This window comes from Trichosurus vulpecula, chromosome 1 (genome assembly GCF_011100635.1).
Source record: "Trichosurus vulpecula isolate mTriVul1 chromosome 1, mTriVul1.pri, whole genome shotgun sequence".
In the NCBI taxonomy this organism is placed as follows: domain Eukaryota; kingdom Metazoa; phylum Chordata; class Mammalia; order Diprotodontia; family Phalangeridae; genus Trichosurus; species Trichosurus vulpecula.
Genome location: NC_050573.1, coordinates 183,257,612 through 183,545,969, shown reverse-complemented (window position 1 = coordinate 183,545,969; position 288,358 = coordinate 183,257,612). Strand labels below are relative to the sequence as shown.

Below are 288,358 nucleotides of genomic sequence, written 5' to 3'. Positions count from 1 at the left end.
TGGAGGGAGCCCTGGGAGAGCATGTTCTAGCTCTTCTTTAGAGAAGAGCTTGGTCATTGTAGTTGTGCAGCTTTCAGTTTTGATTGTTTTGTTGTGGTTCTCTCGATTTACATTGGCGCAGTCACTGTGTATCTTGTTTTCTTTCTTCTGCTTTGCTCTCCCTTTGCATCAACTCATGTCTTTCCATGCCTTTCTTTATTCATGATATTCATCATTCCTCACAGCCCAGTAACATCCTATTATATTAATGACTGTTAGGTAGCGAAGTGGAGAGAATGTTGGACTTGGAATCGAAAGACCTTAGTTCTCTAGTTATGTGACCCTGAGAAGGTCACTTAAGCTCTGTCTGCCTCAACTTACTAAGCTGTAGAATGGGTTTAAAAAATCAACAAAAAAAATAATAATAATAGCACCTACCTTTCAGTGTTCTTAAAAAGATAACCTGAGATAGCACATGCGAAGCATTTTGTAAAAGTTCAAGCATTATATAAATGCTGACTATTATTAGCATGTTATCATACTTTGTTTAGCCACTCCCTATACCATATACTTTTAAATAAGAGTTTGGATATAGAGATGGAAACCACCCAGTAATGCATGTGAGATCTTCCTATCAACCAAAGGCATCTAGTAATGCATCCCCAACACCATGACATGCTTTCACTGTCTGAATGTCTTTGGAATGTTGTAGTGTTTTGACTTCTAATTTAGCTACCGATAAGACAGATCATCCTCTCCTTTTTTTGACTTACCCACAGTTACCAGCAGACAATGGGAAATGGCAGCTCTGCAATTTTTGGTTTACTTGTTTTAAAGAGGATAACATAAAACAGTATGTGCTTTAATTGGACTCTCCGTCTATCCTAGACAGTGGCTCCAATGGGAAGTTTATGCAGACAGTCTAATCCATTTCTTCTCATTTTCCAAACATGTGTTTTAACTATGAACCTGGTCACAAAAGCTGCCGACCCAACCACAGTTATTTAGATGTTAATTGGCATGTTTTGCCAGTCAGCATATGTCTAAGTTATTTCCCATGAATTTCTGTTTTAATGGGGGTCACTGATTTGTATACAAAACATCTACTATTTTTCCACTAGGGCTCTTCAATTTGTACAACAAAATATCTGAACGAAGACCCATCTACATATATAGTTTTTATTGGCCCAAACTAACGCACTAAAGATAGAATTAATAATGACTGCAATGATGTGAGGCAATAGAGGGAGGGGATATGGGGAAGAAAAAGGAATGAGGAGAGCCATATTTATTAATCTTAGAAAGATGCAAGAGAATAGAATTGATACCAAAAGGCTGGAGAGAAAAGTAAATGTTGTCCCAAACTTCAAAAAAGGGTAGAGTCTCCAAACTATTGGACAAAGATAGTCAATAGTTGGTTTTAGTGTCTAGCAGAGTCTGATTATTTAATCACAAAGAGCCATTGTAGCCCCATGCAGAATCTCAGCATTGGAATTCAGCTTGGTGGACACTTGTACCAACCCATGCCTGAGTCTCCCCTACAACACAGGGAACAAGTAGTCTTCCAGGCTTTGCTTGAATTCAAGATAGCCCATTACACTTAATAAGGATCAGGACAAAGATTTTACCTGCTATTTCGTGGTGTAGGAAACCTCCAGGTGAGGCAGCTCTTATCAGTACAGGTTTGCTTTTTCTCTGCAACTTAGCAAATTAGAGAGTTGCCTAGTACATAGTCAGGTTAAGCAACTTGCCCAGGGTTACCCAGTCAAAATATGTCAGAGACAAGGTTGAAGTCCTGATCTTCTTGGCATCAAGACCAATTCCCCATCCACCACGCCAAATTGCCTCTTATAGGGAATTCTACTTATTTTTAAAAATTCTTTATATCAAGCCAAATTTTACCTCTTTGTAAGTTCCACCCTTTCCTCTGGTTCCACCCTTTTTCTCTGGGACCAAGCAGAACAAGTTCAATTTTTCTTCCACATGTCAATTCTTTAAATACTTGAAGAGAGGTATTATGTACCACCAACATCTACTTTTCTCTAGGCTTAAGTCCCCCCACCCCACTTCCTTCAACCAGTCCTAATATGACAAGAAGACAAGGCATTCATTGTCCTATCTGCCCTCCACTGGGTGCTCTCCAGTTCAATACTCTTTTTAAATTGTGGCATTCATAACCAAACACAAAACCCTAGATGTGGTCTAACTTGCTTATCATTTTGCTTAGCCATTGAATGATATTATTGATTCATGTTGAGCTTGGAGTCCACTAAATCTCCCAGATACTTCTTTTAAAAATTGTGCTTTAGCAATGTCTTCCCCATCTTGTCCTTGTGTTGTCAATTTTTTTAAAAAAAGTGTAAAACTTTACATTTATTCACAATTAAACTACATCCTATTAGATTTTGCCTATCAAGATATTTTTGAATCTTGATTTTATACCTCTGTCTAGGTATAAATCATACCTAAGCATTTTGTGTCTTCTAGAAATTTGATGAATAGGCTATCCAACTCATTGATAAAATTGTTAAATGGCACAGGGCCAAGTATAGATCTTTAAGCACTCCAGGGATGACTCCTTTCCTATTATCTTTTCTTGTTTGAGACTAGGTCTCCTTATTTTGTCTAAGCTGGGACCAAGTCTCAGTGCTGATTCGATATAGAAATTTTAAGGTTTATAAAGGATGTTTTGGAGTGGGGAGATATTTAAGAGAGGAGGTGCAAGGGATATAGTGTTGGGCCTGGAGTCAGGAAGACTTCAATAAATACTTGTTACTTTCCCCTCCCCCACTTTAACCTGTTCTATCTTTCCAACCTGGGTTGGTTGCCCCCTTAGGCAGTCTGGGTCCACCCCTCCCCCAAGGGGCTCACCATATCAGTGCAGAACTTAGTGAAGATATCCTATTGGCTTTAGCCCCACTATAGTTCAGAATATCCAACTTCAAGCCATCCACCAGCCTCAGTTTCCCACTGTAGCAAGCATTACAAGTATCCACTCACCTGGAAAATTCCTTCTAAGTTTAATGACACTTTCAGACCAGACATTCAACCAGTTTGGATCCCCTTAGCAATGCTATTATTAAGCTTATGTCTATTTTTTCTATAAGGATTTCATGAGGAACTTTTTTAAATGCTTTGCTAAGACATGGTATAACCAAAAAGCACCCCTGTAATCTGCCAGTTTCCTAACCCTGTCAAAAGAGGAAATAATATTTTGTTGGCAAAGTCATGCTAGGGTTTCATTATCACCTACCACCTTTCTTTAGAGTTCCACACACTGTCTCTTTAGTAATACATTCTAGAATTTTTTTAGCAGGAATCAAAGTCAGACTCATGATAAAATCTTCAAAGATCACTGAGGGGGTCTCAACAATCTCGTTCTGTCAATTATTTTAGTGCCCTGTGATGTAGTCCTTCTGGGCCAAGTGACTTGAACTCACCAGGGGTACCTTGATGCTCAATTACTCAATCATCAAGCACTTATTAAGCATTCACTATGGGCCAGAAATTACACCAAGCCCTGGGAATACAAAGATAAAAAATTGAGATAATCCCTACTCTCAAGGAATTTATATTCTCTCTGGGGAGATAACAAGTATGTACGTAAGCATATACACAATAAACATATAGAATAAATACAAAATAAATATAAGAACATTGGGGAGGGAAAGCTTTAGCAGTTGGAGAAACCAGGAAAGGCATCATATAGAAGGGTGATGCTTCTACTTGAAGGTAGTGAGATGAGGAGATGGTGAGGAGGGAATATGTGCCATGCATTGGGGACAACCATTGCAGAGCACAGAGATAAGAGTTGGAGTGCTGTTTGTGAAGGGGGGCATGGGAAGAGGGAAGCAAGGGAAGAGGGAAGTGAATTTGGTTGATCCCAGAGTATTAAAAGGGAATAATACATAATGAAGCTGAAAATATAGGTTGGGAGCAAGTCGTGAAGAGCTTTAAAAGACAAAGGAGTTTATAGGTAGTGAAGGCTGCCCCTCCCTCCCGTATGAACCATAGGGGTGTCTCGTGGCTCAAGGGAGACAGAATAGTTATCTCTAGCCTCTTCTCCCCCAACCTTCTCTGAAAGAGACTTTAATTCCTGCCAGGAGGGGAAGTAGGAAATTGGAGCCAGAATCCACCACTCTGCTCTCCTCAGAGAGAAGGGGTACCAGACTAGAATTATATCTATCTGCTGCCTTAAATATTGTCAGCCTGGGAGATGTGATTTTCAGCTTCAATCTAAGTTCTGGTTGCTGTTTCATTATTGGGGGAAACAGGACCCAAAGCTTCGTATACAATGCTTGACCCCTTTCCCACCAAATACCAGTTCCAAAATGAATATACATAACACTTAGTCAAGAGACCGATTTGTCTAAATTGGTAACAAAATGGAAGTCAGAGAAAGCATACATAGGAGCATATATACCAAACAATATGGAGTGAAGGAGCTCTCTCATTAGGAGTGTGGAAGTGTGCCTAAGATTATTATGTCTGTTTTCTGTGAGTTACTTTACCAGGCAGATGCAGTGGACACAGAATAAGTCTGTTTGCTGAAAGGAGTCAATCTGGAGCCTAGAGTGAGCCAAAGCCTTACTCACTCCCAGACACATTTGTTGGTGTTTGCTGACTGACCTTGCTGAGCTGTGCCCCACCCAAACTGGCCCAAACCAGCCTTGTATTCAATTCTTTCTGCAAAACATCCTGCTTCTTTGTCCATCTGATCCTGGGAAAGATTGTCCATTCTTTTTCCCAATCCCTCCTTGAACCTCCCCTTTGTGGTTTTCAAGCATAAATCTCCTCTGCCTCTCCTGGGCTATGGGCTCCTTTGTACCTTGTACAGGAGGGGCTCATCAATAGTGTCCGATTTTCCTCCTAATAAAATTTTTCTGTTTTCAACCCAGCTTGGACTCTGCATTTTGAGGGGTGGGCTTCACCTAGTTAACAGGAGCAAGAAAACTCAGCTCAACCAAGAAAGTCCTAGGTCTCACCCAAAGAGATTTTTGCAAAATTTCTAGTGTAACAAGATTGTGATAGGGCTATGATGGAGACTGCCAACTCCTCTCATGTTGGCTTCTTCCCAGAGTCTTTTCCTCCATCAACCTGAGGTGAGTTTAGTAACATCCATCTTCTCTCTGGAAGCCAAAAAGCACCTAAGTCTGAAGAGACTCAGTGACTCAAAGAAGACTGAAGAACTCTCCTCTCTTGCTGTCAACAACTTCATCCCACCCCTCACAGGTGCCAGCATTGATCTCCATCAGTGAAGAATGCAATACCAATAGACTGGAGCTGGGGTTACATGTATTTGACCTTGGAAGCAACAGTCAACTTACTGAGTGGGGAAATGACATGGTGAGATCTGCACTTAAGGAAGATCACTTTGATAGCTCCTTGGAGGTTGTTTTAGAATGGCTGCATATTCAGTATGAGAGGCCATTGTACTAGTCAGGACAAGAATTAATGAAGGCCTGAACTAAGGTGGTGGCTATGTGAATAGAGAGAAGGGGTTGGATATGGGTGATGTTGTGGAGGTAGAAATGACAAGATTTAGACATGATGAGGAAATGTGGGGAAGTTGCCCTTGACAAAAAGAAGTTTGGTAGAGCTTTATTTTGGAGAAAAGATAATGAATTCTGTTTGGACAAGTAGAACTAGAAATACTTATAAGACATCCACTTTGAAATACCCAATAGGCAATTAGTGATGTGCATCTGGAAGTCAGAAGAGACTTGAGATGGATAGACACATACATAGATAGATATAGATAGAGAAGTTACACTATATAGATATATCTAGAGATATTGATATATCTCTCTAGGGGGGTATCTGTGCATGAGTGTGTGTATATATATATGTATATGTGTATATGTACTTGTGTGTATACACACACACACACACAGAGGACCATCTGCAAAGAGGCAATAATTGAACACCTGGAAGATGATGAGGTCACCAAGAGAATGTAGAAGGAGAAGCGATGACCCAGGGCAAAGCCTTGGGATATTCTGTCAGATAGTAAGTATAATAAGATAGTAAACAAATGAAACCAGAGCTGTCAGACAGGTAGGAGGACAGCCAGGAAAAAATAACATCAGGGGAACTCCAGAGGGGTGGGAATATTTAGAACGAGAGGACGGTCAGTAGTGGCAAATGCTGCAAAGAGGTCAAGAAGGATATGAACTGAGAAAAGACCATTAAACTTGACAAATGAGAGATCTTTGTGGTGGCTTTGGAGAGAACAGTTCCAGTGTGGTGGTGAGTTTGGAGACCAGATCACAAAGGGCTGAGAGGTGAGAGGAGAGGAAATGTAGAAAGTTTCTAAAACTTGAACTTAACTGACAAAAGAAAGGAATTCTAGGACACTAGCTTCTAGTGAAGGGCTTTTTTTGTTTGTTCTGTTCTGCTTTTAAAATGGGGTAGGCATGTTTATAGGCAGAAGAAAAGGAACCAATAGATAGAAATCAAATATTAGTGAGGCTGATGATGGGATCAATACACAGAAGACAAAAGAGGATGGGATCGAGAACACACATAGACCTGTAACCCTTGGCAAAGAAAAGGGCTGCTTAGCTGAAATTGGAGTAAAGGAGGAGTGTGGCAGTCCATGCCAGTGGAATTAGAGATAAAGAGATTTAGAGATAAAGAGAAAGTACTACATATATATGAATCAACAAAATGCAGGTCCTGGGGACAGCTCTATCAGGAAGCAGACCAGGTCTCAGGAAATTTCACCTCATGAACTTCCATCTAACTAACATTGTGGGGATTAGATGGTGGAGAGGGGGGAAGATTGAAGGACCCCCACCCCATCCCAACCTCTGCCGTTTCCAGATGTGAGGCCTGGCAATGCTAAACAGATACGATCCCAAGCTGCATACTCTGGGTGAGTATAGTACCTCAGGGAGCAAGAACATTTTGGGGTCAGTGTGGCTGGGAGCCCTAATTGTGGATTAGAGGAGGAGAGGAGTGCCTAAGGTTGAGCCCCCAGACAGAATTCATAAAATAACAGTAAAAAGGACCTGAGCCCTGGAATAGCATTACTGACAACTCAGGATTAAAACCTGATTGCAAAAATAAACTGCTAGCAATAAAATAAAATAAAAATAAGTAAACAAAGGGAAAAGAACCTGATCATAGATAGCTACTATATTGTAAAAGAAGACCTGAGTTCATATTCAGAAGAAGATAGTGAGGTTTAAAAAAAATCCACTCCTACCCCAAAGCATTAAATCAAATGGTCACAAGCCCAAAAAAAATTCTTGGAAGAACTTAAAAAGGAATTCAAAAGTCAAATAAGAGAGATCAAGATAAAAGTAAGGGAAAAAATAAAAGCAATCCAAGAAACTCATGAAAAGAAAGTTAGCCACTTGGAAAAAGAAGTCCAAAATCTTGTGGAAGAAAATAACTCCTTGAAAACTAGACTTGGGCAAGAAGAATTGAATGACATTATAAGACACCAAGAAATAATAAAACTACAGAGGGAAAGTAATGAAAAATAAAAGATATCAATAAAAATTTTCAAAGAAAAAATAAATTCAAACAAACAAAATCTAATTGATGAATAAGTTTTTTTATGTTTCCCCAACAGCCTCTTCAAATAAGTCCCCGTTCTATTTCCTAACTGAAATCGTTTCCTTTGAATCTTCAGAACTTCATTCCTCAGAGCTACCCATTCCTCCTGGGCTGATATCTCCTATAGAAGAATACCAAGTACAGGTTATTCCAGATGAATTTTATTTCCTACTTTGGTTGTGTTACTAGATTGCTCTACAGCAAGGGAATGCCCTTCAGCAAGGCATTTGACAAAGTCTTTCCTGCCATCCTTGTGATAAAATAGTGAAGGTTAAGGTAGACAATAGTACAGCTAGTTGAATCTGCAACTGGAACCAAGGAGAAGTCATTAGTGTCCCATGTCAACTTGGAAGGCTGTCTTTAGTGAAGCAGTCCAGGAATCTGTGCTTAGTTAAGAGCCAATGTACATACTTATACATATGTGTTTGTGTATATGCAATTCAGATAAAATATATACATACACATATGTATATATGTGTGTGTGAGTGCATGTATATATAATTTAGATTAGGAGTTTGTAACCTCTTCTGTTGACAGGGACCCTTTTAGCAGTCTGTTGAAGCCTATGGATCGCTTCTCAGAATAATATTTTTAAATAATTAAAAGAAATGATAATAGAGGTGAGTGAAAAGAGAAATGTAAATTTCTCCCATCAAATTTTGCACACCTTCTGAAATCTATCCATGGACCCCAGGTTAAGGAAGCCTGATTGAGATGAAATTATGGATTGCACATGTAATCAAATGCAAAGATGATACAAAGCTAGAAAGGATAGCCAACATACTCTCCCTCCTCATCACTACATCCTGACTTCCCTGGCTTCCTTCAAGTCTCAGCTAAAATTCCACCTTCTGCAAGAAACTTTTCCTTATCCCCACTAATATTGGTACCTTTCCTGTGTGATTATATCCAAGTTTTCCTTTAGATATCTTGTTTGCATATAGTTGTTTGCATGTTGTCATCCCCATTAGAGTGACTGTGAGCTCCTTGAGGGCAGGTACAGTTTTTGTGTTTTGGCCTTTCTTTGTATCCCCAGTGCTTGGCATAGTGCCTGGCACATAGTAGGTGCTTAATAAATGCTTGTTTACTTGACAGTGAGTGACAGAGGCAAGATTCAAAAACATCCAAACAGATGGGAATATTGGACAAAATCTATTAAGATGAAATTTAATATGGAAAAATGTAAATGTAATTTTTAAAATTAACTTCACAAGTACAAGTTGACAGGAGGGATGTGACTAGGCAGAATTTTGTCTGAAAAAAGGCAAGGGGGTTTAGTGAGTGTTAAGAGGCAACAATAAAAACCCTAACATTATCCTAGGCTGAGTTAAGAGTGGTTCGAGGTCTGAAACAAGGGAAATAGTCATTCTTTTGTACTTTTTCCCTGGACTATCTTGTTCATTTCTGGGTATCACATTTTAGGAAGGGAACTGATAAGTTGAAGATTATTCAAAGAAAGATGACCAGGATGGTGAAGACCTTCTAAATCGTGTTCTAGGAGAATTAGTTAAAGGAACTGGAGGGATCTGTCGCAAAGAAGAAAAAACTTAGGTGTGTGTAGGAAGGGGTGGGTGGGGGGAATAAAAACTATTTTCAAGAATTTAAGGAGTTGGCATGTGAAGGAGAGACTAGACTTAACCCTTCTTGGACCCAGAAGGCAGAAGTAAGTGCAAAGGGAGGGAGTTGCAGAGAGGCAAATGTAAATTTGGTATGAAGAAAATCTTCCTTATGACTAGAGCCTTCCAAAAATAGAGTTGTTGCAGGAGAGTGCCTCTCACTTGAGCACTTCAAGCAAAGGACTTCTGGCTCATAGCATAGTGGCTGGCATCTACTGGGCATTTAACAAATGTTGATTGATTGATTGAGGATGAATGGTCACTTATGAGAGCTATTACAGAGGTGATCCTTTTTCAGGTATGGTTGAACTAGCTGGCCTCTGAGGTTCCTTCCAACTCTAAAATTTGGAATTCTTTAGTTACAATGTCAACATTTTATTTTTTAAAGCTGATTCAAATGGAGCTTAATTAATTCCTTCATTTCCTCCAGGGTATTATTGATTCACCAGACTTAAAATGAAGATATAATAAAATGCTTTGAAAAGCAGATTTGAAGACATGTCTTTTACTGGAAGCTGTATTAGGAGGGCAGAGTTTATAATCTCAAAGAGGATCATAAACATGTCTGAAACGTTCGGAACCGCCGGATATAAGAAACTCTCAAAGTAGAAGGCAGAAGAATCAAAACATTTATTTAGGCTCCACAGTAACCAACCCATGAACCAGCAACCCCATTTTGATATATTGATCAAAAGCTTCCAGGCCCAATAAGTACGCCTTGAAAGAGTAACCAGGAGGCTACAGAGAAGCATGATTGCGTAAAGCAAAATCATGTTTCCCCCTCTATGGTAATAAGATTACCCACTGGCCTGAAGTCTTTGTTCAGCTTCCTCCCGTAGGTCAGCTCTGCTACTGGCAGCTCCTGCTTCAGCTGTGGCTGTGGCTGTAACTGTAGCTGTAACTGTCGCTGTAACTGTCGCTGTAACTGTCGCTGTAACTGTCTCTGGCTCCAACCGGAAAAGGAAAAGAGGATCTTCAAGCTGTCCTCTCCCCTCTTATAGAGTTTTTGACATATCAAGCACCGCCTGAACGACCAGGGCCGATTGGTTCTTGACTTGGCCCCTCCCCCTAGCGTAGCCGTTAACACCTCCCCTCAGCCAGCCCCATGACTCATCACACAGGAAGTTGTCTGCTTCCTGGAATGCTCTTTGGGCTTCCTGCCCCGGAAGAGCAAGCCACAGTGTCCAGAGGCTCAATGAGGTAAGCTGAGTCATTCAAAGAAAACAAAGGCCATTATGGCTACACTCCACCCCTTGTTATAGGATACATAATCTAATCAGCCATGTATCCTAGAACATACATTGTGATCCAATTACAAAGGAAACTAAAACATATCATTCATTATAAAGCAAAACATATCATTTGGTGACATTCCTAAATATTGGTTTACGATTCAAATGTGATCCACCCTTAGGTCCCAGCAAGATAATCTCTTCAATCAATCATCCCCAAAATAATTATTAATAATTCAAATGTCCACCCCTAAATCCTTGTATCCATTACATAGGATCAATAATATCATAACAATAAAACAACACAGCAAGGATAACACAAAATAAGTAAACAGAACACTATCATCATTTCCACCCCCCTTGAACGATTGGGGCTCAAAATCTTGGGGTGAGGGGTGAAGGTCTCATTTTCCATAGCTTCTTCATGCTGAAATTGGATGTAGAGATGGCCCTGCCCCCAAAAAGTCCCATTCCAGAGGTCATTTCTTTAACGAGCTGGCAGGAATTCCAAGAATGCTACATGCTTAGGCAGTCACCGGAAAGTGCAGGGTGCTTAAGCCTGAAGGAAACAAAACTAGCAACAAGGTTAGCCAAAACAAAGGACAAAAAGAATAGACAAGTATGGACTATAATTCTTCAAATAAAATCATCTCAAGTTTGGTTGAGATTTCAGTTATGCAAAGATCCAACATCAGAGCCAAACTCAGGTGGGAAATGTTTCTTTTCAAAAAGAACATAATGAGGAAGCCAAGAGGATCCCACCCTAGATAGAGACTAAGATTGTCCTCCCAGCCTTTCCCCAAATGTACAAGTTTTCATCCGTTAATCACACAAAGTTACCTTTCCTCTGAGTGGCTTATGGCATTTACCAGCATCAGCCATACCTGTGGAGTCTGTGAATCTATTATTATAACCTATTCACGGTAAAATATATGGTTCAGGGGTACGATTTGGTAATTATTTTCCCCTGAATAGACAACTGTTACAGTGTTGTCCTTCCCATGGGCTATAACTTCTGCAGCCTTTGGAATATCATCTGGCTTCCGTTTTACCCATACCTTAGCTCCTGACTTTATTCTATCAGTGGAGCAAGACCCTTTTGCCCCTCTAGTAGTTATTTTGGGAGGAGGGTCAGTTTTCACAAAGGGTATTTTTTCACAGGGGATAATAATGACTTGAACCATCCTATCATTTCTACAAAATTGTACAGGTTTTTTACCCATATTCTGGAGTGTCACAACAATTTCTTTTTGATAATTAGAATCTATCACTCCAGCCAATACATGTATTCCTTGAGCCGCTAATCCTGGTTTAGGTAATATCCGTCCAAGATGATTCTTGGGGATTCTCATACATACTCCAGTAGGGGTTTTTCTTATCTCTTTCCTATTTAACCTAAAATTCTCTATACAATGTAAATCATATCCTGCTGAACCAGGTGTTCCTGGACTTGGTAGTGGGACATCTTCCCTCACAGTCCAAAATTCAATGTTTTGGATCTCACATGTTTGCTGTTCTCTGATCTGCAGATTTGGGGTCATCATTCTGGCTAGAGGTGTACTCCCCCCTAAGGGCCTATTATTCAAATTACGTAAGGCAATAGACAAATTATCCTTCCAATGTCGATATGAATTATTTGAGCTTAATTTTCTCAGCTGTTCTTTCAACAATCCATTCATTCTTTCAATTAGCCCAGATGCTTGTGGGTAATATGGAATATGATATATCCATTCTATATTATTCAACACACAATATCTTTTCACTTCTTTGCCCTTGAAATGTGACCCATTGTCACTTTGAATCTGCATTGGGGTTCCATAATATAAACTTACAATATCTAGAGTTTTACAGGTGTTTTTCTGAGTTGCGTCTTTATAAGGACAAGCCACTAGTACACCTGAATAGGTGTCAACACACGTACATACATATTTACATCCTTTATCCTGGGGTAGTGGGCCAATATAATCTATCTGCCAAATTTGGGCTGGAACTTTTCCCCTTGCTATTTCTCCAGTAACTATCCTAGGAAGAGTTCGTTCTTTTTCTAATTGGCATATACAACACTCCTCTGTTATTTGTTTTAACAACGCATGAGAAATACTGATACCTCGATCCTGTGCCCATCGATGGGTGGCCTGGACCCCTAAATGGCCAGCAGTCTGGTGGACCCATCTTGCTAAGGCTGGGTCATCAGTTGGAGTCGGAGTAGGGACAATACATTCAGTAGCAATCTTTGCTAGTCGATCCGCATGTGCATTGTACTCACGTTCTGGTGTGGTCAGGGTTGCATGAGCATCAACATGAAAAACTGACAGATCTGTAACCAAAGACATGTCCCATATATTTTCCCATAACTCTTTACCCCAAACTTGTTTGCCATGAATCTCCCAATTCTGATTCCTCCATATAGGCATCCACGTAGCTAATCCATTAGCTACCGCCCACGAGTCAGTAAATATATGACACTGTCCTCCTTTCTCTGCTCTGATGGCCTGATGCACTGCCATCAGTTCAGCATATTGGCTACTTCCACCTATCCCAGAACTTTCCAGAGTTCTCCTTGTACAGGGGTTATAGGCTACTGCTTTCCAATGTCTCTTCTGTCCTAAATATTTTGCTGTCCCATCAGTAAACCAAGCATGTTTCTTCTGTTCTTCATTTAGTCTGTCATATCCATTATTCCATTTCACTAAGGATGGTACCATCTGTTGCTTAGATTCAAGGGGCTTTTCATTGCTCTCAGTATCAATGTTCGCCACAGATTCATGTAGAGCAGAAACTCCATTTTTGCCTGCTCTGGACCTATTCTGAATATACCACTTCCATTTGATTATGCTTGCCTCTTGTGCATGTCCAATTCTGTGAGAAGCTGGGGTACTCATTACCCAAGTCATAATTGGAATTCCAGGCCTTAATACCACTTCATGACCCAGAGTTAGTTGCTCAGTTTCTACTAAAGCCCAATATGCAGCTAACAGCTGCTTCTCAAAAGGTGTATATTGCACTCCAGATGAGGGCAGTTTCCTTGACCAAAAGCCTAAAGGTACACTTCGGCTTTGTTGTTTTTGCCACAGACTCCAATTTGCATAGTCATCTTGTACAGTCACTTGTAACTCCACTGGCCCATTTTGCATAGGCCATAAGTCTAGAGCTAATTGAATAGCAGCCTTTGCTTCCTCAAAAGCTCTACTTTGTTCAAGTCCCCAGTCAAATTCATATTTCTTTCTGGTGACTTTATACAAGGGTTTTAAAATCTGTCCCAAATGTGGGATGTGGTGTCTCCAATAACCAAACAGCCCTATGAACTTTTGGGCCTCTTTCTTATTGGTAGGGGTGGGAAAATCCTGGATTTTTTGTCGAGCTTGTGGGAGAATTTCTCGCAGTCCTCTATTCCACTGTATCCCCAAGAATTTTACAGTTTGAGCTGGCCCTTGAACCTTTGCGGGGTTGATTTCCCATCCTTTGCTTTTCATATGGTCAATTAATAATGCTAAACTCTCCTCCACCTCCTTTATATTCTTTCCCTGTATCATGATGTCATCTATGTAATGTGTAAGCTGTACACCAGGTAACTTTAATCCATCCAAATGTTCAGCTACAATCCTGTGGCAAATAGTTGGGCTATGAATATATCCTTGCGGCAGGCGTGTAAATGTATACTGTCGGCCTTGCCAAGTAAAAGCAAACTGATTCCATTGCTTGGGGTCTATTGGGATTGTAAAGAAGGCATTGGCCAAATCAATAACTGCATACCAAGTCCCTTCACGTTTTTGTATTCTCTCTATTAAAGTAACCGTGTCTGGGACAGCAGCATACAAGGGAGGAGTCACTTTGTTCAGCTGTCTATAATCTACTGTCATCCTCCATGTTCCATCTGACTTTCGGACTGGCCAGACAGGGTTGTTCCATTGAGTAGTTGTAGGGACTAACACTCCTGCCTCAACACATTCTCTTATAGTGTTGGCAATTTCATCTTGCCCACCTGGCACACGATATTGCCTCAAAGTAATTATTTTAGAAGGTTCGGGCAAAGTGATTGGATCCATCTTGATTTTCCCCACTAAGACTGCATTAATGCCCATTTTCCTCACAGCAAATTGGTATTTCCCTTCGGGTAAATTTAAGGTCATACCCTTCAATATGTCTATTCCAATGATGTATTCGGGAATAGGCACAATAACCACACTATATTCTTTCTTGGGCAACTGTCCAATTTTCATCATTAATTTAACTTGCCTGGCTGATATTTCAGTCCCTCCTAGTCCTGTAATGGTAATAGGAGTTCCATGGCTGAACTTGTCTGGATTTCCATAAATAAGGGTGGCCTCGGCCCCAGTATCTATTAATGCCTCAGTTACCGTACTTGACCCATTTTTCCAATATATGGTCAAGTTAATGTGAGGTCTGCAATCCAGCCTGTGTATTTCCTTAATTTGGACTGGGGCTCGGCCTGTTCCCTAGTATTCCCTTTCATGTGATTCACTTGGGTTTGAAGGTTCAACATCTGTAGTATTTGCAGGAGCAGTTCTTATTTCCCTATCTCTCCTGTTATCAAGGCCTTTATCTCTGTACATTCTATATAATTCATTGGTTGGAATTCCATCTATCATTTCAAAACCTACCCCTGCTCTCAATAAAGCAGTAAACATTTCTTTCCTTGTTACTCTCCTTTGGCGCCAAGTTTGCTGGTTATTCACCCTTCTCTCTCGAGGAGATCTATCCCTTCCCCAGTCACCTAAGTCATGTAACTGTAAAATCTTATTTATCACTGTTGTAAGACGGCTCCCTACTTCTCCAAGTAATAAATTCAAAATTAGTTGTTTATAAGCAGGGGGAGCTGTCCTAATTATTAAATTCCTATGAGGCAGTCCCATTGGATCATTGTAATATTTGTCTGCAGTTCCTATCATAATGGCAGTCTTCATTACCTCCTCCTTTAGTCTCATGATACAATCTCTAAGTGAATACCAGGGTCTGTGCTCAGTGGGCCACATAGAATCAGTAGCATATCTCTTATTGCATCCCACAGCGGCTAATGCCAACAGAGTAGTCCTGCTATCACCATCTCCTTGCTGATGATGTTCCCTAAAAGCTTGTTGAACTAGAGGATCAAGGCTGATACCTATGAATCTCATGCAGTCTGTCCTATCTACTGATATTCCACTGGCCCCTTGATCACTGAGTCTTACCATCCAAGATATCAATGGTTCTCCTATTCTTTGGCTGAATCTACTCAAAATATCTGTGACCTCTTGCGGTGAGAAATCTTCCTGAATTTCCCTTGTAACTGAATCTTCACCTCGGGTTTCTGTCTTCCTTCTTTGTATGGGTCGAGCCCTTGTCTGATCATTTAACCATCTCCTATTCTCTGTGTGAGGCACATCCTGAACCCCAGTAGTGTTTTGTGCCTCAGCCCCTAACATTGTCTCATTCTCCCCCCACTCACTTCCTCTGCCACCATGGCTAGGACGAAGCAGGCAGTCAGGCTCTTTCTGGGCTGGGTTGAAATGCACTCTGGGCTTTTTTGGTCTCCTGTTGCTCTTAGCCACATTAATAGGAAAGTTCTCATTTGAGTCAGTTTGGTCTCCTGCTATCTGAGATTCCCCTTCTTCCTGTGGGGTAGGAGTGCCCCCATGTCTTTCACTTAATCTCAATCTTTCGTATACTAGCCGGTAGGCTGATAACACTATCCAGCTTTGCCTAGATAGTGATGCCCCTGACTGAATCCCAACTTCTCGTAAACACTTTTCCAAATCCCTAGGATCTCCTCTCCGTAGCCTTGGTTCCCAGTTTTCACAGGGTCCAGCTTTTTTAGCCAATTCTTTTGCTAGGGAGGAATAAAATGGATCCTCCCATCCTGGGATATTCATCTCTTCCTCTGGAATTGTTCTGCTTCTAAATAGAGATCTTATACCTAGCGATCCCATCCTCGTCGCCAAATGTATTAGGAGGGCAGAGTTTATAATCTCAAAGAGGATCATAAACATGTCTGAAACGTTCAGAACCGCCGGATATAAGAAACTCTCAAAGTAGAAGGCAGAAGAATCAAAACATTTATTTAGGCTCCACAGTAACCAACCCATGAACCAGCAACCCCATTTTGATATATTGATCAAAAGCTTCCAGGCCCAATAAGTACGCCTTGAAAGAGTAACCAGGAGGCTACAGAGAAGCATGATTGCGTAAAGCAAAATCATGTTTCCCCCTCTATGGTAATAAGATTACCCACTGGCCTGAAGTCTTTGTTCAGCTTCCTCCCGTAGGTCAGCTCTGCTACTGGCAGCTCCTGCTTCAGCTGTGGCTGTGGCTGTAACTGTAGCTGTAACTGTCGCTGTAACTGTCGCTGTAACTGTCTCTGGCTCCAACCGGAAAAGGAAAAGAGGATCTTCAAGCTGTCCTCTCCCCTCTTATAGAGTTTTTGACATCATCAAGCACCGCCTGAACGACCAGGGCCGATTGGTTCTTGACTTGGCCCCTCCCCCTAGCGTAGCCGTTAACACCTCCCCTCAGCCAGCCCCATGACTCATCACACAGGAAGTTGTCTGCTTCCTGGAATGCTCTTTGGGCTTCCTGCCCCGGAAGAGCAAGCCACAGTGTCCAGAGGCTCAATGAGGTAAGCTGAGTCATTCAAAGAAAACAAAGGCCATTATGGCTACACTAGCAAAACATCCGTCCTGTCTGTAATCATTCTATACACTCCAGTGACATGTAATTTACTGCCTTTTGTGGTGAGATATGGCATGTAAGTCCTTCACTGCTATAGGAATTAGTGCCACGAAGGGAAGTCAATGTCTCTGCCTGATGATATAAGGAAATGAGTTTCATAGAAGGCTATGCTGCTTTCAGACAGGTCTAGCCCCTTGCACCTTGATTTAAGAAGTGGCTAAAGGTACATTCCATTAACACCCTACCAATGGAGGACATTCTCTTGGGCATCACGAAGCATTTTCCTTTTCCACTGAGAGCTTGGAGAATCTATGTGGTACATTTCTTGTTTTTACTTTGCAAAAACTATTGTTTGTTGCAAAATATGGCTTGGTTCTTTGGTTTATGTTGCTGAGGCCTGGTTTCCATGCGACCCTGGCTGGACACTTCTTTTGCCTTCTCATTCTGTACTATTAGGGATTGGCACAGTTTAGTGAAAAGCATACTCAACTTCAAGTCAGAAGATACTCGAGTTCAAATCTGCAGCTCCTTCTTCTTGACTGTGTGATCCGGAGTAAATCCCTTAACCTCTCAGAGCCTCAATTAGGATGACAATGGATATCATCCTGTAACATTAACCACACGGGATTATTGTGAGAATCAAATGAGAGAATGTATGTAAAGTGCTTTGCAAAGCTTAAAGCTGTAGAAATGTTAGGTATTGTTATTGGGGGTCCTGAGATGCAGACAATCTAGCAGAAACTTACCTGAATTTTTCAATTCTTCTACAAGTCTATTTTTAAAATATAGATTATCCCAGTAGAATATAAACTCTTTGAGAGCCAGAACTATATTTCCACTTTTTTCCCCCTTTTCCATCCCCAGCTCCAAGATCAGTACCTTGAACATAGTAAACCATTTATAAATGTTGATTGGATTAAATTAACTTGGATAGAATTGAATCTCTTGAATAAAATTGAATCCCTGAGAGTACTTTGGACTTGTGACATGTGTGATGTGAAACTAAAGCATCTGTTTACTTTAAGCAGGAACTAGGGATTGTTTTCTGGCAGAAAATACAGCTGATAACCTACCCCTACCTCTGAAGTCATTATGAATGCTGGGAATAATAAACCTTTTACTCTTATCCTGGAATTAATAATACAAGAAATTACTAAATCATTGACAACGCCAACCTTCGCTATCAGAATATCAGTACATAGGCAATCAGATTTAATGGAAAGGGAATATATTGAGAATAAGAGACCTGAGTCTGAATCCCGGTTCTATTAATTACTTGCTTGATATTGGGTGAGTTGCTTTGACTCTGGGCTCAATCTCCTCATCTATGAAACAAGAGGGTTGGACCACAGGAACACCTCTCATCCTTTTCTGCTCTAAATACTACTATCCTTTGAACGAACTTTTGTTGTTATGCAATTGTTTCAGTCATGGCTGGTCCTTTGTGACCACATTTGGGGTTTTCTTGGCAAAGATACAGAACCAATTTGCCATTTCCGTCTCCACTGGATCCATTTTGTCAAGCAATCAGATGTTAAGTGACTTGGCCAGGGTCACACAGCTAGGAAGTGTCTGAGGCTGGATTTTAACTCAGGTCTTCATGATTCCAAGCCCAGTGCTCTATCCTTTGAGCCACTAGCTGCCTCTATAAACCAACTTGGGGAAGCAAAGAGATGATCTATATATGCTTGTTCATATATGTTCATAGAACTATGGAATGTTCATAGAACTATGGAATCTCTGAATTGGAAGGAACTTCAGAGGTTACCTACTACCTGAAGTAGGAATCTCCTCTATAGGATCCCCAGCAAGCAAGTTGATATAAGGAAATGAATATAAATATCTGTGAATATAAGGATAAATTAACATCCCCACAAAATAATTGTGAAAATTCGTTTATCTTTATCCTTCCAGAAGAAGATGGTTTACTAGTGATTGGGAATCCACTCCTTCCAGAGGAAACTCATTCCACTTAGAATAGCTCTAATTACAACCTACATCAAGCCTAAATCTGTTTCTCTATAACTTTTTACCCATTGCTTTTAGTGTTTTGCCAAGAAGATAAGTCTATTCACCCTTCCATGTGACAGCCCTTCAAATATTTGAAAACAGCTATCTTTCCTTCCCACCTTCCCCTGAATCTTCCCTCCAATTCTTTCAACCTATCCTCTTAGACTAAGCCAAGCACAGTTGGTTGGTTGGTTGGTTGGTTGTTTTTAATACCACATCATGGAGTCTTATCATAGAAATTTGGATGTGTTTTCTGTCACATTCTGAAACAAGCCTAGGTTTTAGTTAACTGGTTCATTGACCACAAAATATAAATAAAACATTTGAAGATGGGATAAAGCTGAATGATTGTGGTCAAAGGACTTCTCTAAGCTATGAATGAACTACTAGGGAATGTGCATAGCAGCCAAAGCTAGTAGGAAGAGCAATAGACTTGGAATCATGCCAGCCAGTCAACCAGGGTAAGTTATGTAACCATCATGGCTACCCTAGATTCAACGTATTCTTTTGGTTCCATTTAAAACCACAGCTTACGATTCCCGACTGGTGTGCGATTTTAATACTTCATCAAAGGACACATTTTGTTCAGAGTAAAAGCTTGTAATGAAATAGCACAGTAAGAAAAATAGCAATAAAATATTTCTCCCAGAAACATGGGGTCCACTCTCCAAGGAATGCACACGTTAATGAAAACAGTAAACACATACTGGATGCCTATAGAGCATACTTGTAGAAGAGCAAATATGTATGGAACACTTGTGGCCATGGCACATACAGGGAGGAGAAACTCACACTTCCAACATTACAGAGACGCTAATGTTTTCTGGTGATGTCATTGTGTGGAAGCCAGGAGGTCTCCTTTCTGCCAGTTTCTCATGGAGGATAGTCTCTGTTGGGCATATAGTTTGCTATCATGTGACCAATGTTTCATGGTGCTTTGGTTGCTAGTCCTTTGGTTGTTACTGGTTGCTCTCAGGCATGAATCCATTGGGTATGAGCACATTTATCTCTACTCCTAACTTCAGTTAGAATCCTTCCAATTCAGGTAGAGTTAGAGGCAGCTAAGTGGAATAGTTGGTAGAACAGAGGGCCTGGAATCAGGTAGACCTGAATTGAAATCTAGTCCTAAACACTTACCAGCTGTGTGACCCTGTATGAATCACTTATCCTCTGTCTCCCTTAGTTTCTTCAACTGTAAAATAAGGATTATATGTCTCCTTAGAGGTGTTATGAGGATCAATTGAGGTAATGTTTGTAAAGCACCTAAAACAATTTCTAAAACAAAGTAGGTGCTTAATAAATGCTTGTTGCCTTCCTTCCTTGGCTAAGGACTTCAATTCCATGAGAGAAAGAGTAAGTACTACTATCTCTCTTTTGGCTTAAAGCCCAGAAACTTCTTACTACAGCTCTTTTAGATAGGCAGGGCCCTCAGACACCCAATCATCAGACAAATGGCAAAAATCATTAGTGGTTTTTTCCTCCTATAAGATTCTGTCTTTTCTCAAAATCTTAACTATAAAGGCGTTTCCTCTCCAGAAAGTGATTCCTTAATCCAAACACCAAACTAGTCCAAATGCCTGCAGGTTCTTCCTTTTTTAAAAAAAAAAAAGACCTTAATTTTCTGTTAACCATTGTAACAGATTGGGGAGAAGGGTTTTGTTTCCTCAGAGCTGAAGGTGTAGGTGTCCTTGACCTGTAGGAATCCAAAACTTAGAGCAGCCTGACACCCTCAGCACCAGCCTTGCCAAATAAGGATAAAAGTGTTCTCAAGAGTTGGTATTGGCTAAATTAGCATTTCCTTGTTCCTTGTACCTCGGGTAGATTTCTGCATTTAGATTATGAGCCTGAACTCTACCAATGAGAGTAAAAAGGTCAGTGGTAGGGTGGGGGTTGTTTGCATTAGGGTATATAGCTGAGTTCTGCTTTCTGGGCATTGCCTCTCCCTACCGATTGTCTATTGGTTCAGAGACTGCCCTTTCCTGTAAGATCATAATAAAATTCATTTCTACTTTCTACTTGAGAAGCCTCTGAGTTTAATTCTGGGTGAAGGTGCTGTCCCACACACCATGGATAGGGTCTCTGTCCAAAGTTTCATGGCTGACTTAGGTTTAGAAATTCTTTGTAACACTTTAGTTAATTTCTTTACAGGGAGTCTTTGTCCCCAATGGCTGGACTAGTGATGTAGGTTATAAATTAGAGCTATCCTAAATGGAATGAGTTTCCTCTGGAAGAAGTAGATTCCCAATCACTAGTGATCTGGTGGTCTACCAAAGAAACCCTACAGAGCTGTATAACTCTGACCTACTACATGTTTTAGGAGCCCCAAATGCTTTGGATCTGCCATACAAATGTATCCAAGAAAACACAAAAGTTAGGTAAGCACAGAAGGCAAGATCTCTGTCTTTCCTCTTCTTGCCTGTAAGCCTAAATAGATTAATAAAACATTTAATAAATATTTATAAAAATTAATAAAAGCATTTATTAACATTTATTAATAATTGCTAGTGCCAGGTACTGTGCTAAGCACTAGGAACACAGATACAAACAAAAAGAAAGACAGTCCTTGCCCTCAAGGAGCTTATATTCTTATGAGGGAAGACTTAACACATACAAGGGAGCTGAATAGGGTAGGAAAATTGGATTGGGGCAAGGTGGAAAAGTAGTCTCTGAAGTCTTGGGTTGGTCCAAGTTAGAAGAGAACATGGCTGGCATAGGTACTTCTTCAAGTGAAGGTTCCAGGAGGAACTCACTAATCTGAAGAGCTCTAGGAGCGGTAGCATTGCAAAGCATGAGAAGAAGGCTGCTGGGGTAGTGAGCAGAGATGGACAGGTAGTCTAGGGGTCTGCCTTTAATGTATTTATGCATGGCAACAACCAGCCCTAACTATCCTGGCACAGAGGATAAAAAACCAGCTTCTAGGTCTGAAAGACATGGGTTTAAGTCCTGCATCTAACAAATTCTGGCTATGTAACCCTAGGTAAGTTGTTTAACTTCCTAGCACCCCAGGCAGTTCTTGAAAAACTTCAAGTTACAGAGTAGTTGCCAATCTGCTTTGATAGTGGAAATGTCTTCACTGGCAGAAGGTAATGCCTCACAAGAATTCCCAATGGCAATGAAATTACAGGCTCAGACAAAAAAAAATTCTATTCTCTCTCTCTCTCTCTCTCTCTCTCCCCTCTCTCTCTCCCCCCCTTTCTCTCTCTCTCTCTCTCTCTCTCTCTCTCTCTCTCTCTCTCTCTCTCTCTCTTTCTCTCTCTCTCTCTCTCTCTCTCTCTCTTTCTCTCTCTCTCTCTCTCTCTCTCTCTCTCTCTGTCTCTCTCTCTCTCTCTCTCTCTCTCTCTCTCTCTCTCTCTCTCTCTCTCTCTGTCTCTCTCTGTCTCCACATACACATATCTATATCTATATATCATACATACATACATATAGATATTAGAAATTGGTATATTTACCTTTCTCCAATCCTATATTGCCTACTTTGTTTTCCCCAATATTGTAAGTATTGCTGAAAGTGATTAGGAAAATACAATGTACAATTCTTACAATCAGTCCCCAAGTATGTAGTCCATCTGGGCCAGGTGACTTGAATTCATCAAAGTAAGCTAAGCTTTCTTAGGTAAGTTCCTTATGTTGGGTATCAATGTCCTATTAAGCATTTCCATGCTGTTCTTCAAAGGTAACTTTCCCTGGCAGACATGTGGAATGAAGTGGTTCTGGGTCACCAGGCCTATTGTTTCACACAAACGCAATGAAGATTGGGATCAGTGGTAATGAATGATGTAAAAAATAACTGAAATGTTATTAGTTTGCCAAAATTCTGTACTCAAACGTTGCAAGCCATGAAATTAGTTGCATTCTTTTTTTTATAAGTTTTAAGAAATCAGTTTGTTGTTAGGTTGCTGCCAGATAATACGGGGTTGGCTAAATTACTCCAAATGCTTTATAACCCACATAAATAACCTTTTCTATCTTGAATTCAAGTTGTATTTGTATGAGAAATATTAGTGTTTGCTAGAAATATTTGCAATTATAAAATATGAACCCTATGACATTGTCCAGTCCTTTTTTTATATTTTTGTTACACCTTATTGTTTGTAAATATCCTCTTAATTCCTTGGAAACAAACTGTATTTCTCTATTTAAAAAAAACAAAATAGAAATCAAACCACTCTACCTTGTCTTTGCTATCAGCTGTTTCCCTCCCTCCTTTCACAGTGATTTCAACCATTCTTTGATGTCCCTCTTTTTTCCAATGTGTCTCTATATGAATAAACATCTTATCACCCTTTTGTTGTCCTTAGCTCTCCTCCCTAGCTACAGCTCATGCTAAGCTATAACACACCTGACAGTATTCTTGCAGGAGCATGCCACACTTTTACACATGCCCTAAGATACTAGCCCTTGCTTCTATTTCTGTACGTATCTCTTTATAATCAAAATTGAGTAATTAATTCTCTGTACATCCATGCTCATCTCTTCAGGCAATTTCAGTTTTTCCTCCATATCAAAATTGTTCCCTCCCCAGGTAACTTCCCCTCTCCGTTGGATCCTATTTCTCTTCCTCTGAACCCTTTAAAAACTGTTTCCTAAAAATGTAGCGTCTATGTCAACCTATGCCCAGCTTTCCTCTCTTCCTCTAACATAAACTCAAAGTGAAAGTGGCCATTTCTCCCACTAGGTTCCCCTCACCTAGGGAGTACAATGCTTAGAGAATATAGGACTTTCAGTTAGGAAGACCTGAGTTCGAAACCCATCTCAGATATTTCCTTGCTTCGTAACCCTGAGCGTGTCACTTAACCTTCGTGTGTCTCAGTTTCCTCATCTGTAAAGTGGGGATAAGAATAGCACCTATCTCACAGGACTGCTGTCAGGATCAGCTATTATAAATGCTAGTCATCATCACCACCATCATCATTTTCATGCCCCATCGGCCAATTCCTCACCGATGGTAAGAATGAGATCCAGACTACTATTCCCCCTTTTAGTTCCTCTAACTTTTGAAGGATTAAATTATAATTAAGACAAGTCAAAAAGTTATATCCTGCTGTGCTTTTGTCAGAGAGAGCCCTAGTAGACGTACGAGTAATTGAAGTTCCCTATCACAACTATTTGTGTCTCCTTGCCAGGATTTTGATGTTTTCCAAACGCTTCATTTATTTCCTCCTTCTGTCCAGGTGGTATGTATTTTTAACCAAATCACTTCTCTTTTTCCTCCCCCTGATCTTCACCCAATTGTTCCATGAATAGTTGTTATTATCTAGTGAAGCCTATGGATCCTTTATCAGAATAATGTTAGTTGACTACATTCATAATAGAAAGAAATAGTAATTTTCAGTTAGAGGTTAAGGAAATTGAAGAAGTCATTTTTCCCAACCAAGTCCATGGACCCCCTCAAATCTATCTATCTTTGGGTGATGGACCCAGGTTAAAAACCCATGGTATAGAAGCTTCCAGAGGCAGGAGTCTTTATGTGGAACATGATGTTTCAGCACCATGGCTAGAAGTAGCAGGAGCTAGTGGTAATGGTTTGCTCAGCACTTTGGCGATGGAAAGCTATAGAGCTGGCCATAGCTAGAGGCTGCATTTTATCATGGTGATTGAAATGTGGAGAAAAAAATCGTCGGGGATATTTTCTTTTAATTGGAAGAGCTGTTAGTTGTTGCTGATAGGTATGTACCAACAACTCTAGTACTATTAGGAAGCTTGGATTATTCACAGAGAACCAAGACTCTGGAACCCTGGAAGGAGGCATTTGCAATGTCTGGTGGTCCTGAGAATTGTTATTAAAGTAACTGTGTATCTATGTGTCTTCTTTAGTTGGCTGACATCTGGAAACAGCTAGGGAAACAACATTTTGGGCCTCTTTTTCTCCTTCTTTAGGAGTCTTTTGTTGTATTACAATGTCTAGTAGTATCATCCCCAGTGGCTGCAGTTGAGGTGGGGAGGGGGCACTTGATAACTTTTTAAGTGAAAGCTGAATCTGTGGTGATAAATAAGGCCATTTTCAGACAACACACACCACAACTTGGATAAGATAAATGTCAGAGACTGCCCATCCAGATAGCGTACATTGACACTATCCAGGATTCTACTATGTCATACCTGAAACACAGCAAAAAGTGCCCCTGTGACACATTGAAAATGATATGCAAGTTATGGCCAGGATGAAGACCTCAGCTCAGTCTCTCTATTACCATTAAAGGCAGCTTCTCTGCCTGTATCCAAATAAAACAACAGATAAAGCAATATCTTGCTTTATCTACCTTAATTCCAAGCTAGATATTTCTACTGAATCTGAAAATAATTTACCACCCTCTGCATCCACCAAATTTCAATTGGATAAGATCATTAATTCCCCATCTTAAAGAATTAGGCTGTGTTTTGGGGCCACTATTAAACAACCCAGGAAATAGAAAACTTTCATTCCTGACAATGCTGTGAATGTAAGATGGTCCCCTCTGGGCTCCTTCAGTCTACATGGAATCTGTCAAATTCACTGGGACACTTCAGCATGACACCATAATGGCCCCCTGGATGAGTTTGAGATTTCTCCAATCTTCTCTTTCTTTCTGTATTCCAGCTAACTATTGTCCCTTGCTGCTTTCAAGCTTCTCCTTTGCCAATTCATTATCAGTGCAACTCCCCAAGTGGAGGCACCTGGCAGACACACCAGGAAGAAGATTGCTGATACTCAGTGGGTGCTGAACCCAGTCCACCAAGCTAAGAAGTTAAAATGATCTGTTTTTTTCTTACAGCTACCTAAACAACAGGGCCCTGAAGAGCAGTCCTTCAAGAGAAAAGAAATTGCCTTCTTTAATTGATTGGTCCTCTAAAGGATTCCAAGTAGATGGAGGTAATAACTAATATTAGGGCAATTAAACCCCATTGTTTTAGTTGGCCCAGCAGACTTGGCCCACTTCTTTAATCACCAGCCAGGGCCATACTGTCCTTCTTCCTTGTTGCAACAAGAAAGATGCCACAGGGGATGTAGTCACTGACTGAAGACCCTGTCTCACTCTAGAAAGTAGGAGAGGCTTGCCCAACCTTCCCTGCCCATGTGAAGAAGTGTACGTAAAAGCAGGACAAAAAGCTGGCAGTCTATAATCTGGGATCATTGGTCTACCAACCCCGAGGTTTACCGTTATGCTGACCTATTCCAAGGCTAAAGATACAGTTCCAAGTCTCCTAGTACTATGCCTCTAAGATGATTATTTTGGCCTTCCTTTTTATACCTAGTGCTTAGCACAATCCCTGACACTTACTAAATGCTCATGGATTGACTGATTAAGCTATCAGTTTCCTCTTGACCAAGACTTTCCTTAGCGCCATAATTAAGCTCTGTCACAGAATCTGAGGCTCCTTAGAGAGCATCCAGTCCAACCTTCCTCCCAAATAAGTTCTTCCTTCTGCAACATCCCTGATGGACAGCTTTCATTTCAACACCTTTATTAATGACCTCACTACTTTGCAAAGCGACCTATTCTACTTTGTTATTATTATCATATAATTAACAATAACTCACATTTACGTAACAATTTCAGGTTTATCAAATACTCCCTTCACAACAACCCTGTGAGGTAGGTAAACAAATATTATTATCCCCATTCTATAGAGAATAAAACTGAGCCTCAGAAGTTAAGTAACTTGCTTATAGTTGCACACCCATTAAGTCAAGATTCAAACTCAATTCTCCTAAGCTTAACATTTCTTTTTTCCCTTTCATGAGGGACAGCTATAAAGGTTAGGAAGTTTCTCCTTATCTTAACTGAAAGTCTGACTTCTTATAACTTCTATTAGCCTAGTCTACAGGTACACAGAACTAATCTACCCCCTTATCCACTGTCAGAACTTTGCCATTCTTCCAGTCACCCAGCTTCAAGTTCTGTCGAAATGATAGAACTTTCCCATATTTCACAGGAAGCATGGGACTTCCATGACCCCAGAGCCAGACTCATCTCTCCTCCTCAACACCCATATTCAAGATGTTGCCATGCCATATTATTTATCTCCATAACACCCCTCATATCCATGCCCTTTGTTCCATTCACATAGCCACTATCCTAGCTCTACTCACCTAGGTTATTGTACTCTTTGCTTCCAGCCTCCCCCTCTGAAATCCATCATCCATATAAGCTCCCAAAAGGTCCTTCTAAGGAACAGGTGCGATCATACCATTCCTTTGCTCAAAGATCTTCAGTAGCTCCCTCCTACCTCTAAGATAAAAATGCAACTCCCAAACCTGGCATTTAAGGCAGTTCACAATCTTATGTCAACTTCCTCTGCAGACTTCTTTCACATCTGCAGATTTTTTTCACATTTCTCCTTTGCACGCTCCACATTCCAGTCCAGCTAGACTTAACTCTTTTCCAAAATCTCCTGCCTCAGTGCATTTGCACAAGCTATGACTGAAGCAGAATCCTTCCTCATTCCTGACTCTTAGCTTGATGGTACAGTAGAAAGGGTTCCAGAGTCTGAGTTAGGAAGGCCTGATTTCAAAACCAGTCACAGACACTTACTAACTACACTATATGACTCTGGGCAGGTCACTCGACCGCTCTTCACTTCAGTTTCCTCATCTATAAAATGGAGATAGTAATATCACCTACCTTCCAAGGTTGTTGTGAGGATCAAATGAGATCTTAAATATAAAATACTTTTTAAACTTTAAAGCATTATATAAATGTTAGCTATTATTATTCTCTTCTTTCAGTGTTCAGCTCAAGCACACCCTCCTCTGATCAGCCTTCCCAGCAGCTATATAACCAGCTGCTAGTGCTAATTCTTCCTTCCTCCTCAAATTATACTGCATTTACTTATCCTTGTACATCTCATATCTCCCTAGAAGAACAGAAGCTCTTCTTTCATTTTTCCCTTACTACCCCCTGTGGCTAGCACAATATTTTGCATACAGGGGGCCCTTGAATGTTTCTTAAATTAAATTGAACTACATTATTTCAAGATTAATATCATATATCATAGCGTAACAATCCTTCTGGCAAGGCTTGAACTGGCTTCCTTGTATGAGAGTCCAAGTCATTATAACTTCTAGGGGTTCTATTTCCTCCCACCTTAGGAAGACAGGAAGGACAATATCTCAGGACTGGAACTGGAGTTTTTGTCGCTATTTTGCCATGGTAGCAGATTTTAAATCTCTCTGAAAAGGGACATAAGGGAATGAAGTTGGAGAGAGAATTGAAGAACAGCAACAGCAACAGATAGAAGATGCTTTATAGGAGAGAGGCTTTAAGCTTTGCAATAAACCCAGCCTTTTTCCTTTCCCTGGCTCATAGTTCAACTTACTTTTTCAATCTAGCATGAATGAATACACATGTATAACCTATATCAAACTGCTTATTGTCTCAGGGAGAGGGGTAGAGAGAGAGGGAGGAAGAATATTTGAAACCCAAATTTTAAATAAGAACATTAAAAATTGTCTAAGTTTAATTGGGAAAAAATAAAATATTAATTAAAAAATAAAAATGAAATACAGGGCTGTGATTAGTCCACATGGGGAAGAATAGAAAATAGGACTGTCCTAGGTAGGTAGGTAATACTTCAAAATTAATCACTCTATAGCAATTGTCAAAAAAATCTAGCAGGAATGATTGAGTTATACCTTCTCAAAGAAACCAATGGAATAATGATGAATTTATACCACTCTTTCTCCTTTCTGTTTCATTGCAATGCAACAAGTGGTGTGACTCATTATTAAGTATTTCTCTGCTGTTTAAAAGGTTGCTTACTATTTTTTAAAAGCAATGTTTTTACTAGATAAAAATAATTTTATTTGCATCTTGATTTTGTATTTTTTCCATAGAGAATGTGTGGTTATGGGGGAGAGGCACACTGTGGGTAATAGATTACCTCAAATTCAACTGACTGGCAATTGATTACCTGGGAGTTCAGAGCATTTGATAGATTTTATTTATAATCAGTATTCTTGAGCTTATTAGCTTAGAGGACAAAGGAAGTATGTGCCATTGGGAAGCTGACTCTTATGAGGTAATCTCATTATCTCTACACAGACAAATCATTTTGTACCAGGGGCCTTGGGGATTTTCTGTGCATTAAAGGCAAGAGATTCTCCAATCTAAATATCAACCATTTTTTTCAATCACTCCTTACACAAAAATTTCTAGACTCTTCACTATATTGGACATATTTTAGTTTGTCAATATCCTTCTTAAAATATAGTGTCAAGAACAGAATAGTGTTGGGATGTAGTCTATCCAGAACAATATACTATTGTAACTATTGCTTTCCCTGATTTGGTCATTATTCTTGTATTAATAGAGGCTAAGACTGCAGCCTGCCATAGTGCAACAAACTATCCTCAGAGTCAAGAAGATCTGGGTTCAAGTCCTAACCTCTGACACATATGGGGCAAGTCATATAACCTCTCCATGCCCCCATGCAGCAATCTAAGGTTAAAAGTTCCAGAGAAGATGCTAAGTGGCATTGGCAAAGGGAATTCTAGGAGTTCCATTTACCAACGAAATCAGTTATGGTCCAAAAAAAGAAAAAGATTGCAGCAGGATTTTTAGCAGTCACGTGACACTGCTAGCTCAGACTGACTTTATGATCATCTGAAACCCCTACATCTTAAACTATGAACAACATAGGTTAGGTAGTTGCATGTGGGTCGATGGGCTAAAAAAAATCATGAAATACCCTGAAATAGTTACTCATGCAAGAGGATGGCATTAGCCCACTTAAGGAAATCTTACAAACAAGGCAGACAATGTGAAGCTGCTTTGGGGGTGTTCTTTTTTGGCCCATGACGCTAGGAGCCACCTTCTGGTCCTAGTGGCAGGTTTTTCTTGATCCTGACACATTTTGGTACCACTGGTAATTAGCAAAGCAGGTTCCAAGCCAATTGCTTCACTTGTCAATGTAGAAATTGCATGGGCAACTTTTTCAGTATTGTAATATGGTGAGGCTATTTATATACTGGCACAAAAAAGTATATTATTTGCAAAAATATTTGAGGAGCTTGTTCAGGAGGGAGGATATTTTCAAAGGACCATATTCCTATGGTATTTTTATAACTAGTACTATACACGATTACTTTGTCATATCATGTATAAAAACAGCTTCAGATAACTATTACCTGAGCTTGCAGTTGAAATATTTATACAACTATATTCTAGAGTCTACTGGGACTTAAAAATAAAGCACATTCATGAGCATTTCTACACTTCAGGAATCTTGTGGGGGAGGAAGAAAAAAAGGAAGAATAGTCTAGGTCCGTGATTTCATTAGTCTAGGGAATTCTTGGTAAAGAAACCCCCTCTTCCAATGAAGATCAGCAACTTCTCTACAATTTAGAGCAAGGACTCAACCTTTCTTGTCTCATAAGGCTGTTTAGCAGATTAACAAAGCCTAGAGATCCTTCACAAAATCATGTTCTTAAACGAATAAAATAAAATACTTAAGATAACAAAGGAAATCAATTATATTGAAGTAGTTATTTTAAAAAATTCACATACCCTAAATTAAGAACCTTGATCTTAGGACGTTGCCAGGGGTACTGAGAAGTTGAAATATTTGTTTGGGGATCATGCAGCCAGCTGAGGGAGGGCTTGAATCTAGGTCTTCCTGATGCCAAGACCAGCAGTCTAACCATGCCTCTCTTAGAAAGCTTCCCTGAGAATAAGTATTTAAGAGTTTCTTTCTCCATCCTCCTTTCTTCTTCATTTTACTGTACTGGAATGATATATGACAATAGTACATTTAGGTACAAAGGAGTTCTTATTGAATTAAGTGCTTTGATACTTCAAAAGATCTATGATATCATTGTTGAAATAACTTCCTCCATTAGTTCAAATCTCAAGGCCTCTGTACCTTACCAGACAATCTTAGGCACTTCCATGATCAAAAATTTTGTCACCAGCTTCAGCTCAACCTTTTTGGAGCTGAGCCTCCCAACTTAGCCAAGAAAGAGTGTCCTGCCAGGATCATAGCCAAAGTCTTTCATGTTGTAATCCTGTCAGAATAGCCTTTGAGAACCTGAGGTCCCCTTCACACCAGGACAAGGCATCCAAAGAGGACTTTGGTGGAGGAAGTTATATAATGCATTGTGGCAGCTAGGTGGCAGAGTGGATAGATAGAATGCAGGGCCTGGAGTCAGAAAAACTCATCTTCCTGAGTCCAACTCTGGTCTCAGTCACTCAGCTGTGTAACCCCGGGCAAGTCATTTAACCGTGTTTATCTTGGTTTCCTCAGCTGTAAAAATGAGCTGGAGAAGGAAATGGCAAACCACTCCAGTATCTTTGCCAAGAAAACCCTAAATGAGGTCACTTAAATGACTGATAACAACCGAACAATAACAATAAAACATTATACTTTGCAAAGAGCTTTCCTCTCAACAACCTTGGACATATCTTTCATTTCTCCCTACTCACCTTGACCTTCCTGACATAATTCTATTTTGGGGACATCTTGAAAACATGTCACTTCCAGCATGTATTTGTTCTGGGTGAGTTTGATCAGGCCCAGCTACTCTTCTCAATCATGGAGGCAAAGAGAGAGAGATCAGTATCTTCCCTCTCCTGACATAGTGGCTTCATCTTGAAACTGTCCTTCCTGCCAGCCCCACCATGTTTATGCTTTTGCTTTTGCCTATATTTTCTGCTATGCCATCCACAGGGCAAAATAAAGTGATTCACCAGAAGCCAGTGATAGATTAGCAAATGTCTACCCTGCTTCTAAGGTCAGTTGCAGACCCAGAATGTGAGTCCTCCATTTTTTCTACTTCTTACATTAGGTATATTGGTAGGAAATTGTCTGTATTCATAACTCACTTGGCAAAGAAAGCCAGAAAAAAATAGACAAGCAGGAGAGATCGGAAAACTACAACTTGAATATTCTTTATCTTAAAAAGAAAAGGCAGGCTGTATAGAATAAAGATCTTCAAGTTCATGTAAAATCCTCTTTTTCTGCTCTACTATTTATATGCAAATGCACATTTTATTTGGTGTTTGTTAAATTTTAAAAATAGATGGAAAAAAAGGACTCACTAACAATAAGCTTCTCTATATAATCTATATCCAAACTTTGTAAAATTGTGATCTTCACTTTGATAAAACTTTATCTTATGTGCTTTTGTACCCCCCCACACAGCATGTTATGTGTTGTAGTGGCAGATTCTAAACTCATTGGTTCCATGATCATCACTAATGATAACAGATTGCTATAATAATGCCAAAGTATATTTTTTATATCAAGCCTGTTTGGAAACCTCCTTCCAGTCTCACCTACAAATTCCCTTGAGATCATTTGGTTTACCAGGATCACACATCAAGGCACCTGCTGTGTCATTTTCCTTTTAACTACTTTTAACTCTTTGGGGGAAGCAGTGCTGCTGATCATGTTCCGTCATCGTCTGTCACAATGTTTTGCAAAGGAGCTTGTATTCTAAAATAGTGTTGCCCTTCACCACTGTATCCATGCTTGGCAAGGAAATTGAGTGTTTGCTGGCTGACAGAATTGTAGCTAAGATGGGACAATCAGAATTCTATCTCAAAGCATTGAAATTTAGGGGTGTTAACCATGAGTAGAACCGAGCTTAGCATTTAATTAATTGGTTAAAACAGGATGCTACCAGATGTCACATTTCTCCCCCAGGCAGCTAAACCCCACTCCTCACCTTTTCTGGCCTTCCCCATCAGTAGAGGTTGAGGAACTAAGCAAAGCTTCCCTGGGCCTTGAGTGTCTGGTAGGATTTCACCATACAGACATGGGCCAATGGATATACAATGGAAATATATGTATATATAGATATGCCTATATATATATATATATGTATGAATATATATATGTATGTATACATGTGTATGTATGTATGTATGTATGTATGTATATTAAGCCCAGGGAACCACATGAATATTCAGGGAGCATTCTAGGCATAAAGGCAAAAAAACCCTCAAAACCCCAAAACAAGGGCTGTCTGGTGGGTGATTCATAGAATTTGATGGAATCCATTGGTACCACTTAGTGAAGCAAAGTATCATTGGATAAAGCCCTCGCCTTCTGTTAATTTTCACAGGGTTCTTCTAAAGCATGGCTGTCCAACCTTAGGTTTTTATTGAAACAATAGACAATATATTTTGATTTGTCATTTTAGTGAGAGCTCTGTAGTAGCTTGGCTTCATTTACTAAAGCATTTATGTAAATTTCTATGCTTGTAGGCGGGTCGCATAAATCGCACTGTGGGCTGCATTTTGCACAGGCCCGTTTTAAAGTATCAATAATAACAAATGGTTTTACCCTGAAAATAAGCTCATAGCTTTTATAGCAACAGCAATAATCTGTTCCTTTTGGAAGGAAAAAAAAAAACATTCACAAAGTTGAATTTTAAGATGATTTTTGAAAGTAGATACCTTCCTCTTAGTGAGATATATTAGTCATGATATTAGAGCATGTGTATTGAATGATGTAGTAAATGTATATTGAATAATGGAGTAAAAGTAAAAGAATTAACTCTTGTCAGCATATCTTAGAGAAATTTAGGGAAAGGACTGAGACTGGACCTGAGATTGTATTGGTACCTTCTTTGCAACTCATCTTAGAAAGCTGTTCAGAGCACTGCCAGACTAAGTGACTTGCCCAGGGTCACAGAACCAGGAGGTGTATGTGTATTGAACATGGGTCTTTCTGGCCAGCTCTCTAGCCATTACAACACTTCTTCTGTTCTTTGAATTCTCTTGGCACTTGGTTTTCTATCTTTCTCATTGATTTGTGTACATTTCTTATCTCTCCTATTAGACCATAAGCTCTTTGTGGGCAGGAACTATCAGCTCAGCACCAAGCACAAGGGCTCATATATTTATATCTGATATTCAAGAAATATATGTTTTATCAAATTAAATTTCTCCGTATAATGAAATTATGGAACATCATTAGCTTGGAATTTGATCCAAAAAATGACCATAAGATCACAGAGATGTATCTAAAAAGTCCCTTTTAGAATTCACTCCACAGCACTCTCCTAGGATAAGTTCATCACTTCTAACCTCACCACCATGCTGCTAACTCAAACTTTGATTGACATGGCCTCAGTCTCCTCTCCCTTCTGTTTGGAGGGCTGGAGGGTGGAGTAACAAACTCCTCCCAATACCTCCCTATATAGAGGGTAGAAACCGGAATCTTGTCGCACTCCACTTTGCATCTGCTGCTCTACCTGGTATCAGTTCCCTGGAATAAGATGTCCCCATTAAAAGAAAGATCCCCTCCCCCCATCTCTCATTCCCCATTCTCTGCATCCTTGCCTCTTTTTGTGTATTGCCTCCCCTTTAGATTACAAGCTCCTTGGGGGAAGACACTCTTTTATCAATTGTATCCTCAGTACTTAACATAGTTCCTGGCCAATAATAGGCACTTAATAAATGTTTATTGGGTTGGATTGGACCTTAGCAGTCATTGAGTCCAATGAGCCTATTTTACGAATGAAAGACCTAAAAAGTTAAATGACTTACACAAAGTCACATAGCGAAGAAGCATCTGCTGTCTCTCCACTACACCAGGATGCCTCTCATTTTCTAATCTTAGAGTAGGCTAAAAATTACAGTCTCTGAATGAAATAGAAAAAAATGCTATCATGTACACTCTAAGTATAAGCAAAACTGCTAAATAAAGTTGCGAAATATGACAAAACTGAAGGGCATCAAGGAAAAGTGGTGACTGAAAAGTTACTCAGAAACTCAGAATCCCAGAGTTGGAGAGGATCTAAAGAGGTAGAACTATAACTAGGAAGGGGTTTCCTTGGCTTTGCCCCAGGGTGTCAACATCTAGTGGAAGAGGTATTTTCAACTGTCGATGGCCCAGCAGCCTACCCATCTGCTCTCTTTTTCTGCTGTAGACTGCCACCCTCATGGTATAATTATGGTTATACCCCTTTCATAGGGCTCCCCTTCTTCCTTCCATTCCAGCTGTTCCTCATCCACACATACATATTCTCCACCTCCCTTCCCCTACCCCCACCTACAGGTATCATACCATCAGCTCAGCTGTATTCTAGGAGATAGGGTGCCACTTAGCAAAATTGTACCCAGGGTGGCCTGTCTTCTGTGTCAACCCACTCTCACTGTCTAAATTTGCTTTGAGCATAAGAATTCCTAGTAACAGCTTTGTTGAGAGGTCATTTTGGATAACCCATGTGGAAACAAGAGTGCCTTCTAAAACATCCCTAATGAATGGTCATATATTCTGCCTTTGAAAACCAATAGCAATGGGAAATCCACTATGTCCAGAGGGAAGCCATTCCATTTTTGAATAACTCTAATTTTGAATACCACCAATAAGTTTTCCCCTTATACTCAGTCCAAACCTGCCTTTCCAAAATTTCCACCTATTTCTCCTAGATATGCTCTTTATAGGAATCCTCTGACCTTTCTACAAAATGTTTCTCTCGCTATCACTACCTCAGTATCCCACCAAATCTTTTCTGTGGCAAACAGCAGCAATTCTGAATTCAATGACGTGATGATACAACGATACATCACACATTTGAAATTTAGTTGAGCATAATATTTCCCCTAGTATTTCATCTTTAAATACTGTGGGTTGTAAAATGACACGTTTTTCTTTTCTTTCTCAATTTCTTCAGGAATTTAAAATTATTTTTAAAATGTCCAAACCATTGGAATTTTTGTTCATTATTTTCCCCTTTTCTCCAATTGTTTTCATTAGACTACAATCAGACAGATCTTTTAAAGGAAAAACATGGTGGTGATAATTATATGTAATGAGCCTTTTCTGGAATGTTTGAAAGAAAGAATGTAGCCCCTCCCATTCTTTGTTAGAGCCATGGAAGTGAACAAAGACTCAAACCTTTAACTAGCTAAGTTTGCCAATAGTGGGTTTGATCAACTCAACTATAAATAGAGCCCCAGAAGGTTTGAATGCTGGCAAAGGACATTTTCTTTGTTCAATAGTAATATAAGCATTTCTTTTCCCCTAAAGTAAAACTGATAAAAAACATGCTTCTCCTCAAATGCCTAACAGTGATTTTTCTAAGTTATTAAATTGAAAAGATAATTCTTGGTATAACCACCAAAATGCATGTTTTGTTTGTTTTGTATTGTTTCTGATACTCTGAGCACTCCTCATGGCCTTGCAGTGAAATGGCATTTTCTCAAAGGCTATCCCATCAGAATGCCAGCTGTGGGAGATTCTGCCATACTAGAAGAGTTTCGAGTGCAGCCCTGGAAATAGACTGAGTTTACCTTCTAAGAAATTGCCTTGCTAAGGACAGACAGACAGACACCATCTTCTGACCATTCTTGCCCCATTAAAGGTCAAGCTCTAAGTCTATCTTCATAAGGTCATTCATAGGATCCTGTGATTGTAGTAGGTACTGGAGGTTTAAAAAAAAAAGGAAAGTTACAAGGTGCTGTGCTTATTAGTGTTCATCAGTGGCCTAGTCAAAGCTGTTAGATCAGCAAAACATTTGATCTGTGTGTAAGACAAGGGCAGGGCACAGAATCCACGATTGTGGTGAAACTTCCAGGGCTTAGAAGCAACTGAGTTTATTATATAATTAGCAGTAACCAATTAGTCAAAATAAGAAATTACTAGGTGACAGCTTCCAATCATCCATAGCTGCATCCCAGGTGAAATCATCTCTAGCTTGGTTCTTCCCTAATCCCTCCTCCAGTGGCCAAAATCTCACACTAGTCCAGGGTATCTACGCTCACTCCCAAGAAGCCCCTCCAGAATGTCTTCCTGAGGTCTGAGGTCTCTCCTCTGCAATTGAATTTGTCTTAACAAGTTGCTTTGATGGTATTTTTGGTATTGCCTGCCCCAGGAACAAGACCAGCTTAGAAACATTCCTGAAGACACAAAGGGTGTGCATGATGCCAGCAACCCTAATGAGAATACCATTCTCCCTCCCACTCTGAGGATCTCTGGAAGTCATCAAGAAGAGAATAGAAAATCAGAACCTCTGGGCTGGCCCATTATACTCCAATTGCAGAACTGCTTGCTTCCAAAGGAGAAGAGGAGAGAGAATTGTGAGTCGAGTGAAGCAGAGGAGTGCAGCCTCAAGGAGCTATTGTTCCTGAGTGGTTTTCCCTGTGTGTCTCTATATTCCCCCATGTAACTTGTCCCCAGGCAAGTCATGTGCCAGGCTGCATTGAGAGAAGCAGGCCTGAGACCTTGGACATACAGAACACAAAAGAGGATAGGCAATGATGCTTCTGTTACAAAGGTGGTAATAGCTATGTCCTTGACGATACCTGCTGATCTCTTTCCCTGTGTCAGAGGTCACAGGACCTTGACAGGGAGATAAGATATAAACCTTGGCAACAATCAGTGAACAAGAGAGTATTGCATATGTCAACATTACTTACTGGGAAAATAAAATGCTAATCTCAGCATAAAATAGGTCTTGGTTCATGTCAGTTTTGCCAAGTCTACAAAAATATTTCAGGTACTTGAAAAGATTTTAATGCTTTCACTGACTTTTAAAATTAATGAGTTTGAAAGCTATTTGAGGAGAGGACGTATAGATGTGATGTTGTAAATATTTCTTACTGCATTTTTTATTTAGTGATTTATGATCAGTAGGCTAGGTATTATATAAAGCATAAAATCAGCCATGATCTCTGCATGTAGGGTTCACAAGCAAAGCCTGACAGAATCAAGCATAGAAAGAGGATGGAAATACACTTAGAAAAAGGATAAGTGTCAGTCTGGCAAATGAGCCAGAGATATATTTAATATTATCAAATAAATTCCTGTCATCTTCAAGCACATAAGGTCATTCAGAACAATCTTCCCAGAACTTGTAGGCATTTAAAGGAAAGAACATGTTACCTATTTGGACACAATAATTGTATTCTACTAACAATGTAGGGAGGTATATCTCTGGAACCATAGTTGAGTGCGGAAAAGGGAAAGAGTTAATTCAATGAAGGGAAGGAATTTGGCATAGAAATCTAGGCCAAAAGGCAAAAACAAATTTTAAAAAAACCTTTTAGACGATGAGAGATTTAAAAAGAGATGAGCTCTTGTACACAGTATAGAATATTTCCTTACAGATGGGGGAAAGAACACTGAGGTTGTCGGTCAACAATAGTTTGATAGTATTAACAGTATGTAGAGAATTGGCCAAGCACTATGGGTGATGCATAAGAAATAGGCATGATTACTGTCCTCAAGGGCCTTATAATCTCGATAGGAATACCCCAAGTGAGTCAGGATGACCCAAGTTTGAATCCTACCTCAGATACTTACTAGGTGTGTGGCCCTGGGCAAGTCACTTCTCCCTGCTGGCCTCAGTTTTCTCACCTATAAAATGAGCATAATAGTACCTACCTCCCAGGTTGTTGTGAGGATCAACTGAGATAATAATTATAAAGGTAGGTACATAATATGCCATATAAATGTTACCTATACGAAAGTAAATGGAGTTAATGAGGGAAGTCTTCTTAAAGGTATGTTCTCAAGTGTGTTTTAAAGTAAGTTAGGACAGTCTAGTGAGGAAAACGGCACCTACAAAGGTCATTAGTGTGCTGAGTGAGCTCAGGTCAACCACTCAGCCTAGAGAGAAATGTGAGGAGGTGGAGACAAGGATTGGACCAGCTCTTTACTCTCTCTAGAACTACCCTGTCCAGATTAGAAAAGAGCCAGACTAGAGCCCAGTGAGGAGAGTCTCAATGAGAAAATTTATGATAGGAAGCACATTCTAGCAAGTTCAGGGAGAGAAACAAAATCCTCAGGAAGTTTAAAAGGGCGTCTACCCATTGGGTTTCCATGGAGTCCAATGGATGTAGAGGTGGCTCTCTACAAAACTGCTGGTCAAAAGAAACATATGGAGGGAGCACAATCATCTTTTGTATCTTTATCTCATAGTGATATGATAAGGAGCATTGAAAATATGGCTACAGAATGTTTTTTAACTCCTTTCAGAGAAGGATTTTTTTTAGTTGAGTCCCCCAGATTCCCAGGTTTTCCTGAAATGTTTTGCTCAAATTGTTGAAGACAAAAGCATCCCACTCTGTTGACTGTGTCAGTGCTTTGCACATGGTCGATGCCCAATTAGTATTTGTTGGTTGATTGCTCATAATGAATCCCCTGCTGGCTCTGAAACAAAACTTGCTCTCTTTTCTCCATAGACTCTATTTTCTACATGCATCCCTGAACTCTGAAGGGGAAAGAGTATTCGCTTTCCCATTCAAGGCCGCCCATCTTAGAGGAATGTTTCCATCTCTTCTGAGAACTGAATTTTTGTTGTAATGAAAGGAAATGTTTAAATTGAAACAAATGATCAAACAATCATTTTCAGGGGCTTGTTCTAGCACTTTAAATCTGAATACATAAGGAGGCAACAGGAGGTAGCAAAAAGGCCAGGAGATGATAACACAGAAGCTGGGCTAATAATTAAAGATCCAATAAAAAATGCAAATATGCTAATAATTAAAGATCCAATAAAAATGCAAATGTATCCCCCCAAAATCAGAAGGTGCTAAATAGGCTAATAGATTTAGAGCTGGAAGGAAGCTTGAATGTCAGAGTCCAACCTCTTCAATTAATAGTTAAGGGAATAGAGGTCCACATAGCTTGTGACTTGTTGAGTGCCACATAGCTACTAAGTATATGAGGAGGGATTTAAACCCAAATCCTCCTGATTTCATTTCTTCACAAGTGTGGAGACCATCTGGTCAAAGACCTTTCTGCAACTGCATCAGTTTTGAAATGGAAGTTTCTCTATGTAAACTGTGACCAATCATAATACCCTAAAATAGGATTTTTAAATCTGAGAATGATAAAATTGAGGGATGGATCTTTTCCAGATTTCTTTCAGCATTAAGAGGACTAGTTCTGGGACCTTGGGCTTCTCTGTGGTGCTCCGTTTCTTCATCTGCAAAATGAAGGGATTGAACCAGATGATCTCTGAGGTCCCATCAAGCTAAAAAATTCTGTTATTTTGTGATTCTATGTGAGGAAAAAGGTACCCCTCCCAATGGGCAATTAAGACAAAGGGGGAAAAAAGGACTTGAGAACTCTTACCATGTCACTGAATCTCTCCTAAGCACATTCCTTTTTCAATCAAATTATTTGTAAATAACCACACTCTAATCAATGGCCATCACTAGGGAGCATCAGCAAAAGAATTTAGAGCATTTGGCTTCATTTTCCCTTGCAATCATCCAATCTTATTTTGCATTTCTGCTTAATAATTACAGATCTTATTTAGAGAGATGAATTTGATAACATAAAAATAACAGGCATCGCAAATTGTGTGTTTCCCCTAGAGATTAGAAACTGGTGCCATTTAGCATGCCAGTGGTGAAAACATGATTCTATTTAATCCAAGCCCCAGTAACTCTCTAAATATCATGGAGCTATATGATTTAATGCGGATACAAGCTGCTCACAGTATTTCTGACACTTTCATTTGAAGACTTATCAGTGGGAAATGAAAATACCTGGGGCTTCAGAGTCACGCCACGAGGTGGTTTTGTTCCACATGAAGGAAGCTTCAAAGAGATCATATTTTAATCTAAATACAAAAGCAAGTCACTGCTTCAGTTTCTTTTTCTCTCACTAATATTGGGATATTTTAACTTAGTACTTATTGAGAGTTTTTTTTCCTTATAAAAACAACAAATGTACAGGGAATACTTATTATCTCTAACAGATAGCCAATGTATATTAGCCCAATGGACCAGCCAATCAGTGATTTGATTTCTATTATGAGGTGCCAAAAATGACTATGAGAAAGACTTTTGGTTACCAAGCTTGCAGCCTTGATTGAGGCCCCTATAGAATCAGGTGGAAATTAGCCACAACAGGATCCATTCTTATTAATGCTGAAGTGGCAGCCCCATTAGAGCAGCACTGCCAGCTACAACCCTCAGCTTTCTGTTCTCCAAGGTATGCTAGAGGCACCACTGTTATGAAATGTGTATGCAAGGCACTACTCCATTGCTCACCAAGCTTATAGCCTTCCTCAAGGGAGGATGGATGGAAAAAATGCTAGCAGTATCTTTGTGACTGATCTCTTGGGTAAACTAGCATGAGACACAGGGGGCTGAGAGAAACTTGTGACATGAGGGCCCTAATTTACTTTACCTCTAGGAGGGATCTGCAAAACCCAAGTGAAGCTAATTCCCAGTAAATAGAAACTTAAGGAGAAAAGCAAAAATATAAGGCATAATTACATGATTATCATACATATGGAGTTAACCAATAATACAAGTGCTCTTCTCTGCACAGAGCTAAACTGGCATGGTGCAGTCTCTCTTTGGGCAGTTCTGAATAATTTTATTATGCAGTAATTGCATTTGATTGTCATCCTTAATTTAGTGTTTTTCCAAAATATGAAAAAGGCACTATTTGTTTCACATGGAATCATGGCCTAAAGCAAATTTCTTCAACTGAAGGGTAAGTGACTCATGCTTCTTCTGAGTTATAAAAGCACCAACACTTTAATAAAGAGCTACAGAGAGAAATCCAAAAAGCTTTAATCTTTTATTCTGACCTTGGCTGAAAGTGCAAGTGCAAAGTCCCCATGAGCATGCATGTAGCTGGAGTTGAGGAAAGGATTTTGATATTTGCATAGCAAAAGGTCAGGTCTACACAAGCAAAGAATCTGGGCAGCTAGGAAGAAAGTGAGATGGCAGCTTACATTTATATAATGCTTTCTTCACAACTGCAATGGAGATAGTATAGATATTGTTCTCCCCATTTTAGAGTACTGCCCCCATTAAAACAGGGAGAAGCAAGAGAGAGAAGGAAAAAACCAAAATCAACATACATACACAAAAACCTAAGTTTAGAGAAAGGTTGGCAAGAGACTCAACTAAGCAGTCATCCCAAGCACATACGTAAGGGCAAGCAAAGTGGGACTTTTTGTTGTCTTTTGTTTTGGAGTGCTTCTCAGCACTAAGGCAATCAAGTACCTTTGATTGAGTCTTGCCTTTGTTTGTAGGAAAGCCCCCACCCTTTTGCTAGTTAGGTCACAAGAGATGTGAAACCCTCAAGAGGTGTGAAGCACTCTGATCCTGAAGAAATGTATATATACTCTGAGGTTAGTATTTTGTTTGGGGCTAACTCATTGGAAGAGTGTTGGTATTAAGACTCTGGGTAGCCGTTAAGGAGCCACGCCCCGCCCCCAGCTTTGAAAACCTAGATGTTGGTTCTTCTCTCTCTAGTAACTATGTATGTATGGCTTTGGTCAGACAGTTAGAAGCCTGTCTGTTGATTTGTGTTATTTGCTCTGTTTATATAATGTATGCTTGTAATTTCTGTTTGTATTCTCTCTGAAGTTCAGAATGCTGGCTTTTTCCCCTGAACTAAGTGAATGGTATATGTATGTTTAATTAAAGTAAGATTGTTAATCCCCTAAAGTTGCTTTCCTCATAAAAGCATATCAAAGGACCTGTGCTAGCAGCTCTTCTGTGAGCTGGTGTTATCAGTCTTTCACCTCCACAACAGCTGCTAGCAACATTGTTGTTATAGCATATAAGAATGAAACAAGAAGGAAGAAAGCAAAGAAATGAAAAAAAGGAGAAAGATATGTCAACGTTTTTGTGAGAAACTCTTTTGGTTATTAAGGACTGTGGAGCCACCACATTCGGACTCTGACCTCACAGTCCTAGATGTGATGCAGAAGAAAACTGAAATGGTACCTATAAAAAGTATTTGAATTGATGGATAGAAACAAACATTTATTAAGCACTTCTATGTGCCAGGCACTGTGCCAAGTACTTAACAAATATTATCACATATGATCTTCACAACCACCTTAGGAGGCAGGTACTATTAGTATCCCCATTTTACAGTTGAGGAAACTGAGGCAGACAGAGGTTAAATGGCTTATCTAGGCTAGTAAGTGTCTGAGGTCAAATTATAACTTAGGTCTTCCTGACTCCAAGCCCAGGACTCTAACCACTATGCCATGTAATTGCCTCTTGACAGAACAAGAGAGTGTTTTGAAGGCTCTTCTTTAACAACGTGTCTTCTATACATATATCAAAATCATTCAAGGTTCCTAGAAATTTTTATTAGGTGATTCTTTGTTCATTAATATCATGTGAAGCATAAAACAAGGAGAAATGTATTTGCCACTGTTATGGAAGATGTCCAATGAAGAGAACAAATGGCAGAAGTACTCCCTAGAGATTTTGACATCCTCCAGATGTTGCGGTTTGCAGATAATATTATACTGAAGGAATCAGGCCCTGAAATATTGTAAATCCTCTTAAATAAAATCCATAATCATTGCAAAAAGAGTTCAGTCTACCAATGTAAACAGGGAAAAGCAAATGGGTGAAAAGTGCCTATAGTCTAGACTATAACATATAGGTACATGGGCAACCCAGAGCTCATCTATTAGTAAGTACGTCTTAGCCGGATACTGGAAAATGAACAGAATTGAACAAAAGGGGGGAAATGGAGTGGGTTACCCGTAGGAAATCTCTGAGTTCTTTAAATTACCCTATACTTTCATAAACAAAAGATAGTCTTTTTAACACTGATATTTTTCTGGTAATACTATATGGCTACAAGTCATCAAATGCCACAATCTCCAAAGATAAGAAGTTGAGGATCATCCAAAGGTCAATGGAGAAGTACCTGATGGGCATAAGAAAAACTAGATATAGAGAAGCCTTTGTAAAGCCAGTGTCTTGGCACTTTTCTGGGGAAGGCAAAATATGTTATGGTATCTAGGGGTTTTTATTGCTAATTAAAAAAAAATCAGACTCCCCATTCTGGAGGGCTTTAAAAGTCCTCAACATATGGTAACATATTGCAAATTAGAAATTGCCCAGAAGAAGGGGTATATAACGCATTATCAAAGAGATGTATAACTGGGAGGGAGAAAAGACAAACTAGTCACAGAATGAGACCGATGGTTAAATGATTACCAGTCTATATATTAAATTGACATCCACACAATAATAAGGACATCTTGAGGAAGGCCTATAGCATGTTGGCCTATGGCCAATTGATAGGAAGATATGGACAAGAGTTGCACAAGATAGGCAGGAATAGATGAGTAAGATCACAGATTCATTAAAAGATCAAAGTAACTAAAACTTGAATTTGTTATTTTAATAAAGCCCACTATTTGTATAGAAAAAACCATAAGAATGGAAATGCATGCTATAATCCAAGACTCAGTTAACTCCACCTACTAGAAATCTAACTATTTTGAAACATAAAATTATATTTCAGTCACCATTATCTTCATAGTAGCAGCTATCCAAATTACAGGCATAGTATCTAAGAGGAAATTAATTGACTTTGTAGATCTAGACTTGCAAATTTAAATCTACAGAGGAAAGATAAACTTTACAAAGGTGACAGATTAAACTAATTTCTCATATACTTTGAAGATCATTTGGGTCAGGGGCATGGGTTTCTGTGGAATATAGATGGCCAGACCAGATCTTCAAAAGACAATTACCACCTCTCTTGTCAAAGGAGACATTTCCATGTTTCAAGAGTACAGACTTGGATAATATAAACATGCACTAAAGTGGAACACACACCAGTCCTTGTGTTGCCCCATAAAATATCAATATAGCAGCATACAACATTCCCGCTTGGCAGGGCCCTAGAATTTGTACCCCATAGCATTAGATAGAATCTGTAGCAAAGAAGATATGATTCTTTTTAGGAAAGATTAACAGAATTTTTTTTTAAATGTCGAAGTCTTTTCTGAAACATGAGTCAGAAGTAGAAACAGGGAGGACAGATTACTTTGGGCCTTTTGTAAAACCTCAAAAATTATCAAAGACACTGGTTCAAAAAAGGAAAAATCAAGAATGAATAATACAGCCTAAAATATTTCTGAATTTTGAGTATGACCATCATAATTCGTACTGTGATAGAGAAGAAATGGACCCCATAAAGTCAGTGAGTCCATTCCTCTGCCCATAAACCTAAAATATATTTTAAAAAATAAAAAGACAATGCAAACCAGGAGAATGATTCAATGTTGCTTTTAAAAAAATCCTCCAGAATAGGAAGCCTGATTTTTTTAATTAGCAGTTAAGATCCCTAGAACAACATATTCTGCCTTTGCAGAAAACTCCCAAGACGTTGGCTTTACAAAAGCATCTCCATATACAGTTCTGTAGGTTTAGGACTCAATAAGCTAGAATGTGATTTTTAAAAAGCATAACCTGATTAAGGACCAAATGCTATATCCCTTTGGCATTCTTGATAAGACTCTAAATGGCTCCCTTAGAAGAAAAGGTCCAAGGTTGGTTCAGGGAGTCATTGTGGGGTTGTGGAAAGAGCACTGGGTTGGGAATTAGGAGACCTGAGTTCTCTTCTCTGCCATGTGCTAGCTATGTACCTATGCTTACTATGCCTATGTGCCTTTAGCTTATTGATCTGTAAAACGGAGAGGCAGAACTCTTCAAATTCTAAGATTCAATAACTAGCCCTCAGAGGGCAATTCAGAATTTGTCCAGTAGTCTAACGAATAACTTATATTGTGCCCCCTTCAATGAACTGGAGGGGAGTGTGGGACTGGCCAAGAACAGCCCAACCCTCACTAAGCATGAGCAGTGCTCTGCCTAATTCAGTCTCCATGTGGACTTTGGTGTATGCAAGGATTGTTTCTAGTCTGCTTACTATGTCAAAAAGAGGAACGTTTGGAATGGTCAATAAACCAGAAATGATAGTGCTTATAAAAGGCACTAACTGGATGTTTCTGTCTGCCCCTACGTGGAAGCAAGGGATGTTATGAGCTTCCAGACAGAGAAAATGGTTTTGGGACTTGATTTCTCCACCCAGACTGCCACCGTGTGGCCAGTGGGTGCATAGCCATGCTGTTCCTTGTGGCCCATGAGTGAATGCATAGCCTCACTGTTTCCTCTCTCTGTTGTGTATTCTTTCTTCCTCTTAGGGGATGGAGTATTGGAGACAGAACAGACTAGGCTACAACCTTTTGAGATTTGAAAGGTCAGAGAATCCAAGATCAAGTGAAAGCAGTAAAGATACCCTGAAGTTGGTACTAACACAACAGCAGATACGACCATGCAGCCAAGATACTGTCTTCTGGAAAGACTTTATCAGTTATGTCATATTTGGAAATTAACTTGCTGGGGCCATTGGTTTTAGAAACCGTTTTAAGTTTGAGTCCACTGGTCCTGGTCCTCAGGGAAGAGTGTGCTCTCAGTTGTTGGAGAAAAAAGTTTGCTCTCAGTTCTTGCTAGATATTTCAGTAAATATTCCTTTGTAAAAGCTGATTGATATTAATTGGATACCTTAAACTGAGGCATTCATTACTGGAAAGTGTTGCTGACATGAGGGAGAGCTTAACTATAATTGGCAATTGATATGGGAAGGAATAACCCCAGAATAGAGAATTGAGTTGATGGCATTAGAAAGATACCCCAGCCTCTCAGGGGTACTCCTAAAATCCTGAGGGCAAGATATAGTCTTGTCCTGGGGGAACCCAATAAATTGGTGTGAGTAGGATTTGAAATAAACATCCCTGAGCTTGTAAAAGCTACATGAAAAATGTGCATGGTAGCATTCTGCTGTTTCTGGTATTAAATGTCTAATGGCAAAATAGGCATTTCCCTGGTCACCTCTGAAAAAGTCAATCCAAATCAGGCAAGGATAACTTCTGTTTAAAATTTCCTGTACAGTGTCCAGAAGAGAACAGCGATCACAAATACATTTAATGAATAATTTTTGCTGATAATGATGATGATTCACATCTTTTTGTAAATTGCAGATGCTAGAATCCCAAAGAAGGGAATCTTTTGGGCTTTTTAACCACACGGCCATATGCCTTTTTCTTTCTGTGAGCACAAGGTGTTCCTTGAAATTCTTCCCTAATGTTTCTTCTTAATCAATGTAGACTTTTATTTCATCCCCAGCTCACACAAGAACCAATTTGCAGAAAGCTAGGGAGCTTGCAGGACAAATCAATAAGCTGGTACATGCCTGTGGAGAAAAGCAGCTCCCTTGAGACTCCCAGAGAAAGTAAAGGGAATTATTATAGCAAGCTTGCACTAGTTGTTTTCAGGCTGAGGTCTGACCTCTAGTGGTTATAGATACAACCAATTTGCTTCTTGGAAAGACATTGTTGTGACAAAAAGCTTCTCTGAGCTAAGGTTTCTTTTCTACAGTAACATTTAAGTACTCCAAGGCAGAAAAATCAACTAACAAGAGGAAAACTGGAAAATAGCCCAAATAAGAGTCCTGGAAATTCAGGTGATGAATTAAGTTTAGTTAATTAAGTTTAGAGAACACTCTATGTTCTTTTCTTCCCTGTTTCACAGTATGATAGGTTTGCCAGAATGATGAAGGGTATCAAGTCCATGATATATAAAGATTGGTTGAAGGAACTGGGGTGTTTAGCCTAGAGAAGATTATTATTATAATTAATTAATCTCACTCTTCTCATCTTATATTTGAAGGAGTCCTGATAGAAACAGTACTGGGAAAAGTTATCCTGTTATTATCCTTTTTTATTTAATGTTCCATAGACTACTGCATAAGCATATAAGCATAATGCTTATTTTTTGTGACTGAATAACAGTATTAGGATGCAGGCTCATCCTCTTTAGCCTCACCAAAAGAATCTTTGAGATAACTCCAGTAGTATACAGGATGACAGGGATGATGTTTATCCCATCTTATATCTGATTTCTTCTTTTAGGTCCAGGGTTATACTGAAGCCAATTCATATGGGCTCATAGGAACTGATTGTTAAAATTTCAGTGTGAGCTTTTATACCTTGGAGGTTGGCAAATGCTACAAACCATGGCTTGATTTATTGTTCTGCTGATTGTCTAGACTTAAAAAGTGATAGAGAGAACATTAAACCTAAACATACGTAATGGATACATTTTTTAAAGGAGAGCTGATTGTTAAACATTTATAAATGTATACAACTCAGCCACTTAACTCTATGATTCTTTGTCAACATATGGTCGGTCAGTTGAATTCATGTGGATGTTGCTCATCGAAGGCCTTCTGATTCCACTCTCATCTCTAAGCCATTTCATAAGCTCTGTCTGGAACTCAGTCCCTTTCAGTAACGTTTAACAAATCCAGTGGAATTTTTCCATCATTGGCCTTTAATCTTGTTTGTTCAGGCTACACCTGTGGTTTCACAAGTAATTTTAGAAAGTTTTGACCTGCTAGAGCACTGGCCCTGGAATCAGAAGGACCTAAGTTCAAATCCAGCCTTAGATACTTACTAGCCATGTGATCCTGGGGAAGACACAACCCCAATTGCAGAAGAAGGAGGAGGAGGAGGAACTTTTGACTTGTTTATTCTGCGTTCTGTCAATGTCTTTCAATCCTCTTCTTCTGTCTGAGAAAGGAAGGCACCCTTTATAGCTGCCTTAGAGTGATGAACCTTGTGTTTTGTTAATGCTATACAGGTTTGTGTTAGGATATTTCCCAAATCTGTAATGTCTAGTTTCATTGTTAGTACAACTATTCTGAACAACAATTTGAATCTATACTAGAAAAGTCACTAAACTGTCCATACCTTTTGACTTTATGTCACTATTGGGCACAGGAGGAAAAAGAAAAAAGGATAGATTCCATACATAAATGTGTGGCATTTGTCTGTATCTGTGTGTGTGTGTGTATGTATATGTGTGTATGTGTGAATCACCATTCAGTCTGGTGCTTGTCTGAGAATTTTGCTGGAGTAGTTGTGGGAATTGGTTTGTATTACTTCCTCCTCTGCCCTAAGATCTCAGACAAACACCAGACTGAGTAGTGATTGGGTAATCTAAGAAGATACTGCAGTGGATCATTTTTAGAGTCCAAGATCACAAATTCAAAGCTCAGGGAAGTGACCAGGGCACTGAGTGGGCTGGGATCACTGGCCCAGTGTGCAAAGCTCCAAACAGTTAGTGGGGAAGAGTGAACCCGAGCAGATAGAAGGCTCAGCCGTGGACCAAGAAGAGAGCTAGATGCCAGCAGCAAGGGTCACTCAGTACAGTTATCCCAAAGACAGGTGAGACAACCCAGAAAACAGACAAAGGGTGAGTTGTCCAGAGAGGATCCCAGGCTCAGCCCTGCACTCGTACCAGCAAGTAGAGAGGTACTATATCTAGGACTCTACCCCAAGAGCACCAAAAAGGGTTAGGCCAGCACTCCCAGAATGGACTGGGGACTCTGCTCTCAACCCAGAACACGGAAGATCAGCAGTTTAGTTATCCTGAACTTGCTCAGTCTTTTGCTAGGTGAAAGGACCTGGGGAACAAGAACAGTTACTAGCTACTGGAACACCACCCAGTGGACACCCTGAAAACAGTTTTTTTTAAAAGTCTTTACACTATATTTCAAGAAACCATCCATGACCAGGAAGGTTTTATACCAGGAACAAAGGTTAAATATTAGGAAAAGAAAAAACACAATTGACTATTCTAATAACAAGAACAACAAAAATCATACGATTATATCATTAGGTAGAGAAAAACTTTTGATAATGAACAATACTAATTCAGTTTAAAACACACACACACACAACAAAAAATACACACATGAAAACAAAGGAGTAACAAAGGAACCCTTCCTTGACATAGTAAGTCATATATTTCTAAGACCAAAAGACCAAATTAGGTATGATGGGAATAAATGTCCTCTCCAGTAAAATTAGTGATAAAGCAAGGATGCCCATTGTCACCAGTACTATGTAATATAGTGCTAGAAATGTTAATTGTAGCAGTAAGACAAGAAGTAATAGCATGGTAAAAAAAAATCATGGCTGGAGAAGAGATGTTTTACATTTGAATGAGTGAAAGTTAGTTCTGACTGCAAGTATTCAAAGTATTTAAGACTTCAAGCATACAACACCTTTTTAAAGACTATTACTGATCAAAAAAATAAGCAATAAAAGACCCAGCAGTGTGATGCCAATATTCAAAGATCAATCATTGATTTCATTTAGCACAGGATGCTGTAGGACATACACATTTATGAGAATCTAGCAGTGGTCTAGCACAACAGTGAACATGAAGGTGGTCAATAATTTCTTGCTAGTTGATTTATCAGTCAAGAAAAATCCTCTTAAGTATTTGACTTTATTGATTGTTTCTGATACTTTTTTGTACATTATTATGAGCTTAAAGCCATTGGTATGGAACTAGGTTTGGAAGCCTGAGCTCTTCCTTGCTACTTAAATCATAAATTTGAGAAAAAGAGGGAGAAAGAGAGAGACAGAGAGAGAGAGACAGAGAGAGAGAAACTAAGAAACAAAAGATCTAAAACAATTCCAAAAGACTCACGATGGAAAATGCCATCCCACATCCAGAAAAAGAAATATAGAGTCTGAATGCAAATCGAAGCAGACTATTTTCTTTTTTTGTTTTGTTTTATGTTTTCCTTTCTCATGGTTACTCCCATCAGTTCTAATTCTTCTATACAACATGACTAATGTGAAGATAGGTTTAATAGGAGTGTACATGTAGAGCCTATACTGGATTGCATGCCATCTTGGGGAGGGGAGAGGAGGGAGGAGGAGAAAATTTAAAACTTATGGAAGTGAATGTTGAAAACCAATAATAAATAAATCAATTTATTAAAAAAAAGAAATTAAGAAATAAGTACTAAGAACAGTAACTGAATTCTCAGGTTCAATCCGTTAGCTAAAGCAATTAAATACCATCAAAGTTTTCATGGTATTTACTAGAGTATCTGACTCTATTCTAACATGTCACAGCACTTTTAAGATCTCTCTTAAGAACTTTGTAATTGATTGTGTGACAGGGGAGACACTGGCACAGGACCGCTCAGCATGGCATGCCCACATCAGAGAAGGTGTTCAGCTTTATGAACAAAGCTGAATTGAAACAGCTCAAAGGAAGGGCAGGATGCACAAATTTAGAGTATCCACCCCAAATGTTCACACAGACTATTTGTGCCCAACCTGTGGTAGAGCATTCTGAGCTAGTATTGGTCTGATCAGCCACAGTTGGACACATTGAAACTTGATTCTAGCATAGTGATGTCAAGGACAACAACCAACACATCACTTAAGGGAAGAGGGATCAGGCATGACGGCACAAGCTTGTGGTTCCTAATGTTAGAGAGACTGAGGCTGGTGGATCACTTGAGATCAGGAGTTCTGAGATGCAGTAGAACTAAAGCTGATTGGGTATCCTCACTAAGTTTGGCATTAATGTGATGAGCCCCCAGTTGAAGGAGGAAGGGGGAGGCCACTACACTAGTTAAGGCCCTCCCTTTTTACACAAACCTGTTGTTTGTGAATGAGTCATCATCCCATGACATGAATGCTGAAAAAGAGCCAAAAAAAAAGGACGGTACTTTGTCAGATAGATTTAAAGACCAACAGTTATGGCTATGCTATGCCAATGAAAAAAGGTTGCTTTCAACCACTTGAGAAGTAAATATAGAATGTCCATGTATGCATTCCAGTTCTCCTGTCTATTGGAAACAGATCCATTTGCCAAACCTCCACTAGACAGCAAAAAATAGAAACAAGAACTAAGAAAGCAATATGCCTTTATTTCTTTCTCCCCCATTTATCCTTGGCACACACAATGGCAATGATTAAATGACACCCTTCTTACAAAGAAGTAACTTAGAGGGGAAATGCACATTTTCTTGGTGCTCATATTCTCCAAAAACATAACCTATTGAAAGTTTTAAACTCTTCTCTAGTTGGCTAGAGAAGTTAGGGTTTTGGGGGTGCATGGGGTATTCAAGGAGTACCTATGGTATGAGGGCTTGCAGAGCCCTTTTCAGGGCTGCTCATTCACTTTTGGTGTTTACCTGGCACTTAATTCTCACCTGTGGTTCCAAGAAGCTGTAGCATGAGAAGTGGCCAAACCCTGGTAAAATGTCTTAGCAGACAGGTTAAACCAGGCTGTGGGTGACTGATGGACCTCAAAACTGTTGGCGGATTAGGGGGATGTGTACTCCCAAGCATGTGAAGACTTCCTTCTGTAGAATGAGCGGATGAGAACGATTTGTTCCAACAGCCACGAAGGCAGCTGAAGCAGGTTCCCTAGAGCACTTAGAGCTTGGTCGGATGTCAAAGACACCAAGGTCATCCACCGTATCTCAGGCCGGTCACCCTGACTTTCATCCTGACGCCGGACTTTGATGACTCTGGAAGAGAAAGGGAGGCTGATGACTGCGCAACTCTGCCTCACTCAAATCCAATTCGTGCATGAGTGAAGACATCACTCTGAATGTTACTGCTCCTTTCTGAAAATAAGGACAAACAACAACAGTTAGCTAGACATCTTTTTTTTCCAGTTTATGAATACAAAGCTAGCAGATGACCTATATATTTATACTTAGTTATTTGCAAAGCAAATACACAAAGCATTTGTATTACTGAAATAAGTTACTACCTCTATGTATTCTTTCAGCTGTGCCTAGTTGTTACCCGGGAGTCATGGAGTAGCGTTACGTGAAATCCTAAATGCCATCCAATTTCCTCTCTTTTAATCTTCCTCAGGTTGAGGGGTTGGCTCCTATTTGAGATTGGATACAAAACCCTTGACAACCTGGCCCCCTCGGATCTTTCTAGTCTTCTTACACTTCACTACCCTGCATGCACTCTACAATCTAACCATATTGGCCAACTTGCAGTTTCTCCAACATAATGCTCCATGTCTCATCTCTGTGATTTTGCGCTGTCCTGTCATGCCTGGGATTCTCTGCCCCTTGTCTTTACGTCTTAGTTTCTCTGGCTTCCTTCAAGACTCAGAAATCTTACCTTCTGTAAGACATCTTTCTTAGTCCCCTCCCCTACTGCCGGATTATGTTCTATCTACTTGGTGTATATGTACTAAGTTATTTATATGTTTTCTCTCCCTTTAAAATGTAAGCTCCTTGAGGGCAAGAACTGTTTTTACCTTTCTTTGTTTCCTCAGAGCTTAGCATAGTGTCCGGCACATAGTAGGTGTTTTAAAAATGCTTATTGAGCAGGATGATTTTGGAAAAACCTGGAAAGACTTACATGAATTAATACAAAGTGAAATAAGCAAAACATTGTAGACAGGATGTTGTACAGAAGAACATTGTGCACAGTTACAGCAATGTTGTATGATGAAGAATTGTGAATGATTTAACTATTCTTAGTAACATAATGATCCAAGATAATCCCACAGGAATCATGATGAAAAGTGCTATCCACCTTCAGACAAAGAACTGGTGTTGTCTGAATATAGACTGAAACACACTATTTTTCACTTTCTTTCTTTCTTGGTTCAAATCTTCTTTCACAAAATGATTAACACAGAAATATGTTTTACATGGTCGCACATATATAACCTCTATCAGATTGCTTTCCATCTCAGGGTGCAGGGAGCAAAAGGAGGGAGATATAGAATTTGGAACTCAGAACTTTAAAAATGTTAAAAATTGTTTTTATATGTAAATGGGAGAGAATAAAAGACTATTCAAAAAATAAAAAATACTTATTGACTGATTGACAGTAGGATATTTGCATACATGAGACTCATCAAATAGACAGAATAACACACTTCAGATGAATGAATTTTTTGCACGTATTTGGACACTTTGTATTGTGAGAACATAGAAAGGGAGTTCCAGGAAGCAACATTCCTGAAATTTCTGCCTAATACACAGTCATAGGTGGCTTTGCACAGATTTAAATACATTCAGATGTCTAGCCCTCTCTAGTCTTGGGTTCTATAGGGCTCTTGATGACAGTGTTATTGAATGATCCTAAGTTCATTCTTTTTGATAATGTTGATTTAAATATATCTCCCACGAAATTAAAATGTCTACATTCCTGGGAGAGCTAGGTATCCAGGAATGCATAAAGAACCCATATACTTGGTAGCTATCAGTTTCCTCACTTGTAAAACTGGGAGATTGAATCTAATGATCTCTAAAGCTTATTGCAACTCTATAACCCTATAATTCGATCGGATCAAGAAGAGTTTTCTTTTTTCTCCTAGAGCAGGATAGGATGACTTGAGTAGTTATTTGTTAGTTCATACAATAAAGAAATCTATGTGAGTGCTACTTTGGAGCTATGTTTGTTGCATCCCTTATCTTCTTTCCACCTTTATTCTTCTAATTTGGCAATGATTTTGATCTGTATAAGCAACTGATTGAGAAATGACTCTCACATGGGTGACTAGACATTTTCTGTCAGTTAAAATGAAGCCAATTTCATTTTCTGAGATTGGCATTCTATTAAGGGAGAAAGTATGTACATATATAGGTATATACGAACTAGATTTTTTTCTTTAAAAAATAAAGTGATGGGAGGGAAGCTTCAGCAGCTAGAGGAAGATGAGAAAGTCCTTATGTAGAAGGTGACACTTGAGCTGAGTCTTGAAGTAACTAGGGATTTTAAGAGGCAGGGAAAGGAGAGGATGCATTCCAGGCTTGGGGGACAGTCAGCTCAAAGGAATGGTGACAGGAAATAGAGTGCTAAGTAAGAGGAGCAGTCAACCTTAAATTTGACTTAACCACAAAATGTATGAAGGACAGTACAGCAGAATAAGGCAGGAAAGGTAGTTTACATACAGATTGCTAAGGGCTTTAAATACTAAACAGAGTTTATTTCTGATTCTTATTGGTTGTTGTTTGTCTTTTGTTCTCAAAGAGAGCCAATGACATTAAAAAGGTGATGTCATGCCTTGCAAATGAATTGGATTTAAGTGAGACAGGGTTGCGCAAAGTCACCAACCTCACTCTCTCCTACAGTGCTATCTGGGTCTAGTGGCAAGATATAGATCAGAACAACTGAAGATGGCCCTAGATGCAATGGGAGACCTCAGCCTTTTTAAGCTAAGGTCTTTCCCAGGATCTCAGTTTGTCTGAGGCAACACCCATTCAGTGATTAAAGATAGGTAAGAAATGAGGCAAAGAATGGCCTCTTTTACCTAGTTTAAAAAAATCAACATGGAAAGAGAAGACTCTCAGTTTCTGGGCAAAACAGAAACAATTGCTATTTACATTCACTTTGAGACATCAGAACCCAAACTGTGCTAACATTTCCTAGTTCCACAGTAGCACTGTGATGTAGCTGTGTATGGAGTAATTAATTTGTGAATGAGAACCACAAGCCTTCTTTGTTGAATCTGTAGCGTTGCCTGCTCTGCAAGAGCAGAAAGGGCAATAATGCTGTAATTGTTTAAGGAGAATGCTTATGGTATTAGAAAACTATGTTTACCATTAAATAATAGCCTTGTAGAAAAAAGTAGTTATAGACAGGATAATTTTAAAATAACCTACCTTTCTGGGATGATATCCTAACCAAAAATGTACTTTATTATTTTGAATGCATTTTTAAAAATGAAAAGGTCCTATATGTACAAAAATATTTACAACAGCTCTTTTTGTGGTGGCAAAGAACTGGATATTGAAAGGATGTCCATCAATTGAGAAGTGGCTGAACAAGTTGTGGTAAATGATTGTGATGGAATACTATTGAGCTATAAGAAATGAAAAGAAATGATGGTTTCAGAAAAACATCAGAAGACTTATATGAACTGATGCAAAGTGAAGTGAGCAGAGCCAGGGGATCACTGTAGACAGTAACAGCAATATTGTACAATGATTAGCTATGAGTGATAGCTATTCTTAGCCAGACAATAATACAAAACAATTCCAAAGAACTTATGATGAAAAGTGCTGTCCACATCCAGAGAAATAACTGATGGAGTCTACATGCAGGCTGAAGCATATTTTTTAACTTTCTTTTTCCTAGGGTTTTTTTTTCTTACTTCTTTCTTTTTTTTTTTTTTTTTTTTGGTCTGCACTCTCTCTTACAACTAACATGGAAATATGCTTTGCATGACTGGACATGTATAGCATACATCAAAGTGTTTGCTCGAAGGCAGGGGGAGAGAGGAAGGAAAGGGAGGGACAGAATTTGGAACTCAAAAATTAATGTTAAAATTGTTTTACATATAATTGAGAAAAATAAAATAAAAGCATTTTTAAAAAGAAAAATGCATTTAACATGAATATTAATGCATTCATTCAGTAAATATTTATTGAGTGGCATTTCTCATTCATGATGGAGCATAAAGATCACTAGATTTGCAGTCAGAAAAAAATGAATAGAATCTTACCTCTGTCTTTTTACTACCTGAATGACCACAGACAATTCATTATAGCTCCTTCAGTTTTAGTTTGCCTACTTATAACATCAATCAATCAATATTTATTAAGTGCCTATTATATTCCAGGCATCATGTTAAGCTCTTGGGATACAAAAAGTGGCAAAAGATAGTACCTGCCCTCAAGGAGCTTACAGTCTAATGATAAGGGGATTTTCTAAGAATCCTTCCAACTCTAAAATCCTACGATGCTACTATGTGTACGGCACTATTAGAAACTAAGAGATATTCAACAACTCAATTCAAAATGCATTTATTAAATGTAAAGCACTGTGCTAACACAGCAATATGAGAAAAATATAATCTATTAGATAAAAGAAACAGCATCAATGAATGATGCATTTACTTGTAAAATATCAAAATATCACTACAAATGTCTCTCGCTTTTCTGGATAATACAATATGTGGGATATTTACTAGATGTTTACTTTTGTGAACCAAGATAATAACTGGAGTTGAGGAAGACCACATCTCAAAATCTGGGAAATCTAATGGCTTGCATTGTTGATGATATTCTCAGAGTTGTCAAATACATACCCTGACGGCTGTATGTAGTCTACAACACTCCCAGTGCTTCAGGAACCAGATTAAAATGTAACTAAGAAATATTTAATGATAATTAAAAATTCAATAAAATATAGATATTAATATGTGGTTTTCTAAGTCAATATGAGGGATCCTTGTATACTTTTCAGTAGCCACTGTTTCTATTAGAGTCTAATACCACTACAGAGGATTCAGTCACACATGGATATTTTGTATCAGAGGGATGACCCCTTTCCTGCGATACTATAGTTTTTGCTTACAGATAAGGCTACGTAGATGAAGGAATATATGTGAGTATGAGTGTTGGAGGAAGGGCTGTTGGAGAGAATGGGAACAGAAGGAAACAGGACTCTTAGGAGGGCTAGTGGCCACCAGAATATCAAACTGGAAGTGAGTGTTTAGTTTCTTGGGATCTCAGAAAACTCATTTGGGATGGGGAGTATTTTTACCAACAGACAAAGATGCATTTGAATAGCAAAGGTAGAAATTATTTTAAAATGTACGGTTAGATCAAAATAGCCAACCTGAGAGATGTAGCGCTGCCCCCCTTTTATTTCCCATTAAATTCCTCCAGCTGCTGGAAAGGGTGAGTAAATCAATTTTAAATCTCTTCACTTATGTATGTATGGGATAGTTTGACATTGATTTTGTTGCTTACTTGTTTCAGTCATGTCAGACTCAGTGACCCATTTGGGATTTTCTTGGTACAGATACTGGAGTGGTTTGCAATTTTCTTCTCCAGTTCATTTTACAGAGGCAAACAGGGTTAAGTGAATTACCCAGGGTCACACTGCTAGTAAGTGTCTGAGGCTAGATTTGAACACAGGAAAATGAATCTATCCACTACAGTTGCCTTGACAATGATAAACAGTGGAAAGAGCACTATTTCTGGAGTCAGAGAACCAAGGTTCAAATCCCATCTCTGTCTCTTATTAACACTTGGACAAGTCTCATAATTAACCTGCATAGCTGGATTCTCATATACAAAGTAAAAAGTTTGGACTAGAGAGTTTCTTAGGTCCTGTTCCAGCCCTAAATCCATGGACCACGCTCCCTTCCTACCCCAGCGAACGTAAGATTTTAACTCATAATATGCCAAATGAGTAGCAACCACTAACCATAATACTAGTTTAGAATCATAGAATTTCAGAGTTAGTCTAGGTTAGGGGCCTTAGAAATAACTTTATAGATGAATATACGAAGGCTCAATCAGTTAATCAATAATTGTTTATTAAATGCTAAGTATTGGCAAAATAGTTAAATGAGTTACCATACCAAAAGTCATGGCATTCATTAAGGGAAAAGCCTGGAAGAGAGGCAGTATAGTGTAGTACTGAATTGAAAAGTCAAGAAGCCTAAGTGTCAAGATCTGGTTCTGCTATTTAACTAGATATGGATCCTTGGACAAGTTATTTTACTCCTCTGGGCTTTGTCTTATCTATAAAATCAGCTAAGTGGCTCAGTGCATAAAGCGCCTAGCCTAGAGGCAGGAAGACTCATCTTCCTGAACTCAAATCCAGCCTCAGACACTTCCTAGCTGTGTGACTCTGGGCAAGTCGCTTAACCCTCTTTACCTCAGTTTCCCCATCTGTAAAATGATCTGGAGAAAGACATTAATGGCAAACCACCCCAGTATCCTTACCAACAAAACCCCAAATGGGGTCATGAAGATTTGGACATGACTGAACAACAGCAACGACATTAGACCAGGTGATCTCCTAGGTCACCTCTAGAAATCTAAGATATCTAGGCATCCCCTCCCCATTCTTGGTCTATTTCCACACTGCCTCAAATTACACTGACCTCAGACTCTGAGGACTTTTTCCTCTAGAGACTGTCTTTCTTATAAACTTTAGATAATGTTTTTTTTTCCTTATTCTCCAGAGGAGAATACAGCTTTATATTTGGGTAATTAAGACACATCTCATTTCCCCGGAGAATAGCTGAATTTCCCCAAAGAATTTCTCTAGTTTCAGTGTAGCTAGAAAGTAATGGAAATCACAGCCTGCTTACTTTTTTTTTAAGTTTCAAACTCTGTAGCTACTTTACAACACTTTCTCAATTTCAATTAGCTTGAGTTGTTTCTAGAATGGTGCTTGATACATAAGCTCTTACGCTTCTGCTTTCCCTTGATAACAGTAATTTATATTTTATTTTTATTACTCTGTGTCTCAGTGGCTTCAGTTACTACCAACATACTCAGTATCTTAGGCTTTTATACTCATTAAAAATAAATCAAGTGGGAAAAAACTGTATTATACAAGATGTCATATTACAAATTAAACCTCAGAAACCCCAAAATGAAAATTTTGTAAGCCTTTTAAAGAATAAGAATGTTATTTTCTTTGTACTGTACTTTTAAGATACCTTTAACTACCCAATAATGAATCCAAATTATAACCTATGTATACCACAGATGGACTACTGTTATCCCTAAGAACTTACCTTTTGAATTCCTCCTTCCTTGTCTCAAAGCATTACATCCAAAACCTGGGAGTAACTCTACCACAAATACACGGAGTCTGTGTGTGGGAGAATGGGAATTATGTTAAATTGCAATGGAAGTGAGGCAGCTAGGTGCAAAGTAGACAGAGTGCCGATTCTGAAATCAGGAAAATTCATCTCCATTTTTGCCTAATGTCCATTGTTGTTGTCAATCAGTCATTTCAGTCATGTCCAACTCAGTCCCATTTGGAGTTTTCTTGGCAAAGACACTAGAAAGGTTTGCCATTTCCTTCTCCAGCTCATTTTATAGATACGGAAGCTGAGGCAGACAGAGCTAAGTGACTTGCCCAGGGTCACACAGGTAGTGAGTATCTGAGATCAAATTTGAACTCAGGAACATGAGTGTAAGGAATATACATCACAACTGGAACAGTGGGATCTTGGTGTCACAAGCTTTACTGCAGGGTGGGGCATTAATGATAGATGAGTCTCTCTGTTACTAGGCTGGGAGGGCCTCTGACAAGATATTGCATCTCCACTAGACAGTGGGCTCAGCTGGACTTACTTGTCACTTGGTTGGGTTGGTTCACTGCTGGATTGAGTCAAATAGGTTGCTTGCTTGATAAGTTAGCCCCTCACTGGACTCAGCTGTTAGCTGGGCTAGACTGGTCAGGTTGCTCAGCCTTTGGGCATGGATATTGACAGGTTTTACTAGACCGATCACTTAGATCATGGCCAGGTAGGTTGCTGGGCCACCAGGCTGCCAGAGGAGACCAGGAAGGTCATTCATCCACTCTGCTGCTGCTGCTCAGACAGGACCGAGAAGATTGCTAAACCACCAGTTTCTTCACAGGGCATGGCATCATTGCTGGGTACGTCGATTTACTAGATTCCCTGTGCCCACCCTTTGGCAGCTGCAGTCTCCACCACTTCCACCCACTCGTTTGACCAGGTATAACAGTGCTCTTTCAGCCCTGTATTATTGTGCCTTTTCAGCCAGGGTAGCAACTATTAGTCTATGATTGTTATAAAGTTCACATCTTTCTCTTCCTCAGAGCCTTGCTTCTGAGGTTTGTCACCTCAAGGCAGGAGGTGAAAGCAGTCTAGCCCTTCCTGTTGGATAATTCTTGTTTCAGCTAGGTTTCCTCAGTGAGGGACCTTATTCTTACTTATGATCATAAGATAGTTATACTTCCCAGATTTTTACTGGGGTCTTATGAAGATCAGTGGCTGGGGAATAAAGTTAAGGCATGCTGGTCAATGTTTAACAGTTGTATCTTGAGAGGGGAAAAGGTATACTTTATAACTTTTTAAATTTTATCTGCATTACTAACACTTTATAAAGTCTAGACAGTTCACAAAAAAATTTAAAAAAAATAAGTCTGGATTTGTAGCTTTTTGCCAGTTTCTCAAATATAAATGTTCAAGCTGAAAATTTGACAATCTGCTCTTACCTGCCAGTTGGAGCTGACTCCAGCACACCCCTGAATAAAATGACAGAGGCAGTCTGTACCCTAAAGTAAATTCATTCACTTTTCTGGACTTTTCATATTCAGTTAAGATATTCCAGTCTCAGGCCTACGTGGAGTTGTGGAATGCTTCCTCATTTATATTTACATTTCTCTGGTTTTGCTCTTTTCAACCTTCACCTTTGTTGAAGCCAACAACAGATGATACTTTTACAGTGGGTGGGGCAGCAGGTTGGCTAAAAATGAAAGCCACCTTCAAGACTGTTCTGTAGTAAAAACTAAGAATAGACTTTAGTACGTTTAGCATAGTTTTAATAAAGAAAAATCTTATCATGAGTAACTATATATAACTATCACAACAGAGATCTCTACAAAATTATTTTCTTTCCTAGTACAGCTAGCAAAGAGTTTTTCAGAAGATCAATTGTCTGACTAATAGTATAATAAAATAATAACAATTTTGCATATTACACTGAACTGTAATTCAACAATTTCAAAATGAAATTTCTTGCTTCCATAAGATAGACAGTGCAGTGGACAGAGCACCAGGCCTGGGGTCAGGAAGACCTGAGTTCAAATTCAGCCACAGACATCTACTATCTGTGGGATCATGGGCAAGTCACTTAGTGAAGCCTGTTTGCCTCAGTGTCCTCATCTGTAAAATGAGATGGAGAAAGAAATAGCAAACCACTCCAGTATGCCAAGAAATCCCCAAATGAGGTCACAAGGAGTTAAACATGACTAAAATGAACAAACAACAATTATAATACCTTACATCGGTATAGCATTAATCTTTAAGGAGTGACAAGTGATTTGATAGTATTGTTAATATTTACAACATCCCCATGAGAGAGATTGAAAGTACAGACTGTTATTCAAATTCCACCCCTCCGCTATTTGATATATGGAAAGGATAAGGTCACCCATGGGTCTCCAGTAGATCCTAAAATTTAGCCCCCACTTTTGATTCTTGGTTCTGTGCTCTTTCATGCACTTGAAGATACACCAAAAAGTAAACACTTTGGGACTAAGGGCCTGTGGTTTCCTCAATGTGGGGCACCACTCTGTGATGGACTTTCCAGACTTAAAGAGATAAGAGACTACTGACATGCTGGGCCCTACCCAAACCATTCTCAGTTTGATAAGACTTGCTAAAGTTTGCCTTCCACAGGAATAACTTTAAAGAACCCTGGGTTATCTCTACTCTGTGATGAAGCATGAGAGTAGGATTCCAATGGACTCATATATTTCATAAAGGGGTATGTGCGTGTATGTGTGTGTGTGTGTGTGTGTGAGAGAGAGAGAGAGAGAGAGAGAGAAGAGAAACAGAGACAGAGAGTCAGAGCCAGAGAGCCAGAGACACAGAGACAGAGAGAGACAGAGGGAAAGACAGAGACAGAGAGAAGAAGAGAGAGACAGAGGAAGAGAGAGACAGAGAGAGACAGAGACAGAGACAGAGAGAGAGAGAGAAACAGAGAGAGATCCTGCCTCTGCCATTTACTACATTGGTGCCCCTACTAAGTAAGTCAATAAACATCCTCGGGCCTTGTTTTCTTTAACTGTGAAATGAGGAGGTAGAACTGAAGGTTATTTTGCCCATAATTCTATGAATTAAAGAGTTAAGTTAACAAGTTGTAACAACAATGCTGCTTGCAGCTTCTGTGGTTGTGTAAAACCAACAACACCAGCACACAGGAGGGCTGCTAGCACAGATTCTTGGATCTGCTTTTCTAAGGAAAACAACTTTCAGGGGTTTACAATCTCACTTTAATTAAACATATATGTCCTTCACTTAGTTCAGGGGGAAAAGTCAGCACCCTGAACTTCATAGAAAACACAAACAGAAATTACAAGCAGAAATTATATAAACAGAGCAAATAACACAAATCAGCAGACAGGCTTCCAGCCACCTGTCCAGGCAATATATAAACAGTTACCAAAGAGAGAAGCACCAACATCCGGGTTTTCAAAGCCTGGGGGCCTGGTCAAATCACACAACACTCTTCCAGTGAGTGGGAGCCCTAAACAAAATGCTAACGTCAGAGTATATAAACATTTCTTCAGGGTCAGAGTGCTTCATATCTCTTGAGGGTGTCACACCTCTCAAGGACTTCATATCTCTTGTGATTTAATTAGCAAAAGGGTGTGGGTCTTCCTACAAATGGAGGCAAGACTCAGTCAAAGGCATTTGATTGCCTTAGTGCTGAGAAGCACTCCAAAAGAAAAAACAGTAAAAAGTCCCACTTTGCTTGCCCTTACCTTAGCATCTTTGTTTAAGAAAAGAAATAGATTTAGGAAGAATAAGAAGTTGTCGTAATACCTATTAATACACATTCATTTAATTGTATTGCTTTCCTCTTAATACCTTGCAAAAACAGTAGCACTGAGGAAATGAGAGTTTTGGCTGAGAATAGATGCAGTAGGTAAGTTTTTAGTATGGAGACTTTAAGGAGTAAGGCTTTAGGGCAATGCTACCCAGTGGGGATGGGGAATGAGGTACTTAGAGCAACATGAAAATATAAGATGCCTGGAAGCCTACAGAGAAAGACAACAGGAAATGGAAAGTAAGTGAAGACAGTTCTCACTTTATGTAAATTTCATTATGTAATTTTACTTTACATAAAGAATTCTAAAAGAAATATGCATGCCAAAAACACCTATCTTAACTTTACAGTACTGTGCTTGTTCTTTCTCCCTCTCTCTCTCTCTCTGTCTGTCTCTCTCTCTCTCTTTCAGTTCCTGCCCCTCAGCTTGATGCTCAGTGACCTACTAGCCCCCACCAAAAAAACCCCTAAAAAACCCCTCCAAGTGAAATCAGAAGAATGGATGGGAAGACAGACACCGTGGGCAAACAGCCCCCTTCCTATCTCCCTATCTTCCCCATTTGCATTACTAAATTTGCATTACTAAAAATGCTTTTAAGTAGAGGTCTGCAGAATGGTCCACTTACGTAAAGTGAGAACAGTCTATATAAAAAGAAAGATGTGAGGATGCCAAGAACAAACTTTCAAATTTTTCCTTGGGACAGCTTTTGTCCACAAAAGGAGATGGAAATTCCTTTTCTTCTTCTCTTCCTCTGTTTCCTCCTCCCACCTGTACCACATGATCCAAAACTCAGGCTACTACTATTAGCCTTACAGTTCAACTATATTATAGGTAAAATAAATTCACTTCTGTGTAAATATAACCATCATCTATAACATTATTTCTAAGGGAAATTGTGTTCCAAATTCCAAATAAACTACTTAGAAATGAAATTTTGGAACACAATGTTCACAGACTAGGCACTAGTTATACTAAAATGTTTATAATTAAGCATTTTATATGTTGCTTTTATTTTGAGAGTTCTGGATTGAGTAATGCCATAATAAATACAAATGTTTATCTCAATCCCATATAATTTGGTTGAGCCCTTCTGTCACACACCAGTGATTTTAGTATCTTTCTTTTATTTACTCTGTATTTTATTTACTCTGATTGCCTTGCCTATGACTCAGACACGATACATCTGTACCCAAATAGAGAGTTATGTACTGGTAATTAAAAGGTTCTGATATTAAAGAAAGGGTTGGATTAACCTGTTGGTCAAGAAAACATTGCTTAGTGGACTTCTGCAAAGAAGGCCTTTTTGTAATCTTAACTGGCTTTCTCTGTTGTGCTCATATTTCTACTAGGGCCTCTTGGTACTCAAACTTTTTGCTTTCAAGACCCCTTTATACTTTTAAACATTATTGAGGACACCAAAGAGTTTTTTTTTATATGGGTTATATCAATATTTGCCATTAATAGAAATTAAAACTGATAAGTCTATTATATGTTAACACAAATAATATGTTTTATTAAAAATAACTATATTTTCCAAAATAAAAAAGTGAGAAGAATCATTGTTTTACATATTTTTCAAAGGTCTTTAATGTATGGCTTAATAGAAGACAGCTGGATTGTCTTTTCTGCTTCTGCATCTGCATTGTTACATATACTGTTTGGTTGAAGTACAGAAAAAAGTCCAGCTTCACATAGAGATGTAAGTGGAAAAAGGAGGAGTATTTTAATAGACAAATAACCTCAGTATTATTATTATTAAAAGTTTTTACCTTTGGGATTCCCTGAAGGGTCTAAGAAACCCCCAGGGGTTCTCAGACCACATTATGAGAATCCTTGCTGTGGTAAAACCCTAGAACTATGGATAATATTACTTCTTGGAGCTGTGAAACTTCCACTTTTTTCTATACTTCATAGATATCTTTTATCTGAAAATAAAAGTGGATGGAAAAATACCACCAATCGTTTTCCCAGCAATTTCATTCTTAATTAACATTGTTTTTGTCCCAAACCATAATCTCCAATGCTACACAGCACAGCTGATGGTGGAATCAGATGCACTAGAGGGACTAGGAGATCTAAGTAGCAACAGGAGCTTTAGAGAATAGGGCCTGTGATTTCCTGTGCAAGCCTTGGCCTGGAATGACTGAATTATGAAGGTATCAAACAGCATAGGGTGGCATGGTATAGCATGCCATAGCATGATACAGCATGGAATAACATGACTTAGACGAGAACAGGAGAGGAAAGGCAAGGAAAGGGGAGGGGAGAAGAGGAGAGAAAATGGGGGAGAGAAGAACAGAAAGGAGAGGGGAAGGGGGAAAGGAAGAGAAAGGGGAAGAGAAAGGGAAAGCAAAAGAGAGAAGGAAGGGAGATACATAGCTCAACATAGACTGTTAGGGCTAGAATCAACCTTAGAGATCAACTAGCTCGATCCCTTCATTTTGTATATAGGTAAATTGGGCCTCTGACAGGTTAAATGACTTATCCAACACACTATTAATTAATAGCAGGTCCAGGAACATCATGACCCTATTAGCACCTACTTTCCAGAGTTTCTGCAAGGATACAACTAGATAATATTGGTAAAGCACTTGATACAGTATTTGGCATATAGTAGGTGATTAATAAATGCTTGTTATCTTCCCTATGGCTGCATACATGGTGCATACTTTTCCTCTACATCTTAGTGAGGTCTATGATTGTACTTTTATTTTTATTCACTTCCATTGAATTCATCATGAAGTTGGCAGTGATGGTAAAAAAGAAAACCTTTATAAAAGGAGAAAAGCTTGAGGGCAATATTTTAAAAGTTCTATTGTTTTGGTTTTATATTACAAACATTTACAGATTATACCCACTCCATGAAAGGACTCTTGTAACAAAGTAAAACAAATGAAACTAATAAACAGTGACCTCATATGAAAATGCATGTAACATTCTACATCTGTAGCACCCCCCTCTATTTTTTAGCTAATAAAACCTATTTTCTCCCCTTCGCACTAGCAATCCCTTTGAAAAAATGAGAGAAAAAGAATAAATTCACTTGTTCCCACAGGGGCTTGATTTCTAGCATCACTTGTCTGGACCAAATTCGGTGCTGATTTATTATTTTAAGTATCACAAGGTACCATGGGATTTCTGGGGTACTCACCCTGTATGAATTCTAACCAAGTCCATGAAGTTTGCAGAGACCACCAGGTGTACCATAGCTGAGACCTACAATAATACCAGGGCCTGGCAGTTAACCTGAAATATGGAGGTGAGATTTGGTCAGGCCACCTCACTCCCAATGGCAAGAAGATTAATCCTTGGCTCTCTGTTTGGATAGAACTCTTTGGCTTGGGAGCAGAGGTGGAATTGATGATGTCACCCTGAGCTGCACAGGCTCACCTATCCTCTACCTCTACTCCACACTGGTGACTGGGTTCTAATAGGCGGTCTGAAAGAGCGCTTGAGAGATGGAGATAATTTTAGTCTTGACAAGAGGAAAGGCTTGATGCACAAATTGCTGAGTAAGTAAGTACAGATAGGTTGCTAATCACATTCTATAGAGTTAATTTATCCCAAATGGTTGTGGCCAAGCCTTCAAAAAACTGATACACCAATGTCATGGTATCACATACAAAGTTGTGACTTCAGGTTTTATAATGGTCCCTGAGCTGTGATGGAGCTGGCAAGCCTGCTGGTTACTGACCTTGATTCTAACAGAATTGTTAAAAATCTCCTTGACTTCCCAGAGAAACCCCAAGGGTTGCAGTATAGTATGGTAGAAGAGCATAGAATCTGGGTTCAAATCCTAGCTCTGTCATTTGCTAAGAATATAACATTAAGCAAGTCATTTAACATCCTCCCCTCCCCACCAGTCTTAATTTCTTCATCATTAAATTCATTCATTCAATAAACATTTACTAACTTTACTTTGGACTTTGTACAGTTCTATTAAACCTTGAGGAGACACAGAGTTTAAATGAGTCATCTCATGGAGCTTAAAGTCTAGTAAGGGGATAAGAAACAAATACAGATAAGTATAATATCTAATAATAATTATAACTACAGAAGCAAGATGTGAAGCAAAATACATTATTAGGTCTGAGGATGAAAGTTGTTGGCAGAAGTAGGAAAAGCTTCTCTAAGGTTAAAGTATTAAATTGGTTTTTAAATGATGAGTAAGAAGTCAACAGGCAGCTAGGTAGCACAGTTAAATAGAGGGCCTGGCCTGGAGTCTGAAAGACCTGAGTTCAAATCTGAACTCAGACACTTACTAGCTATGTGACCCTAGGCAAGGCACTTAATCTTGTTTGCCTTAGTTTCTCATCTATAAAATGAGCTGGAGAAAAAAATGGCAAATTAACCCAGTATCTTTGCCAAGAAAACCCCAATGGGGTGATGAAGTGTCAGAAATGACTGAAATGACTGAACAAAGCAACAGGAAGTCAACAAACAAGAAAAGTTGGAATGGGGACTAGTCTGATGGAAAAATACACTGTGTGTTTGGGGGAAAGGGAAAGGGAGAGTCCAGTTTGTTTGAAGTATATTGACTAATAAAAAATAAGACTAGAAATATAGGATGGTGCTATAATGTAGAGGATCTTGAATGCCAGGCAGAGGAGTTTGAGCTTAAGAACCAATGAGGATTTTTGGACAGAGAAGTGAACTGACTACCTCTATACCATAAAAAAGATAATTCTCACAAAAATAAGAAAAACAGGTAGGAAGAGGAATATAGCAGGAGTGGGAAGTTCTATTGAGACCATTACAATTGCCCAGGTAAATGGTATGATAAAGGCCTTTCCTACAGAGTTGGTCCTGGGAATGGAGAAGGGGGTATGACTGTAAAAATTGTTATGGTGAGTGGCACTTCCAGAGAAAAAGTGGCAGAACAGGAGGCAAGCTGCCCAGCTCCCCCTACCTAAACCCCCTAAAATTTATACCAAATTGAATAATGGTCAATAAATCCAACAGGAAGCTCCCAAAAGTGATTTCTTAAACCACAGAACTACTCAAAAAGTCATTTAGTAGCCCATGGACAATAAGAAAAGGTACTCCACAAGAACAGTTAACACCAGCACAGGCCAACAAGATGGAGCCAACCCCTGCCCACCTCCCTTAACCAAAAAGACATTTGTGGCCTACAGAATTATCTGTCCAGAGGCAGCAAGAGTAGAAGACTATCTTGAGAAACCTTCAGTGGAAGAGCAATACCTGACCAGTGCAGCTCAGACTGAAATAACCCAGGGCTCTAAGATCCCTAGAACTTTGTACTAAGATGCCATAGAAGGCCTGAAGATCCATTGCTCTGAACCTCAAATATTCATGGAAACCTAAACTTGGGAGGAACAGGTCAGCACAGGAACGTAGATGACCCAGGGCAAGACCAAGTAGGGCTAACTACCCCCTTTAAAGCATAGCAGGGGTAGAACCTGGCCCTGGCACAAAGCCCCATTTCAGGAGCTGGAGACATAAGAAAACCAAAGAATACACTGAATAGTATCAAAAATTGTTGTAAACCTAGAGATTCTCCTTTAAAAAAAAGGTTCAAGTAACTATAAAAACTGCAAAAGAGACTCGAAGGGGAAAAATGGATTTTCATAAGGATTACATGAATACCTAGAAGAGATGAAGCAATAGTATATATAGAACAAAACAAATAGAATAAATAAAATAAATAGAATAAAAAAATGAAATAAAAATGTTTTGATGAAAGTAATTGCATCAATAAGGCAATAGTAACAATGTAGATGATAATTGTCAAAATGCCTCTGTAGTTCTGTATCGCAAAGTATACAAGACTCTCCACATAGAAGGTAGAAGAAGTAAACCATTTATTCAGACACCAGAGAACCATATCCCATAAACCATTTATCCAATTTATCAGAGCAGTAAAACATTCAATACATAATATCACAACATGGAGCCTCGTCATCCCAAAACCTCTCGGACCCCCTGCTGGGGTCTTTCCAAAAACAAACTCACAGTACAGCTAAGTCAGCCTGTTCAGCTCTAACCATCACAACAGTGGCCATTAGCAACCATTAGCAGCCATAACTGCTCGCTCTCGCTCTCGCTCTCTGTCTCTCTCTGTCTCTCTCTGTCTCTGTCTCTCTCTGTCTCTCTCTCTCTCTCTGTCTCTCTCTGTCTCTCTCTCTCTCTCTCTCTCTCCCTTTGCATTTCCTGTGTCATAACTTCCTTTTCATGTCAGGAAGCTTCTCCCACCACACATGACTTAGGCTTCCTATGATGTAAGCAAGTCACATGGCCTATTAATGGGTGGGAAAGAGCTTCAAATCTAAATTGCTACTACAGTAGTTCAGAAGGAAAAATTATGGACCTCGCTCAAGAATGGATTCCCTGACAACTTGAAAAGAACAAACAGAAATCAATGTCACCATGAGACAGTAAGAAATACTATAGAAAAAATGAAATTATTAGAAAAAAAGAAGGAAAGCTAAGGTATTTAATCTTACAAGTAAAGAAGACATAATTTAAGAATCATTGGACTCCCTTAAAATGATGGTTAAAGGGAAAAAAAAGCCTGTATACTATATTTCAAGAAATCATAAATGAAAACTACCCAGAATTTTTCAAGTCAGTGGGGAAAGTGAAAATAGAATCTATTTGTCACTACTTGAAGAAAAAATAAAAAGGAAAGTCTCAGGGATATCAAAGCCAAAATTCTGTGCTCCAACATCTAAGAAAAAATATAAACACTGAGAAAGAAGTAGTTCATGTACTAAGGAACCATGTCCAGGACCACACAAGATCTGGCAGCTTCTACTAGTAATGACTAGTAGTGACTAGAAGATCTTGGAGTGTCATATCCAAAAAGGTAAAAGAGATAGACTTATGACAAAGAATAACTTACCCTGCAAATCCAAGTATCATTCTACAGGGGGAAAATGGACACAATGGACTTTCAAATGTTCCTGAAGAAAAGATCAAAACTGAGTAGGAACTTTGAAATAAAAACAACAGCCAAAAAAAAATGCTAGAAAGGTAAATTTACTTGAGTAGCTGGAAGGGCTTCATGGTAATGTGATGCTAACATTCTAATGAGGGAGAAGAAACAAGATTCCCTACATAACTTTAATTATTCAAAGGGTAATGAGGGAGTTGAATACAAAAAACAGAAGACTTAGAAATGGATTACTTTTGTTGTGAGAATTTTAAGAGGGGAATAACTAGAGTGAACAAAAGGAATACATCAGGGGAGGGGAACCTGTGGCCTCATGTGGCCTCGAGGCCGCAGGTTCCCCACCCTGATGTAGAAAGGAGGAAGAATGTGAATATAATTTGCTATTTCTCATAATTGAGGCACATGAGAAAAAGAGTAAACAAACATGGAGAAAGAAGTAGGAGGAGCAAATATCAGATGAACTTCATTCTTATCTGAAATGGAAAAAGAATGATTTAACAAACAATTTGGTGTAGTAATACATCAGGCTCAATTTTGAAACAAGCAGGGTTGGGGTTCGGTTAAGAGATAAAAAAGGGATAATTTAAGAATCATTGAACTACCTGAAAATGATCGTCCAAAAAAAAAAGGAATGGCTATGAGCAAAACAAACTTCCTGATCCTAAAGGAAAGATTAAAGAAAAGAAGACAAAGAAAAGTAAAAGGAGAGGGAAGGGCAGGGGAGGGAAGGGAAAGGGAGGGAAGGGATCTAAGGAGATGCCTATCAGTTTGAGAATTACTGAACAAATTGTGGTATATGAAGGTAACAGAATATTATTATGCTGTTCTTACATGACAAAATAGATGATTTCAGAAAATTCTGGGTAATATGAACTGAAGTGTGAAGTAAGTAGTACTGAAAGAACAAATTCTGCAAAGACAATATTTAAATGCAAACAACTTTGAAAGCCCTAAGAACTCTGAAAAGTGGACTGAACAACTCTAGAAGACCTAAGATGAAACATGTAACCCACCTCCTGACGGAGAGGCGATAGACTCAGGGTGTAGATAAAGATAAAAATATTTGGACGTGGACACTGTGTGGTTTCATATTTATTTGTTACTAAAGTACAAAAGAGGAAGGATTTGTTCCTGAAGAGTGACAATGCTGCATAACACTTATAGGGGTAGACAGATGCCAAAGAGGAATAACACAGGTATTTGGCCCCCTTTGCTCCAACAATTCCACAGCCAGCACATGGTTAGTAGCTCAGAGATTTGCCTTAAGTGTCATATAGTACAATCAAAGGCCAGGCTACTCAGGACTCAGACTTAAGAGATTTTAGGGAAAGACCTGATGTCCCACTATTAGGAGACTGCCCTGTCACCAGTGGGGCAAGGAAGCAGGGTAATATGGACAAGTGAAATGAATGCCAGGAAATTTAAATCTAGCTTGCCCAAACACAAAATCAGCAAGGGCTGGCAGGGGAGGTGGGGGAGGGGGAGGGTTTGGGAAGAGAGGAAATGATGCCAAATCTCCAGATTGGTTAAGTCTTAGTATTCATTCATCCTCAGGGCTGAGTCCAAACTCATAAAACTGGGTTTCACTGGCTAATAGTTACAAGAATGTCTTTTTTTTCCTTCTTCTTCTTCTTGGTTCATTCGCATTAGAGAATCACCTTTCAACCTTCTGGTTTACCGTGAGGACCCTGAAGGGGAGATGTAGCTAGCCAAGCTCTAGGTACCTGATTAATTAATGGGAGTAGGGTTTGGAATCTCAGATCTTGGGATACTCAGAGCCCACATCGGCTACACTAATAACTACTCTGAGACCATTTAAGTAGCGTAACGTTCTCTAGAAGACTATTAATACCTTGCCCTCAAGGACTGTGGTATGACAGGAGTAACATCTAGGGTACCTAGTTTTTTCCTAAAAAGCAGAAAAGCTTTCCCTAAGATTTGACTGGTTCAGCCACTGACAAAGCTGTTGCCTAGGGTATAAAAAAGTCAATCCACAAGGAATCAGTGCTCTCCAGATTTGATGAATGTGCCACATCTGTACAACTTAACATACCCTTCTAACAGATGAATTTCTACATGGAGATTAAAGGTCCTGGCCTACCTGAACCTGCACTGTATCCTTATTGGACCTCCTTTCAGTGCTATGGCTCAGTAAACTTCCTTTTGTTAACTGTTACATTGCCTATGTGTGTCTCATTTCATTCCAATCCTGATCCTCAAAGACCAGAATAGCCTTCGTCATTGCTGGTCCACAATAGGAGGCTTGCAGTGGATGTGGTATCCTCAGGGGAGAATCAAGTTTCAATGAAACGGAGGTGAGAGGGTTAGTAAATGAGAAGTACAATGAAAGTTGTGAGGATGGCAGTGGAGCACATCTGACCCTACCCTTTAGTGAATTAATAGGCAAATCATTTGAAGCAAAGTACTATTCTAAAATAGAAGCATCTGACAGAAATCAAGTATTCACTGAAATGCTAACCATATTCTTATGGTGGAGGTAACGCAGGTAGCTTATGGATTCTCTTTTAGTTTCTCTAGTGTTAATATGAATGTTCTACAACATACTGTTTTGGCCTCATTCACCCAACACTGGTGATGTGTCAGGGGAATTGGGACACTCCATTGATTGCATTTTGCAATGTGGGATACTGCCACCTAGATGATTTTTTGCATCTGATGATTATAACTAAATCACACTTGTTCTTGACATTCATACAAAAATATTTTCAGGGTTGGGGGAGGGGGAACTTTCTGCCAAGTTTCATTCCATATGCTGTGTTTATTTATTCATGTACTAAAAGACTTCTTTTTATGTTTTGTCTATTGCTGTATTTTGTGGAAGGCATTATCAAATTTCTTGATATATCTGTTGTGGTCACCACATATATGCAAGATGAGGATTTTTTTCAGTTCCCTTGTTTTCACTAGTGGTTAAAATAAGATGACAGTACCTGTTTCTTTCTTAGAAAAGATTACTAGCATATTCATTTTTTTAAAGCCTGCCTACCTATTTTTAGTGTTTAGGTAGACCCTTAGTAACGAAATCATATGTCCTTGTACTAGGTGGTACAGTGGATAGAGTGTGGGAGTTGGAGCCAGGAATACCTTGGTTCGAATCCAGCATTACACACTTAGCTGTTTGACCCTAGACAAGTCACTTAAACTCTGTCTGCCTCAGTTTCCTCATATGCGAACTGGAGATAATAATAGCACCTACCTCCCAGGGTTGTTGTGAGGATAAAATGAGTTAATATTTGTGAAGCCCTTTGCAAACCTTAAAATGACATATAAATGCTAGTAGTTATTATTATTATTAATTATTACTGAATTACATAGCCATAGTGTGCCAGGGTTATTTAAGTATAAGGCACAGAACTATAGGCTGCATTTCTCACAATGATTGGAGTTAAGGGAGCCTCACTAATTTGCAGAAATTTTATGGACTATATTTCCCAGAAGGCTGTGTGAGAACTTATAATGTAATGATGTCATCTGAATGTTTTCTGAGCCAGTGAAAAGGCTCTGATGCAGTATAGCATGGAAGATGAGAAAAGGTCATTCCCCAATAGATGAGCAGTCAAAGATTAGAACCGTGTGTGTGTGTGTGTGTGTGTGTGTGTGTGTGTGTGTGTGTGTATTTACAACTTATTATATAGTTGCAACTTATATGCTTGCCTAGAGAAGTTATGTGATTCCCTAGGGTCACATAGTGAGTATGTATCTGTGATGAGACTTGAACTCAACTCTTCCTGGCTTTGAGGCAAGTTCTCTAGGCAGTATTATGTTTTCTTTCCTAATATTAAAAGAAATACAAATCAAAATAACCCTAAAGTATTCACTTATAGTCATTTAATTGGAAAGGATGGCAAAAGATGGAAACAATCAATGTTAAAGAGTTTGTGGAAAGACAGACATACTCTACTACATTGTTGGTGGGGCTGTGAATTAATACAACTCTTTTGAAAAGCAATTTGGAATTATGCAAAAAGTAACTAAAATATCCATAATTTTTGACCAGTAATTCCACTGTTGGGTATATACAATAAGTCTGTCAATGACAAAATGAAAGGCCCCATCATATACCAAAATGTTTATAAGAGTACTTTTTGTGGCAGCAAAGAACTAGAAAAAAGTCAATGCCCATCAATAAGGAATTTAAAAAAAAAAACCACTGTGGAGCATAAATGTAATTGAATATCTCTAGATTTTAAGAAACCATGAACATGACAAATATAGAGAAGCATGAAAAGCATGTACTGCTGCAAAATAAAGTAAGCAAAAAAACCAAAACCAAAAAAAAACCCAAAATAAAGTAAGCAGAACCAGGAAAACAATATACATATCAAGTACAATATAAACAGAAAGAACTACAACAAAACAACAAAAAACAAATGCTTCCCAAGTATATTGACCAAGCTTTGCCCCCAAAAAGAGATATGAGAAGACATCTCATCCTACTTCTTTGAAGAAGTAGAGGACCACAGGTATGGAAACTGCATATGTCCAATTTTTAAAAATATATTGGTTAGTTAAGCCCAAGAGCTTCAGGAATAGCAATTCTCCTCCCACCCCTACTCAGACCACTGGTTCTTCTTATAGCCCAGCCCTTTCAGCCACTATCCAGGGAAGCAACCCACGTGGATCAACCCAGCCATCTCCAGCAACTGCCAAGGAACTACCACCTAAAGGACCGGCCAGCCAAACCAGTTGGAACAGTAAGGTCTAAGAGATTGACAGAAGACATGTTCAAAGCAAGTCAGATCAGTGCCATCATCTCTCTTCAGACCCTGATGGAGACAGCCTGAGTCTCTGAGTCCAAGAGCCCTGGAAACACCTGGAAAGCACCACTACCACCACCACCATGACCCCAGACTATCTGCCCTGCTTCTACCCCAGTCTCTTCAGCCATCATCCATGGAAGCAACTCTAGTAAAGATACGATCTGGCCATTGCTTCTGCAGGTGTGATAGATCATGACTTTTCAGCAGCCACAGGAACTGAATACCCAGAAAAAAGGTTCTTGCCACCAAAATCCTTAGCACTATAAAGTGGCTCTACATCACAAATGTGGTTTTTATCAATTGAAATTATATTTTAAAAAGATACATCATTATCATTTGCTTTGCCACTGAGGCCTAAGGAGGACAGGGTCCTTCCATCTGACACCTTCTATGTCTGCTATCTCCCCTGTTACGTTGTGAGCTTCTTGAGAGCTTTTCTATTTGCTTCCCCAGTGTGCAGCACAGTGATTCACATATGTAGCAACTTAATAAGTGCTTTTTTTGTTTATTCATTCATTCACCCATCTATCCATTCACCTATTCATTAGTTTTGTGGAACTTTGGTTTTCTTCTTTCTGTTTAAGAGAATGGCCCTCTGGTAGAGTTACAAGTGGGAAATGTAGGTGATGTAAAAATAAAAGATATCAATAAAATTTTTAAAAATTGAACCTGTGCAAGTCTGCCTCAAGCAACAGGCACACAGCTGGCAGAGATATAATTGACAGTAAATATTGGAGCAGAAGAAAGGATAGCTGTATGGAAAGAAAACAAGTGGCATGGATCTTGCCATAGCATTCTGAACCCTGGAATCCTGTCTGGACCATGATGATGGCTACAAGAGCAAAACGCTCCAGTGGTCTGCCTCAGAAGAGTCAATGCCCTTCAGGGCAGGTGCTATAGACCATCATTTTTCAGCAGCCACAGGTACTGAATATCCAGAAAAGAGGTTCTTGCCACCAAAATCCTTGGCACTATAAAATGGCTCTACATCAGAAATGTGGTCTTTATCAATTGAAATATTCCCTCTTAATTCAACATCTTTGGCTTTCAAATTCATGTGTCATTTAGTATGGTCTTATGTAAAAATATATGGGTGGGACTTTTATCTGTGGGGTATTTTCTTTCTGCCATGTAGATGATTAGGCAGAGTAGATTTGACCTTTGGCTACAAGGTCAGTGCAATGACCTTAGTTAGGACTGTTTCTTCTTTGCTCTGTAGGCAATACACGAGATTGAACAAAGAATCAATGGAGACTGATTCCCTGGAGATGCCAAGGAAGGTAGTCTTTTGTTGTTCTGAGCAATGTAGGGAGAAATGATTTGCTATATTGTTTGGGAAAGTTACTTACCTGTTTGAATCCAGTCCCATGTGATTAAAGGTTGTCTACACCCAGAATGTCACCTGACCCTAGTAACTCTCTAGGAATGCTTGAAATGGCTACAAGATATTTTGGATTCCCCTAGGTCCTGGATCCACCCAAAGCATTCTTGTTTTGGGTGCCCACACCCAGAAATTGTTTTGGGTTTATGCAAGCTTGTATTTTGAGTTCCCTTGTGTTTTGTTTCACTCAACTTTTACTGGATCTTTACAGTTTCTCATATCTATCTCAATAGTCTTGCTTCCAGGTTGGCCTCTTAGCAAAATTGCTTAAGTGTGTGCATGTGATTTTGTGGTTCCTGTGCCTGCACTCTTGTCTAAATACTTTATAATGTAATCTTTCCAGAGCCTGGATGAAAGGAGCCACATCTCCTTTCTGGCTCCCTCTCCTCTAGCAAATAAGCTGATAAATTTCTTTGTAAAACTATTTCAGATTTTGGAGTTTGTTCTGGCAAACAACAGTAGCAAACAGTTACTACCTGATTTAGTTTCTTGTCATATAGTTTGTTATTTCCTCTTAATTCAGCATCTTTGGCTTTCAAATTCATGTGTCATTTAGTATCGTCTTCCATAAAAAATATGTGGGTGGGGTTTTTATCTGTGGGATATTTTCTTCCATTAGAATGTAAGCTCCTTGGGAGTAGGAATTATTTCATTTTTTAAAATATTTTTATTCCCAGTGCCTAGCACAGTGCCTGAAACATAGGAAGCACTTGCTTAATAAATGCTTGTTGTTATTGATTAAGTAACTGATTGGGAGTAGCTCTGATTGACTGGGAATTGGCTAACTGAAGTTGGGAGTAGCTAAGAAAGGTACAATAACTGTAGTACAGCTAGCATTTATATAGTACTTTAAGATCAGCAAAGTGCCTTACATACTTTGATTCATTTGACCCTTTATATTATTTATAAGGTAAACGGAACTGAGTTTACCCAATGGGAACTTTATCTTAGTGAAATGTCCATGAATTTAAAAAGTATATGGAATGTCAGAAAAGTACCCAGAGATTGTTTAAGGTTTGATCATCTGTATTTGAATTAAGGGTTTGTAGGAAGAGCAAGTCAGTTGAATTAATAAGAATCTGAATGCTGAATGTATTTTTTGGAAACTGACCCCAAAGTTACTTCATATTACATTGAAATTTTTGTAAATTTTATAATTAGTAATCCTATAATTGGTGAACTTGTTTTGTACTTCAGTCTTCCCATCATAGGTATACTGAAGCTTTTTGAAAATCAAAGTAAAAAAAAGGTTTCCCTCACTGCTCCGCTCCCCCATCCCCACTTTAGTAAGATTTATACCAGTAACAACCAGTAGCTAAGTTATTCCTTAGTAGTTTCAAGGTCCTTTCCAGTTCTAATAATTGCAGTCCAATGAAGTGAATTCTGGGACTTAAAAGTGACTTCACAGAAAAATTCAAATTAGACTTATTATTTATTGAAAAGCAATAGATTTGGCATGTCTAAGTGAAGACAAAGTAATTTAACTAGAGATAACCAAGACTAGAATCATAGAGAGGAGGCAGTGGCAAGAAGGGAAGCTCTAGGGGAACAGCCATCTCTTAAACTGACCTGCCTCCAAAACCAGAGCAGCAACCACACCCAAATGGAGAAAACAGCTGACACCTCTAAAATGGGGCAGATCAGGGAAGAACAACCACCAAAGATGTTGCCAGGGCCTTGGCTGCAATGAGCTTCAGGTTAGGACAGAAGATGGAAGTCCACAATGGTCCTGGGAGAAGACTATCCTTGAACTTGGGCATCAACAAGCCAACATGTTGCCATTCCTCTTATATTCAACAGGTGAGTCTCCTAGGTCCCTTATCATGCCATCATGGCAGCTCAGGGATTCTGAAGAGGGACAGATGTTTTATGGGGAGAGATGGGGTATAGGTCAGGTGCATCTAATTAACTTTCCACTTAAGGTTTATAATATATAATAATTTATAATATATAAATTTTGATAATAACTGTTGGGGTGGCACAGAGCACATATGAGATGGAAGTTTCAGGCATGGAATGTTCAAGGTATAGAAGATTACAGAAAATGTAAGGGCATCAGGTTGAGAAAATGAAGTATGTCTTTAATAGTGGCAGTTTATTATAAGAAAGATTACTTTCCCCCCCAAATCAGGTTTCCTCACTCTTAGTCTACCATACTAACATTCTATGATTCTATTGGTCCTCCTTAAGGTTCTTGCCACTTAGATGAATAGGTAATGACAAAAATAGACACTCATGGATTAGGTCATATGTTCAATGACAATTTAGACAGAGACAGTTTAGTTCTAAGCAGTCATTGATCCCAGTGAAATAGATGTATTTGCCAAAGTCAGAACTCAAAATTGTGGCCTTAACCTGCCATCCTTCACAATTGGGTAGGTACAACTGTTAATTTTGCTGCTGGCAAAGCCAAAAGGGAAGAATTAATATAGGAGCAGGTAGCAATAAATCAAGTCAAAAAAATAAGCCATTAACTCTAAATGTTATGGCTTCTTGAGTGTAATTGTAGGAAATTCTATTGCAACCTACCACTTCAGGGAATTTCTTTTGAAAAAAAATTTTTTGAATAGATGTTTTAAATGTGTTGGAAGTTCCAATTTTGTAGGGGAAAATGAAAAGGTTTTAAGATTTTTTTTAAGTTTGGAATACTAAAGTTTTCTTTCAACATGATACACTTGGCAGAAATCATTGTAGTCCTGAATTTCTGGGAAGACTTAATGAGGCAAGTTGTATGAGTTTTGTTGGCAGAAAACCTGTAATTAGTATTTTCACTGCTATATTTTTGTTGGCTAATTTTCAAAGAACTTTGAGAGCAGATAATGCTTTCAACTAGAGTTTTCAGAAAAAAATCTGATATTACTTAATATGGGTTCATTCTGATTACATTTTTCTCAGTAGACAACTTTAATGGCACATCTATGGTCTTGAGGGTGTACAGACAGGGTAGTTATAAGGATGCAGCAAGGTGAGAGCTGTATAATTTATTGAAGTCCCATTGGCACCATTTTGAAATACTGTTGTTACTGACACTTCTACTTTTGGGCCCAATTTGGTCTTATTCCCACTACTATCCTTCACACATCCCATGTTCTAGAAACTTCATTATTCAATGTTTCTCAATATTTTCTCAATATTCTGTGCTTTCTACAATGTTCTCTCCCCACTTAGTCCCACTGGTCCAATTTCTACCTGTCCTTTAAGGTTCTACAAAACATTCCCTGAATGATGCCCCAGCCAGAAGTAATGTCTTTTTTTTTTTATCAAGGAGTTATTATAGCACTTAGTACCTTTCTGTGACTGCATCTTCACATGGCTGTCTTCAAGTATTTGAAGAATTATCACGTCAAAGAGGAATTATGAGTTATTTTACTAGGATCCAGAGAGAAAGTTAGAAGAAATGAGTAGAAGTTGCAGTGAGATAAATTTTGGCTTGATGGCTTGATGTAGCTGTGGTAGTGGGCACTTTCCCCAAACTGCATCCCCAGCAATAATTAGGGCAAGGTATCATCCCTTCTTGGGAAAGACTTTCTGAACTACACTTCCTAAAGGTGAGCCCAGAGAGCAGTGATGTAAGTGCATGAATATTCTCATTTGTAGGAAGTGTGCTTTAAAGCTGGTAGTTGAAAAAGTGATGTCACTTTTTTTAAGGTAGCAAAAAACTAGAAACAAACTAGCTGCTTAGCTACTAGGGAATTACAGAGGGGCTCCTTTTCCAATTTAAACAGGGAAACTTTTATTCATACTTTGTAAAGGAATAACAAGACCTCTAGTAAGGGTCCATCTATTTCCTCCAAAGACAAACCATTCCAGTTTTTGCATTTATAAGATATTAACTTCTCATTATGTTTTCTGTCTGCCCCTTGTTTTCTGTATATAAAATGAACTAGGGGACAGGTGTGTGAATCAATTGATCAAGAAGTTTCTTTACCAATTCCCCCATTAGCCATTTTTTTGGTAAATAACAACACTTTCTATTAGTTATACCACATACTTGAAAACTATTATCAAATCACTCCTTTCTATTCTGAACCCTACTCCTTTTTCCTTGCCAAAAGGAAAGGGGATCAATTACCCAGTCTCAGCCCAGAAGCCTAATAGTTTTTAGAGTCAAGAGGGTTTTTGTTTTGTTTTGTTTTTAGAGCCCTGGGCAACAAAGGTGATGGAGACTTTCTGAGTTTCTAGTACTAGACTATGCCCTTGCCAAGCAAGTTAAGTTCTGCATACATAAGGAAAACTCAAATTGTAGTGTGTGAAAAGAAATGTAGCACCTGGTGATGTCCTTAGTAGTAATATGTCACACAACAGTAGATGCATGGCCCTGTAGAAAGAGCACTTGATTTGAAATCCAGTTGGAGAACCTGGGTTTAAATTCTAGGTTTGCTATTTATTACCTGTGCAACTTTGGGAAAGTCATTTGTCCTCTCTGTGCCTCAGTTTCTTAATTTATAAAATGAGGGAATTGGATTAGATGTCTTAGACCTCTTTTAGCTCTAACTCTTTGATCTTATTGAGGAAATGAATGAAGCAACTATTCCCAAGCCTCTCAGGACCTAACAGTTCTGGTACTCCATAGTTTTTAAGTAATACTAGTAATTCACATTTATATAGAGTTTTAAGGTAGATCGTGTAAATGATAGTAGACAGTTCTGTAGGCTCTCTTTTATTTGCTTGACATACTAAAAAGAACACTGGATTTAGAATCAGACAGGTCAGCTACTTCCTGATTGTGTGACCTTGAGTAAATCACTTAATTTCTCTGTTTGTTTTCTCATCTGCTAAAAAAAAAAAAGAGTTGGACTAGATGTCTCCCAGTTTCCTTTCAGTTCTGAAATCCTATGATCCTATTTCTTCAGGGATTACTAGTCATACACTAGGCTTAGGTTAGCCCAACTTTCCTCCTCCTATTGGGATTGTTTTTCTAAGAAGATTGTTCCATTGCTTCTGTAAAGTGTAACCTGAGCTTCTCACAGCCTGCCACCACTGCAATTTTATACCAAAAAGAAATGATTTGATTCTGTTTTGTTTTTCCAATCCATGATCATGCCACAACCCTCAAGCTAAGTCCTCTGTCTGTTCTGGACTGTATGGAGCAGTGTTTGCTGGAGATAAGAGGACAATACTGTAGAATATATCTGGAGGTTGCTATGTTCCTCCTTTCTCTGCCCACCCCCCACCCCCAACCAAAGCAATCTACCCTTCCTTTTCTCCCATTCACTGGGGTGAAGGCCTCGGAAAGTAGTGTTGGTGAGACCTGCTTTTCTGACAGGAGACACTGGGAAATGTATAGGAAAGCTGATCAAACCTGAAGTCAAAGTGATCAGTTGGGAACTGGCAAGTAGAACCAAGTCTGGACTAGTCCGAGAATAAGGGCAGCTTCTAAAAATTGCATAACTGTTGCAAAAAGATAACTTTCATCCTCTCACTTCTCTTGCTTTCCAATATCTATGATTCCTGCTCCCTAGAGATATCCTAGATTAGAATTTCCTTCCTTGATCTGTAAGGGCAGGTGACAGGACCATTCCCCGAGGACCCTAAAGATGTGTAAGGCCAAGCAGGAGGTTTGTAGATGGTTAACATTTTCTTCGTGGTTAAAAAAAAAACTTTATTACTAAGTTTAATAAACCATGAAGCCATAGAAAAGTTACTTTCCTATGAATCAACAGCATTAGAGGGTCAACAGAGAAAAGGAAATTTCCCAAACGAGCAGGGATTGGGGTTCTAAAACGTTTTGTATCATTCTCTATACTCATTCAGAAACCAGATCACAAGGGCTTTCCTTTGACCAGCTCTTTGAAGCCCTTAGGCTTAGGTGGGAGGGGGCAGGTTTTGGGGTAAGATGGGACCACTGAAGACGCTCACCACCTAGTGAACAAAATAATAAAGTACATCCCCTAAAGTAAACCTGTGGCCTCCAGGCCCTCTAAGTCCTCAAGTATGGCCCTTTGACTGAACTCAAACTTCATAGAACAAATCCCCTTAATAAAAGGATTTCTTCTGTAAAACTTGGACTCAGTCAAAAGGCTGCACCCAAGGACCTAGAAAGCCACAGGTTTGAAGTCACAGGTTCCCCACCCTTGGACCACACTGTCCGTCTGTTAGTTCTATATGACAGATAGAGCACCAGGCCTGGAGTCAAGAGGACCTGAGTTCAAATCTGATCTCAGACTCTTACTAGATGGGTGAATCTAGGCAAGTCACTTAACCTTGTTTGCCTCAATTTCCTTATATGTCAAATGAGCTGGAGAAGGAAATGACAAACCACTCCAGAAAACCCCAAATGGGGTCACAAAGATTCAAGGCAAATCAAAAACCAAAATCAGTGCGAAAATCCTGGATGGTGCAGCATCTCATATCATCTAGGATATCTAGCAACGATATACAAATCTAACCCCTCTGACACTGATAATATTAGCTAGTTGTTGAAGGTTTTCAAAACACTGAACTAAGGCTAAATTTAAAACTGTATTAAAACTTTTGGAACATCCTATATACATCCATATGTACATATATACACACAGATGCATGTGCATATATGTGGATTTGTGTGTACATGTACATATACATACGTATGTGTATATATGTACGCATGCATGGTTATGTTTATATCTGCATGAGTAGATACATACATGTATAAGTGTGCTATGAATATGCAAACACATATACATATACCATATTTCCCCATGTGTAAGACGCACCTTAATTTTGGGGCCTGAAATTTGAAAAAAAAATGTATTACATAAAGTTATTGAACTCAAGTTTTATTCATCTGCTCGTAGCTTTCAGGCATCTTTTGGGCAAGTCTGGTGTGTGTACACACGCTTAGTCCATTCCGTTTCATGAACCTGAAGCACCAATTGTGTCCTCCTTTGAAATCAGTAACTTCTTTTTCATCAGCAATTCTTCTTGTCTCATGCTGAACCACCTTTGTAGACACAGAAAATCCAATTGCCCTTTGCTCTTCAATCCATATCTTCAATTCCCTCTCTAAATCAGGCTATTTTGCTGACTTGCCTCTGATGGCCTTCTTCTGCCGTGGCATTTTCAGTAGGGTTTCTTCTTCCCGTGGCCAGTCTTGGATTGTTTTCTCAGTTGGAGGAGGACTAAACTTATGTTCAGCAGCATGATTTCCATTCACTTTTGCAAACTGGATCACTTTTAACTTGAATTCAGCACTGTACGAAAATCTTTTCTGAGCCATTTCTGGGCAGAATGAGGCAAAACGTAACCTAATATACTGATAACAAATGTGAAACAATGAGCGCAAAGATGACAAGCACAAAAAAGCAGGAAATGCAAGTAAAAAAATCTATAACCACTGTATAAGACGCACCCAGTTTTTAGACACCAAATTTTTCGAAAAAAGGTGCATCTTATACATGGGGAAATATGGTACACATACGATATATACCATACATATGTGTGCAGGCATGCATTACATGATCATACATGCATGCAAATACAGGATAGTCCAACTCTTTTTTTGTTCTTTTCATTTAAATTTTTTTTTTTATTTAAAGGTTTGAATTCCAAATTCTATCCCTTTTGCCTTCCTTCCTCTCCCCACTCCCTGAGATGGCAAGCAATCAGATATAGTTATACATATGCAATTATGTAAAACATTTCCATATTAGTCATTTTGTATAAGAACATTCAAATGAAAGAAAAAAAGAAAGAAAGTGGAAAATAGCATGCTTCAGTCTGTATTCAATCAATATCAGTTCTTTCTCTGGAGGTGAGTAGTATGCTTCATCATTAGTTCTTTGGGATTGTCTTGGATCATTGTATTGCTGAGAATAGTAAAGTTATTCACAGTTCCTCATCAAACAATATTGGTGTCAATGTGTACAATGTTCTCCTGGTTCTCTTCACTATGCATCAGTTCATGTAAGTCTTTCCAGGTTTTTTCTGAAATCATCCTGCTTGTCAATTCTTATGAAACAATATTATTCCAATATTTCAATGTTTAATCATATACCATAGCTTGTTTAGCCATTCCTCAACTGATGGGCATCCCTTTGATTCCCAATTCTTAACCACCACAAAAAGAGCTGTTGTAAATATTTTTGAACAAATAGGTCATTTTCCCATTTTTTGGATATCTTTGGAATATAGACATAATGGTGGTATTGCTGGATCAAAGGGTATGCACCAATTTATAGCCCTGTAGATATAGTTCCAAATTGCTCTCTAGAATGGTGTTAATATCCCAGTTTTCCCACATCCCCTCCAACATCCAAAATTTTCCTTTTTTGTCATATTAGCCAATCTGATAGGTATGAGGTGATACCTCAGAGTTGTTTTAATTTGCATTTCTCTAATCAATAGTGATTTAGAACATTTTTTCATATGACTAGAGAGAGCTTTGATTTCTTTATCTGAAAACTCCTTGTTCATATCCTTTGACCATTTATCAATTGGAGAATGACTTGTATTTTTATAAATTTGACTCAGTTCTTTAAATATTTGAGAAATGAGGTCTTTAACTTGTTGCAAAAAAAGTTTCCCCAGTTTTCTGCTTTCCTTATAATTTTATTTGCACAAAATCTTTTTAATTTCATATGATCAAAATTATTCTACATTTTGTAATGCTGTCTATATCTTCTTTTGTCTTCAATTCTTCCTTTAGCCATAAATCTGAGAAATAAACTATTCCATGGTCTTTTAATTTGCTTATGGTATCACGCTTTATGTGTAAATAAGTACCCATTTTGACCTTATCTTGGTAAACAGTATGAGATGTTGGTCTATACCTAGTTTCTGTCACACTGTTGTCCAGTTTTCCCAGCAGTTTTTGTCAAATAATGAGTTTTTGTCCCAAAAGCTTGGATCTTTGGGTTTATCATATACTAGATTACTAAGGTCATTTAATGTAATTTGTACCTAATCTATTCCACTGATTCCCCACTTTATCTCTTAACCAATACCAGATTGTTTCAATAATTTCTGCTTTTATAATACAGTTTGAGTCTGGTATGACTAGACCACCTTCTTTCACATTTTTTTATTGATACGTAGACTCCCAAGTATTTTATATTGTCTACAGTTATTTTAAATGGAATTTCTCTTTCTATCTCTTACTGCTGGGCTTTGTTAGTAATATATAGAAATGCTGATGATTTATGTGGGTTTATGTCCAGCAACTTTGCTAAAGTTGTTAATAATTTCCAGTAGTTTTTTAATTGGTTCTCTAGGATTTTCTAAAATCATATCATTTGCAAAGAGAGATGGTTTTGTTTCCCCATTGGCTATTCTAATTCCTTCAATTTCTTTTTCTTCTCTTATTGCTATAGCTAACATTTCTAGTACATTATTAAATAATAGAGTTGATAATGGGCATCCTTGCTTCACCCCTGATTGTACTGAGAAGGCTTCTAGCTTATTCCTCATTACAGATAATGCTTGCTGATGGTTTTAGGTAAATATTACTTATCATGTTAAGGTAAGCTCTATTTATTATGCTCTAGTGTTTTTAATTAGAATGGGTGCTATGTTTTGTCAAAGGCTTTTTCTGTATCTGTTCAGATAATATGATTTCTGTTGGTTTTGTTATTGATATGGTCAATTATGCTGATTGTTTCCTTAATATTGAACTAGTCCTGAATTCCTGATATAAATCCCACTTTGTCATAGTGTATGACCCTTATGATATATTGCTATAATCTCTTTGCTTTTATTTAAAATTTTTGCCTTAATATTCATTAGGGAAATTGGTCTATTGTTTTCTTTCTGTTTTGGCTTTTCCTGGTTTGGGTATAAGCACCATATTTGTGTCATAAAAGGAATTTGATAGGACTCCTTTTTCACCCATTTTTCCAAATAATTTACATAATATTGGGATTATTTGTCCTTTAAATGTTTGGTAGAATTCACTTGTGAATCCATCTGTAAACTTTTTAGGAAGTTCTTTGATGGCTAGTTCAATTTCTCTTTCTAAGCTTGGGTTATTTAACTATTTTATTTATTCTTTTGTTAATCTGGACAATGTATATTTTTGTAGATATTCATCTACTTCATTTAGATTGTCAAATTTATTGGCATATAATTGGGCAAAATAGCTCCTAACAATTGTCTCAAGTTCCTCTTCACTGGTGGTAGGTTTCATTTTTGATACTAGCAATTTGGTTTTCTTCTTTCCTTTTTTAAAAATTAAATTAACCAATAGTTTATCTATTTTCTTTTTTATAAAACTACCTTCTAGTTTTATTTATTAGTTCAATGGTTTTCTTACTTTTAATTTTATTAATCTCTCCTTTGATTTTCAGGATTTCTAATTTGGCCTTTAATTGGGGATTTTTAATTAGTTCTTTTTCTAGTTATTTTAGTTGTATGCCCAATTTAATGATGTGCTTTTTCTCTATGTTATTGATGTAAGCAATTAAAGATACAAATTTTTTCCCTAAGTATCTCTTTGGCTGTATCCCATAACTTTTGGTATGTTCTCTCATTGTTGTCATTTTCTTTAGGGAAATTATCTATTGTTTCTATGATTTGTTCATTGACTCACTTTTTTTTTAGAATTAATTTCCAATTAATTTTTAATCTTCCTGTCCATTATTTATTATTAAATGTAATTTTTATTGCTTTATGATCTGAAAAGGATGTGTTTACTATTTCTGCTTTTCTGCATTTATTTCCTAATCCAGGGGTGGGGAACCTGTGGCCTCAAGGCCATGTGTGGCCTTCTAAGTCCCTGGGTGCGTGCCACCTTTGACTGAGTCCAAGTTTCAAAGAACAAATACTTTTATCAAGGTGATTTATTCTGTGAAGTTTGGATTCAGTCAAAGGCCTACACTTGAGGACCTAGAGGGCCGCATGTGGCCTTGAGGCCTAACATCCCCTACCCCTGTCCTAATCAATGGTCAGTTTTTGTGTAAGTACCACTTATGGCTGAGAAAAAAGTATATTCCTTTTTATTCTCATTCCAGTTTTTCTAACAGTCTCTCATATCTAAGTTTTCCAGAATTTTACTCATCTCCTTAACTTCTTTCTTGTTTATTTTTTTGTTAGATTTGTATAGTTCTGAGAGGGGAAAGTTGAAGTCCCCCACTAGTATAGTTTCATTATCTAGTTTCATTATCATTACCTCCTGAAACTCATCGAAGTTCTTCAAAAATTTAGATGGTATTCCATTTGGTGCATACATGTTTAGTATTGATATGACTTCATTGCCTATGGTATCTTTCAGCAAGATATAGTTTCCTTCTTTATCTCTTTTAATTAGATCTATTTTTGCTTTTGTGTTCCAAGTCTTAATGCAGTTTCCTTCCTTTATTTCAGTTTTCTGCCCCCATGCTCTCCACTCTGTAAGCACAGTTTAAAACCCAGCCTCAGCTTCCTCATCTATTAAATGGAGAATAATATCTCATGCAATTTTGTGAGGATCAAATGAGGTGATATATGCAAAGTGCTTTCCAGTGTGTGCATGTGTGTGTGTGTATGTGTGTGTGTGTGTGTGTATGTGTGTGTGTGAACATTGTAAGTAATTTTGGCCCCCCTTACCAGAGAAAGGCCTAAAACTTGGTTGGCCAATCAGGAAAAAGGCATTTTTGGCCCACTCTGAGCTAAACTTACCATACCTGTGTGCTCCGGCATAACAGACGTGCTGTGCTGTGCTTTGCTTTGCTATCAGAGTGAACCCAAAACACCCCTTCCTGCGTCAGGGACTACAAAGCCTGATGAAGCTGACCAGGAGCATTCTTCCGTTTCTGACTACCAAGGACAAGGTGCCTTGAACCTCACCCTTTCTTGAATAATGGGATTTTCTTACGTTTTCTCATGTTATATTATGACATGTTAATGGCAAAAGAAACACAGACATCCTGGATCTATAATTTCAATGGACACCTTGACATTCTCTTATCATACTATATTTACAACCTATTCCATTAAGAACTTCCTTTCTCACATTATGGTTAAACACATACAGAGACTGTAATTTGGGGGTGACAGAGGCATCCTGAGTTGGGATTGCTATAAAAGATCTCCTTCAGCTTGTTTACCTCTGAGTTTTTGGTAAAGATACTGGGGTGGTTTGCCATTTCCTTCCCCAGATCTTTTTTACAGATGAGGAAACTGAGGCAAAGAGGGTTGAATGACTCACCAAGGGAGACACAGCTAAGTGTCTCAGATCACCACTGAACTCAGGTCTTCCTAACTCCAGGTCCGGTGCCTAGCTCTCCTCTAGCATCTTTTTACAATTGCAAAAAGCCAGGAACAGTTTTCGCTGAGCTTCTCACTTTTTGGGGGGCGGGGGGCTGCGAGTGTGTGGCTCAGTGCCGCAGAGCTGCTTTCCCAGCGCGCGGGCATGAGACGCGGCGGGGGCGCGCATGCGCGGAGCGGCCTTCTCCAGCTTCCTTAGGCTTCCCCGACCGCCTCGCTGCAGCCTCAGCGAATTTTGAGCCAAGGCTGGAGCTATTACGGCTGCGCGGAGGCGAGGTGGGGGCGTGGCCACCGGGGTTGGGGGCGGAGAACGCGGAAGGTGGGGGCTGCGGCTGCTGTCCGGGAGCGGAGGGCGGCGCGCTGGGAGCACGGGGCGGTGTGAGGGAGCGGGGCCTGGGCGTGGGGATGTGTATGCGGGTGACAGTTGTTGGGTAGGGGGCCGCCCCTGACGGAGGGGAGGGGGAGCAGGAAGAGGAAGAGACCCCGGCGGCGGCGGCGAAGATGCTGGAGACCCTGAAAGAGAGGCTGCTGAGTGTGCAGCAGGATTTCACCTCCGGGTGGGTAAAGTGCGGGCGAAGGAGAGGAAGTGGACCGAGAGGAGCTGGGGCCTCAGGTGCCGGGGACGGGGCGGGCAATGGGGGGAAGCTATCCTGCCGGAGCCTCTACCCCGAGTCCTTCCTCTTGCCCTCCAGCCCCGCTTCCCGCCGGGCCGGGGCGGGGGGGGGGGGGGGGGGGGCGCGAGAACTGGCGCCACGGCTGAGTGTCACGAACTTTACCCGAGTCCGCAGGGGCTGGAGGAACTTCTGTCCCAACCTTGGCCCTGCCCCTCCGCCCCTCCCTCCTCCCATTTAGCGCGCCTCCCTCTTCTTCCCCTCCCCCCACTTTGGATGCTCTCCGCGCCTCCCTCCTGCTGTACCCGCGATGCGGCAGAGCTGGTGCCCCCGCTTGTGTCCCGTCCCCAGCAGCCGCCGGACTGCAGAGTCATGTGAACCTCACTCCTCCTCCTCCCCACTTTCTCTGTTCTCCCGAACCCGGGGGGTGACACACTGACGGAGCTCGGTTATGTCCCCCTCGGGAGGTTACTACTTGTCTTCGTGCATTTAACTTAGGAGGCTTCTCCTTGCGAGAGTACTTTGGGGAATGGGCATCATCTCTGAGAGAGGGAAGCCTGGAGCCTGGACCACTCCGGCACACCATTCCCCCATTCCTCTTTCTCAGCTTCCCCATTCCTCACCCCACCCCAGGTCGGCAGCACCTCAGTCTGAGAACTAGCCCTCCTACCACGCGTCTCTGCATGCCCCTGCAGAGTTTGACACTTGAGTCACTGCGGTAACCTTGGCCCAGCCTCTTGGTCTTTCAGTCTTTGCCTTCCGAAGACGTTTTATAGCCTGCTCCAAGTAAAATTGTCATAGAAGTATAATTTGGAGGTTAATGCAGTTCCTTTTGGAAGTTTTAAATATCGGAAGAAAACTTTTAATGCGTAATGAACTTTTTGTCTTTGAATCATTTCAAAATGGAATCTGTCAGTTGTGTTTAGCTGCAAATCCCTTTGGAAAACACTGGTGATTGTGAGTTCCTCTCAAAGTAGAGTGTGAATTTGCGTGGCTTTATAAGTTTCTGTATACAAAATAGAAGTTAAGTAACTTCTTGGCCTCTTTGACAGGATGTTCAAGCAATATCTGCCTTTTGGATATTTCAGACATAACTTCATAAGATCTTGGATGTAGAGCTGGAAGGGACCTTAGTGATCATTTATTCCAGGCATTCTGAAACTTTTTGAATGTCATGGACCCCTTTGCCAGACTGGTAGACCCCTCAGAATAATATTTTTAAATGAATAAAACAAAATGGGATTACAAAGGAAACCAATTATATTGCAATTAAGATGTAAAATTTTTCCCATCCATGTTCAGGGACCCCCTATCCACAAAACCCTGAGCTAGTCAAACCCAGTCATTTCATAGATGCACAACTTAAGCCCAGAGAAGTTGAGGCTTGGCAGGTCAAGGTCAGTGATAGGATAAGGGGGGCAAGGGATTCAAGAGAAGAATACAGTGTAGAGTTGAACTGGCTTAAAAAGGGAAGGAGGGAAAGTGTAGCCACTGCAGGAGTAGATGGCCTCTGAAAGAACTAAGGGATTCATTCAGTCAGGAAACATTTATTAAATGTGTACTAGGTACTTGGCACTGTGCTAAGCACTAGGGATATAAAAGATAGTCCCTGCCTTCAGGGAGTTCATAATTGGAGGTCATGATGAAGACAAAGAACAGGTTTTTGCTTGTCAGGCAGAGGGAAAATTGGAATGGCAACAGGAGCATCTAGAGAGCCTTGCTGTTTATAAAAAGAAACTCTTTTCAGTGGTACTCCAAAAGCATGAATAGCTCTAGCTGTGGGCAGCCAGGGCTCTTTGAATTTGGTGGATTTCTGCAGACCAAGTGAGCTACTGTGTCCTTTACCATTTCCTGCTCTGGTGACTAGATACATTTCCATGTAGAGATGAGGAAAGCTAAGTGCCACTGTATGTTTCTTACATATCCTTGCTATGTTAGGGCAGAGTAAGCCTACTTTTGCAGATTTTTGAGTGCTTCATTTTGTCCCAAAATGGAACCTGAACTAAGAGAATGCTGGTGGTGTTAGAGCATTCTTTGATATCTTCAGCTTTTCTCTTAGCTGAAAATGGTGGATTTCTTGTCACATTTCTCCTGTGGGGCATACTGATGGGTATTTAGTACAGAATCACCAGTGCCACATCTAGGTGGCACCATGGGAATTTGGCATGAGGAGGATTAATAATAATTTACACTTTATATATGTAGGATTGCATCTATACGTGTAGGAACTATTCAGGGGCACCTTTGAAAACTGATCTTTCCCCTTAGGGGTTATCTAAACTGAGGCCAGTTCAGGGCTAGCTCCCCGGGACCACTTTAGCCTGGATTCAAACCACTGTCCTTTGGTTTGTTTTACCCATTTCCAGTCAATTGGCAAACTAATTAGACACCATCTGCCTAATAACTGACAGGTGGCACATATTTGAAGAAGCCAGAGAAGGAACTGATCTATTATGTCTGTGCCAGTGGATTGTGAGTATTGGTAAGTTCTGCTATGTTAGAAATCAATCATAAGCATTTATTAAGTGCTTTTCAATGGTATTTAAAATTTAGCTGGGAAAGGTGGCTGGACCAGACAAAATCAAGGACGCAGTAAGAAAACTCTTCCTGCTGGAGATGACACTTTGCCAGGCACGTTCCGTATGCTGGGAATACAAATAAATTAAATAATTCCTATCTACAAAGACTTTACATTCTAGTTGGGGCGACAAGTCTATAAATATAGTGAATAAATATAATTAAAGATTAAATACAAGGTAGTTTGAGAGTGAAGGAACTAGTAGTTGAGGGGATCAGGAAAAGTTTCATGTAGGAGAGGGTGCTTCAGTCGTATTTTGAAGAAAGAGTGATTCAGGTGGAAGTAAAGAGGGTGTGTGTTCCAAGCATGGGGGTTGGGAGCCAGGGTAGCCAGTGCAAAGGCAAAGAAATAGGAGATTGGAGTATCATGTGTGGGGAATAGAGAAGTGGCCAGTCTGGCTGCATGAGAAAGAAAGTGAGAGAGAGAAAAAGATACAATGATAGGTAGGGGCAAGGTTGTGCAGGGCTTTAAAAAAGCTAAATAGAGGAGGATATGTTCGATTCTAGTGGCAATAGGAAGCCACTGGATTTTATTGAGTGCTTAATATGATCAAATCTGCACTTAATATAAATTACTGTGGCAGTAGTAGTGTAGAAAATGTACCAAAGTAGGGAGAGACTTGAGGGATATTTCTGGTGACGGAGCTTGTACAACGATTTTTGATTCTTTGTAATTTCTGATTAAATCAACCTTTACTTAATACTTGTTAACTTCAGGGTGAATGTGGGCACAAGGAGTGAGGGTGAAAAATATGTTGAAAAATAGAACTCAAACAATAGGTTTGAGAAAAGAAAGAAGTCAAAGACTTATGGATTACTCCGAATCATCACATCCGCATATTGTGAGTAGTGAGTTGAAAAGAAATGGATCCAGTAAGCCCCAAGCTTACTAACCCTAACCCTAAGCTTTATAAGAATCAGCTATCTGTAATCAGGCCAACCAGTTAGGTAAAAGGTAAAAGTTAACATCAAATTTGAGAAAATGATAGAAGATCTAATAGCTTCAACCTGACCTACTAGAATGGACTATTTGTACCAAAAAATGGGAAATGTAAAGAAAGCAACTATTTTAATTTGGATTATCGCCATTTCCTGCAAAAAACTTAGCCAGTGTAAAGGAATACTCATAATAATAAGGAAACCAAAAGCACCCAAGAACCATTTTAGCCAGAAGATAATTGTTCTCTTTGGGAAGTGGAATGACATGGCAACCAAAGGCAACTCCAGTTCCAAATACAGAGTTGTTCCCAAAACATTATGGAGAAGAGTGGTAAAAGATTGTGATCTGTATCAGCTCATAAAATAAGGAAGAACAGTGGGCATGAAAACAAATATTAAGAAAATGTGCTCTCAGACCCAACTGAGACATATCATCCCAAGAGCATTTATGGATAAAACCAGCAGGAGGACAACAAATAGAAAGTGGAACTAATTTGCAGTTCTGTAATCTTTTCATTGTCTGTGACAGAGCCACAGCACTTGGACTTTAATAACTCCTTTCCTCATTGGTATTTGAGGAAGTTGAAATGGCACTTAAAACAAGGCTGGGAAGGGTGACTTGACCAGACCAAGGACACAGTAAGGAAATATCTCCATGCTGGAGGTGACACAATTTTGAAACCATTAAAAAATACTTTTAAAAGATATTTAAGAGGAAAGTACTAAGAAAATAGAAAAAAATCATAAAACATTATTACCCCAAAGAAGTAATTAAGAAAACTTTAATAACTAGGTGGTACAGTGAACAAAACCCTGAGCCTGGAGTCAGGAAAAACCTGAGTTCAAATTTGGCCTCAGACACTTATCATCTGTGACCCTGGGCAAATCGCTTCACTTCTGTTTGTCTCAGTTTCCTCATCTGTAAAATAAGGATAATAACAGCACCTACCTAGCAGAGTTGTGAGGACCAAGTGAGATAATAATTGTAAAGTGCTTAGCACTGTGCCTGGCACATAGTAAATAGCCGTGTAAATGTTAGCTATTATTATAATTAATGTTGTTATCTATGGAACCATGTGTCTGTGTTCTCCTTTTTGTGAGAATGAGCTACACACATATGAAAGTTATTATTGATAAAAATATTAGAAGAGAAACAGGCTTTGCAAGCAATTCTTTATGGTAGAACACATTTTTATAGTAATACAATTGATTGGATAACACATAGAACACAAGAACCTTTTTTTTAATTGATTTTTTTGATTATAGAAAAAGCATTTAACCCACAGCAAAATATAGCCTTAAAGAAAGACTCTCCTACTACATTGAATCTTTCATGCATATGGTAAGCCCCTTCATAGAGTCTAAATTGGATGGGATCTCAGAAGCCTTCTAGTCCTACCCAGAGAGTGGTCATCTAGACTTTGATTATAGGTCTCTATTGAGAGGCAGCCTACTTCCTTCCAAGGCAAACCATTCCATTTTTGGATAGTTCTAATTGTTAGGAATTCTTTCTCTCCAGACTGAATCTGTCTCTGCAGCTTCCATCTTACTCACTGGGCCCTACAGAACAAATCTAATTGCACTTGTACATTACTGGTTTCAGGTGTGTGAGGGATTGTTGTCATTCTCCCTCCCCCTTCCCCAGATCTTCTCTGGGCGAAATATCCCCAGTTACTTTAACATGACATAATTTTGAAGCACTTTTGCATCCTGCTTTATCTCCTTTGGCTGCTTTCCAGAATATCAGTATTCTTCCAAAACCATGGTAATTAAAACAGAACATGATGCTACAGATGTGGTCTGACCAAGGAAAGCAGGGTTTGGTGGTACTATCTCCTCATTAGTCTGGGACACTATGCTTTTCTTAATGTGGCATTAAAGCATTGAATGCCAGTTTTGTAAGATCCAAGCAAGAGGAAAGAAAGGATAGATTTCAAGTCCAGAAAAGTTGTGATGTGCCCAAGTTTATGCACATAATAAATGACAGTGTTTGCATTTGAACCCATATTCTCTTGTTTAGAAAACAGAAGTCGTTTCAGCTGTCTCATAGTTATGAATTTTGTCTCATCTTTTGCTTGTGAAGGTGATCTTTTGAACCTAAGTATAGTATGTTTATCCTATTAAATTTAATTAGAATCTATTCAAAATTTTGGTTTGTTGATAACTTTTTGGATCCTGACTAATCATCTTATGTGTCAGTGTTCCTTTTTAGCTTTGTGTCATTGCAGTTTTGATAAGCATGCTATTTACGATTTTATCTTAAGTGCCAAGCACAGATCCCTGGGGAGGTTGAACCATCATACATTATTCTTTGGGCTTGACCATTCACTTAATTCCAAGCCTAGGTAGACTACCTTCACGTGGTGCACATCCTTCCACTTTGTCCACAAGAACAGCCCAAGATACCTTTCCAGATGATTTGCTTTAATCTAGATAAACTATATCTACATCATTTTTCTGATCTACCAGTATAGTAGTCCTGACCAAAAAAGAAACAGAAAAGAAGTTAAGTGTAGTCAGACCTCTTCTTGGTTTATTATTGATGAAACCAATACTAACTCAGTAATCTTGGTAACATCATTTTATAGACTTTCACTTAGCTATTTCTTAACAAAATATTCTACAGTTTTTCCAGAAATCAAAAACAAGTACACTGGCTTAAAGAGATTATATTTTCTTCCTATTAAAAAAATAAAACACTCTTGCTTCTTTGGCCTTGAGACCCTCTCTCGTTGTTCATGAATAGTCAAAAATCAACAAGTTGGTATTGCAGTCCCATTTATTAGTTCTTTGAGTTCTTTATGTCTTCTTTCCAAAATCTGTTATTGCCACACTTTCTGTCCCAGCCTATGGTTCTGTCTCTTCTCTGATCCTTCTTTTTTGTTCTGATTATAGCTATAAAAAAACTAAATCCTGTTCTATTTTTAACTTTCTTTGCCTCAGTTTACTTTAGACTTCAGGACTTCTTACAATAACGTTATAGGACTATGCTACATACTTTTATACTTATCTACCACTATCTATCCTTGTTTTCTTCTTCTCTATGTGCCTTTTAAAAATCTTAGTATTTCTTTTTTTGAGGGGGGAAGGCAGGGCAATTGGGGTTAAGTGACTTGCCCAAGGTCACACAGCTAGTAAATGTGTCAAGTGTCTGAGGCTGGATTTAAACTCAGGTCCTCCTGACTCCAGGGCCAGTGCTCTACTCACTGCACCACCTAGCTGCCCCATCTTAATACTTCTGATCATTGCAGTAACCAACCATGATTCCAGAGGACCCCTGATGAAGCATGCAACTCACCTCATGATAGGAAAAAAAAAACATACATTTTTGGACTTGGGCAATGGGGGAATTTTGTTATGCTTGATTAGATATATTTGTAAGAAGGGTTAAAAATATGTGTGTGTATATGAATAAGAAATAGTAGATAGGGTAACCTCCTCCCCCCTACCAAAAAAAAAAGAGAAAGGAAGATTAGTGAAGCATCTTTAAAATGCACAGATGAAAACAGGGCAGAAAGACTGACACATAAGCAGAATAGCTTCGAAAATTACGTGTTGATTTTATCATATAATTAAGAAAGAAAATAATCTGTACATAAAAGATTCTCAGGTTATTGTACAAAACTTCTACAGTGTATATGGAAATGTTCATTTTGATTGATATTTAAATTCAAAATTTAATAAATAAAATTATAAAGTAATTAATCCTCGTTCTGCATCTATATCATGTTCATTAGACCATGCCTCCCTTTCTTATTGGTATTGGTTGTTTTTTGTTTTCTGGTTTTTGGGTTTTTTTTTTTTTTGTTACTCCACAGTTTAATTCTTGGGCACTATCCATTCCTCCTAGGCTGATTTTCCCTACAGAATTTTTGGCTATCTTTTTTTTTATTTCCTGGAGTCTTTGGAATCTATTTTCCCCCAAATCTAGGGTGAATGTCAGACTATGCCCAACTTTTCACTCCTCAAATTCTCAGAGTGGCCACTTAACCCCCAGGTTCCTTTCATTTCTACTTCATCAACCTTTTATCCTTTTTGGGAAGAGTCCAGTCTAGCATAGCAGTTTCCCTCATGAATTGGTTCCCCCACTTTTTGATGGCTGATATAAAGGCGAGCTATGAAATTATTAGCTGCTTGGTTTTTGTCAGAGATTGAGAGCTTCAGTAGATATCTGATTAATGAAAAAGTTCCTCATAACTACTGCATCATACCTCTGTGTCAGGCTTATAACCTGTTTCTCTGCCTCATATGCTTCTTTTTACTATCTAGCTGGTCTGTAAAATATTCCATTGATGCTATCAAACCCAAACACTTCCCTATGCTTCCCCAATTTTATTTTTTAATTTTATTCTAATACATTTTCTTAATATACAGTGATCCTGCTCAAGATGAGTTATAATCTGTACCTAGGGAGGGAATAGCTACATTGATGAAGTCAGAGAGTCACTACAGTATTGAAGGGGTATAATGTAGGTGGATTGGTTCTGGGAAAGGCCTGAAAATCCTACATTTTTCTTTTTGGATCAGACTTGGTCTTGGATCAAAGAGTTCGAGGATGGGAGTGAATTAACTCTGGGCCACCTTCATGTTTCATATCCACTGTGGAAAGTTCTAGTTTGATCTTAACTCTCCAGGATGCTCCCATCTGCTTTAGAGACAATCAGAAATTTTGGAATTACCGTGAAGGACCTCTACCATATATCTTTAAGATGGGCTTGATCTTCGAGTGGCAGCTATAAGCTGAAATGCGTGCTCTGTAGTGATTATCATCTTGATTCATACTCCTGAGGCAGTTCTAAGGCAAATTCAAGCTGCCTAGACTTAAAGCATGTAGATGAGGGAAGACCCAGCAGTCTAATTGTGGGTCTATTTGGGAGTACCCTTCCATGTGATGAGCAGGTGCTTCCTGTGTATAGTACCCTAAGTTCTCAAAGTTTGTCATGTAAATAAAACTTATTAATTTCCCAGCTGGGCTAGACCTTAGCACAACTTCAAAACAGGAAAGCTTCTGCCCTGTGAGTACCATCTTCTTCCCTTCTCCAGCCCCCTAGTTACCTAAGTTCCAGGCACCTTTCCTTAGCTGAATAATATTTGCTAAATTCACTCACATTAAATTGTAAATGATTCATAAAGCTTAAATAATTACAGATGAAGCCTAAAGGAAGGAAATCTTTGTAGAGTTTTTTGCATCAATTAGGTATTGGAGACAGAGCCACTGAAATCCTGCTGCTGACATATATGAAATTTTGCTAATGACTGATATCTCATGTAACATAAGGTATCTAGATATGTAACAGGGAACATAGGAGTTATTTATGAACTTTTTATACCAGATCTGCTTGCCAGACTTTGATAGTTGACAAAGAGTAAAAGAGATTGCATAGTCTCTTGGAACTGGAAGGGACCTAAGAGGTCATCCAGTACAACCATTATATTTTACAAATGAGGAAACTGAGGTCCCAAGAGGCTGTGACTTGACCAAGGTCATATAAGAAATAATTGATAGAATCAGAATTGGAATCAGGTCCTTTGACTCCAAGTTCAATGTTCTTTTCAGGGTACTACACTGCTGATATGAACTGCCTTGGGTGAAGCTTTTTCAATGCATTTTACCAGTATAAAAACTCATACTAACTTCTTTATGTTGAACTGTTTATATATGTAAAATAGATTTCAAAGTTCCCTGTGGCATTGTATATCTGTCTGCAATTGTTAACACTTGCTGCCTCTGGGAATTGGGGGTGGAGGGGAGGTTAGATACTTTGAAGAACTGGAAGCTTCCTGTTTTGAGTATTATAATCAGTGCTTCCTTTTGTGGTTTAAATAATAATAATGTAATAATGATGATAACTAGCTTTTAAGTGTTTTAGTGTTTAAAGGTTTGCAAAATGCTTTACATATTATTTCATTTGATCCTCAAAACAGTCCTGTGAGGAAGGTGCTATTGTTATCCCCACTTAAAGCAAAGGAAACTGAGGCTAAGCGAGGGATTCAGACCTGCCCAGGGCCACACACTTAGTTAGTGGCTGAGGCTGAATTCATATCGTAGTTTACAGTGGGTCTCTAGATGTAAGATGGTGACAGCCTGCACATAGATTGTACTCTCTGGCGCAATCACAAATGCTTTTCCTGAAGAGATGAGATAATGCGATAATAATGCCTGTAAATGAGATAAGATTTGTACCAAGCATTTAGCACAGTGCGTGGAACATAGCAGGTACTGTATAAAAGCTCATTCCTTTTCCCTTTCCTTTCTTTCCCTCCCTTTCCCTTTCCTTTCCTGATTTAAAGTGATGAAAATGAACAGTAGCAGTGTTGTACCAGAAGCGAGTGAGACACACCACAGAGTATAAGTTTAAGTGGAGAATTTATTAGCCGGCGGCCATCGGGGTACTGCACCACAAATAAATGGCCCTGTGTTGGGGTGATGGCTTGGCTTATATAGGATATGTGGGGGTACAGGGCAGGGAAACAGGAACAAAGGTCCTGGCTGATCAAAAGATTCAATCAGGTTATCGTACTAGTGGGATAATCTCATTTACATTCCTTGGTGGAGTCATGGAGCCCCAGGGATATCTGCTAGAAAGGGTCTGCCAGGTTATCCTTCAGTGGAATGGTCCTATCTATTGACATTTCTTGGTGGAGTCATGGAGTCCTAGGGGGTTTGCTAAATGCCAAAGATATCTGCGTCCATTCTTTCTGGGGGTGCTTGTCAGTAGGTAGGGGTTACTCAGGGGTTCCTAATTTTCCTTGTATTACATTCCCCGCTCTTTTTTTTTCATGGGGGGTTTCAAATCCTTGAAAAAGGAACGACCTGATGGGGCATAACAATAAAAATTAGGAGGCCAACCAAAACGCTAAGCAGGGGTGACAATAAAAGGAACGCTAGGTTGTTGGCCCCAGGGGAAGGCCAGACCTAGTTGGAAGACTCAAGGAGAGTCCAAGGAGCCTCCCCGGGTACTGCTCTCCAGAAATTTAAAAAAATGGTATAAAATGTTCCACATTTCCCCCTTTTTGGTCAAAGGCAAACTGAAAGTTTCGCCTAAAGACCAATTAAAGGTATGGAAAAAACTCTATCTTCCACAGGGGTGAAGTTCTAAAATCCCTTTCTAGGTGGAGTCAGGTTTTCCCTTTTCTGTATTTGGACATCCCCAGGGATGGGCAGAAATTGTAAACTAATTGTAAGTAAGCAGAGGGAACATAATAAAAATTCAGGAAAACAGTCTTGGGAACACAAGGACTCAGAAGGGAAAAAAAAAAAACAGGTCTTTGCTCAGGTTCTGGTTCCGGATCCCATGAGAAAGCCGTCCACATCCGGGGCGCTGTCCCTCTCAGGCTCTTGGAACTGCAGGGCGAGGTCTCCTATAGGCCCAGATGTCCACTCCTCACACGGGGTTCCCGGAACACATGTAATTTGATGATTAAGAAAAGAAACACAACATAGGCTCCAGCCACGCAGGGCTAAGTTCAAACAAATACAAGAAGTAGTTCAGTATCCCAGCCACACAGGGCCGAGTCCAAACAATTACAATAAAGTTTTTCCCATAATTCACAAACTGCACAATTACATTGGGTCAGGTACAGACCAATTACTTAGATGACTCACCATAGAGGGGGAGATTTGCATGTCACATGTTTTACATTCATAAGTTGGATAACAAGAAAACTTAAACCTGAACCATACAAAGTAATGCAATCGTTATTAACAATCATATATAACATCATAAACTTTTAGCCATGCCATGTCTGTTTGATGGCATTTACAAATAGTCCACAAACCATTCTTAACAAAGCTAAAAATGTTTCTGATTCAATTCCAGCAATTAATTGCACATTTTGTATACAGAGTAACTTTAAATTATAGTCACAATGTTCATTTAAAGCAGTATTTTAAAGTCCCAGATGCCTGATTGTAGTTATCTGGTCCCTTGATAGTAAAAGAGAGTTCTGCTTCTCTGGTTCAGATCTAGAAATTCTCAGACAATTTTAACTTTTGATAACTTACAGATAAGGGGATATATTTTCACTTGTACCATTATCTTATACAATTTTCTTGTGTTAGCATCCAAATTTAAGATCTTATTACCAAAACACACTTATCAGCTCGAATTTCCAGAATTGATAAATTTTTAGAGCCAATCATACACATCTGTACATAATTCTTAGGGGAATCAATCTGATCCTATTGCTTTTTTCAAAATTCGCTATCCCTTCCTTTTATTAGACATTGATCACATTACCTCTTTGCCTTATTTGCTTTGCCTAATCGTTTTCCCCTTTTGGAGGATGTTATCCCTATATTATTTCAATGTTTTATTTGGTCATGAACATAAGTTAAAATTGTAAGCTATTCATACCTGTATCCTATTATAATAACTCAGAGATATTTCAATATTCGTCTATCTATTACCTAACAGATTTAGCATAGTGCTTACAAAACTTCTTGATAATTTAAATTTGCTATGAAAGAAACGAGGGACTATGTCATATATCTTAACAGAAGGAAAGAACTTCCTTAGCTCTGTTTGATTCCAGGCATGAGTCATATCTGATAGCCAATCTTATAGTCACCAGGTGCTGAAAACAGGGCTTAGGAGTAACCAGGTGGGGACTTTCCTTTTCAGAAAGGAAATAGCAGAGTTGGGAAATAAAGTCAGGAAGATCCTACCTAGGCTGTGCCCAAGGTCATCTTCAAGACTTTTCCCAGGCACAGACCTTTCAAGTTCTCAGCTTGCAATGCCTGCCATGCCATTACTGGCTTCATGTGACCTAGTCCTGTAATCAGAGCTTAAGACAATATTAAATTGTAGTCCCATAAAATCTTAAATAGCAAAATAAATATCCTTCAGATAAGACTGCCCAAATTTCATTGAGCTAATAATTATCAAATCAAGCTACGTAACTTTTCCATCTTCTAAATACTTCCTCACACTCATCTCCAACTTACTTTGACCATCTGAAACTATCATTCTCGGGACAAGAGAGGCTTAGCTAACTCCCATTTGTCCCCAAACTTTCTTATCTGCCTTTCCTATTTTCCCTCAACCTTAATTTACCTTTCCAAATCTTTCAAACCCAGTGCTCAGTCTTCCTTTACATTTCAACCATAAGACAAAACAATTCATAAGTTAGTACTTTCATTGTCATAACTGTATACTGGAATCCCATTCCAGCTTCTTAAACATACAAAGACACACAAAAAAAGGGCATTTGTTTTTCGTGATAACAATCTAAAAGAAAGGGACACTTATTAAAGAGATCTGCCATCTTATCTCCCCCTGAGGGTGGGTTCTTCTCCATCAGATGGCAGACTTCACTAATTAAACTACCAGGCCAGACCCATCTCAAGTCTTAGTCTAATCTTATCAGTTTTTTTAAGAAGCCAGGTTGGAGGCTTCTTGACCCCTACCGTCCTCTTATTGCTGCCCCTCCCCTTTCCTTCCCTGCTGACACATGGGCTAAGGTGAAATTCTTTTCTTATCTAAACTAAGGGCAGGGAGGAGTAAGGAATTCTGACTGTCCTTTCGAACCTCCTTACTCAAAAAAAAACTTGAATAAGACATTGAATGGGTCTTCAACCTCCCTCTCAAGGCTTCTATCGATAAGCATTATTTCTAATAAGATTCTCACCCAGAAACTCCGAGAACTCACAATAGGTTTGAACTGCAACCAATTGGCTTACAGGTGGAAATTCAGCAGGCCTTCTAAAATTATACAAAAAGATTTTACAGAACATTTTTCAAAAGTATTTTCCCTTCTTAAAGCAAAATAACCTTTAAACATTTTGGATTCATTCACAAATTAGTCCATAAACCTCCAGATTAACATACATAAATACATCTTTAGATGATACAGGCTTGAAAATCATACCCCTATATTTTTCAAGAGATTATAACAACTCAATTCTTTGTTATTACAGAATTTCTACATATCACAAAATCCTTTAGTCACAAAGATGTTGTAATGGACCCAATTAAATTAGCTTTTATTACAATAACAAAGTTTACCAGGACTTTTAAAAGCTTTGTCTATAGGAATCCCTCTATTCTGAAAACTTTCACAAGATTGAATATCTAAATGTCCTTGGTTCAGTTAACAACCTCAATTTCTTAATTAAGTACAATTCTTAATCTAACAACATCCAGATTATAAGAGAAATTATTCTCTAACAGCACAGGTAATGCGATGTTAACCAATTTGTATATAATAACAAACTTAGAAATAAGTACACCACAAGCAATTATCATGTATTTAAAACTTGAAACAGATTCCAATTAATTACCAATCTAGTGATCATAACTGAGTTGGATAAGCAAATCAAATCTGATTCATAACCACTAGTGGTAACATTTTAATTTCTAAGTACCAATACTCTCTGCATTGAAAAAGAAAAAGGTTACTGTTTGTAAAACCACATTTTTAACAAAATAGTTGATTTATAACAAGAACAATTTCAACTGAACTTCCAGACAAAACTTAGAGGTGATAATTTCTTAGGTTACAGCAATTGTCCAACTTCATAACCTAATGCAACTCTAACAAAATATTTTATATTATAGAAATGTAACGATGCCCTAAACATTATTATGTATGTAAAATTTGAACCACTCATTTCAGGCTAGGTAGATACATTTCTAAACCAAATATGACAGTTTAAAATTACCAACTTTTCATCACATCCTTTAAAAGCATCCAATTCACATAATCAAACTCAAATTAAAATACAGTATGATTTTAGAAATACAGAAACAATAAATTTCAGATGACATCAATTGCATTTCCAGATACAATATAGGAATTGTTGGTCTTATTACTTCTGATATTATATATTAATGTATTAATATATAAACACATGTATCACATATATTAATACATTAACATCCCAAATACACTTTATTTAGCTGTATATTCTTCAACACCACTACCTCTGGCCCAGGTATAGGAACTTTTGCCTGGCCATGAATGAACTTATGAAAGAAAGAGAAACTTAATTTTGCACCCACTTTTTCCAAGCTTCATCTTATACAAAAATGCCTAAAAGGATTTTTTTTTCCGGACTCCCAAGGAAGATAAGGTCCTTAAGAGCAGGAAAAAATCCCTTTTAGTTTTCTACAGGCTCCTCCCTAGGTGGGGCCTGGCAGCCCCTTGAGGGAAGGAGCCTACCCTTCCAAGCACTAACTAACCAGCCCAATTTCATTACAAGTTTCTGTTAGCATCAGCTCTGATAATCTTTCAATGTGGAGGGTGGGGGAAGGGTGTGGCCAGAAGCACCTGGCAGCCAAGAGGAGCACATGGACTCCTGACTAAACAGGTAGTCTCAAGCTGCTATTCTACAACCCCCCTAAATTCCTTATACAGGTTTTCTATCTCTGTCTTTCACAAATTTTACCTTTAAACTTTACCACAAGGATGGGCTACAAAGGTACCCATGGGCACAGGACTGTCAGTCTATGAATTTCTGTCCCTCTCCTCCTTTTTGCCCAGTGGGGAGGGTGATTTAAGTTTTTCCCTACAGTTCTCCTGCATTCTCTTCTAATCTGATCTGGGAGGAGAGAAGTTTGATTTAACTGCTCTAACCTTTACGGCAGCCCTAGTGAAAGGATCTCAATGATTGTAATTCAAGTAAACTTCATCCCCTTGCTCACTCCCAAAAACCTCTTTTGTACTTGAATCTAAGGGAATCAGGGACTAACTGAAGACTTTTAACGGAGGTTTTATCCAGAAGGCATTCATTGGGAGGAGATGTTTCAGCAAGAGTGAGCTCCTGGAATGACTTTACAATTTCAGGAGTTCTTTCTTCCCAAATTCAACTAACCAATTTCCAAACTTTTTAACAATTTAAAACCCAGAATTTGCCAAAATTTTAACCCTTTTTCCCTTGTGATTCCAGGTCGACCACACATAGAACCATAAGAGAAAAAGAGTCTTTGTTTCCCTAGTTGCAGCCTGAAATCTCTGGCTGCCTGCATTTCAGATTTTAACAAAACATAGATATTTCACAATTTTGACATAGACACATGAAGAGACAAACTCAAAACGTAACAAAAAACACAGTGTGGATCGAATTGAAGGCTAAGCAGGTCCCCTCAGAGGAAAGAAAGTAAACCAGGTTTCCTCTTCAAGGAAAACACCCCAATCTTCCCACACCCCAACATAAAACAGAAAACCATTAGCATGAGTTAATTGGAGGCTAAGCAGGTCCTCTCAGAGGAAAGAAAATAAACCAGGTTTCCTCTTCAAGGAAAACACCTCAATCTTCCCACACCCCAATAGGGAGGGTGGCGTCCCAGCCCCCCTAGCTCTGTACCACAGCCTTGTCAGGGTTTATCATGATAACAGAGACCCAAATGGCTAGCCCCAAACCAGAAACCAAACCAGAAAAACCTTACCTCCAGAGGTCTGAAAACCAGAATTCTCCGTAGGCCGAAAAGGGACAAGTCAGCAAAGAGCCCATTCTCCAAGACCATCACTCCACATTAGAGTCCTAGGAAAAGAAATCTCCAGGAGCCGGCCTGCTGAAGTGAGAGAAGGTGGATCGGGGGCAGAGACTCCCTGTTCAGGTCCAAAATTCTGTGTGTGTCTCCAGGGTGGGGCCTCCAAAATGTTGTACCAGAAGCGAGCGAGACACACCACAGAGTATAAGTTTAAGTGGAGAATTTATTAGCCGGTGGCTATTGGGGTACTGCACCACAAATCAATGGCCCTGTGTTGGGGTGATGGCTTGGCTTATATAGGATATGTGGGGGTACAGGGCAGGGAAACAGGAACAAAGGTCCTGGCTGATCAAAAGATTCAGTCAGGTTATCGTACTGGTGGGATAATCTCATTTACATTCCTTGGTGGAGTCATGGAGTCCCAGGGGGTTTGCTAAATGCCAAAGATATCTGAGTCCATTCTTTCTGGGGGTGCTTGTCAGTAGGTAGGGGTTACTCAGGGGTTCCTAATTTTCCTTGTATTACAGCAGCACCAGCAACACTGGGACCATAGCATAGATGATGATGCCTCCATCGTAGTCATGGATTCTTCCTCATACATCAGCATTATCTGTAGTAAATTTCCTAAGAGGTCATGATCCTCTTGCATGAAATCTGTCCCAGGATCTAGTATCTAGTATCTAGTTTTCTAGTCACTAGTAATCACTTTCCTAGTACTTACTAACCACTCATTCAGTATTCCCTGACTCATACATCAAAATTTCCCCCTTCCTGGGAGCCATATTATGGGGATGATACCAAAGTTCTGCCATTTTAGAAGCCTCTGTGGAAGAGCTGCCCACTTCTTCTATAGAGGCTAAATAAAAGTTCTTCCTCATCTTCATCTACAAACAGAAAGGTAAGGGATCTCCCTTCTTCCAAGTAAACACATATTTACCATAGTTACATATGTCAACCTAGAGCTTGGTTAAAGGAGGCAAACAGACGAGGTGAAATAAAAATTAGTATAGATTTATTCCCTTGGAACTGGCGGGTACATGATCATGGAACCAGAAGCAAGCTTCTGATCAACTTGAACCAGAGAGAGAGAAGGTTTAAGTAACAATTCAGAGCTGCAGTTTATGATCTCCATATCAAAGAAAGGAAGTTCTCAGGTAAACAAATCATTTGACAAGGTAGGGTCACTTAGAGATGCAAATGTTACTAGCCCATAGCCCTGGCTGCAGACTTTCTGTCACCACAGACAATAAAGATACTCCTGGTCTTTGAAGTTGCTGAGGCAGGAAAGGGGGATTTTTTTAGAATAGAGCAAAAGCAGTTTGAAGGCTTTAGATATTATTGGGGTTCAAATAATCTGAAAGGTTTGACATTTCCTCCTTTTGGTCAAAGGTGAGCGCAGGCAACACCTTTAGACCAAGATAGGTATGACCTTTCTTTCGGGAATGGGAAAGGAAGTTCTAAAAAAAAATCTCTTCCTTTGCTGACCAGGGAGATGAGCTAGTCCCTGTGTCTGCAGTGAGCCCCTCAGACAGAGGGAAAAGCAACCATTGACAGTATTATTTTGTTAATTAAGGTGGTGAAACATTTGTGGGCCAGGGTCAGCCCCAGTCGGACCCTTAGTAACAGGAGAAAACAAGTACAGTAAGTCCCCCAGCAGCAGAAAGTAGGAGAGAATCTGAGTAAGCTACCGACCCCAGGAGAGAGGCTTCAGATGGGGAGGGAGCTTTATTTCTCACAGGCCTGGTCCGGATTCTTGGCTGATGTCATCATTTTCAGGCCCCTTGGAAACCAGAGGGCAAGTTCTCCTATGGGCTCAGATGTCCAGTTGGGAGCAGAAGCAATCTTTAGATATAACAAAGCTGACAGAAGCTCCCAGAAAGCACATGATTTGATAATTGAAAGGATACTGCACAACATAGGTCCTTGACTAAAGGTACATAGAAATGGTTCAGTTTCCCAGCCACGCAGGGCTAGGTTCAAACAATACAATAAAGTTTTCCCACAATTCACATAATTGCATAATTACATTAAGTCAGAGACAGATTAAACTACTTAGAAGACTTACGTGTCCGTATTACATTTACATATTAGATAACCAAGAAAACTTAAATATGAACCATACAAAGCAATGCAATCATTAAGTGTCAACTAACATTGAATTTCTAGTATCCCTGTAACACAGTACATATAACATCATAATTTTAGTCATGCCATGTCTCTTTGATGGCATTTACAGAATAAACCACAATCCATTCTTCTTTTAACATTATTAATTGCAACAAAGCTTTAGACAGGCATGATATTAACCAAATAATATTCTCACAAGTCCTTGACCTAATTGTCTTCATACCATTATCAAGAATTAAAGGACCTTAACTTATATAGGAACACTAGTTCCAGTCCTATAGTAACCTAAGATGTTCCATAACCAGTTATTTTAATAGATTTGTTACTGTACTTACATTTCTTAAGGAACATCTTTAAGGCAAGTTTTAAATAGCTTGCATGTATTTCAAAAATTGGGACCACATAAATATGATAGGTAAAATGTTTCTGATTTAATTCCAGCAATTAATTGCATAATTTGTATTAATACCCAGTTCTTATATCACTTTGAGACATCATATATCCTAACAGAAGAACCTTATTGCATACAGATGCAAAGTAACTTTAAATCCCAGCCTTAGTCTATGGGATAATGATTCAACCTTACATTTGTATCTTTATTTCACAGACTTCTTTTTCCTTTGTCCAAATTATTCCCATCAATATTTTAAAAAATATTATCTTTCATATGACTATACAAGAGTACCAATTTACCCAATTATTTGATTATTCCCAGATAATTCTGTTTTCCATTTTTGAAACTTCAGAAAATTTCAGTTTATATATCATCTTGCTGTTTCTATCCTTACCTAAGTCGTATCTGGTATAAGAATCTTTTAAAATGTGAAGGTTCAGCCACAAAATTGAACTTGTCTTCCTTTTAAAATTATCAGACAGATATTTTATTAAAGGTGCAAAAAATCCAAATTTAAGATCTATCTACCAAAGCGTAATAAATTTTTGGAAACCAATCATATGTATCTGTATATAATTCTTAGAGGAATCAATCTGATCCTGTTACTTTTCTCAAAATTTTGTTTTCCTATTGAATTAGACATTTTATCATATTACGTCTTTGTCTTATTTGTCTAATTATTTCCTCCTTTTGGAGGATGTTATACTTATATTTATTATTTTTATTTGGCCATGAACATAGGTCAAATTGTAAACTATTTATTGTTGCATTCCATTATAATAACTCAGAGATATTCCAATATTCATCTGTTACCTAATAGATTTAGCATTGTACTTACAAAACTTCTTGATAATATAAATTTACTATGAAAGAAAAGAGGGACAATGTCATATATCCTAACAGAAGGAGAGAAATTCCTTAGCTCTGTTTGATTCTAGGCATGAGTCATGTTTGACAGCCAGTCATATAGTCACTAGATGCTGAAAGCAGGGCTTAGGAGTAATTAGGTGGGGGAATTTTCCTTTTTCAGAAAGGAAATGTCAGAATTTGGCAAACAGAGTCAGGAAGATGCTACCTAGGCAGTGTCCAAGGTCGTCTTCAAGACTTTTTTCCAGACACAGACATCCACCTTTAAAGTTCTCAGCCTGCAGTACATGCCATTCTGCTCTTGACTTTATGGTACCAATCCCTGTAATCAGAGCTTAAAATGGTAGTAAATCGTAGTCCCATAAGGTCTTAAATAGCAAATAAATATCCTTCAGTCAGGACTGTCCCAAATTTCATTGAGCATTAATTCAAATCAAGTTTCACAACTTTTCTATCTTCTAAAATACTACCTTAGATCCTCTCAACATAACAACTATGTACAGGACAGAAAGGGCTTGGATGACTCCCATTTATCCCAAAACCTGCTTATCTGCCTTAAACAAAAGAGGTTCTTGACTTTGATCTCACTACATATCTTTGTTTCTCAGCCCTTTTTTTTTTCTTTTTCCCCAATTACACTCATTCTGGAGAAAAGAGACACTTCAGGCATTGAATCTCTTACATATGCTTAGGCCATGGAATAATTACAAATTCAGAGTAGGCCTTCTAAAATTACACAAGAGATTTTTTTCAAAACATCCCTTCTAAAAGTTATTTTCCTTTCTTTAAACAGTTTAAAATTTTATCCTGCTATTAAGAGGAATAGTCACTAAACTTTTCTAAAGAAAATTATTTGGAAAGTTTTAAAATTATATGTGTCTCTCTCTTCTTCCTTAAAGCAAAAACCTTTCCTTAGTCAAAAAGGTGTTGTAATGGGGAGGTTTCTATAAATTACATACCTGATTAAATTAGCCTTATCACAATGACAAGGTTTACTAGGACTTTAAAAACTTTCTCCTTAGAATTCCTCTACTTGAAAACTTTACACAAGATTGATAAGAATTCATGGCTGGAGGGTGCCAAAAATCCTTGGTTCAGTTAACAACCTCAATTTCTTAATTAAGTACAATTCTTAATCTAACAACATCTAGATTATAAGAGGAATTATTTTCCTAACAACATAGATAATGCAATGTTAATCAAATTGCACAATACAAGAAAATTTAGAAATATAAGCACACCACAACCAATTATCATGTATTTAAAACTTGCAAATCAAATCTGGATTCATAATCACTAGTGGTAACATTTTAATTTCTAAGGCCCAGTACTCCTAGCACTGTAAAAGAAAAGATTGTTATCTATAAAATCACATTTTCTTTTAATAGTTTTCAATGTATCCTGTATTGACAGAAATTACAAGAGGAGCCAACGAGGCCTTTGTATAAATACTCGATTTATAGCAAAAACAATTCTAACTGAACTTTCCTTTAAATAAAGACAAAATTTGGAAGTTATAATTTCTCAAGTTATCAGCTTCTTAACCTAATACAACTCTAAGAAAATTTAGAAATGTAATAGAAATGTAATAATGCCCTAAACATTATTATGTATAATTTGAGACTACTCTTTATCAATTTAGGTAAATGCATTTTTTAATAATCATTTATCTCATCATTAGTATGTTGCAACTTATAGCTTTAAGCCATCATAATAGACAAGATTTTAAATTTAAAAAAATATGCTTCCATAGAAATATCAGTATTATTACCTGTTACAACCAAATATAAGTTTCAAATCATCAAATTTCTATCACATCCTTTTAAAAGAATCCAATCCACATATATCAAAATTAGATTAAAATTACTATAATGTCATTTTTATCACATAATGGTCTTCTCAAATTTCACAATCTAAGAGAATTTTAGAAATACAATATAACTTTTAGAAATACAAAACCAATAAATTTCAAATGACATCAATTGCATTTCCAGATTATCACATATAGAAAATTTTTTCAACTTACTACTTTTGGTATTCAAAAACTGCTTCAAAAGTTAACAATTACATTAAATCAGAGAGAGATAATAATAACATTGTATCTAATATATACCAGACATTATGTTAAGCATTTTACAATCATTATCGTTCTGATCCCATAACAACCACCATTATTATTTTCCCTTTACAAATTAGGAAACAGGTCAAACAGAAATAGAATACAGTTTTGTAACTGGAACAGAGAAGTATGAAGTCTACCTAGAGCAGAGAGCAGGGGCTGGTTTCACAGTTAAGACAATTTTTAGAGGCAGAGCTCAGGAAATGCTAACCACAGTCCAAATTCATCTACCTTTCCCTTCCCCCACAACTGCAGAAGTTACTGAGCCTAGGGGAGTTTTGCAGCTGCTGGGGACAGAGTGGGCAGAATGCACAGGACCTGGATGACATATCCAAACTTTGCCAAAAAGATGGGCTACAAAGGTACCCAGGGGCACAGGACTGTCAGGATACTGTCAATCTGTGAATTTCTGTCCTCCTCCTCCTTTTGCCAGGTGGGGAAGGGTGATTTAAGTTTCCCTTATAGTTCTCCTGCATTCTTTCCTCGTAATCTGATCTGGGACGAGAGGAGTTAACAGGAATTCTTGTGGCTATTTAAATTTTCCACACTGAGATATTCTCTTAACTCCAGGCAGAGAGTGGGGAATAATATGTGATCAGGATTGGGAGGAGGTGTTTCAGCAAGAGTGAGCTCCAGGAGTGATTTTACAGGCTCAGAAATTCTCTCTCAAAAATCCAGTCAGTTTCCAAACTTTTTAATGATTAATCCCAGAATCTGCTAAAATGTTTCAGCTCTATTTTTTTGGTACATCCGGTTGGCCAGACCAGTCATTACAAAAAAAGAGTCTTTGTTTCCCCATTTGCAGCCTTAGAGATTTCTGGCTGCCTGCATTTCAGATTTTACAAGGTATAGACATTTCACAGCACACACTCACACACATACTAACAGACAATTTACAGAACAAATACAGACTGAGCTCAGAGTTTAAACAACAGAGAGTGGGAATTAGAAGCTTTCATGAACTGGCTATTAACACCCCTATGGTCTTTGGGGAAGCCTTGGCATTCCTGATTTTTCTGACTCTCCATATCCTCTCCCTTAGGAAGGGGAAAGGGAAGATGGAGGAGGACTAGGGCAGGTAAGGGAAGGCGAGGAGTAAGGATAAAATGCATTTATCCTCCCCATAATCAGAGCCTTTAAGGGAAAGGAAGCAGGAATAGGGCAGAAGGCAAAAACAGAGCCTTTAGGGGAAGGGGGAAAGGCGGGGGGGGGGGGGGGGGAGGAGGAGAGAGAAAGCAACGGTAGCAGAACAGTTACCTCCCTCTGGATTGGTGTCTTTACTGGGAGGCAGAGGGGGAGGGGGTAACAGCAAAATGCAGTTTTTCTCTCCCAGATCAGGGCCTCCAAGGGAAGGAAGGGAGGGGGTGAGGAATAGGTTGGAGGTAGTGGAGGAATGATTGGACTTCAAATCTTAGTTTTTGATTGATCCATAGACAATTTTTTTTTCTTTTTCTTTTTCTCTCTTTCTTCAAAGGGGACCTAATTAATCCAAAGCAAGCAATTTAACTCAAGTTGGTCCCTGTTTTTTTTTTTTCTTAGATCCGGATCCTCAAAGGAAACCTAATTAATCCAAAGCGAGCCATTTAACTTGAGTTGGTCTCTGTCCCTAAGGCTAGTTTAAAGGGAATTTCAGACTTCAACCAAATTTGTGGGAGTCCTTTTTGGAAGCTGGGGGTAGGGACAACTTACCTCCACCTTGTCAAGGTCAAAATTCCAGAGCGTTAGCAAGGTTAGGCTGCAGTTCTTTGTCCTGGTCCACCATTTCCATCCGAGTCATGGCACCATAACTGTCAACCTAGAGCTTGGTTAAAGGAGGCAAACAGACTAGGTGAAATAAAAATTAGTATAGATTTATTCCCTTGGAGCTAGCAGGTACATGATCATGGAACTAGAAGCAAGCTTTTGATCAACTTGAACCAGAGAGAGAGAAGGTTTAAGTAGCAATTCAGAGCTGCAGTTTATGATCTCCATATCAAAGAAAGGAAGTTCCCAGGTTAACAAATCAATTGACAAGGTAGGGTCACTTAGAGAGGCAAATGTTACTAGCCCATAGCCCTGGCTGCAGACTTTCTGTCACCACAGACAATAAAGATACTCCTGGTCTTTGAAGTTGCTGAGGCAGGAAAGGGGTTTTTTTTTTAGAATAGAGCAAAAGCAGTTTGAAGGCTTTAGATATTATTGGGGTTCAAATAATCTGAAAGGTTTGACACATAGCAACAGTTTTACTTCTCCCATGCTGTTAGAAAGAAAGGCACCCAGAAGAAAGTATGCCTGCCAGTTGAGGGGAAGCTGAACTAATTTTCCAGGTGTATACAACCCTTTGGGGAGGGGGTACAGGACCTTGAGCCCTGGAAGATTGCACTAGGGAAGGAATAAGAAAGAGCTGGAGAGGATCAATGAGAACTTTGTCTAAATGCAGTTCATTCTCATTAAGTAAGTCTTCCTCAAGACTGAATCCAAGAAACTAATGGACCAGAGAGCCTTTCCCCTTCCTAGGGTGTCATTGACCTAGGCAGTTGGGTGCATGATGATGTAGCTGTTGATAAGCTGGAACAAACCTCCAATTGGTACAAATAGCCTAATTAGGCATGAATAGTTACTTCATGCTTAGGATGATTGCGTGTTTAGCATGCCTAGGATAACATGGCATCACTACTGCAAGTCTGGATTAGCAAGGAATGCACACCCTAACCATTGCTGTTCTTATAATGATGCCTGTCAGTGGAGAACATATATTGTCTCTGATGAGCAGTGATATGTCCCCCAAATAACTATGCATTTTTGATATCAACAATCCTGATATCATCATCAATTTGATATCATCGATCCTGACCCCAAAGGGTCATACCTGTTTCTTCCCAGGCCCAGACAGCATGGCCAGCTTCATGACCACTACTACCTAGGAATCACTGTAGATAAAAATATTCTCTGACCCATCCCTCACATGCACCCTGGAGCTCAGCCAGTTGCATGGACTTGCTAGAACCTCCATTCCTGTTACTGGATTAGTGGCCTCTGAAGTCTAATTGTGTATAGCTCTCTTGTAGCAATTACAGTCATCAGTAAACCAGATGAAAACTCTTCCTCAGGATCTTCAGGATTAGTAAGATGGGGGCTTGTTGGGCTAGCAGAGGAGGCAGTCTAGACCTGGACTGGAGGTTTTAGTCTCAACTTTTTTGTAAATGACACTAACTGGAGTGACTCAGGCAAGTATGATTTTCAACATATGACTTCCAATAGAAGCCTCTTCTCCCCTACCTCTCTTGTCAGAGAGCCATCTTGCCCAATTCATAATAAATGATTCTGAGCAAAGGGTGATTCTGCATCTGTTTATTAGCAACTTGGGGAGGTAACAGGTGAGCATCTGCTTTTCAAAGCGGTATAGTGAGAGGCCACTTTGGAAAACTCATAGCTCCAAGAAGTCTAACAATCATTCTGGCCAACCCTTGGTGCCTTCCAGAGGCTTTACACAACCTCCTCTTTATGGATAGAGACCTTCAAAAACAGGCCATACAGGGTCATAAGGGCTTAAGGGGAGAGACTTTTGGACTGCTTGTTTTAGATCTTCCAGGGCTAAATTCTAGGCTCCATTTGAAAGATGTAGACTTACAGGTGACCCAGTAAATGGGAGCCATCAGCATTTCCAGATGGGGAATATGGGTCCTTTAGAACCTAAAGAGTCCAATAAGCCTCTGAGATTCCTTAGTTTGTGGGAAAGTGGGTGTCAATGATTTATTCCACACTATTCCCAGAATCCTCTGTGGTTTCCCTAGATTGTCTTAAGGTTGACTTCCCACCCTTTGCCTTTCATATGTGCCATCATCCAGTGTAGATCTTCAGGCATCATGGCTTCATTTCTCCAGTCAGCATGATGTCATCAATATGGTAGAGTACATTAGTGCCTTTAAGACCAGAATGTGGCAGTATGAGGGAAGGTACAGGTAGCCCCTAGGGGAAGGACAGTGAAAATATACTGGACTGTTTCCCAGGTGAAAGGAAATTATCTCTGACTAGTCTCAGCCATGAGAAGGGAAAAAAGCATTGGTAAAGGCCATAAACTCATACTACTCACCCTGATCCTGGCCTCCTATTTTATAGAATTGACAATGTCAGGAACTATTGTAGTGATGAGCACAGTGACCTTGTTCAGCTCCTCATAATCCATGGTAAGCTGACAAGTGCCATCTACCTTTCTTACACGTTTTTAGGGGAGCAGATGTAACAAAGTACTCTAGTTTCTTTCATCTTCATCACTAAAGAAGAAACATTTTGCACCTTCTTGGGGACCTCATACTGTTAGGTGTTAACAACATGGGATGGTTCAAACAGCTCCAAGGGTTTCTATTTGACCCTACACCAATAAATTGCAAAGGGGTTGCCAAAATGTCCATGCAAGTTCTGACTCCCAAGAGCTTTTGATACCTCTTCCTCTTCATCATTTGACCTCTATAACCTCCCTTTGGTGATCCAAATGGGGCAGGGACTTTAGGAGATGCCTTAGGCTTGGGAGGTGTGAAGAACATTGAGAAGGCCAAAGAAAAGAAAACAAATATTAGCTGAAGTGAAGCTAAGTAGAGGAGTGGAGGTGGGCTAAATTCATAGAATGATTCAAACTCGTAAGTGGAAGGGGAAAGTAGATATGTCATAGAGTTTAGAAGAGTCCTTAAATTATCTGGTGAACTTATTTTTTTTACACTTGAGAAACAGGCTCAATGGCTTGCTAAAATTTGCCTGTTACTGAAATGCTGTTTTCCAATAATTTTTTAAAAAAATCAATAAACTTTGTTGTTAAAATATAAGAATTTTTTCTAAAATTAATAAACTATTAAAATGATAGCTATTTTTCCTTAAAGGACTTCCAATTTGATGTTATCTTTAGAACTAGCAAGTTTGTAGCATTAAATTAAGGTTAGAATCATTGTAGCAATCTAAAAATATTCAAATGTTTTGGTAAGGTTGAGTATTTTCAACTCCAAAGTGTACATTAGACTTCATAATAATATCTTCTTAGCAACCACTTACTTTTTCTGGTGTTATAAATTATTAAGACAGGGATTATTAACTTTCTTTGCGCTGTGGACCCCTTTGGCAGGCTGGTGAAGCCTTTAGTTTCTTTCTCAGAACGATGCTTTTAAACATAAAATATATAGCATTACAAAAGGAATTATATTAAGGTACGGTTGACAAAATATTTTTTTTTAAAAAAAACAAGTTCATGGACCCAATGTTAAGAACACACATATGGACTACAGGTATTCTTTCATTTGGCCCTAACCTTAATTCAGACTCCTTACCTTTTTTCATACCTTACTCAGTCCTTTCCCTTCCCCCAGACTCTGCTGTTTCCATTCTACTCTCTGCAGAGCTGAAGATTTGGTATTCCTAAAACACAGGTTTGACCACGTCACTCCCATGCTTAGGAAGTTTCAGCGGCTTTCATTGCCTCTACAACAAGATACAAAATCTTCTACTATTTAAAATCTTTCATAATCTATCTCCAGCCTAACTTTCGAGACTTTCCACATTATTCCGCTTCACACACAGACTGTCTTGTTTACCGTTTCAGATACTCAGCATTCTGTTTCTGTGCCTGATGTCTAGAATGCTCCCCCTTCCCACCTCTACCTCTTGCAACCTGTAGTTCCCTCTCAGGTTTGGCTTGAGCAGCTTCCTTTCTGTTTGGGATGGATTTTACGAATCCAAGAATTAAAAACAGAGGCATCTCAAGGTGAAAGTAGAAAGGAAAATTTATTACCATCCTGCGGGAAAGGGCAACTCGGACACCAGGAGCACCGGGGTTCTCTCAGTGTCAGAGCGCACTGGACACAGAAAATTGAGGTGTTTGTATAGGTCCCTAACCTCAATTCCCTCTCCCAACCTCCTTCCTCTCAGCTTGCAGACGTAAGCTTTGAGGGTACAATCTGGATGCGATAAATCTATCCTAGGGACAATGGCAAGGAACAAACAGTATGGTTATTTTTGACAAGCAGGTGACGGACATAACCTTCCCACCATTCTTATCCCATTCTCCAATCAATCGGAAGTGATAAATCTATCTTAATGACAATGACAATGAACAAATGGTTTGGTTATCTGTGACAGGCAGAAGCCAGTTGGTTACTTCATCTTCACATCTGTGGCAAACTAGCCTTTCCCATCACTCTTACATCTGTGACAGATATCCCCAGCACCCTTACACCTTGTCTCCCATCATTCATACCTAACTGGTCTTGCACGTCTACATTGCACCTGGCTTTCCGGCTTTTCATCCATTTTTCTGCTGAGCTGAGGGTCCCTTATCCTGGGGTCAATACACAGGGGGTGAGCATCCTGTGTCCTATCCTTACTTTCAGAGGATTTTATGGTTGCTGACTTATTCACCTCAACCCTTCTTTCTTTCAGGCCTCTCACCATTAGGTAAATACACAGGATGTGAGCATCCTGCGTCCTGTTCTTAACCTCGGGGGCCTTACGGTCACTAGCTTAGCTTATGGAGGGGAAAACATCTAAGTAGAGAAATGGCTTTACAGAAAGGAAAATATCTAAGTAGAGAAATGGGACTCACTATCCTACTTATTTCTATTTATCTAATTTGTCCTCTTTTATGAGAGGTCTTCACTCGTTCCACACATTTCCTTATTGCCCCGTGTTAGTGCTCTTACCTCCCCAAAGTTTACTCATTATTTCTTTTGTATTTATTTATTCACATATGTTTCCCCCCAGTAAAAATTAAAATCTATTTGAGGATACTTTGACTTCTTTTTAGTATCTACAGAGTTTAGCAGTGCCTGCATGGGGCTTAATAAAATGATGGTTGAATCAAAGTACCCTACATTGGTACAGATAATGTAGGTGCACAATTTCTTAGCTTTTGGCATCTAGATTGGCATTTCCCAAACAATATGACATGACACTTTGATACAATAAATACCTAACATTTAGATGAAGCTTAAAAGTTTGCCTGGTGCTTCATAGTATCTCATTTGACCCTCACAACAACCCTATTACTTATTTGCTATTATTATCCTCATTTTATAAAGATGTGCATTTGCCCGCCTGGGTGTAAAACAGTGTTAGTAGCCCTAACCACTGTGGCCATTTGGACAAACCACTATTTCTGGATGGGGTGGGTTTTCCTGAAACTACCAAGTGTTCTGTTTTGTCTCTCAAGTATCCTGTTTCTTGAGAAATTGAGTAGCTGTCAAAGGTGATTGGCATAGGTCTCCTTATATCCTCTGTGTATGTGTGTATTGGGAGTGCAGCATATTATCAGTAAATCTTGTAGTTAGATTCGTGGATAGGTTCCTTTCTATTCCTTGAGATCTGTGACTGGACCAACCCACCCCTGTGCAGGAATGACTTGGTGGATTAGAGGAAGTAAGGATATCCTTCTCACCCCAATATCTTCTCCATCTCCAGTATACCTGTCTTATTACATTCTAACATAATTATTTGTGCGCATGCCATTAAGTGTAGTGAAATTTTGTAAGTGCTTGATTAGATGTTATAGCTAAAAGAAATGTAGAAGTTAGTTTTCATGTTCTGGATGCTTAATTTTTAAATCTTACTAGTAATGATGGTTTCATTCTATTATTAGCCAATATCTCAAGGCAGAATATACACTTATGGTGAGAGTCATCATTAATGAGAGTGGACATAAATCCATACTTCAAATAATCTTGCTACTTTTGAATAATTTGGCCAATTTCTTGTCAGATCTGATTATCATCATTTTTCCCATTTTCTTATTACTCCTTTGTGTTTGACTTTTGTTTTCATTCCACTATTTCTTTGCAGGAATCTTTTAGAGCCACTTGTCCATTTTGTGAGGGTTAGTTTCGTTAAAACTAGATGATGTAATCTATACATCCACTCAGTCAGGTACACACAAATTGCATTTATGCCACAAGTGAACAAATGAGTGAGTGTGCCACTGTCAAACTCTCTTGTGTTTTTCCTTAAGATACCTTGTATATCATGCATCACATATCATAGCTTAGGGTACCGGTGTCAATCCTTATTAAATATTAGTAAAGTATAATTACTTTCTTAATTTTAGATTAAAATACAAATTTTGATATTTTCTTTCTGTACCCTAGTGGGTTATCTTGTGCACTTCACTCTGGAGACTACTGTTCTCAGGAAGACTTCTAGCTATATATATCAGTTAGCAGCTTTAAGAAAAAAAATCCCATTATCCAGATTGTGGTTCTGATCCCAAAAGATTACTTCAAGGACGTAGTTAAATGAAGTTCAGTTGGGAAACAAAGACTTTAGCCACGCCTTTGTCCTCTAGGAGTTAGTTGCCCAGGGTGGACATCAACCCTTACAGAAATAATTCCAGTTCCTTCGTTTGGATTGAAGCTTTATAAGGGTACAGGCTGTTTTTCCGCTTTTCTTTGTATTCGGAGTACTTAGCACAGTGCCTAGCGTACAGTAAGAACTTAATAGATGCTTGTTGACTGATTAATGGGTGAACACAGGGGATGTGGCTTCACAGAGCGACAACATAGTACAGCGTAAAGAACAGTGCACTAAAAGGTAGAAGATTTGAGTTATGGTCTAAGCCAGGGTTGACTTGGTCTAAGCTGGTTGTTGTCAGTGAGTTGTTGACTAGTGATTTGAGCACTCTGGGCCTCATTTTCTCCATCTGTGAAATCTCTGTCCTGCCTACTTCCCATGGGTCGGTAAGGATCCAATAAGATACTATATATGAAAGTATTTTCAAAACTATAAGATGCCAAACAAATGTAATATGGTAGTAATTTTTTTTTGGTCGGATTCAGGTTAGGTGTGTTAGAGACCTTGATAATAGCACATTGTATTAAGTATTTGGCTCAGCCTAATTTCTGCTTTACTGCTTTCCAGTTTTCCTAGCAGTTTTTGTCATGTACCCCACTATGTTGTCCTTACCCCAGCAGTTGGTGTCCGTGGGTTTATTGAATCCTATGCTAGTATATTCATTTGTTTCTGGGTCTTTCTTATCTAATCTGTTACAGTAATTATTTTTTAACCAGTGCCAAATAGTTTTGATAATTATTACTTCATAATATAGTTTGGGGCCTAATACTGTTAGGTCTTTATTCCTTTTATTTCATTATTTCCCTTGAGATTCTTGCCTTTTTTGTTCCTTTAGATGAATGTTGTTCCCATTTCGTTTAATTTTTAAGGAACTTATTTCTGTAATATGACATTGAATCTATAAATTCATTGAGGTAGTCTCTTCATTTCTATTATATTGGCATGGCCCAACCATGAACAATTAATATCTCACTTATTATTTTTCTTTAATTCTGTAGTGTTTTGTAATTGTATTCATCTAAGTCCCAAGTACGTTTTAGTAGATCTAGCTTTTCAGTTTAGTGGAACATGTCTCATGTGCTATCATGGTCCTTATTCTACGTTATGAATTGCTCTCAGATTTCATAGCTGTTTACTAGGTACTGTCAATAAAGTAATAGAAGCCTTACGTTTCAGCCTGTACTCAGAATAAACTTTATTGAGACAGATAGCTAAGTAACATCCAATTATCCAGCAACCCGAAAACTTGTTCAGGGACCTGAATATGGGAACAAAACCAAGAACTGGGAAATAAGTAAGAAAAGATCTCTAGGCTTCCAAAAAGTAGATTATACAAAGTTTGTCTACTAAAAGCTTATGTTCTTTACAGATTTGAGAACCTCTAAGACTCTTAATCAAGGCCTGCTTATTAATTTTATGCACAATTCTAACATGCATTTTTTGTGGAGGGGGGAGTCTCATCTCACAACAGATCAGATTATAAATATAAAACAACAAATGAGAGGAAGGAGGAGGGCTGGCAGAGACACTGATAGCAGTATGAACTAACAGTTGTTATTATTCAGTAGTTTCAGTCGTGTCCAATTCTTTGTGACCCCAGTTAAGATTTTCTTGGCAAAGATACTAAAGTGGTTTACCATTTCTTTCTGCAGCTCATTTTACAGATGAGGGAAATGAGATTTGCCCAGGGTCACACAAGTGTCTGAGACTGGATTTGAACTCAGATCTTACTGACTCCAGGACAGGAGTTCAACTCTGTGGCACCAAAAGCAAAAAACTGGGGGAAAGGGTGGGCGGAACTATAAAAAACAAGACCTAATTTTAAAAGCATAGGAATCTGGAGCCATTTAGTGTGGAAAAACTGTACACAGCTTTGTGCACTAATTGGTGCTCAGAATAATGACACTGAAATTGTATACTCAGCTCTTTTAAGAAGGGCAAGGGTATATATAAAATATTTTAGAGTCATTAGCCATTTTAATAGATATCTTTCTAAATTATTTATTTAGCACCTACTCTATGTACCACTCCAGGTACTAGGGGAAGAACAAAATTTAAATAAGATATATTCCTTGCCCTCAAAAACTTATGTTCTAATAGGTCATTCATACACCAGCACAAATAACTGAAATACCAAGTAGTATGGTATATTAGGGTTAGGTTCATAATAAATGTGTTGGAAAATTACAAAGTACCATGTGAAATATGAAGAAGAAAGGTGTTAGCAAAATAGAAGAAGGGTAGTTTGGGAGGTTTCCTACAGGAGGAATTTTATGAACTGAACTCTAAAGGAAGTAAAGAGTGAGAAGGGAATCAATTCCAGGCCCTGAGAATGGCCAGGGCAAGGGCACAGAGGGGTAAGGGTACAGTGTGTAGTCCAAGGTGGCAGAGAGCAGTCAGAGTAGAAGAGTATCACAGTAGAAGATTAATCAGGATGCTGTACAAGAGATCTTCAGTCAGGTACAATATGAGCTAGAAAGCTTCTGCCAAGTTTTTTAGGGTTAGGGTTGTACTTCTTAAATTTTAAAAGGCAGAGTTAACGATCATGTCAGACAAAGTAACAGCAAAAGTAGACCTAATTAAAAGAGAGAAACAAAGAAACTACTTTTTACTGAGAGGTGCCATTGACAGATATTTATATGAAACACGTATACACCAAAGGCATGCCCTAGCATCTAAATTCTTTTTTTAAATTTCTATTTATTTATTTATTTATTTCATCTAAATTCTTAAAGTAAATGAGTTAGAGGGAGAAAAAGACAGTAAAATTGTAATAGTGGGGGTTGGGGGTGGAGTATCAATTTACCTGCTCTCAGACTTAGATAAATCTAACAATAACAGAAAAAAGTAAACAAAAATGAAATAAAAACCCTGAATAGAATTTTAGAAAAAGTAGATATGTCAGACATATCTACTGTCTGGACAGTATGGACTGGAAATAGAAAGGCGTTTACTTATATCTCAACTGTGTATGGCACATTCACAAAAGTTGACTCTGTGTTAGGGCAAACAAACGCAGAAAAAAATGCCTCACAAACAAATGCAGAAAAGCCAAAATATCAAATGCATCTTTTATTAACCATAAAATAATAAACATGTTCAATAAAGGGCCTTTGAAGAAAAGATTAAAAAATTAATTGGAAAGTAAATAACTTAATTCTAAAGAATGGATAGATGAAAGAAGAAATCATAGAAACAGTAATTAATTTAAAGATAATGACAATAGTGAAACAATATACCACAATTTTGGGGTGCAACTGAGAAATATTTAGGAAATTTATACATTTAAACACTTTCATCAACAAAGGAGAAAAAAGCAGATCAATGAACTGGGCATGCCTAACAACAAAAAGCAAAAAAACAAAACAAAACAAAACTAGGAAACCAACAAATTAAGAACTTTAAAATGCCAAAATAGAAATCCTGAAAATCAAAGGAAAGCTCTCCTGTGTGCTGGCGTTATTGGTCTTACAGAGCCACAGTAGTGGCAAGTAGCATTATTGTTACAATTTGATAGATGATTTATTTAGAAAGCCAAGAACTGGCAAACCAAGGCCTTTGGGCCAAACCTGGCCTGCTGCCTGTTTTCATATAGCCTTCAAGAGAAGAATTTTTTTTCTTTTACATTTTAAAGTACAAAACAAAATAAATATAAAACTTTATTTTAAAACGTAGAAGTCATTCAGTTGTAGGCCATATAAAAACAGGTGTTGGGTGGTAGTTTGCTGACCCCCTGCCCTAAAGAGTCAACTAAAAAACTAATTTAACCAACTACTTCAGCACAGTTGCAGGATATAAAATAAAATCACAAAATCATCAGCATTGCTGTATATTGCTAACAAAATTCAGCAGGAAGGTATAGAAAGAAAATTCCATTTAAAGTAAGTATAGGCAGTATAAAGTACTTGAGGACTACCTACCAAGACACATACAGGAATTACCTGAACACAGTTACAAAAGACTCTTTAAACAAAGACAGATCTAAGTGAAGAATAGGTAGTTTGGGGGTACTGACACAGTTTCGGGGTGCTGGGACCCTGAGAATGCCAAGGCAGAGTTGCCTAGAATGAATTCACAGCACTCAAGTAGTCCTTTAATCAAGCAGCAAAGTTTATTTAACTTCAGTAGAAGCAGGTAAGGGTTCTTATGGGACCTGAGAGATAGTGAGGATGGTGCTGGGCCTTATATGGAGCTGGTACAGCCATTTTGGAAACCAGTTGGTAACTTTGCCCATAAAGCCTTCAGCTCATCCATAGTCTGACTCAGTGATACTGCTACTAAGTCTTTACCTTAAAGAAGTAAAGGACCTTCATATATAGCGATATTTATAGACTTTCATACTCTTCGACTCAGTGATACTGCTACTAAGTCTTTACCTTAAAGAGGTAAGGGACCTTTATATACACCGATATTTATAGCATTTCACTTTGTGTTGGCAAAGAATTAGAAACTGAGCAGTTGCCATCAGTTGGGGAATAGTTGACCCAATCATGGTATATGAATGTGATGGAATACTGCTGTGCTGTGAGAAATGATGAAGAACACAGTTTCAGAGAAACCTCTGGATAAAGTGGTATGAACTGATGCAAAGTAAAGTGAACAGGACTCAGAACTATTTACAAACCCTCCACATTCACACGTTTAATTTTCGTGACTTCAAGTATTTGGGTGATTTAATTACTAACCTCATTTTTGCTTTTATGTTGGCAACCGGAAACATTCATGGCTATGCACAGTAGAGGAAAAAAAAATGAGAGGCACAATGCATGCAAATTTATATTTGAAAAACACAATGCATGCAAATTTATATTAATAAAAAGGAGCAAAGTATTTGTAAAAGTGTTCATGAATCCACTCCAGAAAGTGCTAAAGTAACATCACAAGGACACGCTGAGGAAATTGAAAAAATGGAAAAGAGCCTAAGTCTGTCACTCCTGCCCTCTGGCTGGCACTTGAAAGCGTCCTGCCTCCTCCACTGCCTGTGTCACCAGGCTCCTCAGAGAGCTGCACCAGGCTGGGCCCCAAGCCTCCCTGGGCAGGAGTTTTGAGCTCTGACCAGGGCTAGGGACTCACCCTGAGGCATGTGCTTTTCATCAGGAACAATTCAAGCAAAGAGCCAAAAGGGAGATTAGAGATGGCAGATGTCCCTTTCCCTTTTTTGCCTCGAGATTCTTCTGACATCGCAGCTCCTGTCTCTCCTGGTCCTGTAAGGCATTGCCTCCTTTCCCCTGCATTTTGTGGGTTATTTCATGGTTACTGTGTTAAGAAAAATGCATGTTATAGTAATGTTTTACTATAAAGAATTGTATGCAGAAAAGTGTATTTCCAATAATCTCTTTAGCAGAAGATGACAGTTTTTGGTGGTCACATGAACCCAATCTCCTGTTTTCCATAGGTTCAATGTATCAACATTCGTGTTTTTTACTTTCGCACTGTTTTCTAGGAATATTACCCCTGCAAAAGTTGAAGATTGACTGTATATGATAACAACAATATTGTAAAGACAAACAACTTTGAAAGATTTAGCAACTAAATCAACACAGTGACCAACAACAATTCTAGAAGACTCATGGTGATACATGCTGCCCACCTCCAGTTAGAGAGACGATGGACTAACCATACAAATTGAGGATTTTTTTTTTGGCCATGACTAATGTGGGAATTTATTTTTCTTGATCGTACACATTTGAAACAGATTTTGCTTTTCTTGCTATCTCAATGTGGGAAGGGGAGAATTTGGAACTGAAAATAAAATAAAATTGAATTTAAATTAATGGTCAACCTGAGAGAGAGAACAATTTAAGAATTTTTTTCTGCAGAAATAAAAGTGGTTTGCTATTTATAAACAGATACAAGTTTTTAAAATTAAAAATTAGGCTTGGTTTATCAGACAGTAATGTTACAGTATTGTGCATCTCTAATTTAAAAGCTTATTTCTTGTCTTTGCAAGTAATACAAAAATATACTAATATAACTTTATGCTTAATTATAGGCTGAAGTCTTTAAGTGACAAGTCAAGAGAAGCAAAAGTTAAAAGTAAACAAAGGTATGGATGTGCTAAACTTTCATTTTGTAGAATCCTTCCATGAGTTTTAAGTTTATTTTTAGATAATACTGTTTACTAATTACTTTTAACCCAACTAATTTACTTTCAACCCAACTAAACTTTTACATGTTTTATTCTAGTTGTAATAAATTATATCAGTATTGTCAAACACAAGTAGATACCAAGTACTACAGGCAGCATATTGTCTTATGTTTTTATATATATATATACACACACACATATATGTATGTATATTCATATATGTGTATATATATGAATATACACACACACACATACACACACATACACCTTAGAGTTGTATTTTTATTTATTTTGTTAAATATTTCCTGATTATATTTTACTCTGGTTCAACCTGCACTCCCAAGTTTTACAACTGGGTTTGATACCCTTGAGTTATATAATCAATTTTATGATTCCTGGGTATGAGAGATTTATATTGGGTAAATAAAGCTTAAAACAGTTTTAAAAAATTTATCAATTCCATAGACTCCTAAAATCACCAATGAAGTAAAAAAAAAAATCTAAATGATCAGTTTTCATAGATTTATTTTGCTAGGTTTTTCTCTACTTGAATTTCAAATAATGTTAGTGAATGTTATCTGATAATTATTTATCATGGTTTCCATTTTAGAATTAAGAACAAAAAGGAATTTTGTACTATAGAAAAGCACATTAATAACAGAAACATCACTTGGCAAGTAAATAGTTTTGGAAACATTACACGAAAACATATCAGTGTTGGTTTTGATGTTTTTCATTTTCAACATCAAATAAAGTATATGTCTGGATTTCATTTCCAATGTGAAAAAGAAACATTTTAATCATGCAGATTTTCTTTGGGTAACTGCAGTTCTAATGAAGTGTTTATTAGATGCCAAAAACAATGTCTTTGGGATTTAGTGACTTATATACATTATACCAACAAAAATAAAATCATACTATAATTTATTTCTCTTAAAGTTTAGTGAAACTGCAATTATTGATTTTTAAATCTTAACTTCATGGATGGCGAAGTCAAAATTGTTTTACTTGTAGTCACAGCATGCATCAGAAAATGCAGTCTTGTTAATTAAATATTTATTTTGACAGGACTGTTCAGTATTTGCCAAAGTTCTCTGCTGGACTGGAGCTACTTAGCAGGTAAATGTCATTTTTGACTTCAATGCTTTACCTTTAGCTATTTCTTTTCTAAAATTTTATATTTTGTAGGTATGATTCAATAGTGTTTGGCAAATTAGATTAAAATAGAGCATCCTACAGGTATACATTAATTGGTCTTTTGAGAAACTTGTGATACTTTTTGGTACAAAGATTATTTTATCATTCTATTTAGGCAGGTCAAGATTATCTTTGTTAGTTAATATTTTATCTGGCATCTTTTGGTTTTCTTATTGTGGCAAAAATATGCTCTTATTATTTCTCAAAAGTTATAGCTCTTGCAGTGAGGCTATTAATTTTTTCCATGTACATCCTCTTCTACCATTTTCTGTTGAAATCTTGTATGCACTAGATAGCAAAGTGTGTTTGTTCTTAAAAGTGATTCAATGGTGTAGGGCTAACCTGTTATGGAAAAAATCTAGGAAACATATAGGAAAAGGTTAGCTTGTATTTTGTTTATAATTTGTATTCATTTTCCTGTTAACACCAATACCTACATGTCTCATTTTACATATTTTATTAGATTTATTTTTGTGTTTTTAAGGGCTAGATATTTTTCTTCTTTGGTTTAAAGAATTTGTTTTTATATTTTTTGTTGAATTGAATAGGAGGTTTCAGAAATAATCCTATAAAATAATTACGAAGAAGTCTTGGTGCCTAAAAACAAAATTTTCAAATATCAGAAGAATCAACAAGCATTAAATGCCTATTATGTGCCAGACACAAGAATATGGAATCACAGAACTTCAAAATTAGAAAGAATCCCCACGGTCCAGGCTGGCAGTTCTTGGGGAAGGAGGAGTGCTGATGTGGCAGAGCTTGCTGTGTGAAATAGCTCTGAAAACAACAGCACAGCCCCTCAAGCTTGGGACAAAGTACTCTATACTCTACAAGCAGTCATACCCCCTCAAGGGTCGAGTAGCTGGCTGGGAACATGGCCATGCAGCGAAAACAGACTCAGATTCAGACTCAGATTTTGGAATCTTTCTTTGGTGACAAAGAAAAGCAAAACATACAGCCAGAAGAAGTCAACAAAGTCATAGAAAGAATCCCCAGTCTAGCCTATATGTGAAAAAAAGATTCCTTTTACACTATACCTGATAAGCCTTGCCTTGACTGAAAACAGAAGTGGAAATCACTACCTTCTTTTGGACAAGTCTAATTCTTAGTATGTTTTCCATTACATTAAATCTAAATTGATACTGTTTTCCCCCATATTTTATTATTTAATAGTTTTCGTTTTCAACATTGATTTCCAGATTTTGAGTTACAAATTTTTATACCCATTTCAGTCCTCCCCACCCACTCCAAGATGGCATATATTCTGATTGCTCCGTTCCCCAGTCAGCGCTCCTTTCTGTCACCCCACTCCACCCCCACCCCCTTTCCCCTTACTTTCTTATAGGGCAAGATATATTTCTGTACCCCATTGCCTGTATATCTTATTTCCAAGTTGCATACAAAAACAACTTTTGTTTTGAGCATCCGCTTTTAGAACTTTGAGTTCCAAATTCTCTCCCCTCTTCCCTTCCCACCCTCCCTCCCTAAGAAGGCAAGCAATTCAACATGGGCCACACATGTATTATTACGTAAAATACTTCCACAGTAATCATGTTGTGAAAGGCTAACTATATTTCCCTCCATCCTATCCTGTCCCCCTTTATTCAATTTTCTCCCTTGACCTTGTCCCTTTTCAAAAGTGTTTGCTTTTGATTACCTTCTCCCCCAATCTGCCCTCCCTTCTATCATCCCCCCTTTCTTATCCCCTTCCACCTACTTTCCTGTGGGGTAAAATACCCAATTGAATGTGTATGTTTTTATCTCATCAAGTCAAATCCAATGAGAGCAAGATTCACTCATTCCCCCTCACCTGCCCCTTCTTCCCTTCTAACAGAACTGCTTTTTCTTGCCACTCTTATATGAGATAATTTACCCCAATCTATCTCTCCCTTTCGCCCTCTCTCAATATATTCCTCTCTCACCCCTTAATTTTATTTTATTTTTAAGATATGATACCTTCATATTCAACTCACCCTGTGCCCTCTGTCTATATATATGAATATTCCCTTCAACTACCCTAATACTGAGAAAGGTCTCATGAATTATAAACATCATCTTTCCATGTAGGAATGTAAACAAAACAGTTCAACTTTAGTAAGTCCCTTATGATTTCTCTTTCTTGTTTACCTTTTCATGCTTCTCTTGATTCTTGTATTTGAAAGTCAGATTTTCTATTCAGCTCTGGTCTTTTCATCGAGAAAGCTTGGAAGTCCTGTATTTTATTGAAAATCCATATTTTGCCTTGGAGCATTATACTCAGTTTTGCTGAGTAGGTGATTCTTGGTTTTAATCCTAGCCCCTTTGACCTCTGGAATATCATATTCCAAGTCCTTTGATCCCTTAATGTAAAAGCTGCTAGATCATGTGTTATCCTGATTGTTTTTCCACAGTCCTCAAATTGTTTCTTTCTGGCTGCTTACAGTATTTTCTCCTTGACCTGGGAATTCTGGAATTTGACTACAATATTCCTAGTAGTTTTCTTTTTGGAATCTTTTTCAAGAGGCGATTGGTGCAGTGGATTCTTTCAATTTCTATTTTACCCTCTGGTTCAGTTTTCCTTGATCATGGCTTTCAGGTAGTCCAATAATTTTTAAATTATCTCTCCTGGATCTATTTTCCAGGTTAGTGGTTTTTCCAATGAGATATTTCACATTGTCTTCCATTTTTTCATTCCTTTGGTTCTGTCTTATAATTTCTTGATTTCTCATAAAGTCACTAGCTTCCACTTGCTCCAATCTAATTTTTAAAGTAGTATTTTCTTCAGTGGTCTTTTGGACCTCCTTTTCCACTTGGGTAATTCTGCCTTTTAAGGCATTCTTTTCTTCATTGGCTTTTTGGAGCTCTTTTGCCATTTGGGTTAGTCTGTTTTTTAAGGTGTTATTTTCTTCATTATTTTTTGGGTCTCCTTTATCAAGTCATTGATTTGTTTTTCGTGATTTTCTTGTATCACTCTCATTTCTCTTTTAAATTTTTCCTCTACTTCTCTTACTTGCTTTTCCAAATCCTCTTTGAGCTCTTCCATGCCCTCAGACCAATTCATATTTTTCTTGGAGGCTTTTAATGTAGGGTCTTTGACTTTGTTGACTTCTGGCTGTATGTTTAGATCTTCTTTGTCACCGAAAAAAGATGCTATAGTCTGAATCTGAGTCTTTTTGTATTGCCTGGCCATGTTCCCAGCCAACTACTTGACCCTTGAGCTTTTTGTCAGAGTATGACTACGTATAGAGTAGAGAGTACTTTGTCCCAAGCTTTAGGGGCTATGCTGCTATTTTCAGAGCTACTTCTACTCCACGGTCACCGTAAGCAAGCTCTGCCACACGAGCACTCTTCCTCCCCCAAGAACCATCAGGACTTAAACCCAGATACAAGCAGTGCAAAGCAAGAGAACTCTGCCTCTGCACCACCAAAGCGCTTCCTGCACTCTGCCTCTGATCTGCCGCTTGATTCCTCCTACCGCATGGACCAGGGACTCTGGAAGCAGTCGATGCTGGAGCTCTGGAAGCAGCCACAGGAGCTTCCTGCTTCTGCTGCCACCGCTACTACCACCTCGCCACCTTCATCACCCCCAGGGCTGGGGCCTGGACTGAGTACTTCTCTCCCCCTGATCCAGCAGTTTTCCCACTAATCTGCTCCCTTGTCTTTGGCGTTTGTGGGTTGAGAAGTCTGGCAACTGCCATAGCTCAGTGATAGATGGCCCTGAGGCCTGCTCTGCCCAACTCTGGTCTGGTTGGTCCTGGTGCAGCCTACTCTGGGCTGCGCTCCGCTTCCAGAAGCGTGTGATAGATCCTTCTCAGCAAGCTTCCAGGTTGTCCTGGGCTGGAGACCTGCTTCCCTCTGCTATTTTGTGGGTTCTGCAACTCTTGAATTTGTTAAGAGCCATTTTTACAGGTGTTTGGAGGGATTTAGGGGAGAGCTTAGCAAGTCCCTGCTTTCCAACCGCCATCTTGGCTCTGCCCCATCTAAATTGATATCTTGACAACTTATATTCATTACCTAACTTTTTACTTGTATGGCCTTATATCAGTAAGGCAAAATTCATGACCTCGGAGAGGGCCATGGACATGCCTGTGTGGTTTGGAATCCCAAAGTATAAGTAATTCTCTAGGTAGAAGGCAGAGGAAGTAGAACATTTATTTAGACTCCAGAGAATCAGATCAAGGACCAATGCCCGCAGTTTGATATTGTAGCAATAATATTCCAAAACCAATAAGCCCACCTCACCATAGTAACCAGGAAATTATAACAAAATATAGTAAGGAACAAAGCTATACTGTAGCTTCCCCTCAATATTGGGGCCTTCCTATAAAAAGTTCACTCACCAGTCCTAACCCTCTGCTCTCAGCACTGTCTCATGCAGTTCTGCTGACTCTGAAGGCTTTGATATCCACAACTCTCTCTAGTTCAGTGCTCTCCTCTCTACAGCTCTGTGCTCTCTCTCAATGCTGGCTCTCTGCTTCTGAATCCTGCCACTCTTGGCTCTGCCACTCCCAGTTCTGGGGTCTCTTTTTATACAGTCCTAGCTGTCATCTGATTGCCTGGAACTAGGTGCATATGCCACTGGCTCTGGTCTTAGCAACTCCCTTTAGGGCCCTGAGGGCTTCCTGCTCACATTGGCTTAGCACCTAGTAAGTAGGGGCTTTAGGCCTGCTTACAAACAAAGACATAATCAGACCTTCCCATGTAGGCCCACCTGAGCCCTACTGAATGGGTAGGTAAGATGGCTGATCAGATTAATATTACAGGGCTTGAGTAAGTCACTTAAACCCTCTGAGCCTGTTTTCTCATCAGTCAAATGAGGGAGTTGTACTAGAAGATTTTCACAATTCCTTTAGGTCCAAATTCTATGATCCAGAAATTTAAAATAGCCAATAAAAATATTTTTAACAACTGAACTGGTTTTATTGAAACCTTGATATGTACAAATTGCTTTCACAAAACTTGTTTCTTTTTAAGAATGACTTTCTAACAGACCCCTTACTTCTGTCAACCTTTTTATCTTATCCCCAACAGATATCTTCTTTTCATTTTTTGTAGTTCAGGTACTATTTCCTGTTGGACTCTTGGAAAAATTAGTACTGTGAGCAGTGACCATGTGTAATAACAATTTAGCTAGCAGCTACTGTGACTGTGTAAAACCAGCAACAACCAGCAACAAGAGCTGCCAGCACAGGTTCTTTTGCTCTGCTTTACGAAGGAAAGTAACTTTAAGGGGTTAACAATCGCACTTTAATCCAACATACAAATATCATTCTCTTGGTTCAGGAGGAAAAGCCATCAACCTGAACTTCAGAGCAAATACAAACAAATTACAAACATCAACAGACAGAGCTTGTCTGATTCAAGTGACAATTCATAGTTACCAGGAAAGCACCAACATCTGGGTTTACAAGCTGGGGGGCTCTTAACAAACAGTGGCTGCCCAGAGTCTCTTCAAGTCACATGCCACTCTTCCAGTGAGTGAGAGCCCCAAGGGAAAACGCCAACCTCTGGGTTTATATATTCTGTTCAAGGTCAAAGGACGTCACAACACGCGACTCATCCATGTAACCTAAAAGCATCACACACATGTGACTTAAACCCACATGGCCTAGGCTTTCCCTTGAGGCAAAGAGGTCATCAAAGACTCCTGATTTAATCAAAGAAAGAAAGGCCAGACTCTTCAAGGGCACTTGATTAAATAAGTGCTAAAAGAGAAAACAGTAAAAGAAAGTCCCACCGTAATTACTGATATCATGAAATGTGTATTTTACAAACTGTTCTCCCTGTCTTCATAATTAGGTCTTGGTAGGAGGGGTCATATGAATTTCCTTCTTTCTTGCTGGCTCTAACATGTTTCACAAGACTTGGAAACAGATCTAGTATGCAGGCTTCTAGGCAGTGTCACTAAAATCTCCTACCCCAACTGAGGTCACTTGCATTTGTGAGCCATAAAGAAGTGATCCAGAAAGCCAGAGAGATGGGTTCATTAGTTAAATTAGTTCCTGGTTGCTAACCATAACTGATATAAACTTTTGATTTCAACAGAAACAGCCTTTTGAATAAGAGACTGTCCAAGGCTCTTCATGTTGTAATATCTTCATGATATTAATGTAGTAATGTTCTTGTCTTAATTCTTCTGCTGTGAATATTTCTTTGTCACATATGGCCATACTTTAAAAAATTATGTGAAAATTACTCTCTAACCCACTCACAGTTAGCATTTCAATTTTTGCATCTACTTCTTTCCCATTCATGAGAAATTACTGGACTTGGGAGAAGAGGATTCCAGATTTTTGAGCCTGGTAAAATAATGGTCCTGTCGAAAGAAACAGAGATTACTCAAGGAAGAGTTGGCTAGGGGGAAAGAAGTTTAATTTTATACTCATTAAGTTTGGGCTGATTTAGTTGCACAAGTTTTTATTAAGGCCCTAGGGGTTGTAGATTACTGCACAGCACTGAGGGAGATGCAAAACTTAGCTAAGGCACTCATAGTACTTACAGTCTAGTGGAGGGGAATGTGACATACTAATCATTGCCATATAAAATAATACATGATGAACACATTGGACATGGGCACAAAAAGTCATTTTGGTCATATGTAGATAAAAGGTTGTTATTGACTAGAGGAATCACCTTATGGGTGAGGTGGTGTTCGGGTTGGCTTTTAGAGATGAGTAGAGGTAAAGATGGAGAGGATTGACTAAAATAGCCTATAAAAGGAACCAAGTGAGGAAAGCTCAGGAACAGAGTAATCTAAGTTTGCTGTTTGCGATTCTACCCTATTCTAACTTCTCTTCCAGTTCTCCATAGTGTTTCCAATGTTCCTCTCTCCTTTAGTCCTAGGCCGCAACCTTAGCCCCAGTGCTTATAAGCTGAATTGGATACCTACTAGGTCAAGTTCTAAATTCTTTTATCCTAAGATTTAGGCCTTCTGAAAGGAGTTCCTTCAACTCCCTTCCCTTAATCCTTAAAATTTCTCAGCATTGTCACCCATTCTCTGGTGCAGAGAAAGGGTGTGCTATTCTTTTGTAAACTTCATCTCTCTACTTGTGCAAGACTTCCAGGGAAAGAATAGCCAAAAATTCAGGACTGAAGTTCAGGGCTAAGAGATGTGAACTTAGAATATCAATATGATGCTTGAAACCTTTTCACTTAAAAGATGGTGTCAGAGATGCTGGTTCTTTGCTCAGGCAGCACCTCACGGGAATATCTTCACGTTGGGGCACAATCATGTATCAAGGGTGTGATCCTTAACCTTGTAGATTCAGAAACTTGATTTTTTTAGGTCCTCCAGGAATGATCAGATTTTAGGGGAAAGCTAAAGAACCTTGGAAGAGGCTAATTCATAACTGAGAATTCCTGTTTATAAGTTTATTACAAGAGGTGCCTGAGGATTGCCATTGGACCTCTGTTTGAGGTGCTTGATTCTGATTTAAGTTTACTCAAGAAAACAAATTTTAGCTTCAAAAGGTTGCTTCATAGACTTTAAGTCAGAAGATCAAGATTATTTTAAGGCATTGTAATGCTAGAGTAAATTAATTGCCCTTTTCCACTCTAGAAAAAAATTTATTTAAAAATTGTGAACATTTGTTCACAGTGGATCACAGAGCTTGAGACACACTGAAAACTTCTTGATCTTCAGCTTGCCTTTTTCAGGACTCCATGCAGACTGCCACCCTTCTGTTCTGACAAATTACCTTGAACATGTTACAATTAATTAGATCACAGTTTATCATAGTGTTTGGATGGAAACTTGGGAGTCATCCTAGTCCCTTGCAGAGGTTTGGGAGACACCAACCTCTCTTAGGGTGGGATATTGCTACAGCAGGCTAATCTCATCCATTTTATGCTGATTTAATTTTGCCTTTAATTTCAAAAGGTGACATTTTCTGACTTTGTTTCCATATTTGGGACTATAACAGGCTTGAGCTGCTAGCCTCTGCTGCAGTAACTTCAGAAGCTGCTTGCAAAGTGGCAGGGTATAGTGGAAAGAGTGCTGCACTTAACGTTAGGAAGACCTGGGTTCAAATTCTACCTCTGTCAATAGCTGTGTGACGATGAGCTATTCTCTGTGAGCCTTAATTTGCTCATCTACAAAATGGCCATAAAATGAGGTTGAAGCTACCTCTCTGTGTGGGTCATGAGGCTCCGGTGAGATAATGCACATGAAGCTATTTGAAAACTAAAGTGTTACGTAAATGGAAGCTGTTCTAATTTGTACTAGCAGAGTTCTCTGGAGGGAGGACTAGAAGAGAAGGAGTTCTCTTACATTCAAAAGGATAACCCTTTTAAGGTGTGCTAAAAGGCACTGGAAAGATCCTGAGATTATAAAGCTGAAAGGAACCTCATGGTGATGATGAGTATGTAGAAAGTAAGGAGCGACTGAAGGATTTTGAGCAGAGGAGTAACTTAACTAGAGCCTGGTTCAGTGAAAAGAATGCTGGATTTGGATTGAGAGGACCTGTCCTCAAGTCCTGGCTGTTGTACTTAATACACATGTGACTTTGAACAAGTCACTTAACTTCTCTGTGAAGTGAGGGAGCTGGATTAGATGACCTTTAAAAATCCTTTCCAGCTAATCATATATATTATGTATGTGTGTATGTATGTATGTATATAGAAGATTAATCTCATATTTGTACGACGTGGTTTAGACAAGGGAGAGAGTAGAGGTAAGAAGACTGGCTAAGAGCCTTTTTCTTTTAAATGATCTGGGCAGATAGAAATAAGTGCAAGGAAAATGCCAGTGGAAAAAGGAGGAAGGGCTTGGGTAAAAGAGATGACTGAAGTAAAGTCTTGGGAGTTAGCAACTGGATGTGGGAAGTTGAGGAGATAGAAGAGGTAAAAATAACAAATATTGGTGCCAGTTACAGAAATAGTGAAGTCAGAAAGAGGGAAAAAGATTTTGGACATTTTGGGTTTCAGGTGCCAGTGGAATAGCCACATGGAGATGCACTATAGGCACCTTAGAAATGAGGATTCACTCAACCGCTGGGGCATTGCCTGAATGAGTTGTAACACTTACTTAGTGCTCCTTTAAAATATGTCCACGATCTGGTGTGCCAAATTTCAATTTTAATTGGATAAGTGTAGTCAGCAAGTACTTATTAAGTGTCTATAGGTTTGTATTGGGATATGGGGATTCATGTAGCTACAGTCTCTTCTAATAATATTAATAAAAGTCATAGTATTTATCACTTTTGAGATTTGCAAGATATTTTACACTTGTTATTTCATTTGATCCTCACAATAGCCCTGTGAGGTAGGTGCTGTCATTATTCCTATTTTACAGATGAGGAAGTTGAGAGAGTGTACATCTACCCTGAGAATAATGCTGCTAATTTAGATCTCTACATAATTGGTCAAAGCTTTTATGCAATTGTGTACCACTTGTTAAAGCTATTAAAAAAATGTATATATATGTATGTATATATACGCGCACACACACACACATATGTCTTTAATAATAATTGTTTTCTTCTTAGATATGAAGATACATGGGCTGCCCTTCATAAAAGAACAAAGGAGTGTGCAAGTGCTGGAGAGGTAGAGAATTTGTTCTTCTGGGGGGTTTTAGCCTATAAGTGATGAACTTATTTAAATGCAGAATGCTTCCGCTAAAATGTCTTACATAGAATTTCTGAAATGGAATTTAATAAATTATGATAAGCCTCTCTGAACAAAGTTCATTTTCACAATCTCCAAAGTCTCTCTGGGATGTAAACTAGTCTTTGTTGGCTTAAAGAATTTTTACTTTCGGGGCAGCTAGGTGGTGCAGTGAGTAGAGCACTGGCCCTGAAGTCAAGAGGACTTGAGTTCAAATCCAGCCTCAGACACTTGACACACTTACTAGATTTGTGACCTTGGTCAAGTCACTTAACCCCAATTGCCCTGCCTTCCTCCCTGCAAAAAAAAATTTAAAAAAAGAGTTTTTACTTGTTCCTCAAGGTTCCAGACAAGTATTTGGCTTATCTAGATACAGTATCTGTGACAGTCTGGTTCATAGGACCAGCATTATGTGTAAACTTAATAATTGTTATTGATTTAGACCTTCCAGTTCAGAATTTATTTTAATTTGGACACAAGTTTATCTTTGCTTATTCTTTACAAAAATGAAAAGAAAGTAAACAATGTAAACAAAGGGATCATGTCCAACTTACTTGAAAGAATACTATTTTCAAGCACTTTAGAAACATTTACATATGATGTACTTAATTATAATTTTTTTAATATAAGTTCCTAAAATTTTGTACTTACTGTCTTTGTTAGCCTAATTAATGTACTTGAAAGTATAAAAATCTTTTCTTAAAAAAAAAAACCTATGCCTGACTTCTAATTTAGACTGCTTGCCCCCACAGTCCACATTAGTGAGTTTAAATTTAGTTGCAGCCTTCTTTTCGATCTCATAGGTATTCATGGTGAGAAATGATGATAAATATTAGCGACAAAATATATTTTCTTTAAATTGCATATACTGTTGATACACTTATAATGTCTAAAGTATTAAAATTTCAAATTAAGTTATATCTGAAGACAAGGATCTTTTATGCCTATGTCTAATCAAAATTGCCAAAGCACGGCTTAAATTACTTCTTGAAAATATAATAGCCCATACCCAAATTAAAATGTTCTTTGTGATTTATTGCTGTTATTTTAATTATCTCAGGAGGATTCAGTGTATTATACCTGAAGATGGTGGTACCACCAGAATCACAGAATTTTGGAAATAAAAGGGACTTTTGGTGGTGATGACACATATCTGGTCTAATCTTGTTATTTTACAGAAATAGAATATTTCTTTCACAATTGGACACTCCTCTCAAATTTTGTAGCATTCAACTACCGTTTGGAATTTCACCGTTTGGAAAATGTATGTTTAGTGGAGAATTCTAGAAATGTCAGTCTGCTTTAACAAATCATGCTTTTATTTGTAACATTACTCACTCTTTGAAGAGTAATTGCTCCAAATGCTATGTCAGGATTACATTTATTAAGAATTAAGCTAAGAAATATCAGGAAGAAATACAGGTGAGCTCCCCACCACAACTCCCCAGAAATCTAGAAAATGTACTAGACCAAGTCTTAAAGTGGAAATCTTAGAAAAAAAATCAATGAAGTCATTTTTCCAGCATAGGTCCTCATAGGGAGATAGATGAGACAGCATTTACAAACACTGGGGATAGCAATCTTGAAGAGCATGCCAACAGAGGAGGAGGCTGCGCACCAGGGCAAAAAGAGGTTCCACATCCAGCACAGACAGGCCTAAACTTGTTCAGGGAGCAAGAATAGCTGTCAGCTGGAAGACCTGTTGCTCACTACCCAGTTCTGTGTCACAGACCCAGCGAGGACTAAGGCAAGGACCTGCACCTAGGGATAGTGTTGTAGGGTAAGAAGCTGTCATGGACCCTAAACTGATTACTGAACAAGGAGTAACTCCAGAAGCAAGAAGCTGTTGTGTAACTGACACAGGGAGCAAAGCACAGTGGCAGAGGGCCTCGGTTCTAGCTTGCAGCCAACACTGAAGATTTCATGCAATAACAAATTAAGGAATCCCAAACTATAGGGGAACCTGCAATTCTGTCACTCTGAACTAGCAGAGTTTTCCAGCTGGCTGATAGTAACTAAGTCTAGTAGTAGTGCAGTGGAACTCCAACCAGGGGCAAGACCACAGGTGTGTTTCTTAGACCCAAACCCAGTTCAAGAGCTTAGCTCAGAACACAAGGGAATTAATCAGACTTTGCCCTGGATCAGACTACTTCAGGAGCAGTGAAAATTTCAGTTCCCCAGACTGAGCTGTCCATGAGATCCTGGAATAAAACTAGATTTAATACTTGAAAAAAAATAGCAGGATCAGCCCAGACATTGTCTTCAGAAGTGTGATGCATATGACCCTGGGACTGAAAGAATAAGCAACAACAACAAAAAAAAAATCCCATCATAAAAATCTGTTTTTGTGACAGAGGACACTCAAGATACAAACCTGGAAGAAGAAAATGACTAAAATGTCTACAAGAAAAGCTTCAAAAAAATACAGCTTACATACAAATTCAACTAGAATTCCTAGAGGAGGTGAAGCAAAAAAAATAATCAAGAGTTTAATATATTTTTAAGTGTGAAATGGGAGCACTAGAGGAAAAGATGCAAAAAAGGGGGCTATGGAAGGAAGAATTGAAAAAGGAATTAGCTTGGCATAAGAGGTACAAAACTTTACCCATCACTTAGCATAGAGCCCTAGCACTAGCATAAAGTAAGTGATTAATAAATGTCAGTTGACTGACCCAATTAACAAACTACCTGAAAATGAGAATAGATGAAATAGAAGTCAATAATTTGCAAGAGATAGTAAGATATAGTAAAAACAAGTCAGAAGACTGAGAAATAAAAGTAAATTAAGGTATCGCATAGCAAAAATAACTGACCTGGAAAACAGTCTGAGGAGAGATAATTTAAGAATCATTAGGCTCTTTGAAAGTCATGATGAAAAATAAACCTAGACATCATTTTTCAAAAAATCTTAAAAGAAAACTGCAAAGATTGCTTAGAACCAGGGGGAAAATGGAAATGAAAGAATCCACCAGTAACTTCTGGAACAAAACCAGAATATGAAAATTATCAGGAACGTTATAGCCAAAATTTTCAAAGTCAAAGAAAAAAATATTTCAATTAGTCAGAAAGAAAGAATTCAAGTATCAAGTAGCCACAATCAGGATCAGACAAGATTTAGAATTCAAAGGTTGGAATATGTTCCAGAAGGCAAAAAAAAAGAGTAATTTACCCAGCAAAATTGACTTATAATGCTACAGGTGGAAAAATGTATCTTTAATGAAATAAAGGACTTCCAAGAATTCATGAGGAAAAGATCAAAGCCGCATGGAAACGTTAAAGGGTAAACACAGGAACAAAGAGAAACATACAAAGATAAACTTGAATGAACAATTATGAGGGAACAAACAAGAATGAAATGGTGATTCTAATATGGAGGGATGACACATTTGTACCTCCTGAATCCCATCATCATCAGGGGTCATAAAGGCAGTTTAATTAGACAAGGCCTGGAGTAGTTCTATTATGTCTTGATGAGCTTGAGAAATGAAGGGAAAGAGAAGGGAAGAAGAATATGTTAGGGGGTGGGGTGAAGGGGAGTCAGGGAAAGGAAATTTAGGGAAAATTATCTCACATAATCAAATTGTACAGGTAGAAATCTACACAAATAAGGTTGGGGGGAGCTGTTGGCACTTGAATATCACTCTCATCTGAACTGGTCAAGAAAAGGAAGAACACAAATACAGCTTGTTATAGTAATACATTTCATTCAAAAGGGAAATAGGAGGGAAAGGGGAGAATTTAAGAGAGGCTGGATTAAGGGAATGATTATTCTTAAGTATAACAAACTCAGTATTTAATAATCAAAATATTTGTAGCTTTTTTGAGGTGGCAAAGAATGAGAATCTGAGGGGCTACCCATAAATTGAGGAACTGATGCATGAATTGTGATATGTAAATATGATGAATATTATTGTGCTGAACTCTTTGTCAGTGTAATTACCCCCATGATTCGAGGACTAAAGATGAAACATGCTACCCACCTCAGAGGTGAAGGACTCAGAATGAGATAAATCTTTTTGGGCTTGATTGACTATACATATTTGTAATGGGTTTTGTTTTTCTTGTGTTCTCAATTGGTGATGATAGTGGCCGGGGTGGAGGAGAGAATGGGAGAATGAGAAGGTAGATTTTGACTATAAAAACACAATAATGTACTTTGAAAAAATTGTTCATCTAAGAGATTATGCTCCTCAAATGAGCAGCCAGCTTTATTCTCAGGCCTTAGCAGCCTAAAGAAGAGGCATTGTGGTATAGTAGAAAGAAAGCTAGATTTGGTGTTAGAGGACCTGGGTTCAAACCCAGCTTTGCTGCTTAACATTTCTGTGATCTTGAGCAATTCACTTAACATCTCTGGTCCCAGATTTCTACATCTGTAAAATGAAGGATGAATCATTTCTAAGGTCCCTTCCAGCTCTAAATTCATGAACATACTATGCTTAAACAGAATCTTCTGACGCTAAAGCAGAATCTGGTGCATGTGCTAAAAATATGGAAACCGTATCAGCTCATTGGAAAATATCAGTGTAAGTTAAGAGACTTGCTAGGATAGGACATGTCAGTGTGTCTTTGGAATATGACAATTTAAGCCTTTTTCAGTTTTACTTGCATGTGGTAAATATGTTTCCAAAAGTTGTATGTAAAAGATAGTTTCATAAATTCAGTTACTTTCTAAATGAACTAGAGGAACTTACTGTTAAAAAAGAAACAATTATTCCTTTTGGGGAGGGGATAAATTTGGATGTTCAAATATATGGTTTGCTTAAGGTCGGGTACATTTGGAGGCAATTTCAAGGTCCACCCCTTAGATTTCTTTTCTCTTGATTGAGCTCCTTTGGAATAAGCAATAATTTGAGGTTTCCTGCACTGCCTATTAAGGATGATCACTTCAATAAAAGAGAATTATGTCAGTTTCTTTCTGAGCAGGATGATGTCACCCTTAGTTAGTGTAAAGACAATGACATTGGACAAAACTATGGAAACTATTGTTTTTTTAATAGTTAAAATCTGTGATATGTCTCTTATGTATTGCAGCGAGTGGATACTGAAGTGGTGATGCTTTCAGTACACTGGGAGAAAAAAAGGACAAGTTTAATAGAGTTGCAAGAACAGCTCCAGCAGATTCCAGGATTGTTAGCAGATCTAGAATCTGTAACTGCGAATTTGAGTAAGTTTTCTCTTTTTCTACATATTCCTTGCAGGAACCAAAATGATCAAGGCAGAAACCTGATTGAATTTCACTAATCTTTTGGAGTATAGTAGAGCCTTGATTAAGTAAGAATGTTTGAGGAATGAAATGTTCGGACTAATTTAAATTATTATTTAATGGTGAGTTCAGCTGAAAAATCTTTATTTCAACATTTGTTGAAAATATTTTCAAAACACAGTAGTATGCTTTACTGTCTTAATTCAGTACAACAAAAATAATTTAATCTTTATTTGATGATAGAGGTTCTTGCATTACCTCAGGATTGTCATTATAAACATCAGTTAATATTGTAGTGATACAGTATTGATGTGGCATAATAGTTGATATGTAGAAAATGGTGTTGAATGTATGCTGATCCTAGGACGTATCCTGAAAGTTGCTTCTTTTTATTAGATCCTTCTTCGGAATTTACTTTCTTGGAATCAGCTTTTTCTTCCTCATGGTGGAGTAGTAGAGAAAATTTCTGGTCATCTGAGGGTTTTACGTCTAATTGGGCTTTAGTAAATCAATGTTCATTGCATTGAGGTATAAAAATAGTGTGTTCTTAAGGTAACTTAAGCTAACTATCTATAGCTATCTATATAGGCATACATATCTATACCTATATATTTATATCTCTGTGATTTCGATTTGATCATCCTGTCTGTATTCTTTTCTATTTGTTAAGAAAATTGTTTTCATATTTAACATTGCCGGATCTTCATACATTTTAGAATCATATTGATTTATTCAAGAATTGAAATTTAGAGTAGCTAACTAGTAGCTGCTGATTACATTTGTAATATTGGTGGGATGAGTGGAAAAGTAGGAGTCACTACCTTGTTAAATTTATTTTACACTTAGAAAACCGTATGTAATAGAAGTTCACAGATTCCTATATAGTCTTCTTTGTTATTGTTTGTTGCTAATTATATTCATAATAAAAATCCAATTTAATTTTAAAAGAGAAGGAAAAAAGAGATTATTTACACAAGAGGTTATTTACACTCTTTTCAGCTAATGTGACCAAAAAACTGTTAGGTAGAGTATAAAAATAGATTATACTCACTCTAGTACCCTAGAATCTACTTGCTTGATTTATATACAATTTCCTTATTCTTTAAAAAGGAAATTCAGGCAAGAAGATAATTTAATAAGTCATTAAATGGCCTTTTAAATAGTCTATGATTAGAATTAAGAAGTTGTATTCAGACACTAGAAATGCTTCTTATTAGAGAATATGATTTTCTTTCCTTTTGTGAAAGGTTATGTTTCTACTCTCCTTAAACTCCAAGTCAGTAAATTTTCAGTTCATTAGAATACTCTATGGTCAATAAGACAAGTAAGGAAGCAGTATTTTCATTATAGTTGTCTTTAGTCTGTGAGCAGTAGCATGTGTGGATTACATCCAAGATGAAGTGGCAGCTCATTGTGCCTTACTGCACTAGGATTCTGTTATTTTTTGGATGAGATGTGAAAGGAATCATGTTGAAGTTCTTTGGAGAACTTTAAATTTAGTTTACTACTTGCAAAGAGATTGAAAATATATCCTAGAATGGTTTTCACATTACTTCTCCTCTCTGAAGAATGAGAAAGCAAAGTATACCTGTCCCTGTTTTTGTTTTATTTTTTTTAGATCAGTGCTGTCCAAAATGCGGCCCATGGGCTGTATGCACCTGCAGTGCAATTTATGCAGCCCTCCTACAAGCATAGATATTTACATAAATGCTTTAGTAAATGTAGCTGAGCTATCGTAGAGCTCTCACTAAAATGGCAAATCAAAATATATTATCTATTATTTCAATAAAAACCTGAGGTTGGATAGCCCTGTTTTAGATGATAAGCCTTGAGAAGTTAAACAATTCTCCTCAGGTCCCATACATAGTAAGCATCAGAAGTAGAATTTGAACTGTGGTCCTCTACCCCAAAGTCACTGTTCACCCTAATCTCAGAAAGGTTAAATGACTTCTCCAGGTTGAAATGCCAGTAAATGTTTGAGGCAGAATTTCTAGGTATGCCAGACTGTAAGTCCAGTGCTCTATTTACTAGACCATATTAACTCTCAAATACTATTATGAAATACTCTTATGAACAAAGTATGTCATTTCTGCCTTAAATTGATGCTAGTGTTATTTTCTGTAGTCCATGGTAGGCATTTCTTGGTGAACCAATTTCAATTCCTTTAAAAAAAAACTTAATGTCCTTTTGGTCTAGGTCAATATTTATCAATGCTATTAACTTGAGTTTACTCGTTGGCATTTTAAATTATTACCACTTGTGGTTATTAAAATAATATGTTAATATTATTTTAATATTATCTTATATTTACTAGTGAGGAACTACCTTTCATGTATCTATGGCAGGTAAAAATAAGTACCTTAAAAGACACATAATTTAATCTAGAAATAGCTAATAGGGAAATGTTTTGAAAATTTAAAAATCTTGACCATCTTAAATTCCTTGGAAAAACATACTCAAATGGAAAGTTTTACCATAACCAAATTGAAGTGTATGGTCGTATTGCCAATGTGATAGTCACAGCACTGACGTCGGCTATGAATATGCTGGCATAGTTCTAAATCGCGAAATATAACGGACTCTATGTGAAAGACAGAACCAAAACATTTATTCAAACACCAGAAAGCCAAATCCATCATAGCAACAAAGAAATCTATACACAATAACAATGCGGAGGGCACCACCATCCCCAAGCCTCCCTCTGCTAGGGCCTTCCTACAAATGAATACTCACAGCTAGCTGCCTGCTTCCTCTCTCAGCTCTTAACTGCTCTGACCAACTTCTTCTCCTCTTCTTCCTGCTCCACCCCTTCCTTTTCTACTGGTTCAGCAAGCTCCTCTCACCACAGGCTCATGTGACTCTGGCTCATGTGACTTAGGCTTCCATGTGACTTAAATAGGTCACATAGGACTAGTAATGGATTGGGAAAGATCTTCCTGTTAAGCAAAAGTACAGCAAACAATACTTCGGCCCCAAGATCTGAACTATCCATTACATAGGTCAATGGGGCAACTGGTGTCAACAGAACTTTACAACAATATAACGGGGATAACACAAAATCAGTACATAAAACAATATCTTAAGATGGGGCTTGAGCACAAGCACCCCATTATTCCCCCTTCAAAAGAATGGGGACCACAATCTTGGGGTAAGGGGTGAAGGCCTCTTCTTCCATAGCTACTTTCTGCTGAAATTGGACATAGAGCTGTGCCTGCCCCAAGAGGTTCCATTTGAGAGGTCAGTTCTTTAGATAACTTCCAGAACTTGGTTAAAGCTAGGTGACGCATCACAGTCATGGATAGGGGGTGACATCTGGCTTAAGTGATCAGGCATCTGCAAGTGGAAGGTATAAGCCTGCAGGAAACAAATTTAGCAAACAAGTTTAACAGACAAAAAGCCAAAAAGAAACAAGGAGACAGTAACCAGAAGCAGGGTAGATATAGGGTCAGCCATGCTTCTGGAGTCCATGAACCCGCTATCATAGCCTTATTCATGGCAGAATATATGAATGAAGGGTACAATTTCGTAATCATCGTCTCCTGAATAAACCACAGTTCCAGTATTATCCTTACTATGTGCTATAATTTCCTCAGCCTTTGGAACATCGTCCGGCTTCCATTTTACCCATACTTTAGCTCTGAATTTTATTCTGTCAGTAGACCCAAACCCTTCAGTTCCTCTGACAGTTATTTTGGAAGGAGGGTTAATTTTCACAAGGGGTATTGTTTCTCAAGGAATAATAATCACTTGAACTATTCTATCATTTTTACAAAACTGGGTTCTTCAGCTAAATTTTGGAATGTCATAATAATTTCTCCATAATAGTTAGAATCTATCACTCCAGCCAGTACAGGTATTTCTTGAGCTACTAATCCTGATTTAGGTAATATCCACCCAAAATTATTTTTAGGGACTTTCCTACATATTCCAGTAGAGATTTTTCTTATTTCTTTTCCATCCAACCAAAAGTCTTCTAAACAACATAAATCATATCCTGCCAAACCAGGTGTTCTTGGATCTGGTGCTGGGACTTCTTGCCTTATAGTCCAGTACTCAATATTTGGGATCTTATGTGTTTGCTGTTTTCTAATTTGCAGATTTGGGGTCATCATTCTGGCTAGAGGTGTACTTTCTCCCAATGGTCTATTATTCAAATTACGTGAAGTAGTGAACAAGTCATCTTTCCAATGTTGATATGGATTATTAGAACTTAACTTCCTTAACTGCTCTTTCAATAATCCATTCATTCTTCCAATTAACTCAGATGCTTGTGGATAATATGGAATATGATATATCCATTCTATATTTTTTAATATACAATATCTCTTCATTTCATCACCTTTGAAATGTGACCCATTTTGCTAGTACTGGATCATCAGCTGGTATTAGAGTAGGGACAGTATGTTGAGTAGCAAACTTTGCTAGTCAGTCAGCATGTGCATTGTATTCACATTCTGGCATGGTGAGGGCCACATTAGCATCTACATGGAAAACTGACAAACTAGTAACCAAAGATGTGTCCCATATATCTTCCCATAATTCTTTGCCCCAAACTTGTTTGCCATAAATTTCCCAATTTTGATTTTTCCACATGGGCATCCAGGTAGCTAACCTATTAGCTGCCACCCATGAATCAGTGAATATGTGACACTGTTCTTCTCTCTCTGTATTGACTACTTCCACCTGTCTCAGTACTTTCCAAAGTCCACCTAGTACATGGGTTATAGGCTACCGCTTTCCAGTGTCTTTTGTGGCCCAAATATTTTGCTGTCCCAGCAGTAAACCATGCATGTTTCTTTCGTTCTTTGGTTAATCCATCACATCCCTCATTCCATTTTACCATGGATTGTACCAACTGTTGCTTTGGTTCAGGGGGTGTATCATTTCCCTAAGTGTCTATGTTTGCTATAGATTCATATAGAGTGGAAACTCCACTTTTGCATGTTTTAGATCTATTTTGAATATACCATTTCCATTTAATTATGCTAGCTTCTTGTGCATGACCAATTCTATGAGAAGCTGGGGTACTATTACCCAGGTCATAATCAGGATTCCTGGCCTTAATATTACCTCATGGCCCAGAGTTAGTTGTTCAGTCTCTACCAAAGCCCAATATGCAGCTAACAACTTCTTTTCAAAGGGGATGTATTGAACTTCAGATGAAGGGAGTTTCTTAGACCAAAATCCTAAGGGTACATTTCAGCTTTGTTGTTTTTGCCATAAACTCCAGTTTACGTATTCATTCTGTACAGTCACTTGTAATTTCACTGGGCCACTTTGCATAAGCCATAAATCTAGGGCCAATTATATAGCAGCCTTGGCTTCTTGAAAAGCTTTACTCTGCTCAAGTCCCCAATCAAATTCATATTTTTTCCTGGTAACTTTATATAAGGGTTTCAAAATCTATCCCAGATGCGGAATGTGATGCCTCCAGTATCCAAAAAATCCTCTAAACTTTTAGGCCTCCTTATTGGTAGGGATAGGAAAATCCTGAATCTTTTGTTGGGCTTGTGGGAGAATCTCTTGCAACCCCTTATTCCATTGTATACCCAAAATTTTTACGGTTTGAGCTCACCCTTGAATCTTTGCAGGCTTAATTTCCCATCCTTTGCTTTTCATATGCTCAGTTAAAAGTGTCAAACTCTTCTCCGTTTCTTTTACATTTTTTTCCCTGTATCATAATATCTTCTATGTAGTGGGTAAGCTGTACACCAGGTAGTTCTAATTCATCCAAATATTCAGCCACAATCTCATGACAAATAGCAGGGATATGCAGATATCTTGGTGGCAAGCAGGTAAAAGTATATTGTTGGCCCTGCCAAGTGAAAGCAAACTGGTTCCATTGTTTAGAATCTATTGGGATAATAAAGAAAGCATTGGCTAAATCAATAATTGCGTACCAAGTCCCATCATATTTCTGGATCCTTTCTATTAAGGTAATGGTGTCTGGAACAGCAGCATACAAAGGAAGAGTCACCTTATTCAGTTGTCTGTAACCCACTGTCATTCTCCATGTCCCATCTGACTTTCATACTGGCCAGACAGGATTATTCCATCAAGTGGTTGTAGGGATGAACACTCCTGCCTCAACATATTCCTTTATCATATTGGTAATTTCATCTTAACCACCTGGCACATGATACTGCTTTAAAGTAATTACTTCAGAAGGTTCAGGTAATGTGATTAAGTCCATTTTTATTTTTCCCACTAAAACTGTATTAATTCTTATCTTCCTTGATGCAAATTGGTATCTCCCCTCAGGTAAATTTAGTCATACCTCTCAATATATCTGTTCCAATGATGTATTTAGGAATGGCTACAATTGCCGTAGTATATTCTTCCTTAGGTAATTATCCAATTTCCATGGTTAGTTTGACTTGTCTGGCTGATATTTCAGCCCCTCCCAGTCCTGCGATGGTAATAGGAGTTCCATCTTTAAACATTTCAGGGTTTCCATATGTAAGTGAGGCCTCTGCCTCAGTATCTATTAATGCCCTAGTTGTAGTATTTGATCCGTTTTTTCAATATATGGTCAAATTGATATAGGGTCTGTAATTCTGTCTATGTATTTCTTTAATCTGAGCTGGGGCTTGCCCAATTTCCTATTCTCCCTGAAGGTGTGACAAACTTGGATACAAGGATTCAGGACGATCTGTAGGGGCAGTTCTTACTTCCCGATGCTAATATTAAGCCCCTTTTCTCCATACATTTTATGTAGCTCATTAGTTAGAATACCATCTATTCTTCCAAAATCTACCCCTGCTCTCAATAGAGCAGTAAACAATTCTTTTCTTGTCTCTCTGTTCTGAATTTGAATTCGCTGGCTATTTACTCTTCTTTCTCAAGGAAATTTATCTTTTTGCCACTCCCCTAAGTCACTTAATGGTAAAATCTTATCTAGTACCTCTGAAAGAGGGTGCCCTGGCAGAGCCAAGATGGCGGCAGGAAAGTAGGGACTCACTTAAGTTCTTCCCCAAATCCCTCCAAACACCTGTAAAAAATGGCTCTGAACAAATTCTAGAGCTACAGAACCCATGAAATAACAGAGGGAAGCAGGTCTACAGCCCAAGACAGCCTGGGTGGTCACTGGGAAGGGTCTATCACACCATGCTGGGAGTGGAGCACAACCCAGCGTGGGCCGCACCAGGACAGACCAGGCACTGAGGAGATTGGGTGGAGCAAGCCATAGGGCCCTGAATCACTTAGCTGTGGCAGCTACCAGACTTCTCAACCCACAAACATAAAAGACAACTTAGCAGGTTAGTGGGAAAACTGCTGGATCGGGGTGAGAGGAGTTTGTGGTCGGCCCCAGCCCTAGCACGGGGGCAGGGGGGGGGGGCGCAGAGGTGGTGTAGTGCAGGAGCTGCAGCAGCAGGAAGCTCCTGCGGCTGCTTCCAGAGCTCCAGCTGCAGTTGCTTATGGCCCCAGGTGGGAGGGATCAAACTGTGGATCAGAGTGGGAGTACAGGGAGTGCTTTGCTTGCGCAGATTCAGGGTTCTCATGCGTTGCTCTGCTTGGATCTGGGTCACGGTCCCAGTTGGCAGTTCTTGGGGGAGGGGGAGCACTGGTGTGGCAGAGCTTGCTGTGTAGAAGTAGCTCTGAAAACAGCAGTGCAATACCCCTGAAGCTTGGGACAAAGCACTCGTCATTCTGAAGGCATTCATACCCTGACAGAAAGCTCAAGGGTCAAGTAGTTGGCTGGAACATGGTCAGGCAGTGAAAGACTCAGACTGTTGAATCTTTTTTTGGAGACAAAGAAGATCAAAACATACAGCCAGAAGAAGTCAACAAAGTCAAAGAGCCTACATCAGAAGCCTCCAAGAAAAATATGAATTGGTCTCAGGCCATGGAAGAGCTCAAAAAGGAAGGCGAATAGGAGAAATAAAGGAAAAATTAAGAAGAGAAATGAGAGTGATGCTAGAAAATCATGAAAAACAAGTCAACGAATTGCTAAAGGAGTAGGGGGAAGGGGATAAGAGAGAGGGGATGATAGAAGGGAGGGCAGAGTGGGGAAGAAGGTAATCAAAAGCAAGCACTTTTGAAAAGGGCCAGGGTCAAGGGGATAAAATTGAATAAAGGGGGACAGGATAGGATGGAGGGAAATATAGTTAGTCTTTCACAACATGACTGTTATGGAAGTGTTTTGCATAATGATACATGTGTGGCCTATGTTGAATTGCTTGCCTTCTCAAGGAGAGTGGGTGGGGAAAGAAGAAGGGAGAAAATTTGGAACTCAAAGTTCTAAAAACAAATGCTCAAAAAAAAGTTGTTTTTTACATGCAATTGGGAAATAAGATATATAAGCAATGGGGTTTAGAAATCTATCTTGCCCTACAAGAAAGTAAGGGGAAAGGGGATAAGTGGGGGAAGGGGAGTGGGAGGGGGTGACAGAAGGGAGGGCAGACTGGGGAAAAGGGCAGTCAAAATATATGCCATCTTGGGGTAGGGGGAAGGTAGAAATGGTAAGAAAATTTGTAACTCAAAATCTTGTGGAAATCAATGTTGAAAACTAAAAAATATTAAATAAAGACAAAAATAAAAATAAAAAAGAGGGTGCCCTATCTCCCTAGTTAGTAGAGTCGGAATTAGGTGCTTGTAAGCACAAGGAACCTTCTTCACTACTATATTTCTATGAGAAACTGCTAAGGGGGTATTGTGATAAGCCTCAGCATTTCCAGTCATTATTGCAGTCTTCCTTACCTCCTTTAATTTTCTCATATAGTCCCTAAGCAAATACCAGGGTCTATCTCCACTAGGCCCCATAGAGTCAGTAGTATATTTTCTGTTGCATCCAGTCGCTGCTAAAGCTAACAGATTGGTTGGTTGTACTGTTACCTCCTAGCATGTGGTAATCCCTAAATGCTTGCTGTACAAAAGGATTCTGACTAATACCTGTGAATTTCAAGCAATCTATGTTACCTATCAATACTCCTCTAGCCCCTTCATCACTGATTCTCACCATCCAAGACACTTAACGATTCTCCCATCCTTTGGGTGAACCTTCTCAAAATATCTGTGACCTCCCTATGAATAAAATTCTCATTTATCTCCCTGAACACTGTGTGACCCCCCCTGGTTCTCCTGCTTCCTTTGTAGTATTGAGTGAATGTCTGCACTCATGAAAGCCTTATCTAACTTTGTTTCATTTTCCTCCCAGGCATCTCCTGGCAGTCGTTGGGGCCCCAACTAGGCCCAGCCTGTGCAAGGGCTGCATGTACATTCCTTTTGTTAGCTTTCCACTTCTTTCTAGCTAAATGAACAGCAAGTTGCTCTTCTAAAGGAGAGCCCAAATGCTGTAGCACAGAAAGACTCTCATGCAAACCAGCCAACTCCCAAACAGTAGCTTTTTCTCCTACCACCTGAGACCCTCCAGCTTGCTCTTCTAAAGGAGATCCTGAATGCTGTAGCACAGAAAGATTCCCATGCAAAGCAGCCAATCCCCTTTCCATCTGAGCTTTCTCCTTCAGCAGCTTGTCTCTGTTTTTACACTTATGATAACTTGTTAGCAAAGCCCAGCTTCTCCTACACACCCCTGCCAGTTCCTTCCCTGGTTTTATTGGTATTCCTTGCAAACATCTATCTGAATCTCTGGGTTCTTCTTTCCGTAGCTTTGGTTCCCAGTTATCACGGAGCCCTATGCTTTTAGCCCATTCTCTTGCCAGGGAGGAATAAGGTACATCCTCCCATCCTGGGATATCCATTTCCTCCTTTAAAGCCTTCCTGCTTCCAAGTAGAGGTCTGACACTTTGTGATCCCATCCTCAGTGCCAGATGTAGCACCAATGCAATATTCACAGTGTCGAGGTTGGCTATGAATATGAATATATGGCATAGCTCCGAATCATAAAATATAACAAACTCTTTATGTGGAATACAGGACAAAAACATTCATTGAAACACCAGAAAGTCGAATCTCGACACCAGAAAGCCAAATCCATCATAGCAACAAAGACGTCTATGCACAATAACAATGCAGGCAGCACTGCCATCCCCAAGCCTCCCCCTGCTAGGGTCTTCTCACAAATGAACACTCACAGCTAGAAACCTGCTTCCCCTTTCTCTCAGCTCTTAACTCCTCTGACCAACTTCCTTTCAACTCTGCTCCACCCCGTCCTGTTCAACCCCTTCCTGTTCCACCAGTTCAGCAAGCTCCTCCCAGCATAGGCTCATGTGACTCAGGCATCCATGTGACTTAAGCATATCACATGGGCCTATTAATGAATGGGAAAGATCTTCCCCTTAAGCAAAAATACATTAACAATACAATGGTTTATGAAGAAAATACGTATTTTGGCATTAAATTGATGCATTTATAAATATATTGAAATTGTTTTAATTATAATAGTTTGACATTTAAGTGTTACATTATTAGTTCATGCTCTCCTGTTCTACTTTATATCTTTACTATTTGTCTTTTACAGCAATTAAAATTTAGTCTTGTACGTTAACCTAATTGATATAGCTCAACAGGACTTTAAATTCATCAAACAAGAAATAGTAAAATTGGAAGAAAATGAAGCTTATTTATATTTAGTTTTTGTTTTCCTTAATTTTTTTGAAATGTTGATTTTTTTAGTAGCGAGAGTCCATACTCACTCCCAATATGGGGATTCCTCCCAGCCTAGATTACCAAATCTTATTCTAATTTATTCCTATTAAATATTAAAGAATCTATAAGAGATTAATATTCTCAAATTTTGATGGGGTTTTGGCCATGTAGATCTTTTGGTTTGATTTTAATAAAAGATATAGCTGTAGTTTTCTGGCTAAGGACTACAGATTCAAAATTAGCAGTGTAACTGTGCTGATTTTATATATGTATGTATTTGTACGTAACATATACATATACACACATACATATGCACACTCACATATATGCATACACACGTGTATGTATCTCTGTGTGTGTGTGTGTGTGTGTGTGTGTATTTTTGATGTGGGGTCTCTCTAGCGTGCAAAGAAATAAAGTCATTGATTTGTTGAAATTATAATTATGCTTAAGGCTTACAGTACTTAAAAACCTAAGGAAATATCAATTAAAGAAGCCCCCTATGCAAAAAAAAAATTAAAGAATGATTTTCATATAGAAAAAGGTTATATTTTTTAAAAAAGTAGTTATATTACTAAAGACTTAATTGACAGACTTATAAAGTTGGGTGAACATTAGGTCAGGAAGTGAGTACTGTTTACTAATGTACCCTTTTAGAGGCAGCTGAGTGGCTTTTACAGCACTGGGCTTGGAGTCAGGAAGATGTAAGTTCAAAATGACCTTAGACTCTTTCTAGCTGTGTGACCTTGGGCAAATCATTTAATCTCTGCCTTAGTTTACTCGTCTGTAAAATAGGGATAATAATAGCACCTATCTACCAGGGTTGTTGTGAGGATCAAATAAGATAATATTTGTAAGGTGCTCAGCACAGTGTATGGTATATAGTAGGTGCTATATAAATGTTAGCTCTTATTATTACTATTGTGTGGTTTTGTGTATAGAATAATTTAAACAGTTTCGTAGGTACAGGGCTTATGATTTTATTGATTTGGGAAAATCTTAGTGTAGAAAAATACATTCATGTCAGCAACTACTCTGTAACTTATAGTCAGAGATTGTGACTTGCCCAGCGTCACACAGCTAGTAGAATGTGTCTTAAATTCAGACTTGAATTCAACTCTTCCTGACTCCCAAGGCCAGCAGTCTTATCTACTGCACCCCATTCCACACTCTCAAAACCATGGAACTTAGCCGAGCATGAGTTATATGATGTATGTTTTTAGTGTTGTATAAGTAGCATGTATGCAAACCCCAGAAAAAGTAGGGTCGATAAACACTCGTTAAGCATTATGTGCTAGGCACCATACAAGAAAGGCAAGAAAGCACGTAAAAAGAAACTGAAAAGCAGAGAGAGGAAAGAGGAGGACAATTGGCATGGGAGCACGGTGAGTTCCAGGGGAATGCCAGTGGGAAATGATGAGATGGCTGCTCTGGGTGCCCTCCTTAAATGGGGGATCTGGGAGGAACTCATCCTTGCTTCCCCTCCAACCTCTCCAGTCAGAGGGAGGGCAGGGGTTACTGAGGAGATGTGAGTGTCAGGGTTGATGTGATGATGTAGGGTGGGCCAGGATGGTCATTGAAGAGGTCCAGGGGAGTGCAACTAGGTAGGAAGCGATGAGATGGAGTGGACAATGGAATATGAGGTGTTTGAGGGTTCAGTGGTTACACTTTCTTATTAGTGACCATTTGGCCTCTGTTGATTGACAAAATACTTATGTTCATGTGTTGATGGCAGCTAAATTTGACATTTCATTTTGATTATTGTTGATTGCTAACAGTGTTCTTCAAGCAAATTGTCATGTAGTCTGTCCCAACTTTCTTTCCCTCATAATATATGTAATATATAAGCAACAATATATGCTATTTCATAACACTCCAATTTAAACCATAAAATCATGGCAATTTAGAGCTGGAAGGAACTTCAAAGATCACTTTATAGATGAGGAAACTGAGATCCACATCTCATTAGTGACATAGCTGTGACTTAATACTTAGTCTACTGTTCTTCCCTCTGTATCATATTGCTCTAGTATGACTCTAACTACATTAAACCACATGCCCAGGTCAGATAATTGCTAATGTTAATTATAATGCAGGTTGGGCAAAGTCTTTATTGATGTTTCTATACCTCTTAGATATAATTCATTGATTCCCTTCTGAAGCACTTTAGAGTAACATTTCTAAGGAATGAAAAAGTCTTTCCTCTAAAGGACTATTTAGGTCTTTAGTGTGTCTATATTAGTAAAAAATAAATTGTTGTTTTTGTTATTTAACTGTTCAGTTATGTCTGATTCTGTGTAACCCCATGGACTTTGTTGATGGGGTTTTCTTGACAAAGATATTGGAGTGGTTAATCATTTCCTTCTCCAGTGTGTCCCCGTTTTACACGTGTGGAATTGAGGCAAATGAGGATTAAGTAATTTACCCAGGGTCACACGGCTGGATTTGAACTCAGATCTTCCTTGACTGCAGGTCCAGTGCTCTATCTGCTGCATCACCTAGCTGCTCCTATAAAATAAATGCCTCGTGTAAAAAGAACAAAAACTAAAACTCTTGAATGCAAACCAAATAGTTCAACATAAATTTACAGCAAAAAGTTCATCTTTTATGTTGCTTCTTACTTGAATTTCTCCTGATTACCCCTTCGTTAATGTTGTTGTGTTTTTGTTTTGCTCTTTTTTTTAAAGGCCACAAGATACAAATGAAATATCTTCAGCTACCATCCTTATTAATATTAATGTAATTATTTTATTCACTTTTCTTTTAAACCAAGTTTAGGGTGACTAGACAATAGGATCTAGAATCAAGTGAAATTTAAACTTCTGAGATGGACAGAACTGAAATGTACCTATCAGCATCTTTTACCTATAATTGCCTTCCTGATCAGTCTCTAATCTTTTTGTAAAGTAGTTTTTGTGCAGTCACAGTTATTGAGATGTTTATCCCACTATGAATTGCCTTACTGTTGAAGAGGATCTTGGGAAAGAAATATAGGGGAAATATCTCTGGAAGAAAGTGACTCCTAAATTCTGGTCATAGTGGAAATGACAGTGAATTTAGGCAGCCTGAACTTGGAACTTGTCTGGTCCAGTAGAAATCTTCCATCTAGTTGTCTGCAACAGCAAGTGCCTAAATAGAAGAAGCATTAAGACTATCCCTTGGAGGCTAAGAGGAAGCTAGTGGGGATTAGGACAGGGAAATGGGATGTATTCTAGGAGGATTGTTATTAACTTTATTTAGAAAGGGAAAAAAAAGTGAAAACTCTACTTCTTTTGTTGTAACAGTGGTAGTTCAAATTAACACCTTTGTAACAACAATGCTGCTTGTAGCTGCTGTGGTGGTATAAGGCCAATAACACCAGCACAGAGGAGGGCTGCTAGCACAGGTTCTTTGGTCGGCTTTTTTTTTTTTTTACAGGATAATTTTGTTATTTATTTGAAAGGAATAGCAAGTGGTACATAGTAGATTTGTAGTTTCATATGCCATCATCTTTTTTATTGTACCATGTTATGGAAATGCTTGTTTTATTCCACAAATTAAAAATAAAAATTTGAAAATTATAAAAAAAGAACTTTGCATTTTTCTTTTTTCTTTTTTTTTTTAAATGCAATTTATTTATTTAACATATTTGGTTTTCAGCATTGATTTTCACAACATTTTGAATTACAAATTTTCTCCCCATTTCTACCCTCCCCCCCACTCCAAGATGGCTTATATTCTGGTTGCCCTGTTCCCCAGTCAGCCCTCCCCTCTATCACCCCCCTCCCCTCTCATCCCCTTTTCCCTTCCTTTCTTGTAGGGCAAGATAAATTTCTACACCCCATTGCCTGTGTATCTTATTTTTTAGTTGCATATAAAACTTTTTTGTTTTTGAACATCTGATTTTAAACTTTGAGTTCCAAATTCTCTTTCCTCTTCCCTTCCCACCCACCCTCCCTAAGAAGTTGAGCAATTCAACCTAGGCCACACATGTATTATTATGTATAACCCTTCCACAATACTCATGTTGTGAAAGGCTAACTACATTTTGCTCCTTCCCAACCCATCCCGCCTTATTGAATTTTCTCCCTTGACCCTGTCCCCTTTCCAAAGTGTTTGTTTTGATTACCTCCACCCCCATCTGCCCTCCCCTCCATCATCCCCCCCTTTTATTTTTTTTTTATCTTCCTCCCTCTTCTTTCCTGTGGGGTAAGATACCCAACTGAGTATGTATGGTATTCCCCCTCAGGCCAAATCTGATGACAGCAAGGTTCACTCATTCCCCCCACACCTGCCCTCTCCCCTCCTCCCATAGAACTGCTTCCTCTTGCCACCTTTATGGGAGATAATCCACCCCATTCTATCTCTCCCTATCTCCCTCTATCAGTATGTTACTCTCTCATCCCTTAATTTCATTTTATTTCTTTTAGATATCTTCCCTTCATCTTCAACTCACCCTGTGTCTGCTCTCTCTCTTTTACATATATATATATATATATATATACACATACATATAAACACATATATATATATACATATACATACACATACATACATATACACATAGATATATACATACATACACATTCACTTATATATATATATACATAAACATATATATATATACACACACATATATATATATGCATATTCCCTTCAACTACCCTAATACTGAGGTCTCATGAATCATACTCATCATCTTTCCATGTAGGAATGTAAACAAAACAGTTCAACTTTAGTAAGTCCCTTGCAATTTCCGTTTCTTGATTACCTTTTCATGCTTCTCTTGATTCTTGTGTTTGAAAGTCAAATTTTCTATTCAGTTCTGGTCTTTTCCCTGAGAAAGCTTGAAAGTCCTCTATTTTATTGAAACTCCATCTTTTGCCTTGGAACATGATACTCAGTTTTGCTGGGTAGGTGATTCTAGGTTTTAATCCTAGCTCCATTGACCTCCGGAATATTGCATTCCAAGCCCTTCGATCTCTTAATGTAGAAGCTGCCAGATCTTGGGTTATTCTGATTGGGTTTCCACAATACTCAAATTGTTTCTTTCTGGCTGCTTGCAGTATTTTCTCCTTGATCTGGGAGCTCTGGAATTTGGCAACAATATTCCTAGGAGATTTCTTTTTGGGATCTATTTGAGGAGGCGATCGATGGTTTCTTTCAATTTCTATTTTGCCCTGTGGCTCTAGAATATCAGGGCAGTTCTCCTTGATAATTTCCTGAAAGATGGTATCTAGGCTCTTTTTTTGATCATGGCTTTCAGGTAGTCCAATAATTTTTAGATTATCTCTCCTGGATCTATTTTCCAGGTCAGTGGTTTTTCCAAGAAGATATTTCACATTGTCTTCCATTTTTTCATTCCTTTGGTTCTGTTTTATAATATCCTGATTTCTCATACAGTCACTAGCTTCCACTTGCTCCAATCTAATTTTTAAGGTAGTATTTTCTTCAGTGGTCTTTTGGACCTCCTTTTCCATTTGGCTAATTCTGCCTTTCAAGGCATTCTTCTCCTCATTGGCTTTTTGGAGCTCTTTTGCCATTTGAGTTAGTCTGTTTTTCAAGGTGTTGTTTTCTTCAGTGTATTTTTCAGTATTTTTTTGGGTCTCCTTTAGCAAGTCATTGACTTGTTTTTCATGGTTTTCTCGCATCCTTCTCATTTCTCTTCCCAATTTTTCCTCTACTTCTCTAACTTGCTTTTCCAAATCCTTTTTGAGTTCTTCTATGGCCTGGGGCCAGTTCATGTTTTTCTTGGAGGCTTTTGTTGTAGGCTCTATGACTTTGTTGTCTTCTTTAGGCTGTATGTTTTGGTCTTCTTTGTCACCAAAGAAAGAATCCAAAGTCTGAGACTGAATCTGGGCACGTTTTCGCTGCCTGGCCATATTCCCAACCAACTAACTTGACCCTTGAGTTTTTCACTGGGGTATGACTGCTTGTAGACTTACGAGTTCTATGTTCTACGTTTGGGGGGGAGGTGCCAGCTCTGTCAGAGCCGCACTCCTCCTTCCCCAAGGACCCCCAGTCCAGACTGGGCTTAGATCTTCAGCAGGCTGTTGCACTCCTGCTCTGATCCGCCTCTTAATTCCTCCCACCAGGTGGGCCTGGAGCCGGAAGTAACAACAGCTGTAGCTGCCCCACCTCCACTGCCCCAGGGGCTGGAAGCCGAACCGCGAACTCCTTCTACTCCCGCAGCTTTTCCCACTAACCTTCTCCGCAGTCTTTGGTGTTTGTGGGTCGAGGGGTCTGGTAACTGCCGCAGCTCACATATTTAGGGCGCTAGGGCCCCCTCCGCCCGGCTTCTGGTCTGGATCGTCCACGCCGCTCAGGCTGGGCTCTGCGCCACTCCGTTCCCAGCTCCCAGCTCCGTGTGGGATAGACCTCACCCAGAGACCATCCAGGCTGTCCTGGGCTGGAGCCCTGCTTCCCTCTGCTGTTCTGTGGGTTCTGCCGTTCTAGAATTGGTTCAGAGCCATTTTCATAGGTTTTTGGAGGGACTCGGGTACGGAGCTCACTCTAGTCCTTGCTTACCAGCCGCCATCTTGGCTCCGCCCCCCTGGTCGGCTTTTCTAAGGAAAGCAACTTTAAGGGGTTCACAATCTTACTTTAATTAAACATGCATATACCATTCATTTAGTTCAGGGGAAAAAGTCAGCCCCTTGAACTTCAGAGAAGACACAAACTGAAATTACAAGCAGAAATTATATAAACAGAACAAATAACACAAATTATCCGACAGGGCTTCTGACTGTCCATAGCAATACATACATAGTTACCAGAGAGAGAAGCACCATCATCTGGGTTTTCAAATCCAGGGGGCTCCTTAATGGCCACCCAGAGTCTCTTCTGGTCAGAGGGCGTCACAACCATGTGACTCAAACTCATGTGACTTAGGCTTTCTTGTGACTTAAGGAGGTCATCAAAGACTCGGGATTCAATCAAAAACTCAATCAAAGGCACTTGATTGCCTTAGTACTGAGAAGAATTCCAAAAGAACAAAGAGCAAAAAGTCCCACTTTGCTTGCCGTTACAACCTTTCATTCACTTAGAGAGATCTTATAGAGGAGAGGTGAAGAAAACTATATGGGGCAACTTGAATTCCCCTTTAATTAAATAGGATTTTTTTTTACCCACTAGCATGCTTATTCCTGCAGAATCCAAGTGATAAAACTTTAAAAAAATATTCAATTTTGTGCCTTTAGAGTCTTTTCTTGACTGTCAGTGGGCAATTTCACATTTTATTAACTTAGGAACCTAATGCTTGCCTCCAGCTGCTTTTTCTGTTCTGTTGAATTAGGTCTCTAAGGTGCTTTATAGCTCTAAAATTCAGTAGTCAACTATATTCTTCAACTAGTATTCTAATTTAAGGGACTTCTGAGAAATGCTTTCATATGTTGTTGGACCATAAATAAAAGGTATAGGTATCCCACATTCTGTCTAAGAAAGGAGTCAGGAAATGATTGTGTAAATGGAAGTAAATCAACAAGTATTTATTGAATGCTTACCTATGTATTTAAAACTCTAGTAGGCATTGTGGGAGATTGGCAAGAAATATAAGATATGGTCCCTGCCATCAATGATCTTCCCCCTAAGTCCTTACTGTTTATTTGGGAATGTAGTGCTAATATTAATTCAACATTTTTTTTATGATCCAACTTTTTGCAAGACCCTTTGCTAGACCCAATGGGGGAATAAAAAAGAGAAGAAAATCTTCTTTATTTATGATACTTGTAGTCTAGGAGGGGAGATGGCATATACACAAATAACTGTAATGCAATGGAGTTAAAAATTATGGAGTTAAAGAGACTTTTTTTAAAAAGGACAAAAATAGCAGGGAATTGATAACCAAGAGAAGTACTGGGAGATAGTAAGAGAGGATCTTGATGTCTTCTTAAATGAGTTCACTTCACCAGGCTCAGATGAGCTACATCCTAGTACTGACAGAACTGGCCAATGTTTAGTGAGTCACCCTCAGTGATCTTTGAAAGATCAGAACAGGAGAAGCTCTTCAGAATAGGATCCAGAAAGGCAAGGGCTGTCAAACCTTTGTCAAGCTGTCAAAAAAGGGAAGAGAATGGAATCGGGAAACTATAGGCAAGTGAGCCTAACTTTGATTCCTTATAAAATTCTAGAACATATTGTTAAAGAGACAGATAATGAACATCTAGAAAAGGATTTGGTGGTCACCAAGAATTCTTACCTAGAAAGGTTTCCCCAGCCTTATTGTATGTAGGAGATATTTTCTACCTATATTTTAGCACAGCATTTGTTAATATCTCTCGTGTTATTCTTGTAGAGTATATCTGGAGTATTGTATGGGTTCTTGGCATCACATTTTAGGAAGCACATTGGTAAGATGGAAACTGTTCAGAGGAGGGCAGCCAGAATTGTGAAGGGCCTCATTTACCCTGGAAAAGAGAGGACCTAGAGAGGAAGGTGATAGAAAGAGAGGACACATAATAATTGTCTTTACATCTTTGAAAGGCTGGGACATAGAAGAGGGATTCAGCTTGTTTTGCCTAACCCCAAGGGGCAAAATTAGGAGCTGTGAAGGGAAATTGCAAAGAGGCAAATTTAGGCTTGATATTAAAACAAAACAAAACCTTCCTAATGATTTGACTTATCCAAAAAATGGAATAGGTTAGGAGAGAGTAGTGGGTTACTCCTTATGCTAAGTTTTCAATAAAAGGTTTTCAAAATAAAGTTTTTGATAAAAAGACACTTATGAGGTGTGTTATAGAGAGGATCTTCATTCAGGTATGGTTTGGACTAGATGACCTTATGTCCTCTTCAACAAGTTTTGGTGACTTCTATAAGCAGAAGAGAAATTATTTCAGGGTTTGTGGGGTGCAGGGGAAGGAAAGCTTCAAGGAAGAAATGGCAGGAGGCCTAGACCGATGGGTAGGTATCATACAGAGGGGGTTGGTGAGTATACTTCCAGGAAAGGAAACAGCATGAATGAAGGCTTAGAGGTAGAAAACCAGGAAATGTGTGGGAAACAGCAGTGTTGATCATAATCCATTCACATCTGTTCATCCTATGCAATCTCACTCTGTTTCACCCAGAATTTTGAAAGAGGAATCTGAACTCTTAATAGTTACTTCTCCAAGTTTGGAGACAATTGGAACTTGTGATAGGCTCCCTGTCACCTCACGGATCAAATATAAAATTTGCTGTTTGGCATTCATAACCCTTCATTACCTGCTTACTCCCCTTTGCTCTTTCAGTCTTAAACCTTAAGACTCCCCACATACTCTTCAGTCCAGAGACACTGGTCTTCTTGCTGTTCCTCAAACAAGATACCCTGTTTACCCACTCTAGGAGTTTTTGCTGGATGTTCTCTATGCCTGGACTGGTATAGAAATGGTGTTGAAAATACTTTGTGAAAATAAAACTCTGCATATCTGTGGCATGGGCAGCACAGCAGCGTCTGGAACTTGTGAAACAACTGGGCAGTGCTGCCCTTAAACCCTAGGCACAAAAATTTTATTAAGATAAAAATGAAATATGCAGGATAAAATAAAAGTAATTATGAATGACCTCTGCACAACCAGATGAATGTTACCATACTTGTATGGGGTATGGGAATATCTAAATATACCTAAATTAAAGCCGGCCGGTTTTCTTGGATTAATCAGGGTAGTTCCAGATTTGATAGCTATGGGTAAATGTGGTCCAGTTGTTGAAGCTATGCTAGCAATCAGGCACAGTCACAACTTACAGTGTGGACAGTATAGATAGTCAAATTCTTATTTTCTGACCTGAGGTAAGTACAAGACATTGTTGCTGAATTTGGGGAGTTTCTTTTGACATCTTAGGTACATTTCAAGTTTATGACATGAAAATATATTACAATACATTTTGAGAAGATAAATCTTTAAATACTGATATTAGTCACGTACTTTCTTTTTTTGGGTGTTTGGTTTTTTTTTTGTAGGAGGGAAGGCAGGGCAATTGGGGTTAAGTGACTTGCCCAAGGTCACACAGCTAGTACATTTGTCAAGTGTCTGAGGCCGGATTTGAACTGAGGTCCTCCTGACTCCAGGGCCGGTGCTCACTGCACCACCTAGCTGCTCCAGTCACATATTTTCTGTGTTCTGATTTGATGTTCTGTATTTGTTTGCAGGAATGCCCCTTCTATCATCTCCACTCTCTCACTGTCTAAATGGCTGCTTCCCTACTGCCTACATATATGCTCATGTGTCCCTCCTTGATCTATTCTTACCAGCTCTTGTCTCATAACCCTCCTCACTTTTGTAGCTAAACTACTTGAGAAGGCTATCTTCAATAAGAGGTATACTTCTTTCCTCTCACTCTCATCTTAACTCTACAGTCAGTTTCCGATCTCACCATTCAACCAAAATTGCTCTCTCCAAAGTTAGTAAATTAACTACAAAGTCACTAATTGCCAAATCAAATGACCTTTCCTCAGTCTTCCTCCTTCTTGACCTCTCTGCAGCCTTTGACACTGTAGATCATAACCCTTTTCTCTTTGACATTCTCTTTTCTCTAGGTTTTTAGGACACTACTCTCTCCTGGTTTTTCTACGTATTTGACCTCTCCTCAGTTTCCTTTGCTAAATCTTCATCTGGGTTATGCCCACTAACCCCTACATGTCCCCCAGGACTCTCTGTTGTTGGTTTTTTTCTCTTTTCCCTCTACACCATTTCAATTTGTGATCTCATCAACTTGCATGGGTTCAGTTATCATCTAAATCAGAGGTTCTCAAACTTATTTGACCTACCGCCCCCTTTAAAAAAAATTACTCAATGCCCCTTTGGGGTTAGGTTAGGTTAACCTTTATTTTTATTCAATGCCCCCCAGTTGTCCATGAGGCTACTCTTGCCCCCCTGGATCATTCCAGTGCCCCCTAGGTAGTGGTATCACCTACTTTGGGAACCTATGATGCTGATGATTCTCAAATCTATCTAGTCCTAACCTTTCTGCCAGCCTCTAGTTTCTCATCTCCAGCTGCCTCAAACAACTGGCTTGGACATCTTGAACTGGAATGTCCTGTAGTTATTTTAAACTCAGTATGTCCAAAACTGAACTCATCTTTCCCAACCCAAACCCTTACCTCTTCTAAGTTTCCTATTACTATTTAGAGTACCACCAATTCTCCCTGTCCTCTAGGCTTGAAATTAGGTATCGTCCTTGACTCCTCACTATCTCTTATTCCTTCCCTGCCATTATCCAATCTGTTGCCAAGATTCTACCTTTGTAACATCTCTTGAATATCTTCCGTTGTCTTCCCTGACACTGTTACTACATTGGTGTAGGGCTTCACCTCACTCCAATAGTCTGCTGGTGGATCTGCCTGCCTCAGGTCTGTCCCCACTCTAGTCCATCCTCTACTCAGCTCTCAAAGTGATCTTGCTAAATTGCTGGTCTGATCATGTTACTCCTGTACTCAATAAACTCTAGTGACTCCCTATTACCTCCTGGATCAAAGGTAAAATCCACTGTTTGGTAGTCAAAGCCCTTCATTACTTGCTCACCTCCTCACCCCACCTTACCTTTCTAGTCTTCTCATACTTTATGGCTCCCCATGTACTCTTTGATCTGGTGACACTGGTGTCCTTGCTGTTCCTCAAAAATATACTCCATCTTGCCATTCTGGGAATTTTTTCTGGATGTTTCCCATGCCTAGAATGGTGTGGAAAGGGTATTGAAAACACTTTCTGAAAATGAAGCAATGATTATTTGTGGCATGGGCAGAATTGGAGTGCAATGAGCCTTCATGGTATAAACTGTTTTGCTGGAATATCTGAAGAATAATGTTGCCTTCTGATTTTCCAGAATAGTGAGTGTGGGGAATTCACTCTTTAACCATCAGTATTGTGTACATTGATCAGAATTATAACCCTCATGGTGGACTACAAATACAGTAATCCAGATTTAGACAATTATTTCAGATCTGCACAATTCAGTGTTTTCAGTCAAAATACTTAAGAAAAAGTGAATGTTATAAGCTAATTATTCAAAATCTTCATCAATAAATTAGTGTGCCTCACATGGACCCATTAATTTTATTATATATATGTATATATACATACATTTCCCAATTACATATCAAGACAGTTTTTAGCATTCATTTTTACAAGATTTTGAGTTCCAAATTTTTCTCCCTCCCCTCTTTCTAAAATGGGGCAATTTGATATGCTATACATATGCTATCATGCAGAATATATTTCCATATTAGTCACAGTTGTGAAAGAAGAAACAAATCAAAAGGGGGGAAAACCCACAAAAAGAATAAAGTAAGTGAAAACAGTATGCTTTAGACTACCTTTAGGGTCCATCAGTTCTTTATCTAGATGTGGATAGGATTTTCCGTCTGTTGCTAAGAACAGTTGAGTCACTCATGGTTGATCATCACACAGTGTTGCTGACACATTGTTGCTGATACAATGTACAATGTTTTCCTGGTTCTGCTCATTTCAGTTTGCATCAGTTCACATGAGTTTTCCAGGTATTTCTGATCAGCGTTTCTTGTTGCATAATATTTTCCATTACATTCACATACCACAACTTGTTCAGCCATTCCCCAATTGTGGGCATACCCTCAGTTTCCAATATTTTGTCATCACAAAAAGGGCTGCTATAAATATTTTTGCACATGTAGGTCCTTTTCCCTTTTTAATGATCTCTTTGGGATGCGGACCTAGTAGTGGTATTGCTGGATGCACAGTTTGATTGCCCTTTAGGTATAGTTCCAAATTACTCTCCAGAAAGGTTGGATCAGTTCACAATACCAGTAGTGCATTAGCATCCCAATTTTCCCACATCTTCTCCAGCATTTATCATTTTCCTTTTTTTGTCATATTAGCCAGTCTGATAGGTGTGAGATGGTACCTCAGGGTTGTTTTAATTTGTATTTTTGTAATCAAAAGCGTGATTTAGAGCACTTTCATATGCCTATCGATATCTTTGATTTCTTCATCTGAAAATTGCCTGTTCATATCTTTTGGCCATTTATCAATTAGGGATTGGCTTGTATTCTGTAAATTCAGTTCTCTACATATTTGAGAAATGAGGCCTTTATTAAAGACATTTGCTATAAAGACTGTTTCCCAGCTTTCTGCTTTCCTACTAATCTTAGTTGCATTGGTTTTGTTTGTGCAAAGGCTATTTAATTTAATATAACTAAAATTATCTATTTTACATTTCATAATGCTCTCTGTCTCTTGTTTGGTCATGAACCAGCTCAACTTCTTTAAGAATTTGGATGCTTATAACACTCAGTGAATTTGTGTTTGGTATTCATATTATTTTATTATCTATGATACCTTTTGGCAAGATCTAGTTGCCTGACTTCCGGGAGGCGGAGCCAAGATGGTGGCTGAAAAGCAGGGACTTGCGTGAGCTCCCCGCCAGGTCCCTCCAAAAAACTATAAAAAAATGGCTCTGAAAAAATTCTAGAACTGCAGAACCCACAAAATAGCAGAGGGAAGCAGGGATCTAGCCCAGGACAACCTGGATGGTCACTGGATGAGGTCTATCACACATGGAGCAGAGGGGAATGGAGCTCAGCGTGGGCGGCGGCAGGACCAACCAGACCAGCAGCAGGCTGGAACAGGCCCTAGCACCCTGAATCAGTGAGTTGTGGCAGTTACCAGACTTCTTAACCCACAAACACCAAAGACAACAGAGAAGGTTAGTGGAAAAAGCTGCGGGGGACAGAGTTCGCAGTTTGGCCACTGCCCCAGGGGCAGCGGAAGAGGTGCAGCTACAGAACTACAGCTGCAGTTACTTCCGGCCCCAGGCCCATGTGGTGGGAGGAAATAAGTGGCAGATCAGAGCAGGAGTGCAGAGCCTGCTTAAGATTTGCATCAGGTCCAGGTTGGTGGTTCTTGGGGGAGGAGGAGTGCTGGTGTGGCAGAGCTGGCTATATAGAAATAGCTCTGAAATCAACAGCGCATCTCCTCAAGCTTGGAACAAAGTACTCTTTGCTCTACAAGCAGTCATACCCTGACGAAAAACTCAAGGGTCAAGTAAGTTGGCTGGGAACATGGCCAGGCAGCAAAAAACTGCACTCAGATTCAGTCTCAGACTTTGGAATCTTTCTTTGGTGACAAAGAAGACCAAAACATACAGCCTAAAGAAGTCAACAAAGTCAAAGAGCCTACACCAAAAGCCTCCAAGAAAAACATGAACTGGTCTCAGGCCATGGAAGAGCTCAAAAAGGATTTGGAAAAGCAAGTTAGAGAAGTAGAGGAAAAATTGGGAAGAGAAATGAGAGTGATGCAAGAAAACCATGAAAAACAAGTCAATTACTTGCTAAAGGAGACTCAAAAAAATACTGAAAAAAATATTGAAGAAAACAACACCTTAAAAAATAGACTAACTCAAATGGCAAAAGAGCTCCAAAACGCCAATGAGGAGAAGAATGCCTTGAAAGGCAGAATTAGCCAAATGGAAAAGGAGGTCCAAAAGACCACTGAAGAAAATATTACCTTAAAAATGAGATTGGAACAAGTGGAAGCTAGTGACTTTATGATAAATCAAGATATTATAAAACAGAACCAAAGGAATGAAAAAGTGGAAGACAATGTGAAATCTCTCATTGGAAAAACCACTGACCTGGAAAATAGATCCAGGAGAGATAATTTAAAAATTATTGGACTACCTGAAAGCCATGATCAAAAAAAGAGCCTAGATATCATCTTTCAAGAAATTATCAAGGAGAACTGCCCTGATATTCTAGAGCCAGAGGGTAAAATAGAAATTGAAAGAATCCACCGATTGCCTCCTCAAATAGATCCCAAAAAGAAAACTCCTAGGAACGTTGTCGCCAATTCCAGAGCTTCCAGGTCAAGGAGAAAATACTGCAAGCAGCCAGAAAGAAACAATTTGAGTGTTGTGGAAAAACAATCAGGATAACACAGGATCTGGCAGCTTCCACATTAAGGGACCGAAGGGCTTGGAATACAATGGAGCTAGGATTAAAACCAACAATCACCTACCCAGCAAAACTGAGTATCATGGTCCAAGGCAAAATATGGATTTTCAATAAAATAGAGGACTTTCAAGCTTTCTCGATGAAAAGACCAGAGCTGAATAGAAAATTTGACTTTCAAACACAAGAATCAAGAGAAGCATGAAAAGGTAAACAAGAAAGAGAAATCCTAAGGGACTTACTAAAGTTGAACTGTTTTGTTTACATTCCTACATGGAAAGATGATGTGTGTGATTCATGAGACCTCAATATCATAGTAGCTGAAAGGAATATGCATATATATATATATATATACACATATATATATACATATATATATGTTTGTGTGTGTATACATATATATATACATGTGTGTGTCTATGTATGTATATATGTAGGTGTGTGTATATATATGTGTGTATGTATGTACACACACACACACACACGCAGAGGGCACAGAGTGAGTTGAATATGAAGGGATGAAATCTAAGAAAATAAAATCAAATTAAGGGATAAGAGAGGAGTATATTGAGAGAGGGAAAAAGGGAGACATAGAATGGGGTAAATTATCCTGCATAAAAGTGGCAAGAAAAAGCGGCTCTCTAGGAAGGGAAGAGGGGGCAGGTGAGGAGGAATGAGTAAATCTTGCTCTCATCGGATTTGACCTGAGGAGGGAATACCATACACACTCAATTGGGTATCTTACCCCACAGGAAAGGAGGAGGAAGAAGATAAAAAAAGGGGGGACAATAGAAGGGAGGGCAGATGGGGGGAGGAGGTAATCAAAAACAAACACTTTTTAAATTTTTTTAAAATTTTATTTAATATATTTAGTTTTCAGCATTGATTTTCACAAGAGTTTGAATTACAAATCTTCTCCCCCTTTCTACCCTCCCGTCCACTGCAAGGTGGCATATATTCTGGTTGCGCCATTCCCCAGTCAGCACTCCCATCTGTCACCCCACTTCCCTCCCATCCCACTTTCCCTTCTTCTCTTGTAGGGCAAGATAAATTTCTATGCCCCATTTCCTGTGTATCTTATTTCCTAGTTGCATGCAAAAAACTTTTTTCTTTGTTGTTGTTTTTGAACATCTGTTTTTAAAACTTTGAGTTCCAAATTCTCTCCCCTCTTCCCTCCCCGCCCACCCTCCCTAAGAAGGCAAGCAATTCAACATAGGCCACATGCGTATCATTATGTAAAACCCTTCCACTATGCTCATATTGTGAAAGATTAACTATGTTTTGCTCCTTCCTAACCTATCCCCCTTTATTGAATTTTTTTCCCTTGACCCTGTCCCTTTTCTTGAGCTCGCTTTTGGGGCAGAAAGGGCAGCATCTCAGGCTTCTTGGGGCTACAGACTCTGGCTGTTTACCTGATACTGCACTGATGTTGCCCTGAGGCTCCCAGGGGAACCTCATGTCTGCTACTATGCTGAACGGGTGGAGTGGGTAATGGCTGGCACTGCTGGAGGTTGTAGGGGCTGTCAGCTTACCTGGTGTTGAGCTGTGGTCCTAGTGCTGTTGTCTGGATCAGGGCTGTCCAAAATGCAGCCTGTGGGCCACATTGGCTGGCAGTTTATGCGGGCCACCTACAAACATAGAAATTTACATGAATGCTTTAGTAAACCAAGCCAAACTATCACAGAGCTCTCACTAAAATGGCAAATCAAAATATATTGTCTATTGTTTCAATAAAAACCTAAGGTGGACAGCCATGGTCTTGAGTGTGCTGAGGCTGGTGAGGTGTTTCTACTTTTCCTCAGGGCCACACTGAAGCACAAGGCTGTCTGACTACTGGAGGTTGCCTGTTTGCCCTAGGCTATGCTGAAGCACATGGAGGTCTGGCTGCTGGAGGTTGCCTGTTTGCCCAGAGCTACGCATGTGACTGTTCTTGGAACTGGGGTTTGCCCATCCCCCTGGCTATGGTGAGGCATGTGGGGGATCCTGGTATTGGGGTTTGCCTGCTCCACCACGTTGGGGCTCAGGATCTCCCTCTGCTTTGCTGAGTCGGGGCTTGCTGCTGCCTTACTGGGATGCTTCCTCTCTTGGACTGCATTTCTCTTTTGCCTGAGACAGAACTTTCTTGGCGATCTTCCAAGTTTCTTGGACTAAAAGATTGTTTCACCTGTGTTTTTGCTGGTTTTGTTATTCTAGGATTTGTTTTGGGGTGCTATTTTGTGGTTGTTTGGAGGTGAATATGGGACAGTTACAGCAATTTACTGCTTACTTCACCATCTTGGCTCCTGGAAGTCTGCCTATGATTTTAATCAAATAGTTTCTATAGACAGGGGCCCTCTACATCTGAAGAGAGTCCCAGGAACTAGAGGTTGTAGGTATAGATTTGGGAGTCTTCTGCTTAGCAGTAATAGTTGAAGTCACGAGAGTTGGAAGGTGTATATATATATATATGAAAGAGAATCAGAAATTGAACTCTGGTGAATGTCAACTTTAAGTGAGGTAGACTGTGGAAGCTCAAGCATGGGTTTGAGGGCTTGGTTCAAGGAAATCTGATCAGGTCATTAATTCTTGAATCTATTTTAAAGAGTACTCCAAAGAAGATTTAAAAAAGCAAAGAACCAGATACTGTGAGAGAGTTTGGGGAGGGAGAGGTCCAAAGGAAGAGGAGTCCATAAAGCCATAGCAGGGAAGGATTAGTCAGAGAGGTATAAGGAGAATCAGGAGAGTGAAAGTAGCAGGGTCAAGCAAAGGTTCTTTTGCCATACCTGGATATTTTTGGACCAGAGGGGAGGATCCAGTGACAATGAAATCTGAAGGTGCTGAAGAGGAAAGGCTAACTGTTAAAGCAAATTCACTTGGGAGTCCAGAAGAAATGGGATCAGGAGCATAGGTGTGTCTTGGGGGTGGGGTATGTTTTATTGATATTTAGAAAAGAATGCTTTGGGGAGAAAAGTCCTAATACAAGACCTGATAGTGTAATATAGCCTTATACCTCTTGTGTTTGTCCTTTGTTTTCAGAGAGGACCATGGTATCAGGGAAATGATGACATGACTTGCAGTTGACTTTAGTTTGAGTGAGGGAGGGCTTATAACTCTAGATTTACTGGGAGCAAGAATGATCTAGCTATTTTAAAAAAAAATCTAGATAATACAGATCAGTGATATGAGACTTTTGTTGCATAAGAGAGCAAAGCCTCACAAAGTGAGGAAAACAGTCCATTTTTGCAATGTCCATAAATTCCAAATGATACTCTGATGAGAGAGTTTGGTATATAACTGGTGTCCCCAAAGTCTTAGTGTAGTTTAAATTTTAATGGTGTACTTAACTGTACTAAGACTTTGAGTTCACCCTGTATATAGAAATTGTCTTCTGCAAATTAACTGCACATAATTATTTTGTCCTGATGGGAAGAAAGCCTTGGCTCCTGCAGAGGACCTGGATTCAGATTCTACATCTGATACTTAATACCTGTATGACCCTGTTTAAGTCACTTAACTTTTCTTTGCCACAATTTCCTTATCTTTAAAATGAGAGGATTAGACTAGATGGTCTTTTAGTACTCTTCAGACTCTATGATCCTATGGAATATTTTCTTCATTGCAATAACCCCAATATAGACTCTGTGGGAAAATTCGTAAGATTCAGAAATTTATGTTGTATCTTCTTAAATTGCCACTAGAGGGTATTCTAATTCTATGACTCTGCTGTGTTTAAAAATAACTCCTAGAAGTAGTCCAAATTTTCTCCAGTTCTTGCTTCTTTTATGTAGACTAGTTTCAGAAGACTGATTTAATTTAGAACAAGAAATACACTCTCCTATGGCTCAGCATTTTATGTTCTGTTTTTTATTTTTTTAAGTGAAGTTGTAATGATAGTAAAAAAAAAAAAGGGAAGTTTTGAGTTCTAATTCCACCTCTTTAACAATTCTATAAATTTTTTACTGTTTGGCTATATCACAGGATGGTTACATAGCTATTAGTACCTAATGAATGAGATTCTCCTGTTGCCCATGTTGCTTCCTGCTGGTGAGTTAGGCTCTTCAGTAGATAAATTAACTAAAGATAGCATTTAATGTACTCTTGCTACAGCTAACTAATTAGTACCATGATAGTTTTTAAGAACTAATGCTCCCATTAAGTTTCTATATCACCACCAGGGAGTAGCTTAAGTGTTTAGAGAATCTGGTTTATTGATAGTTGTCAATGCCCTAAAACACAGTACAAAAGAATTGTACCTCATCTCTCTACCATTGGCCTGAAGCCAAATGATTGTTCTTTGTTACATTAATCTGAATTATTTTGTTATTTGTGTACTAAATGAGTGGAAAATAATATTCTTTATAATTAAATTTGGTGTGCTAGTTAAATTCATATCAGTGGCAGTGCTGCAAATAATATGTACCTGAAAAAAATGGCATAAAGAAAAATTCCAAATTAAATCACTGCTCCTTTGGGAAATTCTCTTGGCGATTTGTAAAGTTGTTTCATGCACAGCTGTCAGCCATTCCCTAATATATTTTCACAATTAGATTCTACTTCTCTTTCCATTGATCATGTAAATATGACATCCTATTATTCTGGTAAGCAATAGGGTGGGATTTGTTCTTCTTGTAAAAATGTATTGGTATGCTGTTCTGTGTATATTAATTCTAAGTTTGATTACTGAGTTTATTTTTATCTTTGAATTTTATATTTAAAATTTTTTTAATAATAGTAAAAGAGTAACTTCTGTGAGGGAAGTTCTCAGGGCTTTATATTCTATGTTCATTTATTGTAATGCCCATTATAATGCTTATTTTTTCCTGATGCTATTGTTATCCATATTAGGGGATAGGGTGTGGAGGGGAAGCAATCTGATTTTATTTTTATGAAAATCTGTAGCATCCTCCTTCATTCTGTCTGCAAGTATTTATTAAGACTGTACTATGTTTCCAGTTACCCTTTGAATATAAAAAAATTAATAGCTAGCATTTATATAGTACTGCAGGATTTGCAAAATGCTTTATGTCTTTTACATCTTTTGGTGCTCATACCAACCCTGTGACGTAGGTGCTCTTATTATCCCCATTTTACATGTGAGGAAACTGAGTCTGAGCAAGGCTTGGTAACCTTCCCAGAGTCACAAAGTTAAGACGTGTCTGAGGTGGCATTTAAACTCAGGTCTTACTGACTATCAGACATTCTGTCTGCTGCACCATCTGGCGAAAGCTGGCCATGTACATTGGAAATGAGAAGTTTTTGTTGTTGTTGTTGTTTGTTTGTTTTTTACCAGGAATTCCCAACATCAGTGAAATCCTTGATCTGGACAAAAAATAAACCAGATTCAAGAAAATTTTCAGAACTATAATTCACAGGGCTCTCTAGTTACCTGCCTAAAAACAAAATGATCCTTCCCTCAAGGATTTTACATTCTAGGGGCACAGAGTAAGATGAGAGGAGGGATATGAACAAAGATAAATATAAAATATATCCATGTATATGTGCGAATAAATGGTGATTTTTTGAGAGGGAGGAGGCATTAGCAACTATTCATTTCAGCTGCATAGTGTATTAAGGGTTAAAATTCCATGTTTTCTGTTTTTAACGATGTGTAATATGTTACTAGTGAGTTATTTGGTAAATTAAGGGTCATTATCTATTTGCATCATTTTCTGAATAATATATGCCCAAATTTTATTAGTTCTTATAAAATGGTCTTAGAACCTATTAATATTTAAATTCAATATAAATACATCAATTTATTGTTGGTTATTATTTTAAAGTTTTAAATTAAAAGTATATTCAGAAATGATGCATAATCATTTTTAGTGGCTAAAAATAATATGACTTACAATCATCTCTAGCATTTTGAAACCAAATGTATTGTTCTTCATACTGGAAGATGATATCAACCAATTATCACTGGGTCATGTAACCTCAGTTTCTTAGTGTAGTGGTTTGTAAAAGACTAATTTCCTGATGACTGTTATGTGAATGACAGGTGTTGGAAGCAGAATCATAGATGTGGATCTGGAAGGCACTTTAGAGGTCATCTAGGCCAGCACCCTCATTTTACCGATGAGGAAACTGAGACTCAGAGAGATGGTGACTTAAATAAGAGTATACAGATAGTAAGTGGAGGAGCTGGGTTTTGAAACATCTTCTGACTTCAAATCTAGCATTCTTTCTATTATCCTCTGATGCCTCTCTAAAGGATAGTTTAGGTATATTACAGTTTCTTCCTATGAAAAATTAAGTACCTGTCTAGGTGTTGAATTCATGACTTTGGCCTTATTACCATTGTGCTAAGCCAATTGAAGTAGAATCTAAATGGGAATTGCCATCTGTTCAAGTAAAATTCAGAAAGATAAAAAAATCAGGTATTTTATACACAGTATTCCTTAATTTTATTATCCATTCTATTTTCAGAAATAATGGTGATTTTCAGTTTAGTTTTTTTTTTCTTTCTCTTCTGGTTAGGCATCTTGCATCCAAGAGTATAATAATCCTCAAGTTTAACCTGAAAGGTTGATTTTTAGCGAGTAATAAAAAGGCAATCTTTTAGATTTATATACTTGAGACCCAAATTCATAAGATAGCTTTTATATGATGGTAATTAATTAACTTAGGTTTTGTGAAGTTAAACATGAAATCAATTTCTTTTTTATAATACATTTTATTTTTCCCCCAATTACATGTTAAAATAATTTTTTAAACTTTTTTTTAAATTTTGAGTTCCAAATTCTATTACCCCCCCTCTCTCTCTCCCTCCCTCCCTCTCTCTCTCTCTCTCTCTCTCTCTCTCTCTCTCTCTCTCTCTCTCTCTCTCTCTTTCCTCCTCCCTTGGATGGCAAGCAGTCAGATATAGGTTACACACGTGCAATCATATAAAACATTTCCATATTAGTCATTTTGTACAAGAAGACTCAAATAAAAGAAGAAGAATGAAAGCAGAAAATAGCATGCTTCAGTTTGTATTTGAACAATATCAGTTCTTTCTCTGGAGGTGGATAGTATTCTTCATCATTAGTCCTTTGGGATTTTCTTGGATCATTGTATTGCTGAGAATAGCTAAGTCATTCACAGTTCTTCATTGAACAATATTGCTGTTACTGTGTATAATGTTCTTCTGGTTCTCCTTGCTTCATTTTCCAACAGTTCATGTAAGTCTTTCCAGGTTTTTCTGAAACCATCCTGCTTGTCATTTCTTATAGCACAGTAATATTCCATTACAATCATATACCACAGCTTGCTCAACCATTCCTCAATTGATGGGCATCCCTTCGATTCCCAATTCTTAGCCATCACAAAAAGAGCTGCTATCAATACTTTTATACAAGTAGGTCCTCCCCCCCCTTTTTTGTAATGTCTTTGGGATCTAAGCCTGGTTGAGGCAGAGCAGTTGAAATACTCCTTGTTCTATATTGCCACTTTCAGATTCTCTCCCTAGACTCACCCCCTTAACTTCACAGTCAGGGTAGAACCTTCCTATTGCCTTAAAGCTTTATCATATCTGCTAAGAAAAAAGAATGAAGGCAGCAAATGACTAGAAGCTCTTGGGGAATGAGTTTTCAAAAAGCATTCTCTTTGAGGTGTAGTTTTCAATTAAGAGATGTAATTTTTTTTAAGAAGCAAGACATCATGAAGTAGTGAAAAGAATGGGAAAGCTTTAGAGTCAGTGGACCTGAATTTATATCCTGACTCTGCCACTTCTACCTGAGTGACCTTGGATAAAGTCACTTAGCCTCTCTGGGACTGTTTCCTCATTTGTAAAATGGCCTAGATGACCTCTAAGGTCCCTTCCAGCTCCAAATCTATGATCCTATGAACAAGTAACAAAGTAGAACTTAATATTACCTTTTATTATTTTACTTGCTGTCAGTTTTAAATTTCATGTATCTTGGGACGTGTGTGTGTGTGTGTGTGTGTGTGTGTGTGTGTTTGTGTGTTTAATAACCTAGGAGTTTCTGTTATGTTCTGCAACTGTTGAGGTAGCCCAGTGACTTAAAAGATTTTGAGGTATTGCTGTTAAGAATTAGATCCATAGTGGGAGAAAGAGTGACTGTTGCCCTTTCCAGCATTCTCCCTGATCACCTCCTGTCTGTGATTTTAAATCCTCCTATGATTCATACCCACTTAATTTCTGGAGTTTTCTGGGAGTTCAAAGGATTATTGGAAATGAATTCTCTGCTACATTTAAATTTAAGCTAACCCTATTACTGATACTTTAAGGGCTAAAAATAATTTGATTTCTACCTTAGAAGCCCATAGGTATCAAATCTTTTATCATCATCATCATCATCATTATTATTTTTAGAGAGGGTTTCAGGCTCAATCTTTAGTGGCCCTGATGACTAGCTGATGTTCAAGCTTTAAGTTCTGAGGAACTGTCTTGGCTTTATCCCTCTTACAGATTTGAATACTATGATGTTCAAGATGTTTCATGTGATTTTATTTATTCAGTTCTTGAATTATTACAATATGTAATAAGGCCTTAGAAGTCATCTTGTTTAATTTTAATCTAACAGATGATGAACCTGTGGTTCATTGAAGTTAAGTGGCTTATCCAGGGTCAGAGCTATTAAGTGTCTGGGGAGAGATTCAAATCTAGGTCTTTCTAAGTAGAGGTCCAATGATCTGTCTCGTACACCATGCTGCATCTCTTTTTTGTTATTTTAGTTAGTTTTGCTGAATTGATTTTTCCTCTCTTTTTAGTCTTTGTTATAAAAGATGGCTTTCTGGGAGGAGAAAAGGATCGACGCATTGAGAAATATAAGTGATATAAAAACAAAAGCTACAATTAAATTTTGTTTTAGAAAAGATCACTGGTAATCTTGGCAAGAACAGTTTTAGTTGTATAGAGTAAGAAGAAGGATTTGCAAGAAATTGAGAAGTGGGATGTATAAAAGTGGAGGAGAATGTAGGTGACTTTTTCTAAGACTTTGACTGTGAAAGAGAAGAGAGATATAGGATAGTCTGAGGAGATGGCCAGGATGGAGGTGATCTGGGACAAATTTTTATCAAACTATTAATTTATCAAACTCTTGGTCCAGTCATGAAACTAGAAGGCAGCAAAGTAGAGTAGATTAGATGCTAGACTTAGACTCAGCAAGACCCAAATTCTTATACTGGTTCAGACATTTATTAAAATCTACCTCAGCTCTAGTTTCCTTATCTATAAAAAGAGGATGATAATAGCACATGCTTCGTAGGATTGTTTTATCAATTGTTTCGTAAACCAGAGCGCTATAAAAATCTTAGATATTATTAATTAGTTTTTAATTCACCTAACTGTACTATCATTTGGTTCAGACTCTCCATCTTACTTCACTAAAATGCTTTGCTGAAATTTAGGTACCCTATATCTGCAACATTTCCACCATCTACTATTCTAGTAAATCTGTGAAAAAGGAAATGATTGGTCAGTTTGCCATGACCAGAAATTAAAGTCAAACTCACTGGCCTATAGCTTGCAGAGTACGCTCCTTTCTCATATTAAAATTTTGGAACATTTGCCCAGCTCTAGTCCTGCTGCATCTCCCCAATTTTCATTATCTTTCAGAGATTACTGATAGTGGCTATGCTGTTGACTTTAGTGGCTTTGCTGTTATAGCTGCCTCTTGTTTGTGTGGCTCTAATGCCAGTACCCATTTAGTTTAGGTTCATTGTTGTGATGAAATGAGGCACTTGCAAGTCACTGAGCATGTAACAGAAAGGGAGGTTTACTTTGTCCTAATATAACAAGAATATCGAACAAGGTTACAGTAGCACTTAGCTTCTCTGGAAATGCATCTGGTCAGTAAGTCATCAGGATTTGGTCAATAAATCATTGGAGTTTGATAAGTGGTGTGGTCTCAGGCATTCACCAAGTCTGAGTGGCTCAGACTGCATGCAGTTGAGACTTAATGCTTCTCAACTAAGGGAGTATGTCAGAGAATCTAGCGCCAGTGTGGTTGTGTAGAGGGAAGGCATCTGTATTAGGGAAGCTGGGACTAAAGGAAGTTTTGTCATCAAAACGCTACTTCTATTACATTGCCAGTTTTTTCAGTACCCTGGGATATAATTCATCTGGGCCTATTAACTTGATCTGATAATAAAAATCAGCTTGATGGCTCACTGGTTTATGTTTGGCTGACTTTGTCTCTTCTCTTTTTTGAAAACTGGAATAACATTTGCTTTTCTACAGTTATGCAATATTTCTCCTGTTCTCCAGAATTTTTCATATATCACTGACAATAATGTAGATATCACATCTGCTATCTTTAAGTACCCAAAGTTGTAATTCATCTTGGCCAAGTGACTTGAATTCATCAGAGACAACCTGGTGCACTCTTACTATCTCCTTAATTATCATGGATGTCTATTCCTCATTAGCCATTTTTATTGTCATTTCCAATGCAGAGGTTATTCTCCTTGGCCAAAAATTGCAGAAGCAAAATGAGAATTGAACAACTCTGCCTTCTCTTTGTGGTCAGTTATCATTGTTCCATTCACCCCAAGCAGCAATCCTATCCCCCCTGACAACTGCATCTTTTTGTTTTCCTTGACCTTCCCTGGACAGTCTCAGCTCATTCTAAACTTTAACATTCCTGATGCAACTTTTATAGGACTGGTCATACTCTTATATTTACGATGTTATCTGATGTTGCTTCTGTCTTCAATGTATATCTGTTAAAAATCTAAGTTATTGGCCCTCCACAATAAGGGAAGTTTGGAAGAGCAGAGGATTTGAGGGAAAAGATTATAAGTTTCATTTTAGACATGTTGAGTTTGAGATAAATGGCAGTTGGTGATATAAGACTAGAGCTTAGGATGGAGATAGGCCTGAATAGACTTGGGAATCATCTGCATAGAGATGATAATTAAGCCCACTGGAGCTGAGGAAAGCACCAAGGAAGATAGTGTGGAGGGACAAGAGAAGAGGGTACAGGATAAAGCCTTGGGGGGACAGTTGTGGTTAGTGGGCATGACCTGTCTGAAGATCCAGTAAAAGAGACTGAGGAATCCTGAAGACTGAGAAAAGAGCATTAGATTTGTCAAGTTAGATCATTGGATCAGTCACTTTGGAGAGAGCAGTTTCAGGTGAATGATAGGGTCACAAGCCAGATTAGGGAAGGTTTAGAAGAGTAGGGGAGAGGATAAAGGGGCACTGATTGTAGAATGACTTTCTCAATGAATTTAGCCACCGTGATGGGGAGGAGAGATATTAAATGATAGGTAGTGAGAATGGTAGGATCAGAGATGATTTTTTTAAAGATGAGTAAAGCAAGGGTATGTTTGTAGGCAACAAGGAAGCAGGCAGAGGGAGAGATTGAATATTAGTGAGAGCATGGGAATAAACGAGGTGGCAATCTGCTGTTGGAAAGGGGATGGAAGGGGATCACGGTGCATGCCTTGGCCAGGAGAAGGGCCACCTCTTTGTGTGAGGTGGGTGGGAGCGGGGGAAAGGCATCTGAGTGATGTGAGATAAGGAATAAAGGAGAAAAAAGAAGTCTTGCCAAATTGCTTCAGTTTTTTCTGTGAGGTCTTGAGGCAGGGTTCTAAGCCTGATGAGAAGGTGACAGAGAAAGATCCTTAGAAGCCTTGACAAGGGACAACAAAGTTAGGAAGAGCCACTGTGGTAAATGGAATAGCACATTGGTTTGGGACGTATAAAAGGATTGTCCTGCTGCACTGAAGTGCCCAACTGAGAATACAGAACGTACACGTGTAATGTACTTTCTCAGCATGGTTTTGTGGCTTTCTCCAACTACATTCAGGAACATATAGGAGCAAAGAATACAAATAGTGAGAGTAATCCTCGGATGAGGTTGGGTAGTACATGATCAGTGATTGGACAAAAGAGTCAGGGATTTGTGGGTACAGGACAATGTCATGTTGAACTGGTGGTACACCAAAGAATCAAGTTAGAGAGAGGAGAACGTAGCCAGTTTGGAGATGACGTCCTGGGGGATGGAGGCATTGGAGGTCACATAAAGAATAAAGAACAAGGTTAGGAATCATAAGACATAGGGAAAGCTGAAATAATATAGTAAAGGAATATCAGTTCATGAACATGGAAGTGGAATGCTTGTGGGCAATGGCAAGATCAAAAGCTTTGTGTGTAGCTGAGGTGGAGTGGAAGAATAGGCTGTGGTAAACGAGTAAATTGAGAAACTGGTAAGTTGGGGTATTTGAGGGAGAAGCCCCTTGGATGAGAGTGTAAAATGTGATGAAAAGAAGATTGTCAAGTTGTGGTATATGAATGTAATGGAATACTATTATTGTACTATAAGAAACAGTGAGCAGGTAGATCTCAGAAAAACCTGGAAAGACATGTATGAGCTGATGCTGAGTGAAGTGAGCAGAAGCAGGGGAACATTGTACACAGTAACAGCCACAGTGTACGATGACTGACTTTGATAGACTTAGATCTTCTCAGCAATGCAAGGACCTAAAACAGCTTCAAAAGACTCAAGATGGAAAATGCCATCCACATCCACAGAAAGAAATATGGAGTCTGAATGCAGATCAAAGCATGCTATTTTAGGATTAATCTCATCAAAGATCTTCCCCACCCATTCAGTAGGGCTCAGGTGGGCCTAGGTGGGAAGGCCTGATTATATCTTTGTAAGTAGGTCTAAAGCCCCTACTACTAGGTGCTAAGCCAGTGTGGGTGTGAAGCCCTCAGGGCCCTAAAGGGAATTGCTAAAACCTGAGCCAATGGTATACGTGCTGAGTTCTAGACAATCAGATGACAGCTAGGACTGTATAAAAAGAGAGCCCAGAACTGGGAGCAGCAGAGCCAAGAGTGGCAGGATTCAGAAGCAGAGAGAGTACAGAGTACATTGAGAGAGAGTACAGAGCTGCAGAGAGGAGAGTGCTGAACAAGAGAGAGTTGTGGAGATCAAGAAACTCACAGTGGGGCAGAGCTGCAGGAGAGAGTGCTGAGAGCAGAGAGTTAGGATTGGTGAGTGAACTTTTTATAGGAAGGCCCTACCATCGAGGGGAAGCTACCATATGGCTTGGTTCCTTGCTATAATATTTTGTTATAATTTCCTTGTTACTACAGTGAAGTGGGCTTATTGGTTTTGGAATATTATTGCTACAGTATCAAATTGGGGGCGTTGGTCCTTGGATCTGATTCTCTGGAGTCTAAATAAATGTTCTACTTCCTCTGCCTTCTACCTAGAGAGTTACTTATACTTTGGGATTCCGAACCACTCAGGCATGTCCATGACCCTCTCCAAGGTCATGAATTTTGCCTTACTGCTATAACTATTTGCTCTCTTTTTTTGTTTTGTTTTTTCTTTCTCGTGGTTCCTCCCATTCGTTCTAATTCTTCTATATAAAATGACTAATGTGAAAATATGTTTAATAAGAATGTATATGTAGAGCCTATATTGGATTGCACGCCATCTTGGGGAGGGGAGAGGGGAGAGAGGTGGAGAAAATTTAAAAATTATAGACGTGAATGTTGAAAACTAAAAATAAATAAATTATAAAAAGAAGAAGAAGATGATGATGATGGTGATGATTGTCAGCCAGGTACTTAGGAAGAGAAGAGAGTGTCCTGGGGCAAGGGTGAGAAACCTGTGGCTTTGAGGCCACGTGTGACCCTTTAGGTCCTCAAGTGCGACTCTTTGACCGAATCCAAACTTCACAGAACAAATCTCCTCAATAAAAGGATTTGTTCTTTAAAACTTGGATGCAGTCAAAAGGCCACACACAAGGACCTAGAGGGCACAGGTTCCCCACCCTACAATAGATAAGGGACACACATCTGGAAAGAACCCTCAAGCTACTTTTGCATTAACTGCACTCCTTCAGCTCTGCATTTCAGAATCCTGCCACCTCTTGATCCCCACAGTCGTCAATAATCTTTCCTTTCTCAGATTATTCTGTATGTGTACTGTCCCCCAGAAGAATGTAAGGTTCTTGAGGGAAGGAGTCATTTCATTTTCATCTTTAGAGCTCCAGCTCCTAGCATAGTGCCTTGTAAATAGTAGGTGCTTACTAAGTATTTGTTGAATAGAATTTTTGTGGAAGTGGTCAATTACATGAATGTCAAAAGAGAAAATGAAATCATATTCTTACTAACAAGATTTTCTTGGTTTCTACTCACTGTCTAATAATTCAAGAGGGGGTTTTAAACAGTGGTTATTTGAACATGACATTTTCCTGCAAGTATTAGCCTGAGATTTGGCTCCTGTGGAATAGCTTTCTGTTTTTCAATATTAATTGTACCAATGAATTAAATGGGCATTTGTTTTGCCATGGTTATATTGCCCTCATAGCATTTCTGAAGCCCAAAGCAGATTTTTCTAGACTTCTTTTTTCCGTGCAGTTTTACTGTAATTCCCTATGTCCTTTAGATAACAATGGTATGTTCTTAAAATAAAGTGGCAAGGTTATTATGAATATTGTGAGTGGTATTCTCCAAACTAAATTCCAGTTTACCTTTGCTGTTAACTCACTTTGTGACCTTACCCCTTATGAACAGCTCTTGTCTTATGTGTAAAATAGGAAGATTAGATTGTGTTTTAAGTGATCCATTCTGTTTCTTCAGGTTCAGATGGTCTCTAATTGACCTCTAACATTCTTTGGCTACCTCTGTGGTACAATGATAACTGGTATTCGCTATATAATATCTTTGAGGTACTGCAAGGTCCTGATGTGCTTTCAGGTCATCAAAGAAAACTTAAATAATACTAAATATCATTTGTGTTAACTATATTCTACTGTATTTAATTTTACAATATAAATTTAATCAATTTAACAATTTAATCAGTGTGTCTGTAATTTCCTATATATTACCTTTAACTATCAGTACACTCTGTTCCTTGACTATGTTGGATAATGTTTGGAAAAAACAGTTTGGAGTTTATTTTGTGATGGTCAGTGATATTAGTGAGTCTGATAATTTGGTGAGAAATAATATAAATGTGCAAAGCAATAAGAATAATTTTTAAAGTTGAATTTATAGAAAATATTGGGTTTTTTGTTCAAGTCTTGTCATTTTGGTAATTTTTTAATCCTTTTTCTCATCTTTATTTTATCAGTTCAGTTAGAAGCTAATTTTGAGGAGGTAGAAAACCACTTACTGCATTTGGAGGACTTATGTGGGCAGTATGAATTAGAGAGATACAAACATCTACAGATACAACAACTGGAAAATTACAAGAAAAATAAAAGGTAAGCTTGTGAAATTTATACTATTGACTAAGCTGATTAAAAATAATTTGGGTGTAGTAAGACTCAAAGATGAATAAAACTTACTTATAACCTTTATTTATCTATTTAGTATGTGGACTTTCCCCAAATCTCTAGTGGTATTTTTTTGTATAGAAAGCCTTGACATTTGTATTGGATGTGCTGTGTACATCTCAACAAGGAGAGGAGCTCACTAGGACCCTAACAAGAGGGAGGGAGAAACCAAGAGGCAGTGTTAATGTAAGAAGAGATATCTGATCTAATTTTTCCCTAGTGAATTAGTGGCATATATCTCTTTCTTTCTCTTTTCCTTCTTTTTTTCCTTTCTTATTTCTCCCAGGAGTGAGGAGCAGGGCCTGTGTGGAAAGACATTGGGCTTCACTCAAAGTGCTAGTTTGGAGGACAGTGAACTAACTTGGCTGGGTTGAACCAACTGAAGCTTTATATCAGACCCATTATTCTAACTTAGCTTCTGGTAACCTGAGAGAGTACAAAAATGATTTGCAGTGACACATTAGGTGCATGAGCAAAGTAGAGGCAGAGTGCTTCCTTGGTCCCACCTTGCTCCTTCCTTACCCTTGTTCCCCCTCAGGTTTCCAGGAACTTCCTGGTACCTTTATCAGTCCAATGTTCCTCTCCTAAAAGTCCTTCTTATTGTCTCTTCTTCTCCTGCTCCAAATTTCTTTTTATTAAGGTCATATTATCTAGGTATTGCTCTGACACAAACAGTTAACACAATTTGGAGGCTGGGTGATTGGGGGAGAGGAGATGTTTTTAGCAAAGTACCTTTCTAGAATCCATTGATATTCTAGGAAACTTCCTTTGACTCCCAAATTAGTCCCTTAGAGAATAAAATCATGAAACCCTACCCTATACCTCACATTTGATATTCCTAACTTTTGTAACTAATACTATCTCTGAAGTTCAGTTCTAAAACAAAACAAAAAAACCCCAGAAACTAAACTGGATTGAGAGGGGGAAACCATATCCCTATAAACGTAACATTAACAAAATAGAAAAAAGAAAGATTAAGAAACCAAATGTGCATTTTAAAAAATAGAAAACCAACAAATAACCAAACCTAAAATCAACACAAGAGAAGATATGTTCAAAATTAGTGGAGGAATAGATAAACTGGAAGCCAAAAATTTCCATAGGAATGATAAAAATAAAAACTATTCCTTTGAAAAGACTAATAAAATTGATAAACCTTTAGTCAATATGATTAAACAGGAGAAAAATCCAATAGAAAGGAAAATGCCATCCTAAATTATTACAAAATGCATAACATATCTTGGGATCAATCTACCAAAGCAAAGAAAAAAATTGTATAGATTCAGTGACAAAAACTCTTTAAAGAAATAAAGAATAACTTAAATAGCTGGAGGAATATTCAATCTCATGGCTGGACTAGGCCAATAAAATAATACTACCTAAGTTAATTTACACTTTTAATGCTGTACCACTCAAAACAGCAATGAGATACTTTTATAGAACTTCATAAAATAATAAAATTCATTTGAAAAAGCAAAAACTGTAAAATTTCAAGGGATGTGATGAAAATAATTAGGGATGAAGGGGAAATACCACTTTTAGATCTCAAAATACATTATAAAGCAGCAGTCATCTGTTATTTGTTTAAAAAAAAGTAGAATAGTAGATCAAAGGAACTGACTAGAAAAAGTAGGATCAGAAGCAGCAGATCCCAGTAGCCCAGTATTTAATGAAGAAGACATAAATTATTTAGGAAAAGAACTCCTATTTGAAAAAAAAAAAAACTTGTGAAAACTAGAAAGGCTGGCAGAAATTAGACTTAGACCAGCACCTTACACCATGTTCCACAATACATTCTAAATGGATACATGACCAGGAGGAAAGGCAGCACTTACCCTAGCCTAACACAAATTGTTCCCAGTTTCAATAGAACAAAAATTGACACCAAACAAGCAACTCCACTCATGAACTCATGTCATTAAAAACAAAATAGGATTTGGCATCTTAGATATATAAACAATGAACAAATATGTATAAGACCTATAACCATCCCACAGTAGAAAAGCGGTCAAAAGGTATAAACAAAGAATTCTCAAAAGAAGAGTTGCAAAATGTTCACAACCACGTGAAGAAATGTTTTGAATCCATAAGAGGAATTCCAAACAGTCCTGTGATTTCATCTTGAATATCAGCCAAAATGACAAAAGACGGCAAGAGTCAGTGTTAGGTGGTAGGAGGCTAGAAATAGGGATGCATTGTTCATGGAGCTGTGAAGTAATACAGCCTTACTGGACAGCAAGTTGGAACTTTTCATACACTTTGATCCAGAGATTCTATTACTAAGTTTATATCCCAAAGAGCCATGATAGGAAAAAAGTCTCTGTATTCACCATAATATTTATGGAAGCACTTTTTGTGTTAGCAAAGAATTAGAAACAAAGTAGATGCCCATCAGTGGGGAATGGTTAAACAAATTGTGATACATGAATGTAATGTAATATTACCGTACTGTAAGAATGATGAATGTGATGAATACAGAGAAGCATGGAAAGATCTACATGTAGATCTGATGTAGAATGAAGTAAACAGAACCAAGAAAACAATATACATGACTACAGTGTAAATAAAAACAGCCTCACACACACAGAAAAGCAAAAGTGAATGTTGCAGAATTATAAAGGTATAGCTTGAAGGAGGAGAAATGATAAAACACCACCAATCCATCCTTTCGTGGAAGTGGGAGGCCCACAGATATTATACATCATGTATATTTTCAGAAGTTTTCAATGCATTAATCAATTGTGCTGATTTTTTAAAAAATACTATTTGTTATGGGATACTTCTCTGGGAGGGAAAGAGAGAAGAATACTGCTGAAAACCGTGATGACGTAAAAACAGAATACATCAATAAAACTTATTTTTAAAAAAGAAAGACTTGTAATAATTCAGATAAGAGGTGATGAGGGTCTGAACTAGGGTTGCAGCCATATGAGTGGTAAAAAGAGGGTAAATGCAAGGGATGTTGTGGTAGTAAAATTGAAAGAACTTAGCAACTTATATGGGAAGTGGTGTGATGAAGAATGAAGAGTTAAATAAGACTCCAGGGTTTTAAGGAAGTTATAGTTTTAGAATAGGGGAATGATGTAACTAAGGCTACTAATCCAGAACTTTTTCCACTTTATCACCCCACCAAGGCTGTTGGATTTGGTAATAAGAGAGCTATTTGTGAAGCTAGAAGCAAGGTTTTCAGTGGAATGGCAGGGGATGGAAACCATGTTTTCAGTAGTTGAGGCTGGTAAATCGTGTGGAAGTTAAGAAACAAGTATAGAAATTGTAGAAGTTTGGCAATTAAAGGGAGAAGAGAGAAAAAACTAGCTTGAGGGAGTGGATAGCAGGATAAAGAAAGGCTTGTTTATTTAGGATGGGGACACATAAACATATTTTTACTATGAGAGAAATAAGAGAAGAGAGGTATTAAAGAGACATGTGGTGGGGAGAAAAGGGGAGAAGGAGATTACTGATGGAGCAAGGTCATGAAGGAGGAGATCAAGGAACTTTTGGAATAGATTTAATGTGCTTTGGATCTCAATATATCTACAATTAAAGGGCCTGTCATCCTTTTGCAATCAATTCCCACTGCCCCACACCCCACTTAAATACAGTGAAAGGAGTGTCATTTAACAGGGAAAAAACCCACAGTAATTATTTTGAGTAACAGATGATAATACTTTACTTTGAACCATTTGCCCGGCAAGAAAATAGAAGCTATTGAAGCTTCAGGAATTTTTCTGTAGCAGAACTATCTCACTAACTAGTGAGGAAAACCCAAAATTCTACATATTACAGAAGCTGGATATACAGCTTTTTTATGACTCATATCTCTCTAATAGATGCTACCATAACTAATTGAAAACAAATTTTACTCAAAATAGCAGAAGTTCTTTTTGTGTGACAATATGTACACAAAATAATTTAGAAGTTTTCTATACCAGCCAAATGTTCTTTGAACATCTTACATAGTGTGACAAGTCTTTTCAAAGATTTCTGAAAGTAGCAGTAGTCGACTTACATAGTCAAGTTGAAGAATTTACTCTTAGAATAAAACATTAGCAGGAATTGGATGAAGCATCCCAACATATTTCCTGCCTGTTCTGCTGTGTTGAAGTTAATATTTTAAAAAATGTTAATGAGAATAATATAGATGAATGAAATTAACCAGCAATCTTCCCACACACAATCTACATGATGTTTCTACCAGAGCTACATTTATGTTCCCAATTCTTAGTGTAGTGCCTGGCACATAATAGGCACTTGATAGATCTTTTTTGACTGGCTGACTGACCAACTGACTGCCTTCTCGGAGGGTGGTATTTCTGCTATTTTAAGGTTCATATTAAAACCAGTTTGCATTATATCAGCCCCAACTGCTGTTGGGAAGAAATGGCTGGAAGCCTACTGAGTGTCCTAAGGTAGTTTTCTTGGTCTTAAACTGTGTGTAAATAAACAGCAAAATATGTAAACATGGAATTAACTCTATAATGTTTATAGCTGGCCATCTAGAAATAAGAATGGGGCCATTGTTCCCCTCACAAATAACTAGACCTCAGTCATGGACAGGTTAGTGAGGTATAGTGAAAAGAGAATCTGGGAGTCAGGAGTCCCAGTTTTGCAGCTTATTAGCACTGTGATCTTGGGTATCTCTCTGGGTCTCAATGTTACTTTAAAATTAGAATAATAATATTTTTATTGTCTTTCTCATGAGATTCACAGGATAACAGCTAGAAAAGGCCTCAGAGAACCTCTAATCAGGGATTCTTAACCTGGGATCCAAGGACCTGGGGATGAATTTAGTTGGAGAAAATCTACATCTTTATTTCAATATAATTCATTTCCTTTGTAATACTGTGTGTTTTATTTTATGTATTTAAAGGTATCATGAGATGGAGTACATAGGCTTCACCAGACTGCCAAAAAGGGGCTAGGGCAAAACAAAGTTAAGAACTCTTGATCCAATCCAACTTTCTCATTTTACAAATGAGGAAACCAAGATACATGGAGATTAGTAAGGTAATAAGAAGTAATTTGAACCCAGGTCCATTTGAACTCCAAATCTATTGCTCTATCCACTCTACCACTTAATTGTAGAAAAACATTTTACAAATCTTAAAACACTATATAAATGTGAATTGTTTTTGTAATGTTCCTTCTTTAAAATTCTGTGATTCTGATAGATGTAGTCTCAAGGGCTGGATAACAGAAGGAATAAGGATAAGATGAAATACCCACTTCTATAATAATTGCATTTGCCATAAAAATAGTTCTTGAAAACATTCACATAAATTATTTGACTAAACAGTGCAAGGGATATATAAATTAGGAGAGAGAATATAAATCAAAAAAATTTGAAGACATCTAAACAGTAAAGTAAATTTGAGTATATTCTTTCAGCAAAGTATACTGCAAAGAGTGCTGGCCTTGAGTAAGAATACCTGAGTCCCAGCATAGACATAATCACATAACCTCCCTGAGGTTCAGTTTTCTCCTCTCTAAAATGGTAATAAAATTCTATCTACTATCTGCCTCACAAGGCTGTTGCAAGGAAAACACTTTTTGAACTATAAAGTATAAGTAAGAGTGATTATTATCATTAGCCTACACTGCTTTACTTAATCCAACTTGGGTGTTTTTTTCCCTAGGCAGAATAGATCACATTCTGAATCTTGTCTGGAGATCATAAGTCATTTAAGCTCTTTTTTACTTCATGAAGCTGCTTTAAGACTTCTAAGTAATGTGAAGCTTTGCCATTTCTCTTACTTTAGGCAACTGAAGCCCTTACTTGACTGCTTATTTAGAATAATTGGATAGGACTTTATTCTTCTACTTCCAAAGTCCCTTTGTGTCTCAGAGAACCTTCTCCTTCCGACTTATTATCTGTGCTTTAAGCACCTGCTGTCGTTTGCTTGTTCAGATTCTGTCTCAGACACTTACTTGCTATGTGAAGTAGCACCTACTGCATAAGGTTGTTGTAAGGATCCAATAGGATGATGTATGTAAAGCATTTTTCAAACTTTTGAATGCTATATAAAAGTAAGACTGCGAACTCTTTTTTTTTTCTTTCAGGAGTATAAGTATACCTATAAGTATGTATAACATCATGTATTTCTTCCTCTAGACAGCAACATAGATTAAAGTCCTTTTTTAACTCAAATTTATAGCTTCTTTGACTTAAAAATAAACAACTTTCCTTCTTGGTGATACAATGTTTCTCAAAGGAGTCAGGCTTTTTTTCTTTTTCTGTGTTTTCAAAAATACAATTTGAACATAATAAAATATTCCTTACAGAGCTGTAGAGTATAACCTGTATTTTTAGTGTTTATTTAAAACACCTGCAGTGGGGGTAGGTTTATTGCATATGCCCTAACGTGAGTCCTTTGCCTTTTCTGTGGGGTAAAACAAAGGCTATCCTGTACACACACACACAAGCACACACACGGACATATACACCCCTACCAATAATTCTGTTATGCTCAGATCATCTCTAAATAGGCAATTTAATCAAAAGACAACTTTCACTTCTAGATATAACGGTCATTTTTAGATGTTTTCCCTTTGGAATCAATATTGCTTTAGAAAAAAGGAAGCTAGTAGTATCCCATCCCTATTTCATAAGAAGGAAAAAAAATTAGTTGGTTTACTTAATTATAAATAGATTAATAAATGAGTTATAATTCTTAACCATCTTCCACTGGGTTTGATATTTGGTTAGCTACAGGCAGGAAAAGCTTATGAACGCTTTTCATTGATTTATTCTGATCATAAATTCCAGTTGCTGCCTCCTGTCAACCCAGCACTGATTCAGTGTAAATACAGTGAGACAGGATTCATCACTGTTTGAGCTAATAGAACTTAATGGTTATTTGGGACTTGGGGGGGGGGGGCGGGGTGCAGATATTTTCTACCAGACTCTCTTGATCAGAATTTGAGACCTATATTTATAATTAAAAAGTCTAAGATAAGGTTTTGGGAGGCTTTTTTGGCGTGAATATTGGCTGGCAACTGAATCTTAGAAATCTTTTAAAATAATAATTTCTGAAATTCATTTTGTCACAGTAAACTCAACGGATACATCATTTAAATATTAAAGATCATACCATGAAAAAATTAGAAATGAGCCAGATCAGGTACCTTTTACAGCTATATGCCAGGAGTTTATTCTTAGCAAAACAAAAAGTAGAGATGATTATAAAAAAATTTCAGTTACCTGAAATTAAATAATGTGTGCATGGACAAAATTAATCTAACTAGGATAAGAAGATTAAGGAGCTGACTGGGGAAAAAATCTTTGATTCACATATTTTTGCTGAAAGTTTGATATTCAAGATATTTAGCTAACTAACAAATATGTAAACTAAAAACCATTGCCCAATAGACTATGAATAACTTTCAAAAGAAGACTTGCAAATTAATTACTAATAACAATCAATTAATGAATACAAATCACAAATAATAATAATAATAGGAATACCCATCAACCCAACTCTGAGGTTTCACCTTACCCAGCCAATTGGCAAAGATGGCAAAAGGTGGGAATAATCAGTGTAGAAATAGCTGTGGAAAAACTGGGCACAGTAAACTATGTTCTTGAAAACGAACAACTGACTGAATGAAAAAAGCATTTATCAAGTGCTTAATATGTGTAGAGCACCATGTTAAGCCCTGGAGATTACCAATGAAAAAAATAAGACAGTCCCTACTCTCGAGGAGCTCATATTCTAATGGTAATGGGGGATACAACACATTTAGAAAGTTTCAGCAGCAAGTCATTCGAGAAGATCTTATGCCAAACAAATGTTAATGCATCTTCTTTAATTTCATTTCCATTGATAAATGGAATGTTAATGCCAAACATTGTTAATGAATCTTTAATTTCATTTCCATTTATAAAATCATACCAGTTTCTAATGTTGAAGCATTTGATAGTGCCAAGAACTTTGGTGGCAAGAATTTTCTTTCTTGGATATTCAGTAGTTGTGACTGTATCACCTGCAGGAACAGTTGTCAGGCTACATCTGAAACAGGATGGCTAAAGATAGTGGGTTGGAAGCCTTCCTGTTCTCACCCTTGGGTTCGAGGCTGTCTACGTTAGGGTCTGAGGTGAAGGTGGTAGTGGTAATTTGATTTGCCTAGCACCTGCTGCCTCCTGTCTCTCCATCTGGTGGCCTTGCTGCTTCAGCTAGACTGGTTTGCCTGCCCTGTTTGTGGCAGGTAGCTGGCAGCTGCTGGTGGTGGTTTGACCCTTCTCCACAGAAGTTGCTTCTCTGGATGCTGGCTCTGAGGGATGAAAGTATGGTTTCTGAATGGGGACAGGAACCAAGTGGAGTCACAAAGAGTCAGACATGACTGAAGAATGACTGAAACCAAGTCTAGATAAGGCAATATAGATGAAAAGAGTGAATGTCAAAGTAGATGTTGCTAAATACTGGCATCAGAGAGAAAGTTTGGAACTGACAGTATGGTTTTTCGTAGCAAGGAGTGTGCTTACTACTCCTTCTAGCCCGGGGGTTCTTTACTTTTTCTGTGTCATGGACATCTTTGGCAATCTGGTGAAACCCGTGGACTCTTTCTCAGAATAATGTTTTTAAATGCACAAAATATTTAGGATTGCAAAAGAAACCAATTATTTTGAAATACAATCATCAAAATTTAAAAAAAAAACAAACAAGTTCATGGACCCATTAAGACTTTATGTAACCCAATGAGAGATGTAGTCTATCTGGCGGGAGCCATATTTCTGTGAGAATATAAGAGGGGAAGAGAGGTCTAAGATGAAGAGAAGTCTGTTATTTCGAAAGGACTGAAAGGAAGATGAAGGCAGAACAGGATATAGGAGGGGCAGGGTGTGAGGTGATAAAGATGAGACAGCTAGGAGTAGAACTGGGGATTGGGTTTTCCACTTGGCAGCCAATGCCAATGAATAAATAAATGAATACATTTATTAGTGGAAAGACAAGCTCATGAACATATTAATGGATCTATGAATTATTACTACTATTCTAGAAAGTTATTTGGAATTACACAGATAAAGTGGCTAAAATATCTGTATACTTTGACACAGAAATTCCGATGCAAGGGCAATCATTGATTAAAAGAAAAGCTCCATATATATCAAAATTTTTATAACAGGACTTTTAATATTAGCTAAGAATGCAAAATAAAGGAAATTCCTATCTATTGGAGAATGACTAAACAAATTGTGGTACATGAATATAATGGAATATTAGTTGGCTGGCTATAAGAAACAATGAGTGTTGGGCCGGAAGTTAGAAAGACTTGAGTTCAAATCCAGCTTTAGACACTAGGTGTAGGACCCTAGTCAAGTTACTTAACCTCTGTTTGCTTCAGTTTCCTCAACTGTGAAATTGGGATTATAATAACACCTACATCATAGGGTTGTGTGAGGGTCAAACGAGATAATATTTGTTAAGTATTTAGCATGGTGCCTGGCTAGGGTGGGCAGGTATGGATCGGTTGTGATCTGTACCATTGTGTGGAGTGCCCACATGAATGAAATCAAACATGCATGTAAGTAACATAAGGATAATGTAAAGAGAAAGTCTGCATACTGGTTATACAGCACCTGGAAGTGAGTAGAAGTTAAATGGAGGTATGTTTTGCTTCATTATGAAAAAGAACTTTATTCCCTCTCGTTCCCATTATATTCCAGCCTAATTGACCCACTGGCTGGTCCCTGTATGTAACATATTCCATCACCCATCTCTGCACCCTCCCTCAGCCTGCTCCTCCCACCCCCACCCCAATGTCAAATGTTCTCCCTTCTTTACCTTTTCGTCCTGGGAACCCTTCCCCACATCAAGGTGCAGCCTAAGTGCCACTTCTACAAGATGTCTTTGCTGAACCCTTCAGTTGTTAGTTCTCCACTCCTGAACTTCAAAAAATTCTATCTACTTTGTGGATGTGTTTTTTCCCTGCAGTTAAGATGTCAGCTTCTTGAAAGCAGGGATTGTTTCATTTTTATCATTATATTTCCATCACCTTGCATAGATTCAGTCTCCTATTATGCACTTAGTAAATGCTTGTCCAGTTGAAATTAATTAGAGCTGACCCAAAGTAAATTGAACTGTCTCATGAAGTAGATGGTATGTCCCATCACTAGAAAAATTCAAGGAGATGCTGGTTGATGTTTTGGCTAGAAGGCTGGATTGGATGACCTCTAATGTTTTGGCCACTTCAGAAATTTTAGTGCAACAATATGAAGATTTGTTTTCGTATGTAGCATTTGGAAGGGGAAGCATTCTGGGCATAGGGACAAAGGAACAGAAATGGGTGATGAAATATTATGTATGAAGACTGTACAAGCAAGTAAGCCAAGGTGGCTGGAACACAGATTAAATGTGTGAAGGGAAGTAATTTGTAATATGCCTGGAAAGATCATTCGGAGCCAAATTGTGAATGACTAAGTGCTAAATGAAGGAGTTTGAACTTAACCTAAAAGCAACCACTCCTCTGGGGTGGAGGAGAAATAACCAAGTCAGTAAGCCCCTACTGTGTTTCTGGCTCTGTGCTCAACACTGGAGATACAAAGAAAAGCAAATACCAGTCCCTGCCCTGACTCTTCATTGCCTTTAAATTAGATACAAAGGCCTATGTTTAGCATTTCAAAGACTTTCACACTTTGGCCAGTTCATTTCTTAGAGTGGAAAATAACAATCAGATCCGCTTCAGGGATAGCCATTTGGAGGCTGTGCGGGGCATGGATTGGGAACCTGTGTCCCTCTAGGGCCTCAGGTGCAGTCCTTTGGCTGAACTTAGACTTTGAAGAACTCCCCTTAATAAAAAGATTGCACCCAAGGACCTAGAAGGCAACATGTGGCTTCAAGGCTGCAGGGTCCCCACCCCTGAACTAGATACAGGGAGACCAATTAAGAGTCAACTATATAATAGTCTTGGAGAGCAGTAGGAGGGACGAGGACTATCTCAGATGGTTGTCTTGTGAGTTAAGGAGGAGGAATTGATTTGGCAGTCATTTGGATCTGTAAGGGGTAAGAGAGAATGAAGAGTTAAGGATGACTCAGAAGTTGGGATTCTGGGTGAATGGAAAAATAGTGGTAGCCTTGACAGAGGTGTGAGGTTCCTGTAGGACATTTGAGTAATTTTCACAGGATCATTGATTTAGAGCTAGAAAGGACCTTATAGATCATCATGTCCAATCCCCTCACTTGCCAGATGAGGAAATTGAGGCACAGAGAGGTTGAATGACTTGTCCAGGGTCACACTACTAGTAAGTATCTGAGATGGGATTTGAACCCAGAATTTCCTGACTGTAAGTCCTGTGTCTCATTCATTTTATGATGCTTTCCCTCTTGGTTAGTAGGCAAGTAGTTGATGATATGTGAGTAGAGTCCAGGAGAAAAGTTAGGGCTGAATATGTAGATTTTGCAGTCTGTTGAGCCCATGGGAGCTGATGAAATCACCAAAAGAGAAATCATAGGAAAGAGGAGAGGGCCCAGGACAAGAGTCCTAGACTAGGACACTTGGCGTGGCATTAGAGGGGCAGGACCTAGATGAAGATCCTGTGGAGGCCAAGAATGTCAAGCTGATGGGTAAGAAAGGAACTAATAATAGCCACCTTCTTCCTCATCACGCCTTCAAAAGACATAAAAACAAAGAATAATTTTGAATTCATTTGATTTTCATGCGTTCAAGTCCTTCTACAGTCTCCTGGTGGGTATAATAAAACCATGGAATTGTGGAGCAGGGCAAAAAAAAGATGAGCAAGGGCTTGAATAATCTGCAAATTCTGTAAATTATCCTGAAAAATCGAAAGCTGGGTGTGTTTATAAGGACTAGGGAAATATGTACTTTCTAATCAAGTATGGCAAGTTCTTTGCAACACCACTAGTGAATCCTTTTAAGTTTTATTATACAGAAAATGTATACAAGGTAGAAATGAGAGTAAGTGGTTACAACTGAGTTATACAACTGAATCATAATTGATTCCAGTGCCCTCAAAACTGCATATACACTCGCATACGAATTTGAGGCAGAGTATTTTTAATTATTTTTACTAAAGTTCTTTAGGGACAAAAACCATGTATGTTTGTATAGTCATGCAAATTAGCAATGACCCTCACACTAAGAGTCTGAGAGAAATAAGGCTGGTCTGAAAGAAATTGTGCTATGTGCCAGTGAGATTTTAATTTCTCTTAAAAATAATAAATTATAACACTCCTTTTACACTTTTCCGGACTGTCATTCTTATCAGTGTTACTAGATGAACAGCGCTGGTAAATAGAGAAAGGAATATGGAAAATGTGAATAAGCAAAATTGGAAATGGAGTTTGGATTCATCTGTTAAAATAAAATACTGGCATTTCCCTTTGCGGGGAATGTAGATAGAGGCGCCTCAGTGGGCACATGAATTGTGTCAGTGGACCAAAGAAACAGGCAGATGAGATGTCAGAATCATGTTCTAAAAAGATCTTAGTAGGTTAGACTGGTGAGCCAAATCTAACGAGATGAAATTTCAGTGAATAATAGAATCTGTTTGAAAGGACCTGAGAGGGCACTTAGACCTTTCTATATCTGACCAAGAATCCTTGTTACAAGCTACAAAAAGTGGGTATCCAGCTTCCTATTGAAAACGTCTCATCAGAAGGAACCAATTAGCTCCCAGAAAGGCTCTTTTTATTCCGACAACTCTTATTGTTAGAAAGATGGACTTTATTAAAATTGCACCCAAATCTTCCTTTCTGCACCTTCTATCTATTGCTTCTAGTTCTGCCCATTGTCTACTGAAGCAAAGCAGAACTCTAATCTTATTTTACAGGACAACCATGCAAATACTTGTTACCTGCCTAAATTTTCTTTTCTCCTCTTCTAAAAATTCTCAATTCCATCAAATAATTCTTAGCAGCGTAATCTCCATCCCCCTCAATGGGATCATCGCCTCCCTCATTCTGGACACCATGCCTCTCAATGTAGCCAAAGACCACCTTACTCTTTTAGGTTGCTCTATCTTATTATTCACTCATATCAAATGTGCAGTTCACTAAAACTCTCCCATTTTTACATATAAACTTATATATTCATGGCCCCCAAACCTTCTACTTGTGAAGTTAATCTTTTGAACCTAAGTGTTGGTTTTTATACTTAGCCGTAATTAAACTTCTCCTGATGGGAAAATCTATCATTTAACCCTGTGGAGATTTGTCTGAATCCTGACTGTCATCCAGTGTGTTAGCTATCCCTCCTGGTCTCATGCCATCTGCCTTTATCCAAGTCATGGATTAAAAACCCAGAACAAAGACAAATCCTTGGGGTCTTCCATAGAAACTTCCTTCCAAGGCAACATTAACCCATTAATGACTGTCCTTTGGGTTCAGCCATTCATCTAGTTCTTATTCTACCTAAATGAACTATCTACATTTCTCCAGCTTCTTACTAAAGAAACTTTACAAAATGCTTTACAGAAATTAGTGTTCATGGCAGGAGTTCTTGATCATTTTTTTATCATGGATCTGTTTGGTAGTCTGGTGAAACCTATAGATCCCTTCTCAGAATAATATTTTTAAATGCATAAAATAAGATTATAAAGGAAGCCAGCCATATTGCAATAAAGATGTAATTTTTTTCCCCATTCAAGTTCACAGACCCTTTGAATTCTATCAGCAGACCCTTAAAGACTCCATGAACCTCACATAGAGAACCCCTGGTCTGTTGTATTCCCTTGAGCTTCTGCATCAGGAAAAGAAATGAGGTTAGGGTGGCATCAACTGTTTTTGATGAAGCCACACATTTAGTGATTCCTGCTTCCTTGCCTAAATACTCACAACCCAGCCCTTAATAAAGTCATCTTGAATTTTGTGAGCAATAGAAGTGAAACTCCTCAGCCTGTAGCTCATAGATAGCTCCCATATCCCTTTTTTGTAAATCTGAGCATTTTCCCTTCTCTGGTTCTTTGGCACCAACTTGGAAGAACTAGGTGAAATGGTGGATAGAGTGCTCAACTTGGAGTCAGGAAAACTTGAGTTCTAGTCCTCAGCAACTTACTCCCTTGTTGACTCTGGACAAGTCACTCAATCAGTCATCTGTAAAATAGGAATAACCTACTTCACTGGGTTGTTGTGAGAATCAAATGAGATAATATATGTAAAGTATTTTTCAAATTGTAAAGAATTAAATAAATCAGTAACTTAGGGTGTAGTTTACTTGGGACTGGTGACAGGTATTTATTGAAAGCAGCTGGATGGTCTCTACCTCTCTCCAGATTCACTTACATTAACCACTTTTGTTCTGCCTCTCTCCTTGGTAGAGAAAAAAAGTTAGTAGTTCTGTCATCTGTCATCTGTTATCATCATCCCATCCACCCCAAGAGATGGCTCTGTCTCTTATTTGATTCTCTTCTTGCCGCCAACATAGCTTTAAAAAATGCCCTGTTTTGTTGTTCCTTAGCTTTCATCACTGCTTTAATTCATTCAGAGCTTTAGTATTTCTGGGTGTTTAGGGGACTATAAACTTAATGAGTCAACAGCATGACAGGGAAGTCCAAGGAAATTAATGAGATTTTCATCTTCATAGTGTTTCCTTCTGTACTGCGTGGTCAGGCCACATTGGAAATATGTGTTCAATTCTGGATTCCATATTTTGGAAAGGACATTGATAAATCAGAGTATGTTCAGATAAAGACATTCCAAGGAAATTTAAAAAAAAAACTAGAAATAACACCATACAAAGATATGTTGAAAGTCCTGGTGATATCTAGTCTGGAGATCCTTTAGGGGTGGGGCAAAGACAGGATACATTTCTTTAAGTACTAGAAGACCTATCACATAAAAGAATGACCATTCTTGTTCTACTTGGCCCTAGAGAGCAACTAAGAATGATAGGTGGAAGTTGTAGAGAGGTACATTTCGGCTTGATTGAAAAGAAATGTGTCCTAAAATAGAGTTGACCAGAAGCAGAATGGGTCCTCTCAGGAGTGAGTTCTCTGATTCTCTTATCATTAGAAGTTCGATCATTAGGTCGATCATTATAATTTGTCAGAAACATAAAGAGGACTTCTGTTCAGGTATAGGTTGGATGAGATAACCCTAGAAGGCCTTTCCATTTCTGAAAATTTATTCTTCTAGTCTCTTTTTTCTCCCAATCTAGGTACTTCCAGTGAAATATACAGTTAGACTGCTATATCTCACTTCTCTGATAGTTTTTAATATCCTAGCATAAGACCTCTTCCACTTTTAAAATTCTAAAGTCTGTGGTTTCCATTTCTATAACATGATTTCATATCCTACTTAGTCAATTCTGTTACTCTTAAATCCTGGCAAAACCAATTTTACTTAAAAGGAGATTTTCCCATTCCACCACTGCCTCTAAGAGCTTCTCTGTTATCAGAAGTAGAAAGTTAAGGATGGTCACTATTATCCCTAATTGTGAGCCTTAGTTTTTTAGAAGAATATATTCCATCAAACTATATTGGACATAACACATTTTAACAAAAACAAAGTTTAAGATAGCTAACAATTGTTATCCTGTAGTAAGAGAAATAAAGGGTACCATAAACTCTACTGATATTTCCTTCTCTTTTTGAGCAGAAGGGTTAGGGGTTTGCCAATTTTAGGATCATAATGACACAAGAAGGAAATCTTTTCAAGGTGTTTCCACAGTGTCCTTATTTCTGGTTTAGGGAGCATATTTATGTTGGGTATTTCAGCATTTATTATGTTAATGGAATACGAAGTAGGTTTTAAACATGTTTAATATATATCTGCTTAACTTCTCTAAAATGGTATATTTTGTTGTCTGCTGAATAGCAAAAAAAATTTCTTTTTTGCCTGTTGGTATTAGTTTTTGTACTTTTTCTTAGATATTTAAATATAGGGATTATCAGAAATATGAGGGTTTGGGGAAATGATGACCTGATTCCAGTATCTTCAGACTAGCTAATGCTAGAACATTATCTGTTTCGGTTTTTTGGCAACTTGTCTCTTCTTATTACTAGCTGTTAATTGAAATCATTCATTTAGGATCATGGAAGGTTTTGTAATTAGTTTTATATATTAAATATTTTAAGAACTTTAAACACTAGCAGATTTTGAATAAAGCTAGGAGTTAGACATAAACACCTACCCCTTCTCAGAATACTATAAATAAATAAATAAATTGAATTAAATTGTTATATGTTATTGGTCTGAGAAACAGAGAGATCCTATAAATATCTCTTGCTTTTGACAAAGCAGCCCATAATGTTTCATTTTGTTTGCTCATCTATTTCCTCCAGCTGTCTGCTTCCTTAGGAAACTATATTCCAGCATTCCTAATTGACATTGACAAAGTAACAAATCAGTTGCATTCCCAGAGGCTTGACTTAGTTCAGAGTAGGATTCAGTTAGAGAACTCAGTTAAACTACTATCACAAACATTTACAGTTTTGAAAGGAAAATGTTAGTGTTTCATTCTTGATTCTTCTTAATTGAAGAATTTATATAATTCATATTTAATTTGTCACGGTTGAGGGAAAATTGTGTTAATCTGCCCAAAAGAGCATTTACATGAGTTTACTCAACTGGTTCCAGAATACATATTGTAATGTTTTGTGCTAATGCTGGCACCATTTAGATTGTGACATAGGCCTGTCATTGTTTATGATTTAACTGAAAAAAATATTATAGCAACTTTAGTATAATTTAGCATAATGTGTTTTAATTTTAGGGAAGTACATGAAAAGGAAATAAGTTAAAATACATTAAGGGTTTTTATAAAATAATCTTGTTTAAAATTTTAATTAGAATTTAAAATTCTGAATAGATTATTTACAGTTTATTGTTTTGTTTTTATCTTTAAACAGGAAGGAACTTGAAGCCTTCAAAGGTAATTTGTGCTTAATTCTAAACTTAAAGTAGTTGTGTTTTAATTGATTTTTTCCTGGGAGGGGAAGGAAAGAGGAAATAAGCATTTACATAGTACCTATTATATGTCAGGCACTATGCCAAGTGCTTTACAAATATTATCTCGTTTGATCTTCACAATAGCCCTGAAAAGTAGTTGCTGTCACCATTTTACAGTTGAGAAAACTGAGAAAAACAGAGGTTAAGTGACTTGCTCAGGGTCACATAGCTAGAAAGTGTCTGAAGGTGGATTTGAACTCAGATCTTCCTGACTCCAGACCTGGATCTCTATCCACTACACCACCTCACTGCCCAAGCATGATAAAATGTGTTTCTTTAAATATGTTAAATTTACATTAGTAATGATTTTATAAATTAAATTTAAACATCAGTGGCTGTGGTACTAATAGTATTCAGACACCCAGCATGTACCAAATAATAGTTTCTGCTAATGAGTATTATAGGCAAGACCAAGAAAATATAAGTTGACCTCTTGCTCTAAGGCCAGTAATCTCCTAGGATATTCAGTGTAAAAGATCTTAAAAGGGCTGCACAGATCATCGATTTCACCCTTTCCTCTTTTAGATGAGGAAACTGAGGTTCATAGAGTGTCTGTGGCTGGGGCCAAGGCTGTCTTCCTGGATTGCCAGTTGTTATAAATTTTAAAGAATTCACATTACCTTAGGTTAGTAGTCTACAACATTTACAAAAAGTAGAATCTGCTTTTTACTTCCCACTTTCTGACAGAGAGGTAATGGACTCATGATACAGAATGAGATGTATTTTTGGACATAGCTGACACAGAAATTTGTTTTTCCTGACTGTGCATATTGGTGACAAGTTCTGTTTTTTTCTTTTTTTAATTGAGGGGGAAGGGAGGTAAAAGAAAGAGGAAATATGTTTTAATTGAAAAAATAAAATTCATTTTCTAAAAGATGCAATAATGTAAATAAAATCAAAATGTAGAAGCAACAAAGCCCATGTAAAATACTCTACTCAGTGTTAGTACCATACCGATAATTAAAAGATTTCCTTCCTTCCTTCCTCCCTTTCTTCCTTTTTTCCTTCCCTCCTTTTCTCTTTCATTTTTTTATATTAAAATCAGCTTTTTATCTGGATACTAAACCGATTATAAAAGCACATGCAGCAAATAAAAAAACAGTAAATTCATCAGAGTAAGTAATGCTAGTCTTCTCAGCAGAGCTGGACCAATTGGGGGACAGGAGAAAAAGCAGAGATCAATTCATCAGATCCTAGTATCACCAGCAGTCAAGGACCCCACAAAATTCTTTCCTGGTAAATGGCTCAAATGAATCAGTAAGCCAGACAAGGCTGCAACTGCTTATGATCATGTTCAGTTCAGGGTATTAGCCCTTCACTTGTAATCATCTGGCCATTAGCGCTGGTGCAGGGAGGATATTTCCTTTCGGCTAATATTTGATCATCTGAACTCATGCCCTGCCCTCCCCAGGATTGTATTTTGTAATGGGGTTTATTTAAAGTAGCTTTTGTGTAAAAAAAAAAAATAAGACACCCTATCATTGAGTTGCAAATTAATAAAATGATTGATGTGGCTTTATGAAGAACTCTGGTTTAAAAAATACATCTTTCCATTACCTACAAAGACTAATTTTTAAAAGTAACATGGTAATTATAGGAATTATGTCAGTACTAAATCCCAGAAGAAACTGAGCTTATAAAGAATGCTAAGGGATGCCACAAAAGTTGTTGTTGTTATGTTTTTGTTTTTTGTTTTGGTTAGCGGAATGAAGAAAATAAAATTTGAAAAGGAATAAAGCCAACTCTTAGAGTGAATGGGATGATGATAACAGATACAGAAGACAAAATCACTTCATTTTGCTTGTTCTGTCTTTTGAAAAAGATTGATTTTTGGAATGATAGAACAAGAATAGTTAATGCGAAGTTAAAACCTAAGATAAGTGAGAAGGAATAAGAGAGCATCTGATTGCTTTCAGTGAATTTAGTTCACCAGGCCTAGGTGAACTATATCCCAAGATATTGGGGACAAAACAACAGGTGTGATTCCTGGCTTATAGAAAGATTGTGGAGAACAGTAGACGTGCCACACAACTGGAGAAGGGCAAATGTGCAGATTTTTTTTAAAAAAGTATTTTTTCAATGAAGAAGCTTTTAATTTCCTTCCCTATCTTCAGGGGAAAATCTTGTAAAAATATTCATAGTCAAAATAAATTCCTACTTTGTCCGTGTAAAAATCCATGCCCTATTCTGCACTTCTCTGTTAGGAGATAGCACTCTTCATCACTGGTCTTGTAGAGAATTGTGGTTTGTCATTGCAGTGATCAGAGATCATAAATCTTTCAAAGTTGTCTTTCTGTTGTTTAGGTTGTTATACATTATACGTAATATGCATGAATGTATAAATTGTTCTCCTAAGATGTGCTGATCTGTTCTTTATCAGTGCATATATGTATTCCCAAATTTCTCTGAAATTATCCCTTTCCTTATTTCTTACGGTGCAGTGATGTTCCATTACATTCATATACCCCAACTTGTTCAGCTGTTTTCCATTTAATGGGCACTTAGTTTTCTAGTTCCTTGCCACTACAAAAAGAGCAGCTATGAATATTTTTGTACATGTGGGTCCTTTTCTTCTCTTTGATCTCTTTGGAGGTATGTGCCTAATAGTGGTGTTGTTGGGCCAAAAGATGTGTATAATTTAGTAACTTTGGGGTTGTTGTTGTTGAGTTGTTTTTCAGTCATGTCTGGCTCTCCATGACCCACTTGGGGTTTTCTTGGCAAAGGCACTGGCAAGGTTTGCCATTTCCTTCTCCAGCTCATTTTACAGATGAGGAAACTCACGCAGAGTTAAGTTACTTGCCCAGGGTCACCCAGCTAGTAAGTATCTGAGGCCAGATTTGAATTCAGGAAGATGAGTCTTCCTGTCTTCAGAACTGGCACTCTATCCACTGTGCCATTGTAGAATGACAGAACTAATTCACAGTTCTATCAGTATTGCGTTAATGTACCTGTTTTCCCACAGCATCTTCAGTAATTGTCATCTTCCTTTTTTGTCAGCTTTGCTAATCTTATGGGTATAAAGTGGAACCTCAGAGTTGCTTTAATTTTCATTTCTCCACTACTGGTCTGGAGTATTTTTTCATGTGGTTTTTGATAGCTTGATCTCTTCCTTAGAAAACGCCTGTTCGTATCCTTTGACCATTTAGCAATTGGAGAATAGCTCTTATTCTCATACCTTTGGATTAGTTACTTATATATCTTGGAAATGAGACCTTTAACAGAAAGTTGCTGCAATGATTTGCCACCCCCTACCAATTAACAGTTTGCCTTTTATTCTTAACTGCATTCAACCTACACCCTCTTTAAAGAAAAAAAAAAACCTTGATTTTTTAGAATTTGACCTTCTCTCCCTCACACTACTTAGCCATTCACCTGCCCTCATCTACCCCCACCCACCCTCTTCCCTACCCCCTAAGAAAAAGACAAAACCTTTGTAACCAGTATGTACAGTTGAAAAAATTACTGCAAGGGCCATCTGTGTGTGTGTGTGTGTATCATTCTTCACCATGAGATCATCACCTCTGAGGAGGTAGGTAATATTTTTTATCGTGGGTTGTCTGAAATTATAATTGGTCATTATATTAATTTCAATTTTTAGTCTCCTCTTTATAGCCCATTTGATTTGACTTAGTGAGAGGGGAAGAGTATGCTCAACACCAGTGCTCTAGGTTTGATACAGTCTGCTTCTGCTCCCCTGCCTCTCTTCCCTTTCCCAGAGCCTACTTGCAGTTCGTCCTTTCTTTCCTTTTAAATCCATCTTTGAGATTTACCATTCTTCATTAGATTTTGTTTTGCTTAGGACTCATCCCTCTTCTAATGTACTCTTCCTTATTTTCCCCTCTCCCTTCTTTCTCTCTTGAGGGGGAAATATTTCTGCCCCTAACTGTGTGTATGTATTCTTTCTTCCTTTAACTAGTTCAAATGAAACGGATTCAAGGGCTGCCTACTTTCCCTCCTCCCTTCCTCAAGGTTTGTATATTCTTCAATTTAAACATCCAAGTTATATAATATAATATATGATATAATTTTCCCACTCCTTTCTCCCCAACCCCCTTTCCCCTCCTTTCCCTTTCTTTTAAAATCACTAAAACATAACAACTGTCTTATTTAACTCCATGACCCCAATGATGAGGGGGTTCTGAGGAGACACAGATCATCACTCCATGTGATGATTACCTTGTTTAATCTCTTCTATTTGCTTGCTTTACAAAAAAAAAAATGCAACCTTTTTATGGTTCTCTTGATTCCTGTGTTTATATTTCAAAGTTTCTGTTCAGCTGTGGTATTTTTTTCTTGAATTTTCCAATCAAGACTTGGTCATTTTTGTTTTCTAGATCTTTGTGAAGTAGTTGGGGGCGGGGGGGAGCTCAGCTATATTACTTCCTTCTACTCTGCCATCTTGGCTGTTCTATACCCTGTAGATTTTCAAAAACAGGAAAAGGGTTGTTGTCTGTGAGCCATAGGCTAGTGAGTTTGATTTCTGTTGCTGGCTAAATTCGAAACAACCTTTTTTTTAAAAGGTATGGTTCATAAGCATTTAGGAAGGGAAGCAATGGTCATTTAAAAACTAACGTTAACATGGCTTCAGACTGAGTCAGAAAGTATATATTACCTGCTTCCTATGTGCCAGGCACTATGTTAAGCACTGGGTTTTTTTAAAAAATGTAAAATTAGCCCCTGCCCTCCAGTAACATATATTCAATGCTGATTGAAGCGTGCTATTTTTCACTTTATTTTTTTATGTGTGGGTTTTTTTGGTCTCTTTCATAACATGATTTATAATATGCAAATATGTTTTATGTGATTATACATGTATAACCCGTATCGAATGTCTTACCATCTCAGGAAGTGGGGAGGGGAGGGAGGAAGGGAGAGAATTTGGAACTCAAAGTTTTAAAAAGTGAATGTTAAAAATTGTTTTTACATGTAACTGGGGAGAAACAAAATATTTAAAAAACATATTCTAATGGAGGTGACAACATAAATAACTAGGTACAAATAAAATCTATTTAGAATAGATGAGAGATAATCTGAAGGTAGAAGGCTTTAGCAGCTGGGGAGCCAGGGAGAGGCAGGTCTTCTTCAGAAGATGTAACTTGCTGATGAAAGAAGCCCAGAAAACCAAGAGACACAAATGAGGGGACAGAGCTTTCTTTGAGTGGAACCAAAGCCCAGACACAGAACGTGGAATAGTTTGAGAACTAGCAAGTTGCCGTAGTGGCGTGTGTGTGGAGTGGGGTAAGGTTAATCAGTCAGTCAACAAGCATCTATTAAGCACCTGCTATATTCCAGGCATTGTGTCTCCAAGATTTCTGTGAGGCTTCCAAATTGCTTTGCCACCTGGATTGGATTACACCCCTGAGATTGCCTTTTCCTCCAGAGACCCCACCAGATCTTCCTATCTCCCTCCTTCTTTTCTAGCATCAGTAGGCTAGGGCAATTTTACTGGGATTTAGAATTTGCAAAAATTATATTGTTTCTTGGTTGGTTTGGGATTTTTTTTTGCATCTTTTATTTTGGCTCATCACATTTTTAAGATTTTCCTATTTATTTTCCTTTTTATCAGAAAACTATTTTCTTCTCCCTATTTTCTAAAGACCTAATTCTTTTTCTGCATCTTTTGTGTAATCCCTCCCAGAGGTAGGAGAGTGCAAGCATTCTTGTCACTTTCATTTTTATTTTTTGATCAGGAACTATGATGTCATTGGTTTAAAGAACTCCCCTTACGGAAATTCCCTTTACCAAAACACATCAGTAACTGTTATACAAGTTGTAGTCTTAGATGGTAGCCTGGGGCACTAAGATTTTAAGTGACTAGTGCAGGATTGCACAGTATATGTGAGACATAGGACTTGAACAAAATTACTCCATACTCCTCCAGGCCCTTTCTACCACATCGTAGCTGTCTTTCCTCATCCTGTCTCTCCTGGCTGTGTGATTGCGGGTAAGTTCGCTCAACCTCTTTGGGTTTTAAACTCCTATAAATTCAAAATTGGTAAAATTGAGCAGCTATATGTTTTCCAGGGTTCATTCAAGCTCTTAAAATCAGTGCTTTTAAAGGCCTGCATAAGTCCTATCTATCTTTTCAGAAACCATCAAAGAGGAAGAAATGAAGGGTGATTTTTAGTGTTGTTATTCCCTTCCACTCCCAGAGGTTTTTGGTGAAAGAGAAAGAAATAAAGGACAGATTTTTTTTCCTGATACCAGGACCCTTTAATATGCAGATGTGATTATAGTACATCCATAAATTCCCATTATTCTCCCTTCCCAGAGAAAAATTGTTTCCATGGCTATGAAAACTGGAATAAATTTAAAATTACCTTTAGTTTATTCTTATTACTCACTCTACTTTCTATGGCTTCGTAGTCACCCAGTCTCACAACCTGTGTGTCATCTTTAACTCCTCCCTCTCATTCATCCTTCCTGTCCAATATGTTGCCAAGGCCTGTTGATTTTACCTTGGTAATGTCTCTTGCATAAGCCTCCTTCTCTCTTCTAACACTGTTAACACCTTGACATAAACCCTCATCACCTCCCTGCCTCTAGTCTCTTCCCCACTCCAATCCATCCTCTGCTCTTCAGTCAAAGTGATCTTCCTAAAGCACAGGTCTGACTAGGTCACCCCCACTCAGATTTCAGGGGTGCCCTATCACCTCCAGGATCAAATATAAAATCCTGTGGCTTTTGAAGACCTACATGGCCTGTCCCTGCCCCCACCTTTCTAGTCTTCTTATACCCTCCCATGTATTCTTCAATCCATTGACACTGATCTGTGCTATTTCTATAATGAGACACTCCATCTCCTGATTCCAGGCATTTTTGCTGGCTGGGTCCCATGCCTGGAATGCCTCATGCTCCCCTTCCTCATCACCTCCTCCTGATTTCCTGGCTTCCTTAATCTCTGCCAAATTCCTTCCTTCTACATGAAACTTTTCCCAGTCCCCCTTAATTCTAGTGCCTCCCCTCTTCTAGTTATGTCTAATCTATCCTTTATCTATCTTGTTTGTATATTGTTGTCTCCTTAGTTAGAAAACATGCTCCTTCAGATCAGGGAATGTCTTTTTGCCTTTTTTGCATACCTAATACTTGGTACAATGCCTGGGACACAGTAGGTATTTAATAAATGTTTATCTACAGACTGACTTACTGGCTATTGATTGATTTAGTTCCATTAACTTGCATTAGACATTGGCATTCCTGCCTAGTAAAATGATTTCTGGCATACCATTCATAGTTACGGTGTTTGTGTGTGTTTCATTTGATAATTTCAGAAGAATTTCTGCTACTTAAAGAGAAAGACAGAGGCATCTTTCCACTATAACTTTAATTTTGTTATTCTTCTGATTTTATTAGACAGACTACCTAGGTTTCTCTTTGACCAGATACTTTCTCAAACAAATATAGCAAATTATTAATTTCATGGCTAGATTGTTGAGGCTAATGTTACTTGAATGGTTATATCTTATGGTCTCTTACTTAGAATATCATTGTTTACATTCAAGTTGAGAACAACTTGCTTACAAGTAAAGAAAAATAACTCAAAAATGGAAATTCCCACAGTGTTCTTACCCTCTGTCTTTTTGGTTGACTGGCTTACATAACAAGCTAAAAGAAAAAAAAAAACAACAATTAAGTTAATATGAACAGACAGAGAAGGACACAGATTATGTAAAATGTCAGTTTGATTCCTTTCTTAACTGTAGCAATATTTGAAGAGCTCACATTTATTTAGCACTTCAAACTTGGTAAAATGCTTTTTACATTTGTTGTCTACGTAAGAACTAAATATCAGAAAAGCCTAGAAAATGTAAAAAATTGAATTTAGACACTAAATGCTTGATTTAAACACCAACCCCTGTAGAGATGCCATGTTGAATGACACATCGAATTTACTCAAATTCAGAATTAAAGCACTAAAAAAAATTGTTTTGGGGCAGTTTTAATGTTGCATGGAGTTAATATTAATAACTTGTTATATATAAGTATTTCCCCTTTCATATTGTGTCAGTTTCAGTTTACAGTGAATAACTGATATATAGATGGAACAGGAAAACCAGAAATTTGACCATTAGCCCAAGCTATTAGTGAAGACTTTTTTAAAAATCATCCATATATATATATATACACACACACACACACACACACACACACACACACACACACACACATTCCAGGATGTTTTATTTTTTCCTTTCTAATTTTTTCACCATCGTTTAATTTTACTTAAAAACAGTTGCCTTATACGTATGTTGCAAGGGTCATGTTTTGATTTTTTTTTCTATTGGGGAAGAAGTAGGAAAGAAAATAGATTTTTATTAATTGAAAAAAAATTAGATCACCCAAAAAAGGTTTTAAAAAGTAGCTACTTTAAAATTACTTTTGAGAGTTTCCTGCATTCTTCCCCCCCAAGCATTCTATAAAGAAGAAATTTAGCAGTGTGGATAGTTAAAACAGAACCTAAATGACTAGGTTCTAAAATCTCCCATGTACACTTCTTTCATGATAACTGTTAAGTTCAAATTTTTTTTGCCACATATGAGTTGATTGCACTATTGAAATCATTTGGTTTTTTTTTATCTTAGCAAAACGAATGCTTTCCTTGGCCCTGTTGGGGCAAATAATTCATGCAGGTCATAAAAATATTATACAATACTTATAGGGGTGCATTAGAAAAAAGTTTTCAGAAATTCTGAATACTTTTCAGTGTAATACTTCATTAATCTTTATGTGTGAACAAAGTTTCCATAATCCTTAGAAAAACAAGATTTTATTTAAATTTAGCTTTATATGGACTTGCTTTTATATTCAAAATATATTAATCATTAAACTTATTTTTCACTTTCCATTTTTCATAATGGTACTTTTTTATTATCTTGTGTGATACATCTTAATATAGTTTTAAGGATATTTATTTAAGCATGTCTAGAAAGTCTGTTAATGACACCTTTAAGAGCATTAGTTTTCTTGATATATATAAAATAGTACCAATAGCATTATGACTGATAATCAAAATGTGTTGCTTCTGATGCGTTATAAAATTTTGCTAGAATAAACATGAGAGCTTTTGTATTGCAAACGAAATAAGTTTTGTGGAGGAAAAGTAGGACTGCATGTATGTGTGTTTCGTTTGTTTTCTTTTTCTGTTCCTTGGATCTTTGTCTCTGCCTTAAAATTGTACTTTGCCTTAGTATATCCAACAATTTATCTCCCTATCTCTCCCAGTTCTGATAATCACGTTTACGTGTTTTATTGATAGGTTTAGCAATGAGAGAATTGGATAGAGTGGAGAAGGAAATAAAAGTGAGGAGGGCTACTGTTGAATGTTGCTGATTGTAGATTCTGGCCTCTTCCATAACATGCCTTTTAAAACCTCTGAATCTGAGAGCTGAAAGGGACTTTAGGGTGATCCAGTTAAATCTTTACTTGAGAAGAGATCTTATTTATATAACTTCTTTCAAGTGACCATCTACCCCTCTGGAATCATACAGAACAAATCTAATCTTTCTTTCATATGTCAGCTATAGTTACTCCTGCCCCTCCTTTTTCTTCCTCCCACTAAGTTTGGTGGAACAAATTCCATCTGATTACTTCCAACTGATTCTCATAAGGTATGGTTTTCAGTCTTTCCACCATCCTGGTTGCCCTCCTGGATATTTTCTACTTTTATCACACCATCAGTTGGGGAATGGCTAAACAAATTATGGTGTATGAATATAACATAATATTATTACACCATAGGAGATGTTTAAAGGGATTATGAGAAATCTGGGAAGTCTCACAAACTGATGCAGGGTAAAATGAGTTGAATTAAAACAAGTTATACAACAATTATAAGGAAAAAAAACTTGAGAACTCTTGATCAATGCAGTGACCATCCACAATTCCAGAGGACTGATGAAGCATGCTACCCACCTCTTGTCAGAGAGGTGATGGATTCAAAATGCAACATAAGGCATGTATTCTCAGACACGCTCAATGTAGGAATTTGTTTTGCTTGATTATGTGTATTTGTTACAAGGGAGAAGGGGATAGTGGAGACAGGGATAGGGTAGCAAAAAGACAAAAAAAAAAGAGGATTATTGACGCATATTTTTTAAAATGCACAGAAAAGAATAAATGAAAGGACAGGAATAATTATTCCCTAATGCTTCAATTCTAAAACTTCTCTCTTTAAATCATCTATACAACCTTTTAACTACTCTCTTTCAGCAGAAGACCTCACCTCCTGCTTTACTTAGAAAATTAAGGTCATTTGTGGCAAGTACCTTCTCCCTAATATCTCAAATTCCCTTATCAACATGCCCCATTCTCTTCTCTTTTGCTCCAGTCTATGGGGAAAAGGCGAACCTCCTTACCAAGTCCATCCCCTCTACTTGTGTCCCTTTTCCCATTCTTCTCAACTCTCTTGGGAGCCTGGCCCTGTGGTCATTCCCCCCTGTATAATTATCAGTCTTTTTCTATCTACTGTCTCCTTCTCTACTGCCTATGGGTCTTACCATCTTTAAAAAGCGTTCACTTGACCCTTCCATCCCCTGAAACTCAACCTATTTTTCTCATCCCTTTTATAACCAAGCTCTTGGGGAAAAAATATTATACTCATTGCTGCCATTTCCTTACCTCTCACTTTTCAGTGTCTTGAATATATGGCTTTCTTCTCTCCTCACCTAAATCTGCTCTCTTCAAGGTTACCAATGATCTCTTAATTTCTAAATCTAATGTCCTTTACTCAGCCCTCAATCTTCTCAACCTCTGTAGTATTTGACATTGTTGACCACCCTCCTCCCTGGTTACCTTGTTCTCTCTGGTTTTTAAGGTCACTGTTCTCTCCTACTTTTCTTTCTGCCAGTCTGAACACTCCTAAGTCTCTTTGCTGGATAATTAGCTATCTCCTGCCCCCAGTGTGTTGGTATCACCCATGCCTCTGTCCTGCCTCCTATACTCCTTTCTCTCTACAGTCTCTCTCCTTTCTAGGTGAACTGTTCAGCTCCCAAGGGTTTAATTATCATCTCTATGCAGATGACTATCAAATCTAGATGTTCAGTTCTAATTTCTCTTCTGAATTTCAATCTTTTTTTAATTTGATATTTTATTTTCCCCAATTACATGTAAAACCAATTTTTAACATTCATTTTTTTCTAATTTTTTAGTTCCAAATTCTCCCTCCCTCCCCTGCCTCCTCATTGAGAAAGCAAGCACTTTGACTTAGGTTTTACATGTGCAGTCATGCAAAGCCTATTTCCATATTAGTCATGTTGTGAAAGGAAACACAGACCAAAAAATAAAGTAAAAAAAAAGTATGCTTCAATCTGAACTCAGATTCCATCAGTCCTTTCTCTGGAGATGGATAGCATTTTTCATTCTAAGTCCTTAGGAATTGGCTTGGATTATTGTATTGCTGAGAATAGCTAAGTCATTCACAGTTGATCATTGTACAGTATTGTGGTTACTGTATACATTGTTCTCCTGGTTCTTCTCATTTCGCTTTGCATCAGTTCATGTAAATCTTTCCAGGCTTTTCTGAAACCATCCTCCTTGTGATTTCTTACATCACAATAGTATTCCATCGCAATCATATTCCACAACTTGTTCAATCATTCCCCAATTGACAGGCATCCTCTCAATGTCTAATTCTTCATCACCACTAAAAGAGCTGCTGTAAACATTTTTATATATAAAAGCCCTTTTTGGTTTTTATTTCTTTGGGATTCAGACCTATTAGTGGTTTTGCTTGGTCAGAGAGTATGCATGGCTTTATAGCCCTTTGGGCATAGTTCCAAATTGCTCTACAGAATGGTTTAATCAGCTCACAGTTTTACTAACTGTATTAGTGTCTCAGTTTACCCATATGCAACATTTGTCATTTTCCTTTTCTGTCGTAGTAGCCAGTCTGATAGGTGTAGGGTGCGTTTCTCTAATCAGTAGTGATTTAGAGCATTTTTATATGACTATAGATAGGTTTGATTACTTTGAAAACTGCCTGTTTATATCCTTTGACCATTTATCAATGGGGGAATGGCACTTATTTTTATAAATTTAATTCAGTTCTCTATATATTTGAGAAATGAGACCTTTACCAGAGATACTTGCTGTAAATTTTTTTTCATAGTTATGATTATTAACTGTGTATTTCCCTCCTCCTTTTATCTTACTCTTTCTCTTCTTTCACCCTGTCCATCCTCAAAACTGTTTTGCTTCTGATTATTGCCTCCCCCAATCTGCCCTCCCTTCTATCAGCTCCACACCCCCCGCCCCCGCTTCTCTTATCCTCTTCCCATCCTATATTCCCATAGGGTAAGATAGATTTCTACTCCCAGTTAAATGTGTGTGCACTATTCCCTCTTTGAGCCAGTTCCAATGAGATTAAGGTTCAAATGCTCTCACCTACCTCCCCTATCTTCCCCTCCACTGCAAAAGTTCCTTCATGCCTCTTTTGTATGAGATAATTAACCTCATTCTACCTCTCCCTTCCCCCTTTTCCCAGTACATTCCTCTTTCTCACTTTTTTTAGACATAATCCCATCATATTCAGCTCACACACATGCCCTCTGTCTAACTCCTAACTTCCCCCATAATGAGAAAGTTGTTACAAGTTGTAAGTATCATCTTCCCATGTGGGAATATAAACAATTTACCTTTTTATGCTTCTCTTGAATGTTGTATTTGAAAGTCAGATTTTCTATTCAGCTCTGGTCTTTTGTTGGGGGGGGGGGCAGGGCAGTTGGGGTTAAGTGACTTGCCCCAGGTCACACAGCTAGTAAGTATGTCAAGCATCTGAGGCCATGTTTGAACTCAGGTCCTCCTGACTCCAGGACCAGCGCTCTACTCACTGCGCCACCTAGCTGCCCCCTCAGCTCTGATTTTTTCATCAAGAATGCTTGAAAGTCCTCTATTTCATTGAATATCCATTTTTCCCCTGAAGGATTATACTTAGTTTTGCTGGGTAGGTGATTCTTGGTTGTAATTCTAATGCATTTGCCCTCTAGAATATCATATTCCAAAACCTCCAATCCTTTCATGTAGGAGCTGCTAAACCTTGTGTTATACTGACTATGGCACCATGATATTTGAATTTTTTCTTTCAGGCTGCTTGCAGTAGTTTCCCCTTAGGAAGTTGCCATTTTGGGATCTTTTTCAGGAGGTGATTGGTGGATTCTTTCAATTTCTGTTTTACCTCTGATTCTAGTATATCAGCATAGTTTTCCTTGATAATTTTTCGAAAAATGATGTCTAGGCTCTTTTTTTTTTTTTAAGATCATGGCTTTTGGGTAGTCCAGTAATTCTCATAATCTCTCCTTGATCTATTTTCCAGGTCAGTTGTTTTTCCAATGAGATATTTCACATTTTCTTCTATTTTTTTATTCTTTTGATTTTGTTTTATTGATTCTCGTTGTTTCATGGAGTCATTAGCTTCCATTTGTCCAGTTCTAATTTTTAAAGAATTATTTTCTTCAATTAACTTTTGTACCTCCTTTTGCATTTGACCAATTCTACTTTTCCAAGCATTCTCTTTGGTGAATTTTTGTATAGCTTTTTCCATTTGGCCAATTCTGCTTTTTAGGGCATTCTACTCTTCACTGGATTTTTGTGCCTCATTTAAGATTTGGCCTATTCTCTTTTTACACTGTCTTATTTTCTTTAGCATTTTTTTTTTATTCTCCATTACCAAGCTGTTGACTTTTTTCATTATTTTCTTGTATCACTCTCATTCTTTTTCCATTTTTTCCTCTACCTCTCTTATTTAATTTTTAAAGTCCTTTTTGAGCTCTTCCAGGAATTCTTTTTGACCCCAAGACCAATTCACATTCCTCTTTGAGCCTTTGGATGTATCAATTTTGACTTTGTTGTCTTCTGAGTTTGTGTTTTGATCCTCCCTGTTAACCATAATAACTTTCTGTGGTTGGGATTTCATTTTGTTGTTGTTTACTCATTTTCCCAGCCTATGTCTTTATGGTAAAGTTGGGCTCTGATCCTGGGATAGAGGAGCATTGTCCCAAACTTCAAGTCTTTTGTGCAGTTTTTCTTAGAGCTACTTCTTGGAATCTATAAGTTTTTGGTTCTTCCAAGGTGGTATGATCTAAAGACAAGTGTGTTTACTACTGTCCTGGTTTGTGCTCTGGTATGTAACTGACCACAAGCACTCTTTTTTGCCCTGAAAATCTGACCAGGGTGCCTGTACCCCTGTGGCTGCAAGCTCTGGTATGCTAGGATTCCTCCTCCGTGGGACTGTGACCCAGATCCAAATATGGGTAATGCAACAGAGTCCTGGACCCAGGGCTAGGAAAGCAACCCCTGCAATCTCCTCCTGACCAATTTTCTGACCCCCTAACTGTCTGTGGGCTGAGAGCTCTGGAAGCAGCTGCTGCTGTGACTGATTCAGTCACCCTCAAGTCCTGCTGCTGGTTTCCGGTAGTGAGGTCTGTACTGGTACAGCTTGCGCTAGACTGTGCTTCACTCTCACCCCTGTGCAACAGACCTTTCCTGCTGACCTAATAAGTTGTCTTAGACTGAAACATTTCATTTTGTCCTTTTGTGGATTCTGCCACACCAGAATTTGTTTTGAGGTGTTATCTGACTAGTCATTAGTGTCACAGACAAGGAGGCATCAAATCAGCAAGGTACATGAAGGATGGAGGTTACTAGCACAGGGTTCTTGATAGATTCAAGAATAGGGAGGGAGAACCATGAAGGAAAAAGGACTAATATCTTAGGATAGAGACAACTTATCATAAGGAAAACTAGACCTAAAAAGCCTATGGGTTTTTTCAGTACTACCCCCACTCATTATAAACAAAATATAAATTAAAACAACTGTGAAGTTTTATCTCACACCCAGTAAATTGGCAAAGATGATAAAATATAGAAATAGTCAATGTTGAAAGGATTGTGGGAAGACTAGCATACTAATACACTGCTGGTGGAACTGTGAAGTGACCCAACTGTTCTGCTAAACAATTTAAAATTATACCAGAAAAAGTGACTAAATTGCTCATACCTTCTGAGGCAGTGATCCTGCTAAGGGAAATATAACCCCATTGAGGTCAGTTACAGAAGGAAAGATCTAATAAATATATTAAAATGTTCAAGGGGCAGCTAGGTAGTACAGTGGAGTCATGAGGACTTGAGTTCAAATCCGGCCTCAGACACTTGACACATGTACTAGTTGTGTGACCTTGGGCAAGTCACTTAACCCCAATTGCCCTGAAAAAAAAACCAAAGAAACAAAAAAAGATGTTCAGAATTTTTGTCAGTGAAAAACCAGAAAAAAAGTAGGTTGATGATAACTGGGCAATGGAGGTGTCAGACATGCAGCCCACAACACTCGTGAATATGGCCTGAATCAGATTGAAATTTATTGGGGAAATATTTAACAAAATAAATTAATTAATTAAAAAGAAATATATAAACATATGGCTTTCTAAGTTAATTTGCAGTCCACAAGGATCTTTATATATAATTTAGTGGCTCCCATTTCTTTGTGAGTTCAACATCACTGGTTTAAAATATAGTATATGAATGTAATGTAATAATATTAAAACATAACAAACAAAGGGTATGAAAAATTCAGGAAGATTTGTATGAACTGATGAAATTAAGAAAGCAGAACCAAGGCAATGTTATACATAATAAGTACAACAATGTAAATTTTAAAAAAAAAAAAACACTAAAATGCAGCAAAACTCACATTTATTGCAATGTCTAATCTTGGTCCCAGAGAACAGATAGTGAACCCATACTTCTTTTCAGTAAAAAGGAAGGAGACTATAGGTGGGGATATGGCATATGCTGTTAGATACAGTCCCCCTACTAGCTGGTTTTGTTTAACAATAAGAAAAGCTAGCATTTATATATTGTTTTAAGGTTTGCAAAGCACTCTACACATGTTAACTCATTTGTTTGGGATTTTTTATGTGACTATTGCAAAGGAAACTTCAAAGATGGGGCATTATACTGGGAAATGATTGATCTATAATCAAAAGCCCAACTTTAAAAATGCAAAAATTCATCCTGTTGCTAACAAGTTGTCTCTGGAATTCAGTGGAGGAAAAGATAGATGTAAGGAACAAGAACTAAAGAGACCTCAGGTCTGACCGTGTCACCCCCCTAATCAATAAATCTAGTGGTTCCCTAGTACCTCTAGAAGTAAATATAAAATCTGCCCTCCACAACCGATTTTCTCACTCTTTTATTTCCTTCGACATATTGTGTAATCCAGCAGCATTATCCATCTTGCTGTTCTTCCTAAATGACACTCCATCTCCCGACTGTGCCTTTTCTTTGGTTTCCCCCCATTCCCATTGTGCTTTCTCAAAATCCTCACTTTCACTTGCTGGTTTCCTGAAGACTTAGGTCAAATCTTGCTTTCTGCAGGAGTTTTTTCCCAGTCTCTTTCCTTCTCCTCCCTTCCCATGCCTTCTCTCAGAGATTACCTTCCATTTATTCTGCATATGTCCTGTATGTGCCAAGTTATTTACATGTTATTTTGCAAACTAGAATGTAAGTTTCTTGAGGACAAAGAACATGTTTTTAAAAGCCTTTCTTTGTATTCTCAGCACTTAGCACAATACCCAGCACATCATCAAGACTTAATAATGAATGGATTCTGGTCATATCATTATCTTATTATCTTTGCCTTTCCCTTTGTATGCCCACCCCTGGGGATCCTCATAAGCCACAAATTTTCCTTTCTGTGAGGTGAAACACACCTGTGATACACAGGTCTGCTGTTTTCAGCAATACTGATCTAATTTTTCTATGAGAACCAGCCCCTAAGTCCCAGCACTGTCATTTTTTCATATGGCTGTTGATTATTTGCTTTGTCTTTTTTTGAAACTTTTGTTCATATTCTTCAGTTACTTCCATATTAGAGAATAGTTCTTGGTCTTATACATTTCTATTAATTTTGGTACAAAGATTTTTTTTCCCACTCAAAAGTATCCCTTTTTATTCTAGTCATGTTGAGTGAGTGAGTGAATGAGTGTGTGTGTGTGTGTGTGTGTAAACTCTTTTTGGTCAGGACCTATAATTTCATTGGAATGGGGAACTCAGTGAGAAAGCTGTATCTACAAATACAGATTGGCGTTATTCGCAGCCTAGTTTCCTGGAGTACTGACTTGCTCAGTCACACATCAATTATATATCCAATAGGGCTTAAACCTAAGTTTTCTAGCTTCTGCTCCACTATGCCTTTCTTTTGATTTTATATATTTATAGTTACTTATTTTGTGATCTCTTTAAGGTCTGAGATTTTTTTTTCGCAACCCTTGTATCTTCCTTTCCTTCAGACATCAATCAGCTTAGAGTTCAATTCAGATAGAGATTCCCTGTGAATGATAAAGTCCTTCAGATGTTCTGAGGTTTGATGCAATCAAGCCTCAGAACATTGAAGAGTTTTCTGGAAGATATCTGTAATGACTCAAAAGTGTTTGTCCAGCCTGTCCATACAGAAAGGACCAATGGATGCAGAACATGCATTGCATAGATTTAACATGCATTTGAATGGACACCATATAATGCTTATTCAACAGTATGTGTATCTGGGACATACACATGGTATAAATGGACATTGAGTTGAGTCCAGAGTTGAAGAGGAGGAGTAGAAGGGGATGTAGTGCTTTTAGGAAATTGCAGAGTTACTTTATTAACCACAAGCTTCCCATAAAAGCAAGGACTATGTTTTCAATACTAACTGGTGCTGCTATATGACAAAAAGACATGGGATACAACTGGCACCAAAAAAAAAAGAAGTTTTATATAGTGGGCAGTGGAGAAATGCATGGTGGACATGAGTAGGCCGCAACCTATAATCAACTACAACTTCTGTGAAGAAGAGGCGCAAAAAACATTATTAAGGACTTGCATAATAGAGGAAAAAAGATGGGCAGATCATGTGGCAAGAACATGGTCAACAGAAATCTAGGTGGGCCCCCAGCAAGTTGAGTGCATCTCCTGTGGTAAATTTTTGGGGGGACACAAGAATCACTCAAAATGGTCAGGAATGGATGGATTGTAATTTGTATCATTGGCAGGAACTACCCCAAACCCTGAAGATCCTAGATATTTGTGTATGAAGGTTTTTATCCTTTACTTGATTCATAATAAATTCCCCGGCTAACCATGGATATGAAAAGCTTTCCTTTTTTTTCTAGTTTTTTTAATTGTATGTGTGTGTGTTTTTTTTAACATTTAGAGTTCTGTATGCAGCTTGTCATAGTATATGATATGAAATGCAAATCTAAACCTTTTTTGTGGCACTGTTTTTTTATTTTTCCTAGCAGTTCTTATTGAGTGGGATCTCTTTCCCCTGCAAAAGTTTGTGTTGTTGGATTCATCAAATATTACAATGCTACATTCCATTGCTTTTTTGGTCTTTCTTATTTAGGTTATTCCACTAATGTACTTTTTTATTTTTTAACTACTATCAGATAGCTTTGATGACAACACTTTATGATATAGCTTGAAATCTAGTAATGGTAGACCTTCATTTTTCCTTTCCACTTATGTTTTCCAGGGGTGCGGAACCTGTGGCATGTGGCCCTTTAGGTCCTCACGTTCGGCCCTTTAACTGAATCCAAACTTCACAGAACAAATCCCCTTAAATGAAAGGATTTGTTCTGTAAAACTTGGACTCAGTCAAAAGGCTGCATCCAACAACCTAGAAGGCCACATGTAAGCGTTGAGGCCACAAGTTCCCCACCCCTATTCTAGATCTTTTGTATTTTTAAGTTATTTTGCTTAATTCTGTAGAGTAAGCCATTGGTAGTTTGGTTGATTTAGTACTAAATCTATAAATTATTTTAGGTGGTATTGTTATTTATATTATATTAGTTCAAACCATGAAACCATGGCAATTGAATGTCTTTCCAATTAAGTTTTTCTGCTTTGAAAAAATTAAGACAGTTTTATTGTTGTGTTTATATTAGTTCCAGGTAGTTCTTGAGAGGTTAGCCCTGCAATATTTTATGAATTTTGTAGTTATTTGGAGTGGAATTTCTTTTCCTATCATATTCTTCTGTTTTTTTGGTCAGTATTTGTAATATTAAATTGGGACTTTTTTACTATCTTCTCCTTTAGCACTTATTCAATCAAGTGCCCCTGAAGAGTTTGGCCTTTGTTTCCTTGATTAAATTAGGAGACCTTGATGAACTCCCTGCCTCAAGGGAAAGCCTAGTCTACATGGGTTGGAGTGACGTGTTTGTGACATCAGAGGCTTTTAGACCACGTGGGTTTAAGTCACATTTTTATGACGCTTTTAGGTCATCCCTGAACAAGATATATAAACCCATAGGTTGGTGGTCTCCTTTGAGGCACTCACTTTTGGAGGAGTGTTGGCGTGGGACTTGGGGCAGCTACTCTAAGAGCCTCTGGGCTTGTTAACCCAGATATTGATGGTTTCTTGGTAACTATGAATTGTGATCTGGTCTATTTATATTGTGTATGTTTGTAACGTGTTTGTATTTGCTCTGAAGTTTAGGTTGCTGGTTTTTCCTCCTGAACTAAGTGAGTTTATATGTATATGTTGGATTAAAGTAGGATTGTTAACCCCCTTAACATTGCTTTCCTTAGTAAAGCAGATCAAAAGAACCTGTGCTGGCAGTGTTCTTGTTGTTGGGCTTGTGTTGGTCTTTTACCCCAACAGCAGCTGCTAGCCTAATTGTTGCAACAATACTTTATAGAAGTTTCAGTGATTTTTATTGATTTATTTTATTTCCTTCTACTTTAATACTAATTATCCCAATTACTTTCTTCATTGATTCTTAGTTTTCTAAGTAAGCCATTATGTCTAAATATAAGAATAATATTGTCTCATCTTTGCTGGTGTTTGTACCTTTAATTTCTCTCTCTTAGTGCTATTGCTAACATTTCTAGAACTATTTCAAACAAAAGTGAGGAGAGAAGCATTGTTACTGATTAGGAAAACTTAGTGTCTCTCCATTTGCAAGTAAACTAGAGTTTCATTTTAAGTGTGGGTTTTTTACATATTAGGTAAGACCCTTCCATGCCTGTGCTTTTTGAGGATTTTTAGCTTGAATGAGTGGTATGGTTTTGGAGGGGTTTTTTGTTTGTTTTTTGTCAATGGCTGCTTCTCTTGATGAATGATAGGATTAGAGATTTAAAGTTAGAAGGACCTTAAAGGCCATTTGGTCCTACCCCTCACTTTACAGATAAGGCACAAAGGCCTAGAGATGTTAAGTAACTTGTCTAAAGTCCTATGGGTAATAAATGGCAGAGCCAGTATTCAAACCCACATCATCTACCCCAAATCTGACACTCTTTCCATTGTACCATGATGCAATGCTGCCACCACCTACCTAGACAGTGTCCATGCACCAATTCTGACACAATTTATTTAATTTATTTAGTTTTTTAAAAAGTGCCTTTTGTGTTCAAGGACAAAAGTAGAGGTGTAGAAGGAAGAAGTGTGAAATTGTGTTAAAGAGAGTCCAAACTGCAGTAGGTATGTCTCCTGTCAGCATCCATCAGAGTTCCTTGCATACAATAAGTTCTCAATAAATGTTAGTTGCATTGACTTAGTTCTTCTTGCCACTTCTAACATGGACAATGGACGTAATCTTGTTTTGGTTATTTTTGTTGTTATTGTGCTGTTTATTTTCCTAATAGTCAACCAATCTTGAATCCCTAGTGTAAATCCAAGGAAACAGCCTTCCACCAAGTCCCAAACCTACTCAGTCACAGGGAAGGACCCCTACTGAAGCTGGTTTTGAACCTGTGACTACCTGACTCCAGACAGAACTCTAGTTCTTGGTTTTTGGTTTCATTTTGTGTTTTGGAGGCAGTTGGTTTAAGTGGGTCACACAGCTAGTACATGTCTGAAATCAGATTTGAATTCCTGACTTCCAAGGCCAGCACTCTATCCAGTGTACCTCCTAGCTGCCTTGACTCTAGTTCTTAGTAGTGAAAACAAGGCCACAGAGAGAGTGATTGAAACTACTTAAGAAAATAATTTTTTCAAGCACATTAGAAATACACATTTGATCCATATTGCCTTAGTATGTAGGCAGAATCTTAGAGCTTTGGAATTAGAAGGGACTTCAGAGATCATGTAGCCCAGCAACCATATTTTACAGATAAAAAATTTGAAGGTCTAAGAAGTTAAATTGCTCGCCCAAAGTGATACCATTAATTAGTACAGCAGCACTGGACCTTGGATTCGGGTGTCCTCCCTGTCCAGTACTCTTTTTCTCTTAGTCACACTGCTTTCAAATGTGATGTATTAATTACAAATTTTTCTTACACATTTCTTGGTGAATTTTCCTCCGTGGTTTTCACTGTATTCGTATGGTAGTTGATCTGGAATTGGAAAATCTGAACTTAAGCCAGGAGTGGCTCTGAGGGCTTCTATGTAACTTTGGAGAAATGATTTAGCCCCCATGAACCTGTTTCCTTATTTGTAAAATGAAAATACTGGTAACTCATGGCATCTGTATCAAAGAGTTATGAAGCTAAAATGAGATAATGTTCCCAAAGCACCTTGTAAACTAAGAATAAGATGAAGGTTGCAAAGAGGCATATTTAACTTGATATAAGGAAATAGTTATATCTCTCAAACATAGAATGGGTCATCTCCGGACCTTCCTCTTCATGAGCTGTCTTCAAGCAGAATCTGGACACCCCCTTGTTGAGACTGTGTAGAATGTTTCCTGTACAATAGAAGTTGGACAACGATGGCCTCTGTGTCTATTTCTACTTTTGTATTCTGTTTTTTCTGTGAAAGCATCACAGAAATGTCAATTGTTGCAACTCTACTTGCTTTATGTATTTTAATAATAAAGTTCAATTTCTTTTAAAATAGTGCATAATGTAGTTTTCTCACTGTTTGTTAGCCTTTCCACAAAAAGTCCTAATTAGTGAGGTTTTTCTCCTCCTTTCATATCCTCTTCTCCCTTTTCTTTGGCCTGTCTTCCTGTTCCATTTAGTTTCTGTCATCTCATCAAATTTCATTGAATCAGAGAAAAGTAAACCAGAAAGATAAGATAATAAAGTCTATATCAGTAGAGTCAAATTCGAATAAAATAGAGCCCCTAATCTATACATAAGGATCTCTGCAGGCTGCATATTGACTTTATTTTAAAATGTAATATTATCTATGGTTTATTGTATTATCATTATTTATTTTATTAAATATTTCCTGGTTGCATTTTAATCTGGTTCAGCCCCACTCAGGAGTGTTGTGGGTGCATGTGGTCCAGCTACATGTTTGACACCTCTGACCTAAGTGACCCGACCTTCAAACATCCACACCAGGGGGAAAAAAAAACCCTTTATCTATTTTCTTGCTTCTACTAACCGTGCTAGAGATCAGAGGCAGTTATATAGTGTAGAAGTCAACATCTATTTAAAGAAAAAGTTATTTTTTATAATAAGCATTTTAGTTAATGCAACAAAGCTTTTATACCAATCACATATGTACTAGTTTTATCATTTTATTTAGTTTATACAAATCTGCCACTTATTATCTCTGTGACCTGGATAAATCACCTTCTTAATACCTCAATTTCCTTATCAGTAAAATGAGGGAGTTGGACTAGATGATTTCTAAGATCTCACAATGTTTAGGGTCCTAAAAACAGCAGAAAGAGCCCTGAGGACCCCTTGCACTAATACATTGAGTTTGTCAGATTTGTTATTAATCATATTGGAAGACAGGGAGTGCCTGATATGGACAGAAGGGAAGTGGAAGGGGGAGGGAAATTTTCCTGATAAATATGGACAAAGACTTAGAGAAATTTAAGGGGGCACCTTAGAAAAGGCTCTGTGCTAAGGAGGAGCAGAAAAGCTCTTGGCCTGAACTCTTAGTTGCTGACTCCTGGTGTAGTATAAAGAATGGTGGGTTAGAGTCAGCAAGCAGGTATTCTTGTCTGAATTATGATGCTAGCTAGCATTTTAATCATAGGCAGAAATTAGCCTCTGTTTTGTTATCTATAAAAAGAAAGGACTGGATTAGAACTCCTCTAAGATCTCTTACAGCTCACAGCTCTCTAAGATTGTAAAAGATTCTGCTGCTTTGGGTAGCCTTTAGACCATTATGAATCCATACTCCGACCAGTGATAAACTTATTCTGTGCCCATGTGACTCAATTTAATAGTTGGTATAATATTAATACATAAAAATTAAATATATTATTTTAAATAATGAAATATTTTCCATTTGAACAGAAGTGGTGTTCATAATTATAAACACTGTGATGATTTAATATAAAATTTCTAAATATATATCTATATGTACATATCATTTTCCAAGCTAGTGGTTAGTTTATGCTGCATTGGAGAAGCCTTAATAGCTAAGCTCTATTTAAAATGAGATGGGAGGATCCATGTAAATATTATACCTTTTGAAATGAATCACATAGTTAGCTTTATCATGGTTCCTTTGAACAATAAGATCTCTTCTTGTTTGCCAAGCTAACTGTGTATCTTTGTGATTGGATTGTCTGTTTTGATAGATTTCTAGCTTTTTCAGTCCCCCTTTTCTTGAACAGCATTTGGTACATCCCCAGATTTGTGCATATATCCTTGTACACCAGAGATCCTGACAGCTTGCATTTAGCTTTTAGGAGGCAGTGGATCACAGCTTTTCAGTACATCTCTTTGGCTGTATAAGTGACAAACTGGAAACTAGCAGAATCAGTACAGTTCCTTGGGAAAAGCCAGCTTCTCGTGTCAGCCTCCCTCCCTTTGTTCTCCAGCCCAGAAGATGCACACCAGAGGGGCTGCATGGTGACTGGAGGTTTCTTTTGGCCATCTCTGTGCTTCTGTTGACTTGTTCACTTTTCACAACCATGTCATCTCCAGGACCCACGGAAAATAGTCAGAGGAATCCCTGTAGGTGGAACTTTATTTTCTGCTTTTCCTCGGTTGTCTTTATTTTAAATTAATTTTTAAAACAAAATCTCCATGCTGAAGTGCACTGTGGCTTGTATAGCTTGGTTTTTGTATATTGGCAAAAGGATGGAATTAAATTTGATTGGAACTGAATAAAATGAATAGCTAGCTGTACATCTTAAGGAGCATGCTATTAGTTTCATTTCATTACTAAAAGTAAGAATCAAGTTTTAATGCAAAGAAACAAACCAATGAAAGAATGTAGCACAGAGTACTGCAGCTTTTGCTTTCTAGATTTTCATTCTGTAATGTCATCATTGGGTGAAATTTTCATTCTGTAATAGCATCATCAGGTGAAAAAACAGACTTTTTTGAGATTGCATTAGTATTCACAGATAAAATAATGATTATCAGGAAGGTAGAGTCAGGTGTTGGAATAATGAGCACAGTTCTTAAGGTGAGTAGCTGAAAGAGAACTCAGCCTCCTTCCTTCGCTTGCCAGTGTGGTGTTCATTTTACAAGAAGTGACATGTTTAAACATTTGAATGAGCTATATCTAATTACACTGTGTCCTGACAATTGAGTTCCTGTGTTATTTAAGTGATTTTATAATAGATTTTTTCTTGTAATTATTTACATACATAATAAAAAGATTTAATCATAATAATATTTTTATAGACTCTTAAAACTTGAGAGATAATGCTAGGAGTATTAAAACAGTTATGTTTTGGCACCTGTTGGACCGAGGCCATGGTTTTAGTAGGTATCTCTATGTGGTATATTTAGATGGAAAAGTTAAATTCATAATGAACTTCTTTTCCTTATTGTGAAAAATGACACCTTTAATATTAGTGGTGTTAATTATTGAATAATTCATTAATATTTCCATGGTGATAGATGAAGAATAATTTATTATTAATTACTACATTTTAAAAACTTTAAAGACTCCATATTATATCTTTAAAATGGCAGAAGGTAGTTTGTGTCATGACATGTTGTTAATCATAACTTGTTGGAGAGAAGACTTATGTAATTTTTAAAGAAAAAAATAGGAAGTATGTGTTTCCCTTAGCCTATCTAGAAATGTGTGTATTTATGTGTGTGTATATATGTGTGTATATGTGTGTGCAAATATACATATATGTATATGTGTGCAAATATACATATATGTATATCATGCTTCTAAATTGGACTAAGGGAAGTCAACTGGAAATGAACGTGTTTATGTTTGCTATATTCCAGCAAAATGACAAAAAATTATCTCCACTTGTATTTCTTTCAGATTTTATAAATAAACCCACCTGTATATTTGTCTAATGGAAAAAACCTTGTATTTATTTGAAAGGCAATAGCCTTTCAAAATTTGCTGCCTTATATTTGTATTACTGGTAATATATATATATATAATTTAAATGAGTAATAGGATACAAAGAGTTACATTTAACATACTGATGTCTTATGGCATTGACAGAATTATTTATCTTAAGAAATTAATTGATCCTTTGTCTTAATACTATATTAAAAAGATCGTGACCCTATTTATCATTGGAGCCTTTCATTAATTAACTTGTTTAGAAATTATACTGATTTATATAGACTCTTTGGGGAGGTTGGAGTTAAGTTAAATGTTACCCTTTTGATTGCTTAAAATAATCATACAATTGAATGCTAAGCAATTATTATGTGGTTTTTTTTTCAGCAAGCATTTATATTTGAGATCATATGTAAATATAGGCATTTTCTTTCATTACTATTTCTTGGAGCATCCTATAAATGTACTTGACTGCAAAAATGATAGTTTTGGGAAAGGTAAAGTCAGGTTCCATGAAAGCTGAAAATTCTATTAAAATTGTCTAAATGAAGAAGGGTAATCGATTGAGTTACTAGGAAACTATTCTCTCAATCTTTTAAAGGTGTTTCTACAGGAAAATATTATTTGGGACCTCATACTTTTTTATGTCTAAGACTTAATGGAGAAGATACAGGGATTTTGTGGGCAGATTTGTATTACCCCAGAAGCTGTTCTCTTTTTTTTCTCTCTAGTGATGAGCATACTTTTTTCTAGGGCAAGAGAGGAGTTCTGTCTTATTAATTTTGGAGATTCGTTATCATGGGTCATTCATTTTCCTTGTGGAACTAATTTAGTTTTCCTTATAGAAAGAAGACAGGTAAATGGAGGAAAGTTAAGACCAAATTTGAGTATTTATAAAGAATAACATTCTTGTAGTTTATTACCATAACAATGTAGAATCCTTAAATTGCTTGAAATTCTTGATTTCTTTTCCCTTAAAAAAATCTGCTTAAAAACATTTATGCAAGGTCCATTATGTTAAATTGTAAGATATTAGTTCAAGTTTTTTTGACATTGTAATCCTAACTGTAAAAAAGTATTTGAAATAAATTGAGTAATTTTAAGATAGGGCAAAATTGTACAATCAGAAGGCTTCTTATATGAAGATTTAGCATTCCCTACTTAAGCAACTTTATTTTTCCTTATCTGAAATAGTAAATATAATAGTTATTTTTCCAAATAGTCATATTAACATTGCATTTTATACCATTTCAAAAGTATTCTTATTTAATTAGTGGGGTTTTTCTGATGCACATTATAAACATTTCCCTCCTCCCACTGATCTCATTGATTCTTTGAGAATTATGGCCAAAAAACTGTTTTATAACATGGGTTAAAAACAAGCATTAACATTTTATGAATGTGTAAACTTTTACTCAAAATGTTTTATTTACACTTATCTTCAGTAAAATTAATATGATATGGTATTATAGCATTAATATCAATGTAAACATTCATTTATACTAGTAATCTAATTTCTATTAAAATTTTAACAAATGGAACCTATCCAGTAATAAGTAGAAGACTTTAAAAACTAGTTTGGGACATTTACCAGCCTCCACAAATTTTTTTCTATGTACTGCTTTTTAGCACATTTCCTTCTTTTCTTTCCCATGTTACTCAGTTGGGTATTGCTTTCGGCAGTTCAATCAGTAGTTATTAAACACCTCCTATTCTGCAAAGAATGTAAATTTCTTGAGGACAGGGGCTTTCACTTTTGTATTCCCGGTGCATGCTACAATACCTTGTAGATAGTAAGTGCTTAATAAGTATTTGTTGAATTTAATTGAGTTTGAGCTGTGTTGTTCAGCTCAAACATTAAGTAAAAACAAAACACTATGTGTTCTAGTTTCAATTCTTTTTTAATTGCTTCAATGAATTTATTGTTATTGAGGGAGAATTTTCCTCTTGTTCATGCCAACTGAACATGACTTTCCAATTGGATTAAAGAATAACAACAGTGCCATATCTAATATGAGATACCTCTTAGTGTAATTTAACCTTATTGATTTTTTTAGTGATCTATTTTAAGGACTATCAGAACTACATCTGAATAGCCATAAAAAAAACCTAATAAAAAGCCTTTCATTTCAAACAGCTGTTTTTAGAACATCAATTTTGAAAGAATTTATGGTGTCTTTTATGTAGATTCTTTCATCTGTCTTAAAATCATTACATCTTAAAAATGGAAAGACCATTCCCGCTTATCAGTTCCAACATCCCACCCAATATAGAAATTCCTTCTGCAGTATCCCGGAGATATGATCAGTTAGCCTTCTTTTGAGTATATCTAATGATAATGATGTCATTAGTTTCTGAAACAGTAATTACATTTATGGACAACTCTAAATGTTTTTGTTTTTCAGTCAGAGCTTTTCATCATATTGAGCCAAAATCTGTATCCCCTTAGCTTTCACCCGTTGGTCCTAGTTCTGTCCCCTAGAGCAACATAGAAGACACATACATGCTCTTCCACATGACAACTCTAAAAATATGTGAAGAGAATTACATCTTCTTTCTTCCTGGATAAATATATCTAGTCCTTTCTTCCATTCCTCCTACAACATGTTTTTCAGACTCTCTACCACCTGGTTACCCTTCTTTGAATGCTCACTAGATCATTAATGTCCTTTTTAAAATATGAAGCCAAGAACCAAACGTAGTCTTCTAAATATAGTCTGACCACTTTTACTGTTTTCTCCCATTATCTAGAAGTAGTATTTCAATTAATAAAGCTTAATTAGCTTTTAAGGTTGTTGTTCAATATATAGCAGCTGTACCATACTGTTTGATTATACTGAACTTGTGGTCAACAAACCCTGCAAATCTTTTTTATGTAAATAATTGTCAAACCAGTGCTTCCCCAAACTATTTTTGTAAAATTGATTTTTAACTTTAAATTTTGCAGCTTTGTTGCATGAAGAACTTTATTCCCAGTTTCCTCTTTTTCTGATATGTACTTTAGCTCTCTCTATGCAGGTAGTTTTAAATTGACAAAAGTGACATCTTCCAGAAGTTCATATGTAAAGTCAAGCAAGTCAATTGCTTGAAATTCAGATTAGACATCCTCATAGGAACAAGGTACCCAGGTGGTTAGGCTGCAAGACCAACTCACAAAAGCCTTTTAGGCCCACAATATGCTAGAAGTACAATACTAATGGTAATATAATACCTAGTCATCATTTACGAATGAATATATTTTTCATACAAAGTTCCAACTTGGGATGCCAGGAGTGAATATCTTACATCTTTTTATGGGGAACTGGAATTTTCCCTTTGCTGCCACTTATAACATCTCCAGTGGTTAGCAGTTAGGATAAAGGCTCTCGGTTGAGGAGTAAGATAAAGATTATTGAGAATTAGAGTTAGGAGTGGGAATGGGGGTTTGTGAAGGATGAGAAGTTAGGGCAGGGTCTTGAGGTTAGCTTACTTAGGAAATTGTCAGTCTGCCTTTGATACTGTTGGACATGAGGGCTTTTGGAAAATTATGTCAAAATTTGGTTGCCCAGAGAAGTTCATCAGTATTATATGTCATTTTCTTGACAGCATGTTTGCATGGGTTCTGGATAATGGTCGATACTCTCATGCTTTCCCAATCATCAACAGAGTGAAACAAGGCTATGTGTTTGTTCTCATGCATTTTAGCATGATGTTTTCAGCAATGGTATCAAGGTCAGCTATAAGCCAAGGCAAAAGTGGAAGGAGAGTTTTGCATGATTGTTTGTTTGCAGATGATCGTGAGCAACAAAATATGGGTTGATTCTCTGCTGATTGTGCTAGTTTTGGTCTAACATCAAGAAAACACAGGTTTTCCACCAGCCAGCACCGCACCATGTATACATGGGACCATCAGTTACAGCAAATGGAGAAGTTTTGAGTACTGTGGTTAAGTTCAGTTACCTGAGCAATATACTTTCCAGGGATTCAGGTATAAATGATGAGGTTGATACATATGTTGCCAGAGCTAGCTCAGTGTTTGGGAGGCTCTGAAGGAAATTATGAGAGAAAAGATAATAGATGGCCTGCCAAACTGAAGGTTTACAGAGCCGTTGTGCTGACTTCATTGTTGTATGCCTAGACAGTGTACCAGTGCCATGCCAGGAAACAGAATCACTTCCATTTGAATTGTCTTAGGAAGATTCTGAAGATCACCTGGCAAGATAACGTATCAGACACTGAGGTCATTTCTTAAGTTAAACTACCAACCATTATAACTCTACTGCAGAGAGTACATCTCTGATGGGCTGGCTATGTTGTTTGAATGTCAAACATACATTTGCCTAACAGACTATTTCTGGAGAACATACAAAGCAAATGCTTCCATGGATATTAGAAGAAGTGGTACAAGGATGCTCTTAAGGTCTCTGAAGAACTTTGGAATCAATTTCATGACATGGGAAACCCTGGCAAAGAACTGCCCCCGCATGGTATGCCTGCATCAAGAAAGATACTGTGCTCTATGAATGAAGTAGCATTGCAGTAGCTCAAAAGAAACATGAAATGCACAAATTTAGAGACATCTCCACTCCAGATGTTCATGTGGACTATTTGTACCCACCAGTGGTAGAGCCTCCCGAGCTCATGTTGATCTGATCTCGACTCCAACATAGTGATGTCATTTTGGTTCTCTTTGAGAATGAAGGACAACCACCACCTTAGGAAATAGGATGGGAACAATGATCAGTGGAAGGAATTTCTCTCATTTCTTTATTCTTACTACACTAGTGTCCAGCTGCAATATTGCATGGCAATTGAAGATATAAGAGGTGGAAGGAAGAGCAAGTGCCTTAGTTGCCTCCAGCCCCTTCTTGTTTGCAGTTTCTGATAACCTATGCTGGGTAAAGAGGAAGGAAAGAATGTTAGTAAGATTTCTCTTAACAACTCTGCCATGGAGTTGAAGGAGGAAGGCTCAGTTAGTCAGTAAGCAGTTATTGAACATGTATTATGTGCCAGGCACTTATCTGTATACTGAGGATTTAGAGAAGGGCACAAAACAGTATCTGCCATCAAAAAAGCTTATGTTCTAATGGGAGTTACATGTAAATAATGAGATACATACTATACATATATATATATATACACACACACACATATACATATATATACACACATACAGAGTAGCTGAAAAGTTATCTGAAAGGGGAAGGCGTAAGCATCTGAAGGAACTGGGAAAGGTCTCTCATCTGTGGGGGATTTGAACTGAGTCTTAAAGCCAGGAAAACTAAGATGTCGAGGTGAGGGAGCTGAGCATTCAAGTCCTGGGAGCAGACACAGTGCAAAGGAATGGAGGTGAGAGATGGAGCTTTATTTCTGAGGAATAGCAAGTGTTGTTGGATCGTAGAATATGTGGAGGGGAGTGAGGTATAAGAAGACTGGAAAGGTAGGAAGGGGTCATGTTTTGAATAGCTTTAAATGCCAACCATAGTGGGTTATATTTGATCCTGGAGGTAAGAGGGAGCTCATTGAGCAGGAGAATGATGTAGTTAGATCCTTTTTTTTTTTTTTAGAAAAATTATGTTGGTAGCAAACTAGAGGATAGATTGGAGTGGGGAGAGACTTGAGGTAAGGAGACCAGTTAGAAAACTTTGGCAGTAGTTGAGGTGAGAAGTGAAGAGGTTTAAACTAGGGTGGTAGCTATGTGAAAAAGGGAAGTATATGAGAGATATTGTGAAGGTAGCAATAAGATTTGGTAACAGATTGGCTTTATAGGATGAGAATAAGGAATGAAAGATAGCACTGAAGTTTCAGGCCTAAGTGACTAGTAGGATGGTGGTACCTCAAAAGAAGAGCTGAGAAGACGGTGTCTTTACACAAAATACTACAAAGGCAGAATTGATAAGCCTTAGCAAGGTTGGATATGGGGAGGGACAGACAGTGAAGAATCAAGGATAACACCTCTGTTGGGAGCCTAGGTGACTAGAAGGATGGTGGTGTCCTTGATAGTAATAAGTGAGTTAGAAAGAAAAAAGTGTTGAGGGAGAATAGGAATGAGTTCATTTTGGACATGTTGAGTTTAAGTTGTCTAGTAAACAGCTGGAGATGTGAGAAATCAAGAGGGAGGATAGGGCTGGATAAATTGATATCAGAATCAGATAGATTTATATTGTTGATAATTGAACTCATGTGAGTCAATGAGATCACTAAGTGAAATAGTATAGAGGAATATAAGAAAAGGATTCAGGCCAGAGCCTCAGGGAACACTCACAATTAGAGAAGCTAAAGGGGGCAAAAGTACTTAGTGTCATCTTTAGATGGTGAATAGTGCCAGCCATGCCCAGCTGTACCTCTTTCCTCCCACCACCCCCCCCATAGGTCTTACTCCTTGTCACTGTCCTTGACTCCAGCCCTTCAGATAGCTTTCTCTACACATTTGTGTAGGTCAAGAAAAAAATGGAATGAGTGAGGCCATGTTTGACCCTGAAACTAAAAATGGCTCATTTTTATTCTGGAGCAAAGGGAAAAAAAACCCCAATATTCAACTTATTTTTGCCTTTGAGGAAGTTTATCCAAAATCAGTTAATCAAAACTAATGATTTTCAGTTTGATTTAGCCCCCAGCCAAGAGAAAACTTAGCATTTTTGGTCAAGAGCTCAAACTTTGGGCCTTTTTGTGTCTCATTATACTGATATCCAGTTCTTTCTCCCTGATTGATAGCTCCAGAAATTAGAAAAGTAACATAATAGAACAGAGTAACCTTTGTAAGCAGCTTCTGCCATACTCAGTCAGAAAAGCTCTGGTGACTAAGGCTCCGACGATGGCTTCATGGAATGCTGAGTCTCACTGTTCTGCTCTCCAGGCTCTAGTCTTCTGCCCCAACTGCCATGCCCTCTTTTGTTCAGAAGCATATACCACCACTCTTTGCTGCTCAGCCACTCCTGCCTCAGCCTCAAGTGCTTAATCTAAAAACTTCTTGCATACTGGAAGTCAGTCCTGGTCTTTCTACTACCCTTGCACCCAGTGCAGAACTAAATATAGTCTTCATCTCTCTCAGAGAGGAAAGAAAAACAATCAGTCATGCTCCAAACCCTTTCCTCTGCTTCCAAGGGACTCTCTGAAAAGAAGTTACACTTCAAATTCTGTAATCCTATCAAAAAAAGAGCTTCTTAGAGTGGCATATATTGTAGCCCATCTTGACATTTTCATCCTATGTGATCTTTGTCCATGTCCTCCCATAAATACAACCTCGAATATCTATCCAAGTGTAGATCTGAACGGTGGCAGAAAATTTGATTATAATCCAATCTGAATGAGTGGAAATATGATATAACTATTTATTGCAAAAATATTCATTTTTCATGCTATATTGGCTCTAAAACAGCTTATTTTAAAATGTTAGAGATGCTTTTTCATCACCATCATTGAATATTTATAAACATTCACTATTTGTGCAACAGTATCCTAAGGAGTAGTTGGTGTACTTGAAGACTTGACATTTAGATATATTTGAAAGATGATGTGACCTACAGCACTATTGTGCTTCTTCTTCCTGTTTGCAAGCTGTATGCTCATAGCATCCAACTTCTCTGATGAAATATAATATAAATAGGACTTTCAAAATGATGTGGGTGATTTACTCTGCATCATTACCTTTAATTCTCAGGACACTGGTCTCTGCTTTATTTATTTATGCTTCCCTTTTCTCCTATTCTTTTTTGTTTACAGTACTATATTTAACTTAATAATTCAGCTTCTTGATCTGGAAGTGTCTGTCCTTATCTGTCATCTTTATCTCTTGAAAAGAGAAAAAAAGTAAAACCAAAATCTTCTCTGTCTTTTGCAAGGATTTTGGGGGGCAGGAGTAGAAAGGAGAGAAAAATAAAACACAAAGTAAAATAACAGTAAACTCTTATTTATTGTATATGCCTCCAGAGGCTACTACAAGTAAACATCTCCAAAACCAAATGATTTTCATATTTCTGGGCCATTATTTATTTAATCTTTTATATTTACCTGACTTTATTGTTCTTCTGATTGAAATTGTTAACCCTTAGAGACAAAAACCACCTTTTGTATTTAATGCCTAGTATACTGCTTCAGTATGACTAATGAAAATGTTTATAGAATGACAGTCTCCTGCTGTTAATTTTCAGGATATCCGCAAACTACTTGCCTCTAGTATTTCTGTAATCATTCACTCATAGCCTTGCAAATGTAAAATAGTGCTATTAATTTGGGAAAAGATAATCAGGCTGTTGAAATTGTTACTGTCATATTTTTTCCTGTATAAGTTTAGTAAGTATAATGTACAGTCAAAAACGTTTACTTCCATAGAAATAGAGATTAAGAAGAAAAGATCTTTGATATCTTGGCTTAGGAAATAATTGTACATGCTTTAATATTATCTGTTTTGTAGTTTTGGGGGGGTCTTTTTTGAAATTGTGAAGACTAATATATCCTAAATCCTTAATACAGCATACTTTTTTTTTCATTTTGAGGAAGTACAAATGCAAATATTTAAAATACACATATCAGATAAATCTTAAGGTTTTTTCCTTCTTTGTTGTTCAGTCGTATCTGACTCTGACCTCGTGGACCATACTATCCATGGAGAGTTGTTTTTTTTTTTTTTTTTTGGCAAAGGTACTGGAGTGGTTTGCCATTTCTTTCTCCAGGGCTTTAAGGCAAGTGGAGATTAAGTGACTTGCCCAGGGTCGCACAGCTGGTGTCTGAGGCCACATTTGAACTCAGTTCTTTCTGACTCCAGGCCTAGCACTCTATCCACTGAGCCACTGAGCTACCTCCAATAACTAAGTTTATTCAGGGATGAGAGTTTTCTACAGATAGCTAATACAGTATAGCAGTATAAACTGCATTATTCTGCAGCTAAATCTGGCTCCTAACCTTGTCTTAGGGTTAGCTAATAGGCTTCATATTCAGAGTGAAGATAATTGTGTGTTTTCGTAATGAGAGAATTTGATCTAGCACAAATAATGACTAGACTTTATCACTATATTTCAAACTTTTGTGTCAGAAGTAACTTAATTATTTGCTGGATTTTCAATGCTAAGATTTACTATTTAAATCATTTGAAAATGTCTTATAAAGGTATAGTACACATTTCTGGGCATATTTGGAGTTGAGCCTCTTATTTCAAGTTGGGTACTTGATACACAGATGTATCATCATTGTTATTGTATATTTATCTAGCATTCACTGATTGTGCAGCAATGTGCTAAAGAGTAATATTCTATGTATGACTGTATACTTCCCCTTGCTGCCTTGCTTACACATACTCCAGCAGACACACTCACTTATACACATATGCTCACACACATACATTCACATACACACAATTACCTACTCCCACACCCACCATGCTCACATCTTCACATGTGCTTGTACACATATACACTTATACACACATACACCCTCACAAGACACACACATACACACACACACATACATCTTTCCCATTTGAATTGGGGCTCTGCTGCTTTAACTGCTTGTATGAAATTGGTCAAAGCACTTAACCTCTGTGGAACTCAGTTTCTTCATCTATAAAGTGAGAGGATTTGATTAGACAATGACTAAGGTCACTTCCACATCTAAATGTATTCTCTAAACTTTTGAATATAGGAAGAGAGCACAAATACTCTCTTAAAAACATAGGAGAAGTGGTAGGCATTAAAGTGGGGGGGTAGTTCTTTGTGGATCAGTGATCTAAAGTCTTCAAAGGGATTAAGACAGATTTAGTGTGACAGAATAATATATTTTCTAAAGCCTGTAATTTAAGTAGACAGACAGTTCTTTGAATAAATTTGCTCTGTGCCTAGCTAAAACCTTATCTTTGATCAAATATGCAGTTTTTTTAAAAAGAAAATTTTTTACTGTGGAGGTAGATATGCCTTAAGGTTTCTCAGATAAAAATACTTATTATTAGATTTTTTTTATTAAATTTCTATAGCATAGAGGATAGCATAGTAAGGTAAAAAGAGCAGTAAACTAGTAGGCAGGAGGTCTGGCTCCCATCTTTGCTATTCACCAGCCTTATGAGTTTGGATAGCATTTTAACCTTTCTGGGCCTCAGTTTCCTTTTCTCCAAAATGAGCAGATTAGGTCTTGTACAGCTTTGAATCCTATGAAGACATATGGTTTTTCCATTCAAAAGTACTTCTAGAGGAGAAATGTAATGGATGGAGAGCTGGTCTTTATTAAGGAAGGCATGAGTTTAAGTCCCATTTGTGATCCATACTGACAGTGTAACCAAGGTCAAAAAAGTCTTTAATCTCTTTGTGCCCCTGAGCAAGTCTCAGAGACTGTTAATGGCCGAATAGTTGGAGATATGTCCTGGGAGCTTCCTAAAGAGAAATTCCCAATACCAATGATATAACAAGTTTGGATCTGAAGGTGGGGATAGAGAGGGGAAAGGATTAGATGGAGAAATGTGGCTATGATATAGTAGTGTCAATTGGATTTGAAAACATGGTTAAATAACTGGATCCAAAGTAATTAACAGATGAACGTCAGCTAGAGAAGAGTGTCTCAGCCCTCCCTCTTTGGAATCTGTTCTGTCAACATTTTAGTCAGTTGCTTGGATGAAGATAAAGGTGCTCAGGATGTCAAGATAAATGGTATATTTATCAAATTTACTTATGGCACAGAGTTCAGAAAGGTAATATGTTGGAGGATTAAATAGGAGCTAAAAAATAACCTCATCAGGTGAGAATAATGGATTAAATCAAATGAGATGAAATTTCATAGGTACAAATTTAAAATCTTGTCTTCAAATTTTCACATGCTCATGTTCAAAAAAAATCAACTGCAGGTATAAGATGGAGGAGATGGAGCTAGACAGCAGTTTGTATGAAAAATATCTCTGGGGTTTTGGTGAAGTGCAGGCTCAGTAACGTGGTAGCCAAAAAAGTCCATGTGATCTTTGGGTGTAGCAATAAGGGCATGGTCTCTATAATAAAAGAGATTGTTTTAGTCAGCCCGCAGCTGGAGTATTGTGTTCAGCTGTGAGGGCCAGTTTCTGAAGGCCCAGATCTGGTTCTTCAGATTCCTGGTGAATATTGCTGACTATGGCAGCCCGACCACTTCTTAGTCTGACACTTCTGGCACAGGAACCACCCTTGTGGTTTGGGACTGTATGCTTGACAGTCAACTCAACCCTCCAGATGAGCCCCAGGCAGTTCCCTGCTCAGAGCTGACAGAAACCATCTATACTCAGGCCCTGAAGTTGCTTTTATATTCTAAGGGACTTTGGATGTCCTGCCTGAGTTGGTATGAACTGTAAGAGAGAGCAATGGCATGAAACTATAGGGCTACAGATACAATGCCTGGCGAATGTTTCAATGAACTGAAGTGCTAACGCTAGTAATGACTGGCTTGTGGTTCTCTGTAAACAGCCCTCAATATGGAACATGTGTATGTCAGTACTCCCTTGCCAGCTTCTCCAATATCCTCAGCAGTTGGTACCACTGGGTAGCCTTCAAATTTGTCAGCTTCCAAATACAGGTGCTGATCAAGATCTACAGGATGACCTCTGTGATGGGTAAACAGGAGTCCACGTATAGCTATGAGCACTGGGAATACCTGCTTTCTGGCTTGATTTATTTTGGGGGAAGCATGTTCCTGCTATACAGTGGGCCTGAATCCTGTCTTTCCCTTGTCTGCATGATGTTCTCAGTGTATATGATGTCTATAGTCAACCAATTTTCTTGGCTCTTTATAGTAAACTCATTACTTGAGTTAGGGATACTGATGGAAGCAGAGATGCATGGGATACCACCTAGAGTTTGCTACCCATGCCCTGCTGCTATCTATCTGTTCGCCTTTGGCCAGCTCTTTATTTTTTACACTGTTGGGCCATTTGGTGCTGCCACTTTCACTGTCGTCATAATCCCAGTGCCATCCTTCTCACCTGTCCTCTTTTATGTTCACATAATTACTGTGGTAGTATGCTTGGACATGGCTCTTATCTTTGCTACCCTCTGCCCGTGTATGTATGCATAAGGGCACCTGAAGTAGTAAGGGAAGAAGGTGCCTCTAAATGGGGCTCCAGTATAGAAGATGTGAAACAGAGCAAGAAGTCAGTATATGGAGTAGGGAGGAAATAACACCCTGTCTCATTGCCCTCCCCGCTCACCTTTTGTCTTTTCTCCCTTTTCTGTAGCCAAATAACAAGGAGTGGTTTTTTTGAAACAAAAGTTTGTGTTTTTTTAAGAGTTTAAAATGTTTTTGTTTTTTTTTTACCAAAGTGAGAACACTTGGGGAAAAAATTGGAAAAGAAATGAGAGCTTTGTAAGAAAGAATTGGAAAGGGAATTAGCTTGGCACAAGAGGTAGAAACCTTACCAAAGCAAAAACTCCCTGAAAATTAGACGAAATAGAAGGCAATGATTCCATGAAACAGGAAACAAACAAAGTAAAAAGACTGAAAAAATAGAAAAAAATGAAAGATACCTCTTGGCAAAAGCAACTTATTTGGAAAACAGATTGAAGAGAAAAAAATTAAGAATCACTGGACTAGCTGAACACTATAGCCAAAAAAAAAGAGCCAAAACATCATATTTCAAGAAATATTAAAACAGCCTGAATCTTTTAGACCCACCGGGCAAAGTGGAAACAAAATACACTGATTACCTCCTAAAAGAAACTTCAAAGTAAAATCTCCCAAGAATATTATAACCAAAATCCAGAAATTTCAGGTCAAAGAAAAAATGCTACAAGCAACCAGAAGGAAAGAATTTAAGTCTCCAGGAGCCACAGTCAGAATCAGACATGATTTAGCAGTCACTACTATAAATGAGTGGAGATATTGGAATCTGTTTCAGAAGGCAAAGGATATGGGCTTATAGCCAAGAATAACCAACTTACCCATAACAAACTGAGTAATAATGCTATGGTAGGCAGGGAGGGAGGAGGAATGGACCTTTGATGAAATAGAGGACTTGCAAGATTTCCTGATGAAAAGACTAGAGCTACTTAGAAAGTTTGAAATTCAAACACAAGAGTTAAGAGAAAAATAAAAAGATAAACAGGAAAGAAAAATGATAAGGGACTAAATAAGGACAAACTGCTTAATTCAGATACAGGAAGATGGTACATGTGCCCCTCTGAACCCTGCCATCATCAAGGGTCATAGAGAGATTCTAATTAGACAAAGCCTGAGAATAATTCTGTTATGTGTTGATAATCTTGAGAAAAAAATGGAAAGAAAATTAAGAGAAACACATGAGGAAGGTGAGGAAAGGAAAAGAAGGTTAGTGAAAATTATCTTACATCAAGTGCACAGGTAGATTTCTATACAAACAAAGAGGAGGGGGAGAAGACCAGCTGACACCTCAGCCTCATTCTCATCTGAACTGATGAAAGGAGAGAAAAATACACATACATGCAAATGAATGCAGAAATACATTTCATCACAGAAATAGAAGAAAAGGGAGAGAAGGGGAATTAAAGGGAAGATAAGTTAAGGGAAAGGTTAGTCCTGAGCAAAACAAACTCTGAAGGTGACAAAAATAATCATCACTTTTTTTGATGTGGTGAAGAAGAATAATCTAGGGGCTTGCCTGAAATTGGGGAATGAATGAACAAGTTATGGATAAAATGTGATAAAATATTATTATGCTGTAAGAAATTATGAAGGAGATGGTTCAGAGAACCCTAGAAAGACTTTTATAAATTCATTTAGAGTGAAGCGAGTAGTACTAGGAGAACAATTTATACAATGACAACAATATGATAGACAAACAACTTTTAAAGAATTAGGACTCTGAGCAGTATAATGACCAACCATGATTCCAGAAGACTAAAGATGAGACATGCTGTCTACCTCTTCCTAGAGAGGTAAAGGACTCCAGAGTGCAGAATGGGACAAAAAAATTTTGGACATGACCAACATGGAAATATGTTTTGCTTGACTATATTTGTAATAGGTTTTGTTTTTCTTTTGTTTTCATTTGAGGGATGGGGTGGGGTAGGAGAATGAAAAGGCACATTTTTGCTGATTGAAAAAATATTTTTTTAGAAAAGAAAATGCATGGAATTGGGAGATAGAGTGTTATATTTGAGTGACAGCAAGTAGGTGAGCATCAATGGATTGCACTATTTTTCTGAGGGAATGCTGCAGTGGTTTGGAGAAGATTTTATGGTTAGTGGGCTAGTGAGTCAATTAGGGAGGTGTAAAAGGATTGCCTTGCTGCAGTGAGGACCCAGTTGAGATTACATTAACATAAATTTGACCCAGTCAGTGTAGTTTTGTAATTTTCTCCAGCTTTGTTCAGCAACATGTGAGTAGAAGTGATGGCAGAAGGTGATGAGGGTCATCCAGAGCTGAGGCTTTGCAGTGCAAGGTCAGTGATAGGGTGAGGGGGCAAAGGATTCAAGAGAAGAGTACATACAAGAGTTGAACTGATTCCCTAAGTGGATCATGATGGGGAAGGGCAGAGAGTGTAATCATTATGTGGATGACAGTGTAGAAAAGAACTGAGGAGTCCAGGGGTTTGAGGTTTCAGTGAGGATGAAGAGTTATGTTTGGGCAATATATTGGGGGCTCTATTATAAGAGTGAAAGGAAAATGATAACTGACACTTATTGGAACCAGTCACCAGTTAAATAGCTACTTTCTCATGGAATTACTATGTCTCTAGTGCCTTCTTATCCCTTGCATACCACTAACACATATCTAGCTGTCTGCTAGACATTTCTACCTGGATGTCTTACCATCACCTCCATATAACCAAAGCCAAATTTATCTCCCTCTTTTGGCCCTGCTGAAAATTTTCTTCCTTAATTACCTCTCTATGTTAAAAGCATAATCATTCTCTTGGTTACTCAAGCTCCCTCATCCCCTGCATCTAGTTAGTTGTCAAATACTGTATATTCTACCTCTACAGTGTCTCTCATATGCCTTTTTTGTGCAGTCCCATTTCCCCTTCCCTTCCTATTTCAGTCCCTAATTACCTCCAAATCACTGCAATAATCTCCTAGCCTTCCTGCTTCCAAGATGCTCCTCTTCAGTCCATGCAATGAGCTTCAACCAGATTAAGTTTCCTAGTTCACATCTTTGATTACATCATTCTCTTTGCTTACCGTCGTTCAATAGTTTCTCATAGCTTATAGGAATTAAAGTTCATACTTAGCCTGTCATTTAAGATGCTTCGTGCTCTGACCTCAACCAGTCTTTCTAGCTTTATCTCCCAGTATTCTTACATAGCTAGCCTACATTCCAGCCAGGTGAAGCTGTTCACTTTTCAGAACGTTCTTCACATTTGTTCACGTTCTTTCAGGCTAAAATGCTGCCCTCCAACTTCTGTTTAAATCCTGTGGCAGGAACAGCTGAAATATTACATTGCTCATGAAGCCTTCCTTGGTACTATTCAAGTGACGGTGATCCCTCTGCCTCCGTACCTTCATAGTCATTTGTCTTTTCCATCATGAAAACATTGTCTTTTAGGTCTTGTGTAAGGGTATGGTGATAGATTTTCTCAAACCCACCTCACTTAAAGTAAGTGATAGGATGACCAATGAATCAGTTGAAAGGAAGTTCAGAAAAGGCCTTCATACTAGAATTACATTGCATGAGAATTTTTGGTTGAGTCCAGGAAACTTGGCCACAAATTACCAAATGAATCTAGAAGAGATTCACTCTAGGAATTGAAGTGAACACAGTGTTCTAGTGGAACCTCCTGAGAAGGAACCATGGGTGGAGGAAGGTATGGGAGAGTCCTTAGCCAGGTCTCCTTCCCTTCCTCCCCTTCTGGCCAGAGGACTGTGTGAGCTTCAGAGGATCTGGAGGATGTTGGACCTCCCGTCTACATCCTAATGCTATCCCCAGATTGTTTGACAACAGTGTTTGCATTGGGAGTCAAAGACAAACTGGATCACACATTCACCATGCTGAAGACAAACTTCTTGAGCACCCCATGGATAAGAGAAAAAGATTTCCAGCAACCAGGAGCTATGAGTTAGCCCTTTTCCACATGAGCCCATTAAGCCTGAGTCCACTTAGTCCCGTGTCCCTATAGGAGTGTATCACATTACTGTGCCATCTTAGTAAATGTTGTTGAGTTGTTTCAGTAATGTCCAACTCTCTGTGACCTCATTTTTTGTGATTTTCCTGGCAAAGATACTGGAGTGGTTTTCCATTTCCTTCTCTAGCTCATTTTACAGATGAGGAACTTAGTCAAACAAGGTTAAGTGACTTGTCCAGGGTCATACAGCTAGTGTCTGAATTTGAATTTGAACTCAGATCCACCTGACCCCAGAACCAGTGCTCTGTCCAGTGTGCCACATAGCTTCCCATCTTAGTGAATGCCTCTTTCTAAAAGCTACTTAAGGCTGAATGCTAATTGATCCTCAGCTGATAATATTAGGGGGAGGCATACTGGTATGGGCTTGAACAGAGGGCATTAGAGAATCACCTCTGACCCCTCAGGAATACATCTAGAACCTTGAGGTGGAAATGTATTCTTGCTCTGGGACCCAAGACTCAAATGCAAGAGTGGGAGTTTGGGATAAGGATCCTCAGTTTAGGACTTTACCTGCAATATAGTCATTTATATACTTACTGTCTTTCTTCCTCCATCCCACTAGTAGACAAAAAGTCTTTGAAGACTAGGGACTTTTCCTCCTTAATTAAGAAATGAATGTAAATTTTCCTGCTATAGAGAGAATATTGTATCATATTGGCACAAGTGAATTTCATGAGACTGATCATTTCTCCAATGATTATATATCTGTATTTGAAAGGAAACTGAAATACAAGTCATAATCATTATTCCAATATTTTTAGAATTTTGGAGTTATTCAGAATACATCATAATATGTGATTCATTTAATATTTTGTACATATCATCTTTACTTAGATAATCATCACCATTATTAACTCTCAACCAGTATTGCTTGTTTACCTGACAGAACTATTTTTGCAGTTTCTTATCAAGAGAACAGGCTGTATGTCATACACAGATTGTATTATCATATTTCAAATTTTTATTTACCAAAAACATAAGATGTGTAACAGTAACTGTTACTTCAAGTTTGCTTGAGAAGTGATGCTCAGTGAAAAACAAGTAATTACAATTTTTGGACTTTTGGGGGAGGGGGAATCTCTTTAATATAGACCTTATCCTTAGAATTCTTGCTCATGTTTGCCATCTTATCTATATATTTATATAGCTAAGATTGACTTATAGATTTAATTCATACCTAATTTATTTTTATTTACTTTTGAAATTTTGCTACTAAAAGTATCCTTTAGTCCTTAAATGTTGTGGGGTTCTGAGGCTCTTTATGATAATTGGTATAATGATACAAGATACTGACAAGATGATTTATAAGGGAAGATCATAAGGTCATAGAGCTAGAATTGAAAGAACCTTAAAGGTAACTCCAAAGTTTAAGTGTTAATCTTACAAGGAATTGACATGGTGACTTTTTATGCTTTAAATGTCAGGCATATTGCATTTTACAGTCCAATAAATCAGCATTTATTAAGTGCTTACTGAGTACCAGGCCTGCTGATAGGCACTGGAGATACATATATAAAGAGTGAAATAATCACAAAGAGCTTATATTTCTAGTGAAGGAGATAACAAATACATATAAAATATATACAGCACTAATATAAAGTAAATCAAATTTATAAAGTATTTAATTACAGGGTAGTTTTAAAGGAAGGGCACTAGAAGATAAGAATCGTGGCTTCATATAGAAGATGGTACTTGAGCTGTGTCTTAAAGGAAGAGAAGAACTCTATGAGGCAGATGTGAGTAGAGTATATTGTAATCATGGCTCTCTAGGGGATGGCCAGTGTAAAGTTGTGGACATAGGAGAAGGGATATCATGTGTGAAGAACAGAGAGAAGGCCAGTTTGTAAGAAATGTGGATGCATGAGTGAAGATAGGAAGATAGGGCTTTAAAAACCAAATAGAGGGATTTGTATTTAGGAATAGGAAGTCATTGGAGTTGATCAAATAGGGAAATCACATATCACATCTGTGTTTAAGGAAAATTATTTTGGCAGCAGTGTGAGTCAGCAAGCATTTATTAAGCACCTACTAAATGCCAGGCTCTGTGGTAAGCACTAGGGATACAAAGAAAGACAAAAAACAGTTTCTGTTTTCAAGAAGATCACAGTTTAATGGGAGAAAACATGCAAACATCTGTATATAAAAAGACATATCTGAGATAAATCAGAAATAATAGACAAAGGGAAGGCACTAGAATTAAGAGGGCTTGGAAAAGGCTTCCTTTAGAATCTAAGTGGGATTTTAACTAGGACTTGAAGGAAGTCTGGGATCTAGTAGGTAGAGATAAGGAAGTAGAACATTCCAAGAATGGGAGACAGCAAGAAAAAATGCCAGAATTGGAAAATTGGATTTCTTGGAGGGGCTGAGGGGAAATATGAGGTATAAGAAGACGAGAAAGGTAAGTGAGGCCAGGTCATGAAGGGCCAGAGAATTTAATATTTAATCCTGGAAGTGCACCATAGGTAACCAGATGCAACATGGTCATTGTGTTGTAATAGGCTATTGTAATAGTAGAGGCATGAGGTGATGAGTGTGCACCAGATGGTGGCATTGCCAGAGGATATAAGAGGCATATGCAAGATATCTTACAAAAGTAAAATTGAAGTTTGCCTTAGCAACAGATTGGACATGGGGGAGTAAGAGAGAGTGAGGAGTCAAGGATGATAGCTAGGTTATGAGCCTTGGTACCCTCAAGAGGAATAGGAACATTTGGAAAGAAGAGGAGTTTGAAAGATAATGATAGATAATAGATAAATATAATGAGTTAAGTTTTGTTCATGGCGAGTTTAAAATGTCTACAGCAGGGGTTATACTCAAATAGGAACAGATGCCTGTTGGCTGCATATCAACTTAGAAAAACCCTAATTAATGTTATCCGTGTTGAATTTTCCATTTTTATTTATTTTGTTATATATTTCCCAATTACTAGTTCTGGCCCCTCTTGGGGGTTTTGTAGGCCCTGAGTTTGACACCTTTGATCTATCAAGATATTTAATAAGCATTTATAGATGAGACAGAGTTAGATAGCACTAGAGTGTGGTGCTGGATAAGTGAATTTGAGAGTCATGAGAAAGATGGAAAGACTTACATGAACCGATGTAAAGTGAAGTGAACAGAACCAGAAGAACAGTATACACAGTAAAAACAATATTTTCGATGAAGAACTGTGAGTGACTTAGCTATTCCCGGCAATACAGTAATCCAAGACAATCCCAAAGGACTAACGATGTAGCATACTACTCGCCTCCAGAGAAAGAACTGATATTGTTTGAATATAGACTGAAGCATGCTATTTTTCACTTTCTTTCTTTTATTCAGGTGTTCTTGTACAAAATAGTAAAACAAAAACAAAATGTCTTACATGATTGCACATGTATAACCTATCTGATTGTTTGCTGTCTCAGGGAGGGGAGAGGTGGGGAAGGGAGGGAGGAATAGGATATAGAACTCAAAACTTTAAAAAAGTTAAAAAAAAGTTTTAACATGTAACTAGAGGGAAATAAGATTTGTGTGTGTGTGTGTGTGTGTGTGTGTGTGTATTTTAAAAGGATCATAAGGAAGAGAAAATAATTGATTCCATGGAAGCTGATGAGATCATCAAGTGAAATAATGTATGTAAAGAAGAAAAGAGGCCCATGACAGAGCCCCATGAGACAACCATGGTTAGCAGATATGGCCTTGATGAAGATCTAGGGAAAGAGTGATCATATAAGTAGGTGGAGAACCAAGGGACAGTAGTGTCCAGAAAAGCCTAGAGAAAAGAGATTATGGAGGAAAAGAGGGTGACGATCAACAGTGTCAAAGACTGCAGAGGGGTTAAGAAGGGTGGGGATTGAGAACAGATCATTAGCTTTGGCAATGAAGAGATCATCGCTAACTTTGCAGCAGCGTTGACTGAATGAGGAGACGGTGAGCCAGTCTATAAAGAATTAAGAAGAGAGACCAGAGCAAGTGATGGCACCTCTTATAGACATGCTTCTCAAAGAGCTCAGCCACAAAAAAGCAGAAAAGATATGGGAAGATGGCTGGGATGGGTGGATAAATAAAGAATTTTGTTTGTTTTTTAGGATGGGGGAGACATGAGCATGTTTTACAGGCAGTAGGAAAGCAGCCCATGGAAAGGGAGAGATTGAAAATAAGTGATAGAGTGGGGATGATGGATGGGGAAATCTTCTAGAGCAGACAAGATGGAATTGGATCATTTGTGAGTGTATAGGGTCTGGCCTTGGCAAGAAGGTCACCTCATTGTCATATGAGAAAAGGGTAAAGGAGGAGATAGTGGCAGAAGGCATCTAGGTGATATGAGAGAAGAAGAGGAAAAGAAGGTCATCTTTATGAATGGCTTCAATTTTTTTTAATAAAATATGAGGCAGAGTGTTCAGCTGACCAAGTGAGGAGCAGGGGAACAGTGGAAGGTTTGAGGAGAGATGAAAAGGTTTGTAGAAGCCCCTGTGGTGAGCGTGATAGTTAATTAGGGAGGTGTAAAAGGATTGTCTAGCATCAGGGAGGACCCAATTGACAGAAACATAAATTTATAGTAGACTCCATCAGCATGATTGTATGATTTTCTCTGCCTTTATTTAGCAGTAAGTGCACAGGAGTGAAGGCGGTAGATGGTTGGAGTGATCCAAAGCTGAGGCTTGGCAGGATATGATTGGTGTTATATTAGTGTGACCAGGGACTCAGCCAAGATATGGAAAGGAGAAGAGTGTGGCTAGTTCAGGGGTGATAGCCTGTGAGAGAGCTAGAAGATCAAGGGATTGGAGATCACAGTGTTGATGAAGAGCAGGGTTTGGTTTTGGAAGGCAGAGGAAGAGGTAGAATACTGAGAGATTGTGATCAGATAAGGGAATTTCAGAGTTCATGAACATGGAAGTGGTGCATTTGTGGGTGATGGCAAGATTATGAGTATGACCTTCTTTGTGTGCAGCTGAGGTGAGATGGACAAATACTTCATGGGAAATGAGTAAGCTTAGGAAGTAGAAGGTTAGGAAGGTTAAGTCCTCTAGTATGAAGGCTTGGGGGAAAGATAATGAGTTTAGTTTTTGACGTATTAGATTTAAGATGACTCTAGGAGGTCTAGTTTGAACTGTCCAGTAAGCATTTGGTTATTGGAGACTGATGCTCAAGGGAGCAACAGGTTGGATATATAGGTCTGGGAATCATCTTTTAGTTAAGGTCATAGAAGCTGATGAATTTGCTAAGAGGAAGTACATAGGAGGAGAAAAGAAGAGGGCCTAGGACAAAACTTTGGAGAACACCCACATTTAAGGGGCACAGTGTACATGATGAACCAGCAAAGGAGACTGACAAAGAGCAGTCAGCCACATAGGAGGAGGACCAGTAGAGAGAAGTATCAAGAAAACCCAGAGAGGAGAGAGTATCTGGGAGAAAAGTCAGTCAACTTGCATTTATTATAAAATGCTGACTGTGTGCCAGGCACTGTGCTAAGCATTTGGAATTCAAAGAAAAGCATAAACAAGTCCCTCCTCAAGGAACTCTAATAGAGGAGACAACATACAAACAACCAACCATGTACAAATGATACACACACACACACACACACATGCACACACGCACATGCAAATGATAAACTGGGTGTAGTCTCAGAGAGAAGTCACTAAGATCAAGAAAGACTGGGAAAAGTTTCTTGGCCTGTTCTCAATCCCCACCTCTCTGCAGTCTGACACTTTTAGCTGAGATCCGAACGAATCTGAAGAAGCCAAGAGCCAGAGATGAGGGAGAGCATTCCAGGTAAGAGAGACAGCCAGTGAAAATACCCAGAGTAGGGAGATAGAGTGCTATGCGCCAAGCGGCTGGTTAACATTGTCAAGTACAGCCAGTAGGTAGGGAAGAGACCGTCAGATTTGGCAATGAAGAGATTGCTGGTAACTTTGGAGACGACAATTTCAATTGAATGAGGGTATAAACTAGATTGCAAGGGGTTGAGTGAGGAGTGAGAGGAGAGGAAATCATTTCGGAGGCCATGAGGATATTTCAGCAGCATTCAGTAGTTTTAGCCTTATAGCCAAATTTATTTTATACCAGGGCTTCTTAAACTTTTTCTACTCGTGACCTCTTTTTACATTTTGGCAGCATTCATTTTGGCGCTATATGGGCATGACAGCATGTTCAGTGCAAAGTGTACTTTGTGTTTAGAACCAAGGCTGCAGTGAAGTTCCGAGATGTGACACGAGCAAGCGCTTCCAAAAACACCTTGGATTCATTACGTTTGATTTTTAATTAATTTTTGGTCGTGCGTTCGGAAACCTTTTACTGTTGCCAAATTTTTCATGACCCCATTTGGGGCCACGACCCACAATTTAAGAAGCACTGTTTATACTACTATTTCTTCTTTTGCTGTATCTTAGTTTTGTAGAATCTTAGTGCATATTGTTGAGGGACCACTTAAAGCAGAGACTGTTTTTTTTTTAAAATATTTGCATCCCTCGTGACTAACTCAGTGCCTGGAAAATAGACACTTAACAATTGCTTGTTAATTGATCAGTACTGCTCGAACTGGTCTTGTAGAGACTGCTATTTTGATTAGTGTCCTGTTCAGTCCACTCACCATACATACCTCTCCAAAGGAAATAGCCAGTGTATCATAAGTATCTCAACAGACAGACAAACAGCAAACATTTGTTAAACACTTATTAAATGCCAGATATTGTGCCGAGTATTAGAGATACAAATATAACAACAACCACAACACTATCTAGCATCATTGTAGTACTTTATGGTTTGGAAAAGGCTTTACATACACTCTCTCATTTGATTCTCACAACAACCCTAGGAGAAGTAGCTCCTGTTATTATCTTCATTTTAGAAGTGAAACTGAGGCAGAGAGATTAAGTGATTTGCCTAGGCTCACACAGCAATTAAGTGTCTGAAGCTAGATTTGAACTCAGGTCTTTGTAAGTCTAGGTGTAGTGCTCTGTCCATTATACCACTCTACTGGAACAAAGAAAGAATCCCTGCCTTCAAGGAGCTCACATTCTAATGGAGGAAGAATGCACAAAAAAGGAGGGGGGCACGGTGGCAACATTTAGAGAGTCAGAAGCCTAGCTAGCATGAGCCTATCCCCAAAATGAAGGCCCTAAAAGGAGCTCACCAATGGGAGAAGGAGGGAACAGCATGGCCAGGAAATGTCCTAGAGCCCTCTGGGTCCTCAAGTGCACCCCTTTGACTAAATCCAAAGTTCACAGTGAAGTGGCCTTGAGGCTGCAAGTTCCCCACCCCTGTTCTAGGATAAGAAGGCAGCTGAGTCTTGGTGGCAAAGTCTGAATAGTCAGAAGCCCAGCCAGGAAGGTAGAGACTAAGAAATTTATTAACTCTTAGATCATTTCATGAATTCTCATTTAAATTATTGAAATTTGAAATATTGAGTATAATATGATGAAATACTCCCTCCTTTCTTCTGTAAATATTTCAGTTTCCAATTTCCTTTGGAGAGTCCTTGTTAGTAAATCGATAAATATTCAATTTTTATGTCAGTATAGATCACACTAATCTAGTATTATTTTGATACAAAACACCTAGGACAAATAGTTTGCTTTAGTTCTGTTTAAGAAACAGAAGAATTTTCCTTTTTTTTTTTCAGGAAAGGCAGAAAAAAACCCAAAACATTGATTTTCAAGTTTAGGTAAAATATGAATTAGGGTTACCCAGGATCTACAGAGGGACCTTGGAGCAGGAAGCTAAAGCATCTCTTCTAGGACAACTCCATGGTCCCTGGGCAGGTAAGAGCCCTAGTGACCAGAAGCTTCTTCCCTGATCTCAGTTGTCCTTCTCTTGTACTCTCTTTCTGGAAGCAGAGCCCAAACCCAGTCAGAACAAATGTGGTGGTCTGGACTAGAAAATGATCCCAGGGGCCTCTGTACTGTTGCCTGCACTTAGTACCACTGTTTAGTGCTATGGACTACTTTAAAAAATTATTATGAAACTAAAATATGATCTTAAATAAGTGGGAAAGTGAAAAAATCTATGATTTCTGGTAAGATTGCTCTGAAATATTTTAGCACGTACAGTGAAATTGCTAGGTGACTAGAAATGGGGATCTGGTACTTGTTGCACCCTGACCCAGATGAGTCATCCAAGAACTTTTGTTTTTGTTAAAATGGTGTTATAGGAGTAAGTGAAAAGAATATATTTCTATATTTTGTGGCCTGTCTCTGATCACTTTAACTTTTTAAAAGTTATTACCCCTTTGGGATTTTAAATACTGTATACTAATCTAAATTTTATGAACAGAAGAGATAATCCATATGGAATAGTATATCATTTTGTACTTTATATTATTTCTCAGTAACTGCTTGTCTGAACCTAGGTAGAAAAACAAAAAATGTTTAATATTGCTTATATATAGTAAGTGAAAATGACAGAACTGTAATTCTGTAGCTTTATGCTGTAATGCTAGAGAGTGACGGTAGATCTAAGTGAAATTAAATGACTACGTAAAAGTCGTATTAGAGTCATACTTTTTTGGTTTTTGTGTCATAATTTAGTGGAGAGTTGTTTCTCAGTACTGAAATGATTTCAAAGTAATTTTCTTTTGTAAGTTTTCAGAGCTCTGCCCTTGACGAAAAATGTTGTACTAACTCTGAACCCTAGAATTAGAAGGCTCTTGAGAGACCGCACATAAACCAGGTATATTTTTGCCCATAGGCCAGTGCTGCATATTCCCTTGCAGAATTATTTTTGTAATTTCTTACTAGGCTCTGTATCATGGAATCCAGTGATAGGGAACTCACTGTCTGTCAAGGCAACCATTCTACTTTGGGGTGGCTCTTAGGACGTTTTTCTTTATGTTGAATGGAACTTTACCATATAAAGATGTTTTAGGGAATCTTGTGGATCTGCTTTAGAGCAGGAAGGGTTCTTTCTTTGAGACTCTGGTTTCACATTAAATCTGAAAGTTGTAACTCTGGATATCCAAGTCACTGCTGCTACCATATCCCATCCTGAGTCTCATGGGGATTTTTTTTAAATTTATTTATTTAACATATTTGGTTTTCAGCATTGATTTTCACAACAGTTTGAATTACAAATTTTCTCCCCATTTCTACCCTCCCCCCCACTCCAAGATGGCATATATTCTGGTTGCCCTGTTCCCCAGTCAGCCCTCCCCTCTATCACCCCCCTCCCCTCTCATACCCTTTTCCCTTCCTTTCTTGTAGGGCAAGATAAATTTCTATGCCCCATTGCCTGTGTATCTTATTTTTTAGTTGCATGCAAAAACTTTTTTTTTTTGTTTTTGAACATCTGTTTTTAAAACTTTGAGTTCCAAATTCTCTCCCCTCTTCCCTTCCCACCCACCCTCCCTAAGAAGTCAAGCACTTCAACCTGGGCCACGCATGTATCATTATGTATAACCCTTCCACAATACTCATGTTGTGAAAGGCTAACTACATTTTGCTCCTTCCCAACCCATCCCGCTTTATTGAATTTTCTCCCTTGACCCTGTCTCCTTTCCAAAGTGTTTGTTTTGATTACCTCCACCCCCATCTGCCCTCCCCTCCATCATCCCCCCCTTTTATTTTTTTTTTATCTTCCTCCCTCTTCTTTCCTGTGGGGTAAGATACCCAACTGAGGATGTATGATATTCCCTCCTCAGGCCGAATCTGATGAGAGCAAGGTTCACTCATTCCCCCCTCACCTGCCCTCTCCCCTCCTCCCACAGAACTGCTTCCTCTTGCCACCTTTATGCGAGATAATCCACCCCATTCTATCTCTCCCTATCTCCCTCTCTCAGTATGTTGCTCTCTCATCCCTTAATTTCATTTTATTTCTTTTACATATCTTCCCTTCATCTTCAACTCACCCGGTGTCTGTTCTCTCTCTCTTACATATATATATATATATATATATATATATATATATATATATATATATATATATATATATATATATATATATATATATGTATATACATATATAAAAGCACACATATATATATACCTACATACACATGCATACATATACACATAGATACATACATACATACACATTCACTTATACATATACATAAACATATATATGCATATTCCCTTCAACTACCCTAATACTGAGGTCTCATGAATCATACACATCATCTTTCCATGTAGGAATGTAAACAAAACAGTTCAACTTTAGTAAGTCCCTTGCAATTTCCGTTTCTTGGTTACCTTTTCATGCTTCTCTTGATTCTTGTGTTTGAAAGTCAAATTTTCTATTCTGCTCTGGTCTTTTCACTGAGAAAGCTTGAAAGTCCTCTATTTTATTAAAAATCCATATTTTGCCTTGGAGCATGATACTCAGTTTTGCTGGGTAGGTGATTCTTGGTTTTAATCCTAGCTCCACTGACCTCCGGAATATCGTATTTCAAGCCCTTCGGTCTCTTAATGTAGAAGCTGCTAGATCTTAGGTTATTCTGATTGTGTTTCCACAATACTCAAATTGTTTCCTTCTGGCTGCTTGCAGTATTTTCTCCTTGATCTGGGAGCTCTGGAATTTGGCGACAATATTCCTAGGAGATTTCTTTTTGGGATCTATTTGAGGAGGCAATCGATGGATTCTTTCAATTTCTATTTTGCCCTGTGGCTCTAGAATATCAGGGCAGTTGTCCTTGATAATTTCTTGAAAGATGATATCTAGGCTCTTTTTTTGATCATGGCTTTCAGGTAGTCCAATAATTTTTAAATTATCTCTCCTGGATCTATTTTCCAGGTCAGTGGTTTTTCCAATGAGATATTTCACATTGTCTTCCACTTTTTCATTCCTTTGGTTCTGTTTTATAATATCTTGATTTCTCATCAAATCACTAGCTTCCACTTGCTCCAATCTAATTTTTAAGGTAGTATTTTCTTCAGTGGTCTTTTGGACCTCCTTTTCCATTTGGCTAATTCTGCCTTTCAAGGCATTCTTCTCCTCATTGGCTTTTTGGAATTCTTTTGCCATTTGGATTAGTTTATTTTTTAAGGTGTTGTTTTCTTCAGTATATTTTTCAGTATTTTTTTGGGTCTCCTTTAGCAAGTCATTGACTTGTTTTTCATGGTTTTCTTGCTTCCTTCTCATTTCTCTTCCCAGTTTTTCCTCTACTTCTCTAACTTGCTTTTCCAACTCCTTTTTGAGCTCTTCCATGGCCTGGAACCAGTTCCTGTTTTTCTTGGAGGTTTCTGTTGTAGGCTCTTTGACTTTATTAATTTCTTCTGTCTGTATGTTTTGGTCTTCTTTGTCAGCAAAGAAAGAATGCAAAGTCTGAGACTGAATCTCAGTGCGTTTTCGCTGCCTGGCCATATTCCCAGCCAACTAACTTGACCCTTAAGTTTTTCAGTGGGGTACGACTGCTTGTAGATTACAGAGTTCTGTGTTCCACGTTTGGGGGGGAGGTGCCAGCTCTGCCGCACTAGCACTGCTCCTTCCCCAACCCCCAACCCGAACTGGGCTTAGATCTTCGGCAGGCTGTGCACCCCTGCTCTGATCCGCCACTTAATTCCTCCCACCAGGTGGGCCTGGAGCCGGAAGTAACAACAGCTGTAGCTGCCCCACCTCTGCTGCCCCCAGGGCTGGAAGCCTAACCGTGAACTCCTTCCACTCCCGCAGTTTTTCCCACTAACCTTCTCCGCAGTCTTTGGTGTTTGTGGGTTGAGAAGTCTGGTAACTGCCGCAGCTCACTGAATCAGGGCGCTAGGGCCCCCTCCGCCTGGCTTCTGGTCTGGATGGTCCACGCCGCTCAGGCTGGGCTCTGCTCCACTCCGTTCCCAGCTCCCAGCTCCGAGCTCCATGTGGGATAGACCTCACCCAGAGACCATCCAGGCTGTCCTGGGCTGGAGCCCTGCTTCCCTCTGCTGTTCTGTGGGTTCTGCCGTTCTATAATTGGTTCAGAGCCATTTTTTATAAGTTTTTGGAGGGTCTCCGTACAGAGCTCACATTATTCCTGCTTACCAGCTGCCATCTTTCCTCATGGGGATTTTTAATGAAGAGGATTGAGTGTGATTTGCAGTATCCCTTCTCTCTCTACTCTCTCAATCAGCAACTGTCCACAACTGAACTTGTTATCTTTCCTCCCAAATCTTACCTTTTACCTAATTTCCATATCACTGTTAAGAGCACCACTCTTTTCCCGTTCACCCAGGCTCAAAACCAAGGTGTCACCCTCAGCTTCTCTCTTCTTCTTTCTTCCTCTCCCTCTCCCTCTCTCTCTCTCTCTCCCCCCCCCTCTCTCTCTCCCCCTCCTTCCCCCCCTCCCCCTTCCCATATCCAGTGAGTTACCAAGTCCTGACGATGCCTTTGTAATGTCTTTTGAACATATGCTTTTCTCTCTTCTGACACTGCCACCACCCTGGTGCAGGCCCCATCACTTCACTCCTGAACTATTACAGTAGCCTGCTGATTTGTTTTCCTGCCTGTCCCTCCCCACTCTAGTCCATCCCCCTCTCCCATCTGTCAAAGTGATCTTCCTAAAGTATGGGTCTGACCATGGTACTACCCTATTTGGTAAAATCCAGTTGCTCCATGTCTCATATATAAAATCCTCTGACTTTTAAAGCCTTTCATAACCTGGCCCCTTCCTACCTTTCTAAACTGCTTATATCTTACTCCCCTTCATGTACTCTGCCAGCAGTGACTCTGGCCTCCTTGATCTTCCTCAAACAATATATCCCATCTTGGGACTCCATTCATTTTCACTAGTTGTTCTCCATGCCTGGAACATTCTCCCTCATCTCTCCTCAGCTTCTTTCAAAACTCAGCCAAAATTCCACCTTCTGTAAGAAGTCTTTCCCAATCCCCCTTAATGCTAGAGCCTTTCCTCCAAGTTTATCGGGTATATGTCTTGTTTGTACATGATTGTTTGCATTTTGTTTCCCTGTTTGAATATAAGCAACCCCGTTAAAATGTTGAGGGCACGTCTTTGCCTTTTTTTGTATCTCCAGTGCTTAGCACAGTGCCTGTCACATCATCCTTGCTAGGTGCTTGATTTTTTATTGACCTGACTTGATTTGACTGCAGAGGAAGAGGCTTCAGCATTAGGTGGCTGAAGTCACAGTATCCTAGGAAATAGTTTACTCAAATTCACACAAGTGTCAGGTTTGGATTTGAACCCTCAAGCATCCTAAACAGAAATATAATGCTTTTTCCAACGTACCCATGTGCTTAAGAAATGGTTTTTGAGGTAGGAGAGTGTCACTTAAAAACTGAAACAGTATTTAATTAATATGTGTGTGTGTGTGTATATATATACATATATATATAATGTGTATATATTATATACACACACACCACACTATTCTGTGTCACAGTCTGTTGTTTTGTACACAAGAAAAAATGATATGTTCTGTTTCTTGAATTACTTGCTATGCAAAACGTTTCTGCAGAGATCAAGAGGCTCATTTTTGAGAAAGTCTGTTGCTTACTTTCAGCATCAAAGATCAAATGATATAATTGTATATTTTTAAAGAATCAGTGTTCTTCAATTCTAATTTTAGCTTAACATCAATGATATGAAAGTGTTTTAAATGTTTGAAAACTGTTAATTTGCTAACAGAACCTATGTTTAAATTATTTAGAGTAATTATAACTTCTCATCAAACACTCATCTACCACTTAGAGACTTGCAAATGTAATGGGTCATAATTTATATTGTATTATGAAAACCTAGAAGACTAAATAATATCTGTCATTAAGGCCCTCAAAAATATTTTCCTAATTATTAGAGCATAATTCCTTTTTCTTACTACAGCCTCTGATTAAATAAATGTGTGTGTTGATCAATTGAGGATAAGAAAAAAAATTTCCACTTTCAGGTGGCTTGGAATTAAACATTATTTCTTTATTGACCATATTGACTTAATGTTCCCAGAGAGTTCCTGAAATTATTTGGTTGGTCCTACTCTTAAGCTTTACTTACAGAACAACTTTTCTGTTAGATTATTAAGCAGCTAAGAGTACAAATCTGTCATTTAATGTTATTTTACTAGATCTGCATTAATAGCAAGACAAAATTACAGGACAGCTTATCTGCTGATTTCCAAAGTAGCATGTGGGGTTTTTTAGGAATATTTTTCCAACGTATCCATCTGCTCATTTTTTTTTGTTTCAATACAACAAACTCGCAAAATTATAGCTCCTTTACGTATGATTTCAGCAACAGTCAATTAAATAAAAATATTAGAAATACTTAGATTTCCAGAAGATACTGTTCTCTTGCATTGCAATAATACAAATCCATTACTTTGCTCAAGTTCTTTTATGCAAAATTCTGGTGTACATTGCCAGTTCTATTTTTAATATATATTTTGAATTAATTTCTATCTTTAATAATTTACTTAACTTACCAATTACTTATCTTTAGTTGCAACCAACTTCTTCCAATGGAATTTTCTTCATTATTTTTGCAAGTAAGATCATTAAGACGAATAGCCACAAACTGTATTTTCCTTTGATTACTTGAGATAATTTAAAGTATTTAAGTGTATACATATATGTATTAAGTGCAGGTATTTTGTTTGGTCTTTGCCTTGCTGATGACATAGACCAGTTTGATTTGTCCATAGCCTCTTCCAAAGTGGCCTATTACTGTATCCTCATTTCCAAGTTTTTTCTCCATTCTGTAAGAGATCTCTTATAACAACGTAAAATTATTAAATAAAGTTAACAGTGCAGTCACCTCATCTGAGAGGGCATGCAGTGGTTTACGTCTGTAGAGCACACATACACACACACACACACACACACACACTCACACTCACACACTCACACACTCCTCTATTTTTTTAATTAACAGAAATTCCCTTGACTAGAGTCAAAGAGAAGAGTCTTGGAAGCACAGTGTCAGGAAGCCAGGGAACCAGTTGAGGGTAGGGGAGGAGGACAACAAGGTTTAATGTTACAGAGATACCAAAGAAGATGAGGACTGAAAAATAATCTTTAGGTTTGGCCACAAAGCAAGTCAGATGACTTTGAAGAAAGGAATTTCAGTAGAGGGAGAGATGCAAAATATAAGTTTCTTTTTTTTTTTAAATCAATATTTTAGCAAGGATTAGTTGAAAACTAACCAAGAAGCTTTTTTAATTTTTTCAGTTAACAAGCAGGTTTGGAATAGACCTTTGAGTATACCAGGAGGATAAGGAGAGGAAAACTAACAGAAGAAAAAGGGGGGTGCCAAAGGCAAATTTGCCCAAAGGGGCTATCTCTGTGTAGAAGAATACATTGTTAAATTCTCAGATATGATATTTTTTACCCTGTTTTCTTGTCCCTTAAATTAAAAATATGCTGCAATTTTAGGTATGATAATTCAGCCAATATTTATTAAGGCCCTACCTATGAGAACAGTGGGTTAAGGCTGAGGGAGATAACAAAGTTTGCATAAGTCCATGCCCTGATGGTATTGGAAGAAATGAAAAGACAGGGCATATACACAAATGTAATACAAAGTCTACATACAAAAATGATGCATGCTAAGTTCACAAGAAAGGATCAGGTTAATTAAGATCACACTACTAGGAAAATCAAGAAAAACTTCATGGAGGAGATGACAGTTGAGGCTTTAAAGGATTTGGACATTCCAGACACAGGGAAAAGCCTGAGAGGAGCCATGAAAAGAGAGATGGTGTGGGCTATTTACTGTGGATAATCACTCAGTTAACTAGCTTTTCTCAAACACCAATTATGTGTCTGACATTGTACTAAGCTCTGGAGCTGCAAAGAAAGGCCAAAAAAGAAAAGTACCTGTTTTCAAAAAACTCGCCGTCTAATGGGAGAGGTAATGTACAAACAACTGTTACTTATGGAACCTTAGCTGACGCTTGAAGGAAGCTAGGAAAGCCAGGACAAGTGGTATTCTTCTGTGTTTTTTTTAACCTGTTGAATTCCTACTCAGTCTTCAAAGACAATTCAAGTGCCACCTCTGCCTTTTTTATGGCATTTTATTGTGTAACTCTCTAATGTATCTATCTGGATATGTTCTTGATGTCCTGTCCGTCAACTAGACTGTAAGTTCCCTGAGGACAGAGACCTCTGTCTTATCTCAATTTTGTATCACCTTTAGTACTTGGCATAATGCTCTGCATAATCGAAATCATTTAAGAAATGTTTGTACTGTTATAGTGCTAAACAGTCTAACTTGCCTGAAGAATAGAGTGTTCCCTTGGGGAGAGGAAAGATCGGGCTGGAAAAGTAAAAGTGATGCCAGATTGTGGAGGGCCTTGAATGGTTGGGTTATGGAGGCAGTTTTATTCAGTGAGTGGTGGAGCCTCTTAAAGAGTTTTAAGTAGAAGCATGTAGCAAGAGCAAATCTGTGCATGACTATTATTCTAGCAGTAGTGTGAAAAATGTTTTAGAGGGGGCACACAGCGTAGGCAGGAGACCTGTTAGGAGGCCAGAGAGCAGTAGGCCTGGCAGCTGCTAACAAATGCTCGCACTGAAGTAATGGCAGTTGAGATAAAGTAGAGGGGACAGATCCAAAAGATTATTTTGAGGTAGAATCACTGATATAGTGTGGAAAGTGGCCATTTAAGATATAGGATTTCTGTCAGTACTCTCTTAAATTGTGTGTGTGTGTGTAGCTTTTTGCACACACTTCCAGGGAGATAGGTAGAATTCCCATATGTGGCACTGAGTGTAGTACCGGGAAAGAGGAACCAAGAAAAGATAACCAGTACGTTCCGTCTCCTATCTCCTTCCTTTTTATTGTCTTGACTACTGTGCTTATTAGTATTTAATATATGTGTAGGTTATGTAGGAGGAATTTGGGTTTGATTATAAATCACCCTCTTTAGTCTTTATTTCTCTTGCTTATGACCTTGGACCAGTTTAAAAAACAGTCACAGCCTGCCCTTTTATGGGATTGGTGAATTCCACGGGGAGACCATTGTTTGCCAGCCCAGTGCTGGCTTTCCCACTAGAGTACTGGATTTTCTCTTACATTTGTTCCAGACTAGTTCTACTTCTTTTGACCTCTACCAAATAATTACATAACCAAAGCCAGCACACTCAATTAATTTTGTGTCTCAGGGAGAATGAATCAGAACAGAAAGGAGATAGTGAACAGAGTACTCCATGTCAAAGGACGCTAATCCTCAGATTAGAGGAAGTTGATCAGCACACCAGTCTCTGACTTCAGAGGGCAAAGAGGGGAGAGTTGATCAGGAAAAAAGAAAGGAAGGAAGGGAGAGACAAACAAGCTCCTACTATGTTAGGCACTGTGGTGAGGACTTTACAAAACTATCTGATCCTCACAACATCCTTGAAAGGCAGGTATTATTCCCAACATCGAGAGGTGGAGAAATTCCATTTAAAGTTACTATAGACAATGTAAAATATTTGGGTGTCTACCTGCCAAGACAAACCCAGGAACTATATGAACACAATTACAAAACACTTCTCACACAAACAAAGTCAGATCTAAATAAATGGAAAAACATCAGTTGCTTGTGGTTAGGCCGAGCTAATATAATAAAAATGACGATTTTACCTAAATTAATTTACTTATTTAGTGCCATACCAATCAAACTACCAAAAAGTTATTTTATAGAGCTAGATAAAATAATGAAAACATTTATCTGGAAGAACAAAAGATCCAGAATATCAAGGGAATTAATGAAAAGAAATGTTAGAGAAGGAGGCCTAGCCATACAAGATATTAAACTGTACTATAAAGCAGCAGTCATCAAAACTACTTGGTACTGGCTAAGAAATAGAGTGGTGGATCAGGGGAATAGGTTAGATTCACAAGATGCAGTAGTCAATGAATCTACCGTTTGATAAACCCAAAGAGTCCAGCTTCTGGGATAAGAATTCACTATTTTACAGAAACTGCTTGGGAAAACTGGAAAATAGTATGGCAGAAATTGGTCATAGACCAGTATCTTACAGTATATACCAAAATAAAGTCAAAATGGGTTCACGACTTAGATATAAAGGCTGATACCATAAGCAATTTTGGAGAGAAGAGAATAGAGGAATAGTTTATCTGTCAGACTTATGGAGAAGGGAAGAATTTATGACTAAACAAGAGATAGCATTACAAAATGCAAAATGGATAATTTTGATATGTTAAATTGAAACGTTTTTGTACAGACAAAGCCAGTGCAACCAAGATTAGGAAGGAAGCAGAAAATTGGGAAAGACAAAGGCCTTCTCTAAAATATACAGGGAACTGAATCAAATTTATAAGAATACAAGTCATTCCCCAAATGATAAATGGTCAAAGGATATGAACAGGCAGTTTTCAGAGAAAGAAATTAAAGATATCTATAGTCATATGAAAAAATACTCAATCATTATTGATTAGAGAAATGCAAATCAACTCTCAGGCACCACATCTCTCCTGTCAGATTGGCCAACATGTCAAAACAGGAAAATGATCAATTCTGGAGAAGAAAGATGTGGGAAAATTGAAACACTATTGCATTGTTGGTAGAGTTGCAAACTGATCCAGACATGCTGGAGAACAATTTGGAATTATGCCCAGAGGGCTATAAAAATATGCATACCCTTTGACCCAGTGATACCACTTCTAGAGCTGTATCCCAAAGAGATCATACAAGGGCAGAAAGGACCCATATGTACAAAAATATTTATAGCAGCTCTTTTTGTGGTGGCAAAAAATTGGAAATCAAGGGGATGCCCAGCAATTGGGGAATGACTAAACAAATTGCAGTATATGAATGTAATAGAATACTGTTGTGCTATAAGAAATGAAGAGCAGATAGACTTCATAAGAACCTGAAGAGTCTTATATGATCCGATGATGAGTGAAGGGAGCAGAACCAGGAGAATGCTGTACACAGTCACAGACACACAGTATATGTAAGGACTAACTTTGATAGACTTAGCTCTTCTCAACAATGCAAGGTTCTAAGACAGCTCCAAAGGACTCATGGAAAAGGCTATCCACATCCAGAGAAAGAATTACGGAGTCTGAATGCAGATTGAAGCAAACTACTTGCTCTTTCTCTCTTTTTTAAAATTTTATTTAATTTTATTTTTGGTTTTGTTACAACTTTTTCATGGTTCATTTCATTGGTTATAATTCTTCTTCATAACTTGATTATTGAAAAAAATAAGTTTAATGTGAAGGTATATGTAGAACCTTTATCAGATTTCATGCTGTCTTGGTGGGGGGAGGGGAGGAGAAGGAAGGGGAGAAAATTTGGAACTCAAAAACTTGTGGGACTGAGAGTTGTAAACTAAAAAAACCAATGAATTAATTAATAAAAAGGTAGGTATTATTATGTCCCCATTTTGCAGTTGAGAAAACTGAGGCAGACTTGCCCAGGATCACACAGCTAATACTTACCTAAGGCAGGATTTTAACTCAGGGCCTCCTGACTCCAGACGCAGCACTCTCATCGATCCACTGTACTACCTCTATATATGTGACTCTGTTGCCTGAGCAATTTCCTGCTCTCGAGAGCCACAGGTAGAGTGAAGCATCTCTAAGAGGTTTCTCACCCAAATCAGATTGATCCCTGCAGCACAGCACCACATCTCTCATAGCTAGGCCTTTGCAGTTTGATATCCTCGTAGTCTTTCTGGAGATAAGCCTGTAGAGGAAACAAGTTGACAATATGCCACCTCTCACTCCCTTCCTCAAGATAGAGCATGCTTCTTTTCTCCAACTCAGCCCCTCCGTGGGCTTCTGCCTCCTTCCCAGAACTCTCTGTGAACCATTTCCAGTCACCTACACACATGCCTTCCCAGAGTTTCCCTCCAAAACATTTGATGCTGTGCATTCTGGGATTCATATACCTGGATAGGGAGGGCTAAATTCATACATACATACAAATATATGTTTGTGTGTCTGCATGTATATGTATATATACACACACACATATATATATATTTATGTAGATATATGTGTACACATGTGTATGTTGCTGTATGTGTGTGTATATATATATATATATGTAAAACAATTAGAAATAATGGTTTTCTGTTACTGTATTGTATTTTTGGTTCTGCTCATAACAACAACAAAAACCCTTCAGACTTCTTGAACCTATTTCTCCAGGTCTAAAATGGGAATAATCCTACCACTAATAACACAAGCATGTTATAAAAGTGAATTAGCACTTGTCAAATGGTTGCCTGTCCCTGGAGGAAAAAAGGATTATAGGCATGTAAATTATTAATCGTTAATAAAAATTTAAACATAGGATCTAGCTCTTGGATATTTTTCTTTTGTGGTAAAAAGCTGTCAGCTTGAATACAGTTCCTGTCCACAGTTTTGCACTATTTTTATAGTCATAATACTGCATTGTAGAGAGTGTTCTTACCTTTTCTTTCCCTTCAAATTATTTAAAATTTATTTCACTCAGTGACTTGTTTTGTAGGCTGATGCCCTAGTTTAGTTTTTGGAGGCAGATTTATTTTGTGGTTTGTTTCTGAATTGGTAAGTGAAGCCCATGTTACTATTAAAGAGAAATTCCTCTCCAGTTATTGGGGTTGTTAAATAGCTTCAAAAATGTGCCCACTAAGAAACAAGTAGTGAGTACACAAAGAGGGAAGGTGGTAGAATGACAAGGAAAGAGTCAAATTAGTGAATAGAAGGAAGGAAACTTTTTTAAAAAATGATAAACTGATTAAAATTATTTAGCTTATTAAAATAAATTGATTTAAAACTATAAACTGATTTGCAAGTGCTTGTGTTACTGCAGTGGTAAAAAAAAAAAAAGGAGGCAGGAGAACTTGGTCAATGATGTTCCACTTCATATATATCACTTTTATTAATTTAGAATTCATAGCTGAAAATGCTCAGAAATAAATACAGCTACTCTGCCAAATGTTCGCACAGACTTTGGCATAATCCCAGAATGGGGGCAGCCAGATGTGGTGGAAGCAGTTATTGAAGTAGTTATTGAATTGAAGTATTATGAGTTTATACTGACATGAAAGCTTTGTTTTCAGAATACTGAGCTTTTACCCCCTTTTCTTTCTGAGGAACTCTGTGAAACTATTTTTACTTGGTAAAATTTAAAACCTTCCTATGCTTGGTCTTATTTTTTAAAAATAGGAAATAATCACTACTAGTGGTTTAAGCTACTCAGTCTCATTTTGCACAGATAAAAGCATACTAAAGTGTACAGAAGTCCACTTTGAGGCATTAGGGTTTAGGAGATGGAGGGAAAGAGAGTATTTTTTTTTCTTCTATCTCATGTTTTCAGGGAATAGGCTTCCTGTGACCTGAATCCGGGGAAATTCTTAGAGAAGTAAAAAATGAGGAGGGGTCTTTCTAGTTTTAAGAAATCAAACTGGGAAGGATAAAGATAATTAATTAATAAGCTTTCATTAAGCAGTTATTATGTATCAGGCACAGTACTAAGTAGGAGAATACTAAGAAAAACCCAACACATTCATTGTTTGGACATTGCTTTCCATGCCTGAAGGCACAAAGTTTAGAAGGATTTGGAGAAGAAAAGAAAGGAGATTCTCTTAAGGCCTATGATTTCTTTGTAAGGGGTTGTGGTTTGGGCCGGTAGATTTAACAAAGTCTGGATTACTCTACTGGTTTACCAAACCAAATGAATTCACTAGATAAGAGGAACTGACTTAGTAATAGATTTGTATCCCCACTGGATTGTGGAAATCAAGTTAAAATAGGTGGTCAGGCAGACAGATGAAAGGGAAAACAAAGAAAAAGTAGAGCTTATTTTCAGTTTAAGAGTGGATTTTAGCATAGACTAAAGAGATAGCAATAAACTTTGTAGCTTTTCCCCCTTGATTTCTTTTAACTGCCCCCTTCTCCAACTCCAAATGTTTCCCTGTAATGTTTGGTAGTAAAACTTTTAAAACACCTCAAGGAAAATGGAATGCTCTTTTTAGGAGCAGAAGAAGAAAATAACTTTTGTCCTCTCTGACTAATCAACCTAGGCACAGGGAATACAGAGTCTAGGTGGGGAGGGAGAATGCCTGGCATCTAGAGAGCTTGGTAGCTGCCAGGGAGCCAAGCTCTGGGATTTGTTGGCAAAAGAGAATGGTGATTCCAAAGGTGCCAGGCATTTGTTGTTACTCTGTCAAGGCATAAAAGTATGTACTAATAGTTCCCAGTCATCAGGATGCTAGTTGAACTAATTTTACTATAGTATATAAGCATATAAAGTAGTTATAAATAATAACAATATAACAGTATTTATAACTATAACAGCATTTAACATTTGCAGAAGCACTTTACAAATATCTCATTTGATCCTGGAAACAACATTGAGAGGAAGGTGCTATCGTTATCCTCATTTTACAGATAAGGAAATTGAGGCGGAGAGAAGAATACCACATTAAAAATGCAGAATGAATAACAGATGAGGCTAGTCATTGCCAAGCTGAGTACTCTTGAAAAGCAATCGTCTTTGGGTGGCATCTCAAAAAACAAGACCCCTTGCAGTTCTTTGTTAAAACTATGTAATTCAGGGGCAAGCTAGAGCCAGCTCAAACCCCAGCCAATGGTAAAATTTCAGTGTGAGCATTCGCACCTCAGAAATCTATAAATCAGGTCTTGTTTTTATTGTTTTGTTGCTTGTATAGATTTAAGGAAGTGATGGAGAAAATGTCAGTAATGCAGATTAAACTTAAAAGTGTGTCCTGTATACATTTTTTTTGGAGAGCTGGTTGTGTCATGGATACCTTTGGCAGTCTGATGAAAACTTTGTGCTCCTTTTCAGAATATTTTTAAACCCATTAAATAAAATATATAGGATTATAAGAGAAATCAATTATATTGAAATCAAGATGTGACTTTTTTTTCCAAGTTCATAGACCTGCATAAATCTATGCATGGAGCCCTTTGAAGTTGCTGAGGTTAAGAACCCCTGAGCTAGAATAATAGTTAAGGGGTAGGGGTGGGAGTGATCCTCAGAAAGACACCATCATGTTCACAGACTGTTTAATGGAAAATTTTCCCTTGGAATTTTCAAATCAACAATAATAAAAATATCTCTTAAATCAAAATACTTCACTTCCATACCCCAACCCTTTTAATAATGTCTGTCATTGTTAGTTATATAAGTAGAACAGTTAAATATATTTATTGGTACAAGTAACGTTCATACTTTAGCCTTATATATCAAATACTGATGAAAAGCAAGATTCTATACAACCAAGCCATTGTATAAACACACGTTACTTTAAAGTCTCCAAGTCTGGTGGGAAAAGTGAGGTGTGAGAACAGTCCAAAGAATAGTATGACGTGCCACATTAATGGCGATTTGTAGAGTATGTTTCTACATTGGTTGTTTTGCACAAAGTGCTCTATATCCACAAATCACTGTATAGCCTTTAGAGAGGAGGAAGGAGTTGAAAACTTGGTATTGTTAAACTAGTAGTCCCAGTAATTTAGAGTTGTGAGGAACCCCTGAAGCATTCTAGCCCAAACACTGTCTGAAAGCCAGACCCACTGAAGTGTGCCCAACAAGTGGTTATCCATTCTCTGTCTGAAGACCTCCAGGGAGGGGGAGCCCAACCCTGCACTAGGCCTTCCGTTCCACTCCTGACATCCAGCCTAAAGGTACCTCTTTGCACCTTTTACCTGTTTCTCCTGGTTCCTCCTTTTGGGGCCAAATAGAACATGTCTAACCTGTATTACACATGAAAACTCCCCAGGAACTTGAAAGTAGTGGTCATGTGTGCCTGGAGTCTTATCCAGGTTAACTATCCCTAGATCTCAAGCAATATTCGTAGGGCATGCCCACCCTTTGAGTCAGATTTTCCCCCACCTAATCTCCTTCCTGAAAGTCAGACACAGCTTGAGTGAGGGAACACTTTGCAGGTTACTAAACTGTTAGCTGTAAGTGATGCTGGTGAAGCGTGGCTCCTAAAAACTGCACAGTCTGGAGATATTCCCCAGTTAGCCAGTACGTCCTAGGAATTTGAACCCAGCCATTCTTCAGACAGTGAAATGATCACGATGCTTTTGCAAATAAAGCTAGTAATAGGCAGGTGAAGTTTTTCTACCCTGAAATTTTAAATGGTGGTTTGCTAATAATACTTAAAGTGAGTCACCTCTAAAATATTCAAAGGAAGTCCAAAGGTTCTAAATCCCTGATTTCCTAGCCCATTCTTCTTCACCTAATCACAAATGTGTAGATTATTAAATCTTCCCTATCTATGCCAATCATATACACATTTTACATTTTACTAATGTGGAAACTAAGTCCCAGAAAGATTCAGTGACTTAGCTAAAGCTACAGTATCAGCCCAGAGATGACCTTTTGATTTGGTGTTATGCTCCTTGTGTCCATCATGAGCTGTAATAAAAGTTAGTGTGCATTTTATCCTATAAAATAGTTTTTTGAATTAAACTTTATCTTCTATGGACTTTATAGTGATACATTGTTTTCTATTTCTGTGGGGCACATTTTGTTAACCTTAAATAGTAGTCATTTCCTTCAGAGTAATTGAGGGAAATTAGAAAAGACTCCCGGAAGCTTGACACTAGAGTAGTGTTTCCTGCAGTGTACTTGGGAATCCGTTCTTCCACCAGCTGCTCACACAGACTGAAATTTGTAAGACTGCATAAGAGTTGCTATGAGTTGTTTTTTGTATGAGATAGTTATTCATTCCAACACTCTACAAAAGCTGCCATTTCTAATAATCATATTCTAGGTAAGTATATTCCTTTCTTAACTGCTTGTAAATGAAATAGAATGATCTCTTTGTAAGTTGATAGTGTTTTAAGTGCAGGCTTTTTTTTGGTAAGAGATTTTTGACTTTCTATTTCAAAAATGTTAGCCCTTCCATTCACATATTATTTCTCCAAATCTGAGCCATTAAGTTTACAAGCTCTTGATACTACTTCTGAGTCTTAAAAAATATGGAAGTTATAAAAAATATGAAAAATGCTAGAAACATCTTGGTGTTAAAGAGCAGTGCAAAAACTAAAATAACTGGAAATTCTAATCACAGAACTTGACATAACAGTTCTAGGAAACTAATAATATTTATGAATGAGCTATTTCTAATTTGGTACAGAGCAAACACTGTTCAGTTGTTAGGATGGGGAGTGGGCCAGAATGAGATATTAAAGAAATAACTTTACATACTTTGTTTTATTTTTTACATGCTTTATTTTAAAGGGTGAAAACTATTGTATCAAATGGTAGCTTTGTAAAACAATTGATAAGTGGACTTTATGGAATCACAGAAAATATTAGAAGAGATCTTATAAAGCTTGTATTATTTTATTCTGTTATACAGTATCCTCACTAATATTTTTCTCCAACTTTTTCTTAAGAATAAGAGAAAAGGGAGTGGGGGAAGAGTAGAAAGTGATTTAAGGTAATAGAATCTATCTTATTCTTAATGTCTGTTTTCTAGTTTTAAGATAAATATACTTGACGCCCATATTCTAAAATGAGACCGTCAGAATTTTGCAATCTAAAAAATATCAGACTTACCTGACTTTGAGAAGATATCCATCTCCTTCCTGACAAGCAAATCTGTATCTAACAGATTAACGAGAGAACTTTGCTTAGTTATCCTTTTAGGAAAATTTTCAAGTTTTATTTTCCATTGATCACATGTCTCACCTAACATCAGAAATACCTGAAGCAGAATCAGTTAATTATATTTCTTTGATTTTCTCCCTTTGTCTTTGTTATTTACTAAATGTTAAGCAATTGGTATTTAAAGATAGAAACTAAATAAGTCTCGCTAGTGATTGAGTCCATTTAATGCTGAAATCATCCATCAGTTCTCTCTCATTTTAAGATCTTTTTCATTAAATGAATTATATGCAACCCTATTAAAATCCTAACTAACTTTAAATCCCATTTGTTAAGTACTTTTACCTTTCTTGCGGGTCTCCTTTTCCCTCCTGCTTCCGAATTTTGGAACATTTTTTGGTAGTTGATCACACTTTACCAGGGGATAGGTGGCCAGGGTAGGGAAAACAAACTCTGTACATTCCCTTTTTCTACTTAGCAGCTGTGGAAAAGGGTTAGCTTGTAGAATTGGTTGAAAGTGTTGATGAAAATGACTTTGTTGGATTTTCTGTGGATTTCATAGATCTCTGTTATCCTATGTCCCATTACAACAGATAATTGAGAATTGATTGTACCACTTTCTATGTGTAATAGGGTTTTCATTGGGTTGTTATCTATTTGGAGTGGCTACTGGTGGCTGCAGAGGAAGTTGGAACCAGATAAAACTTGAGTGATGATCTGAAGCTGAAATAAGAGAAAAGAACCCTAGCTAGATAATAGGATTGAAGGAACACTGTGAAATAAAACAAAGCACTTAATCTTTCTCTGCTTGGGTTTTTTCTGCTTTTTACAAGACTATTTAGAGCCTTAGTAAATAGTGTTGTTTATGACTTTCAACTGTAATTAATAACATAAAGTATGAATTTAGGACTTCTTTTACTTGAGAGCATATGCCTCACAATTAAAAAGTCTAAAATACAGTTGTTTGGAAACCCTTTCCTCTAGCAAACAGAAGGTCAGCTAATTTTTTCAGTTAGTTTAATTAAAATTTTCCTTCATCATAGTCTGTTGATGCTCTTTCTTTTGAGTAAAAAGCTAGACATCATTAGACACAATGGATATGTAGCTAGCATAACAATATCTCGCCTTAGCGAAGCCAGTATAGTAGTAATACTAGCTTACACACATAATGTGTGTATATGTATATATGACATGCATATGTACATATATATGTATTGTGTGTGTGTATGTATGTGTGTGTGTATACATATATATCTCAGTTAAGGTTTTCAAAGTGCTTTCCTCATGACGACTTAGGGAGATAAGTAGTTCTGATATCTCCATTTTATGGATGAAGAAACTAGGGGCTCCTAGAGGGAAGTGACTTGCCCACAGTCACACAGCTACTGAGTATCAGAACTTGGATTCAAATCCAGGTCTCCCTGCTCCTACCTCCAGTATTTTTTTTCTTCTACATCAGTCTGTCCCTCAAAGAACTTTAGTAATCATCTTTCCACACAAACCCTGTTATTTTGATCTTAGAGACCACACTCACATGCAGACATTTTGGATTTACTTTTAACTTCATATGTTGTAAGACTTTGAATAATTATCACAATTCTGAAAAGCTTTCTTATCACAAAAGTTTTAAATATCTTGAGCTGTGGTTCAATTTCCTGTCAGCATAGCAAGATGAGTAATTTATATTACTCTGTTGCACTATTTTCCACTAATTGTACTAGGGACTCTTTTAGGTACAAACCAACTGGCCCTCCTCCCCCAGCTATACCCCAAGGATCACAGGACAAAAAACACTGAGGGAGAAGCAAGAAGTTCTATGGAGGAGAAAAAAATCACTTCTGGCAAATTACTGCCTTTCTTTTGTTTCACTTGGAACAGGATAGTTGTTCTTTAATTAAAACCTCTTTATGGCACTGCCTACATTGATCTGTGTTTCTACGAAGCTAATTCTGGAATGACTAAAAAAGAAAACAGATTAACCAAACTTTCTCTGAAGTGCCTGAAACATGCTTAATATATTTAGGCATTTAGCTTCGACTCATTCCAATATCTTTGCAGTCATGAAGGATTTGAACAGTTACTTTGACAGCTGAACTGAAAATGAGAAGACATCCCTGAATAGTTCACTGATTTTTTTTTTCTTTTTAAAGCATGTGTGCTGAATTGCTTGCAGGCTATATAAAGGAGATGAACATTTCTGATGTTTCTGATTCATTGGAGCCAAGGGTGATTTTCAGTGTTACTGTCAATCCTGGCATATGTTTCAGTGTTCTACTTCAAACTTCCCCTCGTCCCCCTACCCCTTTTCAAATGTTTGTTCTTTCATGTTCTTTGCTATTAAGAGCTGGTGCCAGGAGTAAAATTCAGATTGAATTTTTTAAGAGGGGCAGCAGTTGTAGGAATTATCCAAAACACAGGTTAATGATGAAATAATTTAGCTTTAATTCTAGGATGCTTCATGAATATGGGTCTTCTTTTCTCTTGTAGATTTATATTCCTATTTATATTTTGCTTCGGTCTATATAAAATGTTATTCCTTTTCCCTTAGTTCTTACTGATGAGGCATCCAGGAGGGAGGAACAGAATATAGCTAGGCCTTGGGGATAAAATAGGTTCAGGATTAATAAAATGTTGTTTTACTGCCCTTTTAAAAAACATGTAACATGTAAAGGAATATAATTTGCTCACAGGAGTTTGTAAAATAGGATGTGGATATAGTCCTTTTTGTTACAAACAAATGAAAATTCATTTATCACCATATGCCTGGCACCATCAACACATGATTGTTGACAGATAGGTGGCGCAGTGGATAGAGTGCTGGGCCTGGAGTCAGCAAGAATTCAAATCCAGCCTCAGATACTTATTATCTATGTAACCCTGGGCAAGCCATTTAAGCTCTGCTGGCCTCAGTTTTTTCATTTGTAAAATGAGGATAGTAATGATGCCTGCCTCCCAGGGTTGTTGTGAAGATCAAGTGAGACAATGATTGTAAAGTGCTTTGTTGTTGTTGTCGTTGTTGTGAATCCTTAGAACTGAGGATACAAAGACCAAAGAGAAGACAGATCCTGCTTTCAAGAAGGCAAATCCAACATAGGGTTTAGTGAGAGCTTTTAAGGGTGGGAAAGACTTGTTTGTAGGAATCAGGGTAGAAGCCAATACACAAATTGAAGCTTGGGTAGAGAGTGGGGACGATGATGGTGGAAGTCTGATGGAGGGGGAGAGGGGACTCAGCAAACAAAAGGGCCATCATCTCATCATCAGTGGAGGACTGTATAAGAGGAATACGAGGTGAAGAAAGGCATAAGAGGGAGTGCTCGGCAAATATCCTCAGTGAAATGGGACGCAGATTTTCAGCAGGAAGGGCAAGAATATCTTTGGAGACTCATGGAGAAAATATGAATTTTGGGACAGCCATTGTATTTAGTTGTAGGGAATCAACTAAGGAGGAGTGGTAGGATTGCCTTGCTCTAATGAGAACCCAGTTGAGATTAGGTAGATCAGGTTGGTCCTAGACAGCACAGTTTAGTGGTTTCCTCCAGTTCCATGAAGTAGGAGCAGGGAGGGCAGATGGTAGAAGTATTCCTAGGGCTGAGGCTCAGCATGGGATAAATGTCATCCTATAAATATTTATTAGGGGCTTACACTGTGGCAAGCACTGTGCTGAGTGCTGAAGATCCAAAGAATACATTAATTATTGGATGAGGGAATTAGATATTCATGAGGAGAGAATAGTGGTTCACTGAGACTTTGGTTGGGAAGGGAGGAGAGTGTAGTAGAGCAGAGGTGAAGGCCTGGGCTAGTACTGAGGGACAGAGAGGCCTTGTGAAGATGAAGAGTAGATTGAGGAGAAATGAAGCATACAGAGAGATGGAAAGATAAAAGATTATGATCAGATAAAGAAAATTCAATGTTCCTGACCAAATATATGATCACCAATGTGTGTAACTGAGTTAAAGCAGAGGAGTAAGTTATGGGATCTGAGTAAATTGGGACATTAGGGTATTTATAGGAACACCAGCCTGTATATTGAAGTCTCCTATAATGAGAGAAGGAGAAGACAGAAAGCAGGACCATGAGTTAGTCACTGGACTCATTGAAAGGAGAAGGAATCACCTGGGTGTCAGTTCGACTGTTGGTAAGATTTGGATTGAATGAACCTTAAAGGAGGATTGATTGCTGAGAGACAGTGGTAAAAGGAGGGCCTGAAAGTGGAAATGGCGGTATGGGAGTATTCCAACCCGCCCCCCCCCCAACCAGTGAGTTAGGGGTGTGAGTAAAAGTTCAACCAGTAGTGGCAAGAAGAGACAGGGATGCAATGTTGTTAATGGGAGGTCAGGTCTTAGTGAAAGCCAGAAGATGGAAGGAGTGAGAGAGGAAGAGATTTAAGGTGAAAATGTTTCTTAATTATGGCAACAGGTGTTCCAGAAGGCACAGTGGAAAGGGAAGATTTGTAGTAGGACATTGAGAAGAGGATAGGGTTCAGGAGGATGGGAATGAGGGAGTGGACAGACAGCTGAAGTTGGGAGAGAAAGGATTTTGTTCTTCAGCAGTGGGGCCTGGGGTGTTAGTATCACAGGATAGGAATAGTGTAAGGGGGTGGAAGTGTGCTGAGCTGTTTGAGAATGAGTCCAAGCAGAATAACAAGTCCAGTGATGAAGGCAGGTGATGAGGGAATTCAGTGTAGATAATTTGTTGGCACAGACTCTAACTGCCCAGGGTACTGTGTTACTGTGAATTGGGGTCAACCTGGAAGTGTTGGAGTTGAAGTTGGGGAGAAAGCAAGTGGTTTGACCCAGTCCTTCTTACGAGCCAGATCCACAGGATTGGGCAGGCATGGATGGACCATCATTGGAATTGTTGGAGGGAACACTTCAAATCAGTCTATGATCACCGATCCATTTGAATTTTAGAGTAAAATTCTGTGGATTATCTTTTTTCATTCTTTGAAAATATTGCCCTCTTTGAAACATGAATATCAGTCCCTGAGTGTCTTTAAAATTGTCACTTTAAGCACATACTTTCTCTATATACATTTTCTGAGATCCACATGATATTCCCAACTTAATCATTAGCACAGTTTCTACTTCCTCATCTGGCACATTGGATATTGGGTGTTGTGATCTAATGTTCCACTATTATCATATAAGAGAGTAGGCTACCATAAAAGTGTTGTAGCTGCATTTTATATTAGTTCGTTGTCTTCCTGACAATTTAATCTGTAAATGCCTTTGGAATAATGTGCTGTCACTTGGTCCCATGAAAACTTTTCTGCAAACTCGTTCCCCTCCATTGCTTGTTTCCATTTTGTAAGTAGGACTTCTCACAATCCTCTGTCATTCCCCTCAGTGGATTACCCGTATCAGTAAATTAACTAAATATCCAATGTGGAAAATAATTGATTTTGTTCTGACTTATGTCCTTTTTTAAAAAAATCAAATTTATAGAATCTTAGAGCTTGATCTCAGAACATCTCATTCAACTTGTACTCAAAGCATGAATCTTCTAAATATTTGAATCTTTCAAAAGTGATCATACAGTCTGTGCTTTGAAAACTTCTAAATAACAGGGAATTTAACTAACTCCCTATCATTCCACTTTAGGGAAGCTCTAATTATTAGGAAATTTTCCCTTATAATTGAGCTGAAATTTGCTTTCGTGTAACTTCCCTCTAGGTCAAGTATTCTTAACATTTTTTGTGTATGTATCCTTTTGTTGAGCTAGAGAACCTTTTCTCAGAATATTTTTAAATGCTTAAAATACAGATTACAAAATAAACCAATTATATTGAAATACAGTTCATCAAGATTAAAAAAAAAGCAGTGGTAGTTAAATCACTCTTCTGCAAGACAGCCCTTCAAATATTGGAAGATAACTATCATATCCCCCTTTAGTCTTCTTTTCTCTAAGTTAAACATCCTAAAACATAATTTAAGGTTGTATTGACCTGTATTCAGCTGAAATGTTACAAAAACTTTTATGTTTTTAAGAAAATTTCCACTAATAAAAGTAACACCATACAGATACTCTGCCATTGTTAATTGAATTTAATTTAATAAGGTAATAAATAGAATTTTAATGACTGCGATTCTTGTGTTAAGTCTTGGCTATTTTAAAATGCTAAATATATATTCCCTACTAAAGCCCCACTCAGGTGCTATCTCATGCTGTAGAATTGACCCTAGACACTTGGGGGGATACTAGTTGAGCTCAGGGTCTTGCAGGTTCTGCCCTCTAAACTGGAAAGACTTTGAGACTATATCTGTCTCCAAATACAACCTCCCTAAGTTTGGAGAAACTCATCACCAGAAGGTTGGCTATCACTTGACAACGTTTTCATCCTAGCAACTCATGAAGGGCCATCTGTTACAGTGCAAAAGATTTGTAATCCTGGAGTGGGGGGGAAGGAGGAAGGGGGGAGGGGGGAGAGAGAGAGAGAGAGCGCTAAAAGCAGAGACCTGAAGCACAAACATATATTTGCTGGTATTTTTAATACATGCCATTTTTTTAAAATATCATTTTAAGGTATCCGTAGTATCTGACCAGATTAAAAAAAATGTAGTTCAAAAAGCACTAGCAATTGGACTCAAACTTTCTCTGTTTTGTCACCAAATACGAGTCTGCTCCATAATATGCTGGAAGAGCTGTGTTTATAAAACACATTCGGGGGCTTATTCCCTTTACAACAAAACTAGCCAGAGGGTTCTTTCTAATAAAGGACAGAATCCTTATAGCAGTAAAAAATTATTTAAACACAACTTTTCAGGAACACCCCTATTACATAAAGCGAAGTACATGTGAACTTGTACAAGTTTGGGGTGTTATACGAGATGGACAATGTACAGCTATCAAATGAATGTTTCTCAGATTGAAAATTGATACTCCTTGGGGGGAGCAGGAGGAATTCCAAAAGTTTCCCAGATACCTGAGCTTTAGAGCTCTTAACAGCTGCTTAAGCTGGATGGAGGCAGAATAGCGCCTGAGGAAGAGCTTGTTATCAAGTACACAGCAATTAAATCCAGGGGGACGTAGGGTTCTAAAGATGAACTTTGTGGGGCCTGCAGTGTTCCAGGAGCCCTTGGGAGAGGAAAGACTGGGTAGTATGATTGCAGGATAAAAAGTTTGAAGATTCCTGCCCTCTATTAAAGATTAAGGTGCAAACTCTTTTCATTGGCAGAATTAGGTAGTAATGTTTAAGTCTTGTAGCAGTGGCCACGATCTAGTTCTTCCAGAACATATACACATAAGAGTAATTAGTTAAGCTTTCTGGCCAGTTTCATCTAACCAATATACCTATGTATGTGTTTTTAGTATGCTTTTCTAACCATATCAAATTATATGTATGTGTGTATATGTGTATGTATGTATGTATGTATACATAAATATATACAATCTGCAGGCACAGGCACCCATGTGCACACACACAGACTTGAGTAATCTACTTGGCATTGATGGAATCTTCTCACCAGCTGTTACTTTGTCAAGATTCTATTAATATAGTAATAATCAGTTTCTCTGCTAAATGAATCTTTAGTCCTATTATAAACATTAATTTTTAAATATATTTGATGTCGCACAATGGATAATAACTATATTTAGGAAATATATCTTCTTTCCTTTTCGCTAGCTCCTTTGAATAGTCTAGCCTGTAAATGAAGAGATAAATGAAGTTAATTGTTGAAATAACAATGTAGTCTCCCAAAGATGACAATACTCATTTGAACATATATGTTTCAGTATTTTTTTAAATCCGTCACATTATTTTGTAGTCATACCTTACAGTCAGGGACTTTTTCAGATGACCCTTTTGTGAAGATGAGCTAGCTTTGTTTATATGGAATTATCTTTAGTGTTTTAGCTCCTCAGTTTATCCCAAATGAGTGAAGTAATAGAACTTCTCTACTTATTTAGCAATGGGGTGTTTTGGAATGACAGAGATAAAGGCAGAAGGTCAGTAATAATTTTATATTATTCTAGCATACAACCCAGGTTGCTTGTAAGTTAGGTTCAGGCATAGTTAGGAATCTATATAGACACAGCCAGATGCAACAGAGTCCTCTTAATCTGAGGATCTATAAACAGTTTAAAAAATTTTGATAATTGTATTTCCATGAACTTAAGATGGGAAAATTTTCATATTTATTTTAATATAACTAGTTTCTTTTGTAATCCTGTGTATTTTATAACATTCTACAAGGGAGCTCATAGGCTTCATCAGCCTGCCAGAAGGGTCCATGACATTAAAAAAAGATTAAGAATTTCTGCAGAGTATGAAGTGATAAATGATGAATAGTTCTGTACTAATTTGGAGTATAAAAGTTTTAGGACACTGTGACTTTAAGACAATATAAAAAAATCAACTTGCCCAGGATGAGCAATGACTTGTGAATCACAGGAAATACAATTTTATTCATTTTCCTTCCTTTATATCTCTTAGGGGATGGGTTAAACAAGTATAAAGTATTTATAGGTCAGAAAAGCAGCTTGGCCTAATGGATGGAGAGTCAGCCTGTCCTCCAAGTCAGAAAGACCTCTGCCACTGCTGGCTGTGTAATCCTGGGATAGTCACTGAACCTCTGAGTGCAGTAGGCTTCTCTGTAAGACTGCCCTGATGCAATCACAGGTCCTGGACACTGTCCCCCACCCCCTGAAAAAAATTATAAGGCTGATTTAAAAAATAAATAACTAAGAGGCCCTGTCTCGTATCCCTAGCCCGTCCTTAAATCTAGGGGATACCATGGTCAGATGTTGAATGTGGAGTCTAAAAAGATGGTTCAGATCCGGTCTCTGGCACTTACTAGCTATGTGATCATAGGCAAAAATCCGGTCTCTGACACTTACTAGCTATGTGATCATAGGCAAGTCTTTTAATGCCTCTGACTGTCAGTTTCCTCATCTTTAAATCAAAGCTGTTGGACTCAATCTTCTCTAAGGTTCTTTGCAGTTCTGAATTCTGTGATCCCACGATCCTGATTCTGAAGTGGGGTCATAAGATTTCATCCCTCTCTGTCCTCCCAGTAGAATATCAAATTCTTTAAGTCATCGTGTCTCCGTATCTCTAGAGCCTCACATGGTGCCTTGCACATAGTAGGTGCTTAGGATATTTGTTTTGTGCCCTGCCCATGTGTATAAACTGTGTTGATAGTACTGATGATGAAAGAATCTTCAGGAAAACTAAGCATGTAGAATAGTGGTCTTTTACAATCCTAAACTGGGCTGTAAAATTATGGTGGTGGTGAGGGAAGTGTGTGTGTGTCGTTAAGTGTTGGATGCATCATCCAGTGGAGAAAGTCACACCATTCACTTGCTTCTGCAGGGGTGGAGTGACACATAAGGAGGCCATTTTATCAAGCACTGCCCTGCCTAGCTTCCGTCAAACTAATGTCTCAAGGGATGGGGCTATCTTTTCTTTCACAGTCAGAACCAGACCACTAAATGAGGTGAACACTAGCTGCTTTACTGTGTGTTTATCCTCAGATGATCAGGAATCCATGTCATCAATCTTATGTAGCATTTTTAGGTGATTCATTGTGTTTAGTTCGATTTCTGGCTGTGGTGCGAGGCCACTTTGGGCTGGTACGTAAGCACACCACCATCACTAAGAGCACGAATGTGCTACACTTAGAAGGTATCATCTGCCACATACAGGCTTTAAAGAGTTTCAGGTGAGCAGTGATTTTATATTCACCCCTTTGTTAAAGCCCTCCCTGAAGTTGGATTCTTTCTCTTTTCTCAGCTGAGCTAGATGCAGAGCATACTCAGAAGGTGCTAGATATGGAACACAGCCAACAGCTGAAACTAAAGGAACGCCAGAAATTCTTTGAAGAAGCCTTCCAGCAGGACATGGAACAATACCTTTCCACGGGCTATCTGCAGATCGCTGAACGACGAGGCAAGTTTGGACCTGTTTTCATCTGATAGATGTGTCCGTGTGTGTTTCATGCTACTGACTCACCCAGGGCAGGATTGCCAACAGAGCCGTTTAATATCTGAGTCTCTTATTTACTCATAATCTTACTGGCCTAGAGCTACTTCCTGGCGTTGCTCCTTCTGTCCTCTAGGCTTTAGGAAATGGGAGAAAATTTTACCTGCCCAGCAGAGCTGTTAACATACCTTCATTTCTCATTCCTGAACTCCTTGCTGTGTAAGGTATTCCAGTGACAGGAAGCACCCGAGGTTTACTTTGTGTTTATGGGCTAGAGCCAAGAAGGTGAGGTACAACTATCCTCATGCAATAATATAATTAGTAGAATTCAAAACTAGTTGAATGGCTGGACTGAAAGAATAGTTGTTAATTGTTTGTGATGTCAGCATGGCAAGGGGTCTTTAGCAGAGTGCCCTAGGGATCTGTAGTTGCCCTATGCTGTTTAACATTTTTATCAGTGACTTGGAGAAAAGCATAGATGACATCCTTATCAAATTTTCAGACGATACAAAGCTGGGAGGAATGACTAACATACCAAAGGACAGGATCCAGATCCAAAAAGGTCATAACAGGTTATCACTGGGTTGAATCTCATAAGATAAAATTCAGTAGGGCTAAAGGCAAAGTCTTAAACATAGTTTCAGAAAATAGACTTCACAAATGCAGGGTTGGGAAGGCACCCAACCCTGAGATAGTACTTTGTCTGAAGATCTTAGGACTGAGTCACTAGTGTGATATAGCAGCCAAAAAAGTTAATGCAATCTCAGGCTACATTATAACAGGCCTAACTTGCATGAATAAGAAATGATCATCTCTCTGTTCTCTGCCCTTGTCGGACCACAGCTGCAGCATCATGTTCAGCTTAGAGGATGTTGATAAGCCAGTGTCCAGAGAAAGTGAAGGACCCAGTCCATGTCACATTAGAACTGGTTGGAGGAATTGGGGATGTCTCACCTGGTGAAGAGATTACTTGATGGAGATATGATAATTATCTTTAAGTATTTGAAGGGTTGTCATATTGAAAAGTAATTAGAACTGTTCAGTTTGACCTCAGCGGGAGGAACCAGGAACAATGGTGGAATTTAGACTGAACATGAGAAGGTTCCTAAGAACCAGAGCTTTCCCAAGGTTCAGTTAGCTGCCTGGAGAGGCGGTAAGCTCTTCTTTGCTGAAGTCCCCAAACAGAGGTGCTGGTGACTACCTGTTTTGCAGACATGTTATAGTGAGAATTCCTTTTGGTTATAGGCTAGACAAGTCCCTTCCAACACTGACATTCTTTGATTCTATCATTTTGAAACTTACAGAAGAGATTCATGTCTGTTGTAGAAATGGCAACAGGACAAAAAAGTATAATTCTCCCTTTCAGTTCTCCTACCTTTATTTTAAAAAGCCTTTCCTTTCCATGCTTCTATCACCCTGCCATTTCTTATATTCTGCTCTTTCTCCACTCTCTTTACTGTATCTCTTTCATTCTGTACCATCCTACTTTGCCTCCCTACTCAAGGGAGGTATCTAGGGAGGAAAATGGAAACAAACAGTGAAGGAAAGGAAAGTAGAAGAAACCAATAATAATACCTAAGTATCTGAAGTGTGATAAATCAATTCAAATGATTATATAATTTTTTAAACCCTGATCCTGACCATGTGATGTATATTTCAGCTTTAACACCTTCTTTCCTTTTTTTTAATCAGTGCTATTTTTGATGGATATGAAATTTCAGAGAGAGACAGAGAAAAACCTTTACAGTACAGAGAAACGAAATATTCTACCATTTTGAGGAATGACCTGGTTTTATTTTTACCAGATTTTGTAAATTCAGTAGTATTATGATCTGTTGCATGGGGCATCTGTGCCAAGGCACAGAAAGTTTTTGTGTTTGCCATCCAGAGTTAAGTAAAGAGGTAGAACCTTTATAGAAAGCCAACCTGGGTGATTTTGGGCAGAAAGTCTTTGTTCAACAGCTAGTTTGTTTTTGTTTTAATTGGAGGGTGAGATGGAATGGAAATTTAACTGGCTAAGTGCCTCAACTTTCTACCTCACTTTACCTTCACAGATATTGTTTAGATTTGCAAATAATTTTCTTATCACAGTATTTCCAAGGATAGTTGGGAGAAGACTACTCCCAGAAGGGGAAGAGTCTCATGCAAAACATGGTTCATGACATGGAAGTCACTGCTTTGTTTTTACACAAGAGGTGCCCCAGATATGAAAGACAGTATATAATTCATTTATTGATTTATAAAACATTTAATATGCTTTTGTGTACAAAGCACTGTATCAGATGCTGAAATGTAAAATTTAGGGAAAACAGGGACCTTGTTCTCAGAGCTTGTATCCTACCATGTTAGATTGGGAGCTTGTCACTTGAGAAAAGATGACCTTAGTCTGTTGATGTTAATGGTAGAGTTAAATGTTCTGCCTAAGAAAAACCATATATTTCTTCTTCAAAACAGAATTGTTTTGTCAGAAAATGATTTTTTTTCATGTAGGGAAGAAAGACTGTTCATTATTTAATATAAGATATCATGTAAAAATGCCATGTTTTTCTACTTCTCTAGTGATGTGGCTTCAGGCTCAAGTTTCTAAAGGCTCAGATCAGTTTTTATTCCACACATTCTAATGTGCATGGGCTCTTCTTATGTTACTTAGATAAATTTGTTTTACTTTTAAGCTTTCTATTTTGGTTAACAACTTTAGTAACTTGGAATGAATGTGATTTAGGAAATTTTGCACATGTAATATGGTGATCTCTATATGATTTCCTCTTCCACATATGTGTGGACAGCTGAAATAGCCACTGCCAAATCCATTGTGAGGTATGTAACCTTTTTTTGAGGACACAGCCCTTGGCCCTCCTTTTAATAAAGACTGTTAGCTTAGTTAACTAAACTAGTCAGAACATAGTGCTAACAAGGACTGATCACAGACAGCAACCTTAACACTGCCTGTTCTCTTGCAAATATGTCACAAAGAGGAACTAGGCAAGAGGGTGTAGATTAGTGCAAGTCTGTCAGGGCTGTTGGAGTAGCAATTCAGAGTACATATCCTAATGGTGGCTGGAGGAAGGAAAGTGAACACAATCATCGCGGATGTTAACATAACTTAAATACTTTGGTATTAACACCCAAAAAGATAAATGATGCCACTGTAGTATGCAGGCAGCCTTTGTGGAAGTACATTAGTTGAAATACAGAAGTCAAGAAAGCAAATTTGTTCTTTCATGTTGAGGGAAATTGTGTTCCACAAGCCATGCACTACTGTGTCACTGTCAAATGGTCATTTGGTGAAATTTCAAAGATGTCCTTTACTCCTCAATCAATCAATCAACTAGCATTTACTAGATACCCACCACGTGCCAGGAATCATGCTAGGTGTTAGGGATACAAGGATTCAAAACGAAACTCTACCTCGAGGACCTGACATTTTCTTAAGGAGAAGACATGAACAGAAGTATGTTTAAAATATACATATGTAAAATTAACATGAGGTAAATTTTTGGAGGAAGGGACCGAGAAAGGCATCACTTTTTGTTTGTTTGTTTTTTTTTTTGCTTTTTGGCAGGGCGATTGGGGGTTAAGTGACTTGCCCAAGGTCACACAGTTAGTACATGTGTCAAGTGTCTGAGGCCGGATTTGAACTCAGGTCCTCCTGACTCCAGGGCCGGTGCTCTACTCACTGCGCCACCTAGCTACCCCCGTCATCACTTTTTAATATAACTCATTTCCTGACCTTAAGTTTAGCAAAATCTGTGTCAAAACAGTATTACGCTCATTGTGAGAGAGCATCCGACACTCATTGTAAAACCAGATTTAATCAAATTGCCCTTCTTTGACTCTATTGTGGTCATCTTCTATTCTGTTCTAAATGTTCTTAAAAGAGTCTTCCTTGGTGAGGCTGATTGGTTCCTTCAGAGAAGTGATGATATCGTAGTTCTGTTGGCCAGGCAGCAAACTGTGCTACTTGCTGGGCCCCCCTGGCACCTAGATCATGTGATGGAAACTGAGAGGGAGGTATATGTCTCCAACACTGCCCAGTCCTGGGATCAGAAATCTGAGAAAACATTTTAGAAAGTATAAAAGAGGTTTTAGTCTTCTGTTGAACAGTTCCGTGACACCTGACTCAGAATAAGGAGAATGGAAATGTCTCAGCTCTATACAATCTAGCTGTATATTATTGTTGCTTTAAAAAACTTGATTTTGGGCAATTCTACCTGTCTCTGGCATAATTTCCTCAAGTGTCAAATAGGGTTGGCTAATGTATCTCAGCATAAAGGGACAACATTTTGGGTGGGGGGGGTGGTTTGGAGAATTGGAAAAAAAAATAGTAGCTAACATTTATGTGGTGCCTACTGTGTGCCAGGCACTGTGCTAATCTGCTTACAAATATTACTTCATTTGATCCTCATAACAAGCCTGGGAGTTTGGTGCCATTATTATCCCCATTTTACAGTTGAGTAAATTGAGCCAAACAAAAGTAAAGTGACTTGCTCAAAATCATATAGCTATGAACTATCTGAAGCCAAATTTGAACTCGGGTCTCCCTGACTCTGAGTCCAGAACTCTATCCACTGCACCACCAGCTGCCTCTTGAGTTTTTCAAATTTTGTCTTTAGCTAGGGCAATTGTTAATTGAGACGCAGCCAGAAAGAACAAATGAGTCTCTAAAAAAAATCAGCTTACAACTATTCTTTAAGTGTCCTCACTTTGACAGTACAGGCTGCCCTTTCCTGGGGAAGATTTCCAAAGTTGAATGTGAAGAAATTTAATTAATTAGGAATAATCCAAAAATATATCACCATATTGAACGAGATATTTTAGTCATATACCATAAAATGAAAAGTAGGCTGAATTTCTGTCACATGCTCCCTCCCCAATATTCATTTTGAAATTGAGACAAGGCAAGGAAAATTCTATTCAGAAAATGGCTATTTTTAGAATCTTCTATATTTACTAAGAAGGAAAGGGCTTAAAGCCCCACTTGGGCCACAGAGTGAGAAGCAGCCTTGGCGCCATGTGAATAGAGAGGCAAGATGGAGATTTGAGGGGATGGAAAACCAGACAGGCAGTTACTTAAGAGCAGAGCAAAGCCAGCCAAGCAGCAGTTATCTCCCGAGTACCTGCTGTGTGTCTTGTAGCAAGTCCATGATATTGGGTATTTTAAGTATAAAGGACAAGGACCAGAGGGAAGATCAAATCTCGTTCCAATTCCATTATTCCAACATTTACTCAAACTGACTCCTAAAGGTGTAGTTTTCAGAAGAACTGGTGTGTAGTGAAGGTTACAAGAATATACTGAGGTTAGATGTTGCTGGATTAAATTAGCACAAGGGCATTTGAGGGCATGAGATTTTTCAGCACAAATAGACATTAATTTTAAAAGCTGAGATCATGTGATCTAACTCCCTTATTTTGCAGAGGATGAAACTTGAACTCAGAGACATACAGTGATTTATGTAAATTATATAGTAATATGGAGGCTGAGGTGGAACTAAAGTCTAGTCCTCCCATTTAGGGGCTCTTTCCCATGATAACATGCTACAATAATTTTATTTTTATACATATTATTTAAAGTCATCAAAAGCAAGGTATTAAGTTACCCATATAATAAGATGACCCAGTGTTAAAGGATGACAAAATAAATGGACTTAAAAAATCTTCCTAACATGTTATAATTCAGATTAGTGGAATATTATAGCTTTTATAAAAAAGTGTTTATTTCATAAGCCCAGTTGACTGAAAAAAGTAATGTGTTAGATGATATGTAGAACAGAATGTGAGAATTGTGTGGTTGTGGAATGTAGTTGTGGTGTATAACTGGGTTGTTATTTAAATCAAAGAATAAGAAAATGATCACGAAGTCTGTTTCTAGAGCATTCATATAGTATAATTCAGGGAATTTCCAGAGTGCTTGTGAATTAGTAATGATTTTCTTATGTAACCTTCTGCCAGGTACTTAATTTGCTCTCTTCAAACCATTCATGTAATTATTCAGCACTCACTTATTGACTGTCTGTGTGCCAGGCACAGTGCTGGGAAAGAGAAACAAGATGATAAATAATCCCTGCTCTCAGAGAGCTTAAATGTTTCTAGGAAAAAACCAGCATAGACCAAAGGAAGTGAATCCAATATACATATGAATTAGTTTTCAGAGAGGGTGGATAACTGAGACATTAAGAAGAGGCCTGTGTAAGAATGGCACTTCCCCTGAGCCTGGAAAAAGCTAGGGATTCCAAGAGACAGGAGTGAAGAGGAGACAGGATTTGGGGCATGGGAGCCAGTCTGTGCAAAGGCCTCATCCACTACAACTGCTTACCCACTTCCTATATGCCAGGGAATGTGGTAAGGGTTAGGGTTACAAAGAAAGGCAGAAAATATTCCCTGCCCTCAAGGAGCTTACAGTCTAATGGCAGAAATGACATGTAAACAACTATATGCACAACACACATACACATACTGCAAATTAGGGGTAGTTTCAGAAGGAACACATTAAGATTAAGGAGGACTGGGAAATGCTTCTTGCAAAAGGTACGACTTTGGCTGAGACTTGCAGGAAGCCAACAAGCCAGGAAAGCCAGGAGGCAGAGGTGAGGAGGGAGAGAGTTCCAGGCATGGAGAAGAGTTGGTGGAAACACTTGGGTGTGTAGTGTCACACACAAGGATCAGAAGTCAGCGTCACTTCATTCTAGAGTATGTGCAAGTCATGATGGGCTTTAAAAGCCAAACACAGGATTTTATATTTGATCCTGGAAGTAATAGGGAGCCACTGGGGTTCACTGAATTGGGGAGCAGGGAGGGGATGGTGAGGTAAAAGATGGTATGATCAGACCATTGTTTAAGGAAGAACAATTTGACAGCTGAATGCAGGATGGATTGGAGTAGGAAGACATCTGAAGCAGGAACAGCAACCAACAGGCTGTTGCAGTAGTCCAGGTATGAGGTGATGAGGGCCTGCGCTAGGGTGGTTATTGTGTCAGAGAAGAGTGCATGTATGAGAGATGTTATAAAGGGAAAATGAGAGGATTTGACAGCTGATTGGATATGAATGAGAGTGAGGTATTCAGGGTGACATCTAGATTATGAGCTTGGGCGACTGGAAAGTTAGGAAGAGGAGGATTTGAGGGGGAAAGGTAATGTTTTATGGGAAATCCATTTTAAGATGTTTAATGGGCAACTAAAGAGGAGACTGGAGGTTAAGGTTATGCAAGCAGATCTGAGAGTCTTCCACATGGAGATGACCATGAAAACTGTGGGTGCTAATAATAAGACTGTCAAGTGAAATAGCATATAGGAAAAAGAAAAGAGGACCCAGGACAGAGCTTTGGGGGATCCCCATGGTGAGCAGTCATGACATTGGTCATGTTTGGGGAACAGCAAGTTGGCTAGAATATAGGGAGTCCTATCAGCAGGCTATTGCAGCAGTCCAGGCAAAAGGTAATGAGGTCTTGAACTAGAGTTGTGGCTTTGTAATTGGAGAGGAGACAAATGCAAGATGAATTGTGGAGAAAAGAATCAATAGAACTTGGCAACTGATTGGATAGGGGGCTTAAGGGAGAGTGAAGTCAATGATAACCCGTAGGTTGTAACTGGGATAGTGCCTTTGACAAGAACAGATAATGTGGTAAGAGGGATGGGTTTTGTAGGGGAAGGAAATGAATTCCATCTTGAATGTGTTGAATTTGAGAGGTGTGGCAGGCAGGACTTTAATTCCATGGAGAGACAAAGGCTGGATATTTAGGTTGGGAATCATCTACGTAGAGATAACAATTAAAACCTTTGAGAGCTGGAGAGAAAAAGGGCCTAAGACAGAGCCAGGGAGGATACCGCACATAGGGAATGGGACAAAACTGAGGAGCAGCTAGGAGAGAGGAGTACTATAAAAACCCGGGCAGAGAATATCTGAGGAGGAGAGAGCCAGTGGTATCAAATGCCGCAGTGAAGCAGAGGATCAGGATTGAGAAAGGTTTGATTTGGCAATTAAGATCTTGCTAATGGTAGCCGTGGTGAGAGCACGTGGTGTCATGAGCCAGATTCAGAGGGTTTGAGGAGGGAGTAGGAGTGAAGTGGAGGCAACAGGTAGAGATGGCCTTTTTCCCCTAGCTTTTTGACTGTGAAAGGGTAGAGAGACATAGGAAAAGCAGGACCTATGGAGCAGTGAGGTCACCCGCATGTTTTTTTCAGGTTAGAGGAGAGCTTGGCATGTCTGTAGGTAGTAGGGATGGAGCCGGAGACCAACAACGAGGGACGTTCAAAGGGACATACTGCAAAAAATAGAGGGGGATAAGCTTGGCCTTGGCAAGAAACTGGAACAAAGGAAGTGACGATGAATTGTTTTAATTATTTAACGTGTAGAATTGATTCCCACTCCTATGCTGTTAATAACTTATTTTTTATTATTACCATATTAAAAAGGGAAGGAAAACTGGAAAGCCAAGATTAGTCAGCTGCCATAAATATCTGATATGATACAGAACAAGTATTAGTCCATTAGGCCTTAGACAAGTCCCTTAACTTCCCTGGTTTTTTTTTTCCATCTATAAAATGAGGGGGTTGAGCTCAATGACCACAAAGATACCTTCAAGTGAAATCTATGATCCAGGATTTGCTTTGATTTTACTGGTTGGAGGAGGCTCTCCTGTCCAGTACAAATCAGCAGCTGTTCTGCTCCAGACATGGGGCTGGAACCCAGGTTTTCCTGACTCCAAGATTGGTGCTTTTGCCTGGGTGTCACTGAAGACAAGTGACAACCTCTCAGTGCATTCCCAGTGCTTTAATGTTCATGGCAGTTGCTCGACTGTGTGGGTAGAGAGAATTTCCCTGAGGGAAGTCACAGGTCAAAGCAATGAAGAAAGCAAAACAGAGGAAAAACAAAAAGGTACAGTTTATAGTTCTGAAAAGATGTTCCTAGTAAAGACTGGCTTGAGGTTAAGCCCCTCCTTTAAATGACTTTTTTAAATTAGAATTCACACACGCTAATGAAGCAAAATCATTTACTTCATAGGCAGTAATAATTGTAGTAAATTAGACCTTAAATCACTGAGATGGTGAGGGTCGATGATAGAAACATAAACTTTATTAATGAATTTGCTGCTATTTTATCAGATTCTGGCCCAAAGAGCACTTGGTATCCTACCTCAAAGTGTTCAGTTCTCATGAAAAACACATTTTAAATAATTAATAATAGGTGGCCCTGGATGGCTGCGTCACTGAATGTTCACTGCGCTCTTCTGCTTATTTTTCTCAGAACTAGATTTAACCTTCTTCTAATCTCCTCTGAATATGCTTTTCAACACAGTGAGATCCTCAAGTCCAGAGGGGGGCACTTCTCCCCTGTTTCCTATGCCTCGGTACAAATGAATGGATCCAGTTCCTAGGAATTTGGGAGGGGAGGAGGCCATGTTTGCTGGGGTGTGTTTTGGTTGTCAAGAGGGTTATATCACTGAAGCTACCACTTCTTAACCTTTTTTGTGGATCATGGCTCCTCCTCGGAATAATATTTTAAAATGCATTAAATACATAGGATTGCAAAGGAAATCAATTGTATTATAAGTTACCACAATGTATATATTTTTAAAAATACAAGTTTACAGATCTCAGGTTTAACTTGAGTCCATTATAACTTGCTAGGCTTTATTATTTTCTGATTGAACACTGTAAGCCAGAGGGATGTTAGAATTGGAAACTTGGTTCTTTTATGTAGATTATTATCTAAGAAAATCCTCAACACAAGTTACACAGTTGTGAAGGTTGAACAGATGAGAATATGACAAGACACCCTATTCCAATCTAGAAAGATTATTTGGCAGAAAAGAGGAGGAGGTTCTACTTGGCCCAGTACTTCCTGCATTTAAAAAAACAAACAAAACACCTTCCCGAGAATTCCACAGATCTCCTCCTGTTTTGTGCTGAGAACTTGACAGGGGGAATCAAGTGGAGAAAACTGCTTCCTGGCTCCAGAAAGGGCCCTGTAATCTAGCTAGGACTCTCTGCTCCTTTTGTATGATGGGATCCCACTGTTGTTATTAGCTAGCCCTTTTGACCAGGACTGTTCAAGTCAGAGCACCTGGAAATGGTAGAAGAGGTCTAGACCATCTGATGCAAAGGCTCGCTGCTTCAACGCTTCTGCCAAAGAACAGTAGCTATGCTCTCTGCAGACAGCTCTCCAGTATGTCCTGGCCTGGCTGAAATCAAGTGCAGACAAATCAACAAAACAGGAATATCTCATTTCATTGAATTGAATTAAAAAACAAACTAGTTCAGCATAAGCACGAGATTCTTCTTTGAAAGGTAACTAGTAACAAAGATCGTCCCTTGGGAGCTGGTTGTTTTGGGGTTTTTTTTGGATTAAGTTGTTTTTTTACAGCCATCTTGCTTTGAAGGGAAGGCTGATGCAGCACACAGTTTGCCTGTAGCCCAGTTAACTCCTCCATTGCTTTTAAGTATCCTCTTTAAGCAGTCATTTGGGTTAACTCATTGTTTATTCATTTCCAGAGCCCATAGGCAGCATGTCCTCCATGGAGGTGAATGTAGACATGCTAGAACAGATGGATCTAATGGATATGTCTGATCAAGAGGCCCTCGATGTCTTTCTAAACTCAGGAGGAGAAGACAACGTGCCATCTTCCGGATTAGGTACGAGGCCAGGCATTTGAGACTTGGATGGATGGCGTTCACTCCCTGCCTAAACATAACTGGAAAGGTCTATTGATGGCATACTGATTTTTTCTTAAAAAGCTATTTTTTGTGAATTTGCCACTTTGTTTGCAGTCTGGGCTTTGCTTTGGCTTTAGTACACAAGGTAGGAGTTTTGATTGGCTAGAAATCAATTATCCATTGCAGTTGTCCCAAAACTATTGGGCTAATTGCTTGTAATTTATGGACGGTATTCTTTTCCCAAAGGGATAGGCATCTTAGAGGGCAAGTGTGAAGATTTCTGCTGAGAACAATCTCCTTAGTTCACCTCTCTCTTTCCTAAATGGATTATTTCATCATAGTTTGGGGGAGGTCGTTTGGAGGTTGTTCATTCCTTGGCTGGGCTTACCCTCATGCATACATAAACACACATGTGCGCACGCGCGCGCGCGCACACACACACACACACACACATGCTTTGTCTCAAGGCTGTCCTGATAGCTGTCTAGAAGGATATCTAGAGGCTGGGCACATTATTTTTTCACTGAGAGTATCCAGCACTTCACAGCAACCACCTCTCAAAGCCTCCTTGAAACTATTAACACAATCTACACATTTAGCATTCTAAAACAGCTAGAATTTTGAACTGAGAAAGCAAAAATTTTTAACTTTTTCAATGAGCTATTTATGAAGCTAGAGCATAAGTCAGGAATAGAGACTGCACAATAGCTGTTCAGCTATTCTAATATGCATAAAACACCAAGCTTTGGGGGACAGGCTCCCCAAGTAGGTTATTATATTGAGATTAGTGTCCAGCCAGACCATGGCCAGCAACATGATATTCATGACACTCAAGTTCATACACACCCTTTTTTTATGCCAAATTAAGGCAGCAAAGCTGGATGGGTTTTCAGTTACCTTTAGAGCCAGAGTACACAGCTTGCTTACTTTACAGAGAAAGGAAGTCTAGCCTATAGAGGGAGTCACATGCCTGGACTAGAACCCACATCCACATCTCCTAAGGCACTGGATTGGAGGGTCATTCCATTATACTGGGTCTCCCTTTATTACTGTTCTGCTGAAGAAGTTCCTACTTTTTTTTTTTTTTTCCAAATCCACTTCTGAAATCTGGTGTTCTTTGCTGCTTCTTAAAAAACAGTAGCTAGGTAAGTGGTGAGACTTACCTCCTTTTCCAGAAGAGACCTCAGGTCATCTAACATCCTCATTTTAGCTCGAACCTTTCCCCCAGTCAGTGAGATAGTGGAGCTGGACTGCATCAACTTACCTAATGATGGCTTAGCATTCTCAGCTTCATTGTAGCAGGTTCCATGACTTGTTCTTGTCCGTGAGAAGATGTTGGCACCAGAATTAATTCTAGTTCCTCATGTTAAACACCCCATCAAGTCCATGCCTGTGCACTTCATCTGCATATAGGTGGACACATTATATAACATGACACATTTTTAACACTTTCTTGCACATTGGTGTCAAACCATTCACTCCTGAGTGCGATCTGAAAACGAGTATTCCTTGCCTGGGCGGAAGGTTATTAGTACATGGGACACAGGCTGATAAAGGGACTTGAAAGAATATAAAAACATTCAGTTTTTAAGAAGGGGTCCTCTAAGGGGGCTAAAGCACATTATCCATTTCAGAATTGCAGATCCTTTTTGGATTCCCAGAGCCCCCCGTTTCTATTTTTTTGGCCATCACACTTGTTGGGTGGCACAAGGCAACTTTTTTACTCAGATTCAAAGCTGTAGAAAAAAAATGACTGACATTTGTCTTATGTTCATAATAAAAAAGAACATTTAAGGTTTGGGGTTTTTTTTTCCCTTTTTTAAAGGCAGGCTGAGTATTCTTGGTGGTAGAATGCTAGACCTTTGAGTCCAAAAGACCTGGATTTCAATCTCCCCTCATACTTATGAGCTGTGTGGCCAATAACAAATACTTCAGCTGTGACCGTCAGTTTACTTGTTTGGGAAACACTTCTATTACCTATAGCACAGGGTTGTTAAAGATCCAGTGAGACAATAGAATATAATCATAACTATAATCATCATATATAATACATTAAGGCCAAACTTTAAACCATTATATAAAGTGAATTATTGTTATTACTCCAACCGTCTATCATAACCAGGTGCACAGTAGTGACCAGAAGTGAGGGCAGCATTGATAATGACCAGGAGTGACCACACACACACACACGTGACAGTTCACATGATTGCCTTTGATTCCATCCAGCTTATACCCCAACACACTCCAGAAAGAGAAGCTCCCTGAATATATTTAGCATCTTCCCTCTGGTGAATTAAACTTTTTTTCTTCTGCTCTTTTGCAGGGCCTGATTCTGGTACCTGTCAGAATGAAATAAGCCTTGAGGTTCCCAACCATTCCGCATCTCAAAGCAAACTGTCTTCCTTATCCTCAGTCTGCACTGACCCTGCCACCCAGGAGAACAGTGAAAGTGGAGAGTCCCCTGTTGTTCAATCTGATGAAGAAGAAGTCCAAGTGGACACTGCTCTGGCTACTATAAAGGCCAGGTCAGATGTCAGCGATGAAAGTGACTCTTAAATTCCATGAAGCCTAGCCTTCATTCTTTGACTACACAGTATTTCAATGAAGACAGCTCAAGTTTTGACCAGATAGCCTGCCTGAAGTCATTTGTTTTATGGGGATACTAGACTTTTATAAAATTGCCAATAATGAGTTGGGAGTTGCCTAAAAGCACAGTTTTCTCTAACAATAAAATTTGAGAACTTTGAGCATTATTAAACTTTGTACAGCAAATAAATTCTGAACCTCTTAGTCCTTTTTTCCTGTGTATTTGTTATACATTAGAAATAATTCCAAATATACAAGGCCTTAAAGATAAAAGATAATAGTTCTTTTTTGGTGAGCCTGGAGAGCCCGCACTTTGAAAGGAAAGTGGGTGGCACCCAATACTTGCCAATTTAAGGTAACCCCTAAAATGCAGGTGTCGCTTCTACCTTGGTCAGTGGTTAACAGAAAACCAAGTCAGCCATGCTTCCCTAGAGGGAATTTGACTTCATCAATTACTCGGTAAGC

The 288,358-nt window shown here is 38.3% G+C and overlaps 1 protein-coding gene and 1 pseudogene across 1 annotated transcript; both read left to right on the top strand.

Moving 5' to 3' along the window:
• The first annotated feature begins 88,434 nt into the window (after positions 1–88,434).
• DTNBP1 (dystrobrevin binding protein 1) lies at positions 88,435–288,097 on the top strand. The gene is made up of 10 exons (XM_036742061.1): positions 88,435–88,718; positions 124,523–124,576; positions 125,687–125,737; positions 135,280–135,340; positions 140,432–140,564; positions 181,044–181,176; positions 198,053–198,075; positions 274,469–274,624; positions 285,146–285,286; positions 287,631–288,097. Exons 1-10 carry the CDS (start codon positions 88,663–88,665, stop codon positions 287,861–287,863), a joined length of 1,041 nt encoding a protein of 346 aa, XP_036597956.1. The 5' UTR covers positions 88,435–88,662; the 3' UTR covers positions 287,864–288,097.
• On the top strand, positions 234,664–235,299 carry LOC118855159 (annotated as a pseudogene).
• Positions 288,098–288,358: the final 261 nt, after the last annotated feature.

Excerpts from the sequence above, each read along its gene's own strand:
- DTNBP1 (XM_036742061.1), top strand. The coding sequence starts at position 88,663 with ATGCTGGAGACCCTGAAAGAGAGGCTGCTGAGTGTGCAGCAGGATTTC. Across the intron at positions 140,565-181,043 it reads ATCTGTAACTGCGAATTTGA|TTCAGTTAGAAGCTAATTTT; the intron begins GTAAGTTTTCTC and ends TTATTTTATCAG. Across the intron at positions 181,177-198,052 it reads AATTACAAGAAAAATAAAAG|GAAGGAACTTGAAGCCTTCA; the intron begins GTAAGCTTGTGA and ends ATCTTTAAACAG.